At 41.6% G+C, this 246,582-nt stretch overlaps 1 protein-coding gene across 5 annotated transcripts; it reads right to left on the bottom strand.

Annotated features, from left to right (window-relative positions):
• Positions 1-9,344: 9,344 nt before the first annotated feature.
• DTNB (dystrobrevin beta) lies at positions 9,345-236,443 on the bottom strand. Of its 5 annotated transcripts, XM_048222550.2 has the most exons (21): positions 236,269-236,443; positions 209,944-210,011; positions 201,388-201,468; positions 197,630-197,843; positions 183,955-184,040; positions 174,069-174,223; positions 162,269-162,374; positions 158,780-158,946; positions 124,259-124,383; positions 91,031-91,108; positions 73,323-73,412; positions 69,784-69,871; positions 57,565-57,650; positions 56,362-56,475; positions 45,719-45,815; positions 40,220-40,240; positions 18,678-18,837; positions 17,791-17,880; positions 14,761-14,814; positions 11,542-11,576; positions 9,668-11,137 (listed from the first exon to the last, which is right to left on the bottom strand). In XM_048222550.2, exons 2-20 carry the CDS (start codon positions 210,008-210,010, stop codon positions 11,572-11,574), a joined length of 1,884 nt encoding a protein of 627 aa, XP_048078507.1. In that variant the 5' UTR covers position 210,011; positions 236,269-236,443; the 3' UTR covers positions 9,668-11,137; positions 11,542-11,571. The 5 variants fall into 5 exon arrangements, with proteins under 5 accessions (XP_048078508.1, XP_057164974.1, XP_048078510.1 ...); XM_048222551.2 differs by lacking the exons at positions 9,668-11,137; positions 40,220-40,240 and adding an exon at positions 9,345-9,638 and having other exon boundaries at positions 236,269-236,442; XM_057308991.1 differs by lacking the exons at positions 9,668-11,137; positions 40,220-40,240; positions 73,323-73,412 and adding an exon at positions 9,345-9,638 and having other exon boundaries at positions 236,269-236,442.
• Between the last annotated feature and the right edge of the window lie 10,139 nt (positions 236,444-246,582).

The raw sequence follows: 246,582 nt of genomic DNA, 5'->3' as shown, positions 1-246,582 counted from the left end.
ACGTCCTTGTGATGCCCCGTGCCCGGCCTGGCCTCTGCCGTGGGGGAGGGCGAGGAGGCCTCCGCAGGTGAAGTGCGTGCTTTCTCGGTCATCTGCCCCAATCCTGGGCCCAAGGACGGGAGGAGGCGTGGGTCATTCCAGGCCTGTGCCCAATCTTAACCACCCCAGGGCCAGGACCTGGTTTGGGGTGCCATGTCTTCACCTCCCACGTTGGGGAGGCTGAAACAGATCCCCCTCCCCTCCCTGGAAGCTCCATGGGCCCTTTGCAACTCGCCTCACCCTTGTATTTTTAAGGTAAATCTGCACACAGATGTATTCATTGCTTTGTATGTGTTTTGGGTTGAGTTGATTTTGTTTTGACAGGCTGGTTCAAAATAAGATTGACCCTTTGGAAACTCAACTTGCTAACACCATCCCCTCAGCCTCAGCTCGAGGGGTGTAACTGGAAACGGCCGAGGCACACTGCCACCCCGCAGGCCTCCGGACTGAAAGACCTCAGAGGAGGTGCGCTGGCTCGGAGCAGGGGACGGTGGCTTCAAAGGCAAGAGCCAGTGAAGGGAAGTTTTATCCCAAGAGGAAGGTTTTGCTTCAAAAATAGCTTTTAATATGTGTTTTTTAAAACCGAAGACGCTACAGTTGCTGACCAGGCATATTTAAGACTTAACAAGCAGAGGCAACAGTAGAACTCACTGGAACTCTATCTAAAAGCAGCCTTGGCCAGGCTGAGTGAGCAAGTGAAGGAATGAGTTCATGGAATAAGAGACACATTTTCTGTTTTTTCATCATTTCCTATCATTTGATTTACTTGTGGTTGAACCCTTCCTCCTTCCCTGATTTCCCGGGCACTTTCTGCACCCCGAGTGTGGTGATTTTTTTTTTTTAAAGATTTTATTTATTTATTCGACAGAGATAGAGACAGCCAGCGAGAGAGGGAACACAAGCAGGGGGAGTGGGAGAAGAAGAAGCAGGCTCATAGCGGAGGAGCCTGATGTGGGGCTCGATCCCATAACGCCGGGATCATGCCCTGAGCCGAAGGCAGACGCTCAACCGCTGTGCCACCCAGGCGCCCCCCGAGTGTGGTGATTAATAAGCATCACCTTGTACTATTATCGCCGTTTTACACACACGCCCTCCCACTTTGGGGAAAGAGACAACACTGTACACACACAACCACGTGTGGATGGCAAATTAAGAACTCTATTTTTAATGCAATATGTACCCATTGACCCCCTCTGATTTTGCAAACAACTTCAAAGAAGCAGAGAGAGGCGCCCGGCTGGCTCAGTCGGTGGAACACGTGACCCTTGATCTCACTCATGGTCATGAGTTCAAGCCCCCCGTTGGGCATAGAGCTTACTTAAAAATAAAAATTAAATAAATAACAAATATTAAATAAAAAGCAGCAGAGAGGAGGGGGAGCCCCTGGGCTTGGCCAGGTTAGATGCCTCAGCTCCAGACCGACCTCCCTCGGGGAGGGGGACTAGGGTGGGGAAGGGACCCTCCCTCCGTGGCTGGGAGAGCCTGGTGGTGAGAAACATCCGTCGGTGAATGAGAAAGCTTTGCGATGTGGCTTGGGCAGAGGTGGGGTGAATGCTCACTTCGCCTAAGGCTGGGCTACAAAGTGAGGTGCAGAGCGGTTAGGATGTTCTCATGGGCTGTCCTTCGACACCCTGCCCTAAGGTCCAGCCTGATCCTGAACAGCAGGGCTCGTCGCCTCGATGCATCATCAGCAGAAGGAAGCCGGGAAGGCCCGGCACATCACTCCCTGGGACTAACGATTAAATTCCTGTTGATTCCTACCCCGCCGCCGGGTCTATCAGGGATTCGGCCCCCCTTTCCTCCTCCTCCCACCCCCAGGGGCTGTTGATGGAACCCACAAGTCCCTTCAGTGTGAGGGCCGAATGGGACAGGTGGACGGGGGACCTTGCAATCCTGCCCTGCAAAGTCAGCTGGAGTCCAAGGAGCCCCAGACGTTGACATGGGCCCCCTTGGGTGCCGCGTCCACAAGGCGAAGTGGGCCCTAGGGGAAGACCACTCGGCTTAACCAGAGGCCGAGTCTTTACCTCCTCCTTTCCTGTGGCAGCGAATACGGGGAAAGAGCATCACCATGCCGGGCACAGACATCTGGCTCTGGCGCTGTTGGCGGGAGACGCAGAGCACGGTGGTCGGGACATGCCTTTGGACGCAGCTCGCCTGGCTTCAGGTCACTGCCACTTGTTACCCAGTGTCCCGGGGCGAAACGCTTTCCTCGTTCCAGCTGCCTCACTGCGGACTGGGGACGACGGTGCCAGTAGCTCCTGGGGAGGAATGTGGGGATGAAGTCCTGTGCTTAGAACGGGGCGGCACACGTGCACACCCCGTCTGCGCGGGTCTGCGCTCACATCTCCACCTTCTCTTCTGCTGGGCTGGGGCTCGGGGGCCCTCATCGGGGGGAAAACAAACCCCAGGGTCTGTGGCACGTCCAGGCTGGGTTTGCGCTGACTGAGGGGTACGGGAGAAAGGTACGCCCGGAGGAGAGGTGAGATTGGGAATCAGAGACACTATCTTGGTCAGGATTATGTATATATATATATATATATATATATATATCAGCAAATCTGGGTGACTGTTTCTCCCTTGTGATTTTCAAAGTAGGCAAACGAGGCTCTAAAGTCAACTGAGTCAACACTTCCTTCCCTGAGCCGTCTCTCTGCTCCTCCCCCGAGCTCAGAACAGTCTTCCTCCTCCTGGAAGTGCTGCCGAAGTTCTGCCATCTCAGCAGTCTGACAGGCTGGGCAGGGCAGCCGCAGCCCAGTCCGGCCGACAGATGGGGTCCTGTGATCTTGGGCAGGTGACCTGACCTCTCTGAGCCTCGTTCTCGGAATCGAGAGTACCGACATCACAGCTCGGTTGAGGGGCCGACACGAAGTAAGATCCACGTATGTGAAGGCACCTGGCGCACAGTAGGCACTTAACGTACTCTCGTTCCCGTCTCTTTAGAGCAAAGCTCTAAGAAGCCCTCCTGGCTCCCATCACCCGGTGACAGTGAGCCTGACGTTTCATGCATCTTACGGAACGGCTACAACTGATTATGTGTGTAATTATCTTGCTGTTTTTTCTGTTCTAGTATTTTCCTTCATTAACTCCCTCCTCGATGTCTTCAAGCAGCTCTGTTGGCTGGTTTCTCAAGGTAGAGTTCCACTTTCTTTGTGTCTCTTCACAGTGCGGGGACAGTCCTCTCTCGACACACGGCCTTGGGCTGACTGTGGTTTCTGAATTGCCCCGGGTCCCTGCTCGAAGTGAGTTCCTGTCTTGGGTGTGCCTGGGTGTGCTGAGCCTTTGTGAAGGTAGTTCTGTGTGTATAATACCCCTAGAGAATGACCTTGTCCAGGGAGCTGTCCCCCCCCCCCCCTTGAAAGACTATGAGGGTGAGGCAAGACCCAATCTCCGTCATAAAATGGGGGCAGGAAAGACCAGTCAGGAGCTAAGTGAGGTGGGTCGTGGCAGGTCAGGGTAGGGGCCTCAGTAAACAGAAATGTTAAACAGGACCTCCCCAACTCCACCCTAGCTTTAAACCCCACAGTTTGCAAAGTTTGGCTCCAGAGGCCTCACAATGACCCCATCTAACTCCCCTCCACTCTCCAGTGATGGCCGAAGGCAGGAAGATAAGAGACTCCTTGACAAGACAACCCCCAGGGAAATTCCATCACCCCTTTTGAGGCTGCAACCCAGCTCTATAAACGAGGCTGGGGGCAGGGTAGGACGTGGAGAGGAGGGAGGGCAGGCGAGATAAGGCCTCTGACTTCTGGGCCAAGGGCCGTGCTAGGGGGTAGGAATCCCAGAGGAAGGCATATGCTGCACCACTTTCCAGTCGGGGACTAATTAGGGTAAAATGTGGGGGCAAGCTGTGGCAACAACAGGACAGAAATGAGATCCCCAAGCCTGGGGCTCAGGAGTGATAATCTGCTCCCCCTCCTGTCCTCACCTGTCCTCCCACTGCACCCCAGAGTCAAAACGCCCCTCCTCACCTGAGCTCTGCCCCTCTTCCCCCCCTTTCCTTCCCCTTCACTCCCCTCTCTCTGGTCCTTCACGGGTCCCCCACTCCACCCTGCAGCTCTCTGTATTCCCATCCTTTGCCCCCTCCTCTGAGTGGGCTCCCAGGGTAGGCTGGTGGCAAAGGGTGAACCCAGATGGTTGCCTAGGCAATGATGAAAGTAGGACAAATGCTGACTGGCCATCAAGGCAAGAGGGGGACCCACTGAGGTCCCCAAGCAGGGAGGCCTCGTTCCTCACGGTCCTGAATCTGGTTCTGAGGAGCTGGTCCCGCTGGAAGCTCGTCCCGCAGGAAGGGAGCTCAGGCTGACTCCCTCGGCCCCCCGGCTGCACCCCGCTCCTGCCCTGTCCCCGAGCTGCTCTGCAGCCCCGCCTGGCGCGCTCCCTACTTCCTCTCTGCCTTCTTCCAAAGGGCCAACCCCATCAGCGGGGCCTCAGAGGCAACACCTCATAGACCAAGGGGCCTCGGCGGCAGGGCCCCCCCCCCCCGGGCCGTCCATGCGCAGGTGAACAAGTCACCACCCGTTGCCCCCGGTGGCCATTGGGCTTCGTGGAAGGGGAGCCCCAGGGCCTGCTTTCTGAGGGATCAGGAAGATGGGGGCCCTGCCCAGGAGGCCTGGGATTCTGAGCAGCTGTGGGTGGGGAAGTTTTCCAGAAAGTTTGGACCCCAGAGCCGGACCCAGTTCTTCCTGTTCAGGGATGGATGGCTGGTGTGCAAGGGTGCCAGCCGCAGGTGGGGAGGGAGGCAGAGACTAAGTGACAGGTCTTGGGACCAGGCCACGGTGGAGTGGGCGTGCCCCACGAGCTGGGACCTGAAGGAAAAGCCGACTGGGTACAGGTGATCGTGGGGCCTGCGGGTGTAGACATGCCCCCCCCCTCCACCCTCCCGCCCCAGGTCATGTGCTGAGTCTACGGATTCACTCTCCTGAGGGGGAAAGCCACAGCACCTGTGGCCTGAAGCTGCGGGCCAGAGGGCCCCACCGTGTGCGTGCGCTGGTGCACTGACAACTCGCCTCGCCAGGGAGGGTCGTCTGCCCAGCCATCCCCCCCGCAGGCCTTCAGACATTGGGAGGCGCGGCAGTGGCTGGAGGCCAACACCCCAACAGGTTTCTCTGGTTGAGGACTCTGCAGGGGCCGAGGGGGATTCAGGCTCTAACTATGAATTTTAATGAACTGTTACCCCTGTGCCTGGGCCCCAGGGGCTGTAAACGTTTAAACTCACAGGACACACCCTTCCTAGTGTCCTCTCCCGCTCAGGGGCCTGAAGACCAACACTTCCACGTGACCAGAACCACTCTCAGCAGTGGCCATTTCCCTTCCCCTGTGCCCTGTCCCATTTGTGCCCACTGTCCCCAGTCCAATAGGCTTCAGAGGGCAGTGCAGGCCCTCCAATCCCATCTGCACCCCCTAGTTATGAACTCAGACCAACCTTAACCTCTAAGGCCCTGGAGACCTGAGGAGGGGGCCTGGTGCTCAGCACACAGTCAGAGCTCCTAAGTATCTTCTTGATGGAATGATGGTCCCACTCCAAGCTACTTGTCCCCACCCCCATTTTTTTTTTTTTTAAATAAACTCTACACCCAACATGGGACTTAAACTCATGATCCCGAGATCAAGAGTTACCTGCTCTACTGACCGAGCCAGCCGGGCGCCCCTACTTGTCCCTTCTTAATGTCTGCCTCTGGTAGTGCCAGGCTCCCTTCCCTTCAGAAATACCAACATGGCCATCTGGCGCCTGCCTTTCAGAGCACCCTCCCACCACCCGCAAGTCCAGTGCGCCTCACGGTGTCCCTTAGGAATGATGCATTTTCCAAATGAAAGCACTCACTGCCCATCCAAACTTTCACACAACTGCGAAACTAGTATTGCTTTCTGGAACTTGTAAACTGAGTTGATGCCCACTTCTTTTACACCATGGCCCTCCCTTAACTGTGTCCCTTGGAGCAGGAGGCAGAGGGCTGATGGCTCCAGCATGCCCCACCTGCTCGCAAGCACACCTTGGAGAAGACACCGAGCCCATCACCCACAGACCTGGTTTTCCACGCAGGGTTAAGAGTGCAGACGTGTCGGAACCTGTGGGATCTGCTCTTCAGAACTGGGAAGGCCTGCGACCTTATCTTGGGCCCTGCAGTCATCATTTCCTCTTAGAATTATGCTGGGGGGGGGGGGGTCAGAGCCTCAGGTAGGCTGAGAGCAACCCAGCTGAGGCCCAGACATGGGGTCTGGAGTGGCATATGGTATTTGCATTCTGGGGAAAGCATTTTGGTGTAAAAGTTCCAGCTGTGGGGGTCGGGTGACTGTTACCCCACGTCTCCCCATCTCCCTCTGGAGCCAGGCAGGCCCTTAGCCTCCCCCATTGCTAAGACTCTAGACCGTGCAAGACCCACTCAGCCCCTGGACATCTGGGATATCGGTCTTCTGTACATTCATGACCTGTCTTGTGATGCTGCCCCCTCTTACACGACTAGGGGGGGTCTGTGTTTACTGATTGTTGGAGACCAAAAGAAAAAAGCGTAGGACCCTTGTCTCGGCACATGTTCCCCAGGGCACCTAACCAAGAAAAATGATTGCTGAGGCCCCCCTCTTTTTCTTCCTTTAGAACAGACCACAGATTCCGGCCTTTCTCCACCTGATTGGCCACGGCTCCTGAGACTTTTCTCCTACTCGTCGGTGTGCCCAGTGGTCCTCACAACGTGGTCTTTGGACCAGGAGGGCCGCTACCACCCAGGAGCCTGTGAGAACTGCTACTGAATCAGAAACTGGGGGTGGGACCTGGCTCTCCATATACTAACGAGCCTTCCAGGGGATTCGGATTCTGAGTTTGAGGACCACTGGAATAGCGTCTTACCTGAGAGCCAGGCGGGAAGCCTCACTTAGTTCCCTGACCCACACACGGAGAGCCTGTTCAGGAGTACGTTCGGGCTTGCAGCCTTAGGGGTGTCTTCCCAGGGAAGATGGGCTACCTACCTCCCACATTCCCAGTTTCTAACAGGCATCTAGCCCCTGGCTCAGGAGAGGCCAGGGGAGGCTAGATTTGGAATCCACTGAATGGTTCTTCGTAAGCCCTTTTCTTCCAGAAGGTGCAGCAGGAATTCAGATGGCTCCAGGCATTGCCATAGCAACTGTACCTTTCTGAAGCTGTCACGGACTACGGGAGCAGGGAGTAAGCAATGCAAAAGAGGGGGAGTCTGCCAGTGGATAAGGCACGAGCAGCAGATGAGGGGGCTGCCCGTACACGGAAGCTGGGCGCGGCTGGCAGTTCTGGGCCTGAGCTTGGCGGAACCACCACCACCTCCTGGAGACCCAGGACACGCTCAGGACCTCTCCAGGGGTCTTCACAGCTACAAAACACCAGCCCAGGGGGCCGGTGGTGCTGACAGTATGTCACTTCTCTTAAAAGATCCTCTGCTCAGGTTCAGTTGGACTCCTGGATGGTCGCAGAGCAATTAAGAAGGAAGTGCCCCCCCCCCCAGGGTGACACCTGTGTTCTAGGTCAGAGTTGAGCAAAGGGACCAGCTCCGAACGGATACAGATCTGCATTCTATAGCAGATGCCAAGAAGTCAGGAGGCACCTCGGGGCCTTAGGTAATGGGGGTATTCTCGCTGTAAAAGAACACAGCTGTCAACGAGAATTTATATAAAACCCCACGCCCCGTGCACTGTCGTGCTGGCATCTGAGCTCATCCCCCTGGCTCTCCTTGGTCCCCCTTCTCATCTCCCAGGGGCAGGGGAGAGGCTGGAGTGCAGAGCCTCTCTGGGGGTTGAGAAATTGAGGCTCCTCCTTGGCTCGAGCACCTGCTGAGTGGTGGTCGGGGCCTTGTGGAGTCGGGCAGCCTCCCTTGTGGAGGGGCATGCCCGGGGCCCGGAGGACACTGCGCGCGCCATGTGCACCGTAGCCGGCCTGAGCACCTGGCTGGTTCGGAGCCACTGGTGCTTTTAATCGGACTGTTCCTTGGCTCTTTCTGCTCTGGAAGAAGCAAGCGGTTCATATGAGGAACTGGGAGGTGGGATTCGGCCCTGTCTTCAGGGGCAGGGTACAAAGTGATGGAGGTCAGGATTGTGGGAGAAGCATACAGTCACCCCACAGGGTCACCCCTGGGACCCTCTTGCAGTCCCCCCACACCTAATCTCACCATTGGTTGGCACGGAGTGTCTCCCAGAACTTTCCATATGGTCACTTTCATTCTTGCCCCATCTGGCCCTCCAGGCAAGGCTGCATCCCCGTTTCCTCAGTGTGTGGGAGAACCTTTTCGCCAGTGCTTTTATTTTACCAGAGCCCCTGCTGGCCCTCCAGGGCCTCGGCTCGCTGGAGGTCACAGTTGAGGCGAGGCAGCGCTCCGGAGCTTCTCCTCAGGCTCGCATTTCCTTTTTGCTGTCACACAGCTGGAGGGATCCAGGTGGCACCTGCCCCTCACACCTCGTATTCCTGACATGGAGGCGCTGGGCCTAGCAGGGCACAGCACTGCCTCACACAAGCCTTCACCTCCTTCGGGGGTGGGAGTAACGGAGCGAGCGGGGACTGTGAGAGGGAAGGATGCAGTCACCCCCGCCCCTGTGTTGCCCTGGCTGCGCCCTCACGAGCTTTCCATGTGACTCTCTCCGTGTGTGGCTACGGGCTGAGCCCACTGGCTCCGCACCGGCCTCCCCCCGCAGCGGGCAGGGGTCTGTCTGCAGAGGCGTGTGTGGTGGGGGGGGGGGGGTGAGAGAGCCAGCTGTGGGGCCTCTCACTTCATTCCAGTCACTGCCCTTTATAAATATTTATAGCAGTTCTCCTACTAAAAATAACATCCTGGAGCCCAGGGAGCAGAAAAAAAATAAATGAAAATCACCGGGAATTGGGATTGATTATCATGAGTGCCAGAGCAGAATGGAACCCCGAGCAGGGGAGAGGCGGCGCGAGCACAGCGCCTGGGGGTCAGTGCTCCCTCTGGCGGTCATGGATCAGTGCTCCCTGCCTGGCCGGCCACCGGCTTTGCTGCAGAGAATCCTCGGCTGCGGGAGGAGGAACCGTCCAGGGCTGCAGGGCAGAGCTCTGCGCTCTCCCTTCCCGCCTAGGCTGCAGAACCCCGGCATCAAACGGGGCGGGCGGAAGCCTCACCAGTGCGAGAGAAAGGAAGGAGGCTATTTTTAGCACTGTGGCCAGGGTGTGAATGTCTGTAAAACTGAGCAAGGCCTGAAGCTGTCTTTGCACGATACAGGGAAGAAAATTTGTCGGTTTTTAAAGGTCAAAGGTAGGAAGGCAACTTGGGCCCCCACCCTGGGGAGCACCCCATGTGCCGGCAAGAACTCCATCAGATCACACACACAGGAGATTCGTGCTGTTTCTTTTCTCTTTTCAACCTCCTGGTAAATTCCTGTTGCAGAGATGAGACCGTGGCCCGAGGGGAGTGAAGAAGATGCTAGTTCATGCAGGACTGTGCAAGGGGCGGCGGTCCCGGGCAGCCCCTCCCACTTCCCACCGGCTGGGGCTCCCCTCTCCCTGCCCAGTAGTGACGTCTGGCAGCCTGCAAGCCTGGTCCAGGTGTGCAGCGGAAAGATGGACAGGAATGCGCCTCTGGGGGAGGGCCTCGCCTTCCTCATGTCAACACCAGCTTGCTGCATGTCCCCTGTGCAGGACAGATGCACTGTTACTCACGGGCACTACAGAGGGCCTGCGAGCCAATGCTAACAGCTGCTGGGGACAAGACGATGTCCTGGGAAGGGGCTGTTGGGATCCTTACCTTTCAACTTGGGAGACACAAAGAACTGATAACACTCATGCCCCCTTTTAGGGAAAGGGGTGTTCTCTTTTCTGGGGTACCTGGGGGTTTTGCAGTCATTGCTGAGGTCACAGGGTCAGGAAATGTTTCCAGAAAGAAAGAACTGGGTTCACAGTGCAAGGTTTGGAATGTGGTGCTTTTTTGGAAAGAAGGATTGTGACTGAGGAGGGCACCGAGGTTGGAGAGGTGCCTATAAATACTGGGTGGAAGGCAAGACAGCCTTAGCCTCAGGCCGGAGGAGGGCAGAACATAAGGGTCTGTGAAACGGAGCCACCTGAGTGTTTATGCTTTTCATTTGACTCAATTACTAGCGAGTTTCTCGTTAACTCCCGACAGGGCCACAAGACAGCATCAGGGGACGCCACTCTGAGTCTACTTCTGGCATCAAGCTCCCAGGCTGTGGGCCTTCGTTTCCTCATCTGCATGAAGAGGGTGGGCCGCATGGTTCCGACGTGCCTTTCCTTATCCCCCAGTTCCTCTGTGCCCCAGGGAGAGGGGCTCTGGCAGGCTCCCGAGGGGCAAGTCAGCTCCTGACTCCCTCCTTGGCTGGGTCAGGTGAGGCCTGCTGTTGGGAAGGGCCTCGCCTGAATGTGCCGTGAGATTGGGTAGAGCCCTGCCCAAGCCCTGGAGGCCCTGGAGGCCCTGAGCTTTTCAGGGCAGTGGGACAATTTCTGCAGCTTGCGCGCTTCCCCTCGTAGCTCGCACAATCCCTGAGTCGGTGAGGGCTCAGAGACAGCAGCACCCCCCCCCCCCAGAACCCCTCCAGGCCCTGGTGCCCATGGGGGCAGGGCGATCAGGGAAAGGCTGGGAGGCTGCTCCAGGAGGGGACTCCTCGGAAGGGCCGGGGGGGATCGTGGGGCTGCAGCCCTGGCTCTTCTGCCTGGAAGATCTATAACTGAGGAAGACAGCTTGACACAAGAGTGCGGGAGGGGAAGGAACATCCACAAAGAGACATCTCATGGCCAAAGACATCTATCCTTGAAAGAACTCTTCTCCTGAACAGATTTGGTTGTCCAATTATTTTCATCCCTTCGTTCTAGTGAGCAAGCCCCAAAGCCGCAATATCTCAGAACTGGGGGAAGAGAAGAGTTAAGGTCCTTCATGGAAAGATGTGAAAGACTAATTCCTAAAGCAATGAGCACTGTCCTCGGGGGACATCTGTGCTTTCGTTAATTGTTTTAGGACGTGAGAGGGTGCAGGTTGGCAGACACCACGGAAGGGGCTTGGGCGGCGTTACGGAGCGAGGGTGATCCTGCATGATGGAAATTCAGTCTATGGTCAGGTACGGCGGCAGGTCACAGCTCTGGGTGTTGGAACCCCGGGGGCACTGGCACCGGTTTGGACCCCTGGAGAGAAATGACAATGGCCGTGGGCCATCAGGAGCAAGGTGGCAGAGGTGGCCAGAAGGCCTCTGCTGCCTGCTGCCAGAGCCTGTTTCAGCCAGCAGCTCTTGGTCTGCCAGCGACATCCAGACACAGGCGCCACCAAGCCACGCCCAAGGCCCAGGCCTCGCCCAGTGCAGTGCAAGATGGGTCAGAGCCCGGAAAAGGGACCAAGAGGGTACGATGGCGGGGCTGCGGCAAAGGGCAAAGGTGCAGCTGGGCTCTTTAAAGGAAAACCTTAACTTGAATCTCCACCCTTTGGGATGGCTCTGGCTTAGAAAGTGTGACCAGGGCAAGGGAGGAGGGGGACGAAGGCTTAGCTACAAAGGGAAAGGGGCCATAGGGAGGGCAGAGAACACAGTACTCACCTGCGCTTCCTCTCTGTCCCGGCTCCTCTGCTAACCTGTACAGCACAGACACAAACAACACACGGAGGTCACACACGGGGTCTCCTCACCAGCCCGCGTCTTCTCCCAGGCGGCTGACCACCTGGCCCACGGACCCACGGGCTTCTGGACTCACCTCTCCCCTTTCTGCCCCATAAGTGACTTTTCCCAACCAGGTATGAAAAGGACTGGGAGAGTCACGCTACCTACAGCCAGCAACTGCCACGAACATAAAACAGCCGTGGAGACAGGCATCTCCTGGGAGAAGGAGAACAGTACTAACATGGAAACGAAGCCACCCTGAATCTGGGGAGCAGTTACATCTGGGGGCACGGCCCGTCCCTTGGTTCTGAAAGGGACCAAGGTGAGAAGGAATTAACTTCTGAAACAGGCAGTATTTGCTGCCTGCAGGCATATCTGCTGGGGAGTACTAAATCCCTCCCGCTCACCCTGAAATCCTGAACACTGCCTGCACCCTCAAAAGCCTGAGAATTCGCACAGGGCCACTGCTGTCAGCCCACCAGACGTGCACCAGGGTTCTCGGAGCACGCAAGCTGGATTTACAGCTCCCAGCAACGGGGGTGGCAGGTTCTGGAGAGGCAATTCTGAAGGACAAAGGAGCGTAAGAAGAGGCTCTGGAGGGGCGGCGATGAGTTTCGGGCTCTGAAGTAATATGTTAGTCTGTTTCACCTATGGAGTCTCGGTTACAAGCACTCAGCACTCCGGGTGAGCAGTGAGGGGCTGCAAAGTCAGAAGGGCACCCCAGTGGAGCAGAAGCATTCCCCAGGATGCAGCCAGACAGAAATGTAGGGGCAGGCGGGTGGGGGGGGGAGGCGGAGGTAGGGGTGGATGTGGTCAGGAAGTCCAGCTTGGTCATGAATTCTTCGAAAGTGCCCATTTGGTTCTTACGGTTTCTGCACTGAGCGGACTATGTCTGTTTGACAGGGTGCTGACCAAGTTGTGTTTATGTGAGGTCAGCATGATTTCAACCCCAAAGAAGCAAACCTCGTCTCTCTCTGGTTGGTAGTTACTGCTCTCTAATGCCTTGGCGACACCAGTTACCGCCATGTTGGTCTACAGTAAAATCTCATGCCCAGACCACGGCAGACGATCAGAAGGTCCATCCGTAAAAGCACTTGGGTTACCCCTACCCACATACCCACTACCGTGCAGCTACAGAAACATATCCTGGGACCTGCACAATGCGAGAGTCAAAAATTTGTTTAAAACCCTACCCACGTCTTGCCCCGACTCAACACTATTTCCCTCAGGATGGCACCTAAAGCCATAGAAACAGAAACTCAGGTGCTCTCACAAGGTCTCACAGGGACAGACAGAAACGCTGGTGTGTGCACTGGAAGAGAGATGGGGAGACACTGAGAGGGGGAGGCGCAGAAAGGAGAGACGCTGGCAGGGAACACGGGTGCAGACAGGCCCCTGAGACCGGGAGGCACCAGGCAAGGGAAGCCATGCCCGTCCACATGTGAGACGCATCCCACACCCAGACCTGCACCAGGACCAGGGCTGCAGTCCACAGTCAGGGCAAGGCCCACATAGTCAGGGCCACTCTCTGTGTGCTGCAAGGAATGCAGGGAGGCTGAGGAGACGCCATGAAAAAGCTACAGGGAAGGAAGGGTCAATGGGAAGAGAGGCCAAAGCGGCAGCTGTTACGTCTTCAGCCAAGAACATTCCACATGAACGCCGAGATCTGGTTGGGTTGTGTGTGTGCACACACGTGTGACTGGAGCACGTGTTTATGGAGCATAAACTTATCTCCGTGCATCTCCTCCCCTCTTTGCCTCTTGCACGACAACCCTCCTGCCTTCTTCCTGGTCCGCTCTCAGCCCAGAAAGTCGGTCATCTCTACCATGCCCTGTAGCACCGCTAGATGTCTCCAACATGGCTGACCTCTACTTCTGACATTTTGGTGGCCATGTCAAGTATGTCATTCTCCTCAATTCCTCACAGTTACCGTCCACGGCCTCGCAGGCCTCGCCAGACACGCTAGACAACCGTGGCACCTGGAAGAAAGCTCCGGCACTGGTGTTGGCTGCCTGGGCCGATCCCGGCTCTGCCAGCTCCCACCTGTGCCGGTCACCTCACTACTCTGAGCCGTGTCTCGAATCCTTCCTCGTGGGCGGTGAAATCAGACTGAAAGGGTGTGCTCAGTGCAGAGCACCCGGCAGGGGTGGGGAGAGCGGACGCATCTTCCACAGCCCAGCCTCCACCGGCCGCTCCTGCTCCCTCCCTGACAAAGCACTCTCTAGCACCTCGCCTGGCTTCTTTCCTTGTATTTGTTCATTTACTGACACCCCGCTTTGTACCAGGCACTGTCCTGGGCACTGGGGATACATCCTGAACAAGAGAGACCAAAATCTCCACCTCGTGGAGCTTACATTTTGAAAGAATCCAGAAATAGACACATTAATATAGGCCAGAAATAACAGCTAACTCGCAAATGTTATGTGTTCGGCGTAACGCAGACACATGAAGATGAAGAGTGTGGAGTGTGGAGTCAGAAAGACCCAGTTCAAAGAGCCCATTTTCTCACTGGTAAAATCGGGACACCATTATGTGCCTCCGAGGTTGTTAAGCATTAATTAGATAATACGTGCACATGATTTAGCACAGCTCTTTGTACGTAACAAGTTATTAAGCAGGTTTTATATACGATAAAACTAGGAAGACATAACTCTCCTCTGCTGATACCTTTCTTTATTGCTTTTAATTCTTCCGTTGAGGTCACGAAACCATTTGCCTATTCTGCCCGCAATAATCTCTTCCTTTTCAGAACCCCTTCTTGTATTTGTAATCACACACTCAAAGTTTGATGATTAACTTTTCCTGCCACTTCATTTTATCTCTTATTTATTTTGCATATCTCTGTCTTGCCTCCCTAACTATATTATAAACTCCTGGAGGCAAAGGGTCGCGTGGTGCGCTTTCCTGGGATCTACTTCCTACGTCCGAACCATCTATCTATCACAGTATTAGGAAACGAGGCTTTTGTTGATCGCCTGACGCCACCACCTCCTTGACGGTCAGCTGGGAAAAGCGGGCCGAAGGTACTGTGAGGGTCTGAAAGCTTTGGGGAGCTGGGCAGCAGGAAGAAAAGCAGAAACGGAAGAGGGGGAGGGTTCCTTCAGGGGCTATGTAGCTCTGCCTCCCACTCAAACTAGGGGTCCTGCGAGCTGCCTTTACCTCTGTCTTTCCCATTCTGCTGCTTCTCTTCTTCTTCCTCTGCACCTTCCTCTGCTGTGAAAACAAGTCCAAGGCGGCCAGTGACCCTTCAGCACAGCACCAGCACAGGAAAAGGGTGAAGGGAATGACCTGGCAGGCTTGGGATGAAGCCCTAGCTGCAGGCCCCCAAGGGTGCTGACACTCAGCTAGTCTGCCCCGTGCGTGGAGCACATGCTAGCACTCTTTACCCACGAGCTCTGAGCCCCTGGGGGCAGCGCAGTCTGAGGTCACCTGTCCTGCTGCGGGCTCTGTGGCTGGCTTCCCTGGTGACTGGGGTGGGGGTCGCTGCCTTTTCTCGATGCCTGCTTTCCCTAAGGTGACACATCTTCTAGGGATACACCTAATATCTTGCATTCGGGTTCAAGTACATAGTGGGGAATATCCAGAATAACACAAGCTTCTGTTAAGAGAAAACAACCCAAACTAGAAGTTTTAGCTGACGACAAACTTAAAATGACCGAACAGCAAAGTGGCTGTGTGGAAAAAGCTAACGCCCTCTCAGGTTGCTTTCCCAGGGCCCTCACGCAGGGAGGCCACGGTTCACTTGCTCTGCAGGGCACAGGAGCCCGTGACAAGGGTAAGTGTGCTCAGCTCTGAGAACTCACTTTGAATGGGGGCCTTGAAGCTCTTGGCCACATCCTAGTGTGGTGGGCAAGCAAAATGGTGAAGGGAAAACCACGTCACGTTAAGACTGGCTGAAGGAACAGCGAACAGTCGTCTTCAAGAGGAGAAGCCTTGGGGACAGCCATGGTACCTGCCATCAAATACTTGAAAGCTAAATTAATAGGAATGGGAGCACCTGAACTTACTCTGCGTAGCTTCAGAGGATGGGATGAGGATAAACTGCTTACTGAAAGGCAAATTTGGGCTCCCTGATTAGGAAGAATTTCACCGTGATGAGAGCTGGTCATGAATGAGCTCACTGGAAATATTCAAACAGAGGACTTTTATATTGGATAGCAAGCTGGATTCAATGACTTCTAGGATCTTTTCCAACCCGAAGATTCTATTATTTGTGAAAATATTTTTAAAAAGACGAGGAGGAGAGGCTCTGGCTAGAAATAGCATGTGCACATGGTATGGGAAACATTTAAAGACAATCTGAGTATCTCACCTCATCCTAACACACCCCCCAACAGAGATAGTAAACATGCGTGGGTGTGGGCGAGCCTCTTCCATTCACCGGGAAACTGGCAGCCTCACATGTAAAGGGCTCTAGTTCTGCACTTTGTAAGGATGTGGTATCACGTGAGGACTTAGTGCACACCTACCCGTGGACTTCAGGGCTTGAGAGAGCAAAGCATCAGTGAGAGGGGCCCTCATGGGGCCGCGAATCTGACCTCCGGTCCTGCGTGGGCAGGACACTGTGGCAGGGAGAGCAATGGCTTTGTGTTCTCCGCACCTGAGTTCCAGGACTGGCCTCTGCCCCTTCAAGATGCACAGCTTCAGGCAATCGCTTTCCTGATAATCACTCACTGCCTTTCTAAAGGGGACTTGACAACGTGCTCTCTAAGGTACCGTCCAAATACATCACAGAATTGTGTTAAAACCATCCTTTCCTGCCATGAGACATTGCCTGTGACCTTTTACGTTTTGTGAAGATACTTGATCACTGGCTGCTGTGTGTTTAACGGTGTCCAGCTACCTCTCCTCCTAGTGTGACGAGCTCATGAGCCACTGATCTTGCCCAAATCCTAGTAAGTGGTCGAGGGGCACAGTGTGATTAATTTCGTGGCCTGAAATTCCTTCTAAAAGTGGGATTTCTGGCATCTGTGGGAAACTGTATTAGGGAAGGGACTTTCTAATCACCTGTGAAGTCATCTCAAAGGCAGTCCCCTCTTCTGTTTATGTGTGTTTATGGAGAGGGCAGTGCTTCTAACAAGGATTGAGAACTGGTACCAGAATGGAGGCAGTGTCACCTGCACACTCCCTGCAAAGGAGAACCGGCATCTTATCTTAACGGCCTTGGAAAAACCAAGCTAGGCCACGCACTCACTCTCTTCTAAGTGGACATCAGCAGATCTGAGAGGGAACCTTGGGCCAGCCATAGAGATAGGCTTTCTCCTTGGAAGGTCTGAGGACATACCCAAGGCTTCCTTGCCCTCAGAGTGGGGACTGACGATTTCAGCGGATGTGTCTGAACAGCTCATGGAAAACCCGCTTTACATTTTTATTTAATAACCAATATAAGCTACTCCAAGCTTATATTAGCTTGTTAAGCTACTCCAAAAGCACTATATTAGCTGAAAAGAAACAACAGAGGGCCATACGTATCACTTAGGAAGGGAACCCATCTGTCTAATATGGAACATGGGAATCTGACCACTGTAAACACGTTAGTAAATATCCGGCAGTTACAAAACTAAGGGAGTCAGGGGCATTCTTGAAAATACGACGATGTGGGAATGGCCTTTTATTATTTCTCTCTTTCCTGGGTTTTATATAAGGGGAACAATAAGGTAAGGGTCTCCGGGAAGTCGGCGGTAGAGCGAAGTGCGGGAGAGACGGAGGAAGGAGCCACACGTACTACTGAACAGAGGGGTGAAGAGCGACAGACGCAGGTCACGAACTTCAGGTGAGAGCAGAGCCTAGTGATGGACAAAAGGAGAGAATAGGGTTTCAAGACCAAATCCAACGGGAGAGAGCAGAGAGGCGGCTGGGAGAAAGTCCAGAAGCTTAAGGGCGATTCGGTTCCAGTCATCCGGGGAAACGGCCGAGGGCGGTGGAGCAGCCCTGGGGAAAGAGGGCCGCAGCGCCGGGGCGGGGGCTGAGTGCGCGCGCCTGGGGACCCCGCGCTGCGCGGCCTCTCCGGGGGCAGCCTTCAGAGAAACGGACCGCGCAAGCGCCTGCGTGAACACGTGGGGCCAGAGGCGGCGGCGCGGAGGCCGTCCAGGGCGGTCCTAGCAGGCGGAGAGAGCGAGCGGGGGCTGAAGCGGCGGGAGCGAGTGCGGAGGGCGCGGGGACGCGGGGGGCGGGAGCTCTGGGCTTCACCTGAGTGCAGCTCCTTCACCAGGGAGCACATGGTGTTGGTGATGGAGTCAGCGGCCACCAGCAGGTCATTGCGGAGGTTTCTCCTCGTACCTGAGGACAGTCAGAGCAGACGCCGATGCCAGGGGGCGGGCGGGCGCAGCCTCGGGCTGCTGGGCCCTGCACACCACGCCCGGCGGCGACGGGCACCGCCGCCCGCTCCCGGGCACATCGGGGCCACGAGGCTCCCAGGTTCTTGTTCTCCTCCCTCTTCTTCTCCACCCGGAGGGTGGGCCCCTGTCAGCGGCCCGCTTCTTAGCCACACTCAGGAGAGCTGGATTCCAGAACGCACACCGCTCCCGGCTGGCCTGAGGCGGGACTTCACTCTCCAGCAGCCGCGGGCCAGGTCTCCGTCTCCACCCGCCCGAGAGGTCCTCAGCCGGGCGCCCTGCCCGCCGCTGCAGCACCGCGGGCGGCTGGCGCCTCAGACCCGTGCGGCAATCCTGGGCCCAGGGTGCCGCCAGCAAGCTCCTATTTACAGTTCCACTCTTCCTCCTCTTACTTGCTCTAAAGACTTCGCGGGCAAAGCACAACTTCAGGAATTGTTCCATCCGATTCCTCCGGAGGAGGAGGCAAAGCCCAAAGGACAAGTCACGTCCCAAAACTCGGGAAAGAGAGCACAGACGCCCCGGAGGCCTGGTCTTCACAAACACACAAAGCCTGTAGACCTCCCGTTGGGAGACCAGCCCATCCTGTGCGAAGGGACCAGCACTTGACTTACTTAGATTGCGTATGAAAACCTGATCATTTAAAGCTAAGCGCACAAGAGAAACTGGAAAAATCTCCGTAGGCCCCTTGTTCGTGTTGCCAAACCCCTCTAGCTGTCCGCATGCCCTTCTCCCAAATCTCACCTTGTGCAAAGGCCTCCTGCACGTCCCCCCCGACTCCGCTCAGCGGGTCCTGCGGGCAGTGGGTGGGGGTGGCGCCGGCCGACGTGGAGCGGACAGGCATGGGCATGGGGCGGCCGCCTCCGTGAGTGGGCGATGTATGTGGTGACCCTGTGGCCTGAGCCTGGGAGAATCAAAGAGACAGAACATGTTATCTCAGGGATCTTAGCTCTTTGAGGAAGCGGAGAGTCCTTGCCCTCAGCGAATCTGAGCCAGCCGACACCGCTGCACCTTGGTGAGGCAGTGCTCCGCGGGATCACATTTGAAAGGAAGGAGTCAGGCTGCCTCCGGGACTGCAGAGAGGAAGAAAAGGAAGAAAGGAAAGGAAGAGGGCGGAGGGAGGAGAGAAAGTACCATTAGACTGGACTAAGAGGGGGAGGGGGGGCTTGCAGGAGACAGACCAAGCAGAGTAGCGGGGTCCAGGATCTGAGCGGGGCTGGGGCCACACGGTTGGGAAATGATACACAAACAGCTTTCATTTTTGTTTGCAAATGTATTTATGTACATTCCCGCATTTGACCCTCACAACAACTTGTGACTAGAAAGGGCACGCGTTTTTGTACCCATTTTATGGAAGAAAAACACGATGAAAAGAGCTTTGTGTTGGGCACTGTAGCTCACGGAGATGTGGGAATAACCCCGGGGACCCCGCGGGCGATGACGCGTACTCCGCATGTCTGCAGCCCCTGACCGCATGAACCACGTGCCCGAGCGTGTGTCAGGAACTCGGCGGCAGGCTGCTTCCCGGGCCCGGGTCCCTGCACTTGTCAAACACACAGTGAGGCCTTTTGGGGCATTTCACGGAGACTAGGTGAGAATGGCATGTTTAGTGGAAACTGAACCTTCCTTGTGAAGGCTCTGGTACAGTTTTGGAGAAAGCTTGGAGTAATGGGTAACATTTAAAGATTCTGGTTAAAAGGGAGCTCACTGAGATTTGGGCCCTGCTGCTGTTCAGAGCAAGGGAAACTGCGTGTGGCATACAGTGGGTTTTCTGTGGAAGCAAAACTGGGAAAACATAAGCCGAAGTGTGCAAATGACTTTAAACGAAGAGATTTATCTTTTGGGGTTCTAGCTCAGAAACTCCCCACACAACAGAATCTGCCCAAACATGCTGAGAGGCCATCCACACAAAGCCTTACCTCACTGTTCCAGCCAGTGTGGGTGGGCGCTGCACTAAACAGAAATGGTTTGTTCTCCGTGACTCTTCCCTTTGACTTGTGTGAGCACATGTATGTGTATGTTGAGAAATTTAAAATATACAGAAAGATGACAAGTACAATAAAGCACCCCCATGGATAACTGTTCATAGTTTGTCAAATTCAACCTAAAAACATTGCAGATAAGTCTGAAGACCCCTTGGACCACCAATCCTGTCCAGTCCCAGTCCCTCCTTTCACCCCTCCAGAGGCAACGATTAGTAAAGACTTTGGAGTGAAATTTTTTCTACCTATGTATACATATATAACTATGAATAATGTGTGATATTCATGCTTTTAAATTTTGCATGAATGGTATCTTATTGCGCATATAATTTTGCAATCTGCTTTTATCACTTAGCATAATTTCTGAGATCTTCCCATGATACAAATGATAAGAACTTAGACCCTTACCTCACATTATATACCAAAACTAACCAAAAGGGATCAGACTAAATATAAGAACCCATAAAAACTCTTAGAAGCAAAGATTAGGCAATAGCTTTTTAGATATGACACATAAAGCACAGGCTACAAACGAAAATGATAAATTGGATTTCATCAAAATTGAAAACTTTTTTCAAAGGACACCTTTAAAAGGTGAAAAGACAACTCAAAGAATGGGAGCAAATTTTTGCAAAACACCTATTGGATCGGGGGCTTCTATCTAGAACACAGAAAGAACTCTTCACACTTAATAATAAAAGGACAAGTAACGTAATAAAAATGGACAAAGGGCCTGAATAGACGTTTCTCTAAAGAAGACATACAAATGTCCAATAAGCACATGAAAAGATGCTTGACATCATGAACCATTAGGGAGATGCAAATCAAAACCACAATGAAACAGCGCTACACACCCATTAGGATTAGGCTACAATAAAAAAGACAGATAATAACGAGTGTTGACAAGGATGTGGAGCAACTGGAATGCTTGCATGCTGCTGGCAGGAATGGAAAATGGTGCATTCCTGCTACTTTAGAAAACAGTCTGGCAGTTCCTCAAAAGATTAAACATTGAGTGCTATACAACCTAGCAATTCCACTCCTATGTGTGTATACCCAAGAGAAACAAAAACATAGGTCTACACAAAAATTTGTACACAAGTGTCAACAGCAGCATTAAAAAAGTAGAAACAATCCAAGTGCCCATCAACTGAAGAATGATTTAAATAAAAATGTGGGATACAGGTGACCCTTGAGCAACAGGGATGTGAACTGCATGGTCCACTTACATGTGGATTTTTTTTATAGATACACCCCAGCACTGTAAATGTATTTTCTGTATGATTTTCTTCAACATTTTCTTCTCTCTGGCTCGCTTTATTGTAAGAATACATATAATACATATAACACAAAATATGTGTTAACTGACTATTTTATGGGTAAGGCTTCTGGTCAACAGTAGGCTATTAGTAGTTAAGTTTTGGGAGAGGCAAAAGTTATACACAGATTTTTGACTGTGCAGGAGGTCAGTACCCGTAACAGCCCCACCATTGTTCAAGGGTCGACTGAATGGGACTCGGCAAATAAAGGAATGAAGTACGGATACATGCGACAGCATGGACAGACCCTGAGGATGTTATACCAAGAGAAATAAGCCAGTTACAAAAGACTGAATATTGTTTGATCACATTTATATGAAATAACCACAATAGGCAAATCCACAGAGATAGAAAGGGGAGATTAGTGGTTGCCTGAGGGCGGGGGCCTGGGAGAAATGAGGAGTGAGTGCTAATGCGTGTGGGATTCTTTCAGAGGGTGATGAAATGTTCTAAAGTTGACTGTGGTGATAGTTGCACAATTCTGTGACTATAGTAAAAACGACTGTATTTTAGGCTTTAAAATGGTGAATTGTATATAGTATGTGAATTATATATGAATAAAACTATCATAAAAAAGATACCACTAAGAAAAATAACAGGATAAGTCACAAACTGGGAAAGCATATTGGTAAATTAGATCTGATATAAAATTGTGGGTCTTTGCAATGATTTTTTGAATTTGACACCAAAAGCAAAGGCAACAAAAACAAAAATAAACAAGCGGGACTACGTCAGAAGTAAAAAGCTTCCGTACAACGAGGAAACCATCAACAAAATGAAAAGCAACCTACCAAATGGGACAAAATATTTGCCAATCGTACATATGACAAGGAGCTTATATCCAAAATATATAATGAATTCATACAACCCAACAGCAAAAATAAAAACGATCTAATTTAAAAATGGACAGAGGAGGGGCGCCTGGGTGGCTCAGTCGGTTAAGCATCTGCCTTCAGCTCAGGTCATGATCCCAGGGTCCTGACATTGAGCCCCACATCAGGCTCCCTGTTCAGCGGGGAGCCTGCTTCTCCCTCTCCTGCTCCCCCTGCTTGTGCTCTGTCAAATGAATAAATAAAATCTTAAAAAAAAAAAAAAATAGAAGAACCAGGCATTTTTCCAAAGAAGATACACAAATGGCCAACATGTATATGAAAAGGTGCTCAAAATCATGAATCATCAGGGAAACGCAAATCAAAACCACAATGAGATATCACTTCACACCTGTGAGAATGGCTATCAAAAAGATAAGAGGTACATATTGGTGAAGACATGGAGAAAAGGAAAGCCCTGTGTACTCCTGGTGGTAAGGTGAACTGGTACAGTCACCACAGAAAACAGTATAGAGGTTCTTCAAAAGATTAAAAGAAAACGAAAACAGGATCTAGAAGAAATATCTGCACTCCCATGTTCACCACAGCATTATCCATAGTAGCTACGATATGGAAACAACCTAAGTGTCCATCACAGAAAAATGGCCAGACAAGAGGTGGCATATATGTACAATGGAATATTCGTCAGCCATTAGAAAGAATGTCCTGCTGTTTGTGACACTACGGATGGACCTTGAGGGCATTCTGCTAAGTGAAATCATCCAGACACAGAAAGACAAATACTGCATGGTCTCACTGAGACGTGGAAACGAAAGAGTCAAACTCACAGAAACAGAGTAGAAAAGTAGTTGGGGCCAAGGGTTGGGGGAAATAGGGAGAGGTTGGTAAAAGGGTACAAACTTTCAGCTGTAAGATAAATAAGGTCTGAGGATGTAACGTAAAACATGGTGACAACATATAGTTAATAACACTACTATAGAGCTGAAATTGGCTAAGAGAGTAAAGCTTCAATGTTCTCATACATACGAAAAGATAAATATGTGAGCTGATGGATATATGAATTACCTAGATAGAATCCTTTCATTATGTACGTGTAAATCAAGTCACCCCAATATATACTTCACATATCTTACAAGTTTAAATAAATAAATATCTTACAAGTTTATATGTCAAGAAAGCGGAAATGAAAAAAAAAAAAAAAGAATAAACAAACAAAACACAAACGTGTGTCCAGAAGATACAAAGAACTCTTACAGCTGAATAAGAAGAAGATAATGCAACTGTGAAACAAAGATTTGAATAGACGGTTCACTGAAGCCGATGTACAAATGGGCTAATAGTCACGTGACAAATGCTCCACCTGAGGAGCCAACAGGGAAACGAAAATTGAAATTACGACGAGATACCACTTATCCACCGAAATAGCTACAATCAAAAAGACTGCCAGATGTGGGAAAACCAAAGCTCTTGTACATTGCTGACAGGACTGTAAAATGCTACAACCACTTTGGAAAACAGTTTGGCAGCTTCTTAAAACGGTACACATAAGCTCACCCAAAACTTGTACACAAATGTTCCTTAGCTACAGTTTAAGAGGCCAAAAGTGGAAATGACCGAAAGTTGGCTGACTGCTGAACGGACTGACAGAATGTGGTTTATCCTATACAATGGAATACTATGAAGTCTTTTTTTTGCTATTTTTGTTATTAACTTTTATAACAATTTTCCATTGATAATTAAACATGTTCTATCTTGTGAAATATTTTATTTTTGTCAGTGCTTATGAAACATTTATTATTATTTATTTTCAGGGTATCTATTTTCCTTCCCAACATCTCGGGAACCCTGTTTTGGTCAGCTAACATTATCACATATTAATCACTGTACTTTAGGGAACCACCTCCATCTTCTACCCTATAATCACCATCATGCCCTGCTTTTCTGGCCATTTTTGGGGAGAGGGGGCCAATAATAAAGTGTAAAATTCACTCTGGTTTGGAAAGTGCTTTTGAACAGCCAGATCTGGCAGTTCTAGCCCCAATCCCAACGAGGTAATGAAGCTGGGAGAGAGGTAAGAGAATCTGTGGAAAAACAAGAAAGTCTATGCAAGGAAAGACCTGTGAGCCAGCACAGTCTGGGACACAGGAGATCACAGAAGTGGTGGACCCTGGCCTTCTTGGGCCTCTAAGACCCGAAAGGCACAGAATCAAGATCATTGCCTGGGTTGCTTGGACAGCATCAAGGAAGGACCCCATGCAGCCCAGGAGCCCATGGTTTTCCAGCTGCAAAGGCACCAAGCCTGAAGTTGCCTCTCAGTCACGGAGGAGTGAGAGCCTCACTGAGATCTGAGACCGTGTGTGCGCCTTGGCTGCTCAGGGAGCCTATGAATTCCACTGTCTCAGTTGCAGGGCGAGGAGTGCTGCCTGTGAGAACCAGGCCTGGCCACAAGCAAAGGACATGACCGCCTCAGCACAGATCAAGTCGGAGCCACGGACACTCCTCCCCTGATGCCACAGCACCCAGCACTAGTCCCCCAAAGCACAGCACCCATCTCAGGTGCAGGAAGGGGGATAAGCATCTGGGATGGGTGGCTTCAGAGTTTGCCTGAAAATGCCCAGACTGTTTCCAGCTCAGACAGTGAGCCCTCAAGAGGGAAATGAAGTCCTGTTAAATATTTCTTTTTTGCTTATCTATGTGGCCTGTGAAATTCACACTCATTTCACTGTGTGACAGTTGTCTGTCATCCCCGCAGAGGGCCGACCCAGCATCAAGCACGTGGCAACTATTCAATAAAACTCCCTCAGTGAGTTTGGGCCAGGCACTGCTGCCTGAGGACTGAATGTTAGAGTCGTAAGACCCAAGATGAATGACTAGGTTGCTTTTTAAGAACATGAAACTGAACCTCTGCAAATATTTTAATAGGAAAATGATGATGGGCGATGAGGCCAAAGGGATGCACGGGGTGGCCAGCCACATGTGGCTGAAGCTCTAGGATCAGGAAATGAAACTACTGCTCACCATCGGCTTCAAAATAATCAGGCCCTCTTCCCGGGATCAGTGCCCAGGACGTGCGTTCTGAGAAAGATGAAGAACAGACTCCAGAAGCTATCTTTGTTCAGAGCAGTAGAAAGAGAAAGGCGAGCCTGCTGGGAAGGCACGATTTTCGCCAATGGATCTCAAGCACCAGCCCTTCCCTTTAGGGCCATGTTGGATTACAGTGCTAGGATGGAACTGTCAGAGCCCTCTGTGAATTCTGGCTCCAGCAGAGCAACACCAGTGTGGCATCCTGGTAGGTCAATGAATCACCTCTGGCCTGGGAGAGGTACACACCACAGCCAACAGCGGCTTCAGGAAGGCCTAGAGACTAGGGTGGGTCTTGGAGGAGGTAGACGTTGGTGCAGGGATGTCTGTGACCGCCACTGGCTGGTTTAGACAGAAAGTGAAAGGACAGTGACAGCTGCTTCTACCTATAGAAGGCCTGCGCTCTCCCCTGCCTGAAGGCCTCTCTGCCAGAAGCGCTACGCCCCCAGCGTGGTCAGACCAGCTCCCGCTGCCCCTCTAGGCGTTGGCTCCATCATCACGTCCTCCAGGGTCAGATTAGGGCTTCCTGTGATGCTCCCCAGAACTCTGAACAGCGTTAACCTCACCTCTCAAATTTTATCTTCCTCACCATTGTGCTTAGCACATGTAAATGCTTAATAAACGTTTGTTAAATGACAATGAGGTGTATCACGTTTCTGACCCTTTTGCTTCAGTAATGGAAAGCGGGAATGCAGCCAGAGCAGACAATAGTCTCCAGGGAGCACTAAATCTATCAGTCATCGATAAAGCTTTGTGTGAGATACTTCACCAGATGAGTCAATGTGGTGGGCAGACCTCGGAGACGGCCTCCAATGACCTTGCCCCCTTCTGTCGCACTCCTGTGTAATCCCCTCCCCTTGAACACGGGCTGGGCGCAGTGACTGCTGCCCCAGAGTCAGGCGAATGGGATGTCACTTCTGAGATTAGCTTATAAAAGACTGTGACTTACGTCTTGCCCATATTCGCTCATTCTCCTTCCTGCTTGTTCAGTCTAATGAAGCCAACTGCCATCTTGTGAGCTGCCCTGTGGAGAGGCCCACGTGACAGGGAACTGAGGCAGCCTCCAGCCACCAGCTGGCATTGAACGGAGGCCCTCAGTCCAGCAGCCATCGAAGAATCCTGCCAACAACCATGTGAGTTGTTGAGCCTTGAGATGCCTGTAGCCTTGTAAGAGACCCTGACCCTCAGCTTGCCCTCATCTGGACTCTAGGCCCAGAGCATCTGTGAGGTAATAAATATTTGTTCTACGAAGCCACTAGGTTTTGGGGTAAGTTGTTGTACCTGTGGCGACAGGTAACTCATATGCTCAGACTGATTTTCTTCCTCATACATTACTGGGGTAGTCCCATCTGAAGGACATTTGATTGAGAAGGAATGGGAGGGAAGGGTTTGGAATATGAGAGCCCAAGCCCAGAAGCCCTCGTGAAAGGCCAGAGACCCAGGGAAAGAGGATTGTGGATGAGAACAGAAGCAAGGATATATAATCAAAAAACATTTTACCTGATCGGAGAACGTACCTAAGTCCCCGAGTAAACGAGCTTGTCCTGATGCTGGATAATAATCACAGGCCCTGGAGACAATCCTCTGCTGAAAATTCACTGACTGAGCAGAGGAGGGAAAGCTGCAGGCTCAGAGCTGGAATCCTAGCTCTCTCCACTGCTTCGGGGTGCACACATAAAGAGGTGATGTGGTTTACGGGAAGGGCGTGGCCTACATGCCTGGAGACCTGTGATTTTCTTCGGACTGTAGAGCACACGCATTTTAATTGTTCTGGGGTGCAGCCTTCTTACTTATAAACTGAGTGGCAACATGTAGATGATCTCTGAAGTATTTTTCAGATTTAAAATTCTATGATTTTCTAACTTTTGCCAAGTTACCTCATCTTGCAAATGTCAAGTCATCCTGGCCTTGTTTTGGTCACAACCACGTTGTCAGTGAAGGACCCTCCGAGGGCCCTCAGCAGCCGTCTCAGGGTCACAGACCGGCATGTTCCCTAACTTACCCTTCTCACGAGTGGAGTCAGTACGAGAGACGCTGCCCATTTGGGCTCATGCAAACGAAGCCTGCGAGGAGGTGCTGGGAGCAGGTGCCTGCAACGAAGCTGGGACCAGCTCAAGACAGAGTTGCAACAGGGCCCTTCTGGTTACATGACCACAGGCTGGAGCGTGGAGATCACACACAGTTCGAGACAGTTTGCAGTGCAGAGCAGCACTCTGGGCATGCTGACAGTCACCGACGCTCCTGGTCAGGGTCTGTTCATTCTCTGCCCTCTCAGCAGGTCTGGGCCAGACAGATACACTCAAAGCCAAGCTAGAGCACTGCACTGTGAAATTTCCCTTGTCTCAAAAGCACAGATGGGGTTTTACTCTCAGGCAGGCAGGACCTCCCTGTGAAGAATGCCAAGCACTCCACTCACCCCAAAACCAAATCTAGAACAAATGGCACAGGAGGAGGCTGGGCGCAGCGTCACGGATGGAACCTTGAGGTTATGGGGAACCTGAGAATCACACAGAAATCAGTAAAGGTGGAGGAACTAGTCGGGTGGCTCCAGGGGATGGGGATAAGCCGTCCAATGCAGGTATAAAACAATCTTGCGCCACTGGCTAGAGCTGCCAGGATAGGGGCAATTAACCTGGGGAAGCTGGGGAAGGTCTGCAAAATGCTGCTTGGTGTTTGAAGGTTTCCTGATGCAAGGACAGTGGGATCTTGTTGTAATACAACCTATAACAAAGGCCTGAATGCAGCACGGGCCAGTCACCAATAACCCAACACAATAAATGCCCTGTAACTCAGGTTCTCTGAATACAGAGGTCCCTTGTAGTTGGAAACAATTCCGCTAGAAATACAGAGCTGGAGAAATGTTACAATCTGGGAAGTTCTTTGGTCTGCTGGCTCTTCCCTTCTAAATTGGCAAAGATGCTGAGAACCTGAGAAAACTAGGTATCACATTCTAAGAAAAGGACTCAGAAATTATGCTTTTAATTTCAGAATGCTCATGACCCCAAGAAAATAGCCTCTTTTTTTTTTTTTTTTTTTTTAGTCCAACACTCATTTTATATTTGAAGAGACTGAGGCCTAGAGAGGTCACGGGATTCCAAATAAATGAGCAGAAAGGCTAAGACTGGTACCTGGGTCTTCTAATTGCCTCAAGCTGCTAGGAGAATCCGAGGCATAGCATAGTGTTGCTGAGGCCGGAAGGAACGTGGGTCAGCTGAGACCTCTCACAACTGAAGCGGACCGTGGTCTTCAACAGGACAATTCAGTTCCAGAAAAGGTGAGAAATGTGAGAAAGGAGAGAACAGCGATGATGACTTAGTCTCTTGTCTACGACACGAATCTAATACTGAGCCAGAGCAGGTGGAGAGAGTGCCGGCAGAGGTGATGTGAGGACACTGGGAGCAGACACCGGTGCTCACGGGCTGTGGCGGAGAGAGCCGGCTACAGCGGGAGAGAGCCACGGTCCTTAGCAGGAGAACGATTTGCACCATGCTCGGCTGTGCTTAGATATCCCCAGTGTGGTGCTTGGCACACAGTAGGGGCTCCATAAATCCAATCTCCTTCCCTTCTTTTTCTTCATGGCACAGGTACGAACTTTTTCCTATCTCCTTAGGACACATTACAGTCAAGTAATCAAGCCCAGAGTGGCTTGTGGCAAAAAGCCTGATTTGGAGTTACTGCCCTCTCTGGAGCATTGATAACTGTATCCTGTGCGTGCGCGCGCGTGCGCACACACACACACACACACACACACACACATACACAGCTGCGACCGAAACTCTGAGCTAAGCTGTTATCATGGTAACAGAAGGAGACGCTTTAGTCTCCATCTCTCTCTCTCTCTGACTCATGGACACCTGCCAGGTACCAGATGGCCTTTGTGGACAATTACCTTCATTTTGCTGCAGTGTATTTAAATTAAACAAACTGGCCTCTTTGCTGCCGATTTTCAGAGGCCCTCTCAGAAAAACAACAACAACAACAACAACAACAACAACAACAAAATGCACAAAAAACAACACTGAGGGAAAGGAGCTGTAAGTCTGAAATTTAGGTGAGGCAGCCTGGACTGTAGAGAGAAATGGGATGAACAAAGAATGGACTTTGCACGGACTTTCTACCTTCAGGAAAAGGTAAACCAGAGCCCACATACTATTTCCAACTGGTGTTGGTGGTGGCTCTTCTAGGAAAATGCAGCCGCCTCATCAAATGTGGCAGTGAGTGGAGAGAGGGGGCCGCCCTGCCCGTCCCGCTGCAGGCTTGGGAATAACTGCCTTACGCGGACCAGGGACTGAAGCGAGCACACAGAGAGGGTGAGGTGCAGGAGGTGAGAAAGGCATCCACCCTGCAGTGAGCAAGGACGGGGTCGGGTTCCATCTGGGGGGAGTTAGCAACAGCTCCAGAACAAGCCCAGAGACCGTCCCATCTTAGCAAGGGTGCTACCTGCAAGCTGGTAGGTTTTAAAGGTAAATTTTGCTTCGCAACACCAGAGAGAAGAGCTGGACAGTTTTATGACGTGTCTCCTTTCTTTCCACCCTGAAGACTACGAACACCCATGTGTGGGTCGGCTGGAAGGATGCGATGGCGCCACCGGAATGTCTGCCATGCGGTCCCTCCGTCCCACATCATCCCGGGAACACAGGGCTTCCACAGAGCCTGTCCCTCGCTGTGGCGGCCTGTGGGGTCAGACGGGTAACAGCGACTGGAGCACTGCTGGGTGATTATGATCACGGTATTGGCAACGGGCAGAAGATGGTTATGGTTCTTGATCTTCATGATCCTGTCTCTAGTCAAGTCAAACTAAATTATGCAGAAGATGAAGCTTCCCTTGAGGCTTGGGGGGGGGGGTGTCTAGCTATCTTTCTTAGTAGAAGGAGGAACGCATACTAAGTTCCAGAGACAAAGAACAATCTACTAAAACTCACCATAAACCCAAAGATCAAAAGAAGTTGAAATTTAAACTTTCAGATAGGGAAGCTCATAAATTCTAAGACCAGATTACGCTCTTTCTGTTTGTTTCTCCTAGTTTGTCCGGCTCTACTTGAAAATGGTATTGCATTAGCTCTCATTGCAGGATTTTTAAAGTCAGTTCTCAGAGAAATGATCAGGGACCCCACTGAGGGGAAAATCCCTATAAAATGAATACCAAACACTCAGATTGCATTATTAGAAACAAAAAGAGAACAGACTGCCAGGAGAGCATGGTCCTTATTCAGACACCTAAATCAGTGATCGGGCAGGCAGCCAGAACCTATCCAGGATATTTTAAAATTCAGTGAGTCAAATTTAAATGCTACGGAACAGGTATGCAAAACTTGCATGGTGAGGTACAGCACCCTATTCAACACCACCATTCTCTGCTGAGTCCCTGCTGTATAGAACAGTGTGGAGTCCAGGCTTTGCAGTTAGGGAACCTAGTTTGGATGCCAGCTTTGCCATTTACTAGCAGTGTGATCTTGGGTAACTTACTTAACCTCTCCACATCTCAGATTCTTCATATGCGAAATGGATAATATCTTTGCAGGCTGGTGTGGATAAACATGAAATGCTTCACACTCCAGCTCAACAGAACCCTACCTGCCGTCATTCTACTTTGAAAGGTGCTGGGGGTTACAAAGGGGCAAGTCTCCACACCCGGCAGGCTCACTGTCCCCTGAGGCTGTGAGGCATGTATGCAATTCGCATACAAAGGAGGGTGAAATCCGTGCCTAGTGGAGGCCTAAAGGAAAAGCACAGAAGCGAGAGAGTGTCACTCTGACCTTCTGGAACCTGGTAAGGTTTCACAGAAGAGGTGGCATCTGAGAGTATCTTGAGGGGTATAATTTCAATCAGCAGAAAAGGCTCGGGAAGGGCAATACAGGTGAGGAAAGGGCATGAACACAGGGAGGCTGGCCTGGGAGAGGAGGCTACCCACGGAGGGGGAGTGGGGGGGAAGTTGGGGGGGCAATGGCTAGCATGTACGGAGCATGAGGACACATGGTAGGAAAGAGGAGTGTGGGCCACCATCCTCCAGGGCCTTAAATAAATAGTCACCTAGTTTATTTACTAGGCCAGAGATGGGCAAACTGCAGCCCATGGCCAAATCTGGCTCACCACCACCTGTTTTTTACAGTCCATGAGCTAAGAATGGTTTTCACATTTTGAAACGGTTACATTTTAAGTGGTTATATAAGTACCTACATAATATCTCTGATTTGGTTTACCAAGCCTAAAATATTTACTGTCCAAGCCTTTAATAAAATGCTGTTGAGCCCTCCTGGGGGCGGCGGCACAGGGAGCTAGGAGCTAGGGAAGGCTCTTGAGACCACGGCATGGCCAGTGCCATGTGTGTCTAGGAACCTGGCTCTGGGGCACCGTGAAGGAGGGACTGAGCAGCTAGAGACAGAACACAAGGAGCCCCATGCGGAGGCTCTTCCAACAGTCCAGGGGACAGACGATGGAGGCTGGAATGAAGAAAGCCAGCGGGAACTGAAAGGAGAGACACAAGCAGGCTTGCAGAACAGCAAGTGCGCAGAGGAGCAGAAGCCTGGAGAGGGTGCGCGGACACGCAGCACTGGCAGGAAAGACGGACAGAGGAGTGATTTTCGGGGAACACGCCTGAAAATCGTTCACTGTCCAGCCCATATCTAAACCTCAGACTCAGGGCCTCTGAGCATGCCTCGGGGGCTCAGGCTGGTGTCACAAGTAAGGTTCTCTGGGCTCAGGGCAGTGCTTCTTAACTGGGGGTAATTTCATCTGCTAGGACTTGCTGGGGGGCAGGGGCTACCACTGGAATTTAGTAGGTGGAGGTCGAGGGAGCTGCTGAACACCCTACAAAGTAAACCCCCCCAGGCCCCCCTGAAAGAGTTATCTGGCCCACAATTCCACAGTGCCGAGGATGAGAAACCTGGCTGCGGGTGAGACAGTCTTCTTTCCCCAGGTGTGGCTGCTGTGGAAGGAAGGGCTGGTCACCCATAGCCTCAGGTTAGCCTGGGACCTTCAAGGGGCCCAAGAATAAACTCTCACATCTTCTGCACATTTGGAAGATGTCCCAGGGTGGGGGCAGCTATAGGCCTCAGAGTCTCCTAGATTCTCTCTTGGTTTCCTGAGGTCCGAGATGGTTAAATACAAGAATTGAAATTTGATATGTGAAAGCAATTATATAGCGAGTGTTGTATATATTTAAATTAAGAACACATAATAATAAATGTACCGAAGGATTTATGAAAAATAAATAAATAGACAGATAGATAAAAGTACTGAAGGGTTTATAGTTACCAGCTCGTAGAGCAGTGATGAGCTGGCATGAATCCTTATTAAAGGTACTATATTAGCTGCAGTTAACTGTCTCTCTGCATTGCCTCTAATTTTATAAAACATGCTTCTACTTTTCTTTCTTCTTTTCTTCTCTTTCTCTCTCTTCCTCCTTCCAGCTCCCTCCCTGCTCCCTTCCTCCTCCCTGCCCCCACCCCTTTCTTTTAAAGCGTTAGAGCATCTATACTGCAGTGTCAAATGACAGTAATTCCACTTGCCAGATTATATGATGGGCAGCAAATGGAGAAGAGTGCAAAGGTCTACTGTACCCTTTCTAACATGGTTCTTTTGGCTGAAACTAAGCGGATGTTCATTTCAGGTAAGGACTCTAGGCCAGAAAGCTCCCTATCTCGGTATTACGGTTAATATGGAACATCAGAACCTGCCTGAGATCAGCTATAAGACCCCAGAGACCGGCACAGCATCAGGATTTGATAAAATGCCTACAGATGCTCTCAAAGTGAAGGGTCATATATCCAATCCCAAGCCAAGAGAGGATGCTAGGGTGAGGTCTAGCAGAAAGACAGCACTAGGGATTCCTCTCCTCCTGTAGAAGCCCGAAAATCCCAGAGATAAGTCAAAGGACAGGCCTTCATGGGAGGAGCTGATGCTTTCTTTTGTCTGGAAAAGTGGGAGGTAGAAGGTTGGCATGAGGCAACACTGAGGGAGGAGCTGATTATTGAAAGAAAGCCCAGACAATGAAGGGAGGGCAGAGGGTTTCAAAGTCACAAAAGGAGACACTAGTCCAATGAATCCAGTTGGTCTTCGTAGACCCTTCTTGGTTTATAGCCTTTCTGCAATATACCGACTGGAATTAGTGATGAAAGGATGAAAGGGCTGTGAAGTTGAAGTTTACAGATGAAGAAACAGGTTTGTAAAGGCAATGCACGTGTTCAGATAGAAAAGAAATGAGGTTTTGTCAAGAAGGTTCTATCAGAACAGCAATCCACTCATATAATTCAATAAGGCAGATTAAGATTTTATTCCTTCTCTTTCATTGGTTGAAACCAAAGGGGGAGGGGGGTTGGACAAAACAAAGCCTATTTTTCAGAGCTGTCTATACTCTGTAACTCTACTGAAAATTTTCTTTCCAGGGTTGTTGATAACTTGCTGATTGTCAAATCCAAGGGCTTCCTTATTTTATTGTCTTAATAACTTTCTCCCTCTTGAAACTATCTGAGCTTTCACAAGAACCCACAATTCTACCCCTCCCACCTCCACTTTCTTCCTTTTCTCTACTATGGTTTTTTCCTAAGGCTCATGTATATGGTTTCAATCCTAATTTTATGTTGAAGACTTCCAAATCTACAATGCTAGCCATGTATTTCCACTGAAATTTCAGTTGCATATCCCCAAATATATAGCAGACCATACAAAAAGCTTGACCGCCTGCCTAATCTTTGAAACTCAGTATGTTCGAAATCAGGTCAAAGTCCCCTTTCTGCCCCAGATCATCTCACCTTTTCACTTCTTCAGTCAATGTACCCATCATTTTCCCAGGTCCTCAGGCTCAGAACCTAGAAAAGTCATCTTTTACTTATTCTTTTCTGTTGATGCTTTGCTGAGACTCAGACTGTAGTACTCTGGGAGAGACAGTGTGTCCCAGGGATTCAACAGTCTTCCAGCAGAAGGACAATTTCTCCAGCTTGGTGTGTAGAGAATTTCCCTAGAGACCTTGGAGGACAGTTTTCATATGTTGTATGCATTCTGGCCAAGAGAGGAAAAGACAGAAATATAGTACAGAAGGGAAATAAAAAAGCAGGCAAGGAAATCTCTCAGTCTGTCATTGATGACGGGGAGGAAAAATACTGGGGATGCTGCAAAGACTCAAGGTGATTTCCCCCCTATATCCTCAGACTGTAAACTCCTGGTAAGTGTTCAAGGAGTTTCAGGGGAGTTAAATACAAATACTTATTTTTAATATTGTAATGATGTTTCCTCTTTTTGGGAAAAAACTAATTGAATTAAAAAAAAAGTAAAACAACAAACTACCAGTTTCGCACAGTGAGTACGGGAGCCAACACTGATGAATGAGCCCACTCTGCAGGCTCTCCCACGGGCATCTATGTGCAGGTGGCACATCAGATAGTCTAGACAGACTGGGACTGCGACCTAGGCTAACGGTTTGCGGCAAAGTCCTGTAGTACACCACGCTGATCTTGGTTTACCAAAAGACATCTGGGGAGTTTGCAAACTTAGGGGGACACCAGTGGTGACTATGGCTCAGGATATCACTGACCTGACTTGCGTGTCTGTATTTAAGTTAACATGCCAACAATGAAATAAAGTTCATACTACTTGAGGGTGGTATTTGTGTAGGATTCCTCTCGTTATCCTCTAGAAGGCCAAGTTCACTGCCTTGAACATACGTAGTAAGACACTGCTGAATAAATAAATAAATGGCAATTCTTTGCATTGGGGTAGAAGTAGACTCAGGCTTCTATTTCAGAGTGCGGTGGGGTCCAAGAGTCCAGAAGATTTAGAGCCATGGGAATCTGAATCACTTCCCAATGAGATTGTGTCCAAAGGTTCAGTGAAGCAAGAGGGGAAATGGTCCATGAGCACATCAAGGGGTTCGCCAATAATCTCTTTAATGGACAAAGGAGGTTTTTATTTGTTGTTGTATAGAGTTTTTTTTTAAAGTCCTTTCTCTGAAACTTACAAAGTTAATATTCATGAGGCTTGTTAGAGTCCTCATGGATTAACCATGGCTAACTAAATATTGAGTGGCCTTCTTCTGAGGCATATTTGGGGAAGCCAGATCAGAGATGTGGGCTTCTAGCCAGCCCACACCATTCTTTCTTTAGTGCAGTTATAGTGGGTTATTCGTCTGATTCTGGAAATCAGAAAGGTCACGGGGCAAGATCCCACTTGATATCCCAACTTACTGAAGTAAAAAGAAAGGTTCCAAGTGTGGCAATGCTCTCTTAGTGGAATCCCCAAGATTCCTCTAATTACATAATTTTCAGAGTCCCACCTATAATCCCCTGGACCAGTAATTACCATATTACTAATTTGGATCAGGGCCACCTCCATGGGAGCCCCCTATCCTTATATTTACTATCTAAAGTTAGAGTCCTCAAGCCTGATGTTGATCTGCATATGAAAGGTAGTGACTTCTAGGGGCGCCTGGGTAGTGCAGTGGTTAAGCATCTGCCTTCGGCTCAGGGCGTGATCCCAGCGTTCTGGGTTCGAGCCCCACATCAGGCTCCGCCACTAAAAGGCTGCTTCTTCCTCTCCTACTCCCCCTGCTTGTGTTCCCTCTCACTCGCTGGCTGTCTCTCTCTGTCAAATAAATAAATAAAATCTTAAAAAAAAAAAAAGGTAGTGACTTCTAATAGGAGAATTCAGAGAAACATTCAAGGAAATATCTTTGATGAATAAACCCTACCCCTTGCCTTGGATAGCTCATTTCATTTGGTGTTAGCAATCCAGCAGTAAAATTTTATGGTATACTGAGTCACTGGGGAGAATGGAACACCGAGATGTAACCAGAATGAATTTATACATCTGAAATCTCTCCAGATTAGCACTGGAGGAGCCCACAGCTTAAGTGCACCGAGCAGCAAACACCATCACCAGCATTACTCATCAGTCTGCTGTTACCTCAGTGAGCTCCTTTGTTGTCACTGCTGGTGAATCCCGTAGCCAGGCTGCAGATGCTGGGTTTTTACTAAACAAAGCTCAATATTTTCAAGTGATACAAATAACTATAGATATCCCACATTGTATAGATGACCTGTATTTAAAAAAAGAGGATGATTCTATTCTATGTAATCAGTATCTGTTCTTTAGACAGAAATAAAAATAGAGTGAATAATAATACTGATATATTAGCTTGGTGTTTCTATTCCTTTGGCAACCTTGAAATTCCTTTTTCTGATACCTTTTTATAAAGGGCTTTTCTGAGCCATGATTCAGTCTCCTGAATGGGTAGACCTATTGTGCAGGAGTACCTTGAGCAAAGTGACTGTTAAAGGTACTCGAAGCAGTTATGGCCCTCATAATTAATAAACTTATGAATTCACACTGCCTTTTAACTCAAAATCTTGTAAATCTGGTTAATACTGGTTTTCATTCAGCAGCTATTTATTGAGTATCTGCTGTGTGGCAGGCATCAGGCTAGTGACTGGGGATGCAGTAGTGAAAAAGGCAGACCAAGTCCTTTAATTACAGTCTTATGATTATCGTGGGCCTGATTAACCCTGACTCAACTGATACAATCTAATTCCCGAGCCTGTTAAACTGTAGGGTATATCGTGGGTTGAAGAGTCACTCAGTGAAGTCATATCTGAAACAGCCAGGCAGTTCTGCCCTTAATTATAACCCTTGGATCTGAGAAGAGAGAGGGGAAGGAGGGAGGAGGGAGAGAGGAAAGACATAAGAGTTATCAGCTGAGGCGCTGATGCCACTCACAGCAGTGGAGAGGTGGCTGTGGCTGAAAGCAGGCCCACAGCATGAGAGCGGCTAAGTCACAGTCATTACCCATTCCTCTCAGATCCCCCCACAGCCAAAATAATCCCTAAAGAGGAAAGAAGCAAGAAGGCGGACTACATGAAAAGTTCTCTATAATGGATTTATAGAGCCAGTTTGGGGAAGCCTGTCTAGTAAATTCTTCATTGTACAAGTCTCTCACGATTATTTTATTACCCATATAGGGTAATACATCTTGATAGCAAAGAAATTAAACTACACCAGCCAGAACCCAGGAAGGAAGAAAGTTACAACTTAGTTCTGGGAGGGGGGTGGGGGAATGGGATAGACCGGTGATGGGTAGTAAGGAGGGCACATATTGCATGGTGCACTGGGTGTTATACACAACTAATGAATCATCGAGCCTTACATCGAAAACCGGGGATGTACTGTATGGTGACTAACATAATATAATAAAAAATCATTATTAATTAAAAAAAATAAATAAATAAATACCTCTTTGTGCCTCACTCAGTAACGAGAGAAACTAAAACAGAGACGCTAGTTCTAAAGCTTTATATGTCTAGGTGTTAAAAATGTTGTTGAATTACATAAAGCCATTCAGCTCAAATTTGAGCCTCAGAGCTGAGCCCTGAGTGGGTTCAGTTTAAACCTGTGACGTAAACAAAGGATATTTAAACCTACATCCACAGAACAGAATGTCTTACCTACACCGCTGTGGTGAAAGATGAGAAAAAAAACAGTTTGTACCAATTCATGCCATGGGTGGTCCTATGAGAGTGTGAGGACAAGGTCATGAGCTCAGGACCGTGGCCACGGAGAACACCCAAGACATACACACGAGCGGCTCACTGGGGCAAGCTTAGCGGTCCAGGCTAGCTTCTTATTTGGCCAACGCAGGGGTAGGACGATCTCACACAGAAGCACAGGTCACTGAATTGAGCGTGTTATTTAATCCCTTATCTGCTCAAGGTCCGCTTTTTAAATACTTTTTTAATTTTCTAAAGTAATCTCTACACCCAACATGGGGCTGGAACTCATGACCCTGAGATCAAGAGTCACATGCTCTACCGACTGAGCCAACCAGGCGCCCCAAGGTCAGCTTTCAATTAACCTGAGAAACAAAATACCAGAAGTGGCAATTTCTGGTTCTTAGATTACATGGCAATCCATAATATTTTTTTTTTTAAGATTTTATTTATTTATTCGACAGAGATAGAGACAGCCAGCGAGAGAGGGAACACAGTCAGGGGGAGTGGGAGAGGAAGAAGCAGGCTCATAGCAGAGGAGCCTGATGTGGGGCTCGATCCCACAACGCCGGGATCGCGCCCTGAGCCGAAGGCAGACGCCCAACCACTGTGCCACCCAGGCGCCCCTATAATTTTTTTTTTTTTAATGAAATGTCTATTGGAAGCTCTACGGCTACCATTAAAATGGACACTCATAATGACTGCCCTTTTCTGAGAGAGTTCTCGGGTAGGGTGCAAGGTACTTCGCTCTGAGCTGGCACACTCAGAGAGGGATTAGGAGATGCCAGTCTGGGCTGACTGCTGGAGTAAGTTCCCAGCAAGCGGTTTCAGCTGTGACGTGCATCTCTGGGGTGTAAGGGAGAGAAGAGAGGAAAGGGAACACTGGTTGTCAGCAGCTACAGGGGAGGTGATGCCCTGGACCGGCAGGAAGGAGATGAGGCTGTCAGGGAAACGGGGAGCAGGGAGACGGAAGGAGAGATGTTCTCTTTCCTTCCCTCAACACAAGCTCACCCATCCTCCTACTTGTGCTAGGCATTACCAGCATCTGCTTCTCTGAGGCTTCTAAGCAAACTGGAGGATTATACTTCCATGACCCTGGAAGTCAAGTGTGGTCATGTGACTTGCTTTGGCCAGTGAAACAGAGTGGAAGTGATGTGTGTCAGGTCTTGGAAGAAGCATTTAATGACTGGGCTTGACTTTGCATCCTTGTCTTCTCCTGCTTTGCCCATGTGAACGTACCTACTGGGGAAGTGCCATACGATCAAAGCAACAAACTATGTGTGAATGAGGAAAACGACAAAACCAAACAAACTTCTGTTACAGTAAAGCCACTGAAATCTCTGGGTTGTTCGCCTACCTTAGTCCCATAATCTATCTCCTTTCCCTCTTTCTGAGTCTCTCTCCCTTGCTCGCTCCTTTCTTGCCTCCTCCCCTCATCTGATCTCTTCCTTCCTTTCTTCTCCCCTTTATTATTTCATTGTCCTAACCAAAAATAATAAAAAATATGTAGTATATTCCTATTCTTCATCTAAAACATGGATGAGTTTGTTTTTTGAAAAAGAAATGAGTGAATTTTTTGAATTAAACATTTCATATCTCTCTCTTAAAATTAAAGCCCTGAGGTGAATTAAAAATCAGCTTTAGCTTGTGTAAAAAAAAATGTATGCTTTGGGGCGCCTGGGTGGCACAGCAGTTAAGCGTCTGCCTTCGGCTCAGGGCGCGATCCCGGCGTTGTGGGATCGAGCCCCACATCAGGCTTCTCCGCTGGGAGCCTGCTTCTTCCTCTCCCACTCCCCCTGCTTGTGTTCCCTCTCTCGCTGGTTGTCTCTATCTCTGTCAAATAAATAAATAAAATCTTTAAAAAAAAATGTATGCTTTGAAAATCTTACAATGTTCTATAAACATATGCTGTGCTATTGTGGATAGGCCCTCAATTGATTTTCTTGTGTGGGTTAAGGGCTATCTGGAAAAATAGAAACAAACATGAAACTTCCCTAAACACCATGCAACAGCCATGCCGCTCAAAACCAGAGCCCCTCCTGGAGCCGACTCTGAGCAGGAAATCACTCAGGTCATAACCAGTCGCTTAGTCTTCATTGGTAACTTGGTTACAAAGGCTACTGGGGCTGGAGCATCCAGAAGCCTGCTCAAGACTAAAGGACATTTGAAGTTATCACAATAACTACACAGTTTCATGCACAATCACTCATGACATAGTATTTAGGCCTGAGGTCACCCCCACAGCCCTGAAAGTTGTTTCGAGCAATTCAAGTCACTCTAGACATGAAGCAGCAGAGAATGCAAGAGCAGGAAAATGCAATCGTAGCCTGACTAATCATGCATATTTAACTAAACACAACAGATGTGTACTTAAAAAAAATTCAACAAGCTCTGGTTTCAGGTAAGAACACGCTCTGCTAGGTAAACATGACGTGGACTTTCAGGCCATTTTACAGCACCACGGGGAGAGCTGCCGAGGGTTTTACACATAAGCCACTGCAGAGATGACGAGAGGGAAGAGGTATGTAAGAGCTACATGAGGAAAAGAAGACCATGCAAAAGGAGCGAGAATCAGCTGGAAGCATTCCCAAGTTCACTTACTGCCTGCTTTTGCTCTTCCTCCTGGAGATGTTGACGATGAAGAAAAGGCAGAGGAGAAAAGGAGAGAGATTAATGCCCATCACCACAAACATTTGGAAGAGATGACAGAAGAATCCGGCAAGCAGGGCCAGGCCCCTGGGTGCGGAGACCAAAGGCCCTGACCTCCATCGGATCACCGTCAGCTGGACGGAGTGAACGGCAGGCCTCTGGCCCACCCAGTTCATTCAGTGCCAGCTTCTAGAGCTGGGAAACCATCGAATCCAACTTCCTCATTTACAGACCAAAAAGGCCTAGGGAGCCTGACTTGCCCGAGCTCACCCAGCTGTTCAGGGTAAACTGAAAGCAGCAGCTCATCGAGGCCTCAAAAGCCCAATCCTCAATTTCACCATCCCCCACGTTCACGTGTGGCAACTCCTTCTCTAGACCAGCAGTCCTCAAAGCAGCAGCCGCACCTGGCACCTTGTCAGAGATGCAAATCTTGGGCACCGGCCGAGACCACCTGAATCCAAACTCCTGGGGTAGGTGGGGCACAGCAACGCATTTCAGAGCCTGTCAGAATGAGAGCCTAAAACTGCTCTAAAAACTTCCCCCAAACTAGCAATTTCACCTGACCACAGATTCTCTAATTTAGTCCCCTCCTCTCCACTTGCTTTCAGGCTGCTTTGTGGGGTTTCTTTCCCAAGGACGCACATACGTCCCCATTCCTCCAAAACTGGAAACTGCTTCAGGGCCCTGAGAGGCTTTTGTAAAAGAACTCTTGACCTCAGTTTTTCACTAACTCAACACAGGTTCCTCTAGTACTTCTTATGCATAAAGCACTGGAAACATGAAGCTGAGTGGCGGCCTCTGTCTCTCAGAGCCTTGCAGGGACGGTGGGCAGAGTGGGTACTCGCCAGCTCTCAGCTATCAGCATGCATCACTAGGAAGAAGCACAACAAAGATGAGATAGACACTTCTGAGTTTCTCTCTCCTCAGTGCTTGGCTCTTCAGCTACTCTGTCTCTTAATGGATCTTTTTGCTTCTTCTTTCTGTGCCTCATCATGGGTAACTGTGGTCAGGGAGCCTCTGCTCTTTGCCCCAAGTGTGCAAATCTAAAAGCCGTTGCGATGGTTCTATTTAAATCGGATCCATCCGAGCTAGCCGTCGTCACTGAACATGTGTGTGGGAAGTCTTAGGGATGGATGAGAGCTTCTGCTTTCACAGAGTCTGCAGATCTGGGGGCCATGGTGAGAAGGCCTTCAGGAAGTCCCACCAATTACAAAAGGGAAAGAGGAGGTAAAAAATTTGGAAAAAAATAATTTTGTTCCTGCAAGGGAGAGACATGGACTAGGAATTAAGTGGGCACTAAGAACTCTCTTAAGGAGACTCTGAGCCGGCAGCAGACTTTCTTCATAATCAAAACCAGCTGCTGGAAGCCTGACCATACTTATACTCACGGGAGCCCAAGCAAAGAGGGGCCCAGAGCGTGAGCTGAGCTAGCCTTACGAAGGTAGCACCTTTTAGCTTGTGTATCTGGCACGCGTGGCTCTGGTTAGAAGGGATTCGAATTCTGCAGTTGGGAGGAGATCTCCCTTCCTGGCCAGGCTTCCCTGTAAGGCAGAACACTTTTCTTCCATTCCCTAGGCAAGGCAGACAGCCATAGGAAGAGTTATTAAACAATTTAAAATGTGTTTTTATTCTTGGCACGAAGTGTTGACATGACACTGAAATGATGGGGGAGGCATGAGGCAATCCCAACAGGCTGAAATTGCAGCTGAGGTCAGAAGACCAAGATGAAAGTTCTCAGAACTGTTTCTAAGACACCTCCCTATTTCCACTGTTTTTTTCCAGGTTTAGTAGTGGAGGTGACATTGCTTTGGCTCAACAGAATAAGGACATTTCAGAAAGCAATGTTTCATGTTTGCACATCTGGTGACTCTACTATGGACAGTTTGTCCAAAGACATGACATCATTATAATCTGCAGTAGCCATGTGTCAGGTTAGGACGGGAGAGGTGGACAGGGCAGCTTTTTCCAGAGTCAGAGGACCCTGCTGTACACTGGGATTAGAAGGGGGTGGGCTTTGACAAAGTGTTATTTAGGATGGTGTTACAGTATTTAAACTCACTGGAAGTTACTCAGATAAAGCCTTGAAGGCTCGGTCAACACAGTAAACAGGTCAGTTATAAGATCTTGGAACCTTTTTGTTATCAGCTGCAGTCAGTAAACACTAACTGATGGCAACTGGCCTAGAAGCCAAGCTGATGTAAAGGAAGTCATACTACTTTAACTAAAAAGTGCAAATCTACAAGTGCTTATGTCACCTAAAACCATGTGAGACTCTTCCACGTGGGGGATGTCTGGCTAGGTGGCCACAGTCCTGCCATAACCACTGCAGCTATCTACACGAAAATTCATATTCTAAACCTCGTTTGCAAATGAGGTTGAAATCCAAAATTACAGAATTCACCTGGGGACTATGTTTCAAAAGCAATATTAGAAAAATGGAAAATGAGGCAGACAAATATTGGGACCATGATTTGGAAACTAAAACATCAACACACAACCACTTCCAGATGAGATAGAGGTTACCTATACACATTAATCAGGGGGAAATGTGAGGGAAAGATACATTCTGACCATGGCTACCTGGATGTCAGGGTACACTATGTCATTAAGAAAACAAAAAAAACTATTAAGAAGGTCCCTGATACACCTTGGTGACAGGGACTAAATCTTACTCATCGCCAAACACCTAAATGTGATACTTAGAAACCAATATTTTCTTGTTAAATAAATGTATGATTACTTTTCACCCTGCCTTATTCCCAAAAAAGGATTTAAGATTATTGTTGAATGAAATAATAAGCAATGGTGACACTTTGCATGTATACTTCCTTAAATGATCATTTTTCAGATAAACAGACAATGTACACTACATTTCATTGAAGCAGTAGAAAGAACTCTCTGTGAAGTGGAAATTTACTGTGTGGTGTAGTTTAATTTATGAGTATCCCAGACCATGTGGTTTAATTGTCCATTTGACTAAGTGCTTACAGCTGTTTTATGAGAGCATTAAATGCTAGCAGACTGAACATCAATGAAAGCAGGACCGTCCTTTGAAATTAAAATTAGGATCCTAAAGTGTACTTTTATTATGGGTTGGTGAATATCTTTTTTTAATAGTAGGAAAACATCTTCGAAATTTTCATGGAAGTCAATGATTCCTATGGATGACCTCTAAGAGTGCATATAATACACAAATTAGGATTGTGCTATCATCCTTTTAGGAAGCTGGACACCGGAGGCATGAGATTTTCATCTGTAAGTTCTAATCAATGGATAAAAAGACAACATTCCTGGTCTGTGTTGCAAATTCTTCCTCCCAGTCTGAGTGGCCTCAGCCTATCAGGTGAGTAAATTATAAGTCATTTAAGAAGCTGGCAGGGGATTCTACAAAATGGGGCACCAGGATCCTGCTTATTCTACTGCTTATTTTACTGTAAGACAATAGCTAGAAATACAAAGAAACTCAGGGGTTGGCATCAGAGTTCCAGGCATCCGCTCCTTCTGCTTAGCCCTTGAACACTGGCATCAGAACTGAACTACAGGGTCAAGTAATACACGTGGGACTCCGCACCAGGAACTCTAACGAACATGAGGGCAACCCAGCTGACGAGAAAACACACCGCGGTACTTTGGGGAAATATATTCTGACCTCTTTTCAGTTGGCATAAACCTTTTGCCTTTTATAAAAATTACCCTAGGGTACCTTCCCATCTGTGTTTGGGTAATGTCTGAGAGCATCTTACTAAAAGGAGGTGGACCCAGGCAAGGGGTGGGTGGATCCCTTTATCTCATGTCTGACAGGGGACCATCCCACATGGCAGGGCTTCCAAAGCCCCCTTCCAAAGCCTTCCAAAGGCTGGAGATGTTACAACAGCCAAATGCACCTCAGTACATCTCTGCTGTCTTGAGTGGGTGATGGGGTTGGAGTAGCTGGGTACTTGACAACTATTAGAGGGATGTGGGCCAGGTTTTATGTGTAAGATTTTCTTTAAACTTTTTTTTTTTTTTAAGATTTTATTTATTTATTCGACAGGATAGAGACAGCCAGCGAGAGAGGGAACACAAGCAGGGGGAGTGGGAGAGGAAGAAGCAGGCTCATAGTGGAGGAGCCTGATGTGGGGCTCGATCCCACAACGCCGGGATCACGCCCTGAGCCGAAGGCAGACGCTTAACCGCTATGCCACCCAGGCGCCCCGTAAGATTTTCTTTAAATAAGACCCACTTAGACATGAAATATTTCTCAGGAGAATTTCTACTAAAAGGGTTAATGTAGAAACACGTCCATGTAAAACAACTCAAATACCCAGGACCAAAGCTAGGAGAAAAAAAAAAAACAAACTCAGCTCAAGACTAAAAGAAGCGATTGTCTTGAGCAAGTCACAAGTCAGTTTAAAACACAAACACTACATTTACCGAAGCCGCTAATACCGCTAGCTGCATTATGAAGGGACTCGTCTAGAATGAAGAAGTTGAAGAAAAGTCTCCAAGCCGATGTTTTCTTGAGCCACCACTCCTAGTCTGGACCCTTGTCACTCACTTCAGGCTGGATGCTTTTATTTGTCTCCATTTCTCCTTTAGTTTCTCCCCTCTCTAATCTGCTCTACACATTTTCCCAAACTATTATTTCCAAAACCTTCAGTGACTCCCCTACCACAGGATTAAATCCACTCCCCTCAGCCTGGCTTCTGAGGTAATCCACACTTTGTGATTTCCACTGTGGCTGCTAACTCTGTGTCACGCCACAAACTACAGTGGTTTCCAGCACAGACAGAGACCTAAGGAATGAGTGCTCTGGTATTGCTGTTATGAATCTGGTATATATTTCTGTTGAATACCGGGAAAACTGTCTAGGTGAGGACATTTAAATGCCAAGCGTGCCTCTCTCTCCTCTGGGGTTCAGGGGTTGTAATATACTCTTCAACAAAAATAGACAGTGAGATCTGGTCATCCCAAAATTATTGAAGTCCCAGTATAACAAACCTAGAGCTAATATGCTATTTTGTTCCTCCTCATAAAATTATTCATTAGAATTAGTCTGATTAGCTTGGTTTGCGGCTGCGATTCTTACTAAAATAGGACACAAAATAATTGTTATGTATTTAGGCGGAATATTTGAAAACTTGTCTTAAGAGAAACTTTAAATCGTGGAGAAATATTCATTTACACAGAGTTAATATCCTGTTTACAAACCTTTATATGTATTCATAAAAGCAACTACTCAAGGACTGGACTCTAGTTGCAGTTACTCGTTTTTTATCATCAGGCTTCACACTAGTTTCCACGACCTTCCGGAGTCAGGCCTACCTTTATGGGCCAGTGGCATTTCAGCCTTTCGCTGCATCCCGTTTGGACAGCACAGGGGAGGTAGCAGAGGAGCGGGTGGTGAAGGGGAAGGAGGACGGCTGAGCGGAGGGCGGGGAGGCGGGGAGAGGCCAGGGCCAGGGCTCTCACCTTCAGCAGCTTCATGAGCCCTTCCAGCTGAACCATCAGCTCACGCCTGCTCTCCTGCAGGGCCGACATTCTCTGCTCCAGCTCGTCTTTCCTCTGCCTGTCCGAGGGGAAAAGCCCATCAGAAAGGAAACTCTGAAGATAAAGGGACCTTTGAAGAAGGGTCCAAGCGTAGGTGAAATGGGTTTTAGACCCGATTCAGCTACTTACCAGGGTCTGAGATGCTGAGCAAGTCATTTAACCTCTGCTACGTTATGTTGGAAAGCGGTAATAATATTTTGTTTTACTCTCTTCCTTTAATGTTTTGAAAACAGTATGTAAAAATGCTTTGGAAAACACACAATATAGATATGGCAATGTAGAGAAAAAGTATTAATAATATTATTATTAAAGCAATTTAAAGAATTCCTCAGGAACGCAAATACCTCATTTAGAGAGAATATATAGAACTAGTCTAAATTTAAATTGATAGTGAGAAAATGTATGAAAACTGCTCAGGGAGAATAGAGTTCTGTTGCTATTGCTCCCAGCACCAGACCCCAGCCTCAAGTGTGTGACTGGCATCAGGGTGACTCTGTGTCTAAGAGAACTGACTTTTTCCTGAGGACAGTCAATTCTAGCTCAGTATGTCCAAACCAAACTTAAGACTTTAGTCCGCAAATGGTTCTCCTTCCTGATTTCTTCCAGTTGTCATGGCTGAAAACTTTGGTCCTCTTTGATACTTCTCTGCCTACACCCTATTCTCCGTCACCCAATTCAGATGCTTCTTTCCTAGAAATTTATGTGTCTTTCTCTTCCCACGTTTCTCACTTTATCCAAAAACACCCACTTCACATGTGCAATGGTCTCCTATCTTGATTAATCCTGATTTCATCTGTTACGGTGAAGTGGAAGAGAAATCAGGAGACTAGAGGGCCACCATTTACTAAATACTACAACCTTGGACAAGTCACCCTGTAAGAGCGTCAATTTTCTCTTCGCTAAAATGGGACTAATTACAAACAACAATGGCAATTTTTGAGGATCCAACAAGATACTAGGTATGAAAGTGTGTTCTATGAACTTTACAATGCTTCTCAGAGAAAACCTGTTCATTTCATCATCCTACGTAATAATCTTAGTAGCATTTCCAGCATCTCTAACTCTTGCCTTGCACGATCCATGCCTCAGCTGTCCATTCTAGTAACTACTAGCCACACATGACTACTGAACACTTGAAACGTGGCTATTCTGAATGGAGATGCACTGGATTTCAAAACCTTACTGTGGAAAAAAAAAAAAAAAAGTAAAATATCTCATTAATATTTTTGAATGTTGACTATATGTTGAATGGTAATATTTTGGGCAAATCAGGTTAAGTAAAAGATAGTGTTAAAATTAATGGCACCAGGGTGCCTGGGTGGCTCAGTCAGTTAGGCGTCTGCCTTCCGCCCAGGTCATGGTCCCAGGGTCCTGGGATGGAGTCGCGCACTGGGCTCCTTGCTCTGTGGGCAGCCTGCTTCTCCCTCTGGCTGCCGCTCCCCCTGCTTGTGCTCCCTCTCGCTCCCTATCTGTCAAAAAAATAAATAAAATCTAAAAAAAAAAAAAATCAACGGCACCTATTTCCTTTTAGCTTCTCACTGTGGTTGTCAGGAAAGTTTAATTTACATGTGTGGCTCACATTATGTTTCTATCAGGGAGTGCTGCTCCAGTCCCCACCTACATTCCTATCCCTAGTGCCTCACATTCTATTCCCTTCCACGTCTGGATGTCTAGTGATGCTTCCCATTTTCCTAAACAGATCCTATCATTTCACGCCTCACAGCCATTCCCCCACTTCTTCCAAATGTTATTACTCCTTGGTGTCCAACCCAAACGTCACTCTTCCCAGGAAGCCGCTCCTGACTACTTCAGCAGGTATCAGATCCTGCTTAATTAATCACCATAGCAATTGGTGCTTTTCTGTGGCACTTGATTTATTTTACCTTGCATTGCTGTCATTCCTACCATGATGCAAAATCCTTGAGGTCAGGGGATGAGTCTTTGCATGTACTGAAAGCTTAAGAAAATGTCATGCCTCCAGTATGTACTCAGTTAACATCTAGTGAAGTTAACACAATCATTGTTTGAAATCCTCCGAGGACTTCCATCACCTATCACTTGAGGCTCTCTAGAATCTGGTCTCAATTATTCAACTAATTTTATCTCTTATCACTGGCACTTTAATGCACTGGATACCTGAAACAATTTCTTAGCTCCAACACTCCTTCCCTTCTGTGAAATGTATCACAGTTATTTGGGGAATCATGCTGAACCCCAACTCCACTTCTAATCTGAAATGTTTCCACCCAGATTTCATCCACATCATCCTTTTCATGGTCTAGCTCTCAACTTCCACCACCTCCATGGGTCTAACTGCTTCCAGCTTTCTATATATATATATATATTTCCCACTTATATTCTTCTTTTTTGTAAGATTTTATTTTTTTATTTGAGAGAGAGAGATAATGAGCAGGGCAGGGAGCAGAGAGAGAAGGAGAAGCAGACTCCCTGCCGAGCAGGGAGCTCAATGGGGGGCTCAATCCCAAGACCCTGAGATCATGACCTGAGCCAAAGGCAGATGCTTAACTGACAGAGCCACCCATGTGCCCCACCTTTTTTTTTTTTTTAAGTAGGCTCCACACCCAGCGTGGAGACCAATGTGGGGCTTGAACTCATGACCGTGAGATCAAGACCTGAGCTGAGATCAAGAATCAGACACTTAACTGACTGAGCCACCCAGGCGCCCCACCTGCTTAGCTTTCTTATAATGTAGTGCCCATACTATTTATTAATACTATATAATACTAGTTAACTGACTAGAAAATTATTTTATATTTATTTCCAAGACTATACTATAAATTTTTAAGATGGAATCATTGTTTTCTAGTCTTCATAATCCCTAAATTTCCAGCGCAGCTATAAATGCAATAAAGAGAAATTGACTCATTCAATTTTCTAGAAAGCCTTTCTTCCCTGAACTTTTAAGACTGGATGCAGTACTCTTTCTCTGTGCTGTGCATTGCCAAGTAATTATAATATGTGGTGAAAATGAATTCCAGCTACAAGCAACAACATGGAAGGATCCTGAAGCGGGGGGGAAGGTTCCACTATATGCATATAACAGCATTTCTCTAAAGCTCAAAAAACAAAAAGCAAAACTAAAGACTTTAATATGTGGGAATACACATATACTTGATAATACTGTTTAAAAAGCAAAGGAATAATAGGGGCGCCTGGGTAGCGCAGTCGTTAAAGCGTCTGCCTTCGGCTCAGGGCGTGATCCTGGCGATCCGGGATCGAGTCCCACATCAGGCTCCTCCGCTGGGAGCCTGCTTCTTCCTCTCCCACTCCCCCTGCTGTGTTCCCTCTCTCGCTGGCTGTCTCTCTGTCACATAAATAAATAAAATCTTTAAAAAAAAAAAATAAAATAAAAATAAAAAGCAAAGGAATAATAAACCAAATTCTGCATAGAGGTAAGCTCTGTGGGGAAGGTAGAAACAAGGAAATGGGATCGGGGGCACTTACACACGACATGGTTTTAACAATATGTGAGTAGGATGTGGGTTCATGCGTGTTCATTTTATCATTACGCTTCATATCTTACATATCTGTCATATATGCTATTGTAATGAATATACCATTAAAAATAACAATCAAGGGGGAAGGACGACCCTGGTGGTCAGGATTCATAACCACTAATCCTAAGAATGAAATTCTCCATCTTCTAGCTGGGTATTGGCAGTTCCGGGATTCATATATACTGGTCAAAACCAGAAGGATATCAGACACCTAGGAATGAAAGTTGCCCTTCATATGTCTTTTGATAAACAAAAGTTTTAATATGAATATAGATGAATTTACCAACTTTTTCTATGGTTAGTCAAACACCTGCCTTCAGCTCAGGTCATGATCCCCGGGTTCTGGGACTGAGCCACATGGGCTCCCTGCTCAGTGGGGAGTCTGTTTTTTCCTTTCTCTCTGCTCCTCCCCCCACACCCTGGTCATGCTATCTCTCTCTCTAATAAATACATAAAATCTTTTTTAAAAAGACATTCCCTACATTTTCTTCTGAAGTTTTAAAGTTGTGTCTTCATGTTAATCCATCTGGTGGTATTTTCTGTATACAGCATGAAGCGAAGAGCCAGTATGTTTTGTCTGTATGCACAACCAATCGATCCCGCACACTTACGAAATAGTTCCTCTTTCTTTAGTGATGATGGAAGCTGCTTTTGAGATTAAATACTTCCTGATTTCTCAAGAGTTAGACCCTCCTTGGATTTAGGTTAAATTCATGCTTCTTGCTGCCTACATATCACCTCTGGACTCAGCCCTTTGCCTACTAAATCTATGATAATTTTCAGACACCTCCAGCTTAATAAAGGACTTTTAGCAATCCCACTTTCCACAACAGTTAAGACTGGAGTATAACCATTTTTGCTTTGCTAGATACAAAAGAGTCACTTGTGCCTGAGCTGTGGTGGGGAAGCAGAACAGTTGTATCTTATGCTGAGAGTTGAGAGTTACACTGAGCTTGAGTCAGCAGCACATGCTCTCCCAGACTTCCTAGTGTAGCACCAACCTGCTAACATCCCAGGCATGCAACAGAGGACCGCACAGCAACCAAATCCTCAAGCCCAATTAAATATAGAAACTAATTTTCAGAAGAATGGGAATCTCTATATCTCTAATGATTTTCATCTGCACAGTTTAAATTCTTTATGACTTAGTTATTGATGATATAAATCTAGACAGAAAGACAGTTATAGAAAAACAATAATCTCCATTCTCTAGGAAAAGTAATCATGGTTGAGAAGCTAAATGACCTAAGCCAAAGGAAGAATTAAAAAAGGACAGCCATAAGAGGAAGAAGTCAATCAGAGAAAGACAATTATATGATCTCACTCATACGTGGACTTAAAGAAACAAAACAGAGGATCATAGGGGAAGAGAGGGGAAAAAAACCCCAAGAAATCAGAGGGAGACAAACCATAAGAGACTCTTTCTTTTAAATAAAAAATCAAGTATTTAATAACTTGTTTAATTACTTAAGTAAAGATTAGTTAATTGCTTACTTTATTTTTTAATTTTTTATTTGTTTTCCTTTAAATTTAAATTCAATTAATTAACATATAACATATTATTAGTTTCAGAGGTAGAGGTCAGTGATTCATTAGTCATTTATAACACCCAGTGCTCATTATATCAAGCACCCTCCTTAATGTCCATCACCCGGTTACTCCATCCCCCCACCCACCTCCTGGCCAGCAACCCTCAGTTTGTTTGTTTCTTTTTTTTTTTTTTAAAGATTTTATTTATTTATTTGACAGAGAGAGAGAGACAGCCAGAGAGAGAGGGAACACAAGCAGGGGGAGTGGGACAGGAAGAAGCAGGCTCCCAGCAGAGGAGCCTGATGTGGGGCTCGATCCCAGGACTCCAGGATCACGCCCTGAGCCGAAGGCAGATGCCTAACAACTGAGCCACCCAGGCGCCCCCTCAGTTTGTTTCTCATGATTAAGTGTCTTTTATGGTAAACACACACACACACACACACACACACACACACACACACCACTTTTTTTTTTTTAACGTATAATGTATTATTTATTTCAGGGTACAGGTCTGTGATTCATAAGTCTTACACAATACACAGTGCTCACCACAACACATACCCTCCCCAATGTCCATCATCCAACCACCCCATCCCTCCCACCCCCACCCACTCCATCATCCTCAGTTTGTTTCTTAAGATTAAGAGTCTCTTATGGTTTGTCTCTCTCTCTGGTTTCTTCTTCATTCATTTTTTCCTCTCTTCCCCTATGATCCTCTGCCTTGTTTCTCAAATTCCACATATCGGTGAGATCCTATGATAACTGTCTTTCTCTGATTGACTTATTCGCTTACATAATACCCTCTAGTTCCATCCACGCCGTTGCAAATGGCAAGATTTCAATTTTTTGATGGCTGCGTAATATTCCATTGTATTATATATACCACACCTTCTATATCCATTCATGTGTCAATGGAAAACTGGGCTCTTTCCATAATTTGGCTATTGTGGACATTGCTGATGTAAACACTGGGGTGTAGTTGCCCCTTCTGATTACTACCTTTGTATCTTTGGGATAAATACCCCAGTAGTGCAACTGCTGGGTCACAGGGTAGCTCTACTTTGAACTTTTTGAGGAACCTCCATACTATTTTCCAGAGTGGCTGCACCAACTTGCATTCCCACCAACAGTGTAGGAGGGTTCCCATACATCTGTCCCATCCCCAAGGATGTCCCACATCCTTGCCAACATCTGTTGTTTCCTGATTTGTTCATTTTAGTCATTCTGACTGGTGTGAGGTGGTATCTCATTGTGGTTTTGATTTGTATTTCCCTGATGCCGAGTGATATTGAGCACTTTTTCATGTGCCTGTTGGCCATTTGGATGGCTTCTTTGCAGAAATGTCTGTTCATGTTTTCTGCCCATTTTTTTATTGGATTATTTGTTCTTTGGGTGTTGAGTTTGATAAGTTCGTTATAGATTTTGGATACCACCCCTTTATCTGATATGTCATTTGCAAATATCTTCTCCCATTCTGTCGGTTGTCTTTTGGTTTTGTTGACTGTTTCCTTTGCTGTGCAAAAGCTTTTTATCTTGATGAAGTCCCAATAGTCCATTTTTGCCCTTGCTTCCCTTGCCTTTGGCAATGTGTCTCAGAAGAATTTGCTGCAGCTGAGGTCAAAGAAGTTGCTGCTTGTGTTCATTTCAAGGATTTTGATGGATTCCTGTCTCACATTTAGGTCTTTCATCCATTTTGAGTCTATTTTTACGTATGGTGTAAGGAAATGGTCCAGCTTCACTCTTCTGCATGTGGCTGTCTGATTTTCCCAACACCATTTGTTGAAGAGACTTTTTTCCATTGGATATTCTTTCTTGCTTTGTCAAAGATTAGTTGACCATAGAGCTGAGAGTCCATTTCTGAGTTCTCTATTCTGTATGTGTCTGTTTTTGTGCCAGTACCATACTGTCTTGATGACTACAGCTTTGTTATAGAGCTTGAAGTCCGGGATTTGATGCCACCAGCTTTGGTTTTCTTTTTCAACATTCTTCTGGCTATTAGGGGTCTTTTCTGGTTCCACACAAATTTTAGGATTATTTGTTCCATTTCTGTGAAAAAAGTGGATGGTACTTTGATAGGGATTGCATTGAATGTGTAGATTGCTCTAGGTAGTATAGACATTATCACAATATTTATTCTTTCAATCCATGAGCATGGAATGTTCTTCCATTTCTTTGTGTCTTCCTCAATTTCTTTCAAGAGTATTCTATAGTTTCCTGAGTACAGATCCTTTGCCTCTTTGGTAAGATTTATTCCTAGCTATCTTACAGTTTGGGGTGCAATTGTAAATGGGATCGACTCCTTAATTTCTCTTTCTTCTATCTTGTTGTTGGTTTGTAGAAATGCAACTGATTTCTGTGCATTGATTTTATATCCTGCCACTTTACTGAATTCCTGTATGAGTTCTAGCAGTTTTGGGTGGAGTCTTTTGGGTTTTCCACATAAAGTATCATATCATCTGCAAAGAGTGAGAGTTTGACTACTTCTTTGCCGATTCAGATGTCTTTTCTTTCTTTTTGTCATCTGATTGCTGAGGCTAAGACTTTTAGTACTATGTTGAACAGCAGTGGTGATAATGGACATCCCTGCCATGTTCCTGAACTTAGGGGGAAAGCTCTCAGTTTTTCCCTATTGAGAATGATATTTGCTGGGGATTTTTCATAGATGGCTTTTATGAAATTGAGGAATGTACCCTCTATCCCTACACTGCGAAGAGTTTTAATCAAGAAAGAATGCTGTACTTCGTCAAATGCTTTTTCCGCACCTATTGAGAGGATCATATGGTTCTTGTCCTTTCTCTAATTAATGTGGTGTATCACATTGATCGATCTGCGGACGTTGAACCACCTTTGCAGCCCAGGAATAAATCCCACTTGGTCGTGGTGAATAATCCTTTTAATGTACTGTTGGATCCTATTGGCTAGTATCTTGGTGAGAATTTTTGCATCCATGTTCATCAGGGATATTGGCCTGTAATTCTCCTTTTTGGTGGGGTCTTTGGTTTTGGGATCAAGGTAATGCTGGTCTCATAAAATGAGTTTGGAAGTTTTCCTTCCATTTCTATCTTTTGGAAGAATTTCAGAAGAATAGGTATTAATTCTTCTTTAAATGTTTGGTAGAATTCCCCTGGGAAGCCATCTGGCCCTGGGCTATTGTTTGTTGGGAGATTGATGACTGCTTCAATTTCCTTGCTGATTATGGATCTGTTCAGGTTTTCTATTTCTTCCTGGTTCAGTTTTGGTAGTTTATAAGTCCCTAGGAATGCACCCATTTCTTCCAGATTGTCTAATTTGTTGGCATATAGTTGCTCATAATATGTTCTTACAATTGTATGTATTTCTTTGGTGTTGGTTGTGATCTCTCCTCTTTCATTCATGATTTTATTTATTTGGGTCCTTTCTCTTTTCTTTTTGATAAGTCTGGCCAGGGGTTTATCAATTTTATTAATTCTTTCAAAGAACCAGCTCCTAATTTCATTGATCTGTTCTACTGTTCTTGGTTTCTTTTTTTTTTTTTTTTAATTAATAATGATTTTTTATTATATTATGTTAGTCACCATACAGTACATCCCCGGTTTTCGATGTAAGGCTCGATGATTCATTAGTTGTGTATTGTTCTTGGTTTCTGTTTCATTGATTTCTGCTCTGATCTTTATTATTTCTCTTCTCCTGCTGGGTTTAGGCTTTATTTGCTGTTCTTTCTCCAGCTTCTTTAGGTATACGGTAGGTTGTGTATTTGAGACCTTTCTTGTTTCTTGAGAAAGGCTTGTATTGCTATCTACTTCCCTCTTAGGACCGCCTTTGCTGCATTCCAAAGGTTTTGAACAGTTGTATTTTCATTTTCATTTGTTTCCATGAATTTTTTAAAATTCTTCTTTAATTTCCTGTTTGACCCATTCATTCTTTAGTAGGATGCTCTTTAGCCTCCATGTATTTGAGTTCTTTCCAACTTTCTTATTGTGACTGAGTTCGAGTTTCAAAGCATTGTGGTCTGAAAATATGCAGGGAAAGATCCCAATCTTTTGGTACCAGTTGGGACCTGATTTGTGACCAGGATGTGATCTACTCTGGAGAATGTTCCATGTGCACCAGAGAAAAATGTGTATTCTGTAGCTTTGGGATGGAATGTTCTGAATAGATCTGTGAAGTCTATCTGGTCCAGTATGTCATTTAAAGCCCTTATTTCCTTGTTGACCTTTTGCTTAGATGATCTGTTCATTTCAGTGAGGGGGGTGTTAAAGTTCCCTACTATTATTGTATTATTGTTGATGTTTTTCTTTGATTTTGTTATTAATTGGCTTACATAACTGGCTGCTCCCATGTTAGGTGCATAAATATTTACAATTGTTAGATCTTCTTGCTGGATAGACCCTTGAAGTATGATATAGTGTCCTTCCTCATCTCTTATTATGGTCTTTGGTTTAAAATCTAATTTGTCTGATATACGGATTGCCACCTCAGCTTTCTTTTGATGTCCATTAGCATGATAAATGGTCTTCCACCCCCTCATAAGGACTCTTAATCATAGGAAACAAACTTAGGGTTGTTGGGGGGGGAGGGATGGGGTAACTGGGTGATGGACAGTAAGGAGGGCACGTGACGCAATGAGCACTGGTATTATATAAGGCTGATGAATCACTGAACTCTACCTCTGAAACTAATAGTACATTTTACGTTAATTTTAAAAAAAGGATAGCTATGCAGAATCCCAGATGATAGCACATTAAAAATCAACTGCGGAATGTCAAATGTTACAACTTACACAGAAAGAACCCACTCTTTGGAAATTCAGAGGTCTGGTGAAAATCAAGTCACTAACTTAGTGTCCAAAATGTCTTCACTTACCAAAGAGTGTGCACACATCTTTCTAAGACTGATAGGAAATAAGCCCCTAATAGCTTTGATTGGCTCACTTTCATGTAATGCTCTTCTAGAATATTTCTCCATTCCCTCCAAAATAGCATCCAAGTGGGAGCTGAAGCTGCTCTCTACCCTTAGTCGGATCCTGTGCCCTTTGGTCTCTCAGCCCTGAGACAGTTTATGTTGAAGTGGGAAGGTTCCACAGCCATAGTGCAAGGGATTCCCACGTGGTTTCATGTCTGAGGATGTGCACAGGTAGCAAGCACCCTTCTCCTTCAATGGAGTCCTGCCCTATGAGGCACCAGGGGAATATACTCGTAGGATAGAAGAGCATTATTCCTGCCAAGAGTCTTTAAAGTCAGGCTGATTAACAAGATAAGAAGATCGAGTGTAGCACAGTGGTCTTGAAGCAGTCACAAAAGTATAAACACTGCTCTGCTTGTCATGGAACTGGAGACTGGTGTTGACCTGGTTCTGAAGTTCTCAGAGACATTAATAATGGAAGCCAAACACCTGAAGCGGTAACAGAACAAGGGGAACGCGTTTGTTCTGACAGGACAAGTTATAGTGATAAACAGATTCTATCCCACTAGTCTGGTTCCCTGACACATAAATTCCTACTGTAGCAGATTACCATTTGCTGACAGTATCCCTGCTTACCTCAGCAGCCGCAGCTCCGCCAGCAATGTGGGGTTTTGCTGCGCCTTCTCAGGGGTGGGCTGGGAAGCCTGCTCATGCTCCAGACGGAGACGCTGGATCTCCTGCAGGATCTCCCTAGAGAGGACAGATGAAAGAAAGATGGCTGCACAGCTCGCTCTTTCCTGTCATGACTTCTAACTCTAGTACAGTGGCCCCTACCAATCTTGTTCTGACTGTTTCCAAATAACCAAGAAGTGAAAGAGCCACCTTCTCAACACTGCTGCACTTCATATTTCTTCAATGAAACAATCCTTCGTGGTAGAAAAAGTCATATAAATACTCTTCTCAAGAACTTGAAAAATCTCCACAAAAGGAAACCAACCACTAGAATGCTCTGTTCCTTTCTAGAGAAAGGAAAAAAGAACTCCCTACAACCTCCTAATGGGTCCTATGCTAACTTCCCCCATCTTTCTCTCTCCTCTTCCTCTTGAGCTGCTGAGTGATGATGGCTGCCATTTCTTCCTATGCCTGTTACATTACATTCAATCCTCTTGTTCTGGTTTCTCCTTTTCAGGGCATACTGATGTGCTGTCTGGTCTCCGTGCCTTTATTTATTTATTTATTTATTTATTTATTTATTTATTTAATTTTATTTTTAAGATTTTATTTATCTATTTGAGAGAGAGAGAGCACGCAAAAGAAGGGGGAGTGGAAGACAGAGGGAGAAGCAGGCTTCCCGCTGAGCAGGGAGCCCAACACATGGCTCAATCCCAGGACCCTGGGATCATGACCTGAGCCGAAGGCAGACACTTAACCAACTGAGCCATCCAGGCGTCCCTCTCCATGCCTTTAACTGGTTTTGTGGTGAGAGAACAGACATTCACACACAGCACAGTGGGCCAGGATAAGATGACCAGATAGAGCAAAAGGGAGTTGGAGTGGAAAAGGGAATCCTGAGAGGGGAACCGGTGGGCGGGAGAAGGCCCTGGCGTAAAGAATCCGCCTGAGGGCACGTGAGCAGGGCTCTGGGCTACCAGAATGTACAGCGTGCAGAGATCTATAAATTACAGTAGGGGCATTCCCATGAGTTGGTCTGGCCTATATTCACTGAGGTGGGATCTTCCTTTATGGTCAAAAGTCAGCTACTCTACAAGGAAAATGGGAATCAGATACTCACATGATTGTCTTGGACTTTAGAAGCTGGCTCGACTTCTGCATTCTTACCTGTTTTTGTTTTCCAGTTCTGCGATAAGCTGTCTTTGTTGTTTGTTGGCATCAAAGTTAAAGCTCAGGTCAGTGGGAGGACGGGTCTACAGTGAGGAGAGAGAAACATTTTTTTTTTCTTTTTGGGGTATGTGTGTGTGTGTGTGATTAAACTACATCCTGAGTCCTAGACTACAGATTTTTTAAAACAGACTTTTGAGGTATAATTTACATACCATGAAATCCACCCATTTTAAATATACCATTCACAGAGTCTTAGTAAATTTAAACTGTTGTGCAACGAATCACCACAGTCCAGTTTTAGAACATTTTCCGTCACCACAAAAAATTCCCTCATGCTGGTTTGTCGTCAGTTGCCACTCTCATCCCCAACCACAGGCAACCACTGATAACTTTCTGTCTATAGTTCTGCCTTTTCTAGAAGCTTCATATATATGGACTCATACATGTAGTCTTTGGTTTCTGGCTTTCACTCAGCATGTTGTTTCTGAGGTTTGTCACTGTTGCTCCATGAATCAGGAGCTCCTTCCCTTTTATTGCTGAGTAGTATTCCACTGTTTCCAGTTTTTGACTGTTACAAATGAAGTTGCTGTAAATTTTCATTTATAAATCTTTGTGTTGATATATGTTTTCATTTCTCTTGGGTAAATACCTAAGGAGTGGAATTCCTGAGTTATATGCTAACTCTGTATTTAATATTTTGAGGAACTATCCAACTGTTTTCCAAAGTAGCTGTACCATTCTAGAATCCCACCAACGAGGGATGGTTCCAATCTCTCCACATCGTCAACACTTGTCATTGCCTTTTCTTTTAACCAGATTCTAGTCCATGTGAAATATTTAATTTGTGGGACTTTTTTAAAGAAGATTTTATTTATTTATTGAGAAAGAAAGAGCGAGTGAGAGAGAGAGCACGCGAGCAGTGGGAGGGGCAGAGGGAGAGAGAGAATCCCAAGCAGACTCTGTGCTGAGCAAAGAGCCCAACATGGGACTCGATCCTAGGACCCTGAGATCATGACCTGAGCCGAAATCAAGAGTTGGACACCCAACCGACTGCGCCACCCACACGCCCCCTGTGTGTTTTTTTAATTGAGATATAATTTGCATACCATAAAATCCATTAAAGGGTCCAATTCAGTGGTTTTTAAAATATATTTACAAGATTGTGAGATTATCACCACTATCTAATTCCAGAACGTTTTCATCACCCCCAAAAGAAACCCCATCCCCATAGCAGTCATTCCCCATTCCCCCTACACCCACACCCTGACAACTGCTAACCTATCTTTTACGTCTATGGATTTGACTATTCTGGATATTTCATATACATGGAATCATACAATATGTGATCTTTTATGTCTGGCTTCTTTCAGCAAAATGTTTTCAGGGTTCATCTGTGTTGTAGCATGTATCGATACTTCATTCTTTTTTGTGGCTGAACAACATTCTGTTACATGGATATCCTACATTTTGTTTATGCATTCAACAGCTGATGGGCATTTGGGTTTTTCCCATTTTTGGGCAATTTCGAATAATGTTGTGATGAACATCTGTGGACACGTTTTTGTGTACAGACACGTTTTCATTTCTCTTGGGTATATATCTAGGAGGGGAACTGCTGGGTCATACAGTAACTGCCTTTTGAGGAACTGCCAAGTTACTCGCATAAGTGGAAAATGGCTGCACCATTTTACATGCTCACCAGCAATGTACGAAGGTTCCATTTTTTCCATATCCTTGTCAACACTTGTTACTGTACGTCTTTTTGCTCATAGTCATCCTAGTGGGTGTGAAGCGGTATCTCACGGTGAATGCAACTTGCATTTTCCCTATGACTAATATGTGGAGCATGCTTTCATGTGCTTATTGGGCATTTGCATATCTTCTCTGGCGAAATCATTCGTGGTTTTGATTTGCATATCCAGTGACATTTCTGACCCTTGTTACCTCCTTTAAGCATATGGAAACCGATCAACACAAACTAGGAAAATGGATGCACAGGCAATGTTTCCTTTATTTTTCATTAGCCAGAACGGAAGCTCAAAACGCAGGTTCTGCAATGGCTATGCTTCACGCTCTGCACAAACTTGGTTCTACCCAAAACATGACCTACCATGAAGCAGAAACCTTGTTTCCTGTCTAGAGCTTAAAGATGCAATAAGTAATTCTTTTCATGTGGCATTTCCTAAATAAACAGGGGTAAAACAGCATAGCAAATGTGGGTGGGAGGCTTTTTACCAAATATTTTTTTCTTAAAAGAAAAAAAAAAGGTGATGTTTTTTCCTTTAGAGTGGACCGACAGCCAATTGAGCAAATTTTCTATATTCTTTCCATTGTGACAGCCTGAGCCGAGCCTCAGAAAAATGGCTTGCCTGAGACGGAATCTGCTGTGAATGACAGATTTCCAATTCTTGAAAATGGGAGTTAAGACAAATGGCTCCTTATCAGCGTGGGATCAGGGAAAATAATGGATGAGGAAATGGGCTCTAAAAGGAATGGGCTTTGTGATGGCAAACAAACAAAAAACCTCACAGTATTTCATTGGAAATTTCTTTTCCTTTTTTTAAAGATTTTATTTATTTATTTGAGAGAGAGCAAGAGCACAAGTGGGGGGAGGGGCAAAGGGAGGAGAAGCAGACTCCCCACTGAGCAGGGAGCCCAATGTGGGGCTCCATCCCAGGAGCCTGGAGCATGAGCTGAGCCGAAGGCAGACGCTTAACTGATTGAGCCACCAGGTGCCCCTTCATTGGAAATTTCTAAAGAATCTTTTCAGTTTTGAGTTACTGCAAGGCTGAGGCTTCTATTAAAGAGCAGGTTAATACAGGAATCAAGAGAAGAGTTATTATCAGCAGCAATTCCTAACCAGGCACCATTCTTTGGCACCAAGAAGTACTGTTACTCAAGTACAAAGAAGCGTGGGTGGAAGAAGATTTCTATCCTGAGGCAGCAGTTCCGCTGGACTGACAACAGGGAGAGCCCCCAGAAGTAAGTGTTGATGGTGGCTTATTTCACCCAATCAAATTTTAAACACAGTCAAGTGTACATTAAATAACAGAGAAACTTAGTATTTTATTTATTTACTATCTTAAACTCCACAGTGCTTCTTAAAAAAAAAAAAAAAAGCTAGGTCTCTCTCCCTAAAATGCCTGTAGGATACTGAAGAGAAAAAGACAGAAAGGTAATTATTAGTTCATAAAGCCACAGAATACTTCAACCACAAGAGACCTAAGGATGATTTCTTTCAAAAATTAACTAGTTCATTCCTTTATTCAGCAAATATTTCCTAAGCACCTACTATGTGCTAGATACTGTTCCAGGAAGTAGGATGCACGAGTGAGGGAGATACAGCCCCACCCTCATGTAGCTTACATGATGCTGGGAGAGAAAGATGAGGAACCAAAGATGTAAGTACAGACCTTCGGTAGTGATAAATCCAATGATGAAATCTAGGGTCATGAAATAGTAAACTGAGACAGAAGACTCTTTTCGAATGAGGTGATAATGAAAGGCTCTCAGAGACTCAGTCACGTGGGGAAGTAAAGCGGGTGCTGGGCTGAGGGACGGGGGCGCTGGGCAGAGGCCGAGGCCTGCAGCTGCTCCGTCTGTGTGTGCTCGGGTCAGTACTGATGGGAACAGGGCAGCCTTTGGTGAAAACGGTAGCTGACTCTAGGAAATGACCCTAGGCCCTGATCACCAAGGGCCATTTAGCATTGGAGAGGAGTTTCCCTTTCATTCTGAAAGTGATATGAAGCCACTGTAGGATTCTGAACAAGAAATGCATGGAATCGAGTCCAAATACTGTAGGTACACAGTCTGCCTTCAAGGAGACGGAGCTTGACTCTCAATCCTTTAGTACAGGCCGTCCGTAGTGGCTTCTTTCCAAAGAGGACAGTGTGGAAAGGGGGGGGAGGAGTTAACTTGATGTTGGAGAAAGCTGACAAACACTATCTTGGCCAGGTGATCAAGGTCAACATCAACAGTGATAAATGATGTTGGTACTACGTACCCTTGATACAACGGCACTTACGTCCTCCTCCTCAAAAGCTGTAACTCAAGTCTACTCATGAGAAAAACATCAGACTAATCCCATTTAAGGGACATTCTACAACGTATTTGACTAGTACTCCTCAAAGCTGCCAAGGTCATCAAAAACAAGGAGAGTTAGAGAAACTGTCATAGCCCAGAGGAGCCTAATAGACATGACAACTTAATGTAATGTGCTATCCTGGATGGAATCCTGGAATGGAAAAGGGACATTGGGTAAAAACTAACAAAACCTGAATAAAGCATGGACTTTAGTTAATAATGATGCATCAATATTGGCTCATTAATTGCAATATGCATCCCATGCTAATATGTTAATAATAGGAGAAACTGAGCATGATTATTTGGAAACTCTGTAGTAGCTTTGCAATTTCTCTGTAAATCTAAAACTGTTCTATAATAAAAAGTTTATAAAAAATCAACAAACCCCATTTTCTATATAGAGAATTTACTGTAGTGAGAGAAGAATGGAAGTAGATAGGCTAGTGAGGAATCCTAGGTTTTGCTATCTACTCACCATGCAAACCTTGAGTTATTTTATTTCCCTATACTTTTATTTTCTTAGCTGTAAAATGGGATTATGTACAGAAAGAGGTGTGAAGAGGATCAACTCCTTTGTTACGTGGGCATTCTCTTAGGTTTAGGTAATCTCACAGAGCTCCATCATCTTTAAGAGTGGAGATATATCTGAAAAATACAGGGTAAGAAACAGGACCCCTTCGGGTATAACTGGGCAAATGTTATAAAACCAAGGAAAGCCAACGCAGTCAGCAAACTGCAATCTGGTAGCATGTATTTCTGAAACCTCTAAAAAAGGACTGGAGGCTTCCCATCTGTATGAACTTGGCAGGATGAGTTCCAGAGATGTGCCTGATACCCGCTAGGCTTTCTTCATATCCCAGGGGCGCCCACCCTCCCATCTCACTTAGACTAACTGGAGGGTTGTGGATTATTAATCTCTCTCAAAACCCCAATGGTTTTTAGGGTAGTGGGTCCCTAGCTCGCTGTAAATCAGAAGACTGAAAGTTTTGCTTTTCTTTTTAAAATAAAAATCAATGGACTCTGAACACAGAGATTCTGATTTAGCAGGTTGGAAGCAAAGCCAAGGATCTCTGTATTTTTTAAATGCTTCACACATGATTATAATATGTATCCACATGTGACAATTACTATTTTACAGGGGCTTTGCGTCATTAAATGTGTGCTAAACACCACATGGATACTGCTGATCTCTACTTGTAAGAAGCCACAAGGATATTTCTGGAATGGTGCACGCTGGGAGCAGGCGAAGTGATAAGGCTGTGAAGGCTGGGCTGAGCTATCTGAAAAAAAGCTGCTCGAAAACATGTGAGGTGGGATGACAACATGCTGTTTCCCCTTCCTTTCACATTTCTTCCAAGATTTCCATAACGAATTTCACATTTTTCATAAAGAAAAAAAACTTAGAAAAAATAAACAACTCTCCTCAGATTACATCTAATGTTGCTGATGTTGGTGATGAAATTTTAAGAATTTGCTGTTATTACTATGATTTACCACACACTATAATTTTGTTTTGTTTTGTTTTTAAAGGAATTCAGGCACTCCAGGAAGACAAGTGAGCTCTCCTGGCTCTTCTAAGCAACATCACATTTCTTTGTTCAAGGGTCAGCCTGAAAACGTTTCAGTGGCCACACTGTCACCTAAGAAGTCAGGACAGCTCTGCCACTGGGGTGCTCCACGGGGTGCAATGCTGGCTGCTTAAAGTAATTTAATGGTCTTTTTTTTTTTTTTTTTTTTTTTTTTTTGTGAAAGAAGGTTTTTGAAAAAAAAAATCAATACAAAGCCTATCTGGCAGGCTATAAATAAATTCTTTTGAGCACTACACCCACTTTATGCAAAGCACTTGTATCAGCGAGAGATTAGCGGATTAGTAGTGTTCTGTTTAACAGAAATCTAGTCAAGAAGAATCCTTCCTGAGAGGCCCAGTATTTAATAAGATAACTACACTTTGGAAAACAAACTGAAGATGAAAGGGACCCTATCAGTATTTGTCTTAAGAGCGTTCTAACAATGATCATTTTCACACGAATTAGAGAATTGGCATCAGAAACTATCAGGTGTAAACAGACTTATCTTGTTTGCAGGAAAGGAGAACTGTGACCTCCTTTTCTCAGGGTCAAATGGCTTTGGAGCTTTTATTTGCAATATTTTAAAAGCACGATGTAGAGTCAGTAAGACTACATGATGGCATTAAATACGCTTCATTTTAAAAATTCAAGCACAATGCTATCTCAACAGATTTAGTTTCATAAGTTCTAATTCCTACAATGACTTGAACAGTTGTGACTGAGGACACACGTAGGGTATAACGGATTAAATGGAACTTTTCTCTTTCCCTGACTTCCCCCCGCTCCATTCTGCTCTTTTCCACTAACCTTTAGAGTTGTAATGTTGGGAGTCAGATGTGTGACCTAATACTAGATTCTCAAGGGAAAGATTTTGAAGTCTAAACAAACCCAAAAGGAATAAATTACTTTTTGGGGGGAGAAACAAAGCAAGACTCTCCACCGGAAGCTTTCGTGACTCTATTTCTCTATGAAGAGGTAAAGACAAATTGGCACACATTTCTAAAAGTAATCTATGTTTGTGGAAGATGGTCCTGAGAGCTCCAGCCGCCCAAGTCGTCTCGGAGATGCTGCAAACCTCCGAGCTCAGGGCCTTTACAGAGGCCGAACCAGCCCCCGGCACACACCGGGTGTTCCTGACCTGCTTCATGCTCACATGGTCTGTTGTTTCAGCCTCAGATCCTTCCTCCTTTTGTCTTCCTCTTTCTCCAGATTTAATGCTCTTCCTGAACTACACCCTTCTGTAGCTAATCTCAGCAGATGCTAGACTAGGACCCAGGCCCAGCTGGACCACTTACAGTCACCTGAGTAGTTTCCTTACCTTTATGAAGATTGGTTTTCTTATGAGATTGTTTTGATGAATAAAAGAGCTAATATATGCACTTACAACAATGACTGGCGCATAGTAAAGAGTTCATAAATGTTAGCCATCGGTATTATTCTTTTAGCATGAATCTCACCAGGACCTTTCTCAATCCTTGCCGGAAAACGTCTCTCTCCTTTTCCTTTGACAGGTTTAGTTACTTTCGGTACATTAGCGATATTCGACTATCTTTTCTCATAAAGAAAATTCTTAAAGTTTCAGCATAAGCATTAGCAGGACTGGATATAATTGGATGTGTTATATTTATTCTTAAATAAAGGGTTTTTTTGTTTATGAAAAAATTGTTATATTGTTGTTGGTGTTGAAAATCTAATTATCAATTCTTTGCAGATCTCTATCCTCTCTGGTTGCGTTTTGAGTATCTTGTCCTTGTATTCTGCAGTTCCACGAGGACACACATAGGTATGAACTTTTATTTATCCAGTTGGGACTCATTGTGATGTTTCAATCTGAGGATTCATGTCATGAGTCAATTTTGGAAATTTTTTCAGCCATTAATTCCTCAAACATTTTCTCACCTAACAGAAAATAATTTTATTTTCCTTTTTTTGGCAGGGGGCTTGGGGGTGGGGGTTCCAATGAGATGACTGTTGGTTCTCTATCTTCTACGTCTGAAAATCTTGTTTCAAATTTTTCATCTTTTTATGTTGCATTTGGGAAACTTTCTTTTTTTTTTTTTTTAAAGATTTTATTTTTATTTATTTGACAGAGAGAGAGATGGAAAGGGACCACAAGCAGGGGGAACAGCAGAGGGAGAGGGAAAAGCTGACTCTCCACTGAGCAGGGAGCCCAATGTGGGGCTTGATCCCAGGACCCTGAGATCATGACCTGAGTCAAAGGCAGACACTTAACCAACTGAGCCACCCAGGCACCCCCATTTGGGAAACTTTCTTACAAATATTTTCCAGCAGACTAATTCTCTGTGCAGCTGTGTCTGACCTGACATTTAACCCATCCACTGAGTTTAAATTTCAACAACTCTTGTTTTTAAAATGTTTATGTTCTATTTGGCTTGTTTTCATCTCCAGTCTTTTTAGATAGTCTTTTCTGTTATCATGTTTTTAATTCCTTCTTTCATGTCTGAAGAAATTTTAAAAATAGTTATTCTATAGCCAATGATTCTAGTATCTAAAGTCACTGAGGGTCTAATTTCACAGAGATGCTGAGGAGTTCATGTTTAGTTGGACTCTTTCTGTGGGAATACTGCTTGGCCTCAATTGAGAATGTTAACCTCAGGAGAGGATTTATATTTTGCTTCTCCTCAATGCTGCAGGATTAATTTTATATTAAAACTTTACTTTGGTGTTTCTCAAACTATGAAGTAATGTAAATGCACCCAACACAAGTACAGACAGGACTAAGGTTGGAAGTTCCCAGGGGAGACCTCCTCCATTCCAACAGGAGGAGAACCTAAAGCTTTCTTGTCCTATCTTTGTGCTAGCAGATGAATGGTCTTCGATACCATACCTTCACCGGGTTATAATGCTTTCAGGGGCCTCACTTAATGTGAAAGCCTCATTTCCAACTCTCCACTTTGCATATATACAAGGTTTTGCCCACTGTACCTCAAGTCAATTAAAATAGGGCAGGAGTGGCAGCAACGGCGGTCCACGGGCTGCTTTGGGTTTCAGTCCTTTTTAGTTCCCAGGAAACTGAATTCTCTTCTACTTATTTTCAGATCTCAACACAAGTAACACTTACTGACAGAGGCCACACAGTATAAGTCAGGGAGCAGCTATCCATTTTCATAGCTCCTTCTATTTTTCCTCCATTGTACCTAATTATTTGTAATTATGTTTTTTAATTTTTTAAATATTTTATTTATTTATTTGGAAGTGAGAGAGAGAGTGCAAATGGGGGAAAGGGCAGGGAGAGAGAGAAAGAGACTCTCCCGCTGAGTGGGGAGCCCGATGCAGGGCTTGATCCCACGACTCTGAGATCATGACCTGACCTGAAACCAAGAGTTGGGACGCTTAACCAACAGAGCCACCCAGGCTCCCCTGTAGTTATGTTTCATAGTGTGAGTATTTGTTTACTGTTTGTCTCTCTCACCAGACTGTTAGTTCCGTGAGGGCAGGAATCATTTGTTCATCATAGTATCCAATCTGGCACATCACAGAACAAAATAAATATTTGCCAAATGCATACAATGAATGTGTGTGTGGAGGGAAGGGGAAATGGATATTAATATGCACACAACTCTTCGAGGAAAGTAAAGGGCTGAAATGAAAGAAGAAAAGAGAACATTTTATTATAAATTATTTCAAAATTGCTGTAAACCCATGGCAAATCCCTGGGTAGCCATTTCTCATTACAATCAAACTCTGACATATTCACTATTCTTGGTTCCTTTTTCTTTTGAGATGTAACGCTCATATCTTAAGTATGCCATCCAATCAGTTTTGACAAATACATACAACTCATGTAACACACAATTCTATAAAACTGCAGAACGTTTCCATCAGTCCAGAAAGTTTCCTCACCTCTCTTCAATATCCCCATTCCCAGAAATAGTCCCTGATGTGATCTCCATCACTATAAATCAATTTTACTTATTCCAGAATTTCATGTACATGGAATCAAATTGCACGTACTTGTGGTGTGTGATGTATGAGAATTCCATTTGCTCCACATCGTCTCTAACAATTGATGTTGTCAATCTTTCTCATTTTAATCACTCTAGTGGGTCATTATGGTTTTAACTGGCATTTTCCTGATGATTAATGATATCAGGAAAGCAACTTTTCATGTGCCTATTGCGCATTTGTGTATCTTCTTCTGCAAAGTGTCTGTCCAAGTCTTTAGACCATTTAAAAATTGGGAGTTGTCTTCATATTGAGCTGCAGGAATTCTTTACATAGTTTGTCCATTGTCACACATGTGTTGCAGGTAACTTCTTTTAGGTTGTGGTTTGTCTATTTTTTTAATAGTATCTTTTGATCAGGGAAAGATTTTGTTTTCAGTAAGGTCCAACTTATTAGTTTTTAATGGTTCATGATTCCTCTAAGAATTCTTTGCCTGCTCCAAGGTCATGAAGATATTTTTCTAAGTCTTCTTTAAGGTTATAGCTTTTATGTTTAAATTTATGATACATTTCAAACTGGTTTCTTAAAGTGTGAGGAAGGGGTTGAGGTTCTTTATTTCATATAAATATATAGTTGTGCCAGAAGCACTTGTTAGAAAGATTTTCCTTTCCCAATTGAATTTCTTTTGTGCCTTGTCAAAAAAAGTCATTTGACCGTATACATCTGAGTTTACTTTATGGATGACTTATTTGTCTGTCCTTTCGCCAGTATCACACTTTCTTGATTATTGCGGCTTTATAGTAAGTCTTGATGTCAGGTAGAGTTAAGTCCTCCAACTTTGTTCTTTTTAAAGACTCTTTTGGTTTTTTTAAGTCCTCTGGTTTCCAAATATATTTTAAAACCAGTTGGCCAATTTCTTCAAAGTCTATTGGGATTTTGATTGGTAATGAATCTATAGATTAATTTGGAAAAATTTGCGATCTTAACAATATTGAATCTAAATATTCTATGGCATACCTCTCCACTTATTTAGGTTTTCTTTAATTCTTCTCAGCAATATTTTATAGTTTTCAGTCTTAACATCTTTCATTAAATTTATCCATAAGCATTTGATGTTTTTTAATCTTATAGTAAATGGTGTTTTTCTTAAATTTAGTTTTCTAATTACTGCTAGTAGATGGAAATTTAATCAATTTTTGTACATTGACTTTGTATCCTGCAACACTGCTATAAAGTCACATACCTGTTCTAGGAGTGTTTTTGTAGACTCCTTAGGACTGTCTCTACATAATCATGTCGTCTGCAAATAATGACAGCTTTACTTCTTCGTTTCCAACATGTATGCTTTTTTTCTTGTCATGTTGTACTGGCTAAGACCTCCAGTACGATTTGAATAGAGGTGGTGAAAAGTGGACACCTTAGCTTGTTCTCAATATTAGGTAGGAGAAATACTCCAAAATTTAACCTTGTGGTATAATATTAGCTGTAGGCTTTTTGTGTTTCTTTATCAGATTGAAGAAGCTGCTTCTACTCCTGGTATATTGAGAAATGTTATCTATCATAAACGGGTACTGTATTGTCAAATATTTTTCTGCACCTATTGAAATGATCTTATAATTTTCTTTTTTAAACTGGTAATACGGTGAAATACGCTGGCTGATTTGTATGTATTAAATGGATCTGCACTCCTAGGATAAATCTCACTTGATCATGGAGTATTATCCTTTTTACATATTGCTGGATTCAATTTGGTAATATTTTGTTAAAGGTTTTTTCATCCATGTTCATGAGAAAATTTGGTTATGGAATTTCTTTTCTTGTAATGGCTTTTTTTGTTTTTGTATCAGGTTAGAGTAGCCTGATAAAATGACTTGGAAAGTGTTCCTTCTTCCTCTATTTATTGAGAATTTACATCAGATTGTTATTATTTCTTCCTTAAATATATGTTAGTATTCAACAGTTAAGCCCTCTGAGCTTAGAGTTTTCTTTGTGGGAAGTTAATTACATATTCAATGTCCTTAACAGATTTAGGACTATTTAGATTTTCTATTTATTCTTATGTCAGTTTTGTTAATTTGTGTTTTTTTTTAAAGATTTTATTTTTAAGTAATTTCTATACCCCACATGGGGATTGAACCCACAACTTCAAGATCAAGAGTTGCATGCTCTTCTGACTGAGCCAGCCAAGCAACCCCCAATTTGTCTCTTTCAAGGAATTTGTCTATTTCATCTAGGTTTCCAAATTTATTGGCAAAAGTTGTTCATAATATTCCCTTATCATCCTTATAATATCTATAGGGTCTGTAGCAATGTCCCTTCTTTTTATCCCTTCTGATATTTTTTATCCCTTTTATCCCTTCTGATATTAGTAATTTGTGTTTTCTTTCCTTTTTCCTTGATCAAGATTTCTAGGGGGTAATTAATTTTATTGCTTTTTAAAGAACCAAATTCTAGCTCTTTGATTTTCTTGATTCATTTTTTAAAAAGGATACTGTAGATAAAATTAAAGGCCACTATAATCCCTTCCCTAAACCCACTCCTCTCCTTCTGTTCCTGAGGTACCTATTCTCCTAAGTTTCATGTTTACCATCACCCTACCATTTGTATATTAAAATAATGCTAATTTCTGCTACTGTACTAGGACCTTCTATTTACTCACCATGTTTCCAGCTTCTGCAGCCAGCCGGGCAGCATAGCGAGCTATAAGTCGGTGTTCCTCATCCAGTCGGCTGGGACTGTCCAGGACGCTGCCAAAGAGACAAAAATTTAATAGGTGTCTATTAAACATTCCCTACCCTTGCTTTTCTCTTAGAAAGAATGGATGGGAGAAAGCTTGTAAAAAATATGGTAGTAAAAGAAACAGAGGCCTAGGTCATAGATACTAATGGTCTTCTGAGAGAAAGGTGGTTTAGAGAAATGATGAGACCACACACACCCTTTCTCTTCAGCAGCATCCCCCCTGTTCCTACACCATAAGAAGGGGCACTTCTTTTTGAATACAAGGTCTGAGAAAAGACAGAGTATCTGCAAAGTCGGGGGGGGGGATTTCTAATCAAATGTTTTGGAAAAACTCTTAACTTTTAGACATAGGTCTTGAATTTTAAAGGCCAAGAGAAAACTAAAGTATCATGAAAAACAGAGGGCTGAAGAAAAGTACACTTAATACTGGCTAAACAAAACTGAGGAGCCCAGGCAAGGGCAGGTCCAACATATGGTAAAGTTGGAGAAGAATCCATGGTATCTAACATTCCCTTTCAATGCTTCTTTCTCTTCTTTTATCATGCTTGTTCCACAAGTTTGGTCCATCTTACAGTGAATTAATTTAGTCCATTACTCTTTCACAAGTGTACCAGCACCCTAACTTTAAGGTCTTTAAGACCTACCTAGCTGGGATATCAGATACTGCTGCACCTGGATGAAAGAAGCAATCTTGAGTAGTAGGCTAGCTCTGTGTATACGTGATGCAGTGAACTTTTGACAGGATTATGAAATAACGGACTCCTTTAATTTAGCATGTTACATCAACTGTCATTTATCCATAGCAGGGCACTCCTAGATTAACAGGGACTGTGGCTGTAGAATTCTGTTTAAGTCTGGCAGATGCTTTAAGGTAACAGTGATGATGACGACTGACCAGAGATGGCTGTTGCACCCTGCTTCTACTGTGGCCCTTGGTTCTTGGCATTCCAAAAACCTTTGAATAGAATTTAGCAACATGATGAGAAATACAAAAAAATTTAAAGACATGAGTTCAATACTCATCAAATCTTGTAATAATTACTGGGGGGAATCCGGGAAGGGTGAAGTTAAAACAAGAGAGATGTGTCTGACCTTTTCATGTATAGAATCAACTGTATTTTTCCTAGATTTTTTTCACATTCTCTATTTCTATCGTTGTGGCTAATTCTTTAAACTTAACTTGGTCTTTCCTCTAGGATGTTTTTTTTTTAACGTGCTTCTTCTGTCTGTGCCACTTCTGAATACTTTATAAGTTTACGTATGCAAATGTCAGTCTGTATCATCATCCTCTCACAAGATGATCTTGTAATAAGAACATGCTACCATCAGTTGGCTTTAATACGTTAGGGTCAAGGCCCCAAGGTCAAGGCCGAACTGTAATATTTGTGCCTTAAAGTTGTTTGTTGGAAATAAGAGAACTACCTTTAAGTTAAAAAAAAAAAAAAGAAGAAGAAGAACATTTAATTAAACAAGTGGATACTATTATAGAGGGATTGGCAACCCAGGAAATGGGACTTAAAGTGGCTGTCCTTCCTTTTGGCAAGGGATACAACAAAAACTTCATTTTTTCCTCTGTGCAAAAGAGCTCCCCGTCCTCCACCATGTTCCATCTCCCCAAGAAGGTTAACTCTACTTGTCATTTATACCCAAGTGTGGACAACATGGTTGCTTTAATTGGCTATGCTTTCCAGCCAGAAACTAGAACTTTATGTTGATGAGAGGTTTTAAGGTCAATGAAAATTAAGAGGAAAATTAGAAAGGTTCCTTATTTTTCTGCTTGAGCTGACTTTCATTTTCAGAATTAGCCAGGAAATTTCTGACTTCTTTGAGGAAGCATGAAGCTCAGTTCCTTAGACTATAAATCAAGAAGAGATGCAGTACTCACCCAATCCTCATGCTCTCCCAGGGCTCCCAGCCACCAGTTCTTGCTCAGGAAGCCTAATCCCTAAGCCAGGACGCTCAAGGACCTTAGCTAAACCTCCCATAAATCTTTTGGGGCTGAAATATCAGGCTGCAGTCTCTGCCAACATTCTGCTTCTATTTTCACCATGGAAACTTTTAATCACCTGGACAACTGCCCTTACTGATAATAAGTAAGCTGTCCTGCCAGGGATGAGACAACTCTATTCCTAGAGACCCAAGGAGCTGGGACAGAGCACACAGAAATCATCTGTTGGCTGAAGAGGCACTCTTGGTGATACGATGCACAATTATCAGGCCTTTCCTTCCCTCCCGTAGAAAAAGCCTATTAAACATACTTGGGAAGTAGGAAAGTAGACTTTAGAGTTAAATAAATGCCTAAAAATATCAATGCTATTTAATCACACTGGCAAAACTATGGGAAATGGTATGAAGTATAATACAGAAAACAGTCCTTTCCAAATATATATTTTTTCACATTTATCATTTCTTCTTATTATCACAGGAAATAAAAACAAGGTCAAATGACCTTCCCACAGAGTCGCGGCATGTTCTGGGCAAAACTAAGATCAAAATGTAAGGCCCCAGCTTCTCTTATGTGCTTAGTTAATAAATTATGCTTCCTCTCTAAGAATAAGAATCTATCTGCTACTATGTAGAGTGGAGGGATGGCTTTAGATTATTCAGACTTTACCTGCTATTCTCCTTGCAGAATGGTGGTGGCTATGGGCACAGAGCGGACAGGCAGCTTTGGGTCTACCTGAATATAATAGCACGTTGTTTGGTACGAATTCTTTTAAAGGGTTAACTTTGCTGTAGTTCGTGGTTATCAAACGTTTTCCTATCCTAACCCACTGAGGAACCAGGCATATTCCCACCATTAATTAATGGTGAGTCACTACCAGTAGTTTTCAGAGAAAGGGGAATATGGAGTTATTACAATACGTATAATTATCATGTGAGGAGGTACATATCGTTTGGGAAAAGTCTCACTCAAGTGACAATGACCCAATACCACTGCTGCAAACCCCTGGTTTAAATAATCAACAATGATAGATTTGGAGGAAGAGATGACGTTGTAACATGCAAAGATGTTACAAGGTGATGGTATCAAAGATTGGACAAAGTGAGATATCTGTGGGTTGATCAACCCTACGCTCGTCGACAGAAAGCTTTCGTTATTTAGACAAGAGCGAGCGGTGAGAGGTTGCATCAAATAGCTCTGTGAACGTCCATCTCTGGGACTGCATATCTGTTGAGATTTACATAGCCTTTAAGTGTAAGCGGAAGGAAGTGAACTCCACTTTAAAAGAGCATTTCTGACTATATGTTTAGGTAAGTGCCCGGGCTTGGCAAGGCTCCTTCTCTTTCAGAAGTTAATGCTTTAGCAATTATTTAAACTCTGCCAAACATAGCTGGTAGCTTCTCAAGAAAAACCCCACATGCAGAGCTTTTTCCAGCTGGCAAGCCCAGGTAACACAGCTCCCTCCCTCTGATCAGCCCCTGGCTCCCCGCCTGCTGCCGCTGTCTACCACTGACCGTGCACAGTGCTGCAGACGGGCCACATAGGAGGCTATCAGCGCATGCTCATCGGCCAAGGGACTGGGTATATCCTGGCTATACTGTAACCTAGGAACAACGGAGGCAAAGACAGCAAGCACAACACAAACACGTACAGAGTGAGAAATGAACATGGATTAAAATGGGCAAACTTCAAAGAAAAATTAAAAAAATTATAAATTATGATAAGGAAAACAATAAAAAACCACAATGCATAATGGAATATGGTGTTAGACCATAGAAAATACATTTTACAAATCCTTTGAACAAAAGCAGTCTCTTGGGAAACAGCCTTGGCTGACTGACTCTTCAGCCTCTGAGCAGGAGAAACCAAGGAGGGGTCACCAAGAAGCCCTGCCCCCCCAGTCTTATCCAGGTTCTGGGCTCTGGGAGGGATGCACCTTTGAGGGAATGTCCAATGTGGGAAAACAGGCAGAGTGGGTCTATTTAATATCACCAAATGCCCCCTAATGCTTTTATAGCTTTTGTCTACACATAAAGAATTTTCAGTGTTACCTCATGATAGCAGTTAAACCCTGTTATTTCTATAAGGATACTGCCTTTAGCGTCATTCTATTTTTTCCCATAAAACTGATTCTTAAACCCAACTTGTTAGAGTTGTTTCTCATTGTAAGACGACACTGTATACATTCTGAGTGAGGCTCTTTTTTTTTTTTTTTTTTAAGATTTTATTTATTTATTTGACAGAGAGACAGCGAGAGAGGGAACACAAGCAGGGGGAGCAGCAGAGGGAGAAGCAGGCTCCCTGCTGAGGAGGGAGCCAGGATGCAGGGCTTGATCCCAGGACCCTGGGATCATGACTTGGGCCAAAGGCAGATGCCCAACAACTGAGCCACCCAGGCATCCCCGAGTGAGGCTCTTTTATAGACATGCAGAAGGTCCTTAAACGCAAAAGTTTCTAAAAATGTTTTACTCCAGAAATGTTAAACCATGCACAAAATGGAGAGTAAACTAATGACTACTTTTTACATACCCATCACCAAACTTCAACAAAAACCAACGTTTTGTCAACTTATTCAATCTATTCTTCCTTCACTCAACTTTTTTGTCTAGAAAGAGATAGCTGGAGCAAATCCCAGACAATTTATTATTTCACTTGGGAGTACTTAACTTGCATCACCACAATGCTATCATCACAACTGAAAAAAATTAACAAAATTTTAACTCAGTCCATCTGAAAATTTTCTCAAATCTTAAAAAAAATATCCCTCTATGTTTAGAATCAAGATTCCAACAAGGTCCACACACATTGCATTTGGTTGATATGTTTCTGTTTTTAATCTACAACAGTTCTTCTTTTTCCTTGTTTCTGTCATGTCACTTATTTGTGAAGAAAGCAGGTTACCTAGTAACATGCCCTACATTCCGGATTTGACTGATTGTTTCCTTGGTGCCATTTAATTTGTTTCTCTATCCCCTGTGGCTACAGCTAGAGATTTGATTAAAGTTTTTGCTTTCGTTTCATTTTTGAGAAGGGGCTAGAATCTGTTGTAGGTAATATGGATACTTATAAATCAAATAGGGGACACATAATGGAATATAAATATTGATCAGTGGATTCAGATGTTATTGGTTACATCTCTCCATTATAAAGTCCTCCATCAACTTTTCACCTAATGGTTTTAGCATTTACTAATGATTTTGCCTAGATTCATTATTTCTTGGGAGAGGGGGGTTTACAAAGATATAGTTTCCAATTTTATCATCTTTTCCGCATTTATTAGTTTTCTCTGTTTATCTTGAAATATTAATCATTCAGAAAAGGTAAAACAAATGGTTGGCATTTCTTAGTATTTAACAAATTTCAGAACAATGAATTAGTGCCCTAGCAACCTCCAATGGTTACCAGGGAGTTTTCTTTTTTAGTATCATTATGAACTCATAGATTTTTATATGTATCTGATTGCTTCACTCCATTACAATCATCTTTTTGATGCTCAAATTGTCCTATCTTTGGCCAGTGGGAACTCCTATAAGTAGGCTCCTGTGTTAATCTAATACATCCATTAGATATCATCGGCTTCCTTGGTTGACACAGTAAGATGCCCCAATCTCGTCTTGTGTATGTCCTGCCCGGCACTTGGAATCAACTATTCCTTCATAGATTACAGGTTCCCTTTACTAGGAAAGAGTGTTTAGAGACCACAGTTAGGGTACTACAGTGCTCCCTATTCCTGGATGATCACTGCTTCTAGAATTTTTCTGTGGATAAAGATAGGAAATCTATATATTTTAGAAGGAATAAAAACAGGTTCTCTTACTACTTTCAAATGCCATTCAATTTTCTGCTAGTACACATTTTTTTTTTAAGATTTTGTTATTTATTTGAGAGAGAGAGAGAGAGAGAGCACAAGCACAAGCAGCAGGAGTGGCAGGCAGAGGGAGAAGCAGACTCCCCACTGAGCAGGGAGCCTGATGTGGGGCTCCATCCCAGGACCCTGGGATCATGACCTGAGTGAAGGCAGACACTTAACCGACTGAGCCACCCAGGCACTCCACATGCATTGTTTTTCCTGAGAAATCACTTCAAAAAGCTTATCTTTTTTTCCCCTGTATATAACATCTTTTTTCCTCTCGCTGCGTTTAATACTTTTTCTTCATCACTGGTTTTTAGCAATTTGATTGTGATGTGCCTTGGTATGGTTTTCTCTGCTTATCCTGATTATAGTTTGTTGAGCTTCTTGTATCTATGCGTTTATAGTTTTCATCAAATTTGTAAAAATTTATTTGGAAATTTGGAAAAAACATATTTCCTGAAATAAACTTTCTCTACTTCCTCTGTTAGGCTGCTTACCATTGTCCCACAGGTCTTGGCAGCTCCGTTCATTTTTCAGCATTGCATTTTGGAGAGTTTGTATTGCTATGTCTTTAAGTTCAGTGGACTTTCTCTTCTGTAATTTCTGATGTACTGTTAAGTCCATCCACTGACTTTTTCATTTCGGGTATTATCTCTTTCAACTCTAGAAGTTCTATTTTTTAATTTACAACTTTTTGTCATTGAAGCAAAATACATATGCAGAAACTTCCAATTATGTTTATAGTTGGTTCCTTTATATTTCCATTTTTTTTTATTCATTATGTTAATATTTTCCTTTACATTTTTGGTATTTATTGTGGTTGGGTTTGGTTTTTTTTTTTTTTTAAGATTTTTATTTGAGAGAGAGAGAACGAGCAGAGAGGACAGGCAGAGGGAGAGAGAGAGAGAGAGAGAGAGAAGCAGACTCCCTGCTAAGCAGGAAGCCTTACAGGGGGCTCAATCTTAGGACCTGGAGATCATGATCTGAGCCAAACGCAGACGCTTAACCAACAGGTGCCCCTTTGTGGCTGTTTTAAAGTCCAGCTCTGTTCACTGCATCATGCCTGTTATTTCTGGATCTGTTTATACTGACTAATTTTATTCTGGTTACAGAACATACTTTCCTACTGCTTCCTATATCCTGTAAATTTTTATTGGATGATGGAAATTGTGAGAATTACATTGTTGAATGTCTGGATTTTGTTGTCTTCTTCTAAAGAACCTGGTAGTCAGTTAATTTAATTGTGGACAGGTTGGTCCTCTTGAGGCCTGTGTTAAAGTTTCATCAGTGCAGATCTAGGGGAACTTTCATCTAGGGCTATTTTCACTCTGCTCCTAAACTGTGGCCTTTCTGGGGTCTTTACTGAACACCCCCAGTGTTTGAGGATGTCTCTACTTTGGTTGGTTGGAACCCAAACAACAGGTTGAGCTTGATTAGCTGTTCCACTTTCTAATCCCTGGGGCTTGTTCTTTTCCAGGTAGATGTTCTTTGGTGTCTTCTGAAATCTCATCCTATGCAAATGCAGCTTAGTTTTCAGCCAAAGACACAAGGGACCTGTATGCAGGTTTATGGAGCTCTTTCTCTGCATGCTGCCTCCCCCTGGTATTCCTCCCGGCAAATTCCAGCATCTCCAAACTCCAGTCTCTCTTTCCGTATTCTCAGCAAATAGGGCTTGCCCTGCTTGTCTCCAGCACTAGGCTTTAGTAAATGCCTCCCAGTAGAAAACCTGGGCAATCACAGGGCTCTCCTCATTTATTTCCTTTCCCTCAGAGAATGGTCCTGCCCTACTTGCTGTCTAATTTCTGAAAACAGTTGCTTTAGTTAGAATAGTTTTCTAGAAGTTTATAGTGGGAGAACTAATCTGACATCAGTTACTTCACTATGACCAAAGGAAGTTCTCTCTGTAGTAACTCATTTTTTTTTTAAAGATTTTATTTATTTATTTATTTATTTATTTATTTATTTATTTAAGAGAGAGAGCACGTGCAAGTGCGTGTGTTAGTGCAAGCAGGGGTTGGAGAGGGGGGAAGGGAGAGGGACAAGCAGAGTTGGTGCTGAGCGTGGAGTTGACATGGGATAGTGGAGGTAGAGGGGTTAGATCTCACGACCCTGAGGTCATGACCTCAGCCGAAATCAAGAGTTGACCACTTAACCAAGTGAGCCACTCAGGCACCCCTGTAGTAACCCATTTTTATACTTTTGTAAAGTATTGGTCTATTTCAAACTAGAAATTAGAACAAAACTGCTTCTTTAGAAGACAGACAAAAGTAGAACTGTTACAGAGGGCCAGCATAAGGGCTTCAGCTCTTACTCTGATATGAGAAGTTGCTGGTGGATTCTGAGCAGAGGCAGGGTATGCTCTAACTTATATTTTAATAAGATCATCTGCACTATGAAAGATGAAGTGTCAGAGAGTGGGGAAGAAGCAGCTAATTAGAAGCCGCCTGCAACATTCCAGACGAGAGACAAGAGTGGCTAGGAGAACAGCAGTAGCTGTTGAAGTGGTAAGAAATGGCAAGATCCTGGGCAGATTTTGACAGTGTTTTTGGATAAAGCTGATCTAATAATCTGATTCCTTAGATGGGAGAAGCATCAGGAGTTCTGACTGAGCAACTACAAGAACAAGATTGCCACTAACTGAGAAGGGGAAGACTGAGAGAGGCAGGTTTGGTAGGGGAAAACACGGAACTCAATTTGGAACATGCTCATTGTGAGATCTGTATTAGATATCCAGGTGAAGGTACTGATTAGGAGGAAGATCTATGAGGTCAGAGCTCAGCACAAAGGTCTTGGCCAGAAAAAGAAGTTTGGAAGTCAATGGTATGTAGACAGTATTAAAAGCTCTGAGTCCAGATGGAGTCACCTATGGGGAGGACAAACAGAAAAGAGAGGTGGTTCCTCTGGCATACTAACATTTACAGTTCAAGGTGGTATGGAAAAACTAGCTAAGAGAGCCACGAAGGAAGAGGAGGAAAACCAGAAGAGCAGGACACCTGGAGGCAAGTACGGAAAGTGTTTTAAGTAGAAGGGAGCAATCATCTATGTCAACGGCCACTGATAGATCAACTCAGGTAAGTCCTGATAGAACGGGTTTTGGCAGTGGACAGAAGTGGAAATCTGACCAGGGCGTGTTCCAAAAGGAATGGCAGGAATGAAACTGGAAGCATTTACTACGGAAGCAACAGTTCATTAAACTCCACTTTAATTTTCTATGAAGACTGCTATTCAGAACTAGGGTCATTTGCCAGATAACTAGGGATCTAAACCAAAATGAAAAGAATTATCAGTAGCTGTCTATAGTAAATAAGGAACTTAAGGGTCCATGAATTTTCTGACAATTCTCTTGGGGTGTGGGTATTATGTTAGATATACATGTGCTATATATATACTCACATTCAAAGATGTATCTGTTTTTCCAGATTTACTTTTTTGAGTTTAAACACTTTCCTTTTGATAAAATATAAATCTCTATACAATCCCTAACTTACAAATAGGTTTTGCTTTAGAAATCTGTTTTTCTAAAGCAAAATCACTAGTTTGGAATAGTTTAGAATCCCATACAAGTAATAAATATATAAAATAATAATAATTACTATTATTATTATTATTGTTCTATTCTAAACTGACATATGTCAATTCAGTTCATAAAAGCAGGTGATTTTCATGGCTGAATATACGATAGTTCTAGTAGCACTTCTGGTGGAAAGTGGGCATCGGAGTCGATGTCTGGAGCACCTACACGGTGTCAGGCACTGTGCCAGGAGACGAGGACACCACAGTAAGCGGGACCCAGACACGGCTGCTGCTCTCTTGGTGCTAGTGGTCTAGTAGAAAAAGGGATGATCAAACAAATAAATGTAAAATGGCAAATGCTGTATCTGTTATGATGGGAGGGACACTGACCTCCTCTAAGAAGACATTAATAAGAGGCACCTGGCTGGCTCAGGTGGTACAGCATGTGACTCTTGATCTTGGGATCATGAACTGAAGCCCCCACATTACGTGTAGAGATTACTTAAGAAGAAAAAAAGAAGACATAATAGTAGAATTTTATCCAGTTAGGGAGATCAGTAAAAGCAAGGGTGAGTAGAATAAACCAGAGTTAAAAGAGGAGAGACAACTTATGAGCACATTTCTCCCGGGGGGTTGGGGGATGTGTGGGGGGAACAGCATTCTCTCCCTCATGAGGCACCCTCCCCACTCCACGCATTTGAAACAAGCTTCCAGGTGCTCCTGATGCACACTCCAGTGTGAGAGCTGCTCTCCAAGAGGATGGGGGCTTTCAAGTCTCATGGCTTCAGCAGAAGCTCTACGGGCAGCAAGAAAGGGTGCCTTTGGCAGAAGTGAAGAGGCACCCCTGTGGGAAAGGGATGTGAGTGGTGAGGCAGGGGATGAAGGGTAAGCTGTGGCGGGGACAAGGTCAGAAGCAGAGGCTGCTTCTGGAGTGGCAGTCTGTAGCCCCGGGAGCAGGACTCATTACTCGGCAGGAAGCAGGAGAGCACAGCTTTGGGCTTTGGAGTGAGCCGGTCTTGGGTTTAATCCACATACACCTGCTTGCTGTGTGAGCCCGGACATTAATCTCTCTGCTTTAGTCCCCTCATCTGTAAAATAATAGTAATACACAATTTACTTCAGGTATTACTTACTTTAGAGAGTATAGGAAGGATTAAAGAAGATAATGTAGTAGTCATTATCAAGAAACTTGTACCTATGACCTTATCAGAGAATTTCACGTATGCTCTTTCGCTTATTCTCAGGATAATCTTACCAAAAAGGTATTACTGTAATCCTCACAATTTAGCAACTCCAGCCCTGACCTCTCTCAAGCTCCAGGATTGTGTATTTGAGGGCCTTCCCTTGGCTGCCTAAAAGGCATCCCAAACCTAACATGTTCAAACTCTCTCCACCCACTTCCTCACCTGCTGCACCCCCAAACTGGCCAGTTTAAATGAACACCATCACCACTCACCCAACCATCAAGCTCAAAGTGGAAGGCCTCTGGCTTTCTCTCGTTTCCTGATGCCCCACATTCAAGCTGTTAATCAATCCTGTTGGCTCTTCTCTGAAACCAGACCCACACACCAGCCCCATTCACTGCCCTCCGTGCCCCTACCCTTTCTCATCTGGGAAGTCTCACCAAGTGCCATGTGGACCACCCAACAGCCCTCGCTTGCTTTCCTCTTCCACTCTTGCCCACTACAATCAATTCTCTGCACTGCAGAGAGTGATGTTATGGTAGTAAATCAATCTGGGGGGTGACGAAAATGTTCTAAAATTGATTGTGGCGATGGCTGCACAACTCTGAATACACCAAAAACCACTGGATCATACATTTTAAGTGGATGGATTGTATGATGAATGACTTATATCTCAACAATCTATTGAAGAAATAAATCAACAACTCTGAAACCGCTATCCATGCTACCAGGGCTAAACCAATAGGTACATGGCTGGTGGGAGACAGGAGCCAGGTTTCTCACTCTTGGAGAGGAAAGGGACCGATAACCAGTGGCGGGGGCAGCTAGAGTGAACGAGGCCGTACTGGAGTAGAACCAGATACTTCACTATACCTCATGTCCTTCACTTCTCTGCTCTGAATGGAATAAGCAGGCAATGTTATAAGATGCCATGTGCTTGAAGTAATTGAAGAAGAAAATCCTTTTCCTAACAGGGTAAATATTGATTAAGAGGCAAGTGACAGCAAGATTTGGAGAAAAGAAGTAAGTTTCTGGATAAAGCCTGGTGAGTCTTCACCTTCAAGGAACTTAGAGTCTATCTAGAAAGGCATAGAACAAACAGGTAATTACAATACACTGATATAAACAAGATGCTACGGATCACAGAGGAAGAACACTTAGTCTAGTTTAGGGTATCAGGGAAGGCTTCCTGGAGGAGTTGAAGCTAAGTTAAGAAGAATTAGACGACAAAGACAGGAATAAAGGGGAAAAGGGTGGGAAGGCATTAAAGGCAGAAGAAGCATGTGCAGAAACCTGCTTGGGAAACTGTAAGTGATTTGAGTAATTCTGTGTGTAGGAGCCGAGTAAAAAGAGTGAAATAACGCAGGGCTGGGGAGGCTAGCAATGGTCACGTTGGAACAGCTTCACGAACACAAATGTCAAGCTGACAAATGTCAATTCAATCCATGAAAGCAGGTGATTTTCATGGCTGAATACACGATAGTTCTAGTAGCACTTCTGCTGGAAACCGGGCATCTGAGTCAATGTCTGGAGCACCTACGAGGTGTTGGGCACTGTGCCAGGAGACGAGGACACCACAGTAAGCGGGACCCAGACACGGCTGCCTAATCCTGTAGAATATGGGCCTAATCCCGCAGAACTGTGCTGCCACTAGCCAATTGCACGTGTTTAAATTCAAATTAATTCAAATTAAATAAAATTAAAAATTCACTTCCTCTGTCACATTTCAAGTGCTTAACAGCCTCACATGGCTAGTGACTACCATGCTGCTTTCCACGCTACTGGGCAGTGCTGTAGAGAGAAAGAGCCATTGGAAAGGTTTGACCAGGAAAGTAATATCAGTTTCTGAATATTGCATTTCAGAAAAACCCCTCTGGTGACAAAGGAAAAGCTGTTTTGGGGGTGAGGTGGGGAGTAGACTGGAGATTTCCTAATAAGATCCATTAAAAGAAGTACTTTTTTTTTTAACCACAGCACTGATTTGTTCTAAATATCTGTTTTACTACAGTAAGTTGAAATATTTTAATAGTTTGACGTTAAAAGGAATGAAAAACCATGGTTAAACGAAATCACCATAGGACTTTCAGCACTGCCATAAGGATTTCCATTATATGTGCAAGCTCTTGGCATGTCACTACAAAGCAGGGCACTGCACTGAGTCAGCTTTTTTTTTTTTTTAAAGATTTTATTTATTTATGAGAGAGAGAGAGAGTCCATGAGAGAGGGTGGGACAGAGGGAGAAGCAGGCTTCCCGCTGAGCAGGGAGCCCAATGCAGGGCTCGATCCCAGGACCCTGAGATCATGACCTGAGCCGAAGGCAGATGCTTAACCGACTGAGCCACCCAGGCGCCCCTGAGTCAGCTTCTTAACAGGACATACGGTCAAGGGTTAAGTCTCCAAGGCAGATGTGAAAAATGGGTAAAATTGTGTGTGTGTGTGTGTGTGTGTGTGTGTGTGTGTGTGTGTGTAGGCTCTACTGGTCATTTGTTGGCTCTGAGTACCTGTCTGTCCTTTGCTAGTGTGAATCTGAGGTAGTCTAGTGTGAATCTGAGGTAGCGGGAAGAACCCGGATGACAAGAACTCATGCTAAGGCCTGGTTCCTCTGTGTCCCACAGGCAATTCTAACTCCATATAATCTTGCTCTCTTCTTGCCAAATCTTCCTCCTGTGTTTCAACCGCAAGTACCTTAACTTAAGCCAGAAAGGATCTGGAGGAGAATCATCCACCCCTTTCCTTGGCACCCCATATCCAAAATCCACACAGCCTATCTTCACTCTCAGGATCTGTCAGGCATCTCAGTCTGAACACGGCAACCCTGAACTCACAGTTTTCTCCGCAGACCTGTTCCTTCTTCCCCTCAGTTCTGCTGACAGTCCATAATGGACATAATTCTTGCTCACATTGAGAACCTCTAGCCTTAGTCCAATGAGAGGAGGAAACCATTAGTCAGTATACTTCTATAAGCTTCAATTTTTCAAACTTCAGCTTTAAAGTATGGACTTGGAAATACTCAAGCTTTTTGTTTGTACTAACCTGAGTCAGAATTGCTGAAGGGTTTACCGTAAATACTTGAATGCAAATGGAATTTAATCCCAACCCAGAAGCAGCTGAAACCTGGCTGTCTGCCTGGGCCATCAGATGGACTTTGGAAATCTGCCAACACTGAGGACCCTGCAGCCCCATAAGATTATGTGTTAATTTTCAATTACTCTGCTTTTCTGTCTCTCAAAACTAGATTGGAGAAAAAAGTAATTCTTGTGCTGTCTTGGAGAGGTCCTCATGAAGAATTCATGCAAGCTAGTTGTTTCACGATCATGCTTAAATCCTCATTAATTCTTGCTTTTCGACCAAACTCTTCTTTAATTTATTTCTTTTTAATTTTGTTTAAGTAGACTCCATGCTGGGCATGGAACTCACGACCCCGAGATCAAGACCCGAGCTAAAATCAAGAGTCAGACACGAAACTGAGTGAGCCACCCGGGTGCCCCTCAACCAAACTCTTCTTATTCTCATTTCACAGGAGGGAAGAACGTCAGTAGCCTGACTTCACAAATGGATAGTTTCTGGCTTTGACCGATTTCAGTTTGCCTCCTTTCTTAGTTGCGCCAATATCTCTGTTATTTTCAGGCTAAAACACAGCAGATTGTGCCTTTTGTCATTCCGTAGTATTCTGTGGATAACAAGATAAAACCTTTACCTTGCCAGCCACTCAGAAAGCCATTTTAATACTATTATACTGCAACTCATCTGTGTCTTCAGCTCAGAAATAATATTTATACTATGGCCTCTCCTGGCCTTTAAAAAATGTTTTTCCAGGGTGCCTGGATGGCTCAGTCAGTTAAGTGTCCGACTCTTGATTTTGGCTCAGGTCATGATCTCAGGGTGGTGAGATAGAGCCCCGTGTTGCACATGGAGCCTGCTTGGGATTCTTGCTCTCCCTCTGCCCCAGCCCAAAAACGCTTCTTGTTCTGAGTACGTGTTAAAGACTTCTGCCTGATAAAATCTTATTTATTTATTTATTTATTTATTTATTTATTTATTTATTTATTTATGTGACAGAGAGACAGCCAGCGAGAGAGGGAACACAGCAGGGGAGTGGGAGAGGAAGAAGCAGGCTCCCAGCGGAGGAGCCCGATGTGGGACTCCATCCCGGAACGCCGGGATCACGCCGAGCCGAAGGCAGATGCTTAACGACTGCACTACCCAGGCGCCCCTGCCTGATAAAATCTTGACTTTACTTAAGATTCCTAGCAATTGGTGACTACTTAGAATTAGTGGCTCAAATATTTACCTGTTACCACCCAAAGACAGTGTTATGTCCCAACACAATACATCTTTATAAACTGAACAGAATAGAAAGCATTATTTAACCCTTGAGAGAAATAAAAATGAAGTGGTAGGGGGAAAAAGGGCCTCCTGAAATAAATCTATGCTAAAGGAGGGGTGATGTAATATACTTACACATGCAATATTTTCCAGAAACCACCCAAAAAAGAAGCCTCACTATGTGTCTCTTCAGCATCCTAACTTCTCCATAGACAGCAGACCCCCTTCTTTGGAGACTGACCCCTACCCATTCAACCATGTTATTTTAGGTGGGGCCAGCAAACTGAAAACCAGTGGGTAAGTAACATGATCCACGACGGACCACACAGAACTTTCATTGGGAGTTTTCAAGTTGGAACAAAGAGAAGGTCAGTCACTGTAGGGTAGCGAGGTTATGAAATGTGAACACGCAGGTGTCATGGATACATTCCCTGCCATGTGAAAGGGAGCTATATAAGGGAAGAAGCAGCTGCCACAAAACAGGGAGGAACAATGGGCATGAGGGTAGCAGAGGGAGGTAGGGAAACATCTAAGTGAGTCAGAGCTCCCCTGGCTCTGGCCATCCCTGGTGACCAGCCACATACCACCCTGCTCTTCCCACAGTTTGGCTATAAAAACAAAAACCTTCAGGGGCGCCTGGGTGGCTCAGTGGGTTAAGCGTCCAACTCTTGGTTTTGGCTCAGGTCATGATCTCAGGGCCCTGAGATCGAGCACCTCGTCAGGCTCCACGCTCAGCGCAGAGTCTGCTCTCCCTCTCTGTCTCCCTCTGCCCCTCCCACCACTTGCACAGACACACACCCCCTCTAAAATAAGTTTTAAAAAACCCACAAACCTTCTTGTTTTCCCTAAGCTAATTCAAACTGAGTTTCTGTCACTTACAGCCAAGGGCTCTGACTAAAATAGAAACTGATACTAGACGTGGAGAGTAACACTGAGTAGAACTGGCTGAGTCAAGTTGCGGTGTGTATGGTAGCAGAGCTGCATCCCAAGGAGGGAATACATCAGTCTTTGCTACATGGCTACTGAGAAAAGCAACTGGGTAAACTGTAATCTCTAGGATCCTGGGACTTAGATCTTGTGCCCCTTATGGTCAGAGTTCTGGGCACCTTGAGAGGAATAACAGGATGGAGCAGTGATTTCCTGAAGTCTTCAGAATGATGTTGCAAGGGAGGGAGATAGGTTGCCTGAAAGCAGTTGCCTCAGCCCACCAAGGGTGAGATAATTAAGACAGCTAGGGTTTTATGGGGGTTGTACTGTCCCAGAAAACCCAAACATAAACCTCAACTCTTTGGCAGAGTCGGGTAGGGGCAGTTATGCAGTTACATAGACAATCTGTGGCTCTAAGTGCTTCCTGTACAGACTACCAGCCAACTGTTTCGCTTTTCAGAGCCTTCTCATTCCTGGGGCAGGCTTTCTTCTGGGCTCTTCTGTCAGCTGAGTCTATGGTCTTCTCCAGTCCGTAAAATCAGTTTCCACTCACCCATCTGTTCTGCTGCTTCCAAATTCTCATTGCTACTGTCTCCTCTTTCGCTTTTCTTTCTTCTTGTGGGTTTTTACTCAAGATAATCTCTTGGCTGTTATTTCAGTGGTGTTTCAAAAGGAAACAGAGGCAAATGTGGCTTAATATGCCATGTTTTCTGTCACCTCCCTCTCCCACTATCCGAATTACAATTACCCTCCTTCCCCATCTCTACCTTGTATATGGGTGCCTAGTGCTCACGCCTTATTATTCGCCTCAGGGTAGGATGGGTTAATGAGTCACAAAAAGACATACCGAGACCTGACCTGGATGAGTGGACATAGCCTAGGTGTTCAGGGCCCAGGGCTGTTACAGGTGGACAGACTCCGGGGAGAGGCGTGCACGCAGTCACAGTTGCACATGGAATACTGCATTATGGGAAGGGAAACCCTGTTAGTGGAAACAGTATGAGAAGGCGTGTATGGGCGTGTGTTTGTACACACTTTGGCACCCATTGGTGTGCTGGGTAGCAAAACGGTGGTCTGCCAACAACCTCGTTATTTGTCTTTGCCATGGCCTCTCTCTTCTGTTCTTGACGCTACAACCTTTCGGGGAAATGCTCCTCCCTGTTCTGACGACGTAGGTCTACTAGGTGTGGCCCAGCACAGACACTCGGATGGGCAGTGATACAGCCCGGGACAGTAAGAATCCTTCCTTGGAGTTTTCTATCAAAAGTAGGAAAACACAGCCTCTTGAGTGGCGGCTCTGGCTGTGCACCTGAAGCCCTGGCAGGACTGAGGGGAAGGTGCTCCACAGCAGTAGGGAGCGGAGACGGCATTCTGAGAGGAAGCGCGGGACGGAGAAGCCCCCGATGGGCATCCCGGCAGCTTCTCAGTTGCTTTTGTGATCCATGGACACTTCTTCCCTTTGCTTCCTGCGTTTGCCTTTGTCTTTGTGGGTCTGTCCCTTTCTTTCCTTCTTGTTTTTTTGGCTAAGAACACGTAACATGAGATGTACCCTCTTAACAAACTGTCAAGTGTACAGTAATAGTATTCACTGTGAACACAGGGTTATACAGCAGATCATTAAAACCTAAGCTTCTTCCTTCTGCTTAACTGGGTTTGTGCTTTTTGACATTGAATTTTTTAATACCTGAGGTTAAAAAGAGTTGATACTAATATACCAACCAAATGCACAAAGCAGAAGTTTCATATTGGAAGTTTTTGTTACTGCCATAGTTCTATGAAGTGTCCACGGGATTGTGAAAGTTTAAATACTCACAAATAAAGCTAAGGCTTTAGGAAACATTAAAAAAATGAAAAATATTGGCATCATTTACCATGTTGGTCTGAAAGTACATTATGATTAAAAACAGTACAACAGTCCAGAGAATAATATCACCGTTCACATTCTGAACCCTGAGGAAGAAGAGGGACCGAAGCAAGCCTCGGAGGAAATCAGGTAGAAGGGGGGCATTTTAAGCCTCTGTTTTAAAGTATTGGAAGTTTTTTGTTGTTTGTTTTTAAGTGTATTGTTTTGGGTCTTATGGTGACTAATATAACAAAATAAAAATTATAAAAAATAAAAAAATAAAAAAAATAAAAGAAAGCAAATTTCCAGGAACTATTTAGATTAAAGCAGAAATGAAATTTCTATTCAAATTATAGCAAGTTCAATATAGGCATACTAAAAGACTATTATACAGAGCAAACCCCTACAACGGACCCTCTCAGGAACATAATTCATAGTATCTCACGTGACAGCCAGCATCTTTGCAACGGGTAAGGTATTTTTTTTAAAAAGTAACTTCTGGGGTGCATGGGTGGCTCAGTCGGTTAAGTGTCCGACTCTTGATTTTGGCTCAGGTCATGATCTCGGAGTTCTGGGATCAAGCCCCGTGTCAGTCTCTGCTTACGGATTCTCTCCCTCGGCCCCTCACCCCACGCATGCGCACGTGCCTACTCTCTTTCTAAAATAAATAAATCTTTAAAAAGTAAATAAATAAAAAGTAACGCTCACATTTGTGACAATCTTCAACTTGGACTAACAGTATTTTTGACGCTTGTGGCTGTCACTGTGTATATACCCCTGCCTACTGAAAAGGTAGAAACTGTAGCTCTTACATTCTTCCTGCATTTTTATTACTGTGCATGTTCTTGTCTGATTCAGTGATTTACGTCTTATGCTGAGTTCTACAGGAAACCTCTTATTTCTGGAGAGCAGCTTTAATCCCCTTGAGGATTCTCTGCCCCAGCAGAGGAGGTTCTGTGACTGGGCTGATGTGCCGGATTCCTTGCTTTCATCAGACTCTGGAGACACAGGTCTGACGACATTCAGAGGAGGAAACAAAAACTGATGAGTCCTTAAGGAAGTACATGGATTACTAGCTGGAAATTTAGCCGGTTTGGTAACTTGGGCCACGAAAAGCCAAATCTATGAATTACGTAATTAATGTCCACATGTTACACCATAATCTCATCCCAAATATAAACGAAATCTCCTAAAATTCTAAGGACTAAATCATCAGGGTGGGAGCATCTTGTTCCCATACAGCCTCTACTCCAGCAACTACTCTTTTTGATACAGGAAAGCGCTCAGTCTTCCGCTCCGGCCTGCTAAGGGCTCTGGCTGCCTCCGTGCTGCTGCTCAACCCCTATGCAGTGTGATAACCACCTTGAGGACTGACCAACTCTACTAGACTTAGCTCAGCTAGAAGTACTAGCTAAAATATTGACTTTAAAATTAAATCTTAATCCAGGCTGTAGGATACCACCTGAAACAAGTTTCAAAAGTGGTAGTTATTTTGCGACTGACAATTGCCGCTGGCCACTTAGTCCTAAGCCTGGAGCTTATACTGCAACATCCAGCAGAAAGGCTGGTCCTTCCACAGAAGCAGCCGTGGTTATTACGGCGACCGAGTTCCTTCTTTCAGTCTTCTCCAGCAATAAAACGATGTTCAGAAAGAGGCACCCCCTCTAACAGCCTCTGACAGCGACGCTTAGCTGTAGTCACTGAATGTCTGGTGCCGTGGTCACCAGGCACTTAGGGCCCTCAGGGACTCAAGTGACTCAGAGTGACAAAACTAGTAAATGAAGAGAACAACTCGGATGAAGTGAACCCTAATAGCTGGCCTTGCTAAGACTCATCTACCACCTGCAAGCTGACCGGTTTCAACAATCCACTTTGGCTTCCTGGTTTTGAAATGGAAACATCCCTGGAGTTGATATTTAGATTCTGGGTCTGGATTCGAATGCCAAGGGTGTTTCAACATAAAAAACTAAGGACTAAGGCCAGCGAGGGTTGTTGCAATATCTACGTAGGTGGGAGAAGTTTAATTGTTCTGTATCCTTCCAGAAGCTCTCCGTTCTTCCTCGAAAGGTCATTATTTGTAAGTTACCGTGTCTTACCCACCTGTTCTCTCATTAGTTTACTTCTTAAATAATGAAAACAGTATCTTAAATTCTCACATAACCCCACAAGGTAGACACTATTATTGTCCCCATTCTATAAGTGTAAAAAATGAAGATGTGAATCTTGTTCTAGGTCAGGGGAGGGCCAGGATTCAAATGCAGACAGTCTGGCTCAAGTCTATGCTCTAGGCATCAGCACCACTGAACTCTGCCCAAAGGAAGCGGTGTGGCTGTTCCCTGCTGGTAGTGTCTCAGGAAGGCGGTGGGCGAGCACTCTTACCTGGTCAGTCTCGAGTCTCCAACTGGATAACATTGCTTTATCAGGTCACTCGGATTTATTAAGTCCCTAACTCCTCTATTCCAGGGTAGCCTTACAGTGTACTCCTTAGCTACCTTCAAAGCTCTTTCCCAAACTCGCCTGATGGTTGAGAATCACCTGGAATACTTATTGTTGAAGGTGTAGCTTCTCAGGACCTCAGGATCCACTGGGTTTGATGTGGAACCAGAAAATTATATTTTTAACAACTAACCTAGGTGATTCTTCCGAGTCTTCTCATCAGTCAAGTCTGGGAAACAGTGCTCCAGGAGTTTGAGCCAATGGGAACAAATACAGTTGATCTTAAGTATTATATATTATATGTTAAGTCTAAGTATCATTAAGCAGATGACATTTCTATAGCTGAATTAATCCAAAGCAATCAGTATATATGGCACAAAGTAGTTTTCTTCAGGAAGAACTTGGGGAGTCGGTCGGAATGTCTTTGTCGGGTTTTTTTTTCCCCTTCTTTTTGGGTGATGACTGTTAGAAAGACTTCTTTAATGGCTGTGCCCTTAAGGGAGTTCCTGCAATGCTCTGATTATGGAACAGCTTAAATCAAACAGAAAGTAAACCATCTTATAGAGTCCTTTTAAGTCCCGCCTAAGAGAATTTTGGAGAAGAGAAAATTAAATAAAGAAGAGAAAGCAGTACACGGTTCTAGTTCCTTGTAAGACCCTAAAGAAACTCCTTGTATAACTAAGAGAGAGACTCAGGCTTTCAACTTAAGTGTTCATGAATCACATACAGAATGATTTAGGAGAATATCAGGGATTGATTCAATTCACACAGTCTAATCAGGAAGCAGAAACGATCTTTGACATTCAAAGAATACAAATGCAAAACTGTTGCAATTCATGACCATCAAAATATTGTTTAATGTTAAAAAAAAAAATCTCGAAAGTGCCTAATCAGCTTTGACACTATATTCACTGCTTGTCACAAATGAAGAACTTCCACCCCAGGCACCACTCACAAGCAGACTCCTTCGGTTGCTATCTTTATGAGTTAGTAGGAAAAAAGGAAGACAAAAATTAGAAAATAATATTAAAAGACAGTTAAAGGAGGAGAAAGAAAGCCAGTCCTATCCATCTCGTGGAACGTTCTGCTTCCCAGGCCAGGCCAAGTCTCAGCAGTGACTGAGGCATGAACCCTACATACCTCTTGGTGGGGGTGGGCACTCCGGAGGACGTGTGGCTCACCATGGTGTCATTCATATTAGCCAGCGGACGAGGTGGACTGAAAACAAAGACATTTACATTATATTAATAATTACCAACATGACCAGGGAAACAAATGAAAGAGTGATAAGAGCAAAGGAACCAGCTATCATTCCTCCTGATAAGCACAGTGGAGCCAGGTGGAATCGATATGTGCAGCCCAAGCAAACTCCACAAGAAGGGTTCTCGAGCTCAAAGCCAATGGACCACAGAGCTGTGCTGTATGTACCAGGAGGAGCAACCGACGATATACAGACCACGACAGGGATGTTAACTCCGCTGGCTTCTGTTTCGTGGTTTAGTACACAAGTCTGAGTTGCTACTTAATTAATTGCTCTGCCTTTTACGTGTTTCCAGGGTTATGAGGCGTTTGATGTTTGTGGTATATTACACAGGTCACAATAGCAACATGCATGTTTTTCCTGATTTGGTTAGAGTTCACTGTCTTCCCTTGGACTTAGTTTCCATACTTTATACCAATGAAGACTGTTACATACTAAATTCTTTTATTAGTCCTTTATTAGAATCTTAACAATCAACCCATATTTTATACTGATCGTCTAATTAGAATGCTTTCTTTTATAACTGAATCCAAATTTAAATTTGAAGGTAAGTATTTTTAATAACTTGTCTTTAGCGCTGGTTTTCTAGAGTCAAGGTCTATTGCTCCCCCTTGGAGAGTCTTAAATGAATGAGTCCAAACTTACCAAAGGGAAGCTACGATTTTGCCTTTCAGCCATCTTCAGCTCCTCTCCCTCCCCACCAAGTTCAGCTACAAAGGGTTTCTGTCTTGCGTTGGAGCCACATGACTATTGCTAAATATTACTCCTGGGAAATCTCTCACTTCCTCTCCTAAATTGAAAGAAGTACTTCTCAGAGAAATTTGTCCATCAAAGCCAAAAAGTGAAGCAGAAAAGTCCTTTCTCTCATATTTAGGTGCTTGGGAACTAGCTCCTGGTTTCTCTTTATATTGAAGTGCTAAGTTAATTATGTAGAGTAAGTTTTTGTAGAGGTTATACTTAGCAAGTCTTGGTGAATATTAAGGGACCAGAGCCTTTGCTATTTTGCAGGTTTCGTAGTGCACTCAAACAGAGACTCAAGGGAAAATTTTCAGGGAAAACCAAGGAATCTAAAGGCAAGGTTAAGAGGGACGGATCAATCTATCTACCTACCTCCCTGCGTACCTACTACCTACCTACCTAGCTCTGTATCTGCCTACATACACTCCTCCTTTCTTTTCACTTAATTTCATTTCTGGGTAAGGAAATATTTTAAACAATTTTCCATTTAATGGCTAGGATCAAAGATGGAATGTCATTTGCAGGGAACAGATTTAGGTCTCTTGATTTTTAAGCCACAGCACTATGCTTGTTACACATTCCTCCCTTTATGTGACAAGTCCCAAAGTAAGACATTCAGAATTGAAATATGCCTTTTTAGGCAAGAATTTAATTCCACATTATTCATCTCCCTACCTATCTTCCAGGCAGGTATCCAATTTTGCCCCCAAACTTTCAAGCCTATTAATACCGGTGGCTGTGCTGAGTTATAATCAATCAATCATTTTATGCTGACTAATAATAAAAATGAACACAGAGATTAACTTAGTTTTTGTCCTAAATTTATATTTTTGCCTCTAGTCCTTTTAAATCAATTGTCCAAATGGAACAAGGAGACAATTCCTACGAGAGACAAATCCAACAGCACAGCTTTTCATGCCTGAGGGCACCGGAGACATTCTGCTCCTAAAAACAGAATGGGCTTTGCCTCTTTAACATGTTATTATTCCTAACCCACCTCCCAAATAAGATAAGGACACGCTCATGTTGCTTTCAGAACTAATGCAGTTACCTAGTATTTTTCAATATTGAAGATACTACTACATTCAATTTCCTGTCAGTCTCAGAGGAAAAATGCCAATGGAAAAAAAACTTCTTAAAAATTTCTTACACACGGCTCCATGTGATAAAATTTCATGATTTATAGTGTTTTGTTTGGTCTGATGCCACAAAAGTCATTAATAATCATCTCTATCTCTTGGCAGATATCATGCACAATTATTCTCTTAGAGCACACATATCAAAGCCTCTTCTCTAGTATTCAGAACCAGACAGTAATGATTACATTGTAAGTTGGAAGCTAATCATAAGTCCCCCCAAACTGCATAGCCTTTGTGAACTTCTAGCATGTTTTGCTAGGTACTATGTGTTTGTAGTCCAAGATGAAAGAGCTATTTGAAAACATAAAGGGGGTCTTTACTGTGGGATCTACCACTAGACCCACAATTCACTGTGAAAGCCAACAATTCAGACATGATCTTAGAAGATGTAATATACCATATGTGACTTCTGGCTTAAAAAAATGTTTCATGTCCCTGTAAGACAGCTGAAAGAATGCTTCCAGGTGTGAAGTAGACATTAATGGTTCCAGTGACAGAAACTTAAAAAGCAGAATTGATCCAAGTTACCAGATCAGTTCTGTTAGTCTTCTTTAACATTTAAAACCTGTTGAATACCTTGAACAGGTCACCGGATATTCTAAGTCTTCCTTTGGTGAAGATCTCAGCAAGGTATCTTTAGACACTAATGAGTTCTGTGATACCCAAATGACCACCAACCATCACGTGGTACAAATGTGGGAGGTTCCTTTTTTGTTCCTAAGACATGCCAATGTTTTGATGAGAAGATAGAAGCAAATGGATGATACAGATAGAAGTAATCTGCTAGGCAGAAGAGGCAGGTATAAAAAGAAGACTTGGAGAGAATTTTTCAAATCGTAATCAAAAGGAAAGAAGCATTCCCACTGGGTGTCTACTCATAAAAGATAAGTAAGACTATCTTCACCTCAAAAACCTAATCATATACTGATGAAGACAGATATGTAAACAAATTATCACTATGCAAAGTAGAGAGAGCAGCAACACAAGTACAAAGTGTTGAGGAGTCCAATGAAGGGCAGTGACTCCTGCCTGAGGAAGGAGAGGCAAGAGTAGTCAAGGTGAACTAACATGGAGGACAGAGATTCCCAGCTACAGAAAAAAAGTCAAGGGCACCCTAGATGGACAAAGTGATATGGAAAAAGGGATTGAAACCCAAAAGTATGTGGCATATTTGGGGCTAACTCAGTTGCCTGGACTCAAAGGCACTTGAAGGGGAGGAGCTGAAAATGCCCCTGGAAAAGTAGATTAGGGCCAGGATGTGAATGAAGCCTGTTCTACCACAAGCTAAGAAGTTTGGACTCTACACTAGAGGCAGTGGGGGAAGCATGGAATGCTTTCAAGTCAGAGGATGACGTACCTATAGTTGGGCTTTAAAAGATAACCCGAGAAGCTTGTAAATCATTGGTTTTACTCAAAGGTGTGCGTAGGAATCATCTCGGAAGCTTTGTAAAACAAGTTACCCAAGGTCTACCCTCAATTTAGTGAACCTGAATCTTGAGGACTTTTTTCTAATGCTTACCCCATTTATGTAGAATGGATTGGGAAGAAGGATGGAACGGAAGCTGGGAGACCAATTAAGAGGTTACGATAATTGTCCAGGTCAGGGATTACAAGGGTGGACAGTGCGAAAGAAAGAAAAGGAAAAATACTGCTCAGATAAAAAAGATAAGGTCCAAGAACTGAGTCAGTGCATGGGGTTAGTGGGTTAAGAATGACTACTGGTGGGGCACCTGGGTGGCACAGCGGTTAAGCGTCTGCCTTTGGCTCAGGGCGTGATCCCGGCGTTCTGGTCTCGAACCCTGCATCGGGCTCCTCCGCTATGAGCCTGCTTCTTCCTCTCCCACTCCCCCTGCTTGTGTTCCCTCTCTCGCTGGCTGTCTCTATCTCTGTCGAATAAATAAATAAAATATTTAAAAAAAAAAAAAGAATGACTACTGGTGGCTCATGATACTGATATCCATACTAGGGAACACAAGAGGGGGAAACAGGATTTGGTGTTGGTAGACAGATTGAGCAGGGAGGATTTCACTTTTGAAACTGCTGGATTTGAAGTGGCATGGATAAGTACAGGTATGTGAGATCTAGAAAGCAGCTGGAAATAGAATAGGAACCCAGGTGAAATACCAAGTTTAAAAATAATTGAGCATCATTTAAATTGTAGCTGTTCATGTGACTATTCTGATCACTACAAAGGTGTATTTTTATTTACTGTTTTCAAATAGAGCAGGTTAGGTTTGGGGAAATATCCAGTAAGAGGGTGGCTTAGATAATAGGTAAAGAGCTTCCAGTTACTGGTCAGATACACCTCTTATTATAAAGTAAAAATTTCACTTACTGGTATAAGTCATTTTCACATTACTTCTCTTATGACCAGACCACTCCAATTCATCCTGGCGGATGCTTTGGAATGTAGACTAAGTTGAAATTAAAATTGCTACAGAATCTCTCTTAAGGAAAGCTAGGAATAGATAATGAATAATTCATCATGCATTTAAAATCTTGCAGGACAAATTATATATAACTGTATCTTTCTTTTTTCATTTATCAACTATTTGTTCTCTACAAAGTGGGAGGTATGGTGCTAGCTGCTGGGGATAAAAATGAAAAAGATAAAAACTTAAGTCCTATGAGGAAGAAAAATTATTTACAATAAAAATAATTTACAGAAAAAATTATTACAATATAATGCAATAAGTAATAGAAGTAAGAAAAACTGCAACATGCCATGGGAAAATATTGAGATCACCTTACTGCATAAAGAAAAATATATTTCCAGGATGCTAAAGAGCTAAATGTAAATGTTAAATTACATAAATTAGAAAAAAACATATGGGCCTATGGATAGAGGAGGACTTGCTTAGCTCAAAAGCAATGGAAAAATTAGGAAGGAAAAGAACAATTAATTTGAATTTAAAAAATCAGAAAACAAAAATATAAATTTAGGACACTGTTTCAACAAATGTGACAGAGCAAGAATTAATAGCCTTAATATATAAGGGAGTCACACAAATTTATAACAAAATTATTAAGGTTTCAATTTAATAAAAGGGCAAAGTGAAAATACACCTTTAAAAAGAAGAAATATAAATAACATAAAAACGTTTTAATTATGAAAAAATTATAGACCATTTTCCCTTCTAAAAATAATAATAATGATGTTTCTTAAAAAAGTAATCCTTAGTGCTGGAGAGCATTTTCAGACATAAGTCCTTAATTTACTACTAAGCAAGGGAAAGTATAAAGTTAAGCAAAATTTCTAGAGGGCAATTTGGCAACACGTCCACTAAAGATCTTTAAAAATGTTCATTTTGACTCACCAATTCCCTAAGAATCTATTCCAAGGAATTAATCAGAAATGCAAAGATAGGTTTGTATTTTAAAATATTTACGTAAATATTATTTACAATAAGATAATTCTGGAAGAAATTTAAATGTTCAAACATGAGGGAAAGGAAAACTAAGCCCTAGCATATTCATAATTATAGGATGGTACGCTGTCATTAAATATAACGCTTATTAAGCCTTTCCAAATGCTTCGCACATAAGAGGTAAAAAAGAAGGGCAAGATAAGTACAATAATAGCTAACAACTATTGAATGTTCGATGCATACCTATCAGACACTGTGTTTAAAGCCTTAACTATATTACTTATTTTATCTTCACAGTAACCCTGTAAAATAAGATAAAATTATACATACACACACCATGATCTCAGCTAAATAATATAATAGTATTATGACAATAATATAATAAGTGTAAAACAAAGTATCTGAAGGAAATATGTCAAAATGTTAAGAGAAGTGTAATTATGGGTAACTTTTTCCGGTCTATTTATACTTTCCTGTATTTCCCCAAAATCTCCAGTTAAATTTTTCCTGATTTTCAGAGAAAAAGATGCTTAATGTAAAAAAAAAATTATAAAGTAGGGGGAAAAATGACAAAAAGAAAAGGGGTGCCGGGGTGGCTCAGTCGGTTAAGCATCTGACTCCTGATTTTGGCTCAGGTCACGATCTTGGGGTTGAAGGATGGAGCCCCACATCGTGCTCTGTGCTGGGCGTGGAACTGCTTCAGAGTCTCTCTCTCCCTCTCCCTGTGTCTCCCTTCCTCCACAGGGGAAAAAAAGGACAAAAAGGAAAAACAGAAGCTATAACACCACTGAGTCAAATTCTCTAAAGTGAGTACTATTTTTGTTATCATTAAGAAAGCAAACTGAAGGAAAGTGTTTAAGGAACTGACAGTCTGTTAGTCGGCCCTCAGATTTAAATAGATACAAAATTGCACAACCCCTCAACACCCTAACCACTGCAACCCCCCAAAAGACAGTCAAGAAAACATATTAGATCAGGCTACATTATCTCCTCTACCAGACTTTGTAAGAAGTGTGTGTGTGTGTGTGTGTGTGTGTGTGTGTGTGTGTGTCTGTGTCTGTGTGTGTTTTAATCATTGTATTTCGACTACCCGGCAGAGTGTAAGACATGGCTCACGCTTCTAGGGAATATTTGCTGGTCATGAGTTAGCATCATGCTGCGGAATACAGAGGCGTGCAGAGTGGATGAGAAGTCCCCTTTCTGTTAACTTCGGCTTTGGTGAGACTACTCTCGAAGCATGGAGTGACGACATAATCAGCAGTTGTATTTGGTCAATATATTTGTATTGTTTGCAGCCACAGCAGGTCTGCATGTGTGACTTCATCATGGAATCACCAGAATGGGGTACCTTTAATAACTGCAGCAGCAATACTTGTGAAGTACTTAACATGTATCACAGTCAGTTCAAACGTTTCTCAAGGATTCACTTATTTAAACCTCACGACTACCAATGAGACAGCTACTATTACTAATTTTATTTTACAGAGGGAGACACCAAGGCACAGAGAGAAGTAATCAACCTGAGGTCACAGCCAAATTGTGGCAGAAGAAGGATCTGAACCAAGGCAGTATGGCTCCTGTGTCTCTGTTCTTAATTAATCATTATGGTACAGTGTCTCTACCATCTTTGATTACTGTGCTTTCAGAAAAGCTTACCTATAGTTTAGTCTATAAATTAAAAACACATCGGAAACCGGGGATGTACTGTATGGTGACTAACATAATATAATAAAAAATCATTTAAAAAAAAAAAAACAAAAAAAAAAAACAAAGGCATGGTGTTAGATCGTAGTTCTTAAAAATTATTTCTATAGGAAATAATCTATTTCTATAGGTCAATTAAAAATTGTTTGTATATGATGGGGCGCCTGGGTGGCACAGTGGTTAAGCGTCTGCCTTCGGCTCAGGGCGTGATCCCGGCGTTATGGGATCGAGCCCCACATCAGGCTCCTCCGCTATGAGCCTGCTTCTTCCTCTCCCGCTCCCCCTGCTTGTGCCCCCTCTCTCGCTGGCTGTCTCTATCTCTGTCAAATAAATAAATAAAATCTTTAAAAAAAATTGTTTGTATATAAAGGTAAAACTATATATCCCTGGAGGACAGTTTTGGGGTGATTTATTCTTTCCCCTATCACATCATTAGAGCTCTGTATTATGAATGCCTATCTGAACTCAGACTATCTGGCTGCAGAGCTCCCATCCTTCACCACCTCTAGGCTGCCTCAAGGAAAATGAGATAAGCTAGTATAAATTGTTTCCTTCAAAAACAGATCTCTAGTATTAAGATGAATTTAAAACCTAATCTTAATTTCAAAGGCCTTGTGGATTCCTCATCTCAGCCTAACAAACTACATATATTTAATGAGCAAATTATCTATTCTACCAGCCAGACGGCTGATTTAAAAAAGAAAAAAAAAAAGGAGTTTAACACTGGGCTCAGAACCAACATTGAGTGTAATTACTTGTTTTGGTTTTCTAAGTTGACTCAGCTCCAGAGGTAAACACTTTTTGGGTAGAACTTTCTAACCAAGGATGTGAAAACATAATGTCGTTGTTTAAGCAAAATTGCTACTTAAAAATTGTACATGAATAGGGGCGCCTGGGTGGCACAGCGGTTAAGCGTCTGCCTTCGGCTCAGGGCGTGATCCCGGCGATCTGGGATCGAGCCCCACATCAGGCTCCTCCGCTATGAGCCTGCTTCTTCCTCTCCCACTCCCCCTGCTTGTGTTCCCTCTCTCGCTGGCTGTCTCTATCTCTGTCGAATAAAATAAATAAAATCTTTAAAAAAAAAATTGTACATAAATAAAGGGGTACATGAACAAAGGCAGCCGAAGCCTGAGAGAACAAGTGAGATCCTGGGCACCTGTGAGGGCTGTCACTTTTCTGCAGGCCCTCTGACAGAACTTCTTCTGTGGGAAGTTATCCAGATAGGTGGATACTTAACCCTACCCGAGACTTTTTAAAGTATTTGCTCATTATCTTGCTCTTTTTCCCAGAATATTCTTCTGTTTATAGAGGTAAAGGCTGCAGTCCTGCAATTCTCTTTTACCTTGACAGTGACCTGCCAATCACACCCTTGGAGACTTTTTACCAGATTTTTGGGTCTGTTTATTACTGTTAGCGTGAAAGGGAAAAAGATTTTATTATGCCTTATGCTTTCATTTACTTGATCATTGCCCAAACAATGCTTTACATATGAGGTACTTAATTATTTCAGTTAAATATTTTTGTAGCCAGCTATTTGCCTTCAATTCTAGATACTTGGGTTGCTTCTGAAATGGTCTTCCCTACTCACGCTGATCATACCATTCTCATCTTTAAGATCATGTAGCAGACTTCACCATGCTTTAAGACAAATTCAAAACTCACCTCGTCGACTACATTATTCTTTCATCTATCCAACTATTTAAGCTTTCCAGATCCTTCAAGCAAGTTGTTCTTAGCCCCTGCTTTCATGTCTTCCCCTAGATATCTATCCTGGAATGTCCTTCTTCGTAGACTTGGCAAGGTTACATTCTTTCTCACTTCTCTTATCAGAGAAATGGCTCCTGAAATTCCAGTATCTCCACCAAGCCCTTCTGATTACTACCAACTCCATTTAAAGAAACAAGGACCTTATCAGTATACAAAGGAAGTAAAATCCATGCCATATTCATCCCTAGCACTATTCAGGGCTTTGAGAAAAAGCAAAAAACAAAACAAAGTGGAAGGCTGTCTCTGCCAAAAAGAAGTTTATAAACCAATCAGTCCTCATAATCATCAGTCATCACAACAACAGGCACTTAAGCTTCAGCTTAACATATGATAATTCTTAGGTCAAATGTAACCTGACAATTATTTATACCAAAAATGTGTAAAATCATTTATAACAAAGAAAGATGACAACTCAATTATTTCCAACAATTAACTAAAGATCAGTACAACAAAAGAGCTAGAAAAGTCCTACGGAAGTTAGAAGATTTGCTGTATATTCTACATTTATTTCTTGACTTTCAGAACACTGGAGAGGGTTGGGGAGAGAAGGGGCAGTGCACCAACATTTGTGGAGTATGAGCACTGCATTAGCATTGAGCTAGGTCCTCAGACAGATTATCTGAATTCTTTTTTTTTTTTTTTTTTAAGATTTTATTTATTTATTTGACAGAGAGACAGCCAGCGAGAGAGGGAACACAGCAGGGGAGAGGGAGAGGAAGAAGCAGGCTCCCAGCGGAGGAGCCCGATGTGGGACTCGATCCCGCAACGCCGGGATCACACCCTGAGCCGAGGGCAGACGCCTAACGACTGCGCTACCCAGGCGCCCCAGATTATCTGAATTCTTGTTACTACTCATCATGGTATTTCTATTTCACTAATAAGGAAAGAAAGGTCAAGAAGAGAATTAAAGTGCTCCAAGGCACAAATTAGTAAGTAGCAGAACCAGTATCAGAACTCACTTTTTTCTGGTTCTAAAACCACTGAATAATTCAAATTCATGGCTCGCCATCCTACACCAGGCATCCCTGTATTATCCAAGTGATAATTTCAGATTAGAGCTCTCAGGGAAGAATAGGACCACTGGCTTCAAATCTAACTTGAAGTAGCTTAGGGAAAAAAAGAGGAATTTACTGAGTGTCATCACTAAATGATCACCAACTTCATAAATGAACTTCATGAAGGGCTGGGGTACAGCTGGCTTCCGGGACACTGGAATGTCATTGGGACATTGACTCTTATCCTTGCTGAAATCTCATTTTGGGTCTGAGTCTATACAGATCTCACGGCTCTTTACTCTTAACAAGAAATAGTTTCTGCCTAATACTGTAGCCTCATCACTGGAGAACAAAAACCTCTTCCCTCATTCCAATTGGAAATTCCCAGAAAACCCCCTCTGGTATATGAGCACCCAATACTTTGGTAGTACTCTCAGAATAGCACACACAGGGCTGAGAGACGACCAATTCTCTAAAGAGGTTATTGTTCCTAGAAAAAAAGGCTGCAAAGCAAATGAATGAAAAATATTCGCTTACTTAAAGATTAACTTTCTTCAAAAGTAGAGTGTTGCTGGGGTGACCAGCCTAGATGAGCACTGCCATAGGATGAAGGCAGGATGTGTTTCTCTCTTCTTTGTCACTACTCTCCTAAATGTAGTAGTCTATAAAGCAAGTCACGGACCCCCACATTAAAACAACATATGATCTAAGAAGAAAGACAGTTTATCTAATTGTTTTCCATTATGCTGAAGAGAATCCGTGGGAGTGACAACGAACTATGACACTGGCACACTAACTACAGCTCTGGTGAATAGTGAAGGAGGGCAGATTCTAAGATCCCCTTTATCTCTACGATTCTATTACTCTCTCAAAAAGTACCCTGCCTCTTGACAACAGTTATGACAAGTGCAGATCACTTTTATGCTCCTTGAGGAGTGTGGTGTTTTGCTCTTTATTTCTATATAGCAGACCAACCATCCCGTTACTCCATTATGTTCTGTGGTTATTTGCCAAAACAAAGAAGTGAAACAAACAAACAAAACTGCCTTTTGGAAAACCACAGGGTCAGAAAAAAAAAATATCGTACAGCAAATGTAGTGTAAATATAATGTTACATGTTTACAATGACCATTCTCTGCCTTGTAGCTTAGTACGTTTATGATATTGGTCATTTACTATTATTCAACCAACAGAGAGATTAAAATTTCCAAACCAACTACCCTAACACACTGCAACGAATTCATCAATGTAAAAAAGACCTACCGATAGACACACGTGCTTCAATTTCGATTTCTAGCAGTTCATCATAGCCATTTGTGGTATCATACTTATAATGAACTATTTCTCAGGAAGGAAAGGTTTACCACAAACACATTCTTATACAGAACTTTCACCACCAGACAACAGCTAGAGACACCCTGAGGAACCCAGATATCTTGCTCTAACTCTGGAAAAGGGCGGAAGTGCAAAATGAATGACTGAATTAGCAAATTATTTAGTACTATTGCTCAGTTTAACATTATTCTATTGAAAAAGCAGGGAAAGGGTCTACAAGACAGATAACTAAATCAACAGAAATGTACTATTTTATCTTAAAAACCTTTCCATGCCTAATCCCTCCTTCTTCGCTCTTTTTATTCATTAAACTTAGAGAGGAACTTGTCAATACTTTATGTAGGTATCAACTCCCATATTTCTAGAAAGATGAGAAAAGATAGCAACTTAAATACTTCAACAAGTTTCTGTTCACAGAGAGGTCAATGCATGATGCAACAATGTCATTTCCTGACTTGCTCGTAAGGTCATTATGAAATCTGTGTTCAAAAATGGAAACAGATACATTCTTAGAGAAGACAGCTGATTCTCAGGTATTTTTACCACGAACCAGACAGGACAAGATACAGCGGGCTTCCCCTTTTTATAATGAATGCCTGGGAAGTTCCAGAGGCTCTCGCATCCTGCCAAAAATAAACAAGATCATCATCAGCCCAGCAGCTCAAGCAGCAAAAACATAAAGGCGAGGAAAAGCTACCAAACCTTTACATTCTGTGGCAAATGCCTCTTCTTCCTTCTCTATGGACTTGGCATCTAGTGCGTTACGCTGCTGTTGTCTCTAAGGAAACAGAACAATCACATGGCGAAGAGTCTTCTGCACAAGGTAGTCTATCCCACGGAGCATTTTGGGGAGCGCAGGTACAAGAGAGCAATTCATCAGGAGGCGAACGCACGCCCGCACTCCGTCAGCAAGCCCGTCAGGCAGTCAAGTGCAGCCAATGACAGAGAGGCAGGTGCAGCACACAGAGGAGGCACCACTCCTTGGACGCATGAACATGAAACACACGTCTTGCAAGGGAATCCAAGTTCTGCTGCAAAGTACTGACCCAATTCCTGCAGTCCGCAATCCCACTGTGATGGGGGTGTGACGGACCCTCCCCTACCACCTCTCTGAATTGCCTCCCGCTGGAGAGGAAAGCAGCCTGCCTGCCTGCGCCTGCCGAGCAGTCCAGGTAGGTAGGATTGGGAGGAAGCGAGAACTAGTAAGGCTTGGTTTTTGTTCAGTTGAAGGAGTGAATGGAAACACAGAGTGAAAAAAATAGACAATGGCCTCTACCTCCCCCTCCGATGTCAAGAGCTCCCTGCTTCCTGAGGGTAGCTTGTCAGAGGGCAGCCGAGACAGGAGGGGTGCAGCGCAAGCTGCCAAACGCGCTCTCGGCGGGCCATCCACAGGGATGAGAACGTCTGGGACGCTCCGAGTCATCCTGTGCCCTCTTAACTCTTCCACAGCCCTTCAATCTATCTGCGTCTGGCCTGCATCTCTGCCGGCATCACCGCACGGCGGCCCGCGGCTGGTGGGACGGAAATAACATCCTAACGGCTGTTAGCCCGTGGGGGTCCAGACAACTTTGGATGGTTACTCATCTAAAATTACTTTCCTAAGCACAGCTCTCATGTGCCATTCTGCTCCAAGTCACCGATTCCCTACCGGTCTCCCAAATCAGGACAAACACCTTCCTTTCTGCACTCACTGCCCAGACACTAAGCCTCAGGTCCCAGGCCGTCTTAATTTTCACCACTTCCTTACGCTTCCTAAGTGTCCAGGCAAAAATGCAACCCAGGCCCTGAACTTTTTTGCCACAGTAAAGCAACAACAAAACAAAATGGTACAAGACACACAAGTAGTACACTAAAAACAGGAGGAAGTCAAAATGAAACCCAGACTAACAACCCAAGTGCCTGGCAGAGAATTCTATCGTTTGCCGAGATAAATGAAGAGGCAAGAAAAAACAACCCAACAAATCAGACTGCTAACGGGTTAATATAAACACTTTGATATCAATTTTAAAAGCCTAAAGAATAAAACGGATGTGTGTGTTTGAGTTCTCGGCAGAAAATGGAAAGAGTTGATTTCTATGACATATCAGAAATAAAATAAAAACAACATAGCAGTGGGATAGCTTCCAAGGCTACCAACTCCGAGGATACACAAAGGGGAGCAGAGCACAGGATGTGAAATGCAACGTGAACAACACAGGTTAAATTAATTTAAGGGTGAAAGAACGACAGCATAGCAGAGACTGAAATACCCTAACTTTATAATAAAACACATCAGAGGGGAACCAGAACAGTGGGGAGTGCAATGAACATGCGTTTGGGAGAGGTGGGTTCTTGTTCCGATTCTGGTACTGAGCACACTGAGTGATCTACACGATGCTGGACAACGAAGCCCTCTGTGCCTCAGCTAACCAGTCTCTGACATGAAGGGGGCTGGTTCCAGAACAGTGGCTTCCACATGTGCTCCCTGAGCATCAAAGGATTCCACGAGGTGCCTCAGTAACCACGGAGGAGAGCAGGAGGAGGATTAGACTTCAGCCTCATCCCAGTAAAAGCAGCTCCACACAAAATGTCATAAACAAAATATGCCACTGCTGCTTTTCAAAAAGTTTGAAAATCCCTTTCCTTATTAAAAAATTTAAATTAGAAGTCCCTGCTACACTCATGCGCGGTATCCCATTCTTTTCCTTTATAGGACTTACCAGTTTGCAGTTACATGTAATTAGCATTGATCGGTCTCACTTAAGAGGTTGTCAACTTCCTGAGAGCAGGGCCCCCGGAGTCTGTTGCACCCCTGAGTTCGCACTGCATACCTAACAATCTCACACCATGACTGGCATATAGTGGGTGTTCAACAAATACCGGCTCAAGAATGAAATTTTATGATTCTACTTACAGTTCTAATCTATTTGAAACAATGTGTTAGCTAAACCCAAAAGTGCAAATTGATGAAGGGCTCATGTGAATTTTAAATTGAGAAATATGTCCAGACAAGGAATTCAAAGGATGGCTAACAGGCCATTTGGGATGCTCGGGCAGCAGGTGTAATGATGATCAAACAGTGGGCTCAGGAGCACACTCGAGCACGTGAAAACAGCAGCACTTCGCAGACGGACGAAACGACTAAACGCATCAGGCCAGCGATGCCTGCTAATGCAGTTTTGGTATTTAATTTCTAGGCCAAAAGAATCTAAAAGTAATTTGAAATGTCCTAATACATTAGGGAGTTTGCAAGGGGAATAAAGAACCACACACCATTCATTAAATGTGTATCAAAGTCTCTGCTGGAAAGGCCACACCGAGACCTTTGAAGACGGTGCTACGACAGTGAATTATAAATCAGCTGGAGAAGAAGTGGAGAGACCTCTGGTTCAAGGTGGCAGATCGAGCACATGCTGAGAGCTTACCCTCCTGCACCAAAGAAAAATGATTTAAAGATATAAAAATAAGTTGATGCATGTATGTATAGCTAGAAACAAAATGAAAAAAGAAAACTCTCTTTAAACCTAAAAAAAGAAAAATGAAGAATCCCCCAGGAAGAAAATAAACAAGGTGGCATTGTGGTGAATAGGGGCTGGGCTGAGCTGCCATGACCCCCACACAAGGACGGCTGGCCACCTCTGAGGAAGCTAGAAGAACTTAACCAACACCACCTTCCCCCGTCCCCTGCAAAATCAGAGAAAACAGAGCATCTATAAAAGTCTTTAGAATTAGTATATCTAATATCCTCAGTGACCTAAGGAACAGAATAGCATCCATAGTAGCCTGAAAAATAAGAAATGTGAGATTTTAAAAATGAAAATCATAATTATTGAGGTTAAGAAAAAATAACAACTCCAAAGACGGGCTGAATGAATACAAGACTGAATCCAGCAAAAGACTGACGGTACTTTTTTTTTTCTTAAGTTAACAAGCGTGAGAGCTAATTCCATTTTTAAAGTCTGTATCTCAGAGTTCCAGAGAGACCAAAGAGAATGAAGGATTTTTTAGAACTGATGAAAGATATGAGTCTTTAGAGAATAAGAATCCTCTGAGTATTAAAACAAATTAAATAGAAATAAACTTAAAAAAAAAGAGCTCATAGCCAGATAGATTATAGTAAAACTTCGTATTACCAATGTTACAAAGAAAACCCAAATTTTACTAGTAAAACATGAGAGAGTCAACAGAACGGAAGGAGAATCAGATTGTTATTAGATTACAAGATAATAGAGGTTACAAAATAATAAAGGAATGATATCTTCAAAGAATGAAGGGAAAACATCTTTTGGCTAGATTCTAAATCCAGCCAAATTATCATTCCATAGTGAAGGTATACCACAACAATTAGGCAACAAAAAAGAAAATACATCCAAACTGTAAAGGAAGAAGTAAAATTACCTCTATTTGTAGATGACATGATCTCACATACAGAAAACCCTAAAGAATCCACCAAAAAACAGGGGCCAGCCTTAAAAAAAAAATCCACTAACAAACAAGCAAATCCCTCCCAAAACTGTTAGAGCTAATAAGTTCAATAAAGTCATATGGCAAAAGGCCAATACGAAAAATCCCTTGCATTTCTATCTACTAGCAGTGGATAATCTAAAAATGAAATTAAGAAAACAATTACATTTACAACAGCATCAAAAAGAATAAAATACTCAGGAATAAATTTAATCAAAGAAATGGAACACTTATACACTGAAAACTATAAAATATCATTGAAGGAAATTAAAGATCTAAAAAAAAATGGGAAAACATTTCATGTTTATGGACTGGAAGACATAATAGTGTGAATAGTCCCCAAATGGATCTACAAATTCATTTCAATCCCTATCAAAATCATAACTGCCTTTTTTATAAAGTAAAATACGTTAATCCTAAATTCATATGGAAATACGAGAAAAATAAAATAGCCAAAACACTCTTCCAAAAGAACAAAGTTGCAGGATACATATTTCCCAATTTCAACCTCTATGAGTTACGTTCAAAGGTTCACAGATGTTCATCAATTATCCACTATTCTCTCTAGCTACACAGAAATCCCTAATTTATATACAAAATTTTTTGGCTTTGAGAAAGTTTTTAAGCCTAACCACTGAGGACTGAGCAACAAATCATGAAGGCTTTTGAATTACTGTCTACCTGATTGATATCTCTGATTGCTAAGAGCGCCAGACCTGGTGCCCCTGTTTTGTCTGTCGAGATGCCTGGACAAGTACAGCTGACAACCATACTCTTAACAGGTTCTTCTCTCAAGGTCTTCACTGTCCCGATTTCTCCTCTGCCCCCATAACAAAGGTTGGGGAAAATGACAAATGGTTGCAATCACAAGAAGGTGAAGAATGCTCCCGTAGGCAGGAGTGTGTGTTAGAAGGAGTCTAGGGCATTTTTCATTTTAAAGATGTTAAATTTTCAGATTCACCAGTATTCTTTCATTTGTAACTTACTCCACTGTATCCACACCAACAAGACATTTGACTTGACTCATTTAAAGGTTTACATGTTCAAATTAGTTTTTGGAGATCCTTTCTTAGGAAAGATCACTTATATTTGGGGCCACGTCCCCTATTTTAAGATTTTATTTATTTGACAGAGGGAGGAAGAGAGAGAAAGAGAGATAGCAGTAGCAAGAGCAGAGGGAGACGGAAAAGCAGGCTGAGCAGGGAGCCCAATGCGGGACCAGATCCCAGGACTGGGATTTTGACCTGAGCCAAAGGCAGATGCTTAACTGACTGAGCCACCCAGGAGCCCCATTTCCCCTATTTTTTTAAAAAGAAAAAATACATCAGAAGTTTGTTGCTACTTGTACTCTACCTAATCCTATTTCTCTCCTTTCTTCCATTGCTACTTAACATTTAAGATCACAATAATTTAGAAACATAACTTTATTTCACCTTCATGAATCAATTTCATTCAAACTCTTTGGGGTTTTTTTTGTTTGTTTGTTTTTTTGTTGATTTCTGTTTTTAAATAGGCTCCATGTCCAGCATGGAGCCCAACATGGGGCCCAAACTCAAGACCTGAGCTGAGATCAAGAGTTGGATGCCTAACCGACTGAGCCACCCAGATGCCCCCACCCAAACTCTTTGCGTCTTTGACATCAGTGTCTTCATCATCACTAAAGGTTCTCTGAGTCATCACACAGTTCTCCAGAGTACATCATGGTCATTTCTGTCCAAATCGCTAAGAAACAATTCCTCTGTACCTAATGCTCATAATGGAAAATTTACCACAAGCTTCTCCCATAACATTCAGCCAGCTGGCATTTCCACCTATGGTCACTTAACGCATTTTTATTTTTAAAATTAAATTTAATCTTCTTTACGCACATAATTAACAAACTTGATCTAGTGGGAATACTGGGAACACTATACCCAATAATCTGAGAATCTTTTAAAGCAAACACAGGATGTTTAGAAAAATTGTTCAGACACTTAACCCTAAGAGAAATCTCAACTCTACCGAAGAATCAATATCATACAGAGTGCCACCTCTGACCGAAATTCAATAGTATCAGAAAGCATCAAGGAGGGGCTCCTGGGTGGTGCAGTCGTTAAGCGTCTGCCTTCGGCTCAGGGCGTGATCCCGGCGTTCTGGGATCGAGTCCTACATCAGGCTCCTCTGCTATAAGCCTGCTTCTTCCTCTCCTACTCCCCCTGCTTGTGTTCCCTCTCTCGCTGGCTGTCTCTATCTCTGTCAAATAAATAAATAAAATCTTTAAAAAAAAAAAAAAAAAAGAAAGCATCAAGGAATACTCCCCAAAAGTCTCATGTGTTTGGAAATTTTAAAAATTGCCTTAGGGGCGCCTGGCTGGCTCAGTCGGAAGAGCATACAACTCTTGATATCAGGGGTGGTGAGTTTGAGCCCCACACTGGATGTAGATATTATAAATAAATAAACTTAAAAAAAATAATCGCCTTAACTCAGCATATTAGAAAAAAAGAATTTTTAATAATTGGCTAGCTGGGGGTGCTGGGTGGCTCAGTCACTTAAGCATCAGATTCTTGATCTCGGCTCAGGTCTTGTCTCAGGGTTGTGAGTTCGAGCCCCACGCTGGGCTCCACACTGGATGTGGATCCTACTTAAAAAAAAAAAAATTAACTAACTGAATAATCATCTAATGAAGAAACTACTAACAGGATTTGATTCTTATATGTTTTTTTCTATCTAAACATTACCTCTAAGTTGTCAATTCCCAAATTTATATTTCTAAACTACACATATCCCATGAACATCCTCCAGATGTATATAAACTGCCTATCTGACATCCCTATTTGGCTGTCAAAATAAATTGAACATGTCCAAAGTGGAGGTCTAATTCTACCCAAATGTGTTTCACCTGTGGGTATCTCCATCTCTATTTTTCCAGTTATTTAGGCCAAATTGACTCCTCTCTTTCTCTCATTCTCCACGTCCCAATCTGTCAGCAAGATTTTAATTCCACTATATATACCACTTCTACACTTTTAAGCTCTCAAAAGGTCTAAGTTCACACAGATGATATGGATGGCAGTTTAAACAATTCCTTAAAATGAAGATGTTAAATATTCATCTCAAGAAACTCTATAGAGAAGCTCTTAACAAGAATGTTTTTCTTGTGATAAACTGGACACAGGAAGCGAGTAAAAAATAACAGCTGGACTTACACAGAATTAAACATGAGGTGGTGGCAGCTGGAAAGAAATGACTAAAGAGAAAAAAGAAGTCACTTAAGTTCCAAAAAGAATTCCATTTAAAAAGTGAAAAACCAAGGAGGAAAATCATTCAGTACAATTTAACAGAATATTTCCTTAAATTCACGCTCGGAGGCAAGGTATCCAGTTTCACCCTCAAGATGACCCATTAACATTATCCAAAAGGGAAAAAGTAAGTAAGACAAAAGAGAAAGGTTACTTTACCAAAGGAGAAGATGTCTTATTTTGTCCTTATCTTGACCTCTAGGATTATTCTGAATAGTAAATATAATAAGACCTTCTCTCCGAAAGCTCATAAAAAATACAGATTTTTACAATCTGAGTAGCCTTTCCTTAATTGCCTTTCAAAGCTTCAGTAAGATCAGCAAAGTTGTATCCAATCAATAAGCAAGGTCCCAGAATGTGACCCTGAAGAGAGGGACTACAAGTAACTTGCCAAATTTAACCTAATTCATTGAGAATTTACAACTGTGCTCCATACTCTAGAAGCAATAACAAGTCAGTGAAGTTTAGTCCCCCAAACACCTGGAAAAGTACCAGGCACAAACGACATACACAAAGGACATCCCTCAAGAAGTTGAAGGTGCAAAGGAGGTGCTTACAATCTTCAAGAAATCCAGGTCTAATACGGACTCAAAGAATCCTTCAAGAAGAAAACAGCACTTTGGGTGTCCAGGTGACTGATAAACCAGTAAGAGCTGAAGGAATTTAGGGAAGGAAAGAAGAGATCCATATGAGTTAGCTGCTTCAGGGTTCAAAGGTTTTGTGGATACAATAGAATTAAGCTTGGCTCATGGATATACAAAAGAGGAAAAGTCTGAAAGAGGCAAAAAAGGGCATTCAGGAAAGGGAGTAGTTGGCCTGGGAAATTCATGAGTCAGTTCAGAGGGGCAGGAAGAGTTACAAAGTTTTAAAGGGTAGGAAGGAGGTAGGTTTGGCTGAAGCACAGGCTTCATACTACATAAATTTAGCAGAAGAAGATAAGATTCAAAGAGTGGGGTGGGTCCTAATTACACAGGGTCTTGAATTCCAACATGAGGAGTGCCTCCTGAATTCTACAGGCAATGGAGTTTTACAGACTTTTAAACAGGGAAGTAATATGATAAAGGCAGTGATTCAACAAGATTAATTTGTTAGAAATATGTAGATAGATTTGAGGTTTAAGAAAAATGAAAAGGGCTAATTTAGTAGGTGCTAAATTCAGGTACTAATCAAAAGTGGGCAATATAAAGACCTATAAAGGTGGCAAGAAATATTCAGATTATTCTAAATTGCAACCAGATCACAGTACACACATTCTATTAAGCAATTCCACTCAGGGGGCGTCTGGGTGGCTCAGGTCATGATCCCAGGGTCCTGGGATCAAGCCCAGCATGGAGCCCCACATGGAGCCCTTGCATCAGGTTCCCTGCTCAGCAAGAAGCCTCCTTCTCCTTCTCCCGCTCCCCCTGCTTGTGTTCCCTCTCTCGCTGTCTCTCTCCCTGTCAAATACATAAATAAAATTCTGAAAGAAAGAAAGAAAGAAAGAAAGAAGAAAGAAAGAAAGAAAGAAAGAAAGAAAGAAAGAAAGAAAGAAAGAAAGAAAGAAAGAAAGAAAAGACCACTCAAGGAGACCCTGGCTGGCTCAGTCGGAAGAGCATGTGACTCTTGACCTCGGGGTCGTGATTTCCAGCCCCACACTGGGTATAGAGATTACTAAAAAAAAATCAAATAAACTTTAAAAAAAAGAAATTCCACTTGATGAAATATAATTCTGAAGCTCAGTGTCTGAATAAAATTCCATTATAGGTATACCCTAGGTTTGGCTTGGGAAGAAATGAAGGTCAAAGAAAAGCAGATTTCTCCAATATTAATAAGAATGATTACTTTTCAAGGATTTTTTTTTAGCTACCATAATTAGTTCAAAAGTAACACAAAAATGGATTAGAGATTAAAATGTAAGGGTTAAAACTATAAAATTTCAGATGAATACATAGGAGAAAATTTTTGTGACCTTAGGTCAGGCAAAGATTTTTTTTTAAAGATTTTATTTATTTATTTGACAGAGAGAAAAAGAGAGAGCACGAGCAGGGGTAGAGGTAGAGGAGAGGAGCCAGATATGGGGCTCGATCCCAGGACCCTGAGATCATGACCTGAGCGGAAGGCAGACACTTAACCGACTGAGCCACCCAGGTGTCCCATAAATAAAATCTTTAAAACAACAACAAACCTGTTTAAAAAAAAAAATGTCCGCACAAAGACACAAATGTTCATAGAAGCCTTATTCATAATAGGCAAAAACTGGAAATGAAAAAAATGTCCATCAACTGCTGAGGGATAAATAAAATATGGTATATTCATATAATGCGATATTTTCCACATTTTAAAAGGAATGAACTATTGATACTTGATACAATATGGATAAATCTTAAAACTATTATGCCAAACGAAAGAGCCAGAAACAAAAGACCACATGTTATATTTTTCTATTTATATGAAATTGCTAGAAAAGACAAAGTCATAGAAATAGGAAGTATATCAGTGGTTGCCTTGGGGCTACCAGTAGGAGCTGGAATTGACCAAAAATAGTTAGCAGGAAACTTTTTTGGAAGGTACAAATGTTCTAAAACTGGATGATGGTGATGGTTGCAAAATTATATAAATTTACTAAGAGTTATTTAACTGTCACAGTGGGTGAATTTTATGGTATGTAAATTGTATCCCAAAAAAATTATTAAAAAAAGAAAAGACAAAGCAAAACCACAATGAGATATTACCTTATGCCCATTAGGGTGACTACTTTAAATGAAACAACAATAAGAAAAAAGAGAAAATACCAAATATTGGTGGGGATGTAGAGAAATTGGAGCCCTTGCGCATTGTTGGTAGGAATGTAAAATGGTACCGCTGCGACGGAAAACACTACGGAGGTTCCTCAAACACTAAAAGTGGAACTATCGTTAACATCCACAATCCCATCTCTGGGCATATAGCTCAATGAATTGAAAGCGGGGTCTCAAAGAGTTTTCCGTATACCCATCTTCACGGCAGCATTATTCCGATCAGCCCCAAAGGTGAACGCAACCCCAAACAGCCACTGAGGAAGGAATGAACAAACGAAATGTGGCATATACATACAACAAAATAAGGCCTGAAATGGGCTGCAACATGGATGAACCTTGAGGACATTATGCTACATGAAATAAGACAGTCACAAAAAGAAAAAAAAATACATGATTCCACTTAGATGAGATATCTAAAGTACTCAAATTCATAGAAAATGAAAGTAGAATGGTGGTTAGCACGGGCTTGTCGTAAAAGGAAAGTTGATGTTTAAAGAGGCTGTCTCAGATTTGCAAGCTGAAAGGCTCTGGAGATCTGTTTCACAACAATATAAATACACTTAATGCTACTGAACTGTACCCTTGAAAAATGGTTAAGATGGTAAATTCTATGTTACGTGCATTTACCACAATGAAAAGAAAAGGGGAAAAAAACCAAGGGATGGTGTTTAGACCATGTTGAATTTAGAGCTTAGAAGCACAGTGCTTTACGACAGTGGTAAACAGAGTGAGAAAAATCTCAAGGGGGGAGGTGAAACTCAGCAGACCAATGTCACAGCCACTTGTAAATAATTACCCTCCTAGGATTAAACCCTGAGTTTTATTGTATTAAATAATACTGTTTCTCCTTACTGCATCATGCTGTTCACCTGACCATCACTCTCTCACACACACATATCACACATACATATATACTCACATGTGCGGTTCATGAATGCGTGTCCCCCACCCCCACACACACACACTGTAGTTCGGGCAAAAACCTTATCCTATTTCTAGGACTCCCTTACATGACACATGACCCTTAGTATCAGTGCTCTCTGTGCTCCATCTTTCTTTTTTGGAGAGAGCTACTTCCAGGGCTAGCAAGTACCCTAACCCTGGAAGAGAATAATCATCTGGGACCTTGAGGCTGAAATGGAGCCAAAGAGACAACACCCAAACCAGCATGAAGAGAAGCTCAAAGCTCTAAGAGAATCTCTTGTATTCCTCAGGTGCTAGGTTTTCAAAATCATCCCAGCAAAACGTTAAGACAGAATTAGTATCAGATGAGTCGTGACCCTTCAGAGCCAGAAGAACCTCACATTCCAGGCTATATGAATAGGAGAGTAAAAAGCAGCTTTTCTTTTCTCCAAAGATTAAATTAGATAGACCTGAAATAAAAGGTGTCCACTGGCCCACTGGTGAGCAGATGATGTCACCATTGCCTAGGTTTTTCAAAATCACTACAGCAAAGTGCAAGACAGAATTAGTATCAGATGAGCTGTGATCTAAGCATCAAAGTATAATACTTACCCGTCGGAAATAGCTCAAAACTGTAACCTTCCAAAATGAATCTGATCCTCCTTTCAAGTGACTAGAACATCAGATTCATCCACGAGAAAGGTATCATCTTGTCAGTCTTCTCAAATAAGACTCTATCCTCAGCACCAAGCACAGAGCCCCAGTCACAATACAGAGTCAGTAAATAGGTGTGAAAGACAGTGATTTTAATCCAGACCAACACACCAATATTATAAGTTCTCTAACGCCGCACAATTTGTTCGAGAATACAGTTAAAGCCAGTTAATAACTCTCTTTGAAAACACTCAAATTTGGCTTATAAGAACAGTTGCTGGGGCGCCTGGGTGGCTCAGTCATTAAGCATCTGCCTCGGCTCAGGGTGTGATTCTGGCGTTCTGGGATCGAGCCCCACATCAGGCTCCTCCGCTGGGAGCCTGCTTCTTCCTCTCCCACGCCCCCTGCCTGTGTTCCCTCTCTCGCTGGCTGTCTCTCTCTCTGTCAAATAAATAAATAAAATCTTTAAAAAAAAAAAAAAAAGAACAGTTGCTAACAATGAGGCATCCAATTTGGCACAGGGCAATTAGCCAGAAGCATCCCCGTCACAAAAGCCATCCCCAAATCCAGATTCATCCATCATTTTAAAATAAGCATCACAAAAATGTGCTTTAATGTCTAAACATAAACAAGTAGTTATTTTTTCATAGAGTAGTTGTTCAACAAGTAGTTGTTTTTTCATAGAGTCTTACAAATTTCATAGGGCTTCTACAAATGTTCTTATGTTATTCCTGGTCTCACAAATTTACTGATTTACTCTCACTGATTTACTTAAAGTCATTATGAATAAGAATAAAACAAGCAGAATTTTCATATTTTACCAAAAGGTTCACAAATACTGCAAGCACGAGATGTTTCAAGCATAGTTTTCTAAAGCTAAAAAAAAAAAATCTATTAAGTTTAAATTTATAAAGGACAGTTTTGTTTTGATCAAATCAAAATAATGCATAGACAGTCTAAGCATTAAATAGAAGACCAGTTAAAATAGAATAAGAGCCATATTAAAGTATTTAATTAGAACTATAATCTAAAAATTTTTTATTATCTAGGTTAATTCTGTTTTGACACAAAGTGTGGAAAAAACTGGTTGGCTCAGCTGTTCAAACAGGCTACATATTTATATATGCATAAGCAGCAAGAAACAATAAGGCAGTCTGGTTTCTAGGTAACAAACTTTATCCAAGTGCTTCAACAGAAGAAGTTACCAATTAACCTTCACCCTTAGGTTGAAGAAACAACCTGAACCATCAAAGATGGTGATGAGCATTCAGAAAAACAAAGTGTCAAGAAGCACAAAGTTCCCTAAATTTGTAATTTTTATCAACCCTTCCTTAAGAGTCAGCGTCAGCAAAACTTTTTCTCTAAAGAGCCAGATAGTAAATATTCTAGGTTTGTTTTTTTTAAATTGAAGTATAGTTCATACACAACGTTAATTAGCTTCAGGTGTACAACATAATGATTCGACAAGTGTATACATTATGCTGTGCTCACCACAAGAGCAGCTCCCATCTGTCACCAGACATCGCTATTACAATACCACTGACTAGATTTCCTACGCTGTACAACATTTTAGGTTTTGAGGGTCATTCAACCTTAGTTACAAAGATTCGACTTTACCACTGTAGCCCAAAAGTGAAGAGTGGCTTGTCCAAACAAAGCTTTATTTATGGGGGGGGGGGCGCCTGAGTGGCTCAGCCATTAAATGTCTGCCTTCTGCTCAGGTCATGATCCCAAGGTCTTGGGATCGAGCCCCGCATCGGGCTCCCTGCTTGGCGGGAAGCCTGCTTCTCCCTCTCCCACTCCCCTTGCTTGTGTTCCCTCTCTTGCTGTCTCTCTCTGTCAAATAAATAAAATCTTAAAAAAAAACCCTTTATTTATGGACACTGAAATTTGATTTTCATATAATTTTCGCAAAATATTACTATTCTTTCTATTTCATGAAATATTTTTTCTTCTCTTCAACCATTTAAAAATGTAAAAATCATCATTAGCTCATGGGCCACAAAAGACAGGCAACAGGCGAGACTTCACCTGCGGGCTGTAGTTTGCCAACCCGTTTAGGAGACCACATCAATCACAGGTGTGTCCAATGGGACACTGGTCATTCTCTCCCCTGACGAAATTCGGAGGAATGAATACACTAAGCCAACACCAGGAAGTTTTGCCTTCTCTCAGAAATAAATAACCATAAACTGAAATGCAATGGTGATTAGCCACTAATTAAAAAAATTAGGTATAAGGACTGTGTGGTTAGATAATTAGATCTTAAGTAACAGCAAATTGCTTGAATTAGACTAGCAGAAAGTCTATCAAGTCATCAAGAGCCAAAAAGTTTTATAAAGATGTTTTGACAGAAAGAAACAACTAATTTCTCTCAGAGACTTACAAGTAAGAAAAGTTGCTAGTGTTGATAATAAGTGAATTGGTTTTGTTTGAGGTTTATTTGAAAAACCTTGTTTACTTAATAGTCTCAACTCACCGGGAAAGAAACACACACACACACACACACACACACACACACACACACTCTCTGAACCAATCAAGGAAATATGCCTGACATCTAGTGGAGACTTACTGTAGGTACGTGACCTGTTCTGTTACCTGAAGGAACAAACATAAAAAGGCGGAGAAGGGGACGTGGTAGATGTCTGTTTGTATAAATCATGTTAGTGTCATTCACCAGGACTATTCTGGGCACTGGGAACTCGGTGAAGAATAAAACAGAGTCCCAGCCTTTGTGGAGGTTACATTTTTGTGATATGATTTACTTAATTCTGAGGAAAAGACTTTAAAAGTTTAGAATACAGTATGATAGCATCCTAACATCTTAGAAGTACTTTCAGGGGTGCCTGGGGGGCTCAGTCTGGTTAAGCATCTGACTCTTGGTTTCAGCTCAGGTCGTGACCTCGGGGTCGTGAGATTGAGCTCCGTGTTGGGCTCCCCACTCAGCGTGGAGTCTGGTTGAGATTCTCTCCCTCGCTGGTTGCCTCTGCCACTCCCTACGCGCACGCTCTCTTTCTCTCAAATAGATAAAATCTTTTTTTAAAAAAGTACTTTCAAGTACATTTACCTTAAACAATATCCTGAGATAATTTTTATTATCACAACTTTACAGTAAAGCAAACAGATGTCTCTATTTTTAATCTAATTTCTCTTCTATCATACCACACTGCCTCCCTTCTATTTCTCAATCAACCAACATACAGCTATTCAATGTCCTCTCTTGATTCTAAAACAAACCACAGGGCTCAAACAATGGTTCAATCACTGTGGTTTCCATGGCAACAACTTCTTACTGGGTCTGCCTGTTAGGAAAGTGAGGTGCAATGGAAAGAGGCTAGGAGTGGAGTCCAGTACCAGCTCCATCATTTTGAGCTGTGTGATCTTGGGCAGGTCACTGAAACTCACCAACGCCATTTCCTGACCCATTATAGGTGAATGATATTTATACTGCAAAGGTTGCCCTAAGAGCTAAATGAAATGATGTATACAGAAGAGGTGAGCAAAGGGCTTGGAACACGGTGGGGGCTCAGTAAATACCAACACTTGAACCCTGAATTTATGAGGATCTGGAAAAATCTCTATGTCAACATGAAATTTAAGCAATTAACATTAAAATATACTCTATCTCATATTTGATTTCAATTCCTGTCCCACATCTCCATTGGGGTTTTATTTCCAGGAGTGCAATAATGGTAAAACCTGAAATTCCTTACGTGTTCACAAACTTTTCTCATTACCACCATGAGAGTCCAAACTACCGTCATCTCTCACTTGGCTTCTGAAAAAAAAAAAAAGTTTCTAGCAGGCCTCTTCTTTTTCACCCTGGTCCCCACTCCCTATTTCTACACAGCAGGCAGTGACTTTTTAAAATGCAAAATTCACCATCTCTCTCTCCCATCTAAAACCCTTCAGTTCAGTATCATGTCCAAGATCTCAGGTGGCCTCTGCCCACCTCTGCAGCCTTCCCTTTGCTCTCTGTCCTACTGCTCTCCCTCTGCTGGGAATGTTCCTCCACTGACCTCCAACATGGCTAAAATCTATGCATCTTTTAGGCTTTACTATAAATGTTACTCTTCACAAAAGCCTTTCTTACCCTGCCTATAAGATAAGGACAAACCATAAGGTAAAGACATCTTGTAAGGAATTATTTTACAGATATATTCACATATGTGATTTATATTATTTCTCAGAGTGTCAAGGTGAGTATCAATTGCTAAAAGGAAAGCAAAATTAAAACTGCAACAAATCAGCAGGAAAATAATGGAGTTGGGACAAATGGCTATCCATTTAGGGAAAGAAAAACCCTGAAATACCTATCTCATATCTGACAACAACAAAAAAAAAAAAAAAAAAAAAGGAAAAAAAACCCAGAAATAAGAAATTTTTCATAGACAAACATATTCTTAGTGAGATGAAAACATTAATGTTAAACATGAAATGGAGGCCAGAAAAAAAAATTAACAAATTTGATCTTTAGCTAAAAACTTTAATAAGAAACCTTATTCCCTACTCTGAGAAAGATCCAGCTTGGAAAGGTCAGACTTTCTAGCATGTGCCATCTTTTAAAAGTCATGAGCAAATAAGCATGCAACAACTATAAAGGGTGAGTTGACTTGAAAAATTAATTAGCAGCCCAGGGGAAGGTTCAACTGTGTTGGTCATCCAGTCTCTCGGATTTTACCCCCAATCCTAACTCCCTCAGTAGATGGAGTTCATCTGAACCAGGATTACTGATGTTTTGTAAAACAAATATAAACAACTTAGATGTTTTAAAGTAATACCTACAATGTGTAAAGACTCACAAAGTGTAAGACGATTGTCTATTCTTTGTTTAAAAAAGGACCCTTTTAAATAAGTATAATTAATATTAATATAACAATGATTAAAATAATCATGATCCTATTCAAATGAAATATTTTGCTGACTTTAAGCATTCAAATGTAGGACCCACCTTCATCTCTTAAGTACAAAACAGAGACCTTCTTTTCCTGATCATGATTAGAAATACACAGCAGCCCACTCCTCACAAATTTCTCATCTTTAGAGCTCCACCTACAACTCTTTCCTACAGAAGCCAGCAGATGCTGCCCTTTATAAAACTGGCTACCTCACGGACTCAAGCCTATTTGCACAGAAGCAAAGTACTGTGTGAATACCATTTGCACCTTGCGTAGTACCTGGAAGCTGCTCAATAAATATTTGCTGAATGAATGGATAATTAAGATTCTCAGGGGCGCGTGGGTGGCTCAGTCGGTTAAGTGGCTGCCTCACAGTCAAAGACGCCTGTTTCCTGGACCTGGTGAAATACGAGAGGTTACTCGCTAGAGAAACTGACCAGAAAGTCTCTGAATTCAGGAACAGCAGGTAGAGGCAGCCGAACAGGGCCTGAATTCAGACGGAAGAGATTAACTGCAAGTCTACACTAAAGCCCCGGATTCCCCGACACACTGCCTCTGGTCAGGATACGTAACTTTTGACCAACAACTGTGCCCTGGGTTTAAAGAAACTCTTACCCAGTCCATCTGAGATGTTTATTGCAGGATTTTATGTGGAGGCAGAGATCTGAAGGCAGCCAGGTAGAGTGAACGCATAGATAAAATCTGCATAGTGCCACTCGACATAAATTTTTTAAAAGAATGTATAAAACGCTACCTAGTTTTCAAGAATATGTACTGGTGAAAAGATATACAACGAGCATATTAGAATGATTACCCCCGAGGAAAGGGTGACCAGAGTGGGGCATGCAAATAAAGGGGAATTTTTAAAATATTATAAATAGCACAAAATAAGATAGTAGAAAAAAGTCCAATTATTACAGTAGTAATACTTTTATAACTGTAATAATGAAAGCCAATTTTACTTATAATGACTAATTATAAACAACATTATAATAATACGTTTAAATGGATCAAACTCTCCAGTTAAGACAGGTTGTCAAACTGGATTTTTAAAATCCAGCTAACAATTTACAAGAAGCATACTGAACACTAAAGGACACAGAAAAGTTAAAAGTTCAAGGATGGGGAAAGTTACACTAGGCACATACAAGCAAAAGACATTAAAAGATGTTTAGCAAATAAAACAGACTTGAGAACAAACAGAATTACTAAGAATAGAGAGTCACTAGATAAGAACAAGTTTTCAATTTCCTAGCGAAATACATACAGTTTTGAAGATATGAGCAACAGGATTAACAAACTTGACCTAACTGACTTACATTCATTCACTATGAACTCTAAACCAAACAAGCACAGAATAAACATTATTTTCATGCTTACTAGGAACATAATAAAAACTGGATTATACACTCCATATAATAAGCATGTCAAAACAAATTTGAAAGAATTGAATAGTACAGACCACTTATTAGACCAAAATGAAATTAAACTAAAAATTAATAACAAAAAAAGCAACTAAACAATCTTCACATGTTTGGAAATCAAGAAAGAATGCTGCTTGGGTGCCTGGCTGGCTTAGCTGATAGAGTGTGCAACTCTTGATCTTAGCTTTAGGGTTGTGAGTTCAAGCTCCATGCTGGGTGTAGAGATTGCTTAAAAAAAAATAATAAAAGAAAATTAAAAAAATAAAAGAAAAAATAAAGTATAGTATTCTTAAAGAAGAATTCATATCACAACTTTGAAAATATTTAGAACAATAAAAAATTACATAAGAAAATCTGGACACTACTCAGAGAGAACTTAGAGAAATCCATAGCCTTATGTGCTTATATTAGGGGGAAAAACCTGAAATGAGTAAGCTAATCATATCTTTAAAGAAGTTAGAAAGAGAGTAGCGAGATAAACCCAAAGAAACTGTAACAAAAGTAATGATAACGATAAAGTTGGAAACAAATAATATTCAAAAATACAATGCGTACTCTAAGAGAATCATCAAAACCAAAAGTTGGTCCTCTAGGGGCGCCTGGGTGGCTCAGCCGTTAAGCATCTGCGTTCAGCTCAGGTCATGATCTCAGGGTCCTGGGATCGAGCCCCACATCGGGGCTCCCTGTTCAGCAGGAAGCCTGCTTCTCCCTCTCCCACTCCCCCTGCTGGTGTTCCCTCTCTCGCTGTCTCTCTCTCTGTCCAATAAATAAATAAAATCTTTAAAGAAAAAAAAAAGTTGGTCCTCTAAAAGTCCAATAGACTGGACAAACCTATGGCAAGATGTGTTCAAGGAAAAACCAAAGAGAGAGAAAAACCACAAATACACGAGAGTGGGAATTTAAAAGGGACATTAGCACCATATAGACAAATGTTATAAACTTTGTGCCAATAATTTTGAAAATTCAAATGAAATTAACAAATTCCTACAAATATAAAATGTTCTAAAGTGACTCAAAAAGAAAAATGAGGTCTTATAATTGTTTTTAAAAATGGAATTCACAGTTCAGAATTTTCCCACAAAGAAGGCTTTTGGCAGAGATAACGTCATTGGTGAATTTCACCAAAACCTGAAGTAGCAAATAATTCCAATTTTAAATAAGCTCTTTCAAAAAACAGAAAAAGAAAGAATGCTCCTCAACTTTTTGAAGATAGCAAACTGGGCAAACTTTGTCTTAAAAACAAAACAAAACAAAAACCAAGGGAAATTACAGGACAACTTAACTTTTAAACATAGGCAAAATCTAGGCAAAACATTAGCAAATGTAATCTAGCAGTGTATTAAAAGGAGAATATGTTTATTCTAGGAATGTCTGGCTGTTTTAAAAAAATTCATATCATTCGCTACATTAATAGAATAAAGAAACTCCCATGATCATGTCAAGGTAGAAAAGTCTTTGATAAAATTCCACATCCATTCATGACCCAAAAAGAGCACTCTTAGCAAACGGAGGCATACAAGGGAAGCTCTTTCACCTAGTAAACTCTTTCTACAAAACCTACATCACATAGCACCCTTAATGAACGCTGAGAGCTGTGTCTCTGGGATCGGCAATAACAGAAGAATGCCCACCAAACTACTCCTATTCAATATTGCACTGGCGGTTCAGCCAGCGTGAGAAGACCAAAAGAAAAAAAAAGTATGATTAATATTTAAAAGTACAAGGAGTGGGAGGGAAAAAACAAAACTATCATTATTTGCAGGTAATATAATTATTTATAGGAAAACCAAAAAAATCTGAGCACAAACTACTAGAACTAATGAGCACATCAGGCAAGATGAGTAGACAGTGGATGAAAATACAGACACAATTTGCATTTCCACATACCAGCAATACACTGTTGAGAAACACAATTCAATGAAAATACCATTTGCGTACTGTATACATTTGCCAAAACTCACTGAATGGTACACTTGAAGTGGGTGCATTTGATCGCATGTAAATTATGTCTCAAAAATACTGTAGGGGAAAAGAGGCACCATTTGCAACAGCAACAACAAATGTACAGAAGAATCTTGAAAAGTACAGAAGAATTAATCTAACATATAGAATACCTTTCTGGGGAAAATTATAAAGCTTTACTGAAAGGCACAAAATGATATTTAAATATATGGAAAGACATAACACATTCATGACATGAAAGACTTAATACTGTAAAGATGTCAATTCTCCCCAATCTGATCTTTAGATCCAATGAATCTCTGATCAAAATCCAAACAAAATTTTATAAGGGACACAATAAGCTGATTCCAAAATTTATATGAAAGAGCAAAGGGCAAAGAATAGACAAGATACTCCTAAAAACATTACTTAATCCCTTACAGGAATTAAGATCATAAGATGTTGGCATAAGGACAGACCATTTGACCACAGGAACAGGAGAGCCCAGAACCAGACCATGTCCATCTGGACGCTTCACTTATGACAAGCGTGGCACTGTAGGTCAGTGGGGGAATGAAGGACAGTCCAATAAATTGCTCTGAAACGAGTTACTGTTCAAATGCAAAAAGATCTCACAGATCAAAAACCTAGACAAAGCACAAGAAGCGTGGAAGGATGTGCTGCATTTTATTATATGTTCTTTCTAATTTACATGTATGCATTATTTTAATAAAAGTTTTTCAAATTATTGAATGAGAAAGAAAAGATCTAGAACCCTAAGAGTTTTATAAGGAGGTAAAAGAAAACAGATGTCTACTCTCACAGAAAAACTTGTCAATACCGATAAAGACTAATGATCAAAAACCTACTAACTTTGGGGCCCCTGGGTGGCTCAGCTGGTTAAGCGTCTGACTCTTGATTTCAGCTCAGGTCATGATCTCAGGGTTGTGAGATTGAGCCCTGTGTCAGGCTCCTTGCTGGGCGCGGAGCCCACTTAAGATTCTCTTTCTCTCCTCCTCTGCCCCTGCCCCCCTCAAAACAAAACAAAACAAAACAAAACAAAACAAAACACCCTACTGACTTTATCCAGGAGGACACGTAACATCACCATTTAATTCAAAGTGAAGAATTCAGTTTAGAGGCTGAATCTTAACGCTTCATTGTTTCTTCTCCTCCTTACTCTTCCTCTTTCTCTACTTCTCTTTTTTGTTCCTGTCCGGCTTTCTTTCATTTAGCATGAATATTCAAAGAAAGCAAAAATAAAACACTAGTTTTATTTATAGGACACAATCTTATGTTTCCTAATTTTCTCTCAATACAAAGAAGCAAATGAAGTTGATTTTCATTTCCATGTTGCCTGAACTAATTTTAAAAAATAACAATGGGCATTATTGCTGCAGAAAAGAAATGATCTCTACCGCTGATTTACGGAAGAACACACAGACCAAAAAAGGCAACCTTGCTAAAACTAGTTCAATAATTACTCTTCAATATATGAATTAATGTTTCTGTTTGAGATCATTACATTACTTAGGCTTCTGGGCTCAGGAGCTAGGCTTCCACGTAAAGATTTATGGTGACTTAAAGAAATGAAATCTTGAAGTCCTTAAGTTCCCCCAAAGTAAAGTAAAAACCAGAAGGTTAAATGTTCATGTTAGGTGAAGCTGGTTTTGATCCAAAAGAATTCAGCAAGGTCTCCATTTCAGTATAGTCCACATCCAGGTCCAGGTATATACTTACACTATATTTGCAAGGTCAAGTGGTTTCTCTGGTTGCTCAGGAAAAACAGGATGCGGGGGTTCTCTGGTGGGTACACACCCCAAAGATTTACTAATTGCATGGCTCAGCTTCTTTGCAGGGGATTTCTGTGTCAAAGTAGAAAATAAGGAAATAAGAAATTAAATCTTCAAAAGAATGAAAAAGAATTTCAAAAGAACTTGGTGACAAGAACTGCAGAAAATATCTTTTGAAATAAAAGCCAAGATGCATTATAATCAACATTATTTGCCCTAATAGAAAGGAACCTCCAGCTGTTCCAAGGTCACTTGTGGTCCTTCATTTCTACGCTCACTCCCTCATTTCTACTATGCACTCTTAACGTTAACTTTCCCTTTGAACATCTCTCTGTGCCCTTTGCATGAACTCTCTCTTTTGATGCTTCTGGATCATTTTTGGTAAGATGTTATAGTTAATTTCCCAATCAGCGTCAGAAATTTTTGCTGGACTAAAATACTAAAAGGCTAAGATAATGCTGAGAGCTCATGGCTTTTGAATGTCAGCAAATTAGCTGACTAAGTCACATCCCAAAACGTGCCTATTAAGAGAATATTCCCAAAATAAACGTGAGGCAGAACATCTAGTGCTAAGGGTCTGGCTATGTATACAGACACAGATGAGTGCCCTCACATTCACAGGCAGTCAGCATCAGACCCATGGCTAGACACTCAGATATGCTGAAGGTACGAGAATAAGTTGGCATACTAATAGATTTCTCTGTACGGTAGAACAAAATACACCAAATCCAAAGACCAGTGAGTCTAACATTTACCAGTAAATATGCACAAAAGTAAACAACATGCCACAATTAAGTTATTCAGAACATTCACATCGGAAACCCATATATAAAGGAGGCTCTTCATGTACTGGTTATTACCCACCCAATTCCCTTTAAACAACACAGTTGTTGAGATTTCCTTGGAAGGACATTAACTGCAAAAGGTGTAAATATTTCATTCTACTCCCTCTGCAGTGTATTACCTACGTACCACTCTAACTGGAAAACAGAACTTGTTCGCAGCTGTGCAACTTATCAATACCACATCTCCACTGAATGTTCATATGCTGCTTGCGTGTATTTAACACAAAATAAGCAAAACTCTCCTTGCCTTTAAGACTATGTAGTGAAAGATAGGGTGCCTGGGTGGCTCAGTCAGTTAAGCATCTGACTCTTGATTTCGGCTCCAGTCAGGATCTCACGGTCATGGGATCAATGACCCACAGAGCTCAGCACGGAGTCTGCTTAAGACACTCTCCTTCTCCCTCTCCTCCCGCCCCTCATCCCTGCTCTCTCTGGCATGCTCTCCCTAAAATAAATCTTAAAAAAAAGGGGGGGGGCATCTGGGTGGCTCAGTCGTTAAGCGTCTGCCTTTGGCTCAGGGCGTGATCTCAGAGTCCTGGGATCGAGCCTCACATCGGGCTTTCCCGCTGGGAGCCTGCTTCTTCCTCTCCCACTCCCCCTGCCTGTGTTCCCTCTCTCGCTGGCTGTCTCTCTCTCTGTCAAATAAATAAATAAAATCTTAAAAAAAAAAAGATTATGTAGGGAAAGTTAATACCTTATTTATAATACAGACTGAATAGTATCAATTTCTCCAGAAACGTCATATATTGGCTCCGAATCACCTACCACTAACCCTTTCAACACATCAAATTCTAGACAAAATCTTTTATTTTTTTAAGATTTTATTTCTTTATTTGGCAGAGAGGGAGTCAATGAGAGAGGGAACACAGAATTTGGGGTGCCTGGGTGGCTTAGTCATTGAGTGTCTGCCTTTGGCTCAGGTTATGATCCCAGGGTCCTGGGATTGAGCCCTGGGTCGGGCTCTCTGTTCCCTGGGGAGCCTGCTTCTCCCTCTCCCACTCCCCCTGCTTGTGTTCCCTCTCCCAGCTACCCATTTACCGTGGACATGTTTCCACTGTTGCGCTTCCAACGCTATGGTGCACTTTTTAATTTATGTGCCTATCTCTGTGAAACTGGTGTTCCTAAAAGGTAGGATCTACGTCTTAATCGTCTTTATAGTTCCAGAATCTGTCCTATAATAGTACGTTATTTGAACAATTTGCCTAGATGAATTTTCTAGATTGCTTTTTCCTGACCAAACCACATAAGCTTATTTTTTGAGTTATAACACAAACAGGAGACAGAGGACATCAGAGCATACCTCGATTCACCTTTACAACTAAATGCTACAACCGTAATCCATGTATTAATTTCACAATATTCTGCTGTGTCTGAGAAGCAGCCGCACTGTTAATTCATGCAGTCTGTGTGAGACAGATGATCAGAGAGACTTGACTTTAGCTGCACCCTGAGCAAAAACAGCCATGAAACCACACGTTTCATGTGTATATGTTTTATAATAAAATTATAAATTAATTACATGACTATAAAAATAATGTTTCCCTTTGTATCACCTTATAATCTCTAGTAGTATGCTTATAATGCTTTTGAAAATACTGCTTTAAAGTCAAGGTTTAAGATCAGATCCAATGTTGAGTCTCAAAAATATAGACAGAGATGCAAAATTAATACATCAAGGTCAATTCCAAAGAATTAGAACATATCAAGAGTTTTGATATGCACAGAAAGGGAAAAACTGAGAATAAATATATATAGGAATTAGAATATTAACTGGGCTAGGACCAGACCAAAAAGGATATATTACTCTGAAAATTTTAAAGACAATGCATTCAACTAGGTTGTCTAAACATGTAAATAAATGACTTCCTTAAAAAGATATCAAAGAGTAAATTATGATATGGACCTGAAGTGAATTTTGCTATCTAGTTAGTTTAGGAGGCTAAGATTAACAAAACCTGTTAAGCATGAATCCGAAAACAGCTAGAAGCTCCAAGATAGGGACATTACCTCTCTGGCTCAGTAGGTCACTAAATATTTACAGAAGCAGGGAAGGAAGAGAGGTAGCCCAGGTGCAAGGACTGGTGCCTTCCACACCTCGTTTAAGCCCGTCTGCAGAGAAAGCACTTTACGTCTCCATACCTCTCCTGTCACTTGGTCTCTCCAACTAATAAACATATGGAGCAGCCTTAACCTGAAAAAGGAAAACTCCTCCCAACACACTCTTAGGTGATGATTTTCAAACCTTGTACATTTTCAATAATCCACATTACCTAATTTCAAAACATTTCCTACCATCTCTTAAAAATAACACAGGCTACAATTTTTAAAACTATATCAGAATGTATAAAATGTGTATGTGCAGTATAAAAAGTTATAAAACCAATATCCACCTACCCACTATTCTGCCTAAGAAACAGAAATATGGCAGTCACTCAGAAGCTTGCTGTGGGAGCTTATGCTAACAGCCCCCTCCCCACCGCACCTGCCCCTCTCCTGGTAACCTAGATCCTGGATTTTGTATTAATCATGTCTTTGATTTTATTATTTTAGCAATTATGCATAAATTATACATGATTTAGTACATGTTTAAAATCTATATAGACTTAGATATATTTTTCTGCAACTTGCTGCTTTCACTTAAAATTACATCACAAATCATCCGTACTGATACATGTAACTGTAAGTCATACATTTTTTCACCAACTGATTGTAATTTCATTGCTTAATTACATCATAATTTATATATTCATTCCACTGCTGATGAACATTTGGGTTGTTTCCATTTTTTCCCCTCTCACTCACAATGTTGCTATAAACTTTCTTGTCCGTGTCTCCTGGTGGCCGTGTGTAAGAGTTTCATCAGAGTGGAATTACCCGGTTGTGAGGTACATACGTTCAATTTTACTAGGCACTGCCAACTTGTTTTTACAAAGTGGTTACACTAATCTCCATTCCATCAGCTGTGTGAGAGACTTCCTAAATCTCCACATTCTGGCTAACCCTTATTATTGTCAGATATTTTAACATTTGCCAATTTAGTGGGTGAAAAATGGTACTGTGGTTTTAATTCGCAATTCCCTGATCGCCAAAAAGATTGAGCATCTTTTCCAATGTTTACGAGCCATTTGGGTTTCTTCTTCTGTGAAAAGCCTATTCCTGTCTATTCCTGTCTTTGGTGTAGTGTTTCAGTGGGTTGCCTTTCTCTTATTGATTTGTAAGAGTTTTTTTTTTTTTTTTCTTAAACATGTTATTCATTTGAGAGAAGGAGAGAGCACGAGCCGGGGGTGGGACAGAGGGTGAGGGAGAAGACTTCTCACTGATCAGGGACTCTGGTGATCATGACCTGAGCCAAAGGCAGACACTTAAACGACTGAGTCAGCCAGGTGCCTTGTAAGAGTTCTTTATATTTTTTGTATTTTAACCCTACAGAATTTATGTCTCCAAATAACTTCTATTTTAAGGCTTGTTTTTGATGAACAGTCTTCTTTAACTACCGTTAACAGTAGTCCCAATTTATTAATCTTTTCCATTATATTTGTGCTTTTTATATCTTAAGAAATATTCTTTCCCTGAGGTCATAGAGATATTCTCCCACATTGTCTTCTAAAGTTTTATAGTTTTTCTCTTTTATATTTTATTTGAATCTACTTAGAACTGATTTTTTTTTTTTTGGATAGGTATGAGGAAAGAATCTAACTTTACAGATAATCAATTGCCACAGGATCATTTAACAGTTCATTTGTTTTCTACTCAACAGTCCATTTCTATCTCCATGCGGTGTAACGATTTAATTGTGGCTTCCTCCCTTCTTCTCAGCTAGTACCTTACATCCTTCTTTAGGAGTGTCTTCGTTATTTCCGACCCTTTGAATTTCCACGTCAGTTTTAAAAAGAATTTGTCATTTACCACAAAACACCCTGTGCAGATTTCGATGGGAACTCATCAGTTTTGGAGAGAAATGACATCTTTATATACTGAACATTCCTTTCATCAACGTGTTCCTCTTCTCATATGTTTAAGCCTTCCTTAATGTCTCTCAAGAAAGTTAAACTCTTGTCCATAAAGGATCTATACATCTCTCTTACTCACATCTAGCTATTTTACACATAAATTTGTAACCAGCAACCCTGCTCTCATTTTACTTTATTTTTAAGAGTTGTAGTAAGAGATGCCTGGGTGGCTCAGTTGCTTAAGCATCTAACTCAGCTCAGGCCACGGTCTCGGGGTCCTGGGATGGGCCAGTGAGCAGGGAGTCAGCTTCTCCCTCTCCCTTTGCCCTTCCCCCTGCTCATGCTCTCTCTCTCTCTAATAGATAAAATCTTTGAAAAAGAAAAGAACTGTAGTAAGATATACAAAAAATTTACCACCTTAACCATTTTAAAGTGCACAGTTCAGTAAAATATATTCCCATTGTGCAACCAATCTCCAAAATTTTTTCATTTTGCCCATCTGAAACTCGGTATTCATTTTTTTTTTTAAAGATTTTATTTATTTATTTATTTGACAGAGGTAGAGACAGCCAGCGAGAGAGGGAACACAAGTAGGGGGAGTGGGAGAGGAAGAAGCAGGCTCATAGCGGAGGAGCCTGATGTGGAGCTCGATCCCATAACGCTGGGATCACGCCCTGAGCCGAAGGCAGGCGCTTAACCGCTGTGCCACCCAGGCGCCCCTGAAACTCTGTATTCATAAACAACTCCTCATTTCCCCTTTCCCTGAGTCCCTGGCTACCACCAGTCCACTTTTTGGTTCTATGAATTTTACTACTTTAGATAACCTCATATAAGTAGAATCGTACAGTATTTGCCTTCTTGTGACTGGCTTCTATTACTTAGAATCATGTCCTCAAGGCTCATCCATGTTGGAGCACGTTTCAGAATTTCTTTCCTTTGTCAAGGCTGAATACAATTCTGTCGTATATGTATACCACACTTCGTTTATCCATTCATCCATCAATGGACATTTGAGTTGCTTCCAAGTTTCAGCTACTGTAAACAATGCTATTATGAACATGGGTGTATAAATATCTCAAGACTATACTTTCAATTCTCTTGGTATATACCCAGAAGTAGAATTGTTGGTAATTCTCCCTTTCATTTTTTAAGAAACCTCCATACGGTTTCCCATAGTGGCTGCACCATTTTACATTTTTCCCATAGACTGCACCAGTCTATGAAAGACGGGTTCCAATTTCCCTACACACTCGCCAACACTTTTTCTTTTTTTAAAATAGTAACCATCTAATAAGTGTGAGGAATATCTCATTGTGGTTTTGATTTGCATTTCCCTAATGATTAGTGATGCCACTTACCTTTTCATATGCTTGTTAGCCATTTTTATATCATCTTTGGAGAAATGTCCATTCAAGTCCTTAACCCATTTTTCAATTGAGTTACTTTTTTTGTTGTTGAGTTATAGTTCTTTCTACCTTCTGGATATGAACCCCAATCAGATATACGATACACAAATACTTTCTCCTGTTCCACCATCTGCCTTTTCACTATGTTCTGTTTGTGTCCTTTGATGCAGAGAAATTTTTAACTCTACTGATTTATCTGAAGATTCTTTCAGACTTCCTGCACTGACAGTCCTCTTCAAATAATGACAATTTTGTTTCCTTTTAATTCAAACACCTTTTTTTTCCGTATTAATTATGCTGCTTATGACTACCAATAAAATGCTAAATGGAAGTGGTGACAACAAGCTTCTTTGTTTAGTTTCTAATCTTAAATAATTTCAACATTTCACCAGTAAATACAATGGACGCTATCAGTTTTTATAAATATCTTATACTAGGTTGCTAAAGTTTTTTGTTTTGGAAGTTTTGTGTGTGTGTGTGTGTGTGTGTGTGTGTGTGTACTTAAGTTATCGATCGATATTGGGTTTTATTAAACGTTTTATGTAAGTCTTTTGAGATGATTAAATGGACTTAATCCATCAATCTATGAATCTGATTAAGTCATAATAATTTATCTTTAACTGCTGGAATAAAACCAGTGCGGTACTGATGTATTATCTTTCGTGTATACTTTTGTATAGATTCAGTTTCATAGTATTTTCTTTAGGTTTTCATTTCTGTTCATGAAAAAAGCTTGTAATTTTCTTTTCTTGCTGTCCTCATAGGGTTTTGGTACGAAGGCTATGCTAGCCTCAAAAATGAAACTGGAATGCTCATTATTTTTTCTGGAATCTGGGAAGTTTTACATAATACAGGAATTCATCTTTTCTTTGCTTGTTGAAACTCATTTCAAGTCATTCTGGCCTGATTGATTACTTTGTGAAGCTTTTATGCTACTAATTCAAATTGTTTAATGACTATACTATTTGGATTTTTTATTCCATCTTGAACCAGTTTTGGTAAGTAAGGTTGTTCTAGGAATTTGTTCATTATCAACTAAGCTTTCAATAACCAAGGTACTGTTTTATTGGTTTTTTTTTTTTATCATCTTTCTGTTAATTGATTTCTAAGCCAAATGCACTATAGTCACAGAATATAGTCTATATGATACTAATTCTCTTTCGAGGCTTTCTTAATGTGGTCAATTTTTTGTGTTTGTTTGAAAAGAATGTGTAATCATTAATTATTGGGTACATTCGTATTTTCTATAGTCTTTTTTTTGTCTAATAATTCTAACAACTGTTGAGAGAAGTGTGTTAAAATTACCATTTTAATAATGTATTTTTCAACTTTATTGTCCCCCTATTAATATTATTTATGTACTTCATAGCTGCATTAGTAAATGTGTATTTCTGTGGAATTGTTCACTGCATCTTTTTAACTCTGGCAAACTATCTCTGGTAAAAAAATTTTTATTGTGACCAAATATACATAGTGTAAAATGTACCATTTCAGCCTCTCGGGTAAAGATTTTTGCTTTGAAATCTATTTTCTGAGGTTAATATAGTTTCACTAAGTTTCTTCTGGTTGGTACTTCACCTGGTATGTTTTTTTTTATCCTTAATGTTCAACCTTTTTGTCTCTTTTTTTCCCTGTCTCTTATAAACAGCATAAAGTCTGATTTTTTTAAAATATCCATTTGACAAGTGCTGTTTTTAATCTGGAAAATTTACTTAATTTACTGATTACTAATATACTTTTATTTATTTCTATAGCTTATTATATTATTGTTTTATTATTTATTTCATTACTTTCCCTATATCTTTATCTTTTTTTACTTTTTTAGGTTTTGTTTTCTTTTTCTCATTTTGTTTCCCTTTTTTGGCAATCATGCTCTTTGAGTCTACTCTTCTAGTGGTTGCTTTCTATTGCTTTTTTCCTGAACTGGGAGCAACGCTTATTAAGAATGCAGTACCCCGCAGTATCCGCAGTATCCGTACCTGACAGGGGCTTTGCACACAAAGGCTCATTTAGCCCTCCCAGTCAATAGTCTTGTGAATTAGATGTTAAGAATCTCAATTTGATGGGTGCAGAAACTAAAGCTCGTATAAACTAGGTGTGTCTTATTCTTTTCACAGTACAACAAGCCCCTCTACAGGTGAAATTACTCAGAGAAAGAACACACAGGGATTAGGAGAGACAGCCCAGGACGGTGAGACATTCTTGTAAGGAGTCAGCAACAGACTGGGAACACCAAGCACCACAATGGAGGTCACGGAGGGGAAACCCAGCTGAGTCAGGGACGGGGACACAGAGTTTCCAAATGAGGGGCAGACTCCAAGGTAGGGAGCGAGGCGTGCCTCGTGCTCTTACCGCTGCATAGGGTGCTCCCACACCAGGGCTAAAACTTGCTTTCCTCAGACAACCGTGGACCAGGCACTAAGATACGATACTCTGAGAAACGGTTCTGTTGAACTCAGATGACGGTATTTTCAATCAGCCTTGAGCTAACTGCCTGCACGGCACAGGCTTCAGCTCGGGGCACCTGCTGACAGGCCCTGACACTCAGGAGCACAAGAGCCTAATGGAAAAAGCTCAAGATTGGTGCCTCGGAGGCCATTCCTGTCATGTTCACTTCAAATTACTCTCTCAAGTCCATCATCCCGAGCTCCAAGCCACCACTGAGGGGATCCAAGCAGAAACACAGGCCTATTAATTCCTCAGACACGCCAGGAACCTCTACTAGTTTAAGATGAATACTTATCGCCACCTTAATTAACATCTGTATTCTAGTCCTCTAACTTAAAATCCTTTACCTCTACTCATGCCTCAACTGCATTCCTGCCATAGCTGACTCGTTCTCTGGCTGCATCTTACTTTAAACCCACCAAAATCAGTCAATTACTATTATTTTGTACATGATGCTTCTTTACATTTACCCACGTTTGCCAATTCCACTGCGCACCATTCCTTCTTGTACCCCATTTCTTCCTTACTGCTTCATTTTTTCCCCAAAGTATGCATTTTATTATTCCTCCAGCAATGGTCTATTGGTGGCAAAAACCACTAAGACTTTTTCCAAAAACAGATCTTTTTTCTTCTTTGCTCTCAAATAGATTAGTATAGAATTCTACATGATCTTATGATTCTATCCTGTAATTGCCTTCCACATTTTCCATTTCCCTCTATGTTCAATATTCTATATCCTGGTTCATTTCTTCAGATGTTTTCTATTCCCTAATTTTTGCTATAGTTGTCTCTAAATTGCTATTTAACCCCTCTTTAACCTTAATATTTTTTATTTCTAGAAGTTCAATTTGGTCCTTTTTCATATTGATTTGTTCCTTTCTAAAATGTCACTATTTCTAAATGTACTTCTTTAACTTTTTAAAGATTTATTTGAGAGAATGCGTATGAACGGGGAGGGGGGAGGACGCAGAGGAAGAGGGACAGATAGACTCTGTGCTGAGCATGGAGCCCAACGAGCATGGAGCTCGATCTCACAACCATGAGATCATGGCCTGAGCCGAAATCAAGAATCCAACACCAATACCAACTGAACCACCCAGTTGCCCCTTTTTAAATGTTGAATTTGCTAAAGTTCTTGGCACACTAAAGCTCCTATTGGTTTGATTCCCTTGTTGATCATAACTGAATTTGCAATTTTTGATAATGAGTTCGCTTTTAGCAGGGACTCCTTTGGTGTGGGAGTCCCATTCGTAACTTCTCCAGGCCAGCAGAGTATTTCTAGCCCCTCTTTTTCAAGGAGGCTGCCATTCTAAAGTCCCAGTCTTTATAAAAATATCAGTCCTATTCATCTTTAATGGATCCATGTTAGATTTCCCATGCCGCAGGGGCACGAAACCCTAACCACTGGCCTAAATCCAGTATCCAGTCTGATAATCCCATGGGACACCACAATTTGGGGTTTAATTTTTGATAGCCAGATATTTCTCTTTTATTCAAGTTCAATTCTGCATTTTAGTGTTGTTGTTGCTGCTGTTACATTTAATCCAGCATGCCCGTCTGTCACGGGGGATGGGAGACTACAGTTAGCTTAGTCTACCATGTTGCTGAAGCCAACAGTTTTAAGTTGGTGCAACAGACAGATCTTCCAAAGTTTAATTATTCTTGCATTTCCAAGATAAAGGCTACTTACTCATCATGCTCAAATTAATTTAGTAAAATTTTTAAAAGGTTTTATTTATTTATTTGAGAGTGAGAGAGTACATGAGTTGGGGGGTAGGGGCAGAGGCAGAGGGAGATGCAGACTCCTTGCTGAGCAGGGAGCCAGCCCGATGTGGGTCTCAATCCCAGAACCCAGAGATCATAACTTGAGCCGAAGGCAGACGCTTAACAGACTGAGCCACCCAGGCATCCCCAGATGTGAGGTTTTTAATAGGATTGTTGTGGCTGCAATACTTAGAGCAGACTGAAGGTCACAAGGGCAGAATCAGGGACCCACTGGGAAAGACCCGTAATTATTTAAAAATGTATGTATTTACACACATACATATATAAATATGCAGTTATTAAAAGCAGGGCAAACAGGTTCACAACTGATAGCAACTCTTATAAATTATACTCTTTTATAGCATTTTGAACTCCCTCTTTGTCCATTCCAATGTTGTTTGACTTGTTTTGTCTCACTAATATTTTATACTGCCTTTTTGTCCCTTTATTGTCAACTGTATCCCTCTCTAAAATAGCATACTGTGGCTTTTGTTGTCTTGTTAAATTTGAGTTCTTACCTCTTAAGTAGAGGAGTTTAATTCATTTTCATTTATTGTAATTACTGATATGTATGTTTACATTTATTCTTAGTGACTTGTTTTGTGCTATTTACCATGGTTTTCTTTTTTCCTATTTTCCTGTCTCCTTTTGGATTGGTCCACGTTGTTTCTGCTATAGTTTTTCTTCTAATAGTTTTAAGGTTCTGTATTTTACATCTAGTTCTAGTAGCTGCCCTTACATTTTCTATGCATATTTAAAATTACATTTTCGGGGCACGTGGGTGGCTCAGTTGGTTAAGCGTCTGCCTTCGGCTCAGGTCATGATCCCAGGGTCCTGGGATTGAGTCCCACATCGGGCTCCCTACTCAGGGGAGAGTCTGCTTCTCCCTCTCCCTCTGACCCTCCTCGCTGCTTGTGCTCTCTCTTTCTCTGTCTCAAATAAAATAAAATCTTTAAAAAAAAAAATAAAAAGCAAATAAAATTACATTTTGTAACAAGTTCGAGTTCATTACATTTTATCCTCCTCCTCCTGCAATCCTCAGCATGAGTTTATTTCCCCTTTTCCTTCCACCTAACCACAAATTCCATGTTGCTCTCTTGGCTGATTTAAGTTACAACTTACTAAAAGTCATCTTCTATTTTACAACCAATATTTATTTAGGTTTAACACTGTTTTCCTGCTTTCTCTGTTTCCTCTTTTCTCTTGTATCCTATTCTTACCTTCTTGGTTCATTTTTTCTTCCTACTGTAGCGTATCTTTGAATTAGTTCTTTCAGCAAAAGGCTGTCAAAGTCCTTCAAGTCTGAAAATGTTATTATAATGCCCTCACTGCTGAAAGACAGTTGGGGTGGTGGGACGAATTTTACGTTCCAATTTATTTTCTCTCAGCCTCTTGAAGACTACCGTTTTCTCAACACCGGCAATTAAGTCTAATATCATTTGGATTCTCAGTCTTTTCCGTCTGGTGTGTCCTAGGAATTTCTCTTCATTGTTATCACCGCGATATAGATAGGTGCTGTTTTTGCATTGCTTCTTTTTAAGATGTATTCTTCTTGACAGTGAGGCTCTTTCTACCTAAGGGCTCACACTTCTCAGCTCATTATCTTCACTTGCAACTCCTACTGGATAAATATTGTAACTTCCACACAGTCCTAAATGCCTCAGCCTTTGTTTCAGATTCTTACGTCTCTTGATGCTGAGCTTTGAGAGAATTTCTCGCCCAGTTTTAGTTCACTGATTTGTTCCTATCCAATGAGCTTGCTCAACAACCACATTCTTCATTTTCATTATGGTTGACCATTTCAAAACTTCTGCTTCTTATATTAAGCAAAAGTCTATCCCTGGTTTTCTAAGGAAATTAAATTGACGTATTTTTATAAGTGTCGTTCTCATTGCTCTACTTGCTGAAGTGTAGGTCTCCTACTTATATTTCACTGTGCTAGGCTTCGTCCGGGTTTTCATGGTTCTTGGCCATGCAAACATCTCCCACAGGACTGTTCAGTTGCCATCTTATCCAGCAGTGGCCTCCTGGCCAGGGGACGTCGTGCTGAATCTGTTCTGACAAAGCAGGCGGAGCAGACGCCGGGTCGAGGCAGGAGTGATGACCTCCAACAGGCAGCGTGAGCAGCTCCTTTCTGCAACTTCCAATGCAGTACATACCTCCTTTGCTTAAAGATGTCTTATGGCTTCTGGCCTGGAATATGCCTTTTCTTTTCCATCTTGAAAGTGAATTTATTCATCTAACTTAAAGTTTTATCATTTCTATGGATATGGTGCAGAAGGAGAAAGAGGGAGTATGTGTTTGGTCAACCATCTCAAAACTGGATCTTTTATTTCTTTAACTATCATCTCTCTGCATTCTCTTCAGCTTCTTTCTGGAACTCTTATTAGATGGCAATCCTCCATTTATCCTCCATGTCTTAGTTTTCTTCTCTATTACTTGATCCTCTTGCGATGGGCTTAGGAACACGTCTCTGCTCTAGTTTCCAGCTCACAAATTTGCTCTTCAGCTGGAAACATTGTCAATTAGCCCATCTAATGAATCTCACTTTGATAATCAAAATTTTAATTTCCCAGATCAATACTTAATTATTTTTGCTAGATAAAATAACCGAACATCTCTCTCCAAGGTTTCAACTATACATATTGTAAAATCTAGTTCTATTCATTCTATTAATTCTATGTCTGAGATAAATTCTTCTGTTACCTCCTCTGCATGGTTGTGTTCCTCTTGTTTTTGGTGATGTTTAGCGAAGTCCTCACCTTTGGGGCACCTGGCTGGCTCAGTCAGTAGAGCATGCAACTCTGGATCTCAGGGTTCTGAGTTCAAGCCCCACACTGGGTGTGGAGCCTATTTAAAACAAGAAAAAGAAGAAGAAAAAGAAGGAAGGAAGGAAGGGAGAGTAGGAGAGAGAGAGGGAGGGAGAAAAAAAGTGCTCATCTTTGTCATCAAGGCTCTGTTCGCACAGTCTATCTGTGTGCACTGCCTACTCAGAGGGGAGGAGTGTTTTCGGTGAGAGCGAAGGAGAGACAGGACGTACTACCTCATGGAAAAGATCTGTACTTGTCCTCTGAGCGTGGGAGCTTCTTGTTCTCCTGGAATTCACCCAGCGCCTGGAACTCAGCCCTCTCTCTCCAACCCCAGTTCCCGCAGACACTACACCTGCCCGAGACACCTCCATCACCATGCAACAGTACCAGAGTCACTCTCTCACTTGCTCTGAGCCCTTCACAGCTCCCTATAACAACTACCTAGAAATGGAAGTAGACACTGTTCTTCTAGACGCTATTCTTATCCTGAGCCACAGTACTTTCTTAACCTTGTTTTGGACCAACGTTTTCTTTTGCAAACAGATCCCATATGCTTTTCATGGGGATTCTTCATAGTCTAGGACCTAGCATGGCTTTTCCTTTTTTCTCCCCTCTGGTATACTTGCAGATTATTTTTAAAATTCTAATGTATCATTTCTTAGTATTTGGGACAAGAAGGAAAAGCTATAGCAGTTCCTCAGTCCACCACTTTGAAACAGAATTCCCATATCTTTTTTTTTAATTAAAATTAATAAAAATTTATTCTGAAAATTTTGTAATAACTCTTGTGATATATTATTTTTGGCCTTCAGAATAACAGCTTTAGAAAGTAAAAAATGTGAATTGCTAAGCTCCAGTTTAACTTAATTTGTAAAACTATAATTTTGATTGATTAATGCATGAGAGAAATGTAATCCATGTAATTTTAGTTACTCTTCCAAGATTTAAGAGTATTAGCTCTCTAACAGTTATGAAAATGTGGTTAGGTAGGATAAAATGTAATTAGTTCACATATGGCTTCTGAAATATGCTTATAAGCTACAACAACCTCTTAACCCACAAAAAAGGAACCACTGCTATTCCAACTGGTCCAACAATAGATGAGGTAAGAGCTGAGTAAAGAACAGCAGTATTTTGGATTGAGCAGCAAATAGCTCCAGCATCTCTTTCAGGTGAAAAAGAAGACAGATTTGCAGGAATTCAACATCAATAGACTGACAGTCCGAGGTACGCCATGATCGCCAATGCAGTATTTATGGTTCCCCACATACCTGTCACCCTGGGGGTGACAGCGGCACTCCTGAAGCACAAACAACGCTACATTAAATGCAAGTAAATTAAAACTGACAAAGCTGTCTCCACAATAGCCAAACTATGGAAAGAGCCCAGATGTCCATCGACGGATGAATGGATAAAGATGTGGTGTGTATATACGATGGAATATTAGTCATCAGAAAGGACGAATACTTAACATTCACATCCACGTGGATGGAATTGGAGGTTTTTACGCTGAGTGAAATAAGTCAATCAGAGAAAGACAATTTTCATATGGTTCACTCCTATGTACATGGAATATAAGAAACAGCGCAGAGGATCATGGGGAAGGGAGGAAAAAATGAATGGGAAGTCATCAGAGAAGGAAAAAACCATGGGAGACTCTTAACTATAGGAAATAAACTGAGGGTGGCTGGAGGGGAGGGGAGTGGGGGGATGGGGTGATGGGGGGATGGGCATTAAGGAGGGCATGTGATATGATGAGCACTGGGCGTTAGATGCAACTGATGAATTACTGAACTCTACATCTGAAACTAATGATGTACTATATGTTGGCTAATTGAATTTAAATTAAAAAAAAAAACCCTAAAAAAGTTATGAATGCATACAGACAAAAACACAGTTCAAGGCCAAACTTTGCTTCTGAGTTGTCCTGTCGAGCTGGCCTGAGTGGAAAGCATTCAATTTTGTGTGGAAGTTGACGCCTTTCACAGGATACACAACAGTGAAAAATGCTGCACTGAGTACTGGCTTGCCCTCTAAGAACTTTCTTTCTCTGTAGCTTTAACCGGCAGTTCATAGTCCTATCTTCTTCAAACGATGTTAAGAGTTTGGCTGCTCTGTAAGAGAAGTAGAAGTAATGTATTCCTTATAAACGAAGATGCAGATGAACAGCAAAGCTCAGACACGGCTGGTGGGAGCGTGCGGAGGTAAAGCCACCTGGGAAAATAATTTTGAAATATCTAGTAAAACTGAAGATGTACAGTACCCTTGAACCAGGGATCCCACTCCTAAAAACATACCCCAGAAAAGCTCCACACTGCACAAGATGACCTGTACCAGAAAATCCACTAAAAGTTTGTTTGGAAACGTAGAAAATCAGAGACAAGCTGAATGTCAGTCAAGAGGAGAATAAATCAAATGCGGTATGTTCGTAGAACTGAATTCTAAATGGCATTGAAAATAACCACATCAACACAGAGATCATTTAAAAAAACAATGTAGGTAAAAAGAAAGCTGCAGGAAAAAATACATATGCACCATGATGCTAATTTTGATTAAGTTTAAAAATATAAGAAACAATGCTGTGTATTTCAATAGTCACATTCACGTGTATAACAAAAAATACAAAAAATATGAATGGAAATACTAAACACCAAAATCAAAACAGAGGTTCTCTCTGAGGAGAAAAGAGAATGGGCATGTATCACAGACTTCTTTCCATATTCGCACACAAAAATCGATTTCACTTATTTTGACTGCTACATATACGGAATTCCATAGGTAAAATTATGTACACATCATAACAAATTTAACCATTTTGCTACTATTGGATATGTTAGCCATTTCCTTTTTTGCGGGGGAGAGGGTAGGCTATGATAAATAATGCTGATATGACAGCCTCATACAGAAATCCTAAAACACTTGGTACAAATGTTTTTATGGGAGAATTTCTAGGTGGGGAATTGTTGGGTCAAAGGTTATATTTATTTAAAATTTTATTTTTCAAATGTATCCATTCACACTCCTGCTAGGAATCTTCTAGCGTACTCTTCTCCACATTCCTTCCAGAACTGGAGCTTATCAATCTTCTAAGTGTTGGGTGGGCATAAAATGAATATGTCCATGATCAAAAGTGGTTTAAAAACTGGAACAAGTGGGAAGTGCCAACTTTTAGAAAGTTCTTTAATAAACACTAAGGTATAAAGGCGAATAACATACTGAGGACTTAGGATGTAGTAGGACATACAGACAAATGAGCAGACACTCGCAATGGCAGGGTAAGCTGAAGGGGGCGCTCCGTGTGCCACAGCAGAGCACGTGCAGACATAGACATCAGCTCTCCCAGGGAGAGACGAAACGGCGAAGCTGAACTGTAGCGCTCTACAGCAGGTGGCACGGCCAAGCTGGGAGGATGGGGAGGAGAGGAGAAAAAACGCAGCCTGAACAACAGACTAAAAGACAGAGAGGTAAGAAAACACGGCAGAACAAGCACCTACAAATAGTTCAGTACTGTGGAGGGCTGCCTGTGAGTCAAGCATATAAATAAAAGTCCCAGACCAAAGACATAATTGTAAAGGCTTTCAAAGCATTACTCCATGAAAGAGAACTTCGGTGTGTTATAAATCATCTGGTTTACAAGTATACATTGAGCAGACAGAGGTCTGGCTCAAAAGCAAGGACAGGTTGCACAGAGGATAGAACAAGGAAGCGTGACCAATACTTCAGGTTTTGGCAAACAAAGGGTCTAGTCAGCTAAAACAAAAAGGAGCAGAGCACGGAGTCCTGCAGAAGTAGACTGACAGACAGACAGAGCCCCAAGAAAGAGAGGCTGGGGGTGGGGAAACCAAGAAGACCTGCCGTGTGCGTCTGTGCATTGCCCCGCTTTCCGGGGCCTGGAATGGAACAGGCACTAGAAATGTTTTTGGAAGGATTACCGGGGCAGAGAGCTCTTTGCCTGGCTTAGATCACCAACTGTGTGACTACATCTGCGTAACCAATGTCTGCAAAGGTCGTCACAAATACTGCCACAGGTCAAGGCAGGAGGAGAGGCCGGAGTCGATGAACACCGTCACGATGCAAACATACCAAAGTCGGGAACAAAAGACTACCACCACTAGGACTTAGCACTGCTCTGAAACAGAGTTCCCCAAACTTGCCTGAAGATTAAAAAAAAAAAAAAAATCCTGGGGTGCTTGTTTTAAAAATAAAACAAAACAAAGCAGATTCCTCTGCCTCAACCCAGACCTAATAAGATAAAGTTCCCAGGGGCAGAGGCTTAGCATTTTGTATATTTAATAAGCTGCCCAGTTGATTCTTTTCAGGCAAATTTAGGAAACACCACTCTAGAAGCTCCTACCAACATAAAGAGGTTAAAAAAAAAAAGCTGTAACTATTGGGAAATTACTAAGTTACTGTTTCCTATAGATGATACAGGTGTCTACTTAGAAGTCCGAGAAAATTGACTGAAAAATTATTAGAATTATTTAGCGACAGAAAAGCCAGTGAGACTTCCAGATGGAAATGTCCATTAGACCACAGCACAGATGAGTCTTTACCTGGACAAGAAGCCTGGGCTGGAATTAAGAATTGCAGAAAACTATCCATGTCTAGGGGGATCATTTAAAAACCTAGAATTGTGTGAAAACATTCAGAGGGAGGGCACCGAAAGAGAAGAAAACACAGCTCAGGAGAGATGCCAGGGAACACAATATCTGGTTTATCAGAGGTAATCAAAAGGTTTCATCACTAATACATGACCATTCCATCATTGAACATGTCGTAGTCACTAAATGGAGAGAAAATGTAATGAATATACAATCCGCATGTATTAAACTTCTTTGGAGAATCAGTTCTAGCCTAAATCTGCACCACTAGATCTCAGAAAGCATCAGTTTATACAGGCAACAATTCCTGATATAAGTGAGTTAATACAGAAACAAGCAATTCACATCGCAGGGTCACATGGTTCCCTGTAATTGTCTCCACACATGACAGTAGGGTACACGCTCTCCAGTTCAGCTCTGGTGGCCGCCTGTAAGAATCAGAAAAGATCTAAAGCGGGAGAAAGGGCTGCGGGGGAGTCAGGACTGTAGGAAGGAACTGCTCATTTAAAGCGTTGTTTAGGTGAAGTCATACATTTCTCTGCAATGGAAAACCTCCCTGTCATCTCTTCGCTCTAGGAATAATCAAGCTGGTTGGAAAAAATGCCTTATTGTTCATAAACTATACACCAATACTTTCTTTGATAAGCATCCATCTTTTTAAACAGCTGGGTCCATTTCAAATGTTCTGCTTTCAAACTCAGCACTTTTGCAGCTGTAAATGGATTTAAGAATAAATAGTGCATCCAAATACCATAGTAGAGTGGGGGCAATGTTCAGATGCTGAAAAAAGCAATATTTAGAACTCCCGATCAACCTACTGAAAATGCTGATAAACGCTATCAGGATATCTCCAGCCTATTTGTCTCTCCAGCCTTTTCCTTTTCTCTCTCAAATGGCACCACAAAGTCCACAGTGTCAGAGGGAGCACCTCGGTCAGTGAAGCGGTCAGTCTGTCGGTCAGAACCTCAGGACACTTTTCCCCAGGCCTTCATACCACAGGGACAGAAAGAAAGACAGGCACCCAGGGCTCTGTGCATGCCTGGCAAGACCTCTCCCAACTCACACTGGTAGCAGCAGCACCGTGGTCTGCACTGGACACTACCTGGACTGATTCCAGCCCAACCTTTGTTATAAGGTCATCACACCATGCTTGTTTCATGAGAAATCCAAGACTCCCACTTGGATGCTTACTCCCATAAGGCCCTGTAATACCCTCCCACAACCCCATCTCTCCTAATCCTCAACTCTCATTCTACTTGTCCTCATAGTCTGCACCCCCACCTCCCTTCTCTAGCAGAGTATCCTCTTCTCTGAGTGTTACTTCACCTTCTTGTCCTGGGAGGAAACCTGGCTTTCCCCGACGGCTCAGCTGCCCCTGCAGCCATTCAAGAGACAGCTGCTTTCTCTCTCATGCCCTCAAACTGCTGAATCTTCTCCTAGAATCTCACTGCCACTCTCACATCATTTTCTCTTTTCCTTAAAACCCCAGTTTTAAATGTCCATCATCAGACCAAAACACTAAATATCTGTCTGTAGTCGAGTCCAACATTACAACGGCCATAATTCTTATTGATTCCAACATCCACATAGTTGACCTTTCCCACAGACAAGTTATAGTGGGTTGAATGGTGGCCCCCAAAAGATATGTCCACATCCTAATCTCTGGAACCTGAGAATATTACCTTACATGGCAAAAAAAAAAAAAAAAAAGTGAATATTACCTTCTATGGCAAAACATGATTAAGTTAAGGATCTTGAGACAAAGAGTTTATCCTGAATTATATGGGTAGGCCCAAATGCAACTCCTATATCCTCATAAAATAGACACACGAGGGAAAGGGAAAGAAGAGGAAGAGGCAATGTGACCAAGAAGGCAGTAATTGCAACGATGCAGCCACAGGTCAAGAAATGCCAACAGCCACCAGAAGTGAGAGGAGGCGAAGAATCGTGTGATGACTAATTCCACGTCAACTTGCTGGGCTAGAGGACGCCCAGATATTTGGTCTGGCATTAGTTTGAGTGTTCCTGTGAGGGTGTTTTTAGATGAGATTAACATAGAAATTGGTAGACCAAGTAAAGCAGACTCCCCTCCCTAATGTGAATGGGCTTCATCCAATTAGTTGAAGACCTGAGTAGAACAAAAAGGCTGACCCTGGCCCAAATAAGAGAGAACTCCTCTGGCCTGACTGCCTTTGAACTAGGACGCTGGCTTTTTCCTGCCTTCAGACTTGAATGGAAACATCTGCTCTTCCTGGGTCTGCAGGCCGCTAGCCTCCGGACCCAGACCGAACGACATCGTCAACATCATCGGTTCCCCAGGTTCCCAGCCTGTCAGACAGAAACTGGCACTCCACCATCGTCTCTCCTGGGTCTCCAGCCTCCCAGCGCATCCTGTCCATCTTGAGACTCATCAGCCTCCATGACTGCATGAACCAATTCCTTATAATAATCTCCTTATATAAAAATATATATGTGTATAAATATATGCAACATGTGTATAGGTTCTGTTTCTCTGGAGACCTCTAATACAAATGGACTCTTCCCTCGAGTCTCCACCAGGGAGTGTGGTCCTGGTGACATCTTGACTTCAAATCTGTGGTGTCCAGAACTTCTGCTTTAAGGCACCAAGCCTGTAATAATTTGTTCTGGCAGCTATAGGAAATTATACACTGGTCTTCCTTGAACTCCCCTTCACCCACCTTTCCCTCCTCAACATCAGCCACCAGCCTCGCAGTCACGTCCTGGAACATTCTACTGCCAGTGACTGTACATCACCGAAAATCTCGATTGCAAGCACCCCATTCTCATACAAACTTCTGCCTGTCTGGCTCGCTCCTTCAAGGACCTGCCTCCAACAATACTTCCATGCCAGCAGGTCCTATACTCCACTGAGCCTACCCCCTTCCCCTGGTCCCTTGTCTCCCTCAAGGCCTCGTTGCTCCTTTAATCAACCTACACTCCATGGCCCATCATTTCTTTGCATACTCTCCAACCCCTCCCCCCTTGCCAGCTCTCTTCCTTTGTCTAAACTCCAACTTTATCCACTCTGCTCCTCTACCCTCTACGCACTGGGGAAGTAAATACTCAACTATGCTGACTGGTCGGACTTCGAATTTATAACCACCAACCTCAAGTTAGTCATTCCAACCCCAGTTTAAATGTCACTTCTTCAAAAAAGGCTTTTCCTGACCGAGTTAAAAAAAAAAACAAAAAACAGCTTTATTGAGATATAATTTACATACCATAAAATTCACCCTTTTAACATTACAATTCAGTGGTTTTTAGTATACTGAAAGAGTTGTACAACCATAACTAATATCTCATTTCAGAACATTTTCTTCACCCCAAAAAGAAATCCAATACTCACTGGCAGTCACACCCTATTCCTCCCTCTCCTCAGCCCTTGGCAACCACCAATCTGCTTTCTGTCCCTTTGCATTTGCCTGTTCTGGACATTTCATATAAATGGAGTCATACAATATGTGACATTTTGTGTCTGGCTTCTTTCACTTGGCATAGTTTCAAGGTTCATCCATGTTTTATCATGTACCAGTACTTCCTTTCCTTTTCTTGTCTAATAATATTCCATTATATTGATATACACTGTGCTTTGTTCATCAGTTGACCGATATTTGGGTTATTTCCACTTTTTAGCTATTCTGAATAATGTTGCTACAAACTTCCATATACAAGTTTATGTCTGCAAACATGTTTTCAGTTCCCAAAGGAGAATTCTCAGTTCTCACCTGGGAGTGCTGGACCACACTGTAACTATGTTTAACATTTTGAGGAACTACTAAACTGTTTTTCCACAGTGGAAAATTTTTACATTCCTACCAGCAGTGGACTGGGGTTCTTGTTTCTTCACATTCTCGTTACCACTAGTTATTGTCAATCTTTTCTTATTTTAACCATCGTAGTGGGTATGAAGTGGCATCTCGTGGTGGCTTTGATTAGACTAATGACTAATGACGTTGAGCATCCTTTCAACGTGCTTAATGGCCATTTGTATATCTTCTTTGGAGAAATGTCTATTCAGATCCTTTACCCATTTTCCCCCTAAAGTTAACTTGCTTTTTTTTTATTGTAAAACCCCGAGATGGAAAATTGGCCCTCTCAACCATCACTCCAGTAGTGTTAAGTATATTCACTCTGTTGTGAAATAGATCTCCCAAACTTGTTCGTCTTGCAAATCTGAAACTCTGTATTGATTACACAACTCTCATTCCTTCCCCCACACCCAGCTCCCGGTAACCACCACTCTACTTTCCCTTTGCTCCTGTTTAAATTGGGTTATTTGGTGGTTTTTTGTTGAGTTATGAGTTCTTTATAATTCTGGATACAAGTCCCTTATCAGATATATGATTTGCAAGTATTTCCTCCTTTTCAGTGAATTGCCTTTTTACTGTCTTGATGGTGTTCTTTGAAGCACCAACTTTAGGGGCACCTGGGTGGCACAGCGGTTAAGCGTCTGCCTTCGGCTCAGGGCATGATCCCGACGTTGTGGGATCGAGCCCCACATCAGGCTCCTCCGCTGGAAGCCTGCTTCTTCCTCTCCCACTCTCCCTGCTTGTGTTCCCTCTCTCGCTGGCTGTCTCTATCTCTGTCAAATAAATAAATAAAATCTTTAAAAAAAAAAAAAAATGAAGCACCAACTTTATTTTCGGTGAAGTTCAATTATCTATGATTCTTCCGGTGCTTATGCTTTTAGTATCACTTCTAAGAAGGCGCAGAGTACCCCAAGGTCACAAAAGTCTATGCCTACGTTTTGTCCTAACAGTTTCTTAGTTTTAGCTATTACATTTAGGTCTATAACCCATGTTAATTTTTTATACGGTGTAAGGTAGGAGTCCAGTTTCATTCTTTTGCATGTAAATATCCAATTGTCCCAGCACATTTTGAAAAGACTATTCTTCCCCTCCTGAATAGTCCTGTCACCCTTGTTGAAAATCTATCGACAACAAAGGTAAGGGCTTATTTTTGAACTCTCACTTCTGTTCCATTAATCTATCTGTACATTTAACCTCATGCAAGTACTACACTGTCTTGATTACTGTTTTATTACTGATGTAAGTTTAAAAGTCAGACAGTGTGAGTTGTCTGTTTTCTTCCTCTTCAAGATTGTTTTGGCTATTTTGAGTCCCTTGCATATCCATATGAAATTTCGGGATCAGCTTATAGGGTTATGCAAAAAAGCAGCTGAGATTCTCATGGAAATTGCATTGAGTCTGTAGATAAATTAAGGAAGTATTGTCATCTTAACAATATTAAGTCTTTCAATCTATAAATGTGTAAGTTTTTCTATTTACTTAGGTTTTCTCTAATTACTTTCGGTGATGTTTTATAGTTTTCACCGTACATCTGCTATGTAGCAGGTACCTAATAAGAATTTGTTGAAAAAATATAAATGAGTGAGTGAACTCAGCAGAAAATTAAGGGAGTTCCTGTCTAATGGCTTTTGTTTTCTCTGTGTAGTAAGAAAGGAGGTCATCCTTTGAAAGAGAGGGAAGAGTGGGGGTAGACGTTTTTTTTAAAATGGATATTTTATTCCTATACAACTTTAATTGACCATCGCAAAGAATGGAAAAGCGAGGTAATCAGAGAGCAGGATTGCAGTGCTGAGGGTCAATATGAAGTTGGTGATCATGAATTTATGGGAATACTAGTCCGCCTTTTTGTATGGCTTTCTCCAGAAATACTTAAGAGAAATCAGACAGATGAATTCATCCATGAATTTAGTTGACAGAGCTATGGATAAAAAAAAAAAAAAGTCACAGGACAATGGAGTTTATGGTACAGGAAAGCAGCACCATATCTAAAATGGTAAGGAGAAATGAAAGAAGAGAGGACTGAGAAAGCAGACAAGTCAATGGAGCAGAGGCTGGCAGGAAGACACGGACGGTCTTAGTGAGAGAGTCGTTGGAACAAGTCAGTGGGAATGACAATGGGGGTCAACACAGAATGGGGTGTCTAAATCAGTGGTTTTGAAGTAGAGCAGTTAGAGGGGTTGAGAGGGTCTGGGGTGTACATGAGGGAGTGGATGTCTGAGGCTCAGCGGAGGAGAAGACTGTCAGAGTCGAGGAAGTCAAGAAACTGTGTGGCCAGGGTCTTGAAAGGTTTAATTCTATAGATACTGAAATCACTCAAGAAGTGACCACAATTCTGGTACCATTCCATCCCGAAGTGAAGGGAAATGACCCAAAAGATAACTGCAATCAGAAAAGAAGAAGGGGGTAGAGCTGAAATGGCATGAGCCTCAAGGCAGTATCTTGCTTGTTGTTGTTGTTTGATCCTAGAGATTTAAGGCGTAATGGTCTAGAAGCGGCAAGGTAGAAAGCAAGGATGAGGGGCGCCTGGGTGGCTCAGTCGTTAAGTGTCTGCCTTCAGCTCAGGGCGTGATCCCAGAGTTCTGGGATCGAGCCCCACATCAGGCTCCTCCGCTGGGAGCCTGCTTCTTCCTCTCCCACTCCCCCTGCTTGTGTTCCCTCTCTCGCTGGCTGTCTCTATCTCTGTCAAATAAATAAATAAAATCTTTTAAAAAATAAAAAAAAAATTTAAAGAAAAGAAAGCAAGGATGAAAAGGAACAGGTCGAGTAGTACATGCAGAATTCTAAGTTGACTCTCGGTAACCCCTGTACTCAGAGAACCCTTTCCCCTTTGACTGTAACTGGAACCTGTGAAGATGATGAACTCTATCACCCTTCTGATTATGTTATATGGCAAAAGGGAGACTACCCTGACGGCTTGGTCTTATCAGGTGAGCCCTTTAAGAGCAGCATTTTTTCTGGCGAGTTGCAGAAGAAGTCAGAGAGATGTGCTCCAACTGCCCTGGAAGAAAACAAATGTCCATTTTGTAAACTGCCATTGGGGGCTGCATGGCAAGGAACTGCAGGGGGCGTCTGGGAGCTGAGAGTCCTCCCCGGCTGGGAACTAGCAGGAAAATGGGGACCTCGATACCATACCTGCAATAAAATGAATTTGGCCAACCAGTGAGCTGGCAAGAGGACCCCCCAACCCAGATGATAACTACAGCCTCACTAACACCCTGAATTCAGCCCAGTAAGACCTAGAGAGGAGAATCCAGTCATGCCATTGCCTGGACTTCTGACACGCAGAAACAGAAATAACAAATCTCTGTTGTTTTAAGCTGCTAACTTTGTGATAATTTATTATGCAGTAACAGAACACTAAAACAGTGTCCATAAACAGTTTACCCAGGAAATCCCAGTTTATGCATGCTGTCACTCCCCGCATAAAGAATAGGGCCCCTTTCACTCTCAAGTAGGTCTGTTGTATATGATAAATTACATAGCCACCCTCACAATAATTTCACCTCCCAACTTCTAAAAACACATAGATGTGGGAGAATAAATAGGTACCACCTGAAAGGGTGCGGGAGAAGGGGAGCTCCTAAAGGACAGCCAAACTTCAATTAAGGTGGGGGGGGCGCAAAAGAAATGCTTAGAGAAGCAGTAAAAATGAGGGCAGCTTGCTGACTAAGGAGCAGCAGTTGTAAAAGCACTCGAGATGTGGAGGACTGAGGACTGCAAGAAGGATGGGGGGGGGGCAATGAGTCACCAACAGATCGAGATGGGAATGGTGGTGCCATGTAAGACGGTGAGGCCGTGACTAATGAAAACAGAGCCAGGAACCATAGTGGACACAGTCTCAGCAGCTTCTCTGTGGAGTGTAGGGCATTGGGCTACATGTCCCATTTGTAGATTTTGTGCGGAATGTCTTCATGGATTTGTCTTACGTTGTGTTATAACTTGCCACAAGTAGGGATATTGCCTTGTGCCTTTAAAAAAACAGTCCTCCTAAAAAAGGAAACTTCGTGCACTGTTGGTGAGAGATGAGCTGCTGCAGCCACTACAGAAAATGGTATGGAAGTTCCGCAACAAATTAAAAATAGAACTACCGTATGATCCAATAATTCCACTACTGGGTATTTACCCAAAGAAAGCAAAAACACTAATTCAAAAAGATATATGCACATATAAAAATATATGTTTATTGTAACATTATTTGCAATAGTCAAATTTTGGAAGCAACCCAAGAGTCCATCAATAGATGAATGGATAAAGAAGGTGTGGTATACATACAATGGAATGTTACTCAACCATAAAAAAGAATGAAATCTTGCCATCTGCAGCAAGAGTAGTACGGACCCAGAGTATTATGCTAAGTAAAATGAGTCAGTCAGAGAAAGACAAATACTATATGATTTCATTCATATGTGGAATTTAAGAAACAAAACAAATGAACAAAGGGGAAAAAAGAGACAAACCAAAAAACAGACTCTTAACTATAGAGAACAAACTGACGGTTAGCTGAGGGGAGGCGGGTGTGGGGATGGGTGAAATAGGTGAAGGGGATTGAGAGCACACTTAATGATGAGCACTGGGTAAGGCATAAAGTTGTTGAATTACTATATTGTACACCTGAAACTAATATAACACTGTATGTTAATTACTCCTGAATTTTAAAAATTAAAAAATTTAAAAATCCCCCTGCCTAGTTTTACACTATGTACAAAGTAGTTAAATTATGACATGACTATTTGGGTCTGGGCCAAAGCGAGGCCAAGAAGCACACTTTTTTCTCATTGAATACATAATCTCTCAAAATTCTAGAGATGTGAGGAGAGGTATGCTAGTCACATGAGAATTAAATACTGCTTCTGACAAGGACAGGTCAACAACAATCTTAACTGGTCCAGGTCTATGACAACAAAATTTGCCCTGAGTCCTTAAGGTAAATTATTTAATACGACTAATGCCCAAATAAGTATACTAGACATGTGTGTGTTGCCTGTTAATATTTATTTTTTTTAAAAGAAGCAATAAAATTAATAGAGATTGCTAAACAAATCCAAATACTTCCTCATTTACAGATTTTGAAGAACGAGTAACTTTGTTCAGAGGTGGAGCCTGCCCTCTGCTGGGAAGAAAGGTGAAATTTCCATATATTCCATATTACATAACCACCTCTACAAGCCACTCGACTAACAAATAGTAGCCGTGCTACAAGTGTATTTTGTATAAACACACACACACAGCCTTCCTGCCAAGTGGAGATCAAATTTTTCTTGGTAAAGTGAAGACTGAGGTAAGCAGAGATCTGAACATAAGGCAGAGGGGAGGGCAGGAAATGGCTTCTTTCTAGCCCTCCTCGCATAGCCCGAAAGGGTTAAGCGTTTCTGTTTGGGAAAATGGAAAAGTTCCAGATGGATGGTGCCAATGGTTGCACGACAATATGGATGTCCTCAATGGTAGTGAACTGGACACCTACAAAGAGGCAAGGTGTAAATTTTATGTTATATATATACTTCACAGTAATTGGAAGAAAGTGCGAGATATGAGAGAGAGAGAGGAGGAGGAGGACGAGGAGGGAAAAAAAGGAAGAGGAGGAAGAGAAAGATGCATAAAACAAATCAGAAAAGCATGTACGCCCTGAGCAAGGAAAATGAAGGCCAGGGTTAAGGTCATCTAACAGTGATTAACAACAACACTGTATCTGAAATACTTTCAAAGAATCTTCCTTCAAATCTTAATATGGGAATAAATATGAGGGGAAAAATCCCAGTAAATAATATGCATAGTTGTTTTAACAAAGTGCTCTTTTAAAAGTATAACTTAGTAGAAGAACATGATAGCCAGTTTCTCTGGGTGAATTAACCATTTGAACAGAAAGCCCTGTTCAGATCATAAGGTTTTCCTCTGTGTGGCAGACTGGATGCACAGCCGGATGTGCTCATGCGTATGTTCTTTCATTCATCTACTTAACAAATACTCACTGAGCATTAACTATATACACCAGGAATTATTCCCAAACATAACTGCGCCATCCCACTCGCCACACCACACATGCTCCTTTGTGACGGGACTTCACGGCCACTGCCGCCCCCAGCATCCTCTCCCTCCCCGCACCCCCCCACCCCAGCTGGACTGGCCCTAGTGCCTCGATGCTGTAACCAACACCATTTGGCAGAATGTGACCGCATGACTTGCACAGCAACTTTCCCCTCACACTCCTGATTCTCCAGATGCTTCCTCCAGGGATGCTCTCTCTGAAAACACAGCCACGTGCTGTGGAAGGCACAGGCCACATTCAGGCCACAGGCCACACACAGGTGGCTCCAGCCTACCGTCTGGCTGAGCCCAGCCTTCTAGCCGTCCCCGGACAGACTCCAGACATGCGCGTGAGTGAAGAAGCCTGCAGTCATTCAAGCCACCCACCCTGCCTGGTATTTCAGAAATCCAGCAGAGGCCCCAGAAGTCATGGGGCAGGGACAACCCAGCCCCGCGGCCCTGTCCAAACCCCTGACACCAAACCCACGGGCCTAATAAAATGGTTGTTTCCTGTCAGCAGTCGCGGAGAGGCTTATTTTGCAGCAACAATAATTGAAACACTGTGCACCGCAGGCCTCCGGGTGGCAAGGTTACTTGGAATACAACCCAGGAACCTCAGAGACGATGAATATATCCTTGCAAACTAGAATGTACAAATCGATGCTGATTACACGGCCCACTGCCTTGTTTCCATGTGGAGGAGCTTCTCTGGAGGACCCCACCGGCTCCCTCTCTGCCCCTCCTTCTTCTCACCAGACTGGCTGGTTCCAGGGAAGGCATGAACATGCCAGCTCAGCCCCTCCCCCCCCCCCATTTCCTGGTGTCTGCAAGCACTGCGGAGAGCTCACATTCTCCCCTGGGCCCTCAGCCTCGAGCTTCCGGCTCTGCTCCTTCTGGAAAGGCCGCATGGGGTTGGGCTGTATTCAGTTCAGGGGCCACTGGCAAGTCCATTACTTCCTCACAGTTAAAACCACCTTCTTGAACGGCCTGCCATCTGCCTAACTCCCGGGAGGCTGTAATTGTGAGCAGGAAAAAGCAAAGTGGGATTAGTCGGGTCTCCTAAAATCCCACTGAGAACAACTAGTAGAAAAAGCGTTAGAAATAGATGACTTTGGGGCGCCTGGGTGGTTTAGTCGTTAAGCGTCTGCCTATGGCTCAAGGCGTGATCCCGGAGTCCTGGGATCGAGCCCCGCATCAGGCTCTGCTGGGAGCCTGCTTCTTCCTCTCCCACTCCCCCTGCTTGTGTTCCCTCTCTTGCTGGCTGTCTCTCTGTCTGTCAAATAAATAAATAAAGTCTTTCAAAAAAAAAAAAGAAATAGATCACTTCGGACAGGTTTTGTCCCCACTGCTCTTGCAAGATGACCCCCACATCGTTAAATGAGGGGCCACTTCCTGGTCTTCTCACTTGGCTGTCACAGCACCGGACACGGATGGTCGCTCCCTCCTCCTGGAAACACTCTTCATGCGCTTCTAGGAGAGGTTTCCCCCTGCATCACTGTTTGCAGGCTCTTCCCCTTCTCCCAGATCTCTTACTGATGACCCCTGAGGTCAGTTCTCATTCCTCGTCTCTTCTTCCTTCTCTCCTCTCTCTCTGCTCACTCACCTGGTGGTACCATCCAGTCTCATGGCTTTAAATATCAACCACTTGCTAAGGACCCCCAAGCTGACATTTCTATCTCAGACTTCCTTTTCGATGTCCAGACTCAAGTACCACGGCCTACTCAACAACTCCACATGGATATCTAGTAAGCACCTTCAATTCTGTTATCCAGACCGATCATTTTAAAAGATAAATCAAGCCATGCCATTCTTCTACTCAAAACTACTCCTCATTTCCCTAGAGTAAAGGCCAACATCCTTACAATGGACAGAACGGCCCTTGGGAGCCATCTGACCTCCTCTCCAGTAGTCCTCCTCCTGTTCACTCCACTCTGAGCACACAGGCTTCTTTGCTGTTCCATGAACTCAGAAGCACACACCTGGTCTCAGGCTCCATGCTGAAACATCCTCCTTCTCCCCAGATGTCTGCTAGACACTGCTCAAATCTTACTTTCTCAACACAACCTCTATGACCCAATACTCTGGATTCTGCTTTCTGATTTCTTGCTCCTGTGCAAGTCCAGTGTAAATTGGCTGAGGGGCTCCAATCCATCTACCAGATACCCAGCCTCCTTTCATCGAAGGACTCCTGCCTCTACTAGTTTGTTTGGAGATCCTTCCATGTGACCAGTGTCTACAGGGAGTGAGAAGGGTAAAGAGAGGATGAGAGGACACATCTGCTTTAAACAGCCTTGGCCCAGAAGTAACACAGATCACCTGCAAAGAAATTCCGCTGGTAAGAACTAGTCATATGGTCCCATCTGTCTGCAAGGAGGATGGTCTATATCATCTAGGTATAGGTCCAGGAAGAGAAGGAAAACACGGATATCGGTAAGTAATTCTAATCATGAAATACCTTTTTCCCCCCTCTTCCTACACATAAAACATACTCGAACCTCTCCCACGAGAAAACCCGAGGTCCCATTTAGTGCATCTGAAGACAAGTCCAGGACCTCTGAGTAAATCACAGTCTCCTTTAACAAGACCATGAGTAGCTCCTTACAATGCAAACTAAGAACAGACAGGTCAAATTATCTGCACCCACCTCCCCAGTTCCAATGCACAATGAACGAACACAAGCAGGAGGCTCCTCCTCATCTAATATCCTCCTTGGCAAAGTGGACTCTGGAGTGCCCTCCCAAGGAGCTGTACAACCTTCACAACCCACCTCTTCCCAGAGCAAGGTCTGGGTCCTTAAAAAGTAGTTTTACAGCTCAAATAGTCAAGGGCTTGTTAAGGGCAGGCTCATGGTTCCTTTGCCAATACACAATTCCCTCAAAAACTTAGTAGGCCTTTGATCTATTTGTTTCCAGTCAGTTCCATGTGCCAGTAACCACACACAAAGTCCTTTCCTAGACATAATTCTCAAGCCTGATTTATGTCTTTGCCTCTATTCCTCTTGCTTTGAACTAACAGAGGCCACCTGGAGGCCATATGAAACAACAGGTCAGCAGTTTCCAACTTCGGCTGCATGAGAGACTCACTTGGGGGAACTTTTAAAAACTGCCTTATCTAGGTTTCATGTACCTTTGACCCATTAAATCAGAAGCTACGTAGGTGAGAGCAAGGTGATTCTGATGAACAGCCAAGAACAAGAACTCATGCCCTGATCTGATCTTCGCCATAGGGCTAAGTCACCTTTCTTTGACTGAGAAAGTTCCCTAGGCCTTTATTGCTCAAAGCCTTTCTCAACTCTTACCTATTGCTCTCCAGGGTCTACAAGCAATCTGTTTTTCCTGTCACTGCTCCAACTGTCAGAACTTTCTCTGGTCCCTTTCATTTTTTGCTTGAAAACTAGCTAATTCTTGGGGCGCCTGGGTGTCTCAGTCATTAAGTGTCTGCCTTCAGCTCAGGGCATGATCCCAGCGTTCTGGGATCGAGCCCCACATCAGGCTCCTCCGCTGGGAGCCTGCTTCTTCCTCTCCCACTCCCCCTGCTTGTGTTCCCTCTCTCGCTGGCTGTCTCTCTCTGTCAAATAAATAAATAAAATCTTTAAAAAAAAATCAAAAACAAAACAAAACTAGCTAATTCTTTCCTAGGCACATCTTTTTCTCATCAGACCTAACCAAAAACAGCCAACATGCACTCACCCTCCTGTCCTTTCCAACCTTTGACCTGGAACTCAGGTGGCATGAAGTGTGCCTTCTAAGTTATCATGGATGACAAATTTACCCAATTGATCACCACTGCATAACATGAGTTTCTGTCCTTCCCAACTCCAATATTAGTGTCCTCATCAGGGCTATTTGACTGCTAAGCCAATATCACAGATTTTAGGTTTTGTTTTAACAGAACTCTACTTCCAGTACCAACTACTGTAGCAAAAACTAAAACCTCAGTAGTTTAACACAAAGCTTCTCTCTTGCTCCCATCAAAGTCAAATAGGTTGGCAGGACACTCTTCTCTACCCATCATTCAAGGACCTGGTCTCCTTTCATTTGTGGTTTTATCCTCCTCTGGGTCCTAATGAAATCCTCTCCACTAAGCTGGCAGAGAACAGAAGAGGCACTCAGCTATTAATGATCTTATTCTGGGAAGACACATGTCACTCTGATCACATTCCACTAATAAGTGCTATTTACATGGTCCTTCTTAGAAACAGAGAGGCCGAGAAACGTAGTCTAGATGTATGCCCAGCAAAAATAGGAAAATCGCAATGTCAGTGAGCCCTAACGGCCTCTTTCATAGCCCTTACAATTTAAGACCCATAGGGCAGGAATCTGTCTGGTTTGTTCATAGATGTAACCTATGTGCCTGTAACAGTATCTGACACACAGAGTAGGAGCTCAAATAATATGAATGAAGAATGAATGCACAGAATGAATCATAGATATGATACCATATGGCATTTTTTTCCTAAAATAAAGTCAAATGAATGAATTGATAGCTAAAAGAATAAATGAATTACACTGCATAGTAACTTAGGTAAAACATTAAATAAATAAATACATAAATAAAATAAATAAAAAGTTATGAGTTGATAACTAAAAGAATAAATGAATTACACTGCATAGTAACTTAGGCAAAACATTAAACAGAAATTTTGGAAAAATCAAAGTAAACTTCCAAGCACCAATAGAATACCTATCAAATCTACGATACAAATTCATACACAAACTTGTTAAATGCATACTAAATTTATCTCTTGTGAACACAGAAAAATATTTATTCAAATACTAATATAAACACAGTGGACAATCTTCAAAGAAATTACTATTAAAGTGATTACACATCTTTTTGTTAGTGGAAACTTCTTTACCCACATCAGTCCCGAGAGTCACTCACATCTTCCTCAAAGAACAAGGGCACTGCACATACAGTTCTAATCTTGAAAACAATTTATACACACACACACACACACACACACACACACTCTCTCTCTCTGCTAAAAAAGCTTTACCAGTATGCATCAGTCACACATAATGCATATACTCATCAAAATTCAGAACTGATACCAGCGTCATGCCTATAATACTTGATTTTTCTTGAAATCTTCAGTCACTATAACAAAAATGAATGAAATCAAGAAAAAACAACCCAGATGAAATAAAAATAACAACAAATGGAGATATGGCTTACTTCACAAGAGTGTTGTGAGGACCAAGCAAAAATACAAGAATTCACTTATGATTTCTGTGCTTGCATTTATGTATGTTCTAACTCAATGTTAAAATTCAAGAGTATATGAAATGGTGCTTTGTAAATCATAAAGCAATATTCAGCCATTTATCTTTAAAAAACTGTAAATTTCCCACTTCTAAAAGGAGTACAAATTAGCTAAATGAGAAAGTTCAAACTACATGAACGAGAAGTTCTTCACTCTCTTCCCCCCAACATCTAGAATGAGAATCGTCAGAAGAAACATCCCAATGAATCCAATCATTATATGTGGCAACAGAGCAAAGAGCTATTTCGGTGTTGAGAGTTAAGACTCTAAACAAAAAACAGTGGGAAAAACATTAACAACTCAATTAAGTGGGACACTTGTACTTTAAAAAAGGGAAAAGTAACAACTTGAAAATCTACAGATTACCTCTATTCAGTAAAAAAGAGAAGAAACTACTACATTGTATTTTTTTTCATTGCTTGTTTAAATATTTTTAAATAATCACTCCTCAACTAAAAAAATACTGGAATTTACAACACAACAAAACCGAGGACAGGATGTTCAATTTAGCAAAATTTTATGGTTAAGTGTAACTGAAAATGTATCTGATAAAAGAAAAATGATCTCTAACATGTCAGAGGGGTAGGAAGTAAAGTGTACACAAGGGTTGAAATTTGTTGTTTTTTTTTAAATCCATCCCCGGTATGAACTTATTTGCCTTTTTTCTTGTTTGAGTTTTAATAAGGCTAACTAGAAAAAAGAAAGAAAGAAAAAGCCCCTGGTAGTTGAAGCTTTCCAATACTTAAAGCCCCCTGGGATGGCCAACGGTAAGAACCTAAATCCTGAATGACACATAGGACCCTCTATATTGTTCTAACCTTTAGCAAACCAACCAACCAACCAAAACTAGAGGGAAAAGCTTTCAAAACAACTTTTTGGACATAAGCAGATGGCATTTAAAAACTCTGAAAATCAACTGAGACAAGGGAAGAAAAATGATTGATTATTATGTGATTTATAAACACCACAGGAAAATCACAGGCCGACCTCCACCCAAATATTGTTATTTAAAGGACTACTTTTGAAAGTAAGGACACCAATGGGGCAACTGTAAGAAACAATATTTCCCCAACTTCAGAGAGACAAAAATTTAACTCCTTTATGTCATGCAGCCTTCTTTGCAACATATAAACCCTACAGACATGAAGAAAATATGCTTGAGAAAAAGACTTTAAACCTCACTTAAAGCTCAAAGCTTTGGGGGGATACCCTCTGCACGATTTTAATGTAAGAAGACACTTCTCACTTTTCCATTTCAGTTGGGATAATATCTCCATCTCCTGGAACTTTAAAATCAAGTGATGAAAATAAATAGATAGATGATAGATAGATAGATAGATAGATAGATAGATAGATAAAACCAGGTGATGAAGCACAAGGTATTTGCAACCCATCCTAACCCTCAGCACGAAGACTGGATTACGCGGCGTCCTTATTCATTAGGCATCTACCAGGAAGCTGGCCCGGTGCTTCACTGCAGAGACAGAGTAACCACAGAGGACACAGAGGGAGACACAATGCAATTACCCAGGAGGAGTGCTCCTTCATCTGGTGTTGGTTGCTGTGAGGGCCACTGGCATGGCCACGCCAGAAGCAGTTCTGGCAGAGCTGGTAGTTGTGGCACTGCTGGCATCGGTACCGGAAACCCATCATACTCTCGCAGCGGCAGTAGGAGCACTCCACAGGATGGAAGACTTGCGGAAGGCAGAAAGTGGGCCGGGGGGACAGGAGAGAAAGAAGTCATTTTCATTTGGAGAAATAAAGTCAATACAGCGGAAAACCAAATCTCACAAAAACAAGCAAAGGCGAAAACGAAATTAGAACTGACAATCCTAAATTGTCTCCTAGTTAACGGAACTTGCTTTTTACTAGAATAAAAGGGAAAGACGACAGATGAGAACAGCTTTTCAAGTCAGAATATTACATTCCCATCCACCTTAGAAAAAACCAATTTCTTAAGCTGAAACTCGTGTTTACTAGAATGATAAATATATGATAAGGATGGTAGATGATAAATACATAAGGAAAGAAGAGAGAGAAGTCTTCTTAGTCTAAAATTTATTTTCCAAACCTATTGCTTTTTAAAGAGATGTATCACCGTTAGTTGTAAGACATTTGTTTCCTTTGCTAACAGGAAATCTGTGAGCACTGGGATAACGTACTATGCGTCTCTGTTACCTGAAAATGGTATTTTACATAGTACCTTCAACTGAAGGCCTTTAAATGTTGGCTGAATCAAAAGCTATCGCACATCTGGGCATAAGTCGTTAACTGGTAAAAAAAAAAAAAAAAAAAAAAAAAGGCTAGGCATATTACCATGCTAGTTTTAGGTAAGAGTTCTAAGTAGCAGAATAGTAAAATCAAGTACTCTAGACCAACGAAGGGGCAGTGACTGGGAGGAAGGGAAACTCAGAGACCTGTCACTCTTTTCTCCACTCATACAGCATCTCACCGTATGAAAAACTGCCAAGTAGCAGTCAGGATTCAGAGACATTGCTGGGACTCTCTTACAGCCTGAACACCCAGTTCGTTGAGTGGGAAGTGGGCAATGCACAACTGTATGTTATAGATGGTTGTTTATACTTTCCAGTGTTGGTAGCGTAATTGTTCCCACTGGCAATTCAATTTTGAACACAAGAAATGGAAGTCAATAGGAAAGGGGCGTACAGTATTCAAATCTTCATTTGAATAACTCTTTCTAATACCATGTATACAAATCCAATCTTATCTCAACAGTAAGGATTTTTGGTCCTATTTCCAAACGTTAACTAGGGAATCGAGACTCAAAAAACAAACAAAAATAAGCACTAGGTGAGGAAAACAATGCAACAGGATCATTAAAGACTGTAAGAAAAGTAAAATCAGGAATGAGAACTCCAAAGGACATACTTCCTCTAAAAAATTCAACCTTTTTGTCATCCGATATTTCTAAGGAATAATGAAAGTGCTAATAAGAATCTGTGCTCCATGGGGCACCTGGGTGGCTCAGTTGGTTAAGCATCTGCCTTTGGCTCAGGGCATGATCCCGGAGTCCTGGGATCAAGCCCTGCATCAGGCTCCCTGCTCAGTGGGGAGTCTGCTTCTCCCTCTGATCCTCCCCCTTCTCATGTTCTCTCCCTCTCTCTCTCTCAAATAAATATTTTTTAAAAATTTTTTAATTAAAAAAAGTATAAAATATATAATCTAGTAAAGTTCCACCACAGAACACTACTCCCAAATCAATCTGGAGCTCACATCAACACAGGCAACATCAGCATTTATAATTCTATACAATTATTTTTGGTTAATGTACATATATGCATGTACATTAATATTAAATTATCAAGTATATTCTGATCATCTTGGTTGAACACGTATATCTGTGTGATTTCTCTCCTCTACTACACCAGTCAGGAACCACACATAAGACAGTGTAATGGGCTGACCAGGTGGAAACGGAAAGAACCAGAATGCAGAGAGGATCACTAAGTGTACTGAGTCAATTATAAGTAAGATCAGGTTTTCGTAAAAGCATTCTCTTTGGAAGAACACATCATGTTGTAATCTTATACCCGATACACTTGGACTAATAAAACAATATAAAAAGTACAACTTTTGTGTAAATAAATATATATCCATCCTTATAAATAGTAACTTCAATATCATTCAAGTGATGAATTTCATAGCAAGAGCCCAAATAACAACAAAAATACCATATAGAAATAAAGAAATACCATAATTTTAGAATTTATTTCCCCACCATAAAAACTAAGATATGTAGATAAATGTTACTGTGATAGATAACATTTATTTTCAAGATATGTCGATGAGCTCATTCTATTCTCAGTCCCCAAAATATCACCAACCCCAAAAGAATGTAAACAACAAATAATACACTATATCCAAAGTCACAATAAAATGTTCATATGGATAACAAAAATCAGGACAAATGAGATTCTTTCTATATGGTATGGCAGATACAAAATGATTTTATGAAAGCAAACTGAAAATGAAATACTTCAGGCTTTAAAGGTACTGCCTCCAGAAGAGCCAATAATACTTCAATAATATTATAATAATTTAACAGTATAAGTCTCTATCCAAAAATCCTGGTAAAAATTTTAGCTGTTTTAGTTTAGTCAAGAGATTCTACACCTTTAAGAAAATAATCCTGAATCTAAGGTCCCTGTGAACTAAAGCCACAGTGGGGCAAACCGCTGAGAAGTTTAAGAACAAAAGGTATGGATGAGAGAGGGAGAAGACAAGAGTATGGACGCGCATTCCATTCTTACAAAGGGGAAAGAGAGAGCTCTGCTTTTTAGCGCCTCTCAGCTGCTACTGGTTCTCTTTGGCAGAACAAGAAACAGGCAAGAGTTCTGAGAGGAGGGAGGGAGGGCACATAAGAAACTACATTGTCTTTCCTTTAACAAACTCACACAACCTAAACAAGGAGATAAACCGCTAAGAACAGAAGAAAAAGTAAGAAGTTACTGGAGATAACTACCATTTCAATTCCAAGCAAGGTAAAGATGTAAGTCAAATTCCTGGAAAGGATGCCAAGTGTAAGTCCAGATAAAATAGTAAAGGCATAAAATGAAGATGTATGAAGCACCAAATTCTATCATAGCTATTTTCCTTTAAACTGTTCCAAAATCATTACAATCTTAGTGCTTGATATTGCATATATTCAATTTTTTAGAACTGTGAATTTTATAAATTAAAGGAAAAAAAGGAAGTGATGGCTAAATCAGGTGGGTTCAAGTGATTCTCAGTGGGGGAAAGCCTAGAGTTTGAACCACAAAGTTTTATGACCTGACATTACTATTTCTTGGTACCCTAAGTAATAAGTCCCCTTCCCCTACTTTTCTTTGAGAAACAAATATCCCTCTTTCGAAAGGAAAAAATCATAACCAAATGACACAGTGACAGCAAATGTCAATTATAATTTTCCATGGTAATAGCTAAGGACATTACAAATACGAGCAGTTCATGCATTTCCTATAGCCCAAGAGACCGAATGATCCAAGTCCTGCTTACCATTCTCAACATGGGCGAGCCTGTGCATGAGAGGTAGCCAGACAAGGCACTGGGGGGGAGGATCGGCCATCATTGTGTCTAAAAACATATTTAGCATTATCTTTTTCTGTGAAGAGAAGAAAAATATACTTTATAGTCAAGTATCTCTGAATTACAAAATTAAGTTAATCTAGAATTCTCCCAACTAAGTTGTAACAAATTCCACATGAAATTCTGTAACAAAATACAATATTTTACATTACTACAGATGCTGAAACACACTATACATTACTTCTATATTCAAATGCATTTCCACATACATTATTTTGATTCTTAAAACAGCTCTATAAGGTAAATAGTTTAGGTATCACTATCTTCATCTTACAAATGAGAAAATAAAGGAACAAAGCATTTAAATGGCTTATAAAGGTCCTGGGTCACCTGGGTGGCTCAGGTGGTTGAGCATCTGACTCTTCAATTCGGCTCAGGTCATGATCTGGGGGTTGTGGGATCGAACCCCACATCAGGCTCCACACTCAGCGGGGAGTCTGCTTAGGATTCTCTCTCCCCCTCCCTCTGCCTCTGCCCCTCTCCCGCTTGTTCTCTCTCCCAAATAAATAGATAAATCTTTAGGCAAAAATAAATAAATAAATAACCTGTAAAGGTCCTACCCAAATCAGACACAAAGCAAGGACTAGAACTCAGTTGCCCTTCAAATTACTATTTCTATTACCCATGGGGGAGACAGACATCCCACACCTCATTATAACACATCAGCGAGAGTGGGAACTACCTCCCCATTTGTTATTTACTGTATTTCCAGCATTTCGTAACAGTGCCAGGCACACAACAGGTACTTGATAAGTAATCATTGAATAAATACTAAAGTGAGAAGCAAACACTGTTAAACATCACTTAACAACTTTCTCATTTACACAAAGAAAACTAAAGCGCAGAGTAGTGAAGTAATTTGACCCAGTCACAAAGACAGTGACAATAGTGGTGAAAACAGAGCCTGAACACCCAATGTCCATCACTCCCCATTACACCATCTCCCCAGCTAGACTGCATTTTTGTGTTCTGTCTTCTTTCTCTCTTTTAAACAAATACATATGAAGCTTCCACTGTATGTGAAACACTGGCATAATTACATCCCACTGGACATAGAAAATCAAGAAAACAGTCTAGAAAAAATAGAGTCGTGTGATGTAGATAGAACAGATTCTCAACAATTTTCAAATTAATGAATTTTCTTTTAATTTCCTCTAACCCATAAAACACCTTTGCAGCTCCAAAAGGAAAGGAAAATGGAGGAAAAGGGAGTGCCTTACAACTAGATGCGAGAGTTCTGTAAATGCAGCTTGGACACCTCGGCCCCCACTTCAAACCTGATTCCAAAAGAAGGGCAGAGACAAAAGGGCAGACACAGGAGAGTAGGAGATGCAGGACCAGCAGTAAGGAGGACTTTTCCAAGCCCTCGTCCCACCATTCCAAGGCGGGGGGGGGGGGGGGATGAGGGCTAGGGGCAAGTGGACACCAAAAGGCACCCAGAATTTCATCTCAGTCTCTCCCAAGAACTGTGTTCTCAGTCCCGCTACTTTTCTTAACGTGATAACAGGATCTACAAAATGGGGTGTTTCCCCATAAAACTTTAAAATACTTTATTGGGGGGGAGACATAAAATCGGTTAGAGCTGACCCAAAGATTTTGCCAGCGTATTACAAAATAAGCGATTTTTGACCACGAATCTATTCACCATAAACTGGAAGCGAGGAGTGAAGGCATGGTGGTGGTAAGTCAGGAGGACAGCGGCCTCTAGCATGTGCGTCTGAGCCATCATGACACTTTCCCGATGATGGTTCCCATCATACAAACAGGAGGCTACAGACTCACTTTTGTGTATCTTTTTGGCAACTACGAGAATCTTGATTCCATTGTATGCAAGGAGATAATTCTTATTAAGAATAATCTTTTAAAAAAAGAAATTGGTAAACAGGGAACAGAAAAAGGAAGATAAAGTAGATGGCAGAGAAAGAAAGAGGCTTTCACAATAAAAACTTGAAAAAGATGGAAGAAATATGAAGGAAAGCCTCTGATTAAGGACAAAGATTGGAGGCCAACACTGAATAGGGGGAGGGAAGGGGCGAGCAAGAGGGCTGACGGAGGGTGATAAGAGTAGCAAGTTACCATCCAAAGGCCCTCTGTAGAAAGCTGTGCTCTGGTGGTAAGGTTTCAAAACACCTACTCGATCAGGCTAAATAAAGTTTTCCGAAGTGTTTTCCATCTCGGGCATCCAAGTCACTAATGTTTCTGAGACCTCAGTGGAACCTCAGAGGAATGAGTGAACAACATTAAAAATAAAACCAGAAAGTCACCGAACATTTAAATGGAGGTCCAGATATGGAAAATGCCTCTAATTATGGGTATGTGGATAACTGCAACAAAGCAAAAGAAATGGAAAAGCGTCTACATAAAATTACTGAGAAAGAAGATGCTAGGAAGTCTTTTGGCTAGTAAGAGGTAGTAACCAAAAACTAAATGTATTTTAAATTAATATTTCTATACATTTTTATATCTAATATTAAAAATTGCATTTCTACAAGTCTACCTACAATCCTAATGCTAAAGTTTTGATTCACCTATCATGGAGGTTTCTTTTTTAATCTTCGAGATGAAAAGGAACAATTACATTTGACATCTTAGAAGACCCTGATTAAAAACACTCTCGGTCAGTTTACAAAAGTTGTCCTAAGGTCATTTTGTAATTTGAAGTCCTCCAAAAGCCTGAGGAATGAAACCAGAAGAACTGTGTCCCAGTACTCTGTCTTCCATAAACCATGTAATTTGGGGAAATCCATTTGACATTCTGGTTTCAGTTTTCTCACCTCTGGAAGGGTAGAGCAGTGGTTCTCAAAGTGTGGTCAGAAGCTGCCCTGTAGGTCCCTAAAACATTTTCAAGGGGTCCACAAGGCGAGAACTATTTTCACAATTCTCAGACATTATTTGCCCTTTTCAGTCTCAGCCTCTCATAGGTATACAGTGGGTGTGCCAGAAGCAAGGTGGCGTATCCACAACCATATGAAAAACTACTAAGCATTCCTCCCTTTTCCAGCTCCTTGTGTGAGGCCAGACTTCTTTCTATACTTTAACCAAAACAACGTATCACAACAGAATCAATGGAAAGGCAGATAAAATCCAGCTGTCTTCAATTGAGCCAAATATTAAAGCAATTTGCAAAAATGTAAAATCATGGCACTCTCTTAAATTTTTTTGTTTTGGAAGATACAGTTATTTTTCGTAAAAATACATTATTTAAGATGTAACAAGTTTATCACTATTACTTTTTTTCATGTGGTTTCCACACACAGCGTGGAGTCCAACGTGGGGCTTGAACTCATGACCCCGAGATCGAGACTTGAGCTAAGATCAAGAGTTGGACGCCCAACTGACTGAGCCCCCAAGCATCCTATCATTTTTATTTTTAAATGACAATAAATATCTTTAATTTCTCAAATTTAATTTCTAGTATAGAAATACTAATAGGTATAAGCCACATAAACAAAAGCTCTCTGGGGTCCTCAAGAATTTTTATTGTAAACAGTCCTGAGACCAAAAAGTTTGAGAATAGCTGAGACAGAATTCCCAGCTCCAAAATTCCATGACTTAGTAAATAACTGCGTGGAAGACAGGTTGGCTCTTTTTTCTCCTTTTTTGTTTCATTTTGGTTTTTCTTCTTAAGTTGAACACATTCTTTGCATTCCTCCTTATTTTTACAGCACAATATTTATAACAAAAACCATAATAAAAATTACAAAAAATGTACATTCCCACAATTCCCATTTTCTGTATTTCCCTCCAAATGTACATATGCTTCTACGTAATTATATACACAGGGCAGACGAAAATATATAATGTTTTTTCACTTAACTTTTTATTAAATATTAATTGTTTTGCTACAAGGTCTTCATTCCTAATCATTTTAACAGCGGCCTGATCCACTGGGCAGGGACACCATGATTTATCTCTGCCGTCCTCTATAAAACACTGGGGCTCTTTCTATCCTTGCGTGTGCTCATCTTATTTCTTGGAAGTGAGCGTTTCTTTTTGTCCCCTACCTCCAGGCCCTTGTTACTCTAAGCCTCAATACTGACAATTATTACCCTAGAGCCATTCTCATCTCCTTCCCTACCTGTCACTACATTTTCCGTTTTCAAGGTGGGGGGCAGGACCATCTCTTTAAAATGAGAAATCCAGTATCACTAAAAGAACATGAGAAAACAAGTTAATTAGCTTAGCAATGGACCATCAGGTGCAATTTCCAAACTCGTCATTTCCATTAAAACCTCTTACTTCCTTAGGGGCAACAAGTAAGTATTTCTTAGCCATTGACTTAACTTACTTGATAATCTATTAAACCATGTTCGACATATAGTTAATAAACTTGAAAACATTTTTTAAATCTTCCAGATCAAAAACATTTTTATACAAACACTTGTGCAGAGTTAGAAATATTCTGTCTAACCAGAGCAAACATATGTTAACTGGTTATAGAACCAGTGCTATGGGTCAACCTTTTGATTATTATTAGACACTGAATTTGTTCATATCACAGATTTATTTTGAAAATTAAAATACTTTGTAATGACACAACAGTATAATGTTGCTATGCTATTTATTAGAGATATTTTTATTTATTATAGCTAAGAGATGGGGAAATTCAGAACTCCTGAAACACTGTATTTTCCTCATTGCAAAGATTGTTTCATTTGAGAAAATCATGGAATAAAAACATCAATTGAAACAAGGTTGCAGGTACATCCATGAGGTTTAAGCTTTGAATCAGAATTCAATCCAAAGATACTTTCTCATGTCATATTTAATTTAAATCATTTAATCCAACAAATTTCTAGTAAGCATCAGTCATTTTCCAGAGAATGTTAGTCATGGGGATATAAAGTTGAAGATCAAGGTGCATCTCTTCAGGGCATAAGTGAACTAGACACGACACGCCATGCGAATGCGGAAGAGGAACAATTAATTAATCCTACATTGAAAGATTCAGAGCATCAAAGAAGAAGCACTCTTGTAGCTGGGATATAAAATATGAGGGCCTTTGTTGAAGACAGAGAAGGTCAGGGTTATTGGTATGTCAGTGTGAACCGATATCATTTGAAATGACAACACATGCAGTACCAAACATGGGCATAATTCAGCTGAAGTGACAAGAGGAACAGCTATGACCAAGTTCACACATGTGCAAGAAAAGGCAACCCATCATAATTACTGCCTGGCCAACTATAAGATGCCATTGGCTATATGAGGTATCTTGATATCAGAGATGTTAAAGTGTGAAAGAATGTCTTCAAATCAATGAAATGTGGTAATAACCCAACTAGATTATCATGGTAATGAGGGATAGCTGATGGAGACTGTAAAACCACCCAATTAGAATTCCAGTGAAATACACATATACATGTGCCAGGCAATTCTTACCAAACTATTCAATGTCCAGGAAAACAAGGTCAGAACATTTAGAAAACATCTCACTTCAAAGATATAGTGGGAAGAAAAGTCATTTTGGCATATAGTGGAAGAGGATATGCTGGTCAAAGTATAATCAGAGGACATCTCCAGGCATGAGAAATACTGTTGCTGTTCTGACAAATCCACCGGCAATAATGTAATCCCATCACTACCCACTTCCCACCTCCCCTGTATCAAGGAGAGCCCTGCAACACTGAGTGAAAAATTGCCTCTACTTCCCCATCTCCCTCTCTCCTCCCTCTCTCCCCTACTTTACTTACTCAGTCTTCCATAAAGACAGACATCAAATTTAAAATCCTTTGCAGGGTGAGGGGCACCTGGGTGGCTCAGTCAGTTAGGCATCTGACTCTGGATTTCGGCTCAGGTCATGATCTCAGGGTGAGATTGAGCCCCACAATGAGCTCTATGCTGGGCGTGGAGCCTGCTTAAGATTCTCTCTCTCCCTCTTCCTTTGGCCCACCCCCCCTTTTAAAAAAAACCACACATTTAAAAAACAATAAAAATAAAAATCAAATCCTCTGCAGGGTGGACTGAACACTTCAAACTAAAGTCAACAGAAACCTAAAAAACAAATACTACAACAAATAGCAATCATCTTTTTAAGGAGAAACAGAATTCATCCCCAAACTCTGAAGTTTAGGAAAACTTGGGAGAAATTTAATATAATGCTATTTACTGCTTGTTTTTAATAACTCTTAAGTCTCCAAAGTCAGTTTGTTAGTTTATAACCAGTGAAGAAACAGGAGTGCCTGGGTGGCTCAGTCCATTAGGTATCTGACTCTTGGTTTCAGGTCAAGTCATGATCTCAGGGTCGTGGGATCAAGTCCTACATTGGGCTCCACTCTCAGGAGAGTCTGCTTGAGGATTCTCTCCCTCCCCCTTTCTCTCCCCCTCTGCTTCTCCCCTACCTCATGAGCTCTCTCTCTCTCTCTTTCTCTCAAATAAAATCTTTAACAACAGCCACTGAAGAATCAATATATTTGGTCTACTCACCAAAATATCAGACTTGAGGTGCTATGTTAACACTGTGCTTTATTCAGACAATGATCATGATCATAAATTTACAAATTAATTTTTCCATTAAATTTTTAAAATATACCAAAGTAGAGAGAATAGTATAATATGCTTGTCATCCAGCTTCAACAATTCTCAACATAGGACTAATTTATTTTATTTTATTTTATTTGTCAGAGAGAGAGAGCACAAGCAGGGGGGAGCGGCAGGCAGAGAGAGAAGCAGGTTCCCCGCTGCGCAAGGAGCCTGACACAGGACTGGACCCCAGGACCCTGGGATCGTGACCTGAGCCGAAGACAGACGCTTAACCAACTGAGCCACCCAGGGGTCCCCATATGACTAATTTTAACTTATGCCTTCACCCTTCCTTCAGTCGGGATTAATTTGAAGCAAATTCCAGACATATTATTTCTTGAATTAACTTTACTCCAGTGGTTTATTATGGACAGCTCAGATGCTTCCGAGGCTGATAAAAGCAACCTTGTAAATCTTTTCGTGAACATAAGTTTTCATTTCATGTGGGAAAAACTTAAGGGTAGAATTGCCAGATGATGACTAGGTATCTGCCGAGGTTTGTAGGAAAACACCAGAGCCTCTTCCAACGTGGTCTGTATGAGAGCTCTGGTTGCTCCACATCTTCACCAAAATCTGGGTTCAATTCTAGTTGATGGGTTATGCTAAATTAACTTATAAGTGCTTTTAATTTTTGTTGTGTTTTTAAAACTACGTAAGTCCAACATCTCTTATTTTGGGTTAGTTTGCAAAATTGTTTTTTAAAAGAGAATTAAAGCTATATTAAAATAAACAAATACATAATTTTCTTCATATCATTTTTAAAAATTCAAGTATTTCTCCTGTAATGCACCACACACATTACTGGAAAATTGCATATACTGCAAAACTGTGGATTTAAAAATAATAAGGTATACGAGAAAAACAGGGCTGGCACAAACGTAAGAACCTAGGCAGCCTTGTAAACAGAGGACTAACAAAACAGCAGCAACACTACTACCAGCACATTTAAACCTCCACAGGCATTGCCAACAAAAGTCACTATCAGATGACCCCTTTCAGTCTTAAATCCTGAGACACTTTTTTCCTTCCTCCTGATAAGGGCATACAACTTTTAAGACAGATTAGTTTTATCAAAACTGAATACTGGATCCAGGGGATAGCTCACTCCATCAATCAATTTTTGTAGCACAGGTGTGGGGAGACAGGAGAGGGTGTCTTCACATCTCCTACATCTGAACCCACAGTTTCACCCCATAACTGTAGAAAGTGAAGCAATTCACAAATCCTCCAAACCAGCCACTTCTTTCACTAAAGAAAGGTACTCCGGCAAGATTTCCCCTTCTTTCTTAAAGGAGTCATACATTCTCTTTAATTGCGATCACTTCTTTGCTCAGCCCAGAACAGTAATACTCTGGGGAAAACTGCATGTGTATCAACAGGGCAATTTCCACTGACACTGTTCTCTCTGTCTGAAGGCGTGGGAGTTAATCCGCATTAAAAAAAAACCACATACATAGTAAAACTAACCCTATGGGAAAAGACCATTTCAAAAAGAAACCCAAAAATCATCGGATTTAACTCTTGCTGCATGAAACTTTGTCCAAAGTCTCATTTTTTTGGTCATTCTATTAGTAATTTCTTTTTCTTTAAAGGGTCCTTTTTTTCGGTCATCTTTACAGACCAAGGAAAACTTAAAGTTTCCTCTAGACTGAGATAAGCTTCTCTGACTTTTCCAAATTTGGCACATAGCGAAACACGGACTGGGGGGCGCCTGGGTGGCACAGTTGGTTAAGCTTCTGCCTTCTGCTCAAGTCATGATCTCAGGGTCCTGGGATCGAGCCCCCCAGCATTGGGCTCCCTGCTCAGCAGGGAGTTTGCTTCTCCCTCTGACCCTCCCCGCCCCCGCCGCCACTCATGCTCTCTCTCTCCCTCTCTCTCTCTTTCTCTCATAAATAAAATCTTACACACACACAGACTCAGTTTTTTCTAAGAATCTGAAGCAGATAAGAAGCAACAGTCAGGCTTGTGAGTTCAAAGGCTTCACAATAAAGGCATAAAATAATCTGGAGAATTCTAGATCGCATTCTTAGGACTAACAGTTGGAAATTTTTGTATACTCTTCGACATTTCAAACTTCTGCTCCAATACAAGAGTCTCATCATAGCATCACGTTACAAGTAGATCAAAGGTTACTTTGGGTTTAGCACCCCACGTAATTGTCACCCACTGGTCAGACGTTGTTCTTCATGGACAATTCTTTGTATAAATTCCCTCCCCCGTACCGACACTTAATGGTAGCATTCCAGAACTGGATCAAGTTTTAGCCTGACCTCCAGGAAGCATCTTGTGTGAAAAGCCACATGCATATCATATACAAGGTTACCCCAGAGTATTGTGGGGGCAACCATTTGATGTAAGGGTACTGTGAAAGCAGCAGCAGCGAGATGAGTGCTAAATGAAAAATGTTTGCAGTTTCTTTGTCATACCTACCCTCACTCACAGTACTTCTGGGCATTTTATTACCTGCAACACACTTCTGTACCAGGATACGTATGGCCAGCCTCACATTATTTAAAAATGCATATTCAGGGTGGGGGAGGGGAATGCAAACTATACTTTATTAGAATAAATCGAAGCACATGGCTATTTTTAATATGCTAAAAGCTGATACTGTCATTTACACTGAGAAAAAAATAACATATACAAATTTCCACAAAAACAATCAGTCCAAGTGCATACAAATTTGGGAAGAACATCCCCTGAGAACTTGGTAAAAATAACTCACCAGTATTCTGGGTGCCACCTTTGGTGCTAAAGCTAATGAGTAATCTCTAAACAAACTGTAAAACATTGTTTGAAAGTCTGAATACAGACAGATAGGAATTCTTTCTTTTTTTTTTTTTTTTATAATGATTTTTTATTATATTATGTTAGTCACCATACAGTACATCCCCGGTTTTCGATGTAAGGCTCGATGATTCATTAGTTGTGTATAACACCCAGTGCACCATGCAATACGTGCCCTCCTTACTACCCATCACCGGCCTATCCCATTCCCCCACGCCCCTCCCCTCTGCAGCCCTCAGTTTGTTTCTCATAGTCCATAGTCTCTCATGTTTCATTCCCCCTTCTGATTACCCCCCCTTTCTTTATCCCTTTCTTCCCCTACTGATCATTCTAGTTCTTATGTTCCATAGATGAGAGAAATCATATGATAGTTGTCTTTCTCTGCTTGACTTATTTCACTTAGCATTATCTCCTCCAGTGCCATCCATGTTGTAGCAAATGTTGAGAACTCGTTCTTTCTGATTGCTGAGTAATATTCCATTGTATATATGGACCACAACTTCTTAATCCAGTCATCTGTTGCAGGGCATCTCGGCTCCTTCCACGATTTAGCTATTGTGGACATTGCTGCTATGAACACTGGGGTGCATATGGCCCTTCTCTTCACTACGTCTGTATCTTTGGGGTAAACACCCAGTAGTGCAATGGCTGGATCATAGGGTAGCTCAATTTTTAACTTTTTAAGGGACCTCCACACTGTTTTCCAGAGTGGCTGTACAGACAGATAGGAATTCTTAACTTTAAATGTAAGAAAAAGTATTTGTGTGTTTGGTTTGACTCTTGACTCTTGTGAATCAAAGTATCACATGTCAGAAGGATCTAGTTTACAAGGTACTTTCAGTTCTCAAACTTTAGATTTGTTGTTTTTACATGTTAACTTCTTATTTTTAAGTGATTTTAGACTTACAGAAAGATTGTAAGAAGATTACCCCAAAAATTCTCATGTACCCAGATTCCTCAAACATTATCACTGCAGAAGGGATGCCCCTTTGCCCTTAAATACCTCAGATCGCATTTCTTAAAAATAAGGACATTCTCTTACACAATTTAATACAAATATCAAAACCAGTAAATTGACATTTACTGACAAAATACTATTATCTAGTCTACAAAATTTATTCAGATTGTTTTCAAATGTCCCAATAATGTCCTTTATAACAAGAGAAAATCCTGGATCATAAACTGCATTGAATTTTCTCTCTTTAGACTCCTGTAACATAGAAGAGTTCATTGTCAATAAAAATTGACATTTTTAAAGTGCACAGGCCAGTTATTCTGTAGAAATACCTTCATTTGGGTTTGTCAGATGTTTCCTCAAAATGAGACTCAGGCCAGATGTTAATTTATTGTGGAAAATTGTTTTGCAATATATATAAGCATCAAATCATTATGTTTACACCTTACAATTTTACAATGTTATATGTCAATTATATCTCAATAAAACTGTAAGAAATAAAATCAAACATAAAAAAATGGGAAAAAAAAAAACCAAAAAACAGGGAAGATAAGACTCAGGTTGTGCTTTTCTGGGAGCCTGCTTCTTCCTCTCCCACTCCCCCTGCCTGTGTTCCCTCTCTCGCTGGCTCTCTCTCTCTCTGTCAAATAAATAAATAAAATCTTAAAAAAAAGAAAAAAAAAAGAAACATCTTATGGGGAGATACTTTCAGACTATGTCAATATCCTACTTCCACTAATCTTTTACTCATTAGTTTTAACACAGACTTTTTCTTAATTCCCTACTTTTCATAATTTCTAAGTTTAGCATGAAGCTCCTTTTATCTCATGCCTTCCTGAATAAATGAAGCTTCAGTCAGCATCCACTCTGCTCGGAGTCATTTGAGGCACAGTTAAGATCTCAGGAATTCACACATACAACCTCAAGGGCAGGATCGCACAAGGACACACAAAGAGGAAACCCAATCTATCTTTCCTTCGTATGAAAATGGCAGTGTACCCTTGAGGGATTCTGAGCTGGCAGCTGGGAGCTGTGTAGCATTCCTTGTCTTCGGTGCTCAGGAAAAAATGGTCTAGTATTGTATAGAGTTTTATGCCAAAATTCCTGTATTTCACAGTTTAAAGAACTCATTCAGGAGAGTAATATATGTCTAGCAGCAATAATATAAACACTTCATCTTAAACACTTTTCTTCAAAATTATAGTAATTTAAAATATGTCATACATTATCATTTCTCAGAAAAGACTCCTCTCTCCCCCAAGCCAGAATTCTCAGGTGAATTTTTTATACACCCTCTTTTTCACGCCCCTCCCGCTTAAAGCTCTTTTTTCTCCCCTACTCAAGACTTTATGCGCCTAGACTAGAAGCAATCTGGTGAAATCTGATACAAGGTGGAGGGATGAGTGAGCGCTCTTCTAGTCCTAGATTCTACAAAACTGTCCTTACCTGCTGTGGAAAACAGGTGCGGACTGAGTGCTCTGTGTAACCAAAAGATGGCCCTTCAAAGACAGCTGTTGGGAGCTTCAGAACTTCCTTCAGAAACTGGTCAAACTTGCTAAATATCATTAAGCCATTGGAATCTGACATCTGGGAGAAAACATCTATGAGAACAAAACCAAATAAAGTCAAACTAGAAAGAAATATCAACTTTTTATAAATAAATGTCTCTATGTCATTTGTATACCAGTCCAAAAGTATCATTAAAAATTATCATAAAGCTATTACGATTTTTAGTTAATATGTATTCTCCTTCTTATTAACACTGTACAGTTATTTTATTGACCAGGCCCCTCTCTCCCACCCACTTAATATATACCTAAACATCAAACCAAATAACCATTCATGTAGGTCTACCTACCTACTCTTTTTGAGTGTGCATAACTGGATGATGTATAACTTTTTATTTTATTTATAACTAACTTTGTTCCAAGAAGAATTTGTAGTAGCATATCTTTATCTCTTAGCATTTATATGTGTTTATATAAGACATACGCATATTTGGGTGTATGAATATATTAGCATATTGGTTATGGGGTATGAAATTGTATATTTATATACTCATATGCTAATAATATAATGAATACCTGTGAAGGAATAAATTTGAAGGAAGCACAAAGCATGTTTAAAATATTCCATTCAGTGAGTTCCAAAGTAGAATAAAAAGAACTCCTATAAACTCTTCTATCCCAAGATAGTTTGATACTATAAGATCTTATTTTTACCATAAAGTCTGACTCAAGCAGATGGGAAAGAAATTTCCAGTAATACTATTTCTTTATCTTCTTGGAGAGAGTCTCCTCTCTCCAGTTAGTTCTTCCTCTCTTCTTATCCATGGTCAGGGAGAAAAAGAAAAATCACTAGCAGCTCAAAAACACTGTGACAAAGAAATGTGATCTAAGCTTTCTTCCAAACCATTAGCTTCCTTACAAATGAGTGAATTAAATATGCACAGAAAAATCATTTCCTGAGGACTTGCCAAAAGTGGCATTTTGAAAAGTCTTATTCTACATAATTCATGATGAATATTAGAAATATATATGTAATTGATATATGCAAACATGCATTATTCCTTAGGTTTAATCCAAGGTATTTATCCTGAAGCACAAGGTATAAAACAAATACATTTTAAATACATTAACCAAAGAAAGATAAAACGTTAGAATATCAACTCCACAGAGTAACTTTTTAGGCATTAGAAAACAGGAAATGATCAAAGGAATGAAATGCAGTACATCCTCTCTGGATAGCTGCTACTTTGTAGTTTAAGAAAAAGTACTAAATACTCATGGCGGGTGGGAAGATTCAATGAGAGGCTAAAAGAACTACGGTACTAGTGAAAAAAAAAATCAATTAATGAACAAACACATACTAAGTTCCTACTATGTGGTCCAAGTGCCAAGCACTCTGTTAGGTGTTGTGAAACACAACAAAGAATTGTGGTATACAGTCTCTATCCCCCAAGCAACTTTCAATGTAGCTGGAAAAACAAAATACATATGAAGCAAAGAGGAATAAAGTGCTAAATTGACACTAAGTGGAAGAGAAAGATGCATAAAGATACTTTTTAAACCTCACCCTGTTAAGCACCGCAAAGTTACCACAAGTAACCATGGCTGAGGCTGCATATAGCCACCCAATATTAATTATCTCCTTGTTTCTTAGTAATAGAAGATTAATTTTATTTTGTGCAACAATGTACCCAATGACTAAGAGATTAAAATTTACAGCCTCCCTTTAGCAAGTGGTGGTCATGTGACTAAGTGCTAGCCAATGAGACTAACGTTAGAAACGTTAGGAAAGACTTCCAGGAAGGCTGGTTAGAGAAAGCTGACTAAGCTAGAAAACAGGCCCTTCCCACCCCACCCCCCATGTTCTTCCTCCTTTTGCTATCTGAAATGTAGTTATGATGGCTGGAGCTCCAGCAGTCACCTTGGACTATGGTAATTGCGATTTTGATATAGAAATCATGCTCTAGAAGGGTAGAAAACAAAGGTAGAGAAAGCCTGCGTCCCAGATGAACTACCATATCAGCCCTGGACTACCTAATCCTGGACTTCTTTTATATAAGAGAAAAATAAACTCCAACTTTGTTTAGGACACTATTATCCTGGGTTTTTATTTTCAAGCAGCAATCCCTAATACTAAGTGCTAAGTGCTATTACATGTTACTAAACATTACCTCATTTTATGCTCACAAAAAGGTGTCTGTGCGTACACGTAATTATTTTATAGATAAAGAAACTAGTGGGGCGCCTGGGTGGCTCAGTCGTTAAGCGTCTGCCTTCGTCTCAGGGCGTGATCCCAGGGTCCTGGGATCGAGCCCTGCATCGGGCTCCCTGCTCTGCTGGGAGGCTGCTTCTTCCTCTCCCACTCGCCCTGCTTGTGTTCCCTCTCTCACTGGCTGTCTCTCTGTCAAATAAATAAAATCTTTAAAAAAAAAAAAAAAAAAAAAAAAGATAAACTAGCTTAGAAAGGCTAACTTGCTTAATGCTAAAAAGTTGGTAAGTAGCTAAGTCAAGATCTAAAGTTATACTTCTCTGACTCTGAAGAAATCCCATCATACCACACGGCTTCTTCAAAATATAGTTTAGAACAGCTACAAAAAATACATAGGGAGGAACTGTCAAGAAAGTTCGAAAAGAAAGGAATTTAGGGGGCGCCTGGGTGGCACAGCGGTTAAGCGTCTGCCTTCGGCTCAGGGTGTGATCCCGGCGTTCTGGGATCAAGCCCCACATCAGGCTCCTCCGCTATGAGCCTGCTTCTTCCTCTCCCACTCCCCCTGCTTGTGTTCCCTCTCTCGCTGGCTGTCCCTATCTCTGTCGAATAAATAAATAAAATCTTTAAAAAAAAAGAAAGGAATTTAGGAGCTAGGCCTTGAAAGGTAGAACTTGGAATGATGAGATCAAAACAGGCTGGAGGTGGGTGCTGGGAGACACAACCAGAGAAGAGGAGGAAACTCTCGATGGCTACTTGTATTTGTTAGGGGAGGTAAGCAGGAAACAGTGCACTGAGTGCATTCTTCAACAAGAAAGATAATTTAGATAGATAAATAAAGGGAAATAAAGACAGAATAAGAAAAGTATCTGGTATGAAAGTAAACTTTGAAAGAGGAAAGCACTTTGAATTTGGTTTAAAAACTCTTACACGGGGAGAAATATTTAAGAAAACTAAGTTTTAATAAAATTAGACTGTTAGTGACCAGCAGAATGAACAAAAGAGGAAGAACAGGATTGGAGAAATCAGTTAGTAAACCCTGTGAATGAGGCATAAATGAGGCAGCAAGTGTGTGAACTTCAGTAGTGACGGGGGGGGGGGGGGGGGGGGGCGCACGTAAGGGTCACCTCCAAGATATTTCAATGCAGGAAACTACAGCTGATGGCAAACTGGATTAGGGAATAAAGGAATTTAAGAAGTTAGGATTATTCTAAATTTCTAGTATGGGAAAATGCTGGCAACCCTGCCTGGAAAAAAAACCCAAAAAACCTGAAGATAAAGCTTTGTACTTAAGTGTATTTGAACCAACCAGCAAATGTCCAGGTAGAACCCTCCTGCAGGCAATTAGAACCTGAGTATTAGGCCACAGCTCAAGATACAGAGCTTTGAAGATATTGCCAATTATATGAAAACTTGATGCTCTTAAGGAGGGGAGCGCATAGTGACTTCATTTTTAAATAGCTGGGTGTTATTCTTATAATGAGGAAAATAACCTGAATGAAAACAAAAGGTCAGCACGGGAAGCGGAGAGGTGCCTACTACTCAGCATCTGTTTTCCCCTGCTGGCTGCCCAGCTGCACCCGGTGTTGAGAAGGGCAATGTGGTCCACTTAAAAAGATGACTTCCCAGTCTCTTTTGCAAAATGTAACCCTAACGTGGATTTCTGGGAATGCTTCTGCTTTCCCAAGAGAGGCATTTCTTTCTTCTTTCTGCCTGGAAAGAGAATGTGAAACCCATCCAGCAATCACGTAAGATCATAAGATCGTAAGGAGGAAAACCACGTGGCAGAGCAGGACAAGAGGATGGAACCTGAGTCTCCGATAACATCCTCAAGTCATGGGACCAACTTTGACTTAACAGCCTTCGGACTTATTTTTACATGAGAAAAATAAATCCCAATGTGTTTAAGCCACTGTTAAGTGTTTTGTTGCCACTCATTGTATTCATAACTGATAAATTAGCATGTGATTACGTTGTGCTCACTAACTAAATGGTGGAAATATTCAAGACGGGGAAACTAATGCTACCAAGTACGTAAATACACGTATCTACAGTTTCACAGTCACAAAAACATCTGTATATACACCCGCAGTGACAAATTTACACTGACTCATTCAGAGGAATAAAAGGGAGTGACTGGATACTAAAATGACTAACATTCCCCCTCCAAAAAGTATTATTTTCTGTTACGCTTAGTTACCATGTCATATAATATATTCAGAGCAATTTTTTAAAAATTCATTAAAAAAGAAACTATAACTTAATAGGGCCATATTACATTTATAAGAGAACAAGCAGAAACATGTTTCTTTGTTTGATTTAATATGAGAAATACCGCTAGACCCCAAATTGAAGGCATAGTGAAGTAATCTACTATTTCCTGAGTTACTGGTTTACAACAGTACTTTTTTTTAAGATTAGGCTTCTTTTATCTGTAAGAAAAACAGAATACAATTACTGCTATTTTTTTATCTTAAATGAAGTATAACAATGAATATAAGTTGGTGTGATTTACTATACACAAATAAAAAGATCTCACCAAAGAAATAAATAAAAGACAATAAAATTTAATAAAAAATTAAACTAATCCTCTAATTAAAGCCCTCAACTCTTCTGGCATTAAGGGACTAAATTACTCCCCAGAACGCTGGTTAATTTCCCCAGTAATTCTCTTTCTATTTATATGCCTCTGAAAGAAGGTATGCTAATTCCCCATTAGTTGTTTCTAGATAAAAATGTACGCTTTGTCCCTTGTGAAAAACTCACAGTTAAGTCCCTAAATGCTTATATATACACACTTTAAAAAATATTCTGTCCTTTGTGTAATGGCAAAATAATGCTACTATTCTACCATCATCACACATGTTTCAATTTTTTTTTTCTTTTTCTGGTGATAATGATCCTGGTTTTACTTACTGCATTTATCCACTCTTTTCTCCCCACATAACCAATCACACACTTTTGCAAGATGATAGCGTTGTTTACAATAGAGTCAAGTCTAACGGAATACCATTTTCTTTTATATGTTAGCTTTCTCTGGCAACTGACTCTCCCTGCCTATCATCTTTCTACCAACGGAGCAATCTAACCCACAAAAACATGTATATACATCTGCATGTTTATAAATACCTATATGTAACCAAATCCAAGTGAATATTTTATTCCCAAACTCATGAATATTCCTACATCCTTCATTAAGCCAGAGTGAGGCTGAAGGATGGGAGTCAGCAAGCCTTGGGCCTCTCTGCAGAGCTGACTCAGCCAGTAACTACTTCAGACAAGTCTCAAGGCCTCCTTTGGTTTTGTTTTTCTTTTTCTTATTGATAAAATACTGATTTAGGACTTATCTCTTACTTGTTTCCAGTTCTAGAACATTTTGGTTATATGAGAAATGCAAATGTGGCCATCACTCATTGAGATGAAAGAGTCATTTCTGTCTAACGACAAGAAGGGATGGTGGTTAGCAGAAACCAGCCAGGGTAACCCTGCAGTGACGGGCAGCGACAAGACCACTGCAGAGGAGGCTAAATATTGAACAGGTGAATCTGTTTAATGATAGCTGCAAAGGACGGCCCCTCTACAATTCGTTAGTGCAACAGCAAGGAAGCGAGTGACTGAAATGTCGGTGAGAACTGCCAGTTCTGGGCCCAAACAGCACGTCAGAGCATCTTTTCTCCAGCTACTCAAAGGGTGGTCCATCAGAAACATGCACAATGTTATTACAAAAACATTCTTATGCTACAATCCAGAAAAAATACCCGTTATCAGTTTGGTATACTACTTCTTTTTCTATGTGCATAACGAATTTTTGTCTAGAACTATATTACATTTATGCATTTTGATCTGAAACACGTTTTTGAGGACATTATACTCAGTCATGTGGGCATCCTGAACTATAACTGAGCTCTGAGTTCTGGACACTAAAGCTGTTTCAAGTTTTCACATACTATAAAAAATGTCATAACAAATATACATAAAATTTAGGGTGCACTCTGATTAACTCCTCCGGGTAAACTCAAGAAATAGACTGAATCAATGGATATGGATATTTTTACAGCCTTCTGGATACATACTGTTAGACTATCCTTCAAAACGGTAGCACCAGCTTTTTAAAGAATTTTAAAATAAACTACATGAATCATCTGCTCTTATCTTTTAATGTAAGACAGATGAGGTCTGAATAAGAGACTAAGTTTCCTAGAAAACAAATAGCAGAATTGGACAAAGTAAATAAATCACATAAATCAAATGACAATAAATAACGGGCTTTACAGTCTGTAAATTTTGTTCTCTGACTTATTTTTAGGGTTTCTGACATTACTGAGTTTTGATCATGCTTATAATTAAAGTCTGTATTCTGATTAGAAATCATTGGTATTTAGAATCTGACCCTAAGTTAACTGTGAATCTAGGATATAGTCCCTAATGCCCACAACAGTGAATTATTTCTATAAATGAGTGTTAGCTGGGAACAGAAACTCTCTTAAGAGAGACCTGAAAATCTAATCAAGAAATGTTTCAAGCTTAAAGTACAATATTGGTTAAGTTGTTCTAAATGCTATCTTGACCCCCAAACAAGCAAACAAAAAAATATATATATACCAAATAAAAAGGGGGGAGGGGAGAAAATTACAGGAAAAAAATCGAAAATAAAAGGTAAAATGCAGAAAGATCAAAATAAAAGGAAGAAAAGTAGAAACAGTAAGTTGTATTGCATAAACATGAAAACCTCATTTAAAAGGAACCTTAACAGAGGTAACAGCAGAAAGTGCAGTCAGAGGCAGGAAGACGGAGAAACTGAGAACAAAGTCAATGAAACAAGCCGAGAGAAGAAAGTGAACAAATGTCGTGGGATGTTACAGTACAGTGTTCTAGCTCACTTCTGTCTACGCTATTATTCAGCCATCTCAACTAAGCAGGACACAGCTGGGACCCGGCAAGCCAGGGAGAAAAGGATTCCTCCAGCAGCCAAACTGCCAGTCCCACTACAAACACCCCAGTCGTCACTTACGCTCACACCTTAAATAGAATGCTCAGAAGTTTGCTTATGTTTTCTCCATATTAAATGTAAATCAGAAGCAAAGAGAGATTTCTAGAGACTGATCCGCTGATAATCCCATCACATTTACCAGTGATAAAGGGGACACACACACCATCACCATCGCTGCCATCACCAACAAAAAGCTCAAGGACCAAGAAAGCAATCGTCTGAAAACATCAGAAGGGACAAACAACCCAGAGCCTCACAATTAGCCCCAAATGCACCAGAGGATGATGTCTCTGAGCTATGAAAAATATGTAAATTATAACCAGTGAGATCTGTATAAAACAAGAAGGAGAGACCACATGTAAACCGGTTTCCACTCTGGATGATTAAAATTAAGAAGCGGAGATAGGCTTCAATACCTGAAAGTTTTACTTATGTTAAACATCTCATTCTCGAGCCAAGATAATTAGTACAACAAAAATAATGAAACAGAGCTACAGATGGTAGAGAAACTATAATTTTGAAGATGAGGACGATAAGGAAACCATATTTTAAATCTATCTGTATGACATAAACATGGTAATCAGCGAGCTAGCATGGCTGGTATCTCATCGATCCATATCTGATGTGCAATGAGCTGGCATTCTGACCACACTGACATGTCACGTTGGCCTGGGCATGTGTCCTTTGTGTCATTTGAATACTGGTCACTTGTGTTCCTCCAAGAAGTTCAAAAGCCACATTAAAACAAAACACCTGCCATGACCTGGATCCCTTCCACATTCCACACAATACTAAAATTGGCACTTTTTCACTAACAGTTACAACAGAGAATTGCAGTAATTTTAGTACTCAATCAACAATTGATATTTGGCAAAATTTCAGCACTTACTATGTGCCAGGTCCCAGCTCGATGTAAATGTAGCAGATTTAATCGTAGAAACTTATAGACTCCAGAGTTACCTACAATGTGGTTATATCATCAGTTTTCCATTTTTCAGCCACTTTCTCCTGGACTAAGAAAGATGGCAATGTATATTCTTTACCTGGTGTCATCATCATTAAAAACAGATAAAATTCCAACTTTCTTCTTCTTTGTGCTTGAATGAAATATAATTTCATTCACATTACATTATCTTCCTCAGAAAAACACCATGCTACAATTAAGAAAATACTAAGAAATTTCAGCCTAAAAGAGTAATATTTTGAGATACCATGTGAAAAATACTCAGAAGAGTATTTAATAAAACTGTAACTTTTATTACTAAAAATTTGTTTTACATTGAAGCTGATTTTGAAATGAAGATAAACCAGATAACAGCTGACCAAACATATTACTAAGACCTTCCTTTAGAATACTTATGTCTATATCCGGTGAGCCATCCAGCTTTCCAACTTTCAATGTCATGGTCACATGTAAGAAAAAGCACAGAAAATAAATGCACCTATCAGGCCATCTTGCCCAAAAACCTGTCCTTAGATCTGACTAAGCCTCTATATCTTTCAATTAAAACAAAAAATGTAGGACACAGAAGAACATCATGGGGATGCAATCCTCAAAATCCAGTCCATGAGAAATGCTACAGGACAGATGACCTAGTTTCTTCAACAAAGCAATTCATAGGGTATCTCAACACTTCATGAAAACCCACAGCTTCAATCTCACCTCCCTGAAACCTGCCAGAGGTTCTTCCCCACAGCATGGCACTTTGATCACTGCACTGTTTCCCGAGTGTGCCTCCCATCACAGGATTAGGTATACGGAGTACAACAAAGTAGCTTAGAACAGGGCTCTGAAGCTAGACAGCCTGAGTTGAAATCCCAGCTTCGCCCCCTCAGTTAACTCATCTATAAAATAGAGAATATACCACCTGCTGCTCAAAGAAATTTTAAGCATTCAGTGAGAAAATATATGTAAAGCACTTAGCACAATGCTTGGCATAACTCAGGCAGTTAGTAACTATCGAATGAATGAATGAAAACCATATGCAAAAAAATTAAATAACTGTGAATTTCACCTCCTTTGATTTCATTTAATCTTATGATATCTGAGGAACAGTAAAATGACAAAATGGCCAACAGGAAGAAAAAATTTAGGAAAAATGAACAACAACAAAAAAAAAACAGGCTCTAAATTTCTAAATAAATGAGCTTAACTCTAAGCTACTAAGGAAAAGTTTAATCACACAAATATCACCTGATGAAGAATAAACGTATTTTAAAGAGGGCTAATCTTGACCAAACCTGGTAAAAATAATCACATTTATTTTCTAACTAAAAGCAGTCAACATAATCATCTGCAAGCAGTATTTTTGATAATATGGAAAACATTTTTAAAAGGCTTTTTTAAGGTCAACATGACTGTTCTGAATCTCTTCAGTTTCATTGCTTTATTAAAAACAACAACAACAACAAAAAACCTACTAAACAAATTAATTCAACCAATTTTTCCATCTCAACAGTAGGTGGCATAACTTACATACTCTGAGCCAGTTGCTACAAAGTGAATGATGTAGTAAAAACAAAAAAGTTCAGCACAGCATCATCCAAAATTCTGACAACATTAATTTAAAACCGTTCAAAGGTCCTGATTTGAAAATACAATCTTTCAAATAATATGAAAGTACTTACATCTCAATTTGTCCAGCATTTTTCCACCACACATGGTTGCTAACATAGCTTTAACTGAAAATACGGTCAACTTGCCTCGGCCCTCACTGCAAAATAAATTACATTAGAAACAATTGCTATCTGGAAGCACAAAAGCAATCAACGGTATCACTAAATATCAATTAGTAAGCTGGCCCTCACCTTTATACACTACAACATTACCTTGGATTTTCAGAAACGTTGGTTTTTTTTCCTTTGTAGAATTAAGGCCTCATGCATGTTAGGTAATAGCGTTAAAACGACATGAATTATTTGCATTATGTAAAGAAATTTCTACTGGCTCTGTACACAGAGGCCAAATGGATCAGCCAGAAGAAAATTTCCTATCAATTTAGCCCATGAGAGTGCAGCTGAGTTGCTTTTAGTATTCAAAACTGAGGCACCTCCTGGTCTGAATAATTCAGAAAGGTGTCCTTCCACCATGGTAACAACAGTTTATTGTTATGTACTAAACCCACAGGGTGCACACTGCTATAAAGATTTTATACCATATTCATCTTCGTTTTTACTGTGACAGTCTTATGTTACCATATGTTTATCCTAAGAAGCCTGATGTATCTGTCCCAAATCTTCCCATAGCACCACTGTGAGAAAAGGGAAAGGATAGTAATATCGTTTCTTTTTCAGTGACTGGAAAGATGAAATGTAGAACATATGTGAATTATCCAAAACAATGCTGCATATCACCCGCAGAACCAAGGCAACATCAGCAAGCCCCTCCGACCCAACACGCCCACTACTCCATCCATTCAGCCGTGTCCTGGTTTCACAGCAGATGAAAACTTCACTAGCCCGTTTTTAAAGTCATCATATGCAAATGAACAATGGGCTTTTGTGTTCATATTATAAAGCTTGTGCGTACAAAGTGTCACAGTAAGAGTAAAATAGCTTCACAATAATGAGAACTATATCATCTTGGTTTTGAAAAGCAAATGTCATCCTATTTATCTTTACTGATGGTCCTAATAGAGTGTCTTCCATTTTCCAAAACTTTTATACAGTCAGATCACACCTGGAAAAGGCAAATGGTCTATAAGCCTGAAGGTTCATAATGAAAAAATCTCTAGGAAATACTAATGTTTGTTACAGTCTGATTTTCAACTATTACACTTCATTCAGTTTACTCATAAGATAAAACAGGAAGCCCTGCGATTAGCTGAAATTAGGTTGGGGTTTTTATTTTATCTTTTAAAGATTTTATTTTTAAGTGATCTCTACACCCCACGTGGGGCTCAAACTTACAACCCAGAGATTAAGAGTTGTATGCTCTACTGACTGAGCCAGCCAGGTGCCCCAGGATGGGGTTCTTAAACATGCAGTTCTTTAGAAATGCGGACCCTGCTCCACATCTTCTATGGCACCTGCCAATATAAGGAATATGGCCAAGTCAAATACCCACTGCACTGTACAAGCAACATGAGTAGCTATAAAGAACATCAGCTACTGAAAGGAATGGACTTCTAAGACTGATACAGAACTTCTACAGCGGACATTTCTCTGGTCACCAACCATCTAAATGCCAAGTCTGTATTTAAGCATGCCCTATCTTATGAGAGCAATATGTGTCCTACCACCAAAGTATGAAGAAGGAAAAAAAGAAAACCTCACCTGTTTGCTTTCCCATTTTTCTTCAACACTAAGACATGGGCACATGCTACAGGCTCCACCAATAAGATGCACCCACTCGACACCAAACAGAAAACGATTAGCCTTTAGAAGCAGGAACTCCAAAGAGCCCGCCAGCGAGGGTGGCCACACCAGGAGGGGTCAAATCCAGCTTCCTGGGGCAGCAGAGACAGATTCCTCCGGCGGGTCCACAGCTCAGCGGCAGTGGGATTCGGAGCACAGGCAACAGTGTCTGTGCCCCAGAGAGGTAGCAGAGGTGTCTTCATGAGACCCATTTTGTGACACAATCTTGAGATTTTTTTCTTGGCAGTGTGGTCAGTAAGCCCACTTTCCCGACCTTCTCAGAGACTCTGTGGGTCATGCATATCCTTCTAACAGATTCGCCAGAGGTGGTTTCTACTGCTCACGGCTAAGCACCCTGATGCATGCAGTTTCTATCCTGAAGTCGAGAGGCCCAGAAAGATGAAGCCGCAAGAGAGAACATTCCTTTAGTCCAGAGTGAGAGGAGGCATGCGTGATGACTAGCAGAGCAAGAACAAAGAGGAAATGCTCACGAACAGAGGAAGCCCTGATGCACAGCGAACGACATTTTTTAAGGAAAACTTGCTCTAATGCTTTTTTGCAGACACCGATCTCATGAGGTGAGAATATCCAGAAGAAAGTAAAAATTCATCTTAGAAGAGGTTTCCATAAAAATCAGGATATCGATTACCCCTGAGAGAGGTGACGGGGTGACACAGAAAGGACCACGCCAGGGGCTCCTGCGTGCTGACGGTACTGTCCCTCAGCCGCCAGAAGTACCTATATGGGGCATCTGCTTCCCAGTGTTATATCACACTAGACTTCATTTTAGGTGTCTTTCTGCAGGCATGTTCTAATTCTCAATAAAAACTGTTTAAAAAATGAATCGTGGGAAAGTGAAGGTTACCATTACTGGACACGGCTAATGGTTTAAGGTGGAAAATGAAGGGAAACCCACAGGTTAAAAGATATTTAAGATTATATATAAACTGCATGCATAAAATTTTTCGCAAAAAAATGCATAAAAAGAATAAAAATATTAAAAACACCAAGACCTAGGCCCTATCCTTAAATGCCCATTAATAGAAGACTGCTATTTAGGCTATCGTAAAAAGAATGAAAAATAATACGTTAAAGATAAAGAATTATACAAAATAGATTACTAAGTTAAAAAAAAAAAAAGGCAAAGCATGGAACAAAATAAGTGCTGTAATGCTATCTAGCATTCTGTGAAAGGATGTTGAAAAAAATAACACTGGTTGTGTCCAGGACGGAAAGAAGGCAGCCAAAGGAAAGCATGGCAGTTCGGTCACTTTTTACTTTATAAGAACTAAACATGCTCATGCTAGAAAAGACGGTTCTCAAGTCAATTATCTTAAGACACTAGAAAAAGAACAGCAAATTAAACCCAAAACAAGCAAAAGGAAAAAAGTAAAATGCTTAAGAGCAGAAATCAGTGAACTTAAAAACAGAAAAACAACAGAGAAAAATTAATGAACCCAAAAGCTGGTTCTTTGTATAAATCAATAATATTGATAAATCTCTAGCCAGACTGACTAAGAAAAAGAGAGAGAAGACACAAATTACCAGTACCAGGAATGAAAGAAGGGTTATCAACCACTCATTCTACAAACATGACAGAAATGAGGAAATATTATGAAGTCCATAAATTCAACAACTTAAATGAACTGGGCAGACACAAACCACTCCTTGAAAAACGCCAACCATTACAGCTCGTGCAAGAACAAACAGGTAACCCCAATAGGCCCATATCTATCAAAGAAACTAAATCTAAGTTTTTAAGCCTTCCAAAACAGAAAGCTCCTCACGCAGAAAGCTATGCTGGTAAATTCTAAACATTTAAAGAAGAAATAATTGCATTTCTACACAAACTCTTTGAGGGAATAAAAAAAGGAGAAACACTTCCCAGTTCTTTCATGAGACCCGCATTACTTTGATACCAAACACACAATAATCCATTACAACAAAAGAAAACAAGCTGGTATCCCTCATGAATGTGGACACAAAAATCCAGATGCCTAAATCCCACCCTGTGCTTGGTATTTTTAAAAAGTTTCTCGTGCTTTTTGATATGCACCCAGAGCTGAGAGCTACCAACACAGAACTTTGAAGGCAGTACTAAGAATTTAGCTTTTATTTTGCAGGTCATGATAAATTAAAGGACATAATAAAAGATGAAAGAGAATGAATCATATTGCGATTGTATAACCCTTTCTGGCTCCAAGTCTCATGTTCTTCCTTCAAAGACAAAAAGTGATATCTATTCCTGCTGCAGAGAAGAAAGAGATGCCATTTCTGCAAACAGGAGAGTGTGGCGGAGCCCAGCACACTGGCATGAGAGTCAGGTCAAACTCAACTCTGCTACTGAAGGTTAAACCCACAGTACCCATCGATAAATGCCACGTGGCAAGGTATAGTGGGTACTATGACACCTTTACTTCTGAAAACTATTATAATAGCACTGAAGCAACACTTTTTTCCCTAATATTCAAAATGCTTTGAAAACATTAATATTTACAAAACTTCCCATCCCTTATTCAAATAGTCTTTAACTCAGCTCAAATGCAAATATTCGTTCTAGATTCAGAAAGTCTTATATTCAAATACAGGATAACAATATCCTTCTCGGTTGACCTGGATCAGCACTTCTATCCTTTTCCACTCATTAGGATTATTAATAGTCTCTATGGCTGGTCTCAGGTCAAGCAGTCCGCAGATGTATTAATGGAAGAGTGCACCGCCCCTCAACTCATTCTTATCAGTAATGTGTGGTTCCTCGTCATCTCTACTTTCCAACCATTCTTCCGTTCACAACAGCCACACGGCAATCTCCACACATAATCTCCCACCCACTGCACCATGAATCTTCTCTCCTCTCTACCTGCAAGCTCTTTTGGGGTGTGCAAACATATGTATGCTTAGCAATGGATATTTTACGGAGGCTGAGGGGCTATGCATGTACATGTCAATGGGTAACTCAATACGATAAAGAGTATATACAGGCAAGGTTGAGGGTGTTTTACGTAAGGAGAAAGGAGAGGCATCTGAGATTAAGGATCATGGGGACCTATAGACAGAGATATGTGGGAATGATGTTTACTGAGACCTTGTGTTCAAGAATCTCTTTATAAGTTCATAACTGCCTCCTCAAAATGAGGCAGTGGGATCAAGTCTGAATGATAAACTAACCTTCCCCACTTACAAATGCTTACCAACATTTACAACTTTAGGTTCACAGTTTCAACCATCAAAAGGTTTATTCACCTTTCAGAAGAAAATATTGATATAAACAAATTAATAAATGGCATATATATGTAATATATATATATATATATATAAAGAAACTTAAAGTACTTACTAAAGATACTTATATAAAATCTAATCATCTAATAAAATTAGTGAAGGGGCATTCTCAGAATTCTTCCTGAAATCATGTTATTTATATTTTTCTCTTCAAATAGAATCTTAGCTCCTTCCTCTCAACTGTTTGCTTTGTAGGCCACACGTCAGCATTTTTTCCTTTGCTCTGAATGCTTTTCTTGGCCCTGAGGCTCCTCCATGGACTTTAAACCTAACTAAAACTTCCTATAGCTGCCCCCAAACAAAGCAAAGGGAAAGTGTGGCTTTTACTGTGTTTCCTAGTGTTGCATTAGCACTCCTGCATTCTCGCTCTGCAATTAGAGGCGGCAGAGAAGGACTGCAACCACTTAGCAGCCTAATACCCTGTGATTATGTCCTTTATCTAATTGATTCTTTCTTCTTGGAAAAGCTCATTCTCGATCCTTTCCACCAGACATCTGAATTTAATCTGTATACACTAGTCAAGTTACATTTAAAACTGAAGAGTTAGCTGCCCCTGGCCATGGCATATATAACCTCACCAACATGTTTTCAGTCCTTTCACTGTGAAGTCCGAGTTCATCCCAGAATCAGTTCTCTTCAGACAGGATTCAGAAAAGATATTTAACCTGGTTTTATCACCAAAAAAAATGTGGCTCAACTTAAAATCTGGCCTATGACAACTGCAGAGTTGATTAGTAGGTCAATATTTAATAAGTAACACAACAGTGAATATTAACCCCTACATAAAGATACTAAAATGAAAGGACAAACAGGTAGTATTGGCTGAGAATGATGGGAGAGAAGAAACTTGCTATTTTAACCCCACCCAAACAGTCTCTCCAGGGAGCACCCTCCCTCAAAAAGAAACATCATGCTTCTCTTTCTCAGACTTCCCTGCATGATTCACTTCTATAGACCTATCATTTTACAGTCTGACAATAAACTATGCACATGACTTCTAAAAAGAGTTCTTATTATCCAATACTGAGAAAACACCATGATGAGCTCCGTGCCAAGCTAAGCAGACAGTGAGTCACCCTGAATAAACACTGCTCTGTTTTAACATGCAGGTACCTTCAGAAGCCCTTACAGTCCTCACCTGTGCCCTTTGCATGGCGGTTTGCTAATTTCAGTTTAGCAAAGTCTCAAATCCTACCTATTTTTTAAAAATATTTAAATTAACCTGAGCCCGATGGTGTTTACAGCTTTGCACCATCTAATAAGAGTGTGTTATTCAAATTAATACTTTTGAAAACAAGACTACGGGAAGCATTTTTTACTTAAGAAAACAAGCTGTTTCTACATCTTTAACAAACAATTGTGGATGCTGGCAACTGTAAATTAGTACTTCTCGCATATAAATAGACTTCTACTTTAGAAACACTATGACCAGCCCGATTACCACATGTAGCTAAAAGGAGTAAGAGCACTTCTCTTTGATTTTCAGAAACTCATATTTTCCCAATTAATCTTAATTTACAAAGCTTCACAGTGAATGGATTATGCAATGATCAACTGCAAATCAAGAATTCATTTGGCGAGTGTCAAACAGCTTAATCAAGTAAAATCAACGTAGAATATTATTCAATTTTATCACCATCAGAATGCCTGCTAATTTTCATTTCAACTTTACAAATATTTATTAAGAATTTAGCACTGTGTTTACTGAGGAATCAAAGAAACATACGGTAGACTCTGCTCTCAAGGGCTTTCAATCTTATCTGTACACTTATGAAGCAGCTCAGAGTATTATATAATTTAAGGTCAAAATAACGATACAGACGAATGCTATATGTCATCAAAGGAATGAAAATGGGGTTGGTGATTATAAGGCTACACAGTAGGTAAAAACTTGAGTGGGGTGGGGGTTGGGGTGTGTGTGTGTGTGTGTGTGCGCGCTTAGAGGGAGAAAATAAGTATGTCATGTTGGAAAAATTGAAAAGTGCCTCAAGTAGCTTATTAGAGCTTGGTATGACCAGGGAATTAAGGACTGATGCCATTAGAACTAAGGAGTAAGAATCTCATTCAAAAACCACAGGGAGTTTTGAAAGGTTCTTGAGGTGGGAAGTTACATGATGAAAACGGTGTCTTAATCAGATTAATCTGGAGGAACTGAATGGACCAGAGAAGTCTCTGTTACTACCTCTCTCCTCACTTGCAGAGAGAAACAAAGGCAAGGAAAAAGTAACACTCAGAAAAGGTGTGCCCTTTCTTGCTTTTATTAAAAAAAAAAAAAAAGTATAAAAAGGAAACAGTAAGGTCAAAAGAATAAGCAAAAAAAAATTTTTTTTTCTGAAATAGTAACTAATGGTGAAACCCTTTGCAGGTCTGCAATCCTGAAATCAAGAAGATTCTTCGAAAATTAGCATGAACGCATGACTTCCCTTGAAAGAAAAGAAAAGCTACAAAATAAAGAGTAAGTGATGGGAAGAATAATAACTGAACTTCAAGTTCACTCATTTTTGCTCCCTGAATAATCCTGCCACCAAGTCCCGAGACTGTGGCTCAGTGAACCGGTTGTGGTGACATCACATCTCGACACCCACATGACGCCCACATGACGCCCGCATGGCTGCGCAGGGGATGCAGCGTAGGCAGGTGGGCTGCCCTCCTCCTCTTCCACCAGGGCGGCTGTTTCTCTTCATCTCACACTAGTTTTCCCCGAGGACTTCACCTTTTTAAAACATCCAAAACCCCTACCTCATTCCCCACCAACTCCTGGAAACTTCCTAGAAGAGCTATGCTTCCAACCTTGTAAGAGCGGCATGTGCTGCAACTGTGAGCATCCCCCTCTTCCCACTCAGCCCTGCTTCTCTCCTACTTATATCTGGCTGTATTTTCTCCTGCCATTCTGAATCCATCTGGGAACGAGCAGAGATATTAGTAAACACTGTACATAAATACATAAAGTATTTATGCCTCCCAGGATATTACAGCTTTGCTTAAAAATCACTAATGAGGAAGACTGTAACCTAATATTATCTCTCTTTAGCAACGTCCATTCCATAATACGCTAGCTGGACATATTCAGAATTTAAGGAAAACGAATAATTATTTAAAATGAAATTGTTTGTTTTTGCTTTTTTTATATTGTTTTGTTTTTAGCATTCAGTATTAAGAGAAACCTATGGAACTTTTAAATATATCTAAATTAAGTTGCTAAAGCAAGATTTAAAAATAGTTCCTAGCCATATTTCCAAACTACGCAGCAACTTTTTCCATGTTTATCCATCATAAATTATACACATAAAATTTTTTACACTAAAGAAATCTTTATAGACTGTTCAAAATAGCAACAGTGTTTTATACTAAGTGTTATTTTAGATGATAAACAATAACCTTGGCCTTCTGTTGATATGTTCAACACTGATGTATTTTGAAGATTTTATCCAAACCTAGTTTCTTTAGATATATGATTTTTTATAGGTTTGTTCCATTTAAGGTGTAATTTCATTACATTCCAAGCAGTCATATTTCTTAGAGCAAAAACCTGGCCAAAAATGGTATTATATCACAACAGAATGTGTGCACTGGAATATTTGCACATGAAATAATGATACTTGAGCTTTGCTTCAAAAGAAGCCAAGGAAAAGGGGAGGGGACAGGGGAAGAGCCTGGGGACACAGATGAAATAGGATCGATGATGTACTGTAATTACTGAAGCTGAGTGATAGATACCTTGAGCTTTATTACAATATCCTTTCTATGTTTGTAATTATTTGAAATTTTTCATTAGAAAACATTTGAAGAGGGGCACCTGGGTGGCTCAGTCAGTGAACTGTCTGACTCTTGATTTCATCTCAGGTCATAATCTCACGGTCATGAGATCGAGCCCCACGTCAGGCTCTGCGCTGAGTGTGGAGCCTGCTTACAATTCTCTCTGTCTCCCTCTGCCCCACCCTGCCTCCCCCCAAAAATAAAAATTAAAAATTAAAATAACTAAGAAAAGAGACATTTTAAGAAAAAGATACCCGAAGAAAAGTAAAAAGTCAAGCTACAAATAGAAGATATGGGGCGCCTGGGTAGCGCAGTCGTTAAAGCGTCTGCCTTCGGCTCAGGGCATGATCCTGGCGTTCCAGGATCGAGTCCCACGTCAGGCTCCTCGGCTGGGAGCCTGCTTCTTCCTCTCCTGCTCCCCCTGCTTGTGTTCCCTCTCTCGCTGGCTGTCTCTCTGTCACATAAATAAATAAAATCTTTAAAAAAAAAAAAAAAACAAATAGAAGATATGTGCAACACAGATAAGCAAGAAAGGACTGCTACCTGGAGTCTCTGAAGAGCCCCTATAATCAGCACAAAAAGAAGAAACAACACACTGGAGTGGGCAAAAGCCATGAACAGGCACTTCGCAGAAGTAATATATTTGGCCAAGAAACACACAAAGACATGCTTGAGAATCAAGAAAATGCAAATCAAACAACAGTGAGATGTCATTTAGCAAAAACTGAAAAGTCTGAAAACTGTAAGGCTTACAGAAACAATGTGGATGAGAGGATCTCTCATGCATGGTACAATTTGTTCAAATAATTTGATACTATCCTCTAAAGCTGAATTTCATGTACCTCCCCCACCACGTCAGCAACTCCATTCCTCAGGTTAGGACCAAGAGAGCAGTTTAGAACACTTGTATGCATGTACCAGGACACACATTGAAGAACATTCCAGGCAGTATTGTTTCTCAGAACCAGAACCCGGAGAAACAAAACGTACAGTAACACAACAGAACGTTATGCAACAGTGAAAATAACTGAGCTGTCGCTACATGCAACGTGAACAAATCTTGAAAAGCTATGATGCATGAAGAAAGTAAATCAGATAACAGTACAGACAGCATGACTTTCTTTTTACAATTAGTACAAATAATTAAACAAGACTGCTTATACCTCTCTATGTGGAAAAAACTGTTCTTTAAGAAGCAAGAACGTGATAACACAAAATCAGAATCAGGTTCACCTTATTTATGTGCAGGTCAGTGGGCTGGGATGAGAGAGATAAACGTAAGTTACTGCTAATGTTCAAGTTCCCAGGTTAGACAGCGGGGTTCACGATGTTTATTATTTCTAAGGATGGATGGGGGAAGAAAGCACAAGCAAAAAGATTGGTTAGCGGCCATGGCAGCAGTGGATGGCGGCGGGCTGAGCGGTAGCAGTGGGGCTGGAGAGATCCACACAGATTCGAGATTCAAGACGTAGAAATGACAGACCTTGGTAACTGCCATGGATGTGAGGCTGAGGGTGTAGGAAGGGTGTACGTGATTCTTAGAGGTTTCAGATTTAAGGAGCTGGGTGGAGAGCAGGGGCCATTTAACAGGAAAGGGAGCCACACGTTTATGACGCACTGCAAAGAGTTTCGTGGTGGACATGTGGCCGTCTCCCTCGTAGCCAGTCCAACCACCCCCCACACGGTGAGGCAACAAGCAGTGAGGGTGAGAATTTAATCACCCTCTGCTCCAGAGACCCAAACCCTGATCTGTTTGAGCTAAAAAGCGTAACACCGACACGCGCGCGTGGCCCAAATGCACATTTCTGGAGGGAGGCTCAGATACCTTAGTATGGAGTTGAAAGAAACTGGTTCTCTCTGCTACCGAGACTTGAAAGAGGAAGCATGTAGAAGCTGACAGCAGGCATTTTTTGAAGTAGCAAAAGGATGAAGCTGATACAAGAGGAGGGCAAAACCACAACCACTACGAAGAGAAGAACTGAAGCCAGAACTCTGATGCAAGCAAGATCGAGAGCTGGCCTGCCTCTGGGCTCCTCAGTGATGTGAGCCTATCTTCCTGTTACTGCAAAAGCCCATGTGAGTACGTTCTCTACTGCTTGCAACTAAAGACACTGGCCTAATACAGTCTTCGGAGATGGAAAGGGAGTTTGTAAATCACAACCCCTAGAGAATGAAATTGGCTCAACTGAAGAAGAGTAAGGAAGATTTCCTGTCCCTCATGCTGGGAGTTTCGACACCCTTGTTCTTAAAAAAGGAAGAAATGGTTGATCACAGCATTGCCTGTTGCACCTTCAGACCAGACCACGTGACTACCGATACTGTCACACTAAGGGCCCAACGAGGAAAAAAATGAGGCTATCTAAATGTTTTGACTGTTCCTCACAAGCCTTTACTAATGTCCTACACAGAGATGCTTACAGTATTGTTCTCTGTGTTTTTAGTTGTCAAATGTAAAATATTTTACTCCTAATAAAAGACACACCTGAGGGAGAACATCTAGATCCTATTTGTTTCTCACTGTAGCTTTATAGTCTTATAATCCCTTATAATACCCGGAAAACAACCTGGCTAAAAATTTGACTGTGAATTTAGAGGTTAGGGGATTTAAGAATAATTAAATAATTATTGCAGTCAAATTTTAACTCAAGAATTATGAAAACTAGGGGCGCCTGGGTGGCACAGCGGTTAAGCGTCTGCCTTCGGCTCAGGGCGTGATCCCGGCGTTATGGGATCAAGCCCCACATCAGGCTCCTCCGCTATGAGCCTGCTTCTTCCTCTCCCACTCCCCCTGCTTGTGTTCCCTCTCTCACTGGCTGTCTCTATCTCTGTCAAATAAATAAATAAAATCTTTAAAAAAAAAAAAAAAAGAATTATGAAAACTCAAAATCCTGAAAAGACTAATTAAAACCAATAACTAGATACTCTCCACATCAAAGGGACTCGAGCCTAAGTAATAAAGAGGCCAATCAATAGAGAGACTAAAACTGAAACAGTTCACAACAAAATGTTATGATTTTCAAAAATAAAATTCCAATAACCAGATCCTTTGATTTTTACCAGTACATGAAAGCCACTTTCAAACTACTGATGAGTGTTATCATATGTATCATATATATGAGTTCAAGGTTAGCAATGATGTGAGGATTGCTTCTGATGCCCATGGCCAAAGTTTTCAATAGGATATGACGTGAGAATTACCAAATTCACCACTGACATACTACTGTCCTTCCTCTTCTTAACCCACTCATCTTTTTTCGTTTTTCCTAGTTCTCTATACTGTGCTGTTCTACTCATCTGTCTTCATACGGTTTACTGTTTGCTTATTCTTTTCCTTTGTCTCTGTCTGGATGTGTCCAGCTATCTGTGACTATGCCCCAGGACTCCTCTGCACCTTCTGCCCCTAAGTTTGGTCTTCCCACTGTCTCTTGCTATCTCTTTGCTCTTCCTTCTCCTTCCTTCCTTAGCCATAGTATTTAACTTACTTGACATGATTATGGAATCAAAGTTTGTAATCTGTTTTATCATTTTTAAATAGTAAGATGACTTTTATTTCTGATTTTGTAAAAAAAAAAATTGTTTATTGAATTAATCTGTGTTGTACAACCCTGAATTGATTTACTCAGTGATTTAGTGTCATGATAAGATGCTGTTTATTCACTACAGAATAACCATTTTTACTAAGGTCTTTGGATCAAAAGAGTAACTCCTTGAACAGTATAAAATTAACCTTAGGGATTCACAAATCTAAATTACTAAAAAAATGGCATTCAAATTCTGGGGCTTACGTCTCATGTGTACTCTTGTTTTAAAATTTCAAATTTCCTGGGACACCTGCATGGCTCGGTCGGTTAAGCATCTGCTTTCAGCTCAGGTTATGATCCCAAGGTACTGGGATCGAGCCCCACATCAGGCTCTCTGCTCAGCAGGGAGTCTGCTTCTCCCTCTCCCTCTGCCTCTCTCCCCAAGCTGGTGTGCTCTATCTCTCTCTCTCAAATAAATAAAATCTTTTTAAAAACAAATAAATAAAAATTCAAATTTCCTAAAATAATTTTTTATTAAAAGATAAAATGTCTAATTTGATAACATCTTATAAATACGTGAGTTTAGTAAATGCCTACGGTGTGACTTGGCTTTGACACCTGCAGACTTTTACTATAATTCACAGAGTCTTCAATATTATAAAGTGTAATGAATAACATTTTACAAATGTATGAACTCAAAGTAGGTCTATGGAGAGAAAGAATGAAGCAGGAGGAATTAACCCATCAAAACCGGATGATCAACAATATAGCAGAAATCAAAAATCTAAACTCTTCGTTCCTGGAATATAAACACCAACTTTTGTGGTCCATCATTTATGATTTCTTTTTGTTTTCTGTAACACTGGCTTCATCCTCCATGAATACAAATATAGCAAATCATTTGTTTTAATTTGGAGTACATTTAAATAGTTTTCTTCTAGTGTTACAAGGTGCAAAGACAATGTTCTGCACTGAAAAAAATTAAAATAGTATCCTAAACATATATGAGAAGAAAATAAGACTAGAGTCTAGGGGCAGTTACTATTACAGAGTAAAGAAAGGTTAAGTCAAATAGAAAGCCTCACAATCAAATTCACAACTTAGCTATACGTCTCTGGATAGAGAACAGCTACACAAGGTACCTATACTTTGACCAAACAATATGTCTCAGTGTTGCGATTCTTCATAATTTTATAGCGCTTACTATGTGACATGCCCTAGGACAGCGAGTCACTCTGGCATTTAACCAGTCTTTAGAAGGAACTTACATGGAATTATTTCCCTTTTCACTATGAGTCTAAGTTGACAACCCTCAGCAAAGCAATCTGGAAGAAGGATGACTACAGGACAAACATTCCTAAAATGAAGTAAGCATGCAGGGTACTAGCCTGTCATATGCAGCAATCATAAAGTTGAGGAGGAGGCTGATGGACTGCTCCACGCTGATTTGGTGAGTAGAAGGCAGGCGCTTATTCAGCTGATAGTAGACAGAGGAGATGACAGTTTCGAGGCGGGACACACTGATCTCAGTGCTATGGTCCAGTGTATTAAGGCCATTGTCTCGGAAGGCTTCAATCATGTTCCAGATATCAACGAGATGGACTAAAACACAAAGAAAACAAACTGTCAACAATTTAAAAGCTTTAATTCATCAGAAGAACTTTTCATTCATTTACATCTAACAGAATGGTGAAGGGTGGCAGAATAGGATCCCAAAATACACCACTTTGGCAAAAGGATTATTTTGGAGCTATTTTGACACTTGAAAAACAGCAGGTGCCAAGAAGGTCAAGCTAAACTTCTCTTTTCTTCCTGAAAGCAGGATATAAACTCCCAAGTGAAAGATGCCCTCCCTATTCCAAGGGGAAAGAAACATTCTTATCCCCAGAGACAGTGAATTGAGGCCAAGAGAAATCTGTACAGATTTTATTAAAATACTCTTATCTTCCTTGAGACTCCCCATATATTTTAGTTACTTTTCCACAATTGCTACTCCTTCTTCCCTAGTATGTCAGCAGTTAGGCCTCATCCCTCCTTCAGGTCTTCATTTTGCTGTGGGGGCTTCCAGGTACATGTAAAAATCTGTGTGCTCTTCTGCTAATCTGTCTGATGTCGATTTAACTCTCAAGCCTAACCAGAGACCCGAAGAGGGTAGAGGTAAGGTTTTGCCTCCCCTACAACAGCCTCAAAAATATATATTGTCAAATTTAACAGAACATCAAAGAGACACATTCACAAGCTTAGTGGGAGCTATTAACACGTTTCCCTTAGTAAGTGATAGAGCAAAGGTACAAAGCTTAAGTGCAGATGTAGACAATTAAACTTTACACCTGGCGAAGGAGGCACAACGGGCCCTATATGAAATACCGCCCCCAGTGATTACAAACACCGGGTATGAAAATTGACCTTATCCTGCGTCATAAAGGTAATCTTGGCAAATGTCAAAGGATTCAAGTCCTATCAACCACGCTCTCTGATCAAAGGGAGATTAAGTTACAAATCGTCAAAAAGACCACTTCTTAAATAAACCTTACATCCAGAAATGAAGAAACACAGTACTAGGCAATGTCCTTAATCTGATTAAGGGTATTTACAGAAAACTGCAGCAAACATATTACTTAACAGTAAAATGTTGAAAGCCTTTCCTCTGACACTGTGAACAAGATAAGAAACGCCCACGATCAAATGTAAATTGGTATAGTAACTGTGGAAAGCAGTATGGAGCTTCCTCAAAAAATTAAAAATAAAACTACCATACGAACCAGTAATTCCACTATTGGGTCTTTGCCCAAAGAAAACGAAGACACTAACTTGAAGAGAGATATGCACCCCTCTGTCTACAGCATCATTTACTTACATTAGCTAATATATGACAGCACCCAAGTGTCCATCGATCGATGAATAAATAAAGAGGGTGTGGCAAACATACAGAATGGAATATTATTCGGCCACAAAAAATAATGAGATTTTACCATCTGCAACAACGTGGATAGATGTAGAGGATATTATGCTAAGTGAAATAAGTCAGAGAAAGACAAACACCATATAATTTCACTTAATGTGGAATATAAAAAACAAAAGAACAAATAAACAAAAAACCAGACACAGGCCCATAAATACAGAGAACAAACTGGTGGTTGCCAGAGGGAGGGAGGGAGGGAGGGAGGGAAATGGACCAAATGGGTGAAGGGGAATGAGAGATACAGGCTTCTAGTTAGGGAATGAATAAGTCATGGGAATAAAAAGAAATGCATAGGGAATACAGTCAAGGGTACTGTAACAGCGTTGTGTGGTGACAGATGGTAGCTACGCTGTGGTGAGCACGCATAACACAGAGTTGTAGAATCACTATGTTGCATACATGAAACAAATTTAACACTGTGTATCAACTATACTTCAATTAAAAAAAAAAAAAAAGATGTGGGGCGCCTGGGTGGCTCAGTCAGTTAAGCATTCGATTCTTGATTTCAGCTCAGGTCATGATCTCAGAGTCGGAACTGAGTCCTGAGCTGGGCTCCCTGCTTAGCACAGCTGAGATTCTCTCTCTTCCTCTCTGCCCCAAGCCCCCCTCACTCTCGCTCTTTCTCTCTCAAATAAATGAATAAATCTTTAAAAAAAATAAAAAGACATTATAAAGCCAAAATAGTGGTTACTGGTAGGATAGACAGACCAGTGGAAGACAAGAGTCCAGAAGCAGGTCCTCTCATATATAGAAATGGCTATGAACATTCTCACATATTTTTCCTAATGAGTATGAGGAAAGATTTAATGGCAGGGAAGAAAAAAAGGATGGTTTTTTCAATAAACAGTGTAGAGACAATGGAACATACATGTGGACAAAACTGAAATTTTACTCCTACTTAAACTGTACACCCGCAAAAAAAAAAAAATTTCAGTCTGATTAAAGAATCATATGTGACAAAATAAAGCTTCTAGAACAATGCTTCTTTTACCGTACATTACTAATGCCAATAGCCTGGTTTCAGACTCTCAACACTCCACACATAGACTACGATTTCCCAAGAATAATTACAGGAAGAATTATTAAAATGGTAGTTGCTCTGACAGTGGTTTTTAAACTTTTTTACCACAACCCACAGAAACATGTTTAAATCAACACCAACACACACACACACACACACACACACACTCTTCTAGATATATAAAAAACAAGTCTCACAAAATACTTTCAGACTTACCACATAATTTTGCTCTGATTTTCTTTTCTTTCTTTTTTTTTTGTCTATTACATGTTTTAAATTCTGGCTACAGCTGTTCAAAATGATTTCGTGAGCCATTAATGGGTCGCAACCCATAATTTGAAAAACAGTGCTTTAGGAAACCAGAGACTTCAGTCTAGGATGGCATGGTAAACTCTCTGGAGAGAATTTTATGCTAAGATTTTTGAATAACACTTAAAGTAGGGTAGAAGTGTTTAGATGTAAACTGACTTACCCAACATAGTAAATGCCAAAACCAGGACTAAAACTCAGGTTTTTTCAAATTCTAAAGCCCAATGTTCTTTCCACTATACAAAATAGTTCTTCATTAGTACAAACACACACACAGAAGAAAAGTACAAGGATTCTGTTGTAAGTTAGTTTATCTTCATGGAAATTAAGAGAAAAAAGATTTTATATGCCTGTGTGTATGTGTGTGTGTGTGTGTATATACACAGACACATATATATTTTATTTACTTATTTTATAAGTAGCAATTCTCACACTGATTACTTATAGAAAAGGCTGATTCATGTTATATTTATTTTAATCAAGAAAATTAACTTATTACACCTCTATCAAAATATTAATGTTTTTCTCTTCCAGAAGCTGATTATCGTATTAATTTTGTATAAAAGTTATCATTTAAAACAGGTGAGAAGGAGAAATCAATTCTCTCATTTAAAGTATGTTAATACTATGCCAGCCTCAAAACCAGTTACATTATTGAATTTTGGTAAACATTCTGAGGGACACACAGAGTAAATGACAAGTTCTTTCCATGACAAAGCTTACATTTTAATAAACACTTAAGACAGAAATAATTCAATTAACATTACAATATGACTAAAAGATACTAAAACTTTTTAGTTTATATTACTGAGCACACCATCCAGCTATCACAAAAATTAGCTGAAATGACTTACGGTTGCATCGTTTTTGTACAAATCGTAATTTGCAAGCTGTTCTATAAGTTGATAGTCGTATGACATCAAAATTCTGAGCACCTGAAAAAAGTACAAACAACAGATGTTCAACTGGATAGAGCACTGAATTTCTCAATGGTGGGAAGGGACTACTCCACAGCGTGTGTGCGAGCCATACAGCACATGTCGACCAGGCCTTCTTCTGAGAAGACAAAAGGGGTCAGGAAGGGGTAGGCGCACTTTCTACACGACCACTCCATGCCAGTGGTTCTGCCTATGTTATCCTATCTGCCAACCTGACAAAAACCCCAAGGGAGAACCCTCATAACTGCAGTGAACCTTTCCTTCTCTTCCGCTTCTAAGGGAAATACTAGGAAGTCAATGGGGAGTGGCTGGGAAAGGGAAGTCCCACTCCCAACTAACCAAGCAGAAAGAGTACTGATCTGATTGATCAGACTGCAGGACTGTTATTGGGCCATGTTTGCTAGCGGAGAAGTAACTTCAGGAAAACGTCAGTGCACTGGCATAGAACTCACTCTCTTTGGACTCTTCCTCCAGTACAGTTAAGTCAGACTTAGGTGCTGCAAAATGAAATCAGGCAAATATCACATGATTCCAAAGTGAACTAGTTGAGGAAAATGGGAAACCGCACAAGCTCTGGCCCAGTTTGCCAGAAATCTCCACTCTGAAGTTTTACGTGCTAGTCAAGAATCAAGTATCATTGTGTTTTCCTCTGTCATTTTTCTCATACATTTTCTCATACATTTACCTTCTTCTGAAGCAGTCATCTTTCCTGGTTTCTATAAGGAAAATCCTCATACACTGCTCTAAGAATAGCCTTCACTTTTTAAAAATTTCCCTTATGTAAGTGTCATGTTGATTTCCTGATCAGAAAATATGGTAGTTTAGCACATAAAAAATAGAATAGAAAGCCCCCAGTGAAGAAACTAAAATGATTATATTATCCCTTTGGGTATTGTGAACTAGAAAAGATTCTAGTTCACTTCATTATCATTCATTTCGAGAATATTTCATTATAAGAAATACACTGAAATGTCACTTTAATACTACTCTCAGATAGTATATTTCAAGCTTATCAAGAAATGGTACAAAGGGCCCTAACCAAACACACAGGCAGAACTCTAGCCACAGGTGGAGAGCCCAGTGAAGCTCCTGGACAGACAGGAGACAACCTAAAAACACTGAGTACCCAAGAGGTACAGGGAATGGATAAGAAAAGATTAACCCTTCTTTCTCTGTTATGGCTCTCCTCATTCGTGAGAATAGGGGATCAGCTTCTATAGTATAACCAAATCCCAAGGAAAGCAAAGAGTCAAATGGAAGGGTTTTATTGTATCTGCTTATACCAGAAGCGTGCATCAGAGTCTCCTAGAGGAGAGCCTGGAATCTTCATTCCAGAGAGTCCTATAATCAAGGTAGGTTTGGGAAACACATAACTAACTACTCAACTCAGCTACAAGGTCTGGCTCGTGCAACTCTCAAATTCTACCTCACACCCAACTCCAACCAGTTCGGGCTACATATAATTACCCAAACATGCCAAGCTCTCTCATCTGAGCCTTTGTAAGTGCTACTTACTGTTCCAGCCCTTTCTTCATCACATCATTGAACTGACTCAGCCTAGACATCGCTTCTTCCCAGATCCTTTCCTGGACCCCCCGTGCTTGCCCAATCATGGCTCCTACTGCCCTATCATTCCTTATTTCCATTTTCAGGAAAATAGTTTCAGGAAGGCAGAGACCATTTTATTGTTGTGTTGTTCATTACTATATGCCCAAAACTAGGACATATAAAACTAGCACCTGAAATATTCATTGAATGAATAAATAACTGAAAACTAGAAAGTTCTGTGTTGCTGGTATAAAAGACTGATCTGCTTTCCCTCAAAAATATACTAAGTAGAGTCAAAATATTACACAAACTGTACAATTTTGGAAAAGCTGGCACAAGGAGGTGACAAAAGTAGTCCTTTCCCTATATAAACACGTTGATGCATGCAGCCTTCTTCAGACAGAGCACAGGATTCCAAACTGCACTCTAGGGAGACACAGGATTTGGTGGAGGTGCTCAGCACACGGGCAGAAGGTGTAAGGAAGTGAGTATATTTTGTCAAAAAGGCATCTAACTAACGAGATGAGGAGGAGAAAGAGAAGAGATAACAAACCTAGTAAATGTAAGGATAGTAACATTTCTGAATTGTCTCAAACCCTTACAACCATTTTTAACAAGCAAAACTTTTCAAGACAATAAGAGTCTGAATAAGTAACAAAAATAAACATAAATGACTTCCTTGTTTTTTTTTCTTGGCAGTATGACTAGAAACCCTGGGGACCAGAGATGAAGCCAGAAGTCCCAACAGAGAGGAAGGTACAGACCACAGAATGGTGACTCTTTCAGTGGGTGAAGAAGAAACAAACGAAAAAAAAAATCCCACAAAGGGAAACATTAGGGACACATGACTGGCTCCACCTAGATTTAGATTTAAATTTTAAAGCCAACCAAGACAGTGATAATCGAGTAGGTTAGACAAAAGAAAAACTGACCATACGAAAGAATTATAAAGTCTAATTTGTGGTGTTAAAAAAGATAATACTAAAAATAGAATGTATTTCACAAAGGAGGCGCTCTAAAACTGTCTAATATTCCTGTATTGCTTCTAATAAAGTTATAAACATTGAAAAGCTCTGGACTCCACTTTAATTGATGTTCGAATCTCTAGGGTAGGCACAAAAAGAAGAGAAAAAGAATATGCAACTCAACCAAGAAGAGGAAAAAGTGGAACAGAAGGAAGGAAGCACAATTCATCTAAGGAAGGCAAGAAAGGAAGAAAAAACAACAGAGAAAGGACACAGTGGAAGCACCAAACAAGACGGAAGAAAAAGTGAAATATAACCATATTCATAAAAAAACCTAAAGAGGATAAATTCTTCAGTGAAAAAGCAAAGACTGTCAGTCATAAGAGTTGTTGTTAAATAATCTAGCTTACATTACTGACAGGAGATACACATAAAACATAAAGACACAGGGGCGCCTGAGTGGTTCAGTGAGTTAAGCATCTGACTCTTCTTGATTTAGGCTTAGGTTATGATCTTAGGGTCATGGGATCAAGACCCATGTTGGGCTCCACACAGATTCTCTCTCTCCCTCTCCCCTGCCCCTTCACCCACCCACACCAAAATAAATAAATGAATCTTAAAAAAAAATAAGGATACGGAAAGTTTTTTAAAAGAATGAAAAGATACTGGGGCGCGTGGGTGGCTCAGTCATTAAGCGTCTGCCTTCGGCTCAGGGCGTGATCCCAGGGACCTAGGATCAAGCCCCGCATCGGGCTCCCTGCTCAGCGGGAAGCCTGCTTCTTCCTCTACCACTCCCCCTGCTTGTGTTCCCTCTCTCACAGGCTGTCTCTCTCTCTCTGTCAAATAAATAAATAAATAAATAAATAAATAAATAAATAAAGAATGAAAAGATACCGCACAAGGCATACTAACCAAAAGAAAACTGGTACAGCTATATTAATAACAAAAAATATAATTCAGAGCAAAAAGCATCACTAGAAAAAGAGTATACCTACATAATGACAAAACAGTCAATTTCCTAGGTAGACATAATATTTTAATAGCTGTGCATCTAAGAGCAAAAGCTTCAAATCACTGACAGAACTAAGGGGTAAAAAATTAAAATCCATGATCAAAGTAGAGATTTTTAACAACTTTCAGTAATTAAGCAGTCAAATCGGTAAGGACAGAAAAGGTCTGAATAAAACATGTAACAAGTTGAATCTAAATAATGAAGAAATCACACACATTATTTTCAAACGCACATGGAATATTTACAAAAACATATAACAAAAAATATCACCAAATTCAAAGATTCTAGAACATCCTTCATCCCCTGACCCACATCCCAATTGAGGTAAATATTTTTTAAATTAAAAGTCATTTATTTGCAAATTTAAAAGGGTACTTCTAAATAATTCCTAACACAAATTAGAAAACACAGAGAAGTGATCATGAAAATGGCATCTATTGGAACACACAGAATGCAAAAACAGAAAATCACAGGAAAGAAGTTCTCAAGCGCTTACATAAGAGAGGAAAAAGCCTGAAAATAAATGGCCCGAGTTACGCAACATAAGAGGTTGGAAAAGGGGGCGCCTGGGTGGCTCAGTCATTAAGCATCTGCCTTCGGCTCAGGGCATGTTCCCAGGGTCCTGGGATCGAGCCCCACGCATCAGGCTCCCTGCTCGGCAGGAAGCCTGCTTCTCCCTCTCACACTCCCCTTGTTTGTGTTCCCTCTCTCACTGCCTCTCTGTCAAATACATAAATAAAATCTTTAAAAAAAAAAAAAAGAGGTTGGAAAAAGAACAGAATCACCTGAAGTAAAAAGAAGAAAGTAATAAACACAATAGTACAAAATAATGAGGCAGAAACAAAGATACATGGAGAGGACCAACAAAGCCAAAGTTTCCTGAAAAGACCAATAAAACTGCCAAATTTTGGAAAAGGAAAAAATAAAATCAGAATCTCTGAGCCAGGAGGCCTGGCGCTAAGCATTTTGTAGACTGACCTGTACTTTAGCTCCAGAGTTAAGAACTACTGTTCTAACTACCACCTTTCATTTTTCTTAGTAACTTAGCTACCAAGTTACTTCTATGTAATTTAGTCCACTCTTCTTTCAATAAATATTTATCAAGCCACTGGGGCTACCAAGATAAACAGATATGATCCTCATTCTCATGGCACTTAGAGTCTACAAGAGAAAATACTAAGCATGGAAAGAAGAGTAGGGAATTGAAAGATACTGTCTAAAGACAGAAAGGCTTAAGAATATCATAGAAAGGAATAATAATAAAGGTCACACAACGTTATAAATTATTTCTAACTAAATTGTTAAATGATTAGGATAGCTTTCTCGCTATACAGCAAAGCTGAGTCACTGTGACAGAGAACGCACCATACGGCCTGCAAATCCTAAAATATTTACTTTCTGACCCTTTAAGGAAAAGATTGCCAGCCCTAGCACTATACTTACAGAGTAAAGCAGAAATATATTCATCTCAAGAGAAGCAGAAAACATCTGATAAAATTCGATACTCATTCATGATTTAAAGACAGTAAGAGTAATAACTCTTCATAAATTAGAACCTAGAAGTAGTTCCTTAACCTGATAAATGACACAAAACCTGCAACAAATACCATTTTAATAGTGAAATATTACCTCTATCTCCATTAAAGTAAAAAAACAAGACAAGGATGACCTCCCTGTTCTTCAATATAGTATCTGAGAGGGCACCTGGCTGGCTCAGTCCATCGAGCGTCCAACTCTTGATTTTGGCTCTGGTCATGATCTCCGGGTCCTGGGATCGAGCCCCAAGTCAGGCTTCATGCTCAGCAAAGAGTCTGCTTGTCCCTCTCTCTCTGCCCCTCCCCCTGCTCATTCTCTCTCTCTAACAAATAAATAAAATCTTTTTTAAAAATTGCAAAAATAATAGTCAAAACCATCTTTCTTTAAAAATAATATAGTCCCAAAGAATGTACAACATCAAGAAGGAACCCTCATGTAAACTACAAACTCTGGGTGTTACAATTTGGCAACACAGGCCCATCAGTTGTAGCGAATGTACCCTCTGGTGGGGGGGGTGTTAATGGGGGAAGTTGTGCATGTGTGCTCTGGGGACCTGCTGTACCTGCCTCTTACGTTTACTATGAACCTGAAACTGCTCTAAAAAAGTGAAGTCTTTTTTTTTTTTTGACAGAGAGAGACAGCCAGTGAGAGAGGGAACACAAGCAGGGGGGGTGGGAGAGGAAGAAGCAGGCTCATAGCAGAGGAACCTGATGTGGGGCTCGATCCCAGAATGCCAGGATCACGCCCTGAGCCAAAGGCAGACGCTTAACGACTGAGCCACCCAGGTGCCCCTAAAAAAGTGAAGTCTTTAAAAAAAAAAAAAAATGATGGCCATACCTACATAAGTAAAAATCTATTAATTACCCACCCAGACAAATAAAACAGGGAAAGAGCAGTGGATTCAAAATTGCCATAAAATCAACCCAAAACCTAGATGGTAGAACCCTATGATAAGGCTGGCAAAAGATGATTTTTACATCCACAGAAGGTAACAATGCTGGAGACCGGTGGGGATGTTGGAAAGGAGAGAGTATGGCTTTCAGCAGCAGACACTACTGTCACCAGTGCAATTCTTCCCATGAAGAAAGAGGGGAGACGAGAAGCCATACCCACCAAACATCTCCAAAACTGTCCATATCCTTGAGTTTGTTACAGAGACAGGCAATTTGTCCGAGCTCTATGTGTCAGAATGATAACATTCATTAAGCAGCAAGCCCAATTCTTCACAGAATGCCCAATTTCTACTCCAAATATCTAGCCTAGCTGTGCTCTCTGGCAGGCTCGTGTTTATTTACCAAAGGCACTCCAGGCACTTCTTACTATCAGGATTTATTGTTTATCTACTAGGTTTCCTTATTTTGTCTGTTTCCCCTCACCAAAATGTAAGCAATATGAGCGAAGTCAGGGACTATGTTCTGTTCTCCCCTTAACCCTATCACCTAGAACAGTGCCTGGAACATAGCAGATCTTCAGTAAATGTGTTAAAAAATTAATGGAAAAGATGACCCCTTGGCTGAGTCTTGAATGGTAAGCAGGAACAATTAGGGAGATTCAGGTGGGCCCAGCTGCATGAGCAAAGGCACAAAGACACCAAATGCATGATCCAGATGGGAAAGCCAATTCAGTACTGCTGGGAAATGACACACACGGCGTGTGATGGGAACCGGGAACCTGAGACCTGAGGGCAAAAGAGACCAGGAGGGCCTTGCCTGGCATGCCCCGGAGCTCAGACTTTCTGGGGAGAATGACGAGGAGCAGCTGAAGGGATTTCAGAAGGAAGTAACGCAGACTTATACAGGTCAGCTGCCAGCATCACAGATCACAGATTTCAAAGGGTTGACCATGGAAGAAAGGATCCGAAACAGACTGCTTTAGTTCAGAAAGGTAATGATAAAAATATTAAACACAAGTAACCACATTAAATACCTACTATTCTGTGTCAAGCACTGTGCTAATAAATGTCTAAGTGACATTATCTCATTTATTTTCATAATAATTCTACGAAGTAGATACTATTTCCGTTTTATGGACAAGGAAACTGTAGCACAGAGGTTAAGTCAAGTCACCTAAGGTTATACAGCCAAGATCCAAATACAGGCAGCCTGATGCCACAGCCTCGGTTCAAAGCCGCCATAGTCTCAGGAACAGACCACCAAGACTCCCTTCTGAGGTAAAACGGAGCTGCACTTTGTGATTTCTTTGGAGGTGGAAGGTGAGGTAGACGGATGTGACTGCGAGGTGTCTGGCTTGGATGACGAGATGACAGACTCAGATCTATAAAACTCCTTGAAGATGCCCAGACTGCACACTCGCTGCCAAAAATGTCTCCTGAAATCTTCAACAAATACTTACCTAGGTTATGCTGGACAGGACAGCATAGATCTCAGTTGAGTCAAACTCTGCCTCCCATTACTAAGACTCTAAAGATTTAAAATACCTTGATCTTGAAACTTTATCTGCTGATTTCTACTCTGACAGGCAGAATTCTAGCATTCTACAAGTACCTCAGGGGCTATCTCAGGCAGGGCTCCTGCCTCCCCTCTTCAACCAAGCAGTACCAACTTTATGACACTCACATGTTAAGGGTCCTTGTAAGAGCAGACTTTTTAAAAAGATTATAATGCTTTTTAAAAGATACCACAATCCCTGGTACAGACCAGTAACCTTATTTCATGGCAAAGGAATCTGTGGTCCACCAAGTGTGAGCGCACTGGTCAAAGTCACACAGTCAAGGTCACATAGATAAGTAATCGACAGACCGAAATAATCACTCAAATACTAGGAACTATTCAACTCCTCCTTTCCTTTGTTCGAGTTTTACAGAAGACTATAATTTTTTAACAGAAGATTTAAAACTGTATCATAAAGTAATATACCAAAGCTATATACATTTAGTGCTTTTAATTATTCCTATGGCTCAAGTGTTGTCCTAACTCTTGGTCCTCTACACCTTAGAATCTGTTTCTAGTATAAGGTAACTTATATTCAAGTCAACTCAATTATAATATATGCTCTGGCTTGAGGCCCTTCAACTCCATGATTCTCTGACTCCCTTTCTTCCCTTTCTGAGGTTGGGACACGCTAATGCGTGGGGCACCTGGGTGGCTCAGTCGGTTAAGCATCCCCAACTCTTGACTTTAGCTCAGGTTATGATCTCAGGGTCATGAGATGGAGCTCCGGGTCAGGCTCCGTGCTCACCAGGGAGTCTGTGTGAGATTCTCTCCCTGTCCCTCTCTCCCTCTCTACCACTCTCTCTCTCTTTCTGTCTCTCTCTAAAATAAATAGATAAATCTTAAAAAAAAAAAAAAAAATGGAACATGCTAATGTTTAAAGCTGTGCCTTCATCAGGCAAAAAAAATAAAGGCATCCCCACACACACAAACAAGGAATCAAGAAGCACTCAAGACTCACGCATTTCTATGAACAGCTGCCTCTTCTCTGCCATGGTCTTCCGCTTGTTCCCACTTTCCTCAATCATCCTAGAAACAAAGAAAGACACAATAAACCACTGCAATTTGACAATTCAACCAAGGGCTTATCATTCTGTTATGAAGAAGTACAGGAAACCAAGTTGTATATGCACATTTAAGAGACGATCAGTAAAAATAAAGTGGAAGCCCGATACAGAAAAAGACAAACCACTGTCCCTTTATTTACTTGATAGCTTCTAAAATATTACAAAGTCAATAATTAAATGAGCTCATACACTTGCTTCCTGAGCTGAAAATATGGGGCCATGTGTTATTTCTAACTTTGATTATTTTCTCTGCAGAGTCCTGGATTAGTTGGAACACGGCTTCCTATATCCTTACTGTTTTACACAGATAAACATGGTACTAAATATAATTTAGAAGATAATTATAATGAAAGGCTAAACTAAAGAATATAATAGTTACTAGCTTATATATAAAAGACATAAATAAAATCTTCTATTTTCATATTAAACAATATTGAACAAAGGAAGTATTCATCCCCAAACTCAAAGAATGCCTAGAGATAAATTTTTTATCACATGGTAATAGTGCAGATTTGTCAATCTGCAACAGAGGCTATTCCAGTCACTCTGTTAAAACTCTTTCCATGTGTTACCTCATTTAATCCTTCCAACAACCCTAGATACTGGTATCGTTATTATTATCCCCATTTTATAGATTAGGAAACAGCCTGGAAAAGAATAACTTGCTTGAGGGCACAACTCAGAAGTGGTAGAGTTAAATCCCACCCTTTCACTAACCTTCTTACATAACTGTTGCTTTTCGATGCATACTGCCAAACTCCACACCTGAAAGGCTAGAAAATAAATAAGCCCCCTGCACAGACTCTACTGATGCAAAATCCTCGATAATTTCAGCTGAATTTTGCCTTATTATGTGAAGAAAAAACATCTAGAAAAAGAGCATAAGCCAAACAATTTCCCTAAGGAGATTAAACTGTTGTAAATCATGGAGTGATTTACATAGCACAGTTTCAAATATATTAGAATCACAAATTAAATGATGACTACACAAATTACATATCCATCAAAACAAGATGCCTGGCAAAAGTTTAGTTTTAAATATACCCTAAAGAAAATTTAAAATGTAAATGCATTCCTTAACAGTCTACAATATTTTGATAATTAAGGCCAACCCTTTCCTAAATCATTGATGTATTACCAAGTAGGCTTTAACACATGATGGTTACTTAACAATTAACTCCCAAGAGAAAAAAATTTTAAACAGGAAGAAAGCCAAAAAACAAAGCTACTAGAAACAGCAAAAATGTAATGAAATCTAGGTCCTAGAGAAAAAAACAAGAGTTGGTACCACTAGCCTGTAATTACAAAGAAAGAATGATATTTAAAAGTTTAATACCTCCTCCTCAATCTTGGTCCCTCACTACAAATTTTAAATGCTAACCATAGGTTAAAAGATAGTATCATAATATCCTTTATAACATACCTCATTTATTATATCCTTCTTCTACTTTTGCTATTTCTCTATACCACTTTTTTTCAAAGTAGAGCCTAAAAATTCCTGGAGATCTCTAAGTTCTTTATGACAATTTTCTAAATTTTATCTTTATCTCCAAATTAAACTTGAAAAATTTAATATAACTATATTCTGGATCATTGGGATATCTACCAAACTACAATGCTAAAACAAAAATATCAACACTCTCTATAAATTTAAGGAAGATCCAAAGTTTTATAATGTTCAGTATGTCCAGGAAACAGTACAAAATTATCTGGCAAAAAACCAACCAAGAAAATCTTAACTCACAAGGTAAAAGACAATCAACAGATGCCACTGACAAGATGACACAGACGTTGAGATGGACAGAGACTTTAAAGTGGCGATTAGAAAATTGCTCAAATTAGCAATCACAAACACTCCTGAAACAAGAGTTAAAATCTTAAGTGTCGGGGCGCCTGGGTAGCGCAGTCATTAAGCGTCTGCCTTTGGCCCAGGGCGTGATCCTGGCGTTCTGGGATCGAGTCCCACATTGGGCTCCTCGGCTGGGAGCCTGCTTCTTCCTCTCCCTCTCCCCCTGCTTGTATTCCCTCTCTCGCTGGCTGTCTCTCTGTCACATAAATAAATAAAATCTTAAAAAAAAAAAAAAAGTGTCAGCACAGAAAGAAAAGATGTGAAAGGAACCGAATGGAAAGGTTAGAACTGAAATATGCACTCATTGGGGGGGGGGACTCACTGGATGGACCCAACAGTAGAATGGAGACGAAAGAGGAAAGAGTCAGTAAATTTAAAGACATATCAAGCAGAGATTATCCAATCTGAACAGCAGGGGAAAAAAAAGTGAAAGAGAGATTTCTTTTCCTTTTTCTTTCTTTCTTTCTTTCTTTTTTTTTTTTTTTTTTTTTTTAAGAAATAAAGCCTCAGGGACTGGGTGGACAAAAATAAAAGATCCAACATTCATCATGTACTAAGAATCCCAGAAGGAGAAAAGAAGGAATGTGGCGATGGCATGCTAAACAATACATGAAGACATAATAGCTGAAAACCTACCAAGTTCAGTGAAAGACATACCTATAAATTCAAGAAACTGAGCAAACAAGTTAAAGCCAAAGAACCTCATTATAATGGTCACATCATAATCAAATTGCTGAAAGACAAAGAAAAATTCTTGAAAGAAGTCAGAGCAAAAGAACATTTTACGCATAGGAGAGGGATCAGCCGATTTTTTTTTAAAGGGCCAAACAGTAAATAATTTAGGTTTGCAGACCATGTGGTCTCTGTCACAACTACTCACCATTGCCACTGCAGCATGAAAGCAGCTACAGACAATATGTAGACAAATGGGTATGGCTTTTTTGAAATTTTATTTCGAAAACAAACAGGCAGTCAACCCACAGAACACAGCCTACCAACTTCTGTTTGAGAGGATTGATGACATGAATTACTGCAGATTTCTTATCAGAAACTATGGAAGTCAGAAGATGGTGGAGCAATGCTTTTCATTCTATATTGGGAGAATATTAACCTTCAGAAATTAAAGAAAACTGAGAGAATTTGTAGTCAGCAGACATGCTCTAAAATAATTGCTAAGGAAAGTTCTTCAGAAAGGGAAAATAATTACAAAATGTTACAAATGAAGAACAGCAATAGAAAAGATGTTAGAATAACACCAATTTCACACAATTGCTACCAGAAAATACAAAAGAACATCTTCCAATTCATTTTAAAAAGCCAATAATATCCTGATACCCAAAACAAAGACAGTACAAAAACAAATGTCTCTCATGAACATAGATACAAAAACCCTCAACAAGCAAAATCCTCAACAAAATACTATAAATTGAATCAAGCCATATATAAAAGGCTTGCAAGCAGTTGGACTTTATTCCAGGCCTTTATGCAAGGCCAATTCAACATCTGAAAATTAATCAATATAATCCAACATATTAACAATCTAATAAAAAAAATGTTTATATCAGATGCGAAAAGAACATTTGACAGGGGCGCTTGGGTGGCACAGCAGTTAAGCGTCTGCCTTCGGCTCAGGGCATGATCCCGGCATTGTGGGATCGAGCCCCACATCAGGCTCCTCCGCTATGAGCCTGCTTCTTCCTCTCCCACTCCCCCTGCTTGTGTTCCCTCTCTCGCTGGCTGTCTCTATCTCTGTCGAATAAATAAATAAAATCTTTAAAAAAAAAAAAAAGAACATTTGACAAAATACAGTGTTCATTCCTGATGATAAACTCTCTGCAAACTAGAAATAAAATCTTTCTACACCTAATAAAGGGCACCTACAGAGCACTTACAGCTTAGATCACATTTAATGGTAGAAAACTATATGCTTTTCTCCTAAAACTGGGACCAAGACAAGGATGTCCATTCTTACTACTTCTACTAAACATTATATGGGATGTCTTAGCCGGTGAAAGAAGATGAAAAATAAAAGGCAAGCAGATTGGAAAGGAAGAAATAAAATTACTCCTATTTTGCAGACAACATGATGATCTTTGCAGAAATTCCAAATTCTAGGAGCCAAAAAAAGCTCCTAGAACTAAAACATGAGTCTGACCCTGTTGCAGGACACAAGGTCAAAACAGAAAAGTCAGCCACAGTTCTGTTTACTAACACTGAGCAATTAGAAATTGAATACTTGGAAAACAGCGTTTACAATATCTCTAACAAAAACACGATGCTGAGGTATATACTAACAAAATATGGACAGGATTTGTACACTGGAATCACAAAACAGTGATGAAATTTTTAAAAGACCTAAACAAACAGAAAGACATACCATCTAACCAGACAGTCTAACCAAAATTCCAGAAGAAATTTTTGTAAATATAGACAATTCTAAATTCCATAAAAATAGGCAAAAGGAATAGACAAGGAAATTTTGAAAAGGGAAAATAAAGATGTAGGATTATTTTTTTTTTAAAGATTTTATTTATTTATTTGACAGAGATAGAGACAGCCAGCGAGAGAGGGAACACAAGCAGGGGGAGTGGGAGAGGAAGAAGCAGGCTCCCAGCAGAGGAGCCTGATGTGGGGCTCGATCCTCTAACGCCGGGATCTTGCCCTGAGCTGAAGGCAGACGCTTAACCGCTGTTCCACTCAGGCGCCCCCAAAGATGCAGGATTATAGTAAACTTTATGAATTACTAAAATCCACAGCAATCAAGACAGCACAGTACTGGAAAAGGCCATTTCATTTTTTTTTAAAAGATTTTATTTATTTATTCGACAGAGATAGAGAGAGAGAGAGCCAGAGAGAGAGGGAACACAAGCAGGGGGAGTGGGAGAGGAAGAAGCAGGCTCATGGCGGAGGAGCCTGATGTGGGGCTCGATCCCATAACGCCGGGATCACGCCCTGAGCCGAAGGCAGATGCCTAACTGCTGTGCCACCCAGGCGCCCCCATTTCATTTTTTTTTTAAGTGCAAAAGAAATTCAGTGAAGAAGGACAGACTTGGTGTTGGAAAAACTGGTTATCTATATGACAAAAAGATGAACCTTGCCCTATACCTCACACCATAAACAAAAAATAATTTGAGATGGAAGATAAATGTAAATGTAAAGTATAAAAAGTATAAAACTTTTAGAAGAAAACATGGGAGAAAGCCTTCATGGTCTGGTACGTCACAGTAAAAGCACAAGCCATTAAAAAAAAAAAAGACAAATTGAACATTACCAAAATTAAACAATTTTTCTATATAAGAAACTGGTAAGAAATGAAAAGACAAGTTACACACGGGACGAAAAATATTTGCAAATCACATGTTAAATACAAGATTTTAATTAAAATATGTATATATATTTTTAAAAAACTCTCAAAACCAAACTAAGGTGTAAGAAAAGCTTGTACTCAACAGTAGCCACAACACTGACATTATTTGTTGACTTAAGAGTATAGAAGACCCTCTTGATATCCTGCCTTTATGCCATCACCCAGTTCAGCTTCTAGTTGCCAGCGTCTGCATTTCCTTGTCTGAGGGCTTTTTCTGCCACTGAAGGCAGCCGTGACATTTGCAGGGCAGTCCGAAGCACCAGGGGCTTTACATTCCTGGAGGAACCCTCCCACTGATGGCAGTTAATATATAAATACTGCAGCTCCTTTACCCAACAAAAGGTGATGTTTTCCACTGGCTTCCAGAGTTCCTCATTGGAATTAAGTCTGCTTACCCACAGTGCCTGATAAGAAAGCCTTTACCGGCTATGTTCTTTTCTCTGTCTCACTTCTCCACTCTACTGGTATCTCCTAGGATAACCTAAAAAAAAAACAAAAAAAAAAAAAACAAAAAAAAAAACCCAGAAAACAAAACAAAAACAGACTTGTACTTGTCTTTACATCAGCATTTGCGTCTAGGGTAACCCAAAATAAGACAGATTTGATCCTGGTATAACAGGGCTTCCAGACGGATTCTGTAAGGGGATCACTCACCAACCAAATGACAAGGTTCCCAGTGCTGGTAATAAGTGGCTTGGTGAGAACCCCTGGTGGGCTGCTGCCTCAGCATTACTAACAAGTAGCTCCTAGGTGGAGCTAGGACGGGATACAGGTGAACATGACTGGGTTACGTGATAGCTTTCGCATTTGAGAGATATAAGGGCATCAAGAATTTTAAAGACAATTAAATTGGTTGAGTTTTTGTTACGTAGCACTGATACACAGAACAAAGAAAATGTCAAAGCCTAAATCATCTAAGTATCAACTCGAAGCATGGTAGGACAGCCAGAAGACCTCAGAGCAGCATTTTAAGGAACTCTGAGTCCCTACAACTAGAAGGCAGATTGTGCTAAAAATCAGGCCCGAATTCTGATTATGAAAGTAGGTAAATTATTTAAAAGACTGAATTCACAGTCCAGCCAAGAGTCTCCTGAACCGTCTGGGCCAGAAGAACTGGCTCCCTTGCTCTTGTTTCGAGATGGCACTCTCCTCTGCCTAAAGACCACGAAAAGGCCTCATCCGAGATGCATGCCTCAAAACATGCTGACCCTTCTCAGGATCTGTTCCTACCTCTTTGATTCCAGGCTAATAACTAGGATCAAGTCTTGGCATCATGGAAATAGGGAGGTACTGTCCTTACTTTGGATGGAAAGGGGTGATTCACCATAACAGCTATTGGACCTGATGAAATGCACTGGTGGCACCTGGAAGAACATACCTGGGAATGAACTTGAGGACCGAGTGTAAGGTTGGTGAGAACTGTTGATACGGGTGCACTCCCCCATGACCCAGGATTTAATGTTCCAGAAAGGACACCTAGAGCCAGTCCTAATGTGCAGCTAGATTGGCTCATTTAACCCTCAGGGGTTTCATCAGGGACTGATGAAACTGGAGATGCTAGAACTGCGTGGCAGAGTATAAAGAAAAGAGGCAAAAGCAGGCTCCCTGCCCATATCTCCTAATCTTTGCCAATTCTGTCTCTACTGGACTAACAGCATCTGCTTTAAAAACAAAACAGGGAGCAACCTGGCTGGCTCAGTCAGTAGAGCATGTGACTCTTGAACTCAGGGCTGTGGGTTTGAGCCCCACATTGGATGTAGAGATTACTTAAAAATAAAATCTTTAAGGGGCACCTGGGTGGCTCAGTCGATTGAGTGTCGGACTCTTGATCACAGCTCCAGTCTCGATCTCAGGGTCATGAATTCAGACCCCACACTGGACTCCCCACTGGGCATGGAACCAACTTAAAAAATAATAAAATAAAATAAAATCTTTTTAAAAAAGAAAAAAAAAAAACTGATGGCTTTCCCTGACTTCTGAAGTCCATTTTGTTGCCTGCATGCCAAGCCTGAAATACTACAGATTTCCACCCTCTGGAAACAGTCCTAACCAATGGCTGGTAGACACTCCACCTACCTTGTCCCCTCAAGAGGCTGAACTCTGAGGACATGCTTTACACCGGCTCGTAGAGTTCCCCCGCCGGAACGAGCTCCAGTTACTCACAGTGGTAGCTTGCTTGAAACAATTCCTTTATTTGCTAAACTTCCCTTCCCTATCTCACTTCATGGTCCCCTACTAGTATTTCCTGGGATAATCTTTAAAGCAAAATACTTGCACTCAAATCCCTGTCTGAGTCAGCTTCTGGGGGAACTTAAATCAGTAAGTCTTTCACTTCAACCAAGTCTACAATTCAGATCGCATAAAATCCAAATTTACAGGTTACATATAAACTAAGACTCCTGTAAATGACTTCCCTAGACCTTACTATGGGTGAGTCCATCCAGTGCTCTATGGATACTAATAACTAAAGCTCTGTAGTTATGCTTTTCTTTAACAGTTCCACACTCAACAAGTATCTAATCCTACTGCCATACCTGATTGTATGTCCTTGTCCTTCTGATACAACCTTGAAAATCAACACTTACATGAACGCAAGTACATTTCTTTACTTCCTTCCATTCACGCTCCTGGCAGTTTGCCTTTTCTTGGCCTCATGATCAAGAGGTAACCAACACTTCTGTATCATTCCCCTCACATACGAACTCTGATTTCAAACCCTGCCATTTCCTTCCTCATGATCACCCGTATCCACCCTTTTTTCCCATTTCGACTGCCAAAATCTTTGTCCACGTGAATGCACAAATACAATTCTTTTTTTTTTTAAGATTTTATTTATTTATTTGACACAGAGAGAGTGTGTGTGCACAAGCAGGGGGAGCGGCAGGCAGAGGGAGAAGCAGGCTCCCCGCTGAGCAGGGAGCCCAATGCAGGACGCCATCCCAGGACCCTGGGATCATGACCTGAGCTGAGCCACCCAGGCGCTCCCACAAATACAATTCTATGACACTGTGATCTCAGACTCTGCACCCACATCTTCCTGTAGTTCATCCTGTGGACATACAGAGAAATCCACTAGTTGTACTTAGGCCAACACATTCCATCTTCAGGGGTCCTGATTACCCTACTCAGGAGCTTCGTTCCACCCAATTAAAAAAAATCAGGGCACGAAGTGAACTAAGTCAGAGAAAGAAAAATAAATACCATGAACTCATTCATATGTGGAATCTAGTAATACAAAAAAAGTCAAGTTTATTATAGAAGCAGAGTAGAATGGTGGTTTCCAGGGGCTGAGGGTTGGGGAAAATGAGAAGATAGTGATCAAAGGATACAACTTTCAGTTACTGGATGAATGAGTTCTGGGGATCAAATGTACGCCATGGTAAGTATAATCGATAACACTGTACTGTATTGTATACTTGAAATTTGATGAGAGACCTTAAACCACCACAAAAAAAGGTAACCGTGAAGTGATAAATGTGTTAATTAATTCAATTGTGGTAATCATCTCATAAGGTATACATATATCGAATCACCACGCTGTACACTTTAAATATATACAATTTTACTTGTCAATTACACCTCAATAAAGCTGGGGGAGGAATTTAACAATATATCTGAACACATTTCCATGCCATTGAGCACTCTTCAAAAACATAATTTTGAATGGCAGAACGGAATTTTATCACAATTCCTTATCCAAGCCTTGATTGTTGGCAATTATTTCCAATTATCTACTTTGAACAATGCAACAATAAACATCTTCAAAGTAAAACTAATACTTAAAAAAAAAAAAGAGCACAGCCTTAGTCTACAAAATGTAAAAAAAAGAAAAAAAGGACCAACATTCTAGCTATGAGAATGTATGCAAAGTTTCTTCAATCAAAAAAGAGTTCAAACCGTAAGCCCCTAAAAGAGGCTGTTTAATGTCTTACGCCCACTGTCAAACGGAATGAGTTTTTAGATACAGCACCCCAAAAGCACAATTCATGAAAGAAAAAACGGATAAGCTCCATCTTATCAGAATTAACCATAGTGCAAAAGAAACTAAGATTTTTAAAAAAATGGATAAAGGGGAAAAAAATGCTAAGATAATGAAAAGACAAGCCCTAATGTGAAAGAAATGTTTTTAAAACACAGCTGATAGAGGACTTGTATTCAAAGTATGAAAAGAACGCTTAAAACTCAACAATAAAGGGGCGCCTGAGTAGCTCAGTCGTTGAGCGTCTGCCTTCAGCTCAGGTCAGGGTCCTGGGATCGAGCCCTGCATCAGGCTCTCTGCTTGGCGGGAAGCCTGCTTCTCCCTCTCCTACTCCCCCTGTTGGTGTTCCCTCTCTTGGTGTGTCTCTCTCTGTCCAATAAATAAATAAAATCTTAAAAAAAAAAAAAAAAAAGCTCAACAATAAGGAAAGAGCCCCCTCCCTCTCCCTCTCTCTCTGCCCTTACGCCCACCAAAATAAATAAATAAATCTTTTTTTTTTTTTTTTTTTTAAGGGTAGAGGAGGTGCCTGGAGTGGCGCAGCCTGTTTAACATCTGACTCTCGATTTCAGCTCAGGTCCTGATCTCAGGATCGTGAGATTGAGCCTTTCGTCAGGCTCCGTGTTCAGGGCAGAGTCTGCCTAAGACCATGTCTTCCTCTGCCTCTGCTCCCACCCCCTCACTCTCTCTCTCAAATAAATAAATAAATAAATCTTTAAAAAGAAAATAGCCCAATTAAAAAATGATCGAAAGATCTGGATACTTCACCAAAGAAAACATACAAATGACAAATAAGTACATGAAAAAATGCTCAATATCATCATTAGAAAATTACAAATTAAAACACGATGAGATACTACTATACACCTGTTACAATGGCTAAAATTTTTTTTTTTTAAAGATTTTATTTATTTATGTGACAGAGAGACAGCCAGCGAGAGAGGGAACACAAGCAGGGGGAGAGGGAGAGGAAGAAGCAGGCTCCCAGCCGAGGAACCCAATGTGGGACTCGATCCCGGTACACCAGGATCACGCCCTGAGCCGAAGGCAGACGCTTAACGACTGCGCTACCCAGGCGCCCACAATGGCTAAAATTTTTTTTAAATGACAATACCAAATGCTGACAAGCACGTGGGGCAATAGGAACTCTCATCCGTGGCGAGTGATACCGCACAAACAGCCACGATGGCAGACGGGTTGGCCGTCTCTACAAAGCTAATCACAGTCTTCTTACCACCTGACCCAGCAATAGCACCACTAGGTATTTACCCAGCTGAGTTGAAAATTTATATTCACACAAAACCTGCACCCAAATGATCACACCCAGCTTTATTCACAATTGCCAAATAATGAAAGCAACCAAGATGCCCTGTAATGGGCGAACAGATAAACAAGCTGTGGTACTTTCCCAATCGGTTCAGCAATAATGAATGAGCTATCAAGCCAGGCAAAGACACAGAGGAAGCTTGAACACATATTAAGTGAAAAAAGTGAGTCTGAAATGACTACACACCATGTCATTCCAATTTCATGACCTTCTAGAAAAACAACACTATGCAAATGGAAAGAATAATGAATAGGTGAAACACAGGGGAGTTTTTAGGATGGTGAAACTTCCATATGAGAGTGGAATGGTGGATCCGTGACAGTATATATTGGTCAAAACTAACAGAAATTTCACACAGTGAACCTTAATGCATGTAAATTTTTAAAAAATCCTTATAACGTCAGAGGATCTCAGGATGAAATGCAAAATGTGACAAATAATCTAACTGTATTACAAACGTATGACACAACCTCCCTGAAGAGGATGAGGGGGAAAGTAGTCACCTAAGTAACTCTGGAAATAAATGGAGTCTGTAACACTAAAGGCAAATCAAAATACACGTAAGTCCTGTACTCTAGTTTCCCACAGGTTCTAAGTTGACAATTCTGATACTAGTATGCAGGTGCACCGCAACTGAACACTTAAGTTAATGGATGCCAGATGGTGGAGTGGTGAGGTTACAGATAAGCAAGATGAGAAGCTAGAAAGTTCCACATGGTAATGGATTACAATTGGAAACATCAGTACAAGTTCATGTTGGCTTAATATGACACAGATGGTTACACATGGAAGCATTTGTAGATATGTGTATATACATGTGGGTTAGTATATACATATATACACCCTTGTTCTAGAGGGCCTAGAAACAACACTATCCCAATAGCAATGAGCATACCTAGTGCCCAAATTTTGGTTGGTATAACACCTTTCTCTGATAAAAGGAACGAGGGCTCCTTGGAGAAATGGCTGAGGCAGGAAATACACAACATGAGCCCTGGAGCTTCTAGAAAATAAGTAAATTCTGGGAGGGGGAGAAAACCATATGACAGGAATGTATCAAAGGAACACAGAAGCCAACTGAAAACTCTTAATGGCCAAAGTTGGAACAATTTCAGCAACAACGTTAAATAGTATTAAATATTCTTAAGTTGATACTGATACAAATGAGTGAATAAATTAACAAATACAGAATCGACAAATATCCTAGGCAGTAAAATTCCAGATTATTTACTAGATACTCTGCGCTAAAGAAGGTAGAGCATAACTCCCCACTCCTTAAGTGTGAGCTGCACACCGTGACTTCCTTCCAAAGAGGAAAGGGAGAGGGACACATACCCTGGCAGTGGGGAAATCTGACAAACATGACCTCAGCCAGGTGATCGAGGTCAACAGTGACTAATTATGTAGACAGGATGTACCCCTGACATGATGTGATGAAAATGGCATTTTACTTCGGGGGTCTTCCGCCCCAAAACCATAAACCCAGTCTGATCATGAGAAAAACATTAGGCAAATTGAGAGAAAATATACAAAATACCTAACCAGCACTCCTCACATCTGTCACGTGTTATCAAAACCTTGATGAGAAAAGCCTAAGAAACTGACAATGCCAAGTGAAGTCTAAGGAGATGTGGCAACTAATTATAACGTGGTGTCCTGGATGGGATTCTGGAACAGAAAAACACCATGAGGAAACGCTATGGAAATCTGAATAAAACAGAGATTTTAGTTAATAATCACACATCATCACTGGTTCATTAATTGTAACAAATGAACAACACTAATGTAAGGTGTTAATAAAAGAAGGACCAGCTATAAGGTACATATGGGTACTCCCTATTTAATTTGTCAGTAAATCTAGAACTGTTCTTTAAAAAGTGGTTTTTTTCAAAAGACAGAACAATTACATATTTCTTCTCCTTTATTCATGTAACTGATTTAAAAAGCAATTTCAGGGGCGCCTGGGTGGCACAGCAGTTAAGCATCTGCCTTCGGCTCAGGGCGTGATCCCGGCGTTATGGGATCGAGCCCCACATCAGGCTCCTCCGCTATGAGCCTGCTTCTCCCTCTCCCACTCCCCCTGCTTGTGTTCCCTCTCTCGCTGGCTATCTCTATCTCTGTTAAATAAATAAATAAAATCTTTAAAAAATAAAAAAATAAAAATAAATTAAAAAATAAAAAGCAATTTCATACAGGCGCCCGGGAGGCTCCCTCAGTCGGTGAAGCACGTGACTCCTGATCCTGGGGCTGTGAGTTCAAGCCCCACATTGGTTATAGAGATTACTTAAAAATAAAATCTTTAGGGGCGCCTGGGTAGCTCAGTCGATGAGCGTCCAACTCTTGATTTCAGCTCAGGTCATGATCTCAGGGTCGTGGGACAGAGGGCCCCCCCATCTGGCTCCACCCTCAGCGTGGAGTCTGCTCAGCCCTCTTCAACCCCCCGCTCCCGCCACCTCCTCCCCCGCCTGGCTTGCACAGCACTCTCTCTCAAACAAATAAATCTTTAAGAAAACAATAAAATAGGGGCGCCTGGGTGGCACAGCGGTTGAGCATCTGCCTTCGGCTCAGGGCGTGATCCCAGCATTGTGGGATCGAGCCCCACATGGGGCTCCTCCGCTGTGGGCCTGCTTCTTCCTCTCCTGCTCCCCCTGCTTGTGTTCCCTCTCTCGCTGGCTGCCTCTGGCTCTGTCGAATGAATAAATAAAATCTTAAAAAAAAAAAAAAAAAGAAAAAGAAAACAATAAAATAATAAAATAAAATCTTTAAAATAAAAAGCAATTGCATAAAACAATATCTATGACATTGTATTGCTGGGCCTATAACACAGAGAATTCCCTGAGAAGACATAAGAATCCTAAATGTCTACATATCTAACTACAGTGCTTCAAAATACACTAAGCAAAAATTGATAGAACAGAACGGAGCAATGGAAAAATCCACACTTCCACTTGAAGACTGCAATTCTCCTCTATGATTAATACAAGTAGAAAGTCAAGATGAATATGAAAGACTGAACACCACCATCAGCCAACTAGATCTGATACTTATCAAATGTCCCACCCAATAATGGCAAAATACAAATTTTTCCAAGTGCACATGATGCATCATCACCAAAGTCAGAAGAGTGAATACCTCTGGAGAGGGAAGCAGAATGATGTGACTGTGAAGGGACACCAACTCTATTTAGCTACATGTTTATTAGACTGGGTTCTGGGCACCCTGTATTATTCTTTATACTTTATAGGTCCTATCTCATAATAAAATGTTAAGTCATTTACTTGGAGTATATTCTCAGATAAATCCTTTCTTTAGTGGGTGGGGGGTGTGGAGGCAGGACTCCGTATGTTTTATTATTGAAATGGAGTATACCAAATACCATAAGCTCTGTACTTTTATCCAAATGTACACAAACTCTTGCAAACTCCGAATCTGATATAATGTTTATTACTTCGATCTTTAGCAATGTCTTCTATGAGTATCCCAACAAATAACGCATTTTAGTCACCAAGCTAAAGTTACTGATTTGTCTATATGGTATTTCAGCCTCTTTTACCAAACAGGACGAGCAAAGGTTTATGGCTTTTTGTCTTTTGCTCCTAAAGTAAGAAATCTCCAAAGAATCTTCTAAAAATGCATCACTAACTTAATAATTTTTAATGTACTAGATTAATTAGCTCATGACTATAATCATCACTGAAAATTTTCAATGTTTGTCTTCATATATCAAATGCTTAGTTTTAAAATATCTCAACTGATAACAGTAGCCTCATACTATCATTAGTGAATATCTTAAGATACAATATACTCAACAGTGCATATAAGCCCATATATCAAATAATATTTAACAATTTTTTACAGATTCCTCTTCAATCCACTTAGACCACTATTGTTTTACACTTCGCATTAGACTGACAAGCTTATAATATAAATAAAAGTATCAGCTCTGTGTTTTTTTTGTTGTTATTACTTCAGTCTTCAGCTGAATCTGAAACCTCAACCTGCAATTTCTTTGTAGGAATCCATTAAGCCCTTTGTCATTTAGCAAGGTTCATTTAATTGAAATCAGATAATATAATCTGAAAGATCACTAAGCCAGGCAGAGATGAACTTTAATATGTCCGAACAGAATGTGAGCCAACAAATAAGGAGGCTCACATGATGGGTCCCTCCAGGCTGTGGTGTCCCCAGTATCCCCCTCTCAGGTTATTTAGCCTACCAAACCTGATACATATCACCAGACGTACAGGTGGAGTAAAGTGTCAACCTGTGGATGAAATATTAGTAAAAGTTAATTGCCCACATTTTGTTATACCCTACCTGGAGGATCATTTTGCCTGCATCTCCCATTCTAGAAACCACTGCTCTTTAAAAAAAATAAATAAATAAATAAAAATAAATTTAATTAAAAAAATTTTAAAAACCTAGAATGAGAAAATGAGACTGTGCTAGGTTTGGGGAACAAATGAGTAATATGGGTGGCAGAATTAGATGGGGAAATTTAGAGCCTACGTGGTTAGTTAACTTGGCCTAAGGTTACAAAGTTAGTCATTTGTGGAGTTCGCCAACCAACCCCTTTGATTCTAAAGCCTACTCTCTTTCTGCTGTGCCACATCGCCCCCTCCAGGGCAAACATGAGGAGTCCAGGAGCGAGGAAAGCGCAGGTCCACAAACCGTGGTGCTAGAGACTTCATGTTATAGTTAAATGAAGTCTGGAGACTACTGCAACAAAACGTCTGGACCCTTGTTAATCCGATCTAGGAAACAATATGCTCCAGAGCTGGCCTAAGTCTGCAAGCAGAAAAGTCTTGAGCAAAAGACTATCAGTAAGAGAGTAGGCTCTAGAAATATTTCCGGAATGTCTCTGTAATACACCTAAGTGTTAAATATCCTTCATTTCCCTTGAATCTTTTTGTTAATGTCTTAACCCTTCCAGCTCTCAGTTACTTCAAAGGATCCATGTAACAAAACTTCTTGAGCAAATTCGCTGTCTCCCAGCAAAACTCCTGCCAGTTTTTCTCTGGATGTCCATTTATTTAGGAAGCCAGAGATAACAGAGGTTGTCACTAATTAGTACTTAGTGTAACTAGTCAAACTTCCCTGAAAGAGAACTAACTTCCTTGCTTATTTCAGGAAAATTCTCAACTATCCTTCCTCTAACACTTCTTCTTTTCTCTTCTCTTTTAGATTAAAAAAAAAAAAAGCCAAGGAAAGTAAATGTTTGTGAAACCCTAAGATTTTCTTCTTTATAAATCTGAGAAAGTTCTCTAGGTTCCAATAAAAAAATTCAAAACTTCACTCCACTACTACAAAGAGCTCTGAATACCTAATATTATAACCTCATAGGGCTGTGGTAACCATTAATAAATTATGTAAAGCATTTAGCACAATGCCTAGCACAAAATAAGAGCCTAATATATATTAGCTACTATTATTATCATTATTATTGATGTTATTACATAACTACCCTCTTGAATGATGCATAGACTAGAATTCTACAGGAAAGACTCCTCCTTAATTTACAATTCTTCTGATTTATTTAAAGGTATACAAATTTAAAAAAAACTAAAGGTATAGAAATATTAGGGTGGCTGGCTGGCTCAGTTGGAATAACATGCAACTCTTGATTTTGGGGTCATGAGTTTGAGCCCCATGTTGGGTGCAGAGGGTACTAAAGAAATAAAATAGACTTTTAAAAAAATAATGGTATAAAGATATAGACTTGGAAGAAGAATAAATACTTTGTTATCAATCACTTGCAACACTTTAAATTTGGCATAGAGAAAAGGTCCTAACAACAGTGAAAGGAAGTAAAGAGACAGAAATGCAATGTGCCCAAAGATTCGGAGAAAGGATGTAACAGAAAGTGAGCCACTGAAAGAAGAAACAGGTTTTCCTTCCTCCTAGTTTTTCCTAAAACCTGCTATGGGTTGTTTAGTTAATAAGAGGAAATTTTAGCTCTAAGCAAAGATGCTAAACTACTTGCCTAATAAGGAAATACTAAAAGCATATGAACAATAAAACGTACATTCTTGAAAGGACATGCAAAGCTCTAGTTTTCAGTCATATTTCAGAAAACGTATCCTTGATAGTAACTTCTATAGTTAAGCTTTTCCCTAGAAACCTTTTTTTTTTTTTTAAGATTTTATTTATTTGTCAGAGAGAGAGAGCACAAACCAGGAGGAGCAGCAGGTAGAGGGAGAAGCAGGCTCCCCACTGAGCAAGGAGCCCAAAACAGGACTCGCTCCCAGGACCCTGGGATCATGACCTGAGCCAAAGGCAGCCACAACCGACTGAGCCACCCAGGCGTCCCCCTAAAGACCTTTTTTTTAGAAAGATTTTAAGAATGACTTTTTCAAATGACTTCGGAATTAATGAAAAGAAAATAAAACCAATTAAACAGCAGTGTGCAATGGTGCCTGCCTGGCTAAGTTGGTAAAGCATGCGACTCTTGATCTCAGAAGTTGTGAGTTCAAGCCCCGCATTGGGTGTGGAGATTACTTAAAAATAAAATCTTAAAATAATTAATAAATAGCAGTGTGCAGCCTTCACATCGAAATCCAAGATGTTAACAATTTCTTCTCTGTGTTCTTGTATCTTTAATTTCAGTTAACACATTTGTAGTAATGCTTATGAGCTACAAACACCAAAGCAAAGCAATGGAGAATCAAAATGGGAGGGCTTAAAAATGACCTAACCCAGACCCCAAATTTTGAGCATCCAAATAAATGTCTTGTCCCAAATGACAGTTATACTTCACAATAAAGAAATGGAAATAGAAATCCAGAACCCCTAACTCTTGGTCCATTTTATCACCTTTCTATATTATTATAAAATGTAATAAAAATTCTAAACCAATATGAAAAAGACAATGCAACAGAAAAAAAAAGGTAAATGAAGAAAACAAGCAAATCACAGAAGAGGAAATTTAAACAGCCAATAAAAACATCAAGCAATGCTCAATCTCACTAGTAATCAGAACAATCTGTATTAAAAACCAAAATAAGATTATATTGTTCACCCAGCATATTTGCAAAAATTAGAAAGCCTGATAACACTAAGGGTTGACAAAGCAGGGAAGCAACAGAAGCCACACACCACTGGTGCAAATGTTAACTGGTAAAACCACTTCAGAGAGGAACTGAGTAATATGAGGCTAGGCCGAAGGCAGACGCTTAACGACTGAGCCACCCAGGCACCCCCCTAAATAAGTTTTAACTTCTCTGAGCTCAATTTCCTCACCCATGTACTGGGGATACCACACCTAGCTTCCAAACTTATAAAGATTAAAGAATAGTCCTTACCTAGGAAAAGCACTTGATACATTATAGCCTCACAATAAATAACATTATTACTTGCAGAAGGAAGTCTCTCTCTGGCAAGAGGAGACAGAGCAGAGAGAAAAGTTAAAAGGAGGGAGTAAAGAGTCCACAAAAAAGAAGCCAGGAAGAAGCTGGAATGGTTAGGAGCTAACAAATCCTTGTAGAGTCCCAGAAGTTACCCAAAAAATTGTTTTAACTGAGCACTATTTCATTATCGTGAAGCTTAGTTACAAGAATATTTAGCCCAGACCTGATTATTACAGCATTGTCTGTATTAGTTTATTTATAATGTTGTTAATATACAAAAATTCAAGATCAAAATGAGTTTTTCTAAAGATTCTTTTTTTTTGTTAAAAAATGCATTATCAAGTAAATCATATACAATATATGTTTCTCTCAGTTATCTACAATTCAGAAAGTTCTCTCCTACTTTTAACATATTAAAGAGAAAACAATGATAATTTCAACAAATGCCAGAAAAAAAATCAACACCCAATAAAAACACAAACCAGGGGTCGCCTGGGTGGCTCAGTTGTTAAGCGTCTGCCTTCGGCTCAGGGCGTGATACTGGAGTTCTGGGATCGAGCCCCGCGTCGGGCTCTTCCCATGGGAGCCTGCTTCTTCCTCTCCCACCCCCCTGCTTGTGTTCCCTCTTTTGCTGGCTGTCTCTCTCTCTGTCAAATAAATAAATAAAATCTTTAAAAAAAAACACACACAAACACAAACCAGGGGCTGTCTTTGCCTCAGGTCATGATCCCAGGGTCCCGGGATCAAGTCCCGCATCAGGATCCCTGCTCAGCAGGGAGTCTGCTTCTCCCTCTCCCTCTGCTCATGTGCTCTCTCTGGCTCACTCTCTCTCTCAAATAAATAAAATCCTTAAAAACACACACACAAACCAGGATGCCTGGTTGGCTCAGTCGGAGCATACAACTCTTGATCTTGGGGTCATGAGTTCAAGCCCCACGTGGGGTGTAGAGATTACTTAAATAAATAAAACTTGAAAAAAAAATACAAACCAAGAACAGATGAAAATGTCCATAAATTGACAAAAGAAATCTACCAAAAACCTTCAGTAACTATCATATCTAATAGTGAAACACCGGAAGCATTCTCATTCAGGAAGAAGATGAAAATGCCCATTATCATCATTGCTATTCAACTTTTGTACTGCAGAGGGTCTAGGCATTGCAATAACGCAAACAACAAAATAAGTGGTATGAAGATTAGAAAGAAGCCTGGTCAATTAAGTCTTCTAATCAAAGTAGCCCAGTAAGTAAACACTTTGATGCATCCGCTCCACTCCAAACACACAGCAATAGATTAAATATTTTTTAAATATATTTTAAATGACTGGGGGTGCCTGGCTGGCTCAGTCAGCAGAGCATATGACTCTTGATCTCAGGGTTATAAGTTCGAGCCCCACGTTGGGTATAGAGATGACTTAAAAATATTTTTAAATGACTTAAAAACAAGATAAAACTCCATTTGGGGGGCGCCTGGGTGGCACAGAGGTTAAGCGTCTGCCTTCGGCTCAGGGCGTGATCCCGGCGTTATGGGATGAGCCCCACATCAAGCTTCCCCACTATGAGCCTGCTTCTTCCTCTCCCACTCCCCCTGCTTGTGTTCCCTCTCTCACTGGCTGTCTCTATCTCTGTCAAATAAATAAATAAAATCTTAAAAAAAAAAAAAACAACTCCATTTGGATCAGAAACAAAACAGATACACAAAAATGTGAACAGGACTGAAGCTACAGGCTTGCTGGACTCTGAGTCCAGAAGCAGGTGCATACCTTCTGCAGGGCGCCTGTGACACAAAATAAAGGAGGTGGAGAAACAGGAGACATCTGAGCCAGACTCATTGCTTAAAGCCAGGGATGAGGCTGGAGCTGAAAGGAAGCTACAAAATACTGCTGCCAGTCTCTGCTTAGAGCCATGGTTTATATAATGCTCTAGAAAAGTGGGAAGAGAAAAACACAGCCTCCTGACCAGGAACTGAACCAAGACATTCATGTACTCTATGAATCAGTCTAAACTAGCCCTAATTATAGCAGGACCCCCGACCCACCCTTATTATACCTGATTTCTTGACTATGGTCCAAAAAGTCAATGGGAACGCCTGAAATATCACCACATAGAGAAGGGTGGGCACAGAAATTAGGAAAACAAAATCAAAAGCACTCACACTCGAACGAGTCTGTAAACAAAACTTCAAAAGACATAAAGAAATATAATGCTAAGAAAGATAGCCAACAAAAGCAACAATTAGAATATGAATTCATTCCAGATGAAGTTTAATTTTAGAGAACAGTCTGACAAAGACTTATTTTTTAAGTACACTTGAGGTGCTAGGATATAAATTTCTTTAATTATTGGGAATGCAAAATTATACAGCCACTTCAGAAGGCAGTTAGGCAGTTTCTTATAAAGCGAAACATACTCTTACCATGCAATTCAGCAAAAATGCTCCTACATATTTACTGAAAAGAGTTGAAAACCTGTGTCCAGACAAAAACCTGAACATGAATATTTAGACATTTTACTCATAATTGCCCCAAACTGGAAGTAGCCAAGATGTCCTTCAACAGGTGAGTAGATAAACAAACCGGTACTGGAATATTATTTAACAATAAAAAGAAATAAGTTACCCCGATGTTTATAGCAGCAGCATCAACAATAGCCAAACGGAAAAAGCCCAAATGTCCATCGACTGATGAATGGATAAAGAAGATGTGGTATATACACTGGAATACCATTCAGCCATCAAAAAGAATGAAATCTTGGGGCGCCTGGGTGGCACAGTGGTTAAGTGTCTGCCTTCGGCTCAGGGCGTGATCCCGGCATTGTGGGATCGAGCCCCACATCAGGCTCCTCTGCTATGAGCCTGCTTCTTCCTCTCCCACTCCCCCTGCTTGTGTTCCCTCTCTCGCTGGCTGTCTCTATCTCTGTTGAATAAATAAATAAAATCTTTTAAAAAAAAAAAAAAAAGAATGAAATCTTGCCGTTTGCAACGACATGGATGGAGCTAGAGTGTATTATGCTAAGCAAAATAAGTCAGTCGGAGAAAGATGATTACCATATGATTTCACACATGTGGAATTTAAGAAACAAAATGGAGGAATATACGGGAGGGGAAAAAAGAGAGAGAGGGAAACAAATCATGAGATACTCTTAACTACAGAGAACAAACTGAGGGTTGATGGAGGGAGGTGTGTGGGGGATGGGAAAGAGGGGTGATGGGTATTAAGGAGGGCACTTGTGATGAGCACTGGGTGCTGTATGTAAGTGATGAACCACTGAACTCTACTCCTGAAACCAATCTTGAACTGTATGTTGACTAGAATTTAAATTTAAAAAAGAAAGAAAGAAATGAGCTATCAAGCCAAGAAAAGACAGAGAGGAAACTTAAATGTATATTGCTAAGTGAAAGAGAACAGTCTGAAAGACTACAATACTGTATGGTTTCCAACTGTATGTCATTCTGGAAAAGGCAAAACTATAGACTCAGTAAAATAATCAGTAGTTATCACAAGCTCAGGAGGAGGGGAGGAAGGAATGGATAGATGGAACACGGGATTTTTAGGACAATGAAATTATTCTGACGATAGTGCAATGACATTACATGAAATGTCCTGAGCTGACATTAATGATGCATGACATTTTGCCTTTGTCAAAATGCACAAAACACAAAGACACAAGAGAAGCCTAATATATACTATGAACTTAATAATAATGTATCAACATTGGTTCATCAGCTATAACAAAGGCAGTACACTAAAACAAGATGTTAATAACAGAAGAAACTGCACATGGAGAAGAAGGGGTATATACTTTCTACTATCTACCCACTTTGGTCATATTCAGTCATGTATATAATTTTTTTAAGTATCATGGACAGTTCCACTTCTGGGTATATACACAAAAGAACTGAAAACAGGGACTTGCGCAGATATTTGAACACCCATGTTCATAACAGCATTATCCACAACAGCCAAAAGGTAGAAACAACTGAAAGATGAATGAATAAACAAATGTGTATGTACATACAATGGAAGAGTATTTAGCCTTAAAAAGGAAGAAATCCTGACACATGCTACAATAAAGGCATGCTAAGTGAAATACGCCAGACGAAAGGACAAATATTGTATGATTCCACTTAAATGAGGCACCTGGAGTAGTCACATTCACAGAGACAGAAAGTAGAATGGGGGTTGCCAGGGGCTGAAGGGAGGTGAGAATAAGGAGTCGGTGTGTAGTGGGTACAGAGTTTCAGGTGGGGAAGATGAAAAAGTTCTGGAGATGGACAGTGGTGATGGTTACACAACAATGTGAATGTACTTGAAGCCACAAATGTACACTTACAAATGGCTAAATGGTACATGTATGTCATGTGTAATTTACAATTTAAAAAATGAGAAAAGGTGCTGAAAAACTGGTTATCCAAATTGTGAACAACAACAAAAATGTCTCTCTTCATTATACCACATAGAATCCACACAGAAAGCAAAACTGTTTTTAATTTAATTTAAAATTTTTTAAGTTTTATTCATTTAAGTAACCTCTACACCCAACGTGCTGCTCGAACTCACAACCCCAGATCAAGAGTCGCACACTCTTCTGATCGAGCCAGCCAGGCACCCCTTTTCTAATTTTGGAAGAAAATACAGAAATATGTAATTCATACCCTGGGGTAGAGAAAACTTACTTAAACCAGACATACACAGGGGCGCCTGGGTGGCTCAGCTGGTTAAGCGTTTGACTTCGGCTCAGGTCATGATCTTGGGGTCCTGGGGTTGAGCCCCACATTAGGCTCCTGGCTCAGCAGGCAGTCTGCTTGTCCTTGTCCCTCTCCCTCTGCCCCAGCTCATGCTTGCTTTCTCTCTCTCAAATAATTATATCTTAAAAAAAAAAACAAAAAACAAAAAAAAACAGCACAACACAACCTTTTTTTTAATTTAAGGGAAATTTTTTCATAAATATAACATTAAAAATTTAAACTTGCCTTCAAAGACACTGCTAACCAAGGGAAAAGGCAAGCCTCAGACTAGCAGGACGCATCTGCAACACATATATCCATCAAAGAATTAGTATCCAAGGTAACACAACTGTCTGTCCCTCAGTGAATGAGGAATGAAAAAAGGTGATTTACGTCTACATAATTGAACATTATCTAGTAGTTTAAAAAAAAAAATGAACCAGACCCACAAGTTCCCTGGTTAAATCTCCCTGAATTAAAATTTAAAATGTGTGCCCCCTTTACAATTCTGCTTCTTCCCTTCACTGCAGCAATGTCTGAAACAGCGAAGAGCTTAAATGGCCTTTAATGAGGAGAGTAAACTAGAGTACAATACACGTACCACATTAGAGATCACGAAGCAGTCAAGAAAAATCAGGCAGACACCTATGCTCCAACATGGAAAGATCTCAGACATTTTGTTAGGGGGAAAAAAAAACGTTACAGAACAATGTACCAGTATCATGTCCATAACTTAGGGGCAGAGGGAAATTCTGCTTTTTTTCCATATTACCTGTATATAGATGAAAATGCAAAGGTCTGGGAGGATAACACAAACTGATAACTGCAATTTCAGTAGAAAAGGGAGTGGGCCAAGGGGACATTTATTCTGTCTGTACTGTTCGAGTATTTTATAAGAAAGTGTGTGTTCATGAGCCATTCGCAGAGCTGTAGGACGCAGCCCCACAGACCGCGTGAGACAACCCCGGGAGGCACATTTGCAGGGATTCTGCTAGGAATGGCATGCCCTAAAGGGGGGCGATACACGTCCTGCACAGCTAGACACCAACGCCCTGACACGTGTGTAACTAGAAGTAAATAAAATGAGAGGGGGTGGACTATAAACCAGCAAGAGGGAATTTTCTGGGATGATGTAAATTTCTATAGCCTCATTGGGATAGTGGTTACAAAGTATATACATTTTCAAAACTCATCCAACTGCACAGACATTTGGGCATTTTATTTTTTTTTTTTAAAGATTTTATTTATTTATTCGACAGAGATAGAGACAGCCAGTGAGAGAGGGAACACAAGCAGGGGGAGTGGGAGAGGAAGAAGCAGGCTCCCAGCGGAGGAGCCTGAGGTGGGGCTCGATCCCAGGACGCTGGGATCACGCCCTGAGCTGAAGGCAGACGCTTAGCTTAACCGCTGTGCCACCCAGGCGCCCCTGGGCATTTTATTACATGTCAACTACACATCCATAAAGTTGATTTTAAAAGAAATATAAATATACAGATAAAATACAATATCACTGGGGGAATCTGGAATAAGGCACCCAAAATTACAGGATTAGGGCACCCCAAAACAAGAACTGATGGGACTTCTGCTGGTTGTATTCTGAAACTAAAGAGAAATGAACTTAGTTCTTCAAGGCTTACAGCACAAGACTAAATTTGGATTAATATTACCCTTGTTTTTTATATGTGGACATGAGGGCCCTTAAGAGATTTCTACTGAAGTCATAAAATAAAAGGTAACTTGGCATTCTATTGGTTCTAAGCCTAATTTTCTAAGTAGAAAATTTGTCTTTCATGTATAGTGGACACTCAAAAACATTGCCAACACAACTTTAACAACGTAACCTTCTCCAAAGGTAATTCCACTTATGTATGATAAAAATCCTCACAGAACTCATAAAAGGTCAAGTTTTAATTTGGCAGACAAAGTAACCCAACAGGCACTGCAACCTGGGCACTGAAACAGCAGCTGGGAGCTGGAGAGCTGAGAAATCCAACCACGGCAGACAACAGGCAGAACTGCAGCCCTCACAGAAGAGCAGAGATACATTCTCTTACTACAGATGGAAGATCCAAGAACCAGGATAAAAGAGGAAAAAAATGTTCCGTAGACAAAAGTACTCTTCTTCCTCAAGTGATAGAAAAGAGAAAGGCCAGAACTGGATGATTTGAAGCAATGTCTCAAGGAGTAAGCTCCTGCTGGCCAATATGCAATAAAGATGTGGCAGGGTGGCCCCCAAACATCCCCCCTCCATCACCTTAGCTATTGTTTTAATTCCCAGACCTAGAAACCTGGGTTACCTTACATGAAAAGGGGCGGGGGGGGGGAGGAAAAAAGAAGAAGAAGAAGAAGAAGAAAAAGGAGGAGGAGGAGGAGGAGGAGAAAAAGAAAGACTATTTCAGGAACAGAGGAAGTCCATCAGCCATCCCTAACACCAAAATAATTAATACTGCTGCGTGTAAAATACAGCAAAACCTTGCTTGATTCATTCATTCATGCAAGAACTATTTTTTGCCTGACTGCTGTGGTCCAGGCACAGTTCTTGTCGTTGAGGATTTAGCAGTTACAGTCACAGAGCTTAATTCCAGGAGGGAAGGAAGGGAACTTCTTTTCTCTTTCCAAATTTCATCTTCCCTTCTCCCCCTTTAAATGTTAGGCAGAATTGCCTTCTAAACTCTCCCAAATTTCTCCCACAAGCTCCTCTGACTCTTCTGCTTTATCCCCAAGCCAAGCAATTTATGGCTCCAATTTCCCAACACTTGGAAAAGACCCAAAAAAAAAAAAAAAAAAAAAACCTAAAGTGAATGAAGTATGAGGCGAAATTCAATGCCACTTTGTATTCTACACGCATACCTTCACTACCAAATTGTCAGCACCTAAATAGCAAATTACGGTTGTTTTACACTATTTTGCGGCCCCAGTGCTGACCACGGTTCTCCACCCAAGGTAGCTAATCAATAAACTTCTGCGAGAAATGCTGGAAGGTCTTCCTAATCCCAAGGCCTGGCACAGGAATTTAAGAGCAAGTATTTGTTAGCTCCATCCTACCTCCTCTCAGGACACCTTCCTTTCAAAGGTGACCTCGGTGCATAGGTTCACTGTTAGGCGCCTCGGCAAACAGTGTTTGGGGGTGATCTGAAATACATCCCCTTCCCTCTGCCAGGGCCTAAATGCCTCACCTGCCCTCTGCCAGGACCTGCCTCCTTCGCCCCCTACAGCACCTAACGCACAGCCTCCTCCCAGCGAGCCGGGCTCCAGCAGCATCAGCCCGACGCCCGCACCCCGGGCCCCGGGCCCCGCGCCCTACGGCCACGGTGCTCTCGGGACCCCGGAGACCCCCTCCCCGGCCCGGCGCTCAGAACTCGGCAGCGCCGGCCCGAGGCTCCGCTCCATCCCCTCGGCTCGCCCCTCCAGGGCCGGGCGCGCGGCACCGTCTCCCCTCGCAGCGCGCGCGGTGCAGCGGCCCCAGCTCCCTGAGCCCCGTCCCCGCCGCTCCCGGCCCTGCACCCCGCAGGCTCCCGAGGTCCCGGCGCTGCGCGGGTTCCTTCCCACTCCTCGCGGGCGCGAGACTCCAGCACCCCGCTCCCCTCCCGCAGCCCGCGGCTACCGCCGCGAACCCCCACCTCACTCACTTCCCGGCCGGAGCTGGGGACTTCGAGAAGGTCTCGGGCGGCCGCAGCCTCCTCCGCCTCCTCCGGCCCGGCCCCGGCGGCTGAGGTGTCGGCGGCACCCGCTCAGGCCCCGGAGCCGCCCCCGCGGCGAACGTTCTCAGGCGCCCAGCTCGCGCCGTTTCCCCGCCCGGCACGCGCAGCAAGCCCGCCCCCGGCGCGAGGGCGCGGGGGCGCGAGGGCGCAGGGCGGGGGGCGGGCACGCGCCGCCTGCGCGAGCGCGCGGCCGGGGGCGGGGCGGCCGGGGGCGGGGCTTCCGCCGCTCGGAGGAGGGGGCGGGCAAGCGGGCCGAGTTCCCTGCGAACCCCGCCCCCTGCGGCCGAGCCGGCCCTGGCCCCCCCAGTTCCCCCGCCGGCGTGTGGACGTGCCGGGGAAACCTGCCCCCATCGGGCTAGTAGGGCACGCTGGCTGCGGGCGGCGGAGGCGCGTTTCAATTCCACAGGTATGTGCCGGGCAGCTGGATGCTCGGAGCGCCGTGACTGTAAGGTAAAGAATGCAAAGAACCACCCCGTGAATCATTCATCCGCGCCTCGAGCGAGAGATCTTGCCCTGAGTGATTTTTCCAAATTAATTCAACTCAGCGAGCGTTTACTGAGCACCGACTCCGCGCCTAGCGTGTACCAGGTGCTGTGTAGGTACACCGTCACGGTCACGGCCCCTGGTCTCGAGGTGCGCATAATTTAGTGCAAAAGCAGCCGTGTAAACAACCCGGTCTGGCGACCCATGCAAAGCCAAGCCACAAGGAGATGCTATGGGAGGGCAGAGGAGGAAGAGATTACTTCCTCCTGGACCATGTGGAGGGGTTCCTGGAAGAGGTGGCATTTGCGTTCCGCCTGGAAGGAAGAAGAAGACGTCTTAGGAGAAAAAAAGGCGTGCCTCCGAGGCTAGGTGAACAGCTTGGGCAAGGGAACTGAGGGGGACCCAGGTTTACCATCTCAGCATCAACTTTTTTGTTTTAATATTATACATTTTTGATAGAATCCTTTCCAAACTGTGTGAAACGTAGGAGATGATTCGAAATTAGGAACAGCTAAGCTTTTTTTTTTTTTTTTTTTTTTTTTTTTGATGGTTCAAAGGATCATTTTTCTCACCATTCCTTAAGGCTCAGGAATCAGCCGTTCTTTAAGGACAGTTGCTGTGCGAGTGCGGGACAGAAGTCCCTAAGTAAAGAGCCCCCGAGCCAGTATGCTTTGCGTCTGGTTTTCACTGCTTTTTGGCACCTTATGGTAAGGCAGATCGCGCCACCTCCTGCTGCTGTCTGCCTGTCTGCCTTTGGAACATCCTCTTCCTCCTCCTCTCATTTTCCTATTTTTAAACTCCTATGGTGAAGGAAATGCTGGTAATCAACTTTGTTAAGTGAGGGTAAACAAGTGCCTCAAAAAAAGGACATCACCTTTCACACATGAATTTTGGGACTCTTTTGCATGCTTAGAAGACTTTCCCACGTGTATGCAAGGTCTTGACTGTGTTCTGAATATGCTAAGATACTCAGAATACAGGCAACAGACATCTTGTTTATTCATTTACCACTTACTGAGCACCAACTATGCGGGAGGCTTTGAAAGGGTGAAACATTGATCCTACCCTTTGGAGGAAAGATGTGTAAATGATGTAAAATAAATGTCGCTATTGCCTGCCCTACCGATGGAAACCAAGGTAATTTCAGCATGTGCGCTACACTATAATAAACCATTCTGGGAATTAACTCCTTTAAGTATGCTTGCATTAGCACCTCTCCTTTGACATTCTGTACCTCATCACCTCCCACATCCTCAGAAAACTACTTTTAAACATATTTCGATCGTGCCCCAGCTCTCATTCTCAAAATTATCAACCACTCTTACCTTTTCCTTCACCATCTGCCACGTTCGAGTTTTCCTCAAGAAAGAGAAACCCCTCTGTCCCTCTGCGTGGTGGTCTAGGTACTGCTTGCTTCCTTTCTGTATTTTCCTTTGCAAATGTCCTGAAAGTAGTTTGCACTCATCTCTGCCAACTCAGCAGCTTCTCCCTCGTCAACCCACGGCTATGTGACTTCTGTCCCCACCACGTCACTGCACCGCTCAGTCATGAAGGGCTTGCTTCATCCTAAATGCGACAGGCTGTTCTTGAGTCCTCATATTACTGAGCTCTCGGTGGGATTTGACGACACAAAGCACCCCACTCTTTTTGAAACTCCCTTGGCCTTCACGACATGACTCACCTCCTCACCCCTCTGGCCACTCCTGAGTCTCCCAGGTTCTGTTCTCAGCTTTCATTTCACCCCACACAAACTCCCAGAGGCTTCCCATCCGCTCCGTCTCCGTCGGCCACATATACCAGCAACTCCCACGTGTGTTTTCTGGCTCCAACCACTCATCTGAGCTCCACAGACCAAAAGCCTGCTGGACTTCTCCACCTAGATGTCCTGCAGACACCCCAAGCTCTACGTGTCTAAACCTCTTTAGTGTCACTGTCCACTCAACTGCCCAGTTCAGAAACCGGGGCGTCATCCTTGATCCCTTCCTTCCCATCCCCACCACACTCAACAATGCTGTTCATTCCCCTCATAAAGAACTCGAGAATCTGTCCCTCACCTAGATTAATGCAATAGCCTTTGATCTTGTCCCTCTCCTGTGGTCTCGCTCCTTCCATTCCATATTCCAGACTGCATGTCAGGAAGAACTTTCTAGAATGTGCTACCTGTATATGTTGCTGCTCAGCGTAGCACACAAGACCTTCCGTTTGTCTAGCCCTTGTCTATCTCCCCACTCCCTCTTTTGTCACTTCCTACACACATCCCATCCAAACTCCTGGAATGTTCCTACTTTCCCTTGCCTCGATACCTTTGTGCTTATTTCTCTCTCCATTTGGAATGTCATTTGAGTACAAGCAAAGAATGCCCAACATGGGTGAAGCTGAAATTCCCCATATAATGAAACTTTCTGGAAATAAGAAAATGTAAACCTCCATAATGAAAGAGCCCCTGTGTACTTGGGGAGATTATCACCAAACCATCAATTCTCAGAGCCACAGCCTCTTAAAACTATTAGACAAAAATAAGAATCTTCAAAGCCTTGGTGTAGAAAGTTCAAACTACTTAAAAGCGTAAGGGCATAAGGCTGCAATACATTAAAGATGTCTGCAGGTTCTTTGTCCCTTCTTTTGCTCCAGGCTGGCCCAAGTGAATTGCTTGACCAATAGAATGTGTGATGTATACGGGACTTCCAAGCCTTGAAGAATTCACCTGGGTCTTTGAGAACACTTGCTCTTGAAGCCCTGAACCACAATATGAAATATCTAACTCCCACGGGCGCCTGGGTGACACAGTCGGTTAAGCGTCCGACTCTTGGTTTCGGCTCAGGTCATGATCTCAGGGTCCAGGGCTGGAGCCCCGCATCCGGCTCAGCACCCAGCATGGAATCTGCTTGAGATTCTCTCTCCCCCTCTTTTTGTACCTTCCACTCATGTGCCCTCTCTCTCTTTAAAATAAAGTAAATAAATCTTTTTTTTTTTAAATCTAACTCCCGTGGAGAGGCTCTGAGATGGCACAGAGAGGGAGAGAGGCAAGCTGGCCCTAGCCAATGTGAGTGAAGTCATCATGCAGGCTCTATATATCAGTTCAGCCATCAGCTGGGGCCCCCTGAGTGACCCAGTTGGAGCAATGTGGGACAGAAGAATAGTCCAGCCAAACCCCACCCAAATTCCTGACCCCAAGGATTGTGAAATTATAATCTAAATAGTTCTCACCCATTACTTTTCAAGGTGGATAGTTTGTTATGGGATCTGGTAACCAAAACATCTGGCATAAGACTTCTCAAGAGCAAAGCAAGGCAATAGTGATGCAGCATTTTCTAAAAAGGCAAGCAAAGAAAATGCAAGCTTAGAGATTTTGTATGTACCCATCCATGCTGTTTTTCAGGCATTGAACTCTATGGGAAAAAAAAACGAACAAACAACCCTCTTTTGAAAATGCAAGAACTCAAAGAATAATATGCACATAAGCCCATCCTAAGTATTTACTAAAGCTGGGTCAGCACACTTTTTCTAAAGCACCAGATAGCGAATGTTTGGGGTTTGCAGGTCTAATATTCAACTCTGCCTTGAAACACAAAAGCCTCCGTAGATACATAAAAAAAAGTGAGTGTCACTATGTCCCAAATAAATTCGTACAAATAAATTTACAAAAATAGGCAGCCAGGGGCACTGGGGTGGCTCAGCTGGTTAAACGTCTGACTCTTGGTTTTGGCTCAGGTCATAATCTCAGGGTGGGGAGGTCAAGCCCCACATCGGGCTCCCCGCTCAGCAGGGAGTCTGCTTCTCTCCCTCACCCTTACCTCTCTCTCTCTCTAAAATAAATAAATAAAATCTTTTTTAAAAAATGGGCAGCTAACTTGATCTGACCTATGGGTTACAGTGTGTCCCTCCTATACTAGAGGAAAAGAAATAGAGAAAGTTCTTTCTCCCAAAAAAAACACAAGACCCATATGATTTAAGAAAATAACATACTGTGACCAAGTAGGGTTTTCTATTAGTCTGCTAGACCTACCATAACAAAGTACCACATACCACAGATTGACCTAAAGAATAGAAATTTATCTCCTCACAGTTCTGGAAGCTGAAAATCCAATATGAAAGTGCCAGAAGGATCGGTTTCTTCTGAGGGCTCTCTCCTTGGCTTGTAGATAGCCTTCTCCTCCCTGTGTCTTCACATGGTCTTCACTGTAGACTGTGAGCGTCTGTCCTGAGGATACCAGTCATAGTGAAGTAGGGCCCACCCTCACGACCTCATTTTTTTTATTATTTATTTACTTATTTATTAGTAATCTCTACACCCAATGTGGGACTCGAACTCATGACCCCAAGATCAAGAGTCGCATGTTCCTCCAACTGAGCCAGCCAGGCACCCCCTAATGACCTCACTTTAATTTAATTATCTCTTTCAAGACCCTAGCTTCAAATATAGTCACATTCAGTACCAATTAGGACTTCCACAACCTAAGTATAAAGGCTAAAACTACAAAACTCTTAGAAGAAAACATAGGTGTCAATCTTCGTTACCTTGGCAAAGCCTCCTTAGATACACTCCACAAGCACAAATGACAAAAGAAAGAGTAGATAAATTTGACTTTATCAAATTTATCCTTTATCCTTTGTGCATCAAAGGACACCATAAAAAAAATGCAAAGACAGCCTACAGGATGGGAGTAAATATTTCCAAATAATATAGATGCTAAGGGACTTCCATTGGGAATATATGAACAACACAATTCCAACACAGATAACTCAGTTGAAAAATAGGAAAAGGATTTGAACAGATTTCTTCCAAGAAGATATATATATATCTGGCCGATAAGCACGTGTAAAGATGCTCGACATAATTAGCTCTTAGTGGAATGTAAATCAAAACCATGAGATACCACTTCACCCCCACTCGGATGGCTCCCCTCAAAATCAGACACTAGCAAGTGTTGGTGAGGATGTGAAGAAAGCGGAACCTTGATACATAGCTGGTGGGAATGTAAAAAGGTGCAACTGTTTCAGAAAACAGCTTGGCAGCCCTCGGAATGTTAAACATAACGTTATCATATGCCCTAGCAATTCTATTTCTAGGTATATACCCCAAGAGACTTGAAAATGTGTGCCCACACAACAACCTATACACAAATGTTCACAGTCTTCTTCATAATAGCCAAAAAGTGAAAACGACCCCAAACTCCATCACCTGATGAATGGGTAAACAAAATGTGGTGCATCCATCCGTACCACGGAATAGCGTTTAGCAATAAAAAAGAAGGGAGCAGGGGCGCCTGGGTGGCTCAGTCAGTTAAGCATCCAACTCTTGATTTCTGCTCAGGTCATGATCTCAGGCTTGTGAGATCGAGCCCCACCTTGGGTTCTGTGCTGGGCATGGAGCCTGCTTAGGATTCTCTCTCTCTCTCCCTCTCCCACCCACCCCACCCCGCACACACGTGCACGCTCTCTTTCTCTTAAAAAACAAAAACCAGAATGGAGACCACGCTATAACAGGGAAGAACCTTGAAAACATGCCAAGCGAAAGAAGCTAGTCACAGAGGACCAAATATTACATGATTCTATTTATATGGGATACACAGAATAGACAAATCGACAGAGACAGAAAGTAGGTTGGTGGTTGGTAGTTGGCTGGAGGGGATGGAGGGATTGGGAAAGAACTGCTAACAAGTATGGGATTACTTTCTGAGTTGATGAAAATGTTCTAAAATGATCGTGATGATGGGTACACAAGTCTGTGATTCTACTAAAACCACCGACTGTATGCTTTAAATGGATGAATTGAAAGGTATTTGAATTATGTCTCAATAAATCTGGTTCTTCGAAAAAAGAAAACTATAAAACAATCCTGAAAGGCACAAAAGTATATTCGAAGGACACATCCCTTGGTTTTGGTTAAAATAGCTCAACATCGTTAAGATGACAGTTTTCCTTATGTTAATTTATAAATTTAATATGATTCTCCCAAAATAGAAACAAGTTTTTTTCTTGTTTTCTGATACCAAAGTTCTTGTGGAAAAAATAAACACTCAGGAACAGCTAGTGGAACACTGAAAAGAGATATGAGAGAAGACTAGCTCTAAATATCCAAACTTACTCTGGAGTCTCTTGACTGAAAACAGTGTGGTTCGGGCACATGAAGTAGAAGGAACAGGAATCAGTCCAACTACGTGTGAATTCTAGTGTATGAGAAGCAGTCAAACGGCTGAGACAAAGGACTTTTTATTATGGTGTTGGGATGACAGTCCAGCCATACACAGCCTCGCTCTGTTGGTGAGGTTATGGGGAGACAAATATTACTAGAGGGAACGGAAATAGGGAAATAGTACGAACCTTCTGGAGAAACACTTGCCAATATCTAATGAATGGTCTGTGCATTTATCTTTCTTTTTTTTTTTCCAAGATTATTTATGAGAGAGAGAGAGAGAGAGAACAGTGGGGAGAAGGAGGGAGGGGCAGAGGGAGAGGGAGAGAGTGTCTTAAATAGACTCCATGCTGAGTGTGGGGCCAGACGCTAGGGCCGGACGCGGGGCTCAATCTCATGACCCTGAGATCACAACCCGAGCCAACACTAAGGGTCAGATGCTTACCCGACTGCGCCACCCAGGTGCCCCTGTGCATTTACCTTTCAACCTAGCACTCCAGCTTCTAGGAACTTACCCTAAAGCTATGTCCAGAAATACCATGTACACCCACATATGCACGCTTCTTCATTGTATCATTATTTGTATTTGCAGAATATCAGAAACTACCTAAATGCCCAGAGAAGACTGGTTGAATAAACTTACAATCGGCTCCTAGGAAGCAATAAAAAGGAATAAGGAGTATCTTTATGGACTGATTCATAGTAATTTCCAGGGTATATTATTAAGTTTTAAAAGCAAAGTACTAAAGCAAATGTATAGTATGTTACCTTTTGTGTAATAAAGACAAGAAATAAGAAAATAAAATGGATTTGCTTCTTTTTAAAAGATCATCAGAAGAACAATAAACCAGAAAACAATGAAATCGGTTGCCTGTAAGGAATTGGGTGAGGGAACAGGTAGAAAGGATAAGAGAGTGAGAGACAATTTTAAGAATATCTTTTGGGGTGGCTTTGGCTTCGGGAAACATGTTAATGTTATAGACATTCAAAAATAAAATTAAGGAGCACCTGGCAGCCTCAGTCAGAGGAACATGTGACTCTTGATCTCGGGGTCATGAGTTCGAGCTCCATGTGGACAGTACAGATTACCTAAATATAACTTTAAAATAATAACAATTATAATAAAATTAAATCAACAAGCATAAGAAAACATTAAAAACCTGTAACTAGATGCAAACAGAAACAAACCCAATTGTGTGTCAAATGAATGACATAACCACATGAAGAAGGAGAAAGAAGTAAACCAAGAAATTTTGTATATGGTACTTAGATATACCTTCAGTCGAATACAAACTATAAGCTAGGAAAAAAAGAATACCAGGAAAAGAAGAAACCCAGTGGCCAATAAACATTTTTAAATATTATCTTTATTGCTAATACTTAACAAATTAAATTAGAATAGAACCTTTCTGAAAGGTGATTCGGAAATATATATCAATTCTTTTAATGTTGATCTCCTTTGACCCAGAAATCCAAATTCTTGCAGCTTCTTTGACAAAAACATTTAGCGATGTGTAATTAAATTTATGCATTAGGATATCTTACCAGAGTTACTTCTAAAAACTAAAATTGAAAAAAAAAAACAGGTATAAAACTTCGACTAAATACAAAATATCCACGAGATAGGAGATGTCACTGCCGTGAAAATGACAGTGTAAAAAAATATTTCACATCATGGAAAAGTATAAAATGGTATGTGTAGTACAATTCAAATTTTGCTTAAGACTATTTGTGAAAGACAACCCCTAGAAGAAAAGGTTCAAAAATATAAGCAGACATTTTACGGGAGGGTAAACACATATGGTAAGTAGCTGCATGAAAAGATCCTCACGTTCATTAGTATTCAGGAAAATGCAAATTAATACTACAATGTTATAAACCTACTCGAAAGGCAAAAGTTTTAAAGTCTGATGATTCCATGGGGCGCCTGGGTGGCACAGCAGTTAAGCGTCTGCCTTCGGCTCGGGGCGTGATCCCGGCATTATGGGATCGAGCCCCACATCAGGCTCCTCTGCTATGAGCCTGCTTCTTCCTTTCCCACTCCCCCTGCTTGTGTTCCCTCTCTCGCTGGCTGTCTCTATCTCTGTCGAATAAATAAATAAAAATCTTTAAAAAAATAAAAAATAAAATAAAGTCTGATGATTCCAAATGTCAGGCAGGAGGCTGATCAGGTGGAAACATACTTTATAGCCAAAGATTTCACCCCAAAGACACTCTCGACACATGTACCCAAGGGCACGTACAAGCAATGCTTATGATGACAAAATACTGACAGCAATCCAAGCGACCAAAAGAGAAGAATGAACCGTGTGCATCTCTACAATGGAAATACTGAATAGCAGTCACAGCGAAAGAAGTCCATCGACACAGCACAGCGTGGATAAAGTGAACCAATGTGTTTTTTGAGTGGAAAAAGCAAGAGACATATGATTAGAGTATGATACCATTTTTATAAAGCTTAAAATCAAGTAAACCCAAACAATTTATAAAATCACTTTTATAAAGCAAGGGAATAATAAACCCAGACTCGGAGAAAATAGTTACCCCATAGGAGGAAAACTGGGAGGGTACTTAGGTGAATGAAAATTATTGCCAATTATTCATAATGTTTTGCCTCTTGGTGTTTGTGTTAAAAAAGATAGAGGGAAAGAGTTTTATAGGGATGTGTGTGTGTGTGTGTGTGTGTGTGTGTGTGTGTGTGTGTGTGTGTTGTGCTTCCTGAAGAAAAGACCGGAAGAATAGAAACCAAAATATTAACAGAGATTATCTGGGGGCGGGGGGGAGGGTAAATTTAGGAGCATTTTTAACTGTCTTTGTATTTGTTTACATTTTCCAACGGTCTTAAGTGAATATGCCCTTTTTTGAAAACAGGAAAAAGTAGTTTTCAAAATCTATATTAGCACCTGTCCCATTTGCATTTTGTAGTCTGAACATCCAAGTCTTAATTTCCGCGGTTATAAATGATCCGAGGAAGCAGTAGGCAGTGGAATCGTCAAGGTCATTGCAAGTTTGGCCAGGTAGTGAGCTGACGGTGGTGGAAATAAAGCTGCAGTAGGAGGTTAGCGGGCTGCGTGGGAGGGCAGACACCTGCCCGCCCAGCATCGTGTGGGCGACAAGAAGGTAATAGCAGCTCAAGGGAAATAAGTTAATGAACCTGACAACCATTTCTTGGAGTTATGAATCCACTGCCCTGCCCTTCCCTGCCCCCCAAATCCCTGATAACATGCAGATAAGAATACTGGAAACAAAATATCACAATCCCATCCTTGTATCAAATTATCGTACACTGACACCATAATGTGTGCCATGCTGTCCTCGGGCACTTCCAGAGGATGTAACAGGACTGGAAAGGGTTCAACAGAGAGTAATTAAAATGACAAGCAGAAAGAGTGTTCTTTATATGAAGACAAACAAAAACCAAACACCATCCTTCGGAGGGAGACCAGGGCTTAAATGTGATATGCCGAAGGTGTGCCGAGTCGGAAAGCTGCAGTCACCGAATCTTCTGTACCAGCAGTCAAGGGTGGCTGATGGTGGCCGAAAGAGGCAAATTTGGAAGAGGTAAATAGGAACTGCTATTTTGCACGGTGGGTAGCAATGTGGAAATCCTTCCCCCCTCCTCC

Source organism: Ursus arctos, unplaced genomic scaffold, assembly GCF_023065955.2.
Source record: "Ursus arctos isolate Adak ecotype North America unplaced genomic scaffold, UrsArc2.0 scaffold_8, whole genome shotgun sequence".
Classification (NCBI taxonomy): Eukaryota; Metazoa; Chordata; class Mammalia; order Carnivora; family Ursidae; genus Ursus; species Ursus arctos.
The sequence above is the reverse complement of the archived record's forward strand: the minus strand, read 5'-3'. Positions and strand labels throughout refer to the sequence as shown.

Excerpts from the sequence above, each read along its gene's own strand:
- DTNB (XM_048222550.2), bottom strand. The coding sequence starts at position 210,010 with ATGATTGAGGAAAGTGGGAACAAGCGGAAGACCATGGCAGAGAAGAGG. Across the intron at positions 124,384-158,779 it reads TGAAGGAGCACTCCTCCTGG|AAATCCCCTGCAAAGAAGCT; the intron begins GTAATTGCATTG and ends ACTTTGACACAG. Across the intron at positions 57,651-69,783 it reads CTGCAGAAGCTGGAAACATG|ACCCGTCCTCCCACTGACCT; the intron begins GTGAGTAAATAG and ends TCCTCACTGTAG.